At 43.1% G+C, this 288,358-nt stretch overlaps 1 protein-coding gene across 9 annotated transcripts; it reads left to right on the plus strand.

Moving 5' to 3' along the window:
• Window positions 1-40,293: 40,293 nt before the first annotated feature.
• Window positions 40,294-210,690, plus strand: AEBP2 (AE binding protein 2). 9 transcript variants are annotated; one of them, XR_011379009.1, is made up of 12 exons: window positions 40,294-41,159; window positions 50,317-50,370; window positions 69,810-70,017; window positions 80,053-80,160; window positions 94,567-94,753; window positions 101,293-101,417; window positions 109,984-110,051; window positions 113,275-113,388; window positions 115,726-115,752; window positions 119,415-126,696; window positions 158,668-158,785; window positions 187,305-187,618. XR_011379009.1 is itself a non-coding variant. In XM_070049445.1 (10 exons), the coding sequence occupies exons 1-10, from the start codon at window positions 40,501-40,503 to the stop codon at window positions 119,668-119,670; spliced, it is 1,806 nt and encodes a 601-aa protein (XP_069905546.1). In that variant the 5' UTR covers window positions 40,294-40,500; the 3' UTR covers window positions 119,671-132,371. The 9 variants fall into 9 exon arrangements, 6 of the variants coding, with proteins under 6 accessions (XP_069905546.1, XP_069905550.1, XP_069905549.1 ...); XR_011379010.1 differs by lacking the exons at window positions 119,415-126,696; window positions 187,305-187,618 and adding an exon at window positions 204,860-210,690 and having other exon boundaries at window positions 40,296-41,159; XR_011379011.1 differs by lacking the exon at window positions 119,415-126,696 and having other exon boundaries at window positions 40,296-41,159.
• The last annotated feature ends 77,668 nt before the right edge of the window (window positions 210,691-288,358 follow it).

Genomic DNA, 288,358 nt, shown 5'->3' on the forward strand with positions numbered 1-288,358 from the left:
TGGCTTTAAGAGAGAAAGACATTCAAATACAAAAAATGAGACCCACCCAGCGTCTTCGTGCATTTTACTCTGACACTGTCACGCTCATCAGTGTTAACTATTCTTACCCTCAGCAAAAGGTCAATACTGAACTGCTATCCTTCAAGGTGTGCCTGACTGGTCAGTTTTCTTTGTCATCCATTGAAAGTAAATAGACATTGAGGCTTGGTGTCAGTAGAATTCTGAGAAGCCCTCAGTGAACCTTGCTCTCCCATGGTTCTCTTCCTCTTTGAGTGTGGGAACCAGTGAGTATGAGAAATCACCCCTGTGATCACGTCACATTATATATAGAAAAGGGCCATTGTCCAGATGGGCCTGATCTCCTTAATGAACCCATTACATCACAGACCCTTTGCTCTGACTAGGAGAAGCCAAAGGAATCCCAAAATTTGAGGAACTTGAACCTGCACAGTTGCTGGTTGAAGATAAAGAAGGCCAGAGGAGAAGACAGGTGGCCTCTGGGAGCAGAGAGAAGCCCCTGGCTGACAGCCAGAGAGAAAGTGGGACCTGGATCTGTGACCACTGGGACCAGAATCCTGCCAGCCACCAGGAGGAGAATCAAAGAGCCTCTGGCCAAACCTCCAGGTCGGCGCCTGGCCGGGCTGGGGCTTTGATTTTCGCCCTGTCACAACTGGAACAGGACCCCGTCAAGCCCACCAAGTAATCTCTCTGACACAACTGTGGGCCACTATCTGGGTGTTGTTTTGAGCCACTGAGTTTGTGGTAATTTGTTGAGTGATTAGAGTACTACAACAACAGGCAGGTATTGTGGCAATGCAAGTCAAGCTGCGCCCTGCTATACCAGCATCCCATAAGGGCTCCAATTCCTGTCCTACTTGCTCTACTTCCAATCCAGCTCCCTGCTAATGGCCTGGAAAAAGCAGTGGAAGATGGCCCAAGTACTTGGGCCCCTGCTGTCCACATGAGAAACCTAGATGAAGCTCCTGGCTCCTGGCTTCAGCCTGGCCCAGCTCAGGCTGTTGGGGCCATCTGGGGAGTGAAACAGAAGATGGAAGGACTTTCTGCCTATCCCTCTCTCTGTAACTCTGCCTTTCAAATAAATAAATAAATCTTTTAAATAAATAAATAAAAGAATACTAAAACAAAGGGTGGGTATTGTGGCACATCGGGTTAAGCCACAACTTGGAATGCCTGCATTTCATATAAGTGGCTGGGTTTGAGTCCCACTTCTGCTTCTGATGCAGGTTCCTGCTAATGTGCACGCTGGGAGGCAGCAGATGATGGCTCAAGTGCTTGGGTCCCTGACACCCTGATCTAGATGGAGGTCAGGGCTCCTGACGTGGGCCTGGCCCAGCCCCGACTGCTGTGGACATGTGAAGAGTGAACCATGGATGAAAACTCTTCCTTTCTCTGTCTCCTGCTTTTTAAGTAAATAAACTTTTAAAGTATATTGAAACAAGACTCAAACTTTGATATTTAATTTCCTGCAGGGCACTTGATCAATAAGTTTACTATAAACTCCATAAAAAGTTGTGCCAAGTAGACCTCTTTCTTTCCCCAGACCTCTTCTATAAAGAAGAGCGGGGAAGAGCACACAGCCAAGTGTGGATGATCTGACTACGTTGGGGAAGGCAGGTTAGACGTTTGGATGCTGAGGCGGGGATGTGTGTCAGGTGCTCGGCTGCTATCTGGCAGTGCTGTCCAAGTTTCCCACGTGCAGTACATTGTCCCACTTCGCCTTGTCCTCGGAGTGGTACCAAAGGCATTGGTCCTTTCATCACGGGCTTGCAGGGCCCCTGCAGCTAATCAGAGGACGCCACTGAGAGGCTCTACAGCGTGTGGAGAAGGGTGTTTCAGCACCTGACAGCCAACCTCATGTAGGGCAGCTTGTCTTTAATGCCTACTGCCCTTTAATTAAGAGATTAACTGAATTCTGGGCTGTTACTGTGATATTAATAATAGATCTTGGCCGGCGCCGCGGCTCACTAGGCTAATCCTCTGCCTTGCAGCGCTGGCACACCGGGTTCTAGTCCCTGTCGGGGCGCCGGATTCTGTCCCCGTTGCCCCTCTTCCAGGCCAGCTCTCTGCTGTGGCCAGGGAGTGCAGCGGAGCATGGCCCAAGTGCTTGGGCCCTGCACCCCATAGGAGACCAGGATAAGTACCTGGCTCCTGCCATCGGATCAGCACGGTGCGCCAGCTGCAGCATACTGGCCGTGGTGACCATTGGAGGGTGAACCAACGGCAAAGGAAGACCTTTCTCTCTGTCTCTCACTGTCCACTCTGCCTGTCAAATAATAGTAATAATAATAATAGATCTTGCATTGGAGTTACAATGAAAGCTCACAATTCAGTATTTGTTCATGTCACTTTTAAGCTTATAGCTCAGCAAGGGTATTTATTGAAATTTTTAAAAGCATGAGCATGGTGTCTAGCATCTATTTACAATAGTGGTGACACCTGGAATCAAACATGTTTTCGAATGATGCTAGTATGAAATAATTAATAACCAAAAAAACCTCCTTCAAGCCCTACCACATTCCTGGCATTGTACTATGTGTTGTGTAAGTTGTGTAAGACATGATTGTGAGAGGCCAGCATTGTGATGCAGTGGGTTAAGCTGCCGCCTACAATGCCAGCATCCCATATCAGAGTACTGGTTCAAGTCCTGGCTGCTCCACTTCCACTGAGCTCCCTGTTAAAGCAGCTGAGAAAGCAGCAGATAGCCCAAGTACTTGGGTATCTGCCACCCACATGGGAAACCAGTATGGTGTTCTTGGCTCATGGTTTCAACCTGGCCTAGCCCAGGCCATTGCAACCATTTGGGGAGGAAGCCAGTAGATGGAATCTCTCTCTGTCTCTCTCTCTCACTTTGCTTTTCAAATAAATAAATCTTAAAGCAAAAGACATAGCTGATTAGATGTGCCTGCACAAAGTGACACCACAAGTCTCTCACTCCTCTTCACTCTCCTCTGCAGGCATGCAACAATGATCCCTTCATTTCTCTCCTCCTACTGGGACCAGTTCCTCAGTGCATTTCTGGAAATCTTGGCATGAACCAGACTGTCTAGCCTGCCTAGTGTACCCAACCCTGCCCACCCACAGACACCCTAACTTCTCTCAGCATTTCTTCACCTATATAAATAGGAAGTCAGGGGAGATACCTGGTACTGTCTGGGCCCCAAAGAGGCTCTCGAAGAATGCTAGTTCTCTTTTCCCCTCTCCTTCCTCCCAGGAGCTGTGAGGAAAAAACAAACAAACAAACAAACCAGAATGTGTGCTCAGGAAGTCCATGTCCAAGCTCAACCATGTTTTTTTTTTTTTTTTTGACAGAGTTAGTGAGAGAGACAGAGAGAAATGTCTTTCTTCCATTGGTTCACCCCCAAAATGGCTGCCACGGCCAGAGCTATGCTGATCCGAAGCCAGGAGCCAGGTGCTTCCTCCTGGTCTCCCACGCGGGTACAGGAGCCCAAGCACTTGGGCCATCCTCCACTGCCTTCCCAGGCCACAGCAGAGAGCTGGACTGGAGGAGGAGCAACCGGGATTAGAACCCTGTGCTCATAGGGGATGCCGGCACCACAGGTGGAAGATTAACCAAGTGAGCCACGGCGCCGGCCCTCAACCATGTTCTTTTTAAAAACAGCTTTCTAAAATATATTGTTTGAGAGGGAGAAAGAGAGAGCCATTTACTAATGGACTCCCCAAAGGCTTGCAATAGCCAGAGCAGGGCCAAGGCTGAAGCCAGGAACCAGGAATTCAAGGTCGGCCTCCCACACGAGTTGCAGGGACCCAAGTACTTGAGGATCACCTGCTGCCTCTCAGGGTATGCTTTTTAGCAGGAAGCTAGAGTTGGGAGCAGGAAGAATCATCAAACCCAGGCCTGTTGATATGGGACACCTTAACCTCTAGACCAAAACATCCACTCCTAAAAGAATTCTTAACTAGACACTTAGGAAAAGAATGCCTCTTTGTAAGTTGTTTGTTAAGCATATTTAGGGTCAATGGCATTATCCTGATTAGAGGATTAATATCTCTGTCAGGCCAAAAGACACTGCTTTCCCTTGAGGTAGGACCATTACAAGGCACTTTCTAGGTTAACAACAACAACAAAAAAAAAACTTTTAAAGACAAAAAAAAAAAAAAAAGAAAGAAAAGAGGAAAAAAGAAAGGAAGAAAATGTTCATCAGAAAAAATTTTTTTAAAAAGCCACTTTCTCCACCCAATTCCCAATTCTCATTTCCCTTCCAGGGATTGCGCTCCACCCAAGACTGACTTTGCTGGTTGCTTCTGCTGCCTGTTGAGTCTTGCCTGTGAAGATGACAAGCAGATTACACAGTAATGAAACGTAGTCTTGCTGTCAGGATGGATGGGTACCATGGATTACAATGGCTTTAAAACTCTGAATGTTCAGCAGTTCTCAGTGGTGACCTCCTGTTACAACAAGGACACTGACTCAATAAAACGGACATCAATTCACAAATTGGAGAGGAAAAACATTTTTTTTCCTATCCCTAGTATCTCACTTAAAACATTCAGATGTGAAATAATCGCTTGAAGTGGAGAGTCAGGACTAGTTCACTCAGCTGGTTGGACGCTGGTATCAATGAGGCCAAGAGCTTACCCCCAGGGGGCCAGAGATTCAAACAGAGGCAAATTTTCTCCCATCATTGACTCCCCTAATCCTACTTTGTCATCTCAAAAAAAAAAAAAAATGCTATAAATTCCCAAGGGATTTTAAGGAGACAATGCAGACAGGAGCTTTTCAACATTGGGGGTGGGGGAGAGTGCATCTTTTTATTTTTGAGATGTTGGGTCAATCGCCTAACCTTCACATTCAAGGGACTACCTTATCCAAAAAAGTAAACTTGAGAAACTTAGATGATGTGAATACTGTTGAAGTTAATGTTCAAAGACAGCGTGGCTCTTAACAAAGGAGACTTGGACACACAAGACATTTGTAAGGGCTTCAGATCCTGAATTTTCCTGTTAGGTCACAGGTCTCTCTTCCCTTGCCAACCTCATACATAATGCAGTGGCATCCGCTTTTGGTGAGAGCTTGATTGATTCCTTCTCTTTCAAAAGCAATCAGGAGAATGAAGCAATTAAACTTAATAACACACACTAGACAGAAAACAGCTCTGTTTGTGTTCCAGTCCTACCTCGGGAAGATCATGTGGTTTTTGCATAATTTTGCAGGATTTTATGACAATAGTTATGAGGGTTTTTGGAATATGCCTGATTGAATCAACTTGTCCAAGCAGCTCACAATTTATGAAGGTAGAGTGTGCTTAAGTAATTGAATAGGAGGTTTCTTAGTAGAATATTGAAGGGCATTTTAAGAGAATAAGGACACGGCTGTAGACATAACTTATGACTTGGGCTCATCTTATAAATAGGCAAACATTAACAACCCACACTGTCTTATGTCTTCTCAAATTATATAGAATAACAAATTATTGTCATTTATTTTAATCAAAGATTAATAAACTCTTGAAATGGTCCTTTACATTTTTAACTAACTCCCTCACTTAGGTTTCCTTACTAATCAACCTGCAGATATACTCTGTTCTTCACCTTTTTAACATGCCAAAGTTGTGCTTGTTAGAAAAAATGTCAAGGGGGTGGGTGCCGTGGCACAGCTGGTTAAGCCTATGCTTATACCCACATCCCATAACTGAGTGTGTGTCTGTGTCACTCTGCCTTTTAAACAGATAAATAAATTTAAAAAAAGAAATACCAAGAATACTTTTTCCTTACTAACTGGAACCAAGTAAATGCAACCTAAATTTCTATATCTACATTTAATTTTTCACAAAGTCTTAGAAGTTTGAATTTGGGGTTTTCCTACAAGGGGAATTCTGTGTAATTCTGAGCTCTCAGGTACTTCACAGACCTTGCCAATAAATATAACCCATAGAAAACAGAGTTTTTTTAAAAACAACATTGTGGCCATTCTAATATATGTGTAGGGTGCTGGTAAGGAAGTGGAACAATCAGAATTTTCAGTCATTGCTGGTGGGAGTGCAAAATGGTACAGCTGTTTTGGGGCAGGTTCTGACAACACTCCATGTACTTTTACCATGGGATACAGCCTCACTCTTCTTGGTGTTTACTCAAATGAATTGGTAATGGATGTCTACCCAAAAACTGGCCCATGTCTGTTTATAGCAACATGTTTCATGTTTGGCAAAACTTGGAAGCAACCAAAATGCCTTTTAGGGGAAAGGCATTTGACTCAGTGGCTAACTAGCCATTTAGGGTGCCCACATTTCATATCAGAGTGCCAGGATTGAGTCCTGGTGGTTCTTGCAATTCTATTTCCCTACTAATGTGTACCCTGGAGGAATCAGGTGATGGCCCAAGTAGTTGAGTCCCTGCTACACATATGAGAGACCTGGATTGAATTCTAGGCTCCTGGCTTTGGCGTGGCCCAAACTGTAGGTGTTGCAGCCACTTGGGGAGTGACCCAGATGATGGACAATCTTTTTCTACCTGCTGCTCTACCTTTGAAATAAATAATTTTTTAATAAAAGAAGAAAATTTAAAAGATACCATTCCTCAATCTGTTATGGACCACATTACAAAAATGAAGAGAAGAATATTTGGTCAAGTTCATGAACTCATTACCCAACCCACGCTTGACCCTACCTTTTGTCACTTGATAATCTGTCCCTAGGTGATCTCATCTATACCACAGCTGTTTTCCAAGTGACTGTCTCTAGTCAGAAATATCTAGAACAACATCATTGTCCCAAATGGATAGATATCTCTTTGTATACATATCCAGTTGAAAGTTTTAAAGCACATTTAATATAAAAGTGCTGAAAACTGAATTTGTACACTTTCACTCTAAAGCTCATCTTCCTCCGGTTCCTAGCATCACTGTCTTCCCAGCTGCAGAGACAGGCCCTGAGGAGCCCTGCCTGAAGTGTCTCTTCCCACCTCCAGCTGCTCTCCCAGCACCTCTGGCTCTGCTGATAGACCTTCTCACCCCTCAAGTGTATGCCATGGTCTTCGTCACTTCCTCCCTCTATCGGATCTACCTACTGTCACCACTCTCCCTCAGTCCGTAATCCCACCCTGCAGAAGGGTATTTTCAGAAATGGAAATCTGAGCGCATGCTTCCACTTAGACCCCTTCAAAAGGCCCCCCTGGCTTTGTGATCAATGACCACCATCCATTAAAGGTCCATAATGTTCTGGTACTCATGCCTGCTGCTACAGACTTCTGTGAGCAATTCCTCTTTATCATCAGTGCTCTGGGCACCCTGGACTCATGTCAGTCCCTGAACAGGACATCTCCATCACTCCTTTCTGCAGACGTTGGCTCAAATATCAACTTCTTCACCAGCATTGTGATGCAGTGGGTTAAGCTGCTACCTGCAACACCAGCACTGGTTCAACTCCTGGCTGCTCTTCTTCTGATCCAGCTTCCTGTTAAAGTGCCTGGGAAGGCAGTGGAAGATGGCCCAAGTGCTAGGGACCCTTGCCCCCACATGGGAGTCTTGGATGGAGTTCCTGGCTCCTTGCTTTGGCCTGACCTGGCAGCCATTTGGGGAGTGAAACAATGGAAGGAAAATGTCTCCCTCATTCATCCTCTCTCTCTTTTCTCTCTCTTTCTCTTTTCTCTCCCTCCTCTCTCTTTCTCTCTCCTCTCTCTTTCTCTCTTCTCTCCTCTCTCTTCTCTCTCTCTTCTCTATGTTACTGCCTTTCAAGTAAACAAAGAAATCCTTTTTTTTAAATCAACTTTAAAAAATATTTATTTATTTGAAAGTCAGAGTTATGGGGGTGCAGAGAGAGAGCATGTAGCTGGGACAGGAATTTACACCTATATGGGGTGCCAGTGTCGCAGGTGACAGCTCAACTGGCTGTGCCACCATGCTGGCCCCCCAAAATATCAACTTCTTAAGGGATTCAATTTCAATACCCCCTGTACACCCCACTCCACAAGACTAGACCACTGCGCTGACTCATGCTGTCCTATCACCCTGTAACTTTCCATTAGAGCCATGATCACAACTCATAAATACAAACTGGGGGGACTACTTGTTAATGTCTGCCTCCCCATTCTGATGCACATGCCCATGGCTATCAGCTTTGTTCACCTCTGTAGCCCAGCTCTTTTTTTATATATGTTGTATTCTCCTTCTTAATGTTATTTAATTATTTGAAAGGCAGAGTTACAGAGGCAAAGCCAGAGAGAAAGAGAAAGTCTTGCATCCACTGGTTCACTCCCCAAATGGCTGCAGTGGCTGGAGCTGCCCTGATCCGAAGTCAGGAGCCAGGAGTTTCTTCCAGGTCTCCCACAAGGGTGCAGGGGCGCAAAGATTTAGACCATTTTCTACTGCTTTCCCAGGCCACAGCAGAGAGCTGGACTGGAAGTGGAGGAGCTGGGACTCGAACTGGTACACATATGGGAAGCCAGTATTGCAGGTGGTAGATTCACCCTCTGTGCCACAGTTCTGGCCCCTGTAGCCCAGCTCTCTCTCTCTCTCTCTCTCTCTCTCTTTTTTTTTTTATAGGCAGAGTGGACAGTGAGAGAGAGAGAAAGGTCTTCCTTTTGCCGTTGGTTCACCTTCCAATGGCCGCCGTGGCCAGCGCGCTGCAGCCGGCGCACCGCACCTATCCAAAGGCAGGAGCCAGGAGCCAGGTGCTTCTCCTGGTCTCCCATGGGGTGCAGGGCCCAAGCACTCGAGCCATCCTCCACTGCACTCCTGGGCCACAGCAGAGAGCTGGCCTGGAAGAGGGCAACCAGGACAGAATCCGGTGCCCCAACTGGGACTAGAACCCGGTGTGCCGGTGCGCCGGCGCCGCTAGGCGGAGGATTAGGCTATTGAGCTGCGGCGCCGGCCAGCCCAGCTCTTATAATACTGCCTGTTCTATGACAAATTGGTAATACAGATTAAGTTCATAGTGTTTTGAAGAATACTGAGGAGAAAAGGTATCTAATTATTTTTTGTATAAGTTGTGCCCTTTATAATGCTGGAAGGAAAAAGGGCCACTCTACAATTTTCTAAAAGCCCAAGAACAATAATAAATTTTGTTACGAAAGGGCTCCATGGGTTAACTAAAATGTCATTTGCTTTGACTGAAATGACATGGGTCAGTATGGTACCTCTGATGAGCTCATCCTCACCAGGAGCCTCAATGCAAGATTTATTTTTCTTTGACTAAAGATCAAATGCATGAGTCTGTAAACCATGCTGTGTGATGGATAAAGGAGATACAGCAAGGAGTCATGGAAAGTAGTTAAGCTTCGGAATACCTATCACATCAGGACTGGTGATGTGATGTAAGGCACATTATTTAATTTCTGTCAGCCTAAATTTCTTAATATATAAAATGAGTTTAATAATTTTTAATTTGATAGGGCTGTAAGGATTCATGAAATGAAATAATACATTTAAACACAGTGTTTAGGGCCCATGTTGTGGCATAGCAGGTTAAGTCACTGCCTGTGATGTCGGCATCCCATATGCTGCTCTTCTTCCAATCCAGCTCTCTGATAGTGTGCCTGGGAACCAGTGGAAGATGGCCCAAGTACTTGGGTCCCTGCCACACAGGTGAGAGATCCAGGTGGAGTTCCAGGCTCCTGTCTTCAGCCTTGCCCAGCCCCAACTGTTTATGGCCATTTGGGGAGTGAATGAACAGATGGAAGTGCTCTTTCTTTCTGTAACTCTGCCTTTAAATAAATAAAATAAACATTAAAACCAAAACAAAACAGTGTTTGGCAACCGGTAGTCAATAGGACTTCAAGAGGAAGAACCCTACAGCTAAACTGCTACTTCCTGCATGCACTATTCTCTTCCTGTGACTTTGAGCAGGTAACTTCTCTGTTTTTAGTTTATCCAATGATGATGATAGTATAGACTTCATCACAGGGCCAAGTATTTGGCGCAGCTTGTTAAGATACCACTTGGGATGCCTGCATCAAATATTTCAGTGTATATGTTCAAGTCCTGGCTCTGCTTCCGATTCCAGTTCCTGCTAATGTGTTGTCTGGGAGGCTGTGGGTGAAGTCTCCAATGGTTGGGTCTTTGCTACTTGCATGGGAGACCCAGATTGAGTTGTAGCTCTGGCTTTAACCTGACCCAGATCCAGCTATTTCAGGCATTTGGAGAGAGAACCAGCAGAAGGAAAATCTCTTTCTCTTCCTGTCTGTCACTCTACCTTTCAAATAAATAAATGTATTTTTTTAAGGTTTTCACCAAACCCATGGTTATCTAGATTTTCTCCTGTTATCTTGTAGTTTGATAGTTTTGTGTCTTACACTTAGGTCTATCATCCATTTTTTTTAAAAGATTTTATTTATTTAAAAGGCAGAGCAACACAGAGGAAGGAAGAGACAGAGAGATTTCATCCTGTGGTTCACTCCCCACATGGCTACAGCAGTTGGGACTGAACCAGACTGAAGCCAAGAGCCAGGAACTCCATCTTGGTTTCCCACATGAGTGGCAGGGGCCCAACACCTGATCCACCCTCACTGCCCTTCCAGGCGCGTTAGCAGAGAACTGTATCAGAAGCTGAGTAGCTGGGATTTGAACCGGTGCTCCAATATGAGAGTGCCACAGGCAGGACCCCCTGGGCCAGAATGCTGGCCCCTGTCATCTATTCTGAATTAATTGTTGTGAGAGATATAAAGTCTGTGTCTAGATTCCTTTTTTTTTTTTTTTTTTTGCATGTGAACTTCTGGTTGATCAGTACCATTTTCTCCTTTGTCAAAGATAACATTTTATTTTTCCTCCAGCTGCTCCACCTTTAATCCAGCTCCCTGCTAACAGTAGAGGATGGCCCAACTACCTGGACCCCTCCCACCCACACGGGAGACCCTAATGGAGTCCCAGGCTCCTGACTTAGGCCTGGACCAGCCCCAGCCATTGTGATGTTTTTTGGGGGAGAATCAGCTGATGGATGATCTCTCTCTTTGTTTCTCTCCTTCAAGTAATGAAATAAATAATTTTTAAGTATCGAGCCACAGATTAATATTAAGCTCTGTTAACTTAATATTGGGATGTGTTGTTTAGCCCAACACTTGACTCTTGTGTGCCTGGATTGAATCCCTGGCTCTGGGTCCTGATTCTGGCTTCCTACTAATGTTGAGCCTTGGATGTAGTAATGATGATTCAAATAATTGGATTCCTGCTGCCCATATGGGAGACCTGGATTGAATTCTCCAGCTCAGACATTCTGCAAACATTCAGGAAGTGAAACAGTAGGTGAGAGCTCCCTCCCTCTCTCTCTCTGTGTGTGTGTGTCTGATTCTTAAATAAATTTAAAAAAAATAAAGATTAGGATTTAGAGAATACATATACATAGTTGTTATGGGAACCATGAAGGTGATCTTCGTTCTTATCTTGTAGGGAAGAACAATTTTCTCATGGATAGGTTCAGTGACCAAAGCAAGATTTATTGAAGTGAGAAACCTCTTGTTGCAGTAGTCAGGAGGGGGACTCCAAGGGAAGAGCTGCCCAGAAAGCCCACTAGTATTGGCTCTTTCATGCATAAAGTCACTCTCTCTGATAGACCCTAGATTTAACCAATCAAGGGAGGGGCAAGTATTTATTTGAAAGGCTGAGTTTTTATATATATATATATATATAGAGAGAGAGAGAGAGAGAGAGAGAGGGCTTCCATCCACTGGTTCACTCCTCAGATGGTTGCAATGGCTGGCGCTTAGCCAGTTGGAAGTCAGGAACCAAGAGCTTCTTCTGGATCTCCTATGCAGGTGCAGGGGCCCAAGGATTTGGACTTTCTTCCACTGCTTTCCCAGGCCATGGCAGAGAGCTGGATTGGAAGTGGAGCAGCCGGGACTCGAGCTGGAACTCATATGGTATGCTGGCACTGCAGGGAGCAGCTTTACCCATTATGCCACAGTGCCAGCACCCCAATAAATAAATCTTAAAAAAAAAAAAAAAAAAAACAGGGGCCAGTGCCATGGCACAGTAGGTTAGTCCTCTGCCTGTGGCACTGGCATCCCATATGGGTGCTGGTTCTAGTCCCGGCTGCTCCTCTTCCATTCAAGCTCTCTGCTCTGGCCTGCGAAAGCAGTAGAAGATGGCCCAAGTCCTTGAGCCTCTGCACATGGATGGGAGACTGGGAAGAAACATCTGGCTCCTGGCATCGGATTGGCACAGTTTAGGCCGTTGTGGTCGCTTGGGGAGTGAACTAACATACAGAAGATCTTTCTCTCTGTCTCTCTCTCTCTCTCTCACTGTCTGTAACTCTACCTCTCAAATAAAGAAATAAACCCTTAAACAAACAAACAAACAAAAACCTAAGTGTTGCTAAAGTCAGACTCTGGAAAGAAGCAAGCATCTGGTCTACTCTTCATGATACTCTGCACTTTTTCTCATTCCAACAAGGACCTGACCTAACAGCCTATTAATCTGTCTAATTCCTCACATAGTTATGTAAATATCAGTGTCTCAAGAGTTGAATTCCTCAGGGCCGGCATTGTGGCACAAGCACTTGGGTCCCAGCCACTCAGGTGGGAGACCTGGATGGAGTTCCAGGCTTCTGATTTCAACCTGATCCAGCCCTGGCCATAGAGGCCATTTGGGGAGTGCACCACTGGTTGGATGGAAAATCTCTTTCTCTGTCTCTCCCCCTCTCTATAATTCTACCTTTCTAATAAATAATAAAATAAATCTTTTTAAAAAATAAATATTAGTTGTCTTGGAAAGGGAAACTGGGCAGCTGGAAGACAAGTGTGGAAAGATTTCTCTTGCCTTGGTTTTCTGAATTTTGATTAACTGTATTGAATTACCTATTTTTTTTTAAAAATGCAAAAACAATAATGCAAAAGAGCAAAATTTTTTTTGGATTCTTGTTCCAGAAGATACTTTTATTAAACTATAAGCAAATAGAAATATATAGAGATAGATAGGTAGATAGATGTATATCTTTTCTAACTGTGAGAGAGTTTGGCATAGAATTAGGGAGAAATTGAGGCAGGAAGACAGATACTGAAGTAGGCAGGCATACAGGTTAAAATCCATTAGGTTTGTGAGCTGGAAGATCACGCCTTTGCCACGTCTCTGGGTGGCCTCCTGCCCCTACCTGGCTACACCTGGGTGCCCAACAGCCAATCAGGTTAATTAACTACTCCCTTTGGAAGTGGGTTAAAAGCCTAGGACAGGTGTGTCCAGTCCTTTTCTTCCCTGGCCTCTTGCCAGGAGGGGGCTGGCTGTAGCCCTGCGCCTCCAGGGCGGGTGGCCTTCGGGCCACGCCCTAGGCTTCCTGGCCTAGATGCTCCTCCACATGGCTGGTTCCTGGTGCTCAGTACGAACCCAGATTTATCTCTCTTAAATAAAGCTCTCACTCTCTTTGCATCTTTTGCACTAAATAAAAGCGTAAAATGTACCATGCGGCCTTGTTTATCTGTGCCGGTATTTAGAATACTTTAAATATTAGGCAAGAACCCTCTCAGGCTTATTAATATTGGGGATTTATTAGTAAGCATATGGTGATATCATATGGCACCCCAAAGTCCGGTGACGTATGCGGCATCCCAGATGACCTTTCTGGGGAAATTTAAAGGGCAACATTTTGATGTAGATTTTAGGGGGTCATTCCTGATATCAATACCCCAAAAAGAATCCAACTAGGCTCCAAAAGCTAGCAGTCCTGAATTAGTGATTTTAACTGGTTTTCAAAATTTTGCAATACTGAAACAAAAATACTTTTTGCTGTATGTGATATACTTAAATTATTTTTCTGGCAGCTGACTATAAAATAATCTTGGCTCAATTATAGAACTTACTATTATATTAGGCATAGCTATTTCCCTTGTGCCCTAATTAAATAAGGTTGAATCAGTTTTCTGCCTACAGCATTAATGCTAAAAAAAAAATTCCCCATTCCATTATCCTATGTACCCTTGGAGAAATACAAAGTAGAAAAGCAGTATCTTTCTTCTCGGAAAGAGTTAAAACTTAAGAAATATATTTTTTTAACTCACTGGAAAATGGCTTCCACATTCCAAAGGATGAGGAAGGAAAACTATGAAATCATTTTGAACGGATTTGTTCAGAAAGGCAAGAGCTGTCTCATTTTCCACGTGGGCTGCCAAGTTCACCAGCCGTAGGGGGAAATGGTTTTACTCTTACTTTCTTACTTCACACACATTTTTTAACTGCACTCCTATGGAAATGAAAATCCCATTTGGAGATCAGATTCTTCAGATGGATTTAATTCATAAACCATTTGACCAAGTCAATCAGACCAGGCTTAGGAGATGGCTTTTTTCTTCATAATACTGTAGGCTTTGCGTATCAATCTTCTTTTCTTACAGAAAGTCACTTTAGAAAGTGCTGCTTTGACTTTAGGTTTTGTACCTCATCACTTAGGACCGCATTAAAATTTCCTTCTGAACAAAGATTAGACTGCGTCTCTTGAAAAGCGGACTTTCCGAATCAGTGTCTGTTTTAACCTCTGAAGATCTAGAGTCTCCCCCAGCCAGATTCACTGGTAGCTAAATATGCTCCCGAGATCATTTTCAGCCCGTAGCTTCGTTGTGTGTTTGTCGACGTTGTGCAAGAACTGAGCAAGCAAATAGAACAAGCACATCTCTCACAAGAGCTCTCCTGCCTCCTCTCACTCTGAGACAGGGCCAGTGTCGTAACTTTCCTCCTCCCAGACTTACTGTTGGAACGTACACACAAATTCCTTTATGGTACAGAACTGAAGCCTGTCGGATTTCACAGACGGCTGCATACCAGCACGCGCACCCACACTTAATACATACCCTGGGACTCGTGGAAGAACCTTCTGTTTTCAAGGGAAGCTGGAGTGAGCCCACCTTTTGCCACTTCATTATGTCAGAAGTTTGTCTCTCCCATTAGTAAATCCATAGAAAGCAGGGACTTCCTGCCAGCCAAATGGTGTGGATGGAAGGGATTCAAATATGTGAGAACTCGCATTGTGTCTGGTCCTTTATAGAAGTTTTCTCTAGCCAAGAGAGCCGATTCTAATGCCTTGCTTTCTCCCTAGCCCATCGTGCCCCTAAAAACTGCTTTATCTTGGCTTTATCTACCCTTTTCCCCAGCCCGAAAGATTTCTGTACTCTTTGCCAGAGGCCCTACAAATCTTTGCATACGGTAGGTGTTCAATAAATACTTGCCAAGTAAATTAAAATACCAAATTTCACGACCTGTTTGCCAGACTATAGGAAATGATCATGACTCTTTCTGCCCACTTGGATCTTGATCTCTTAAGAATTCCCGGGCTGGAAATGTTGGGAAGACTGCTCTGCTGCATTGAGCAGGAAGACACTCGTCAGTGATATGCTAATAGATGTAAGCAGCTGCACTTGAGGAAGGAGGGAAGCCTTTAACACGTTTTGTAAGTGCTAAAATGTGTAATTTGTTTTGGGTAAACTCATTTTTGTTACTTAAACTAAACCTCACTTCCATCTCAATGGTAGGGAAATTGGTGAAAACAGCAATGAGAAAGTTCACGGAAAGTTCTCACGGAGGGTTGTGGATATGAAACAGCACCCATTTTACTGCTAGATAAACTAAAGAACACATGCACTATTAAGTCTTTGGCCATAAGGTAAAGGACTGGTTCTCTTGAAACTGTTTAACTTCACGAAATCAGCCAACAGTTATAGGAGAACTGGTGGCAGTGAAGAAAAAGATTACCTTGGTACTTTGTCTCACATGAAAGAATTTCCAGGCAGACAAGGCAGAGAGAAAAGTAAGATTTATTTAAGTCAGAGATCTCCTGGCTGAGTGGCCAGCAGGAGTGTGCTCCAAGAGAGGCAAAACCCAAAGCAGCTGGTGGTAGTGGGGTTTTTCAATGCTCAATTTTTGGGAGAAAAAAAAAAAAAACACTAATCAGTTACAAGGTGGGGACAAAATCTATCAAAATAGCTGATTTGTAATCTTTGCCCTGTCTGGCTTGCTCCTGATAAAAAGAGACATCCGGAAGGGTGGGATAGGTAACTTGTTTTCATGGTAAAAGGGGAACTCAGAAGGGTGAAATCACTTTCTATTCTTATGATAAAACTGAAAGCTCCCAAGGAGTGGGACTGGCACTTTGACCTTGCTAAAGATTGAGGAAGGCAAGCATTTTGTACTCTTAGAGATACTCTGGGTTTCTTCATTTTCCACTGGGACCAACCTGACTCTGCACAACCAACCAAATTGTTCACTTATTTCACAAAACTCAGAATCTAGTGTTATCTGCTGTAGTGGTCCAACTCCACAGCTCCTTTGACAATTCACTGTGTTAACAAGACATTGATCAAGGAGGAGAGTGCAGTTCATCTTAGCATGGGAAAAACATGTGCCCTGGTAGACACATCATAATAAGGAGACCCAGCCTGGCCAGAGAGTCATGTGGACCAAAAATGCAGACAAAAGGCAGGCGTTTGGTGCAGTGGATAGGTCGCTACCTGGGAAGCCTGCATCTCTTATCAAAGTGCCAAGTTTGAATCCCAGTTCTTCCAGCTTCCTGTAGATGTGCACCCTGGGAAGGCAGCTGTTGGGTCTTTCACCCACACGGGGAACGTGGATGGAGTTCCTGGCTCCTGGCTGTGGCCTGGTTAGGTCCCTTCTGCTGTGGGCATTTGGGAGAGTGAACCAGTAGACTGAAGCTCTCTTTCTTTCTCTGTCTCTCTGTCTCTCAAATGAGATGAAAATAAACAATAAGTGAATATTTAAAAAGCAGGCAACTGCAGAGAATTCCCTCTTCTACCTTTGGTTCTTCACTCTTAGGGAGCCAGATGAGCGGAAGGCCTTTCTGGCAGGGCTTTTTTGCATCTCTGAAAGGGGATTTTACAAATTCCTACCTCATAGGATTGGAGGATTAAATGAGTTAATCCATGTAAAGTTCTTAGAACAGTGCCTGGCACAAGTAGGGACTCATACTAAATACTTGTTTCTCTTGCTGTGCTTCCTCTCTCAGGCCCTGGCAGAGCAGGCACCTTCTCGTGTGCTGCAAGGATTCCTGAAGGAAACAGATTCATTAGAATTCCTCCCATTTACTGGCATTTACGAAGCACCAAGGACATTGCAGGAGGGAAGCACTTCATGTGAATTCACTCATGGGCTCCTCATAATAACTAAAAATATTACCCACATTCTAGAGATGGGGAAACAGGCCCCCTGAAACCAACTCAAGTGAATCTCCCAGTTACTGGCACGTGACTGGTGTGGGTTGGAGAAGGGGTATGTGTGTGTGTGCGTGTGTGTGTGTGTGTGTGTGTGTGTGACTCTGAACATGAGGCTCCTTTCTATCAACCACATGAAAGGCATATATCCCAAGGACTCTGGCCAGCCAGGTTTTGTATCTGCCCTGACGTGGCACCTTTTGGAGACGCTCAAAGGCCTGGCTTCCATTCTTGGTGCCTGCTCATGACTCCAGCTTCCTGCAGATGCAGACCCTGGGAGGTAGTGGTGATAGCTCAAGTAATTGGGTTCTTGCCACCTGTGGGCAGCCACAGGTAGTCACTCCCTTTGTTTACACTTAAACATATGAATGGAGACTTCCCGGCACAGACAATTAGGCTAGGGGAGATTCCGGGAAGAGGCAGGAGGAACCTAAACCTTTCACAAGAGATGATACAAATAATCAGTCACACCTGTAACCTTCATTTATCACCTAAGTGTTTTTATTGTAACCTTAAGAGCCGTTTTGATATGTAAATCTTTTGTGCTCCTCCTTGTAAACAACTGGTCATGTTTAAATACTACTGCATTTATTCAATAAACGAGCCTTGATCAGGACTTGTCTTGGCTCCATTCTTTGCGTCCTTGTCCCCGCATTCCCACTCTCTGTTTCAGGAAGACCCAGTTCATTGTGCCGCAGGCCGGCACAAATGGCGCCCGAACGTGGGACCTGAGAATTAGAGAAGCAGTGAGGAACCTGGATTCACGGAGTCGTGACTATAGAGGTATACAATTTGTGGTGAGTACCCGACACCAAAATTGTGGAGATTTATTTTGAGCAGGCATTATGGGACAAGCATCGGGAAAAATCCCCCAGTAGTAAAGGCAGTGAAGGCATTATTGCAGACGCAAGGAATAGGGTTAAAAAAGAAAGTAATAGAGCAATTTATAGAAACCATAGAAATTTCATGTCCTTGGTTTATTGAAGAAGGCCTTGTAGATGAGATGCATCGGGAGGACATGAGAAAACTGAGGAAGCCAGAAGCTGTGATGGCGAGGATAATCGATCCTGCCGATCCTCTAGTTCTATGGAAAAAGTTACTCCCTCCGCCCCTCCCTTTAAATTATTTATAAAAAATAATGATAAAAAATTATCCCTTTGTCAAGAAGGGGAATGTTTGCCAAATATCTTAAAAAGAATGTCACTCAAACCCTGAGAAAAGCAGCACAGCAAGGCCAGGAGGAAGCCAAAATCTTTTGATGCTTTTCCAGTGAAAGTATATACAGAAGATGGCCAAGAAATGCCAGTCACCATCCAGTCCCCTTTAAAATGTTAAAAGATTGAAAATCTGCTTGTGATGCATATGAGCCCACTGCTCCCTATACCTATGGCCAGGAGAAAGAGAGAGGAAAAATTCCACAGGTATCTTGACCTAGAGAAAAGTCTTGATTCAATAACCCTTTCCAACCTGATAAATGTTTTTCCATCTTTGCAGCTTATGGTAGTTCCGGTATGTCTTGAAAAGCTTTTGTACGCTATTACTTATCTGTTTTAATTGAGTGGTTGCAGTAGCCCTGATTGGATCTGGCTCTGGTTTAAGATCTCAACTTGGTGGCTGTTTTAATTAGACTAGGCGCTATGGAGGTTCCCAGCACTCTTGGGCGTACCTACCCAACCCCACGGCCAGCCCTGCTAGGCCCCGGCATGTGCAGTCTTCCCTGTAAATGAGGGACCACAGCCTTTCTCTACACTCTATTCCAGCCAAAGTGTCCTACCGCACCCATGCAGGCTTAGCCAGATATCTCTTGGGAAAGGGCTCCTCAGGGCAGCTTTTTTAGTCTCCATTTCCAATTCAATAACCTCCTCACTAGGAGGGGGGCAGGGGAAGTGCCTCTGGCTACTGCTGGCCTTATCTAAGGGAGCAAGAACCTTAATCCATTAACCCTTTCCAACTTGATGGGTTTTTCTCTTTACAGTTAATAAAAACTTAAAGCAATGGGCTCATACGCTGATAATCAACTCTTTTCTGTACTGCTGTAGCTAACTTATCTGAGAGTTTTCATGTGTCTTGAAGGTTTCGCATTTTTCTATTGCCAGTATGAGTCTTGATTGGAAAAACTACAATACGAAACTGTTTACGTTATTTGCCTGTCTTTAATGTTTGAGTGATTACCTAACACTGATCAGATCTAGCCCACAGCCTTGGTTAAACGTACTAATTTTTGACTAAAATGGTTTGACTCACTGATAGTTAAAATTCTAAACCGAGTCTTTCAACTTTGGGGCTTCCAGTCGGATCCCTGGAACTCTCAAAGGATGAGACTAACTTTGTTAAAGTAACAGCTGTTTGAGTCAATTCAAATTATACAAAGTGTATTAAAATGTAGTAAATAGTAAATGATGTCATATCTATGTTGTATTCATGTTTTTGCTTTTCAGCTAGAGTAGTCTTATAAAAATGAGAGTAAAATCTTTGTATACAAGCCTTTATGTTGTTAACTAAAGTAAGCCAATATAGATTGGTTCAGAAAATTGGGCTAATGCAAACGCCCTTTGGTTTGCTTACTCAGTTTTACATGTCTTTGATATGCTTTAAACTTGTTTCTCTTAAGGATGAAGATCTTTTCAAAGTTGTAAATATGCACTAGTGACTGTGTTTGCTGCTCAAGTGGTGTTATCCTCATGTTACTTAAAAGCATGGAAATGTAATTTTGACTTTTAATTCAGATAATGGTGTGGTATTCATTAATAACTCAGTGTCTTAAGTCATCTAAGCATCAGTGCTAAGTAAAACATGAAAAATGTATTATGTATACTTTTAACATCTTAAATTTGATAAGAGAGACTGTTTAAGTTTGTCAGCATGTATTCTCATAGGTTGTCCACACATGACAATTCAAGACTGTAAAACTAACTACAGGTATAAAGTTTCAGAAGGTGTGAGCAAGTCATGAAAAGTTGTAAAAAGTTTACGATTTTAAAACATTGTTTACAGAGTTTTCTATAAGTTAAATGTTAATGCCAAAATTACACTAACCTAAAGTTGAAGTATGATCTTCTGTTATAACAATGGGATTTTTTAAAATGTGTACTAATGTTAGTAATTATCTGGAAATGGTCTCAATTGTAAATCTTAAAATCTGTTGTTGCAAAAACTGTAACGTCTCTTTTTAACAGTGTCTGCTTAATCAGTTACTCTGCCATTTCTAAAGTTAGGTTGTGTAAGCTCTTTTTAACTCTGTTAAATAGTTCTGAGTTATGTGATAATTTCGTGTGCTAATTCCTACATCCAAGGTTTTTATTTCCGGTTTATTCAACAAGAAACATAGAATCCATATTCTGCCAAAGTAATCTGTGTACTCTATTGTCTGTTAAGTTATGATTGATAAAAAGCATTAAGTCTTAAAAAGTTATGTTAAATAACATTATGATCAGATGTGATCTAAAAGTGTTAAAATTGCCCTGACTAAATGTTAAGGAATTCTATTTTGACCAGATACTCTAAATTCTCTTGGCACCTTTAACAGACTTTCTGAAAATCAAAGTTTTAAATTTTCTGGACTTTTGATACCTCCAGAGGGCCCCTGGAGATGTCAAAAGATATATCTCTCATCTTGCAGAGATAATAACCAATTGGGGTGTTTAGATTAAAAGTGGTGCCAAGATGTGAAATGATGCTAAACTTCAGCTATAAACGTGTTTCTTTCTAGCTGCTCCAGTCTCTGGCTCAGTAGCCAGATCCTATAACGAGGGACTGACAAAGTCTAAAAAGCGTCCCGTGGTCATGATTTGCATCACCTCAATGCCCAGACCTTACCAGTAAGATAGGGAATCACCCGGGAACAGGCAAGGCAAATTGTAAAATCCTGCCCTTCCTGTGTCACATTTCTCCCAGTCCCTCACTATGGTGTAAATCCTAGAGGTTTTATGCCTAATCAGCTTTGGCAGATGGATGTTACCCATTTCCCTGAATTTGGTAAACTAAAATACATACATGTCTCTTTAGATACATGTTCAGGTTTTGTTTTTGCCACCCCGCAATGCGGCGAGGCTGCCAAACATCTCATTGCCTTCAGGCCTTTGCTGTTCTAGGAACCCCTATACAGATAAAAACTGATAATGGCCCAGCGTATACTTCCAACTCTTTTAAGCACTTCTGTACTAACTTCCACATCTCTCATCACCGGGATTCCTTATAATCCCCAGGGACAAGGTATTGTGGAACGAGCACATGCCGCATTAAAAATTATTTACAAAAAATAAAAAAGGGGGAATACTGGACCATGGCATATTCCCCACAAAAATGGCTATCACATACTCTTTTCATTTTAAATTTTTTTTAATACTGGATAATCAAGGGAAATCTGCAGCTGATCGGCACTGGCATCCTGAAACCGAAAGACAACAAGTCTACGTGAAGTGGAAAGACCCTCTAACTGCTCAATGGTATGGACCTGACCCTGTTTTAATATGGGGATGTGGACATGTTTCTATACTCTCGCAAAAAGACAATGGAGTACGATGGTTACCTGAGCGACTTGTGCGGCAAACAGACAATGTCACGAAGCAACCCCTTGATCTTCATTATGATAACATTGCTGATCGGGATCCCCCTGAAGATGAATGAAGCTTGCCAGCTCACATCAAACTAAGCCTAGGCCATGGACTCCGTTGGTGCGCACCAGTAGTTCAAAATTGTTCATGCACTTATGATAATGGAATTAAAACAGCAGAATTTGTACAATGGGTAAGGAACAATCAAACCTTGTTCCGTACTGGGAGGGTTATAGTTGAAAACCAATGGCTTAATGTGACTGATCAATCGAAAAGGGAAAATACTGATTTTAGCATATCAAAACTGGTCACATTGACAGACTTTTTACCTTTGTCAATTCTAGAAAAGAAGCCTGGTTGATGTATTGGTCAAAACTGTTGAAGTAACTCTTATGGTCAATTCCTCCTTCTCTGTTGAAAGTAGCAATTTCTGGCTACATTTAGCTGCCATTAACTACTTACTACTGAAAGATCTTATAAGCTGTGACTTGATTATTATCTCAAATAATGTTCCTTACATAAAATATCTGGTACAGCAGCTAAAAGGTGAACTTCAGCATATGTTTCTAACTAATGTCTTTTCTTTTGGTGGATCTCAATGGACCCACTGGCTTTTGATGTTGCTGGGTCCTTTATTGCTGCTCCTGCCTTTTTGCCTGTGGCTCCCCTGTATATTCCAAGGCCTCTCTGTGCCATTTGGTACCGTTTGGTCTGAGATTTTAAAGTTGCATTCACAGCTTCACCCCTGAGCCAAAAAGGATGGCATTGAATTCCAATGACGGGTAAGACTCAGTCTCCTTGTACCAACCTAAGACAGGAGCCTTAGAGAATGTCTGGGGTGTCCAATGACGGGTAAGGACAAGAAGAGACACGGGCAACCTAAGACAGGAACAGTGCCTCAAAAAATAAAAAAAGGGGGAGATGTGGGCAGCCACAGGTAGTCACTCCCTTTGTTTACACTTAAACATATGAATGGAGACTTCCCGGCACAGACAATTAGGCTAGGGGAGATTCCGGGAAGAGGCAGGAGGAACCTAAACCTTTCACAAGAGATGATACAAATAATCAGTCACACCTGTAACCTTCATTTATCACCTAAGTGTTTTTATTGTAACCTTAAGAGCCGTTTTGATATGTAAATCTTTTGTGCTCCTCCTTGTAAACAACTGGTCATGTTTAAATACTACTGCATTTATTCAATAAACGAGCCTTGATCAGGACTTGTCTTGGCTCCATTCTTTGCGTCCTTGTCCCCGCATTCCCACTCTCTGTTTCAGGAAGACCCAGTTCATTGTGCCGCAGGCCGGCACAGCCACCCATGTGGGACATACAGGTTGGGCTCCCATTGTGGGCATTTGGAGAGTGAGCCAGGTGAATCAGCAGATGGGATCTCTCCGTCTCTCTGCTTCTCAAAAAAATAAAAATAAAAAAGGTCACCTATGAAAAGGAGCCCTGCTATCAAGTACTGGGACCATCTTTTAGTGCAGCAGTTAAGCCACTGTTTGGAATGCCTGTGTTGTAAAGTTGCCACAAAACACACCAAGCACTGGAGTAAGGGAAAGGGCTTATTGACGGGGAAATCCAACAGGTCAAAGGGAAGAGGTGAAGAAAGACGGAGGGGGGTTGAGAGAGAGAGAGAGAGAGAGAGAGAGAGAGGAGGTAAAGAAGAAAAAGATCTTGAGAGAGAGAGAGCACCTGTGTGGAAAGCAGGTCCTGTTAAACCTTTGTTGGGGGTCAGGGAAGCAGGGTGGGGGTGGAGCTGACACCTGTGGTTGGGCCATCTGGTCACCTGGCTCCCAGCAATGGTGGAAGGGGCTACAGCCTAGGGTCCTGTCTGGGGCGCAGATGGTGTCACAGATAAGACTGCACCGTTTTACTGGCATTCATTCCATATCAGAGTTTCGGCTTCACTTCTGATTCCAGATGCCTGTTAATGTGCACCCTGGGAAGCAGCAGGTGATGGTTCACGCACTTGGGTCCCTGCCATCCATGTGAGAGACCCAGATCGACTGAGTCCTGGGCTCCTGGCTTTGCCCAGCCTGACCCAACCCTGGCTATTTTGGACATTTGGGGAATGAGCAGGGAGATGGGAGTGCCCTCTCTGTCTTTTTTTCCCCTACCCCCTTTGCCTCTCTAAAATAAAAAATAAAGCAAAGATTACCTGAGTGCTTGGGTCCCTGCCACCCATATGGGAGACCCATGGAGTTCCAGGCTCCTGACATCAGCTTAGCTCAGCCCAGTCATTTGGTGGGTGAACCAGTGGATAGAAAATTTCTCTCTCCCTCTCTCTCTTGCTCACTGTCTTGCTCTTGCTCTCTGTCACTCTGCCTTTTGAATAAATAATAAATCCTTAAAAATGAGGCAGAGAGAGAGGACCTTCTATCTGAATTGGAAGCAGAATCTGAGGCAAGACTCGCTCCCAGGCACTCCAGTATGACATGTGGGCATCCTAAGCAACAGCTTGACCCCTAGGTCTGAGTTTTAAAAACCAATTGTAAAAAGATACTTTTTGGAAAAAAGCAGAAATTTGAGTACAGCCTGAGTACTAGAGGCTTTTAGGGGATTAATGTTAAATTTTGTTAGTGCTATGGGAAAATGGCAGCGGAGAAATTATGATTACCTCAGTTTCCAAGCGGACAAGGCAAAGAGAAAAGCGAGATTTACTAGAGTCAAAGACTCCAGCCAGAGTGGCATGGACCAGGACTGCAAGAGAAGCAAAACCCAAAGGATCCAGTGGCACTGGGCTTGTTAAGAACAATTTTGAAGGGAAAAAAAATTGACAATCAGATTGGCATTCAGTTACCAGGCAAGGACAAAACCCTTCACAAGGCCCGATTTACAACCCTTTATCATATCTGACTTGCTCATGATAAAACAGAAAACCATGCAATAAGGTGGGATTTGTAACTTGTTTTCACAATAAATTGTGATCACCACTCCCTTGCTATTCTCATGGTAAATGTGGAGATTCCAAAGGAAGGACATTTCATTCTTGCTAAAGATAAGCTCTTGCAGGGTGGGGGGCAAGCATTCTACACCCCAAATTCCACTGGGACCACCCTGACTGCCTATTAACCCACCTGACTCCTCACATTAGGCATGATAATGGTATTATGATTATAGGGAAAGTTACTTAGTTTGTTAGAAGTGCATATGAAAATATTTCAGGTTGAAATGTGATGTCTGGAAATTATAATGGTTCAGCAAACATGGCAGCATATTAAGAATTATTAAATCCAGGTGATGACTATTATGGGTGTTCATTATGTTACTCTATTTTTCTGTATGTATAACTTTTTTTTCCATAATAAAAAAATTAAAGGAAAATGCATATTCCAGGGGTGGTGGTTTTCTAGTATGCAGCAGCAACCTTTACGAATGCTTCTTTTGCTAATATTTTAAAAAATTAATTATATATCGTTGAAAGAGCCAGATGGAGAGACACCTGCTATCCACTGGTTGATTCCCCAGATGCCCACAACATTCCTGGCTAGGCCAGACCAAAGCCAGGTCTGCCACGAGGGTGGCAGGGACTCAACCACTTAAGCCATCACCTGCTGTTTCCTGGAGCACACTGTCAGAAGGAAGCTGGAACTCAGAGTGGAGCCGGCATTGGAATGCAGATATCCCAAACTGTGTCTTAAATGCTGCACCAAATGCCTACCCTTAGCAAATGTATTTTCTTTAAAATGTTAGATGTAAAGTAGACACCAATAAATACCATGCTACCCATGAAGATGCATTCTGTATCCTCTGAAGTTGATGTTACTAATGCTATCTTAGTCCATTTGGGCTCCTGTAACCAAATTCCTAAGACTAGACAATTTATAAACAAACAGAAGTTTACTGTTCAAAGTCCAGGATCCAGGCACCAGCAGATCCAGTGTCTAGCAGGAGGGCCTTTTCCTCACAAATGACGTCTGCTATACACCCTCACATGGTAATGGCAACAGAGATGAACAAGCTCCCTCAGGGTTCATTTTTTTTTTTTAATTCTGCTTGCTTGTGAGGCAGAGAGAGAGAGAGAGCGCGCATGCTCTCAGCTGCTGGTTTGATCCCCAAATACCTGCAATGGCTGGGGCTAGGCCAGGGCTGAAGCCTGCAACTGGGAACCCAATCCAAGTCTCCTATGTGGATAGCAGGGAGCCAACTACTTAAGCTATCACTGTGTGTGCATCAGTAGGAAGCTGGAATTTGATATGGAATCTGGGTGTCTGCACTGGCAGTCATATGCCCCCTGTTCCCAGGCCCACCTGGGAACCAGCACACTGGGGATTACATTTCAACACAAGGATTTTAGAGGGACACAATATTCAGATCAAACAGTGGTAGCTTTGGGATCCGCATGGAAGGAAGGCCTGTACTTCCGGGAATGGAGAGTCCCTACCTGTACTTGTGGGGGAAGAAAAGTCCTTGTCAAGGTCCCTGCGGGTGCCTAAAGATCAACCAACGAGGATCAGACCCGCCTCAACCTTTAACCCCCATGCCCTGAATCTATAAAAGGAGCTCTCCCAATCTCTGACGCGCGACTTCCCTGGCCCCTGCTCTGTTGCTCTGTTGGGACCGAGGAACCTCGCCCGGGAGCGGAACCCCAATAAAAGCCTGCGAATTAATTGATTCGTCTGCCTGGGAAGATTTGTTATGCGCCGGACACCTTGCAAACAGATGCATGTTTCATTCTCCTTATGATTATACTACATGAAAAATAGTCATGCTTTAAAGCAGCAGTGATTAACACTATCATATTTTTCTGTGGAAATACCTGTATATTTGCATAAGATGACCAGAACCTGTAACATTTCAAATATATGTCAATAGCTCTCTATTCGAGGATTTAATGAAGCCCTGTTTTTATTTCCTTTTCTACCCAACTTGCTTTGCATCATCTACTGTCCTGCTTACACCTTTGACTTTGGTTCTTTCACCTTTTGGTTTAATGCCATTGGGGCAATCTGTTATACCATCACAAAACACACCGAACACTGGAGTAAGGGAGAGGGTTTATTGGGGAAAACCCAGCAGACTGGAGGGAAGGGGCGAAGAGGGAAAAGGATAGTAAGAGAGAAAGAGGAGAGAGGAGAGGATAGATGGGAGGCTAGAGAGAGAAGAGGAGACTAGAGAGGGAAAAGAGATGAGAGGAGGAGAGGGGAGCTGACGAGAGGAGCTAAGAGAGCAGGAGAGAAGAGCCAAGAGAGCCAGGTGTTCAGGAACAAGTCCTTTTAAAACTTTGCCAGAGGGTGGGCAGGGAAGCAGGAGCAACAGATCCCATTAGGATGGGGGTGGAGCTTGGCACCAGTGGTTGGGCCATGTGGCCACCTGGCTTCCAGCAATGGCAGCAGGGGCTAGGGCCTAGGATGTAAATCAGGGTGTAGATCGCGCCATAGATAAAACTGCGCCATTTTCCTAACACAATCCAGTATGCTCAGAGTCCTCAGAACGCCTGCAAGCGCCTCTATCACTCCATCCCACAAGCAGCCTCTTGTGGTAGGGCCTAATGGGCCAGCCAGTCAACCAATTCTTACGTGACTCCTAGATCTACTTGGGATGACTGTAACTTCTTCCCAAGGTGTTTGGAGTTGAGAATCAGAGAGACTTGCCAATTCCTTTCTGCTTGAAGATTTGAACAAGAGTGTTATTTAGAACATTTGATGATTGGAATGGTGTGGGCTCTGGGCATTCAGAATGGATGCAAATCATGTTACAGTAGGAGGGGCTTGGAGGCCCCTGATGTGGTTATTGTTGTCTTTGCAGTTGCTGGATCATAGGGAGGCTTTGGCAACTCTGCAAAAGGAACTGGTTTGGATATTAGTTTGGTGGTTGTATATATGCTGAAGACCTATGTGTTAAAGGCTTGGTCTCCAAACTCTTATATTATGGTACTAAGAGAATGGGTGTTTTTCTGGCTCCTGGCTTCAGATCGGCCCAGTTCTGGCTGTTGTGGCCATTTGGGGAGTGAACCAATGGATGGAAGATCTTACTAACTCTCTCTCTCTGTAACTCTGCCTTTCAAATGAATAAATAAATCTTTTTTTTTAAAAAAAGTGGATGAGAGTTTAATATAATTAGAGGGTTGAGATGTGGAGCCTTGGGAAGTGATTAAATTGGGTTAGGTTGTTAGGTGGTGGTGCTGTAGGGAAAGACTTGGACGTGGGTGTTCCTTCTTCCCGTGTGAAGCTCTGCACTAAGCTGGGGCTCTGACTGAAAGTCTGCAGTCCTCAGATGCTGAATCAATGGGGCCACCTGATGTGAACCTCCAGAACTGTGAGCTGTAATGTGCCTCCTTCCTTCACGAATAGTTTATCTCAGCTATTTTGTTGTATGAAGGAAAAGCTAGTTAATAGAGGTACCTGGGGAACAGGTGGGTTTTTAGGGAACTTGCACAAAAGCAGTTTACTTGCAGTATAGATATCTTTCAGTATTCTTTAATTTTCTATAAATTGAAAGGCAGAGTTGGAGAGAGAGAGAGAGAGAGAGCAAGCGAGCAAATGATCTTCCACCCTTTGGTTCATTCTCTTAATAGCCACAATGTACAGGGCTGGGCCAGGCTGAAACCAGGAACCCAAAATTCCATCCCAGTCTCCCACATGAGTCCATGGGTCCAAGCATTTGTGCTATCCTCCACTACTTTTCCAGGTGCATTAGCAGGGAGCTGGACCAGAAGTTTAGCAGTCAGGGGCCAGTGTTGTGGCATAGCAAGTAGAGTTAGCGCTGCATCCCATATGGGTGCCATTGGGGAGTGAACCAGCAGATGGAAGATGTGAGTGTGTGTGTGTGTGTGTGTCTCCCTCTCTATAACTCAGACTTTGAAATAAACAAATAATTCCTTTTTAAAAAAATTGTAGCAGTCAGGACTTGAACTGGCATCCTTATGCGATGCTGGCATTGCAGGCGGCAGCTTAACCTGCTGAGACCAAACACCTGCTCGCTCAGTATTTTATTTTTAAATTTTATTTAAATAAATAAAACTTTATTCTGATTTTGTTTGAAAGGCAGAGTGACACACACAGACACAAACACAGAGATAGAGACAGACACTTGTTTACTACCTAAATGCCTTACAACAGTCAGGGCTGGGCCAGGCTGAAGCCAGGAACCTGGAACTCCATCCAGTTTTCCCACTCAGGCAGTGACTGGAGTACTTGAGCCATCACCTGCTTCTTCCCAGAGAGCACATTAGTAAGAAGCTGGATTTGGAAATAGATCCTAGATTCCAACGCAGGCACTCCCAGTATGCAAAGTGGGAGTTCCAAGCAGACTCTTCACCACTTCACCAGATGCCTGCCCCATTGTTCAGTATTTTAAACAATGGCTTGTGATCCTTGAGCGCTCAGGGCAAGCAAGCTTCCTGCCATGGTGTTACAATGTCTCTCTCATAATTTCCTTTAGAATGCTTCCTTATAAACAATGTAATGTGCTTGTGTGTAAATTAACTTTAATCTACCCTCTAGGGAGGTTAGTTATCATTAGAGTTACCCTATTAGGAATTCATACTCCAGGGGTGGTTAGTTATAGTTTGAAGTGCCCTAATCAGGAATCTCTACTCCCTAGGTGGCTACTTAAGCATTTCAAGGATCTTTATTGAAATTTATACCAGAAGGTTCATTAATTAGCATGAAAGATGTTAGAAATACTCTTTTCATTGGTGAAATGAATGGTATCCCATATATACGGCTGGCTAGATATCACTCTTATGTGAATGGGCTCCATGAAAACCTGACAAGGGCTGGTGTTGTGGCATAGCTGATTAAGCCTCCACCTGCAATGCAGATATCCTACCTAGGTGCCAGTTCCAGTCCCCGCTGCTCCACTTCCTATCCAGTGCCCTGCTAATGCACCTAGGAAAGCAACAGAAGACGGCTCAAGTGCTTGACCCCTGCAACCACATGGGAGACCTGGATGAAGTTCTGGGCTCCTGGCTTCATCATGGCCCCGCCCTGGCTGTTGGGAATGGAAAATCTGTCTGTCTTACCCTCTCTCTGAAACTCTGCCTTTTACATTGATAAATCAATCTTAAAAAACAAAAAAGGAAAGGAAATCTGACCAGAGTATCATGAGAACAGGATATTTATTGGGTCTATGCATAGCTATATGCCCAGTGCATGAGATGGTAGACAGTATGTTCAATATATAGTGAATAAGTTGTTAGAAAACCCAGCAACCTACCACCTTTTGGGTTCTATACCAATCTGTGTTGTTTCTCCTTCTGCTGAGCCATAAGTTCTACTCTAGGAGGCCTGTGCTGAGAGGCTTGAGCAAAAGGGTGGCTGATACAGCTGTTGTGTTGGCTGTTGCTGCAGCCACCTCGAAGTGGACCTCTCACAGGTCCTCCGACATGCTGGAGGCAGAGAGGAAGCATTTTCCTAACATCATAGGAGCAGGTTGTATGACTATTTCTTTTGCTATTTAAAAAATGATTATTTATTTATTTGAAAGGCAGAGTTACAGAGAGGAAGAGAAAGGGAGAGGGAAAGACAAAGTCTTCCATCCACTGGTTCATGCCCCAAATGGCCTCAATGACTGGAGCTGGCCCGATCTGAAGCCAAGAGCCAGGAGCTTCTTCTAGGTCTCCTACGCAGGTGCAGGGGCCCAAGGACTTGGACCACCTTCTACTGCTTTCCCAGGCCATAGAAGAGCTAGATGGGAAGTGGAGCAGCAGGGACTCAAACTGGAGCCCATATGGATGCTGGCAATACAGGCAATAGTTTTACCTGCTATACCACAGCACTGGCCCCATCTTCTGTTAATTTTTAATTAATTATTTTTTATCTGTTTGAAAGGCAGAAAGAGACAGCAGAAGTCTTCCATCCATTAATTCACTCCCCATATGTGCACAACAGCTGGGCTGGGTCAGGCCAAAACCAAGAACTAGGAACTCCAGGTCTTCCATGTGGGTATCCTGGACACAAGGACTTGAGTCATTATCATGGCTGTCTCTGAATCAGGAACAGAGCCAGGACTGAAACCCAGGCACTCTGATATGGGTACAATGTCCAAAGCAGTCTCACAATACCTGCCTCCCTTTTTCTCATTTTTAGGAAACAGAGTCTGTCATAGCACAATGCTAAGGCTTGCATAGAGGAGGAAATAGCAGAAGACATAGGTGAGCTTATCAATGGACAGACAGGAAATTAAAGGATTTTGCTTCTTAGGGCTTCAGTTTTTTGGGAAATGCACAATCATGTTTGTGTGTTTGTTTACTTTACCTACATTGATTAGGTATACATATATATATATTTGGTATACATATATATATAAAGGTATACATATATATATATATATTTTTTAAAACTTGGTCTTTTAAAAAGATTTTATTTATTTTTATTTATTTGAAAGGCAAAGGGATAGACAGAGACAGAGACAGGTAGACAGAGAGATCTCTGATCTGCTGGTTTACTCCCCAGATGCCTGTGATAGCCAGGCTAGTCCACAAAGTCAAAGCCGGGAGCCAGGAACTCAATCCAGTTCTCCTACATGGGTGGTGAGGACCCAAGTACATGAGCCATCACCCATCCCTCCCAAGGTGCTCAATAGCAGAGAACTACTAGAGTCCAGAGCAGTGTCAGATCTTGAACTCAGCACTCTGATATGGAATGTGGATGTCCCAAGCAGCAGCTTAACTGCCAGTGCCTCAATGCCCACCCCCAATTAGGATATTGATTTGGCTAGTTTCAAAAAGACTAACTCGGTAAAAGATTTCTTCTGAGTTTTTATCCATGCGGATAGGTGGCACTGCAAAGTGAGGTCATTTAAAGACCCAGGTTCCTCTTCTTTGTGACTCTCATCCTAGGACATGTCCTTGTTATGGCATGCTTGGCTCACACAGCTTCACCCCCCCACCTGTCTGTATCCCAGCCCTTTACAGGTGGGCAGGAAGAATGAGAGAAGGGAGAGTGAGTAGTTTCCTAATGAGGATGTGACCGCTTCTCTTCTCAAATTATTGGTCAGAACATAGTCACATGGCCAAATCTAGCTGTCAGGGATGCTAGGAGGTCGTGTTCCCAGCAGATAGATGTGGTGGTAGTGACAGGGGAGGAGGGTTAGTAGGTTCTACAGAAGCAGAAATAAAGCAACCCAACAAAACACTTTAAAAAATAATTTGGGGGGCTGGCATTGTAGCACTGTGGGTTAAGCTGCTGCCTACAACACCATCATCCCTTATGAATACTGGTTCAAGGCCAAACTGCTCCCCTTCTGATCCAGTTCCCTGCTAATGTGCGTAGGAAAGCAGCAGAAGATGGCCCAAGTGTTTTGGCTACTGCTACCCACATTGGAGACTAGGATGGAGTTCCAGTTTCCTGGCTTTGGCTTAGCCTGGCCCTGACCATTGTGGCCCTTTGGGGAATGAACCAGTAGAAGATGATTCCTCTGTCTCTCCCTGTAACTCTGTCTTTGAAATAAATAGATCTTTAAAAAAATAAGATGGATATGTGTGTTAGGCTTAGTGGTTAAACTGTAGTTTAGGATACCTGCTTCCCATTATTAGAGCACCTAGGATTGAGTTCTGGCTGTGCTCCAAATTCCAGCTTCCTGCTAAAGAGCACCCAGGGGGATAGCCCAGGTGATGACCCTCGTAATTGGTCCCTGGCACCCACTCGGAGGACCCAGAGTGAGTGTCCAACTCCTGGTTTCAGCCTAACCCAGCCCCAGCCTTTGCAGCCATTCGTGGTAGCATACTCTCTCTCTCGCTCCCTCTGCCTTTCAAAGAAATAAAATTTAAAAAATACATAAACAAAAAAGTTGGGGTAATTTATTAAGATGCAGATAGGATAAGGTAGATATACAGGCAAGTAAAGCATTAAGGGACAAAGAGAAAAATAAGGATGTTAATAAGGTTAGTAGTCAAAATAGCTGTCATCTGTCCTTACGGGTGGAATTTACTTAAGGTACTTGCTTTAATTTGGTTTGAAACCAAGTTAGTTTATTCACACTGCTGATAGACTTTTAAAACATTTCACTCATTAAATATCAACTTAGATTCTTCCCTGCCTTCCTAGGGATTTATGCAAAAAGTATTAACTGATGTTGTACATTTATGCAAAAGTATTAACTGATTTGTACGCTACCATCTGTAAAATTCAATTTTAATAATTGAAAGTTCTGAATATTGAATACAGCTTTTTTGGCTAACAAATCAGATATAAACTACATGAAAGGACAAAATAAATGTGGTGGTTATGCTATTCCGCTTTCATATTTTGCTTAACTTTTGATCTGTAATTGATAGAGAAAGAATTTTACTAAATTGAAAATGAGAAAGTGCTAAAAATACCACACATGCCTCTGACCTCTTCATTGTGGAAGGGCAGTCAGCCAAGGCAGTTAAGTCCCAAAATGGTTAGACTGACAGATTTTAACTCAAAAACGATAATTATTGGGTTGCGTTTTGGTTGGATTATAACCTACAGGATGAGAAAGCTTGCATCCGATTTCTAGTTCATTCCAGCTAAGCTCCTGTCATTTCTGTCATTGGATAAGAAGTTCTCTCTTTTCATGCATACTTTCTCTCAACTCCCAATCACCCAGAGAATGAGGTCATTATGCTGCTATTGATCTTGCTCACCATGGCAGTACCAACACACAGAACCCAAATAAAGGAACCTACACTCAAGGTGCCAGATGGAGCAGAGCTGCCAGCTTTTGCGACTTTTTCAGAGGCATCTCTTTGGTAGCCAGCACAAATCTCAGCAGGGTGCCTTGCTGGGGTTCAAGCAAGTCTGGGCACGTCCTGCAAACTGGAGAGGCAGGACTGAAAGAAACCTGTCTCCACGGGGGCTCAGAATGCTTCCTGGAACAGAACTCGCTTCAGTGGAAGACTGACTCAGAGAATCCCTATAAGAAAGACTTAGTCATTGGATGGAGAGTCGTAAATACAGCGTGGGGTAGCTGTTACTCAAACCTGTCGCCAATCGAGGCCCGTGAAAGCACGGCTGGATCCCTAAGAGCAGCAGCTCTGAGTAGGAACACAATGAGCTGGTTCACTGAAAACGGTACGTAGTGTTGGGCACAAGCCACCGGCCTCGGGGTTCCCCTGAGAGGTCAGCGCAATGGCTGTGCCACGGCTTTGACTGTTTTGTTTGTGTCACACATCCCAGTAGGGGTCCTGCATTGCCTGGGACAGCAGACCAAGTGAGGGGGGACACTGGAGGAGCAGTGTGAGCATAATTTCTTCACCCCAGTAGCTCCCAGGAAGCTGGAGGTGTGCTGGCTACCTTGGTAGGCTAGAGAGGTAGAACCAGTGGAATTGAAGTTATTAGTGCTAATTGGACCTCATTAGTACTATGGTTGATGAGTTTAAATAGGATTCTTAACCAAATACCTCTTATGCAATGGTGTGCTGTTGGGTAATTTATGATTATATATAGAATAACGTTATCTAAACTCGAAGGAAAAAATTGTAGAATAGTTATTTTACTGTGGATAGACCAGTATATTTTAAAAAGAAATATAAGTACAGTGATAACTTCTGTAAAATATAGTGAAATGAATTACCAGAAAAACAAAATTTAAAAAAACCTGACCTTGGAGTCTAGCATTATAGCACAGCAAGTTAATCCCTACCTTTTACGTTGGCATCCAACATGACTCCCGTTAGCTCCACTTCTGATCAGCTCCCTGCTAACGTGCCTGAGAAAGTAGTGGAGGACGGCTCAGTGCTTGGATCCCTGTATCCATGTGGGAGAACTTAATGGAATTCCAGGCTCACGGCTTTGGCCTTGCCTAGTCCTGGCCATTGCTGCCATTTGGGGAGTGAACCAGTGGATGGAAGATTTTTCTATTTCTGTTACTCTGCCTTTCAAATAAGTAAATAAATGAATAAGTTAACGTTATCAGAGTTTAGAAAGTGAATATTGAGTGTATGTGCCAGGTACTATTTATAGTGCTAGAGATTAGGGTTCACTTTTGGCTGAGTTAATCCAGGAAGGCTCCATGAGATGTTAACAGATGGGTAGAGAAAGACAGAGTAATGTACCCACGAAGAGAGTGAATCAGCGGATGGAATATATCTCTGTCTCTGTCTCCCCCTCTTTTTCTGTAACTCTACACTTCAAATAAGCACAATACATTTTAAAAAACACCTAATGACATAAATAAGCCTTAGCTGTTTATTATGGCATTATTTACTTTTATGTGGACATGAAATTCCCTTGTCAAGCTGTTAGAGATTTCTAAATACTTATTTTTGTTTGTTTGCTTATTTATTTAAAAGGTTTATTTATTTATTTGAAAGGCAGAGTTACAGAGAGGCAAAGAGAGAGAAAGAGAGAGTTCGGTCTGTCTTCCATCCGCTGGTTCACTTCCCAAATAACTGCAACAGCCAGAGCTGAGCTGATCTGAAACCAGAAGCCAGGAGCTTCCTCTGGGTCTCCCACATGGGTCAGGGGCCCAAGGACTTGGGCCATCTTCTACTGCTTTCCCAGGCCATAGCAGAGAGCTGGATAGGAAGAGGAGCAGCCAGGACTCGAACCTTCACCCATATGTGATGCTGGAACTGCAGGCAGTGAGTGGCTTTACCTGCTACGCCATGGTGCAGGCCCCCCACATACTGTTTCTTAATCCCATAGTTATACTTCACATAGAATTGTTTTATTCATTCTTTAAGATTGAGCTCAAGGGGGCCAGTGCTGTAGTGTTAGTAAGCTAAGCCTCTGCCAGCGGCACTGGTATCCCATATGGGCGCCAGTTCAAGTCCCGCTAATCCAGTTCTGATCCAGCTCCCTGATGATGGCTTGGGAAAGCAGTAGAAGATGGCCCAAGTCCTTGGGCCCCTACACCTGTATGGGAGACCTGGGAGAAGCCCCTGGCTCCTGACTTTGGATCAGCCCAGTTTTGGCCATTGAGGCCACTTAGGGAATAAACCAGTGGATGGAAGACCTCTCTATTTGTCTCTCCTCTGTCTGTAGCTCTGCTTTTTTTTTTTTTTTTTTTTTTAAAGAAGATTGAGCTCAAATAACATAATTAGTGCAGTTATTCTGTCTCACTCTACCCATTTCTTCATATCCTAAATGCTTCATGGAGCCTTCCTGGATTAACAGCCAAAAATGAACCCTAATATCCAGTGGAATATATAGTTTCTGCCACATATATTTAGTATGTACTTTTAAAACTCTGGTAACTCTTATTTATTTATTTAATTATTTATTTGAAAGGCAGAGTGGCAGAGAGAAAGAGGTGAGACAGAGAGATATTTTCCACTCGCTGGGTCACTCCTGAAATAGCAGCAATGGCCAGGCCAAAGCCAGGAGCATGGAACTCCAACTGAGTTTCCCATGTGGGTGTTAGGGACCCCCAGGGCCATCTTCTGCTGCTTTCCCAGGTGCATTAGCAGGGAGCTGGATCAAAAACTGTGCAGCCAGGCTTCAAAATGGTACTCACATGGGAAGCCAGTGTTGCAGGAGGTAGTTTAACCTGTTGTGCCACAATGCTGATCCCAAACTCTAAGAATTCTTAATTTACAATACATTATGATCATACCAGGGCATACCAGGAGCAGGTGTTTGGTGCAGTGGCTAAGTGCCTCTTTGGTTGCCTGCCTCCTATACTAGAGTATAGAATATAGCTCTGCTTCAGATCCCAGTTTCCTACTAATGGGTACCCTGGGAAGTCAGCAAGTGATGACTTGAGTATTTGGGTCCCTGCTACCTGTGGGAGATCTGAACGGAGTTTCTATCTCCTGAGTTCTGTCTGGCCAGCCCAGGCCATTGCATACTTTTTTTTTTTTTTTTTTTGACAGGCAGAGTGGACAGTGAGAGAGAGAGACAGAGAGAAAGGTCTTCCTTTGCCGTTGGTTCACCCTCCAATGGCCGCCGCGGCCGGCGCGCTGTGGCCGGCGCACCGCGCTGATCCGATGGCAGGAGCCAGGTACTTTTCCTGGTCTCCCATGGGGTGCAGGGCCCAAGCACTTGGGCCATCCTCCACTGCCTTCCTGGGCCACAGCAGAGAGCTGGCCTGGAAGAGGGGCAACCGGGACAGAATCTGGCGCCCCAACTGGGACTAGAACCCGGTGTGCCGGCGCCGCAAGGTGGAGGATTAGCCTAGTGAGCAGCGGCGCTGGCTCATTGCATACTTTTGGGAAGTGAACTAGAGGATGGAAGCTCTCTGTCTGCTTTCAAATAAGTAAAATTAAAAGGACTTTAAAAACAGAGAGATTGTTTAAAAAAGATGTTTATTTTGGTGCAAAAATATCTTTGAAACCATGTGATTTTTAAAAAAATACCTTTTGTTAATGTTCGTTGTCTTTCTTTCTTTCTTTCTTTCTTTCTTTCTTTCTTTCTTTCTTTCTTTCTTTCTTTCTTTCTTTTTTATATATTTATTTGACAGGTAGAGTTACAGACAGTGAGAGAGACAGAGAGAAAGGTCTTCCTTCCGTTGGTTCACTCCCCAAGTGGCCGCCAAGGCTGGTGTTGCGCTGGTCTGAAGCCAGGAGCCAGGTGCCTCCTCCTGGTCTCCCATGCAGGTGCAGGGCCCAAGCACTTGGGCCATCCTCCACTGCCTTCCTGGGCCACAGCAGAGAGCTGGACTGGAAGAGGAGCAACTGGGACAGAACCGGACTAGAGCCCGACGCCCATATGGGATGACCGTGCTGCAGGTGGAGAATTAACCAAGTGAGTCATAGCGCTGGCACCTCTTTATTTATTTTTAAAGATTTATTAATTTATTTGAAAGGCAGAGCTACAGAGAGGCAGAGGCAGAGAGAGAGAGAAAGTCTTCCATCTGCTGGTTCATTCCGCAAATGGCTGCAATGGCCGGAGCTGATCTGATCCGAAGCCAGGAGCCAGGAGCTTCTTCTAGGTTTTCCAGGCAGGTTCAGGGGCTCAAGGACTTGGGCCATCTTCTACAGTTTTCCCAGGCCACAGATGAGAGCTGGATCAGAAGTAGAGCAGGTGCCGGTGTTGTGGCAGATTAACGCCCTCGCCTGAAGCGCTGGCATCCCATATAGGTGCCAGTTTGAGATCCGGCTGCTCCACTTCCCATCCAGCTCTCTGCTATGGCCTGGGAAAGCAATAGAAGATGGCCAAAGTCCTTGGGCCCTTGCACCCGTGTGGGAGACCCTGAAGAAGCGCCAGGCTCCTGGCTTTGGATTGGTGCATCTCCGGCCATTGCAGACATCTGGGGAGTGAACCAGAGGATAGAAAACCTCTCTCTCTCTGCTGTTGCAGCCAATTGGAGGGTGAACTAGTAGTTGGAAGATCCCTTTGTCTCTTTTTTCATCTATCTCTGTCACTGCCTTTCAAATATGCAAATAAATCTTTTTTTTTTTTTGACAGGCAGAGTTAGTGAGACAGAGACAGAGAGAAAGGTCTTCCTTTTCCGTTGGTTCACCCCCCAAATGGCTGCTACAGCGGCGCGCTGTGCCAATTCGAAGCCAGGAGCCAGGTACTTCCTCCTGGTCTCCCATGCTGGTGCAGGGCCCAAGCACTTGGGCCATCCTCCACTGCCTTCCTGGGCCACAGCAGAGAGCTGGACTGGAAGAGGAGCAACTGGGACAGAACCGGCGCCCCAACCAGGACTAGAACCCGGGGTGCCGGTGCCAAAGGCGGAGGATTAGCAAAGTGAGCTGCGCCGGCCGGCAAATAAATATTAAAAAAAAAAAAAAAAAAAAGACTTTCCAAGGTATGTATGAATACATAGAGTCTTTTAAGGCAATCAGTTACGCAGGTAACCCTCCCTTAAAATGTGTGCTCCAGTCAGAGTGTAATTCAGACTCCTTTCCAGCATCCCTCATCCCTTCTATTTCTCACCTATCTTACAAAACCAAGGCATAACTCTTCCTCATCCTAAAGGTTAGTGTGGTGCAATACTTCAGCGTGCAAAAGCCTCCAGGACATGGAAGAAAGGGATGAGTAGCAAGTCCTTTCACAAATCGGTGGTTTTCAGTTACTTGTTTTCAACTAGGTTGAAAAAGAACCAACCTAATCAGAGTTGTTATCTGATGGATCATTAGAAGTATTTTTTAAAAGATTTATTTTTATTTGAAAGGCAGAGTTGAGAGAGAGAGAGAGAGGAAGAGAGAGAGAGAGAGAGAGGTCTTCCATCTGCTGGTTCACTCCCCAAATAGCCACAATGGCCACAGCTGGGCTGATCTGAAACCAGGAGCCAGCTTCTTCCGAGTCTTCCTTGTTGGTGCAGGGGTCTAAGGACTTGGGCCATCTCCTACTGCTTTCCCAGGCATGGCAGAGAACTGGATTGGAAGAAGGGCAGCCGGGACTTGAACTGGCGCCCACATGGGATGCTGGCACTTCAGGCGGCTGCTTCACCCACTGTGCCACAGCGCTGGCCCCTGCTTATTTCTTCGAACAAGTTTTCTCAATGCTGATATTTATGGAATTGAAAACTTGTAATAGAATTGACTCCGAGCTTGTTCTCATTATAGTTAACACCCACTGACAGACTAATTGGAAACAAATCCATACAACTACATCTCTATGAGATGCATTTCAGTAGTTTTTTTTTTTGCTATTATTTTCAATTACTTAAACTATGTTTTGATCCACTGAAATAAGATGTTGTTGGAGACGTAAACCTTTATGATAGCATAAAATGTAAAAAATAACCTGCAAATTTCAATTCATACACACATTTTTATGACCAGCAAACTTGGTAAAGTGATCAATACAACAGTTTAAGTATAAAATATATTTTTAGGATAAAATTCTGGAGGTGAGGTGGGACGCAATAAGAGTCCTAGAAAGTGAAGGAATCACGTTAATGGTTCACATATAAAAGGCGCTGGCCTTGTGATACCGCCGGTAAAGCCTCGGCCTGCAATACAGCGCCTGGCCGCTTGGCGTCCCGGCTGCTCCACTTCGGATCCAGCTTCCTGCTAAGACTCCTGGGAAAGCAGCGCGCGCCCCAGAGCTCGGGCCCCTGCACGCACGCGGGAGACCCGGATGCAGCGCGTGGCTCCGGGCCGGCCCTAGCCGTCGCGGCCATTTGCAGAGCGAACCAGCGGGAGGAAGAGCTCCGTGAACTCTGCCCTTTAAATAAAAAGGGGTTGCCTTCGCTGCAGACCAGACCCCTGAGGTATGTAGAGTCCGTTGGCTGTGTTTAAAAAAGCGTGGCAGAGGGGACACTTAGGGACAAGCCGGAACGGAAGGCGACCTCAGTGTAGACCGCACTAGGAGGCACCTGCCGGGCCGAGGAGGCGCTCGGGGCTCAGGTGCTCCAGTGTGGCGACCGCGAGTCGGCGACGTCGGCTGAGTTTGTTCACTTATGGCCGGCGGCGCTGGGCTGCGCTCTGCCCGGGAGAACGGACTTGCGTCCTAGCTGATCATTTTGTATTTATGTTCGCCAGCGCCTGTCCTCGCGGACTGGAAGCGCTCAGGCGGCCAGAACGTGCCCGATTTCTGGCGCGGCGTCCGCACGCAGGGACACTCCCCGAACATCCCCGCGGGGCCGCCGACTGGGTCGTGGGAACCCGCAGGGCGTCCGCTCGGAATCCCCAGGTCAGCGTCCCGGGCTTTCCGGCCGCGTGTCCCGCTGGCCGCGACGCCCGCGAGGGCGTGGGAAGGCCCGCAGGAAACTCCGAGCGGCCGGCCGGGCCCGCGCGGGGGGCGCGGCCCTCGGAGCCGGGGGCGGCGCCATTGGGGCCGCCGCGCAGGCGCGCAGCCGGCTCCGCGTGAGTGCGCGCCTGTCCCCGCGCGGGCTCCGTAGCGCGTGTGCAGGCTGACGCAGCCCGCGAGCCCTCCTCCTGCTCTGCAGCGGCGGCCGCGGAGTTTTGGGCGTTGGGGAGGGGGCGAGCGAGCGAGCGCGAGTCGAGAGAGGGAGGCGGCGGCGGCAGCGGCGGCGGCAGCGGGGAGGAGGAGGAGGAGGAGGAGGAGGAGGAGCAGGCGCCGCCATGGCCGCCGCTATCACCGACATGGCCGACCTGGAGGAGCTCTCCCGCCTGAGCCCTCTGCCCCCCGGCAGCCCAGGGCCGGCGGCGCGGGGCCGGGCTGAGCCCCCCGAGGAGGAGGAGGAGGACGAGGAGGAGGAGGAGGAGGTCGAGGCCGAGGCGGTGGCGGCGCTGCTGCTGAACGGCGGCGGCGGGGGCGGCGGCGGCGGAGTGGGGGGCGGCGAGGCGGAGACGATGTCGGAGCCGAGCCCCGAGAGCGCCAGCCAGGCTGGGGAGGACGAGGACGAGGAGGACGAGGAGGAGGAGGAGGAGGACGAGAGCAGCAGCAGCGGCGGGGGCGAGGAGGAGAGCAGCGCCGAGAGCCTGGTGGGCAGCAGCGGCGGGAGCAGCAGCGACGAGACGCGCTCGCTGAGCCCCGGTGCCGCCAGCAGCAGCAGCGGGGATGGGGACGGCAAGGAGGGCCTGGAGGAGCCCAAGGGACTGCGGGGCAGCCAGGGCGGCGGCGGGGGCGGCAGCAGTAGCAGCAGCGTCGTCTCCAGCGGCGGCGACGAGGGCTACGGGACCGGGGGAGGCGGAAGCAGCGCGACCTCCGGGGGCCGGCGAGGCAGCCTGGAGATGTCGTCGGACGGGGAGCCTCTGAGCCGCATGGACTCGGAGGACAGGTCAGTGCCCCGCCGCGGCCCCTTCCCTTCCCCCGCTGCAACTCCCGGGCCCCTCGGCGGGCGCCCTCTCACCTCCGGACCCCGAATTCGCGGCCCCTCCCCCAGGTTCTGGTCTCGGAAATCCCTGGCGGCCGCCGACGCCGCGCGGCGCCGCGCCCCTCTCCTCGCCGCGGCGAGCGGCTCCAACTCTGCAGCCGTCTCCCCCCGACTCCGCGCTTTCCCCGCCCTCTTCCCTCGGCTCGCCGCGGCGCTCGGACCTGAGCGCGGCTCTCCCTCGGAGGCGACCCCCGGCCGGGCCCGGGGCGGCGGGCGGAACCGAAGAGGGCCCGGAGGCGCGCCGGGCCGGCAAGGTCAGCCTCGTCGGGCCGTGCTGGGCAGCACTTGTCACCCCGGTTGACAAGCGCTTCTCCAACATGGCTGGTCTCGCCCGGGTTCGGCAGAACTTCCTTGTCCAGCCAGGAGACCCCGGCTGGCACTTGGCTCTACTTTAAAAAAGAAGAGAAAAAGAAAAGACTATTCTTTTATCTTTAACGATTGCTTTCCCCAATCCCTCGTTGCTAATCGGGAATGTGGTCTCCAGCGTGATTTTAGTCTTTTCTCCTGTTTGTTTTGTTATCAAACCGGGGAAAAAGTTTAAAACAAGTATAAAATCATTGTGGGAAAGAGTAGTGGATTGATTTCCTTTAAAATAACTTTGCAGAATTAGAGAGTTGGAATCAGCGGTACAGCATTAGTGTGTGGCTTAAAATCTTAATTATGTAGCAATGCAGTGATTTTTAGATATTTAAAGTCTTGTATCGGGGAGGTCTCTGAAGGAATTAGTGTTACTTTCCTAAAGATCGTTAGAGACTTAACAACAATATGCCCCCCCTTTTTTAGGGACATTTAAGGAATTTATTTCAGTTTATTTTTCGATTGTTGCTACCTTTATTTTCGATCTCTGGAAAACTTTAGTTGGGTTTTGATGTACTTTTTTTGGAACTCACTTTTTGCTTATATTGCTTCTAAAGTAGAATAGTAATTATTTTGACCATGCTAATGTTTTGACACGCAGAAATTTTAAGTCAGTAGTGATTTTGATTTAAAAGCTCTTTCTAAAGTTTTAGGAATTTTGGTTCTTAATTGATGAAAGTGAACACTTAAATTTATATGCTTCTAGGAATACAAGAGCTGGAATATGTTGAACATTAATCTTAAATTCTGTTTTTAGCATCTAGTTAGAAAAATATCCTGGCTGGAGTAAAATAGACTGCACAGACCTTAGGAAAATTGTGCTGAACTGTATAGGTATGGGTAGGAAGGAGGACATCTTTAATAAAAATTTAACAGTTGATGCAAACTGAACCGTGAGGAATCTGCCATTTATTGTTTTCCTATATCCTCTTCCATTAGTATCAATGTGTATTTTAAAGTTTGTGTTAAGTTTATACAGTGAGCATCTAATCCAGTGTACACACGGGCACATGCCTGCCTAACAGTGCGTGGTTTAAATGTCTTCCTTTCATTCTCAAAATTTCTTAGGATAGGTGTTATTTTTGACTACTATTTAACAGATGTAGAAGCAACTTGAATGATTTACTCAGAAGAGTAAATGTAAGGTGGAAATGGTGGAGCTGGATCTGAACACATGTTCTCAAGTCCCTTGTGATTTTCATTTCACAAGCATTAGGATAATTCACCTTAAATAACAAGTGTTGTGTGTCAGAGTTTTGTTTTGCTTTAGTTAACAGTCTGTCCACTACATCCCTTCAGGAGACCATGAATTATTGATCAAGTAATATTTCAAGATGTGGAGTTTTGGCTTCATTTGCTATTTATTATACTTACTCGAACTTGATGTAATTTTTCATCATACAAGAATTCTGAGAGTAAGGAGTTAAGAAACTGGTCTCATAGGTCCAAATAAGCGTATTGGTTTTCTTGAGATTACAGAATGTAGTAATTGTGTTTCAGGGTGATATTGTCAGCTGTATGAAAGCCTTGCTTATGAAACTGCTTTGTTGTCTTCATAATCTCAATTCTGAAATAACTTCCTTGTTAACAAGCTTTAATTTTTTCCCCTGTTATTTTAAGTTTGGAAAGGCTCCATAATTTTTATAAACTATCCTTGAGATTACAGCAGTGTTTGTTGATTTGACAGGTTGCTTTCATAGTAGGAAGTCTATTTTTGTGACTGATAGAATATTTTAGTTTTAAGTTGCTTTTTAAAAAATTTGAGGTATTTTTGTTAAAGTAATTCCATTATCAAAACCGTTAGAATGCATATTTAGTTTTTCTGTCATTTTGAGATAATATTGTACTTTTGAATTTATCTGATACGGTTTAAAATTTGTTGAAATCATAGCTAAGTGTTTTTTATTTTTAGTACTACTTTTAAAAATGATTAAATACAAAATTAGATAGTAGTTTGTGACCTTTGTCATTTACAAACATGTATTAGAAGTGTTGGGTGATGAAAAGGAACTGATTTATAAAATTGAATGACACTTGGCACAAAAAAGTTGCTCATTGTCCCCAGGAGAAAGTTATTCAAAACCAGTGTAAGTTTGTAAGCAAGTTTATTTTAGTAAATTTAGAAAATCTTAAAATTGTTATGCAATTTTACTTCTACGTTGGTTATAATACAGGTAGAATTTTTTTTGGGAGAAATATTTAGCTGTGTGAGACCATTAAAATCTAGCTTTTCTTCTTTGAGGTTCAACTTAAGCTTTAAGTACTTTTAAAAAGTTAACATGTTGCAGGCCAATTTCCTAGACTAATTAACTTTGAAAAAGTTTCAAAAATGTGTTTTAAACCATCATTTCCTTTTTATTTGTTTTCCAATATTATATCTGTCACTTAAAGAGTTTAAGAGGGGTGGGCATTTGGTCTGGTAGTTAAGATTCGCACATGGCATAGTGGAGTGCCTGTATTCTAATCACAGCTGCTCAGCCCCTCATCCAGCTTTCTGCTTACGTGCATTGTGGGAGACTGCAGATGATGGTTCAAGTACTTGGATCCCTGCAGGCTTCAGCCTGGTCCAGGACTGGTTATTTTGGCCATTTGGGCGAGTGAACTGTAGGATGGAAGATCCATCACCTTTTGCCCTTGTTTTGCTGCCTTTCAAATGAAGTGAAAATAACCTTTAAAAAATTAAAAAAGGTTAATGGGGCCTGTGCTGTGGCATCATGGGTAAAGCCAGCTGCTGCCTGTGTTGCAGGCATTCCATATGGGCGCTGGTTTGCGTCCTGGCTGCTCCACTTCTGATCCAGCTCTCTGCTTTGGCCTGGGAAAGCAGTAGAAGATGGCCCAAGTCCTTGGGCCCCTGCACCTGTGTGGGAGACCCATAAGAAACTCCTGGCTCCTAGCTTCAGTTTGGCCCAGCTCTGGTCGTTGCAGCCATTTGGAGAGTGAACCAGCGGATGAAAGACCCCCTCCCTCCCCATGACTATGACTCTCTGCCTTTTAAATTAAATAAATAACTCTTTAAAATATTAAAAAGTTAAATACTTGTTGAGTATTTGAGAATGCCACGGTTGTACAGAGCATCCTCCTTTATTGATGTCAAGAAAATATGACATGGTTTCAAATTCCAGGTAGTAAATTTTTATAGAGTTTTAGGACTTAATAATGCCTATAAAGTTTTTTAGTCTGCATATTACCTATCTGTTGAGTCAGATTATACATGAAAATACTACCTTAATTTCTTATCTATGTAGGTGAATTAGTGATGGCTTCTATTTTGTGGTTATTTGTCTTTGTCTTACGTTTTTCTAGAGTATGTCATGACTTATCTTGAAAAAGCTGAGATCACTTTTATCCACTTTATTGACCTTTCTACATAAACCCAGGTGTCAAGGAAAAAGCCTGTGTGTAAGGGTGAAGGTGATGGGAGAGGGCATATTAGTGTTTGGCTTCCCAGCCCTGTGAGTTGCAGATTTTAAGGTAATAGGCAAGATTGCTTTGGCATTGGGAAAACTGACTTATATTACCCAGTTTCCCATTTGTTTGATTGGGCAGATTTTTGTCTAGTGTAGAGGCTAAATATTTAAATCAGAGAAATACTTGTTTCTTGAGGTTTATCATCAAGACTTTTTAAGGATATTTATGGTTGCAGAAAATAAAATACTTTTTTTAAAGATTGATTTGAAAGGCAGAGTTGTTGGGGTGGGGGGAGATGGGAGATACCTTCCATTCTCTGGTTCACTCTCCAAATGGCTGCAAGGGCAGGGGGCTGTGCCAGGCAGAAGCCAGAAGCCTGGAACTTAATCTGGGTCTCCAATGTGGCTAGCAGGGGCTCACAAACTTGGGGGCATCTTTGCTGCTTTCCCAGGCACATTAGCCAGAAGCTGGTGGTGCTCACATGGGAGGCGGCATCTTAAGTGGCGGCTTAACCATGACACCACAACACTAGCCCCAACGATAAAATACTTTTGTGTGATGTAATATTTTGTGTTCCTGTTTTATAGTGGAACTCCCTTCCACTAGGAACTCTGAAGCTGCTCTGTATAATACTGCTTTTTTGTATTATATATTTTTCTTCTGATGTTTGTTTTATTTGAGAGGCAGAGAAAGATGGAGATAGGGTGAGATTGGAGGGGTATCTTCAAATACAAAGCCAATGCTTGGCCAGCCTGAAACCAGGAGCCCAGAACTCCCTGGGGTCTTCCACATGGATGGCAGGGACCAAATAGCAGGAAGCTGGGAACAAAGTTGAGGCTGGCCTCACATCCAGGCACTGTGATCTGGGATGGGATATGGGCATTCTAAGGTAGCGTCTTAACCACGGTGCCAAATGCTAGCCCCCAGGATCCCTTCCCTGCTGCTTCTTCATTTTGATGAACTTTAGGGAAAAGAGCTTTTGTTTGGGTCTCAGTTTTCATAGATGACATGTTGTAGTACTCTGAAGTGTTCTTTGCTAAAACTGAAACAGAAAAACAGTAGAACTGTAGATTTCAAGGTTGAACTTACATGGAGAGGTTCTAAGGAGCCATTTTACTTTTAAGAAACAGACTGTTTTGTTGGTTCAGTTAGGGAATCCTGTGTGTAGCTAAGTTGCTACCCAAAACAGGTATTAATTCTGTATAGGACTTTTTACTGGATATTATGGGAGATAGTGGACAAAAATGCTTCCCACTTCATCCTGCATATTACTGTTATGATTTCTAATTCCAAGTTGTGGGTTTTGGCACAACTCCTAGCAAAAAATGTCTGTGAAGAGTTAATTTCTTACCCTACCTGTTACATTATTTTTAATTATTTTTATTTGAAAAAGTTGCAGAGAGTGGGAGAGACAAGAGAAAGAGAGATCTTCTGTCTGTCCTCTGGTTTACTCTCCAGATGGCTGCAATGACTGGGACTGGGCCAGGCAGAAGGCAGGGAGCCAGGAGCTGCTTCTGGGTCTCCCACAAGAGTAATAAGGGCCCCAAATACTTAGGCCATCCCCAACTGCTTTTCCTAGTACGTTAGCAGGGAGCTGGACCTGAAGTGGAGCAGGGGGGACACAAATCAGCACTGATACGGGATGCCAGAGTTGCAGGCACACTGCTGTGTCACAGTGCTGGCCTCTGTTGTGTTATATTTGGCTGGGTAACAAATTTCCCCAATATTTGACAAACTTAGGCCTCAATGTTCGTGAAGTTTTAGTGAAGATGTTGGCTGTTGCCACAGTCACGTGAAGGCTTGATGGAAATGGGAGGTGCTGTTCCAGGATGGCTCATTTATGTAGATCTGGGCAGGAGGCCTCAGTTGTCTCCTCAGTTGTCTTTGTAGAGCTGTGTGTGTGTGTGTGTGTGTGTGTATGTGTGTGTGTGTTTCCTCATGGTATGGCAGCTAGCTTCCCCCAGAGAAGGTGATCCGAGAGAGAGCAGGGAGGAGGAAGCCACACTGTCCGCTTACCGCCTAAATATACCTAGGTTTTCCCTTTCATAGATTTTTACTTCACAGATAAATGATTCCTATTTTTCCTCTAAGTCATATTCTCTGATACACCAGCATTACTTCAAATTTTTGTTGCCTGAGACAACCCTTTCACATTGCCACAATGAATGCTTTCATGGCCTTCTTAAAGTTGGTTTTAATTTCTTTGTCATTTTAATTCTCATGTTCTTTCCCCTTCTCCCTTTTGGCTCTGTTCTATGGACGGAGGGTTATAGAAAGTATTGTAGTACAAAGAGCTAGTAATCTGGAGTCAAAGGATACAGTTCAGATCTACCTGTACTATGATTTTTTAAGACAAGATTTACTTATTTGAATGATGGGGATGGGAGAGGAGAGAGATTGAAAGATCTCCCATCTGCCTTTTCATGTTCCAAATGCTCTTAACAGCTAGAGTTGGGTTAGGCTAAAACTGGGACCCCAGAACTCTCCCACGTGGGTAGAAGGAACCCACTCCGAGTCATTACTGCTGTCTCCCAAAGTCTGCATTAGCAGGAAGCTAGGAGAACCCAGGCACTCTGATGTAGGACATAGGCATCTTTATCACTAGGCTAAAAGTTCTTTTTAGTAACAGAATGTATGTAGGTAAAGTTATCAGTTATTAATAAAAAAAAAAACTTTGGAATATATTTTCCAGTAATGATAAAGAATTTACAGTGATCTAGCCACATGTTCATTTTTTAAAAGATTTTATTTGAGAGGTAGAGTTACAGACAGAGAGGGAGAGACAGACAGAGAGGTCTTCCCTCCATTGGTTCACTCCCCAAATGGCCGCAATGACTGGAGCTGTGGTGATCTGAAGTCAGGAGCCAGGTGCTTATTCCTGGTCTCTCATGTGGTTGCAGGGGCCCAAGGACTTGGGCCATCTTCTGCTTTCCCAGTCCATAGCAGAGAGCAGGATTGGAAGAAGAGCAGCCGGGACTCGAACCAGCGCCCATATGGGATGCCGGTGCCAGGGGTGGAGGATTAACTGACTGTGCCATGGAGCCACCCCCAGCCACATGTTCATTTTTATGAGTGTATTTGTAAAATAATTCTGTTGGCCTTAGAACTAAATGGGCAGTTTGAGGCATGGACAGGTGTGATGTTTGTATGTTTAAGAAAAATTAATGGTTAGTATGGTGCCCTATTTAGTGATAGGAAAGAAATGAGGTGGTACCTCCCCAGATACTTAGTTTTTAATGAGAAGTCTAAAGTAATAATTGCCTTATTTTCTGTCTTTTTTGTTTCCTGTAACTTGTGACACAGATTATTAAAGTTAGAACTGGAGAGTATTGTATAGTCAGTGACTAAAGATTGGGTGGAAGAGAGCGGGAACTGCATTTTAGTGTTAGGTGAATGGTGAAGAGAGAATTCTAGAAAGCCTGATTGAAATATATAGACAAGAATGAGCTAAGCATGTTGAGGGGACTTCTTACCTAGGTCTGAGGATTCACACTAGAACTGGGAAGTAGGAATTGATGGCTAAAGTGGGTCCTTTTTGCTGACACAGTTGTACACATCTCTTTCAACACAGGCTTTTGCATCACACTCTTTGCATCTCCTGAACTCCTGTGTAAAGTGTTTTCTGGGACACTCTGCTCCTGGTTGATAAACATACTGCTGGTACTCCAAGTTCTTTGTCCTTAATACCATTTGAGTAATTGTCTTCTGCTAGATTTTGTATTGTCTGAGAATGGGAGCCTTGTCTGTCTTGATTGGTGTTCTCTTTGTAGTACCTGCACAGTAGTACCTGGCATACATTTATGGTTTTCTTAAATGTGTTTTGGATGAATGATGGAACTCACATATTGCAGGAAGATTATTATGTAGTAAAGTTAGAGAAGAAAAGTTTGGGAACTGAAGACTAGTTAGATAATAGGAGTAGCACAGGTGTGAACTGAAGTGATTCAAGCTGGAGTAGAGTGTGGGGGAGGGGAGGGAGAGTTTTAATGCTTGGTGCTATGGTTTGGACATCACTGCAGATGTTTAGTCCCTGAAGCTGTAAGTTGAGGGTATGGAAGAGACTTGATCCAATTATGGCATTTAGGAGTTGGGCCTACTGGAAAGACCTTATGTCATTGAGGTCATGCTCTGGGAAGGTAATCTCAAGGAGGCTTAATTATGTAAGCCTGAGCTGGGCCTACCTGCTCTCTTTGATTGCCATGTGATCCTTTGGGTGAGTTCCACCATCCTGCCTTTGTCAGATATGAGACCAACGGAGCCATCCTGTCTTGGACTATGAACCTACATAACTGTAAGCTGAAATAAACCTCCTTCATATATAGATGCTCTCCAGTATTTGTTACAGTGACCAAAAAACTCATATCCTTGGAAGCCAAATCAAAGGAAAGTGAAAGCCCTTCTCTTGGAGCTGTATGTGAAACCTTGATATTATTTCTGAATACAGTTTTTTTTTTCCTTGAGGATTTCAATGGAACATTAGTTTGCTTTTTTTTTCTAGATACAACCATCATTAAAATACCTAAATTAAAGAACATTGAGTAATGACAGCATGAGCTTTTGGGACAGAAAGCCTTAGGTTACTATAATTTAGCTTTTCAGAAGTTGCTTTCTTAACTGTAAAAGAGGAGCAGAGTTTCAGTGTTAGGAATAAGGGCTGGCCTGTATGAAGGGCCAAGGGCTATATTTAATTCAGAGTTCTTTATTCTCCTATTTCTCATTCTCTACACATTTCTCATGTATGGGGTCGTGGTGGAAAGAGTATTCTCATGACAATAAATGATCAATACTGTAGTCAAACTGCCTGCAAGAACTTTGGCAAATCATTTAATTTTCCTGGAACTCAGATTGATTCTTTTTCTTAAAAATGGGGAGTTTTGACACAAAAATACAAAGTAATTTGGAGTTCACATGTGAAGATTCTGCTGTAAACTTGGCAAGTCCTCCCAGTACTAAGTCAAGTAGATAATGTATTCTGTCCTTTGGACAAAGCCAAGATATTGATCACTGCAGCCTTGCTCCATCTAGGATAGCAAGGACACTTTAGATTGAGTTCTTGTAGGTTCAAAAATCACCATATTTCTCTTTCATATATATGAGATTGTTTTGAAATACATGTTTGTTCTGTCTCCTCCAGGCTATAATATTTTTAAAATTAAAGATCCTGTCTTATTTATTCTTGGATTGCCAGAACTTCCTATCACACTCATCTAATGCACTGTCTGTACTCAGTAACTCAAGAGTTGGTTGGATTGAACTGAATGTGGAAGTACCCAATGTGTTTTTCTTTTTTTGTCAGTGTTAGCGTGGCTACAGGAAACGAAGAGAGCCATTCTTATATTAAGTACCTCATGTAAGTGGAATTGCACAGCTTTTGTCTTTTTGTGACTGGTTCATTTTCATTGAGTATCATGTCCTCAAGGTTCATCCATGTTAAAATATGCCAGAATTTCCTTTCTAAGGCTGAATACAATTCTATTGTGTATCTATAGCACATTTTGCTTATTTATTCATTTATTGGTGGTCGCTTGGATTGCTTCCAAGTTTGAGCTTTAATTCTGTTATGAACATGAGTGTACAGATGTCTCTGAAATCCTGCATTCAACTCTTTTGAGTACCCAGAAATGGTCAGCTTGTTTTGTGTGGAGTAACCTAGGTATATGAGCTCATTTACATTTCCGAGCCTTATCTTCGTGTTTTTTCATTATTTTTTAAAGAGTTACAGAGAAAGGGAGAGAAAGAGATCTTCCATCTGCTGGTACACTCCCCAAATGGCTGCAACGGCCGGGGCTGGGCCAGTCTGAAACTAGAAGCCAGGAACTATATCCAGGTCTGCCATGTGGGTGCAGGGGCCCAAGCCCTTGGACCGTCCTCTTCTGCTTTCCCAGGCACATTAACAGAGAGCTGGAATGGAAGTGGAGCAACCTGTTCTTGAACTGGTGCCATATGGATACTGGCTTATCCTGCTATGCCACAATGCCGGTCCCATCCTCTTCATTTTTAATAGAGGAAAGGTTAGACTGTAGCCTAAATCCCTCCTAAAGACTGTGAAATACAATAGTTAGTTGTGGAGTGTTGTAGCTATTTAGTCTTTCGGAGAATAGAATCTTTTGATGTTTTACTTCTTTAATCTCAATACTTTTCAAGTCTTGCTTTCTGGCTTTCATTTGTATTTCAATGTCCTAGAAATATGAATGTTGCAAATTAGAGAAAACGCCGAGATCTTTGAATGATATTAGTATTTTTCAGCAATATCATTTACTAGTCTATTTCTGCTTTATAATTTTTTTTGTCATTTTTGTATTTTTTAAAGATTTATTTATTTATTTGAAAGCATTATGGAGAGAGAGGGAGAAGACAGAGACTTCCCATCCACTAGTTTACTCCTCAGGGGGCTGCATGGCGAGGGCTGGACCAGGTTGAAGCCAGGAGCCTCTTCGAGGTCTCCCATGTGGTTGTAGGGCCCCAAAGACTTGGGCCATCCTCTGCTGCTTTCCCAGGTGCATTGACAGGGAGCTGAATTGGAAGTGGAGCATTTGTGACACAAACTGGTGTCCATATGGGATGCTGGCATTGCAGGAGGCGGCTTTACTCACTACACCATACCAATTCCCATTTTGTACTTTTTAAAGTAATGAGTAGATGAGTCAGCAATATGATTTTTTTTTTTATTAACTGTTAAAGAAAAAACTTTAAATTTTATTTGACAGGCAGAGAGAATACATCTACTAGTCCACTCCCCAAATGCCTACAACTGCCTGGGCTGGGCCAGGCAGGAACCTAAGTCCTTGAGCCAGCATCTGCTGCCTCCCATGATGAGCATTAAGCTGAAGCTAGATCAGAAGAGAAGCAGCCAGGACGTGATCTAGGCACTCTGATATAGGGATGTGGGCGTACTCAGTGGTGACTTGACTGTGTGTCACTCACTCACCCCAAGTTTTTGGTTTAAAATTATTTTGTATGTTACTTACTTGAATATGGCTTTTGAGATTTTTTTTTTTATTTGACAGGTAGAGATATAGATAAAGTCTTCCTTCCATTGGTTCACCCCCCCAAGTGGGTGCTATGGCCGGCGCTGCGCTAATCCGAAGCCAGGAGCTTCCTCCTGGTCTCCCATGCGGGTGCAGGGCCCAAGCACTTGGGCCATCCTCCACTGCACTCCTGGGCCAGCAGAGCTGGACTGGAAGAGGCCGGGACTTGAAACCAGAGCCCTTATGGGATGCCGGCGCCGCGGGCGGAGGATTAACCAAGTGAGCTATGGCGCCAGCCTGGCTTTTGAGATCTTATTGAAAACAAGTATACTGAAATCATCTGATAAAATCATTTTTTTTAAACTTAAAAACCCTTCAAATAAATACAATTGCCTTGTAAAATGGGAGTAATCCTTTGTTAGCAGATTGTTTTTGACATTCCATCTCTGCTTATACACATTTGTCTGGAAATATTTTTAAGGAGGTAAAAGATGACTCCGTATTGTGTGATTGTAGTGAAATAGAACGTTTCTAGTGTTAACAGTGTTTTTGTAGATAATTGTTTGCTGATCTCTTAAGCTGGCTGAAAAATGTGGGTGGAATAATTGGAAAAAGCTATAGAGTTGAGATGAGAAAACAAATTTAAAGTGATGTGCACAGTACAGTACATGGTGATAAAAGAATGTAGCCTACTTGTTTTCCATGGACTGTATTTCATCATTATTGCATAAAGTCCCTTTTGGCCAATTTAGTCAACACTTCTGGGTATTGGGGAGAAAAATCTTTTGTCTTTATCCAGAGAAATAATTGTGGGGATAGACACTAGTCTTTTTCTTGATTAGAAAAATCCATTTTAGCTTTTTAAATTATAGTGATAATAGCTTATAATTACAGTAATAGTAATAATATCTTGGTTTTGTCTAATGATTTTTAGTGTGCCTCTAATTAATTTTTTATGATTATTTCAGTTGACAAAGCCATATATTTTACTTGCATAAAGAATCCTACTTAAATTTGTCGCTGAAAGACCTGTGCTTTTACAGTATGCAAGGCTAGCCTGGTTTGGGAGTTTACTCTGAGAGATTTATGGGTGGTTCACAGTACAAATTAATTGGATCATAGGGGAGCAGAATTCCTTCCACCTGAAGTGAGTTGGAAGGACCTTAGGGAAATTTGACGAATTTATAACCACATGTGTATAACACATACAACAAAATAGGTGCTTGTCTGTACTTTTTTCCTAATTGTTTCTGAGTTTAAAGACCTAAAAGCTACAGAACTAAAGCAATTTGGAAAGTAAAACCCATCAGCCTTAAAGCAGTCTAATGTGGTCTAAATGTATTCATTTTGTTTAAGACCAGTTTCATAACTTCTTTGTCCTTGATAAATAAAAAGTGAGTACCCTCTATCCCTGGAATGAATATATCAAGTTGTGTTTTGGGTTGACATTGTTACACTGAGGGGCTCAAGTTTGAAATTTGGGACAATTTTTACGTGAGGACAATATTGCTTTCTGTGACTGACCTTGAATTAATTTTTTAATGAAGCTAATTGACTCGTAGGAATTAAATTTAATAGTTTATCTTAATAGGAAAACTGCCCAAAGGAGTTCAATTATGTAGGTGTTAATTTTTTTCTGTATATGCACTATAGGTGTACAAAAGAAAGTTTTGTTTGTGTGCACACTAAATAAAACAGTGTCAGTTATTTTGGTGAATATAATAGACTGTTTCATTAGTTCCTTTTTTTTTTTTTTTTTAAGAAAGATGTACTTTATTTGAAAGGCAGAGTTACAGAGAGGCAGATATGAGAGAGAGAGAGAGATTGAGAGATTGAGGTTGAGATCGAGATTGATTTTCCCTTTGCTGGTTCACTCCCCAATGTCCACACTGACCAGAGTTGGGCCAGACCAAAGCCAGGAGCCTAGGAACTCTATCTGGGTCTTCCATGTGGGTCCAGAGGCCTAAATATTTGTGCTGTCTTCTCCTTTCCCAGGTTCATTGGCAGGGAGTTGGATTGAAAGTAGAGCAGCCGGGACTCTGATCAGTGTTTATTTGGGGTGTGGGTATTGCACATGGTGGCTTAACCTGCTGCACTACAATAGCAGCTCGTCAGTAGTTCCTTAATACCTCATTCAGGTTTCTCTATGGCAGTGTGGCAGTTAAATTGTTTGGCATTACTGTTTTTGCACTGATTTGACTTTGGGCAGGTCACATAAATTTTGTGTTTTAGTTTCTGTTTATAAGATGAAGATGTAAGTAGTACTCCTAGAGTTGTTGGAAGCATTAACTGAGTTAATACATGTGTAGCATTGTCCTGGTTATCATGGCTACCTATTGATTTAGGCTTTCTCGTGGTTTAAAATGACAGTTTATTTTGCTTACGAATCTACAGTCTAGGCAAGGCTCACTGGAGTCTGCTCATTTCTGTTGTACTTGGTGTCAACTTGTAGAATGTCTTCAAGGATGAGGATGGAAGGCTTTACTAACTCACCTCATGTACAGAGTTGTTGAAGAGGTTTGTGAAAAAGTGGGATTAAAATATAGTTTTGGGACGGGCATTTTGGTGTAGAAGTTTAAATTGCTGCTTGGAATTCCTGTGTTCCATACCAGAAAGTCCTGGCTACTCTGCTTCTGATCCAGCTTCTTGTTAATGTCCATCCAGGGTGACAGTAGACTGTGGCTCAAGTAATTGTGTCCCTGCCACCCTGGAATGGAGTTCCAGGCTCCTGTCTTTGGCCTGGTCCAGGCCTATATATTTTGGACATTAGATGGGATATCTTTCTGTGTTTGTTGCTCTCTATCTTTCAAATACATAAATAAACATTTAAAGAAAAATGTGTTTATTCAAATGTAAAAATTTTTGGAATGTATGCATAGTTTTTGTGTAACACATATTTTTCATCTCTTTTTTTGAGGAATCCTTTATATATCGGGATTTCAGGTTGTTTTTCCACATTAAAGTCACATTTTAATAATGTTTTCTATAACCGTTTTGAAGTTCCTGCATATCTGTTAAGTCTGGTGCCTGAGCTAGAAAGACTGAAAACATCTATGGGCTAGAAAAGTAAAAGCCTTTTGATGCTTTTCTCTCTAGCTCTGTGTATATTCTTTACAGGATCTTTGTGACATGATTCTTTGTTGGATTCAGATTACTTACTTGCTGCTTAGGGCTCCCAAGTGTGTGTCCCCAAAGAGAGGCTGGCTGAAACTGAATTGCCTGTTATGACCCAGTTTCGAAAGTCTGGCAGTATCACTTCTGTGGTAGTCTCAGGCCTGCTCAAATTCAAGGGATGATATCAGCCCCACCTGTTTTTTCAAGTTTTAGTTGAAAGGAGGAATGAAACAGATCTTTCATCCTCTGTTTAACAGGGACTCAGGTGCTTGAACCTCAGGTACCTACCTGCTGCCTCCCAGGATGTGCATTATCAGGAATCTGGATTGGAAGCAGAGTACCTGGACTTGAACCAGGTACTCTTGGTATGGAATACAGGTGTCAAGCAGCAGATTAACCTGCTGCCCACAGTGCCTGCTCCAGATCCCACCTGTTTGCCACATTGTAAGAAAAGTGGCATGAAGCAGCCTGTAATAAGCAGATAACACAATACAGTACATAGAACAAACTGTATGTTAGCTATTATCATTCCGAATAGGAATTCAGATTTAGAGTGGCTTTTGTGATAAAATGCTTATAAAAGATTTATGTGAAAGGCAGAGTGAAAGGGAAAGTCATCTTCCTTCCTCTGGTTCATTTTCCCAAATGACATCAATGGCTGAAGCTGGCTCAGGTCAAAGGCAGGAGCCTGGAACTTCATCTGCTTCTTCCACATAGGTGTCAGGGGCCCAGGTACTTAGGCCATCTTCTGCTGGTTTCTCAGGCACGTTAATGAGAGTTGGATCAGAAGCAAAGCAGCCAGGACTTAGAACACCCTCATATGGGGTGCTGGCCTTTGCTAGTGGTGGCTTAATCCACTGTACCACAGTGCGGGCCATGTGATACACATTTCGATACAGTAAGTTACATAATCCCCATTTTTCCTTAAGAGAAAGTCATAACATGTGCAAGGCAGGCTGTTCATGATTTTTTCTTTTTTTTTAAACGTAAATTTAGTGACTTATTTTTGAACTCTTTTTAAATTAATTTTTAAAGATTTATTTATTTATTTGATATGCAGAGTTACGGAAAGGCAGAGAGAGGAGAGAGAGGTCTTCATATGCTGGTTCACTCCTCAGATGGCTGCAATGGCCAGAGCTGCATCAGTCCAAAGCTAGGAGTCAGGAGCTCCTTCCAGGTCTCCCATATGGGAGACCCAAGGACTTAGGCCGTTTTCCACTGCTTTCCCAGGCCATAGCAGAGAGCTGGATCTGAAGTGGAGCAGTTGGGTCTTGAACCAGTGCCCATATGAAATGCTGGCACTGCAGGCGGCGGCTTTACCCGCTGTGCCACAGCTCTGGCCTCTACTTTGAGCTTTCAAAGCCTTTTGTCAAACCTGGAGTAAGCAGGGCATGTAGTTATAGTCTGTTCTAACAGATTAGGAATGGATAACTCAGGTAAAGAATTTTCACTCTTGTGTAATATCAGGTGTATGACTTCATATTTTTCAAGATAGATTCTTAAGTGCTTTGCTCACTTTTGGATTGTAACCTAATAATTTTGACTGTAAGTATGGGAGAGACATAGTGTAGTCTTCTAATAATGAGTGGCAGTTTTATTGTAGACAAAAGGAACATCTATTGAAATAATGTTAGCCAAATGATACCTTACTTTGTTATACCCTAAGATTATGAATATTTTCTATATAGCTGTAATGTTTACCTACAATTTTATAAACATACTTTGAGGAACTGTGTATATTTTTATTCAAAGCTTATTATCAGTTATGAAGTTTATGTTTAGATTGCTAACTGACCATCTGCTAAATGTTCTTTATTGAAAACAGTAGAATTTTCATCTTTCTAACGTCTTATTCTACCTTGTGCATTCTATGTGAAGGATTATGTTCCATTCTTGAAAACTTAGAATGTTAGAGTATTTTATAATAATTTGTTTTATAATAATTAGAATACAAACTGAGCTGAAGACTTCTTAAAGAGTATGTTTTCCTTTGGTAGAATAAAAATTAAACAGCTTTGATCTAGGAGAGATTAAGGAGGAGGTTCTTATGTAGAATTACTTTCCAGATTCTGAAGAAAGTAGCTAGACACTGTGATCATTCTGTGTTTTTTTACCACATTCTTTATCATACATTTTACCTATCTGTCACTTAATTCATATGTAACATAGTTCAGTATTTTATATTTCACAGTTAGTAGGTTAAAATTTTGATGTCTGTTGAGAAAATGAAGAATCCAAAGACAATTTACAGGGTACAGTGTTAGTGTTACATAGGAAGAGTAAAGTTTGATATTCTGCTGTACAACAGCATGATTATAAAGTATCCTGTATTTCAAAACAGCTGGGTGACAGGATTTTGAATGTTCTCACCACTGAGAAATGAGAACATTTAAAGTGATAGATGTGCTAATTACCCTGATTTGATCATTATACATGTGTAAATGTATCAAAACATCATATAGTACCTCATAAGTAGGTAACAATTGGGATAAGTCAGTCAAAAAATTCATAGATAATGGTAGTAGATGAAACTTTCTTCGCCCAAATGAAAATTTTTTTTAAAGATTTATTTTATTTGAAGGCAGAGTGACAGAAAGGGAGAGATAGATAAAGAGAAATTCTGTCTGCTAGTTCAATGGCTGGAACTGGGCAGGAGTCTGGAACTCTGTTCTGGGTGCCATGTGGTGGCAAGGATCCAGGTACTTGGACCATCTGCTGCTGCTTTTCCAAGCACATTACTGGGGTGCTGAATTGGAAGTAGAGTAGTCAGGACTAGGAAGTGGCTCTGATATGGGATACTGGTGTCACAGGTGGTAGCTTAACTAGCTGCTCTATGATTGCCCCCCCCCCCCCCCCCCGCCAATGAATTTTTGTATGAAACCCTCAGGTATAAGGCAGATAAAAACAGTATTTTATTAAAATTTTTAAAAACATGTTTGTTTATTTATTTGAAAGGCAGAATTACGCAGAGGCAGAGAGGGAGAGAGATCTTCCATCTGCTGGTTCACTCCCCAAATAGCCACAGTGGCCAGAGCTGGACTGATCGGAAGCTAGGAGCCAGGAGTTTTCTTCTGGGTTTCCCGTGTGGTTGCAGGGGCCCGAGAACATGGGCCATCTGCTGCTATCTTCTCAGGCCCTAGCAGAGAGCTGGATTGAAAGTGGAGTAGCCCACATGGTATACTGGCATTGCAGGCAGCAGCTTTATCCGCTACGCCACAGCACTGGCTCCAGGATTTATTTGAGTTCAAAATAGTTTATAAAGTCAGAACAGAAAGACTTTTTAGATGAGTTTCATATTGAAATGGTATACTTAGTCTTTAGAATGGTTTGAGGGTATGGACAATGTCTTTCTGTCTACATGTCACATAGTTCTACTAATCTCTAGCTGTTAAAGGGGATTTTGTTTGAAAGGCAAAATGGCTGTCTTTACTTACTATCACAGATGTAAAAATGGGCAGAACCTTACACTTCACCAGTAAAATGCTAATACAAATTTTAAAGTTTTTATTTTTATGAGAAGGATGTGAGAGTGGGTGAGGGGCCACAGAGAATTGGGGAGAGAGAGATTTAGAGAAAGTAAGACACAACAAACTCCCATCTGCTGCTTTATACCCCTGAGTGACTGCACAGCCCAGGGCCAAAATTGGAGGCAAAGCTATGAGACAGGAAAGCAATCCAGATCTTCCCTTGTGGGTGACAGGAACCTAGCTGCTTGAATCCTTACCTCTGCCTCACTGAGTCTGTGCTAGCAGGAGGTTGGAGTCAGGAGCCAAAGCCAGGCATGGATCCTAGGCATTGTGAATGGGATGCAGGCATCCTAACTGGTGCCTTAACTGCCAATTACCTGCCTCAAACTAGTATTGTTTGATGTCAGCCCTGTAATTTTTACTGTGCTGCTGACTAGAACTACAGGTGAGGAGAGCATGCAGCAAGTAACCAAGTCTTCTTGGAAGACATTTGATTGGTTGAGACATAAGATGTGTGATTTACAGACATAATTTTACATGACTGGATATAAGAAGACCTAAATTATGGTGAGGGAAACACCAGTGCAGAGCTGCAGCCTTCCTAATCAGTGACATGTTTATAGTAAATGCTGAAATTAATATATTTTCATGCTGAGAGTAAATATACTTTTTTTTTTTTTTAAGATTTATCTGAAAGGCAGAGTTACAGAGAGGCAGAGGCAGAGAGAAAGAGAGAGGTCTTCCATCCGCTGGTTCACTCCCCAGATGGCCGCAATGGCTGGAAGTGAGCCGATCTGAAGCTAGGAGCCAGGAGTTTCTTCCAGGTTTCCCACGTGGGTACAGGGGCCCAAGGACTTGGGCCGTTTTCCACTGCTTTCCCAGGCCATAGCAGAGAGCTGGATTGGAAGTGGAGTAGCCCATATAGGATGCCGGCACTGTAGGAGGCTGCTTTTACCCACTATGCCACAGTGCCGGTCCCAAGAGTATATATATATATATATATATATATACTTGATTTCAGATTATATACTGTTGCCTTTTCCCATCCCGGTTCTCAATCCTCCTTTAAAAGTGGAAGTTTTTGCAGCCTAGAAAGAACTAACTACTGTGAGACAGGGAGAAGATGAGAGACCCAGAGTTAGCAAGGAAAATCTAAGTGAATTTCCAGACTGATAACTGAGAAGGTATCTGGCTATTAGGCTGCCCCTACCCTTTGAGTTTCACATTCAAAAATTAACCTCGGACTAGCATAATAATACTACAGGTCAGAAGCATACTTTTTCCAGTCTGTTTCAGGAGACATTTAAGCTTTTACTCCACCTATTGGCAAGATGAGTAGTTCACAAACTTTATGGTTTTAGAACTTCCTTGCTTTCTAAATATTATTGAGGAACATGAATCACATCTCAAAAAAGCTTTTTAAAATACTTTTGAATAAACCAAAGAGGTTTTGTTTATGTGGGTTGTATTTATCACTTTTACAGGATTTGAAATTGAGATCAATATTTACTAATTAAAAATTAGGGACAGGCATTGTGGTGCAGTGAGTTGCTTAACTGTTTGGGATGCCCGCATCTCATATTAAAATGCCTGGTTTTGGGTTTGCCTGTGCTTCCAATTCAGCTTCTTGCTAATGTGCATGCTGGAAGGTAGCCAGATGATGGCTGAGTACCTGGGTCACTGCCACTCACATAGGATACATGCGTGGAGTTTCTGGCTTCTGGCTTTAGCCTGGTCTGGCCCCAGCTGTTGTGAGCATTTAAAGAGTAAGCCAGGGGATGGCAAATAGCTTTTTTTGTATGTGTATGTCACTCAACCTTTGAAAAATAAAAATTAATAATTAAACATTTAATTGAAAATTAAAATCAGAGTGGGCATTTGACACAGTGGTTTAAGATGATGCCTGGGACCACCATCATCCCGTGTTAGATTGCCTGGGTTTAAGTCTTGTCTCTGCTTCCTGTTCTAGCTTCTTGTTAGCATGCACTCTGGGAGACGGTAGGTGATGGCTTAAGAAGTTGGATCTCTGCCACCCACTTGGGAAAGTTGTGCAAGTTGGCTCAAGTGCTTGGGACCCTGCACCCACACGGGTGACCTGAATGGAGTTGAAGGCTCCTGGCTTTGACCAGGTCCAGACCCTGCTATTATAGGCATCTGAGGAGTGAATCAAAAAGTGGGAGCTGTTTATCTTTGTCTGCCTTTCTAGCGAATAGGTAAAAGTAAAAATGAAACAAACAAAAAAAATAAGTTACACATAGCACATATAATGCATTTAAAAATTTTATTTATTTGAGAGGGAGAGACGGAGAGAATGGTCTTCCATCTGCTGGCTTCCCAAATGGCTGCAATGGCCGGAGCTGAGCTGATCGGAAGCTAGGAGCTAGGAATTTCCTCCAGGTCTACCATGTGTGTGCAGGGGCCCAAGTACTTCGGCTGTCACTGCTGCCTACCCCAGCACCTTAGCAGAAAACAATCAGAAGCAGAGCATCCTGGACTCAAACCAGTGCTCTGTTAGGAATGCCAGCATCTCCAGTGGTGGTTTAACCCACTCTTCCCCAAGTACTGGATGTTTTGGTAATATGCCACTGCTTAGCAAGTGGTAGTTTCTTGAAGGTTTCTATAGATGTACATTAGTGAACTTTTTTTTTTTTTTTTTTAAGATATAGTTATTTATTTGAAAGGCAGAGTTACAGAGAAAGAAAGAGATCAATCTCCATCTGCTGGCTCACTCACCAAGTAGCTGCAGCATCCAGTACTGGACCAGGCTGAAGTAAGGAGCCTGGAACTCCCATCTGAGTCTCCCCTGTGGGTTCAGGGACCCAAGCACTTGAGCCACCCTCTGCTGCTTTCCCAGGCACAGTAGCAGGGAGCTGGATTGAAACTGGAGCAGCTGGGATTAGAATCAGCATACACATTTAATGCCAGCCTTGCAGGTAGCAGCTTAACTTGCTGTTCCATGACCACACCAGCCCTGTAATTTGGTTATGTTAAGACCATGGTTTTATCCTTTGCAAAATACTATAAATATCTGTGTATTGCTTCTTTTGCTGCTGTGCCTTGTCATTTCACAAAATTATCTTTATGATGTTCTCAGTGTTCACAGCCCTGTCAGCCACCAAAGCCTGGAGGTAATTTGTGTTCTCTAAGATGGGACTGTTCTTGGATAAATGAGTGAGTTGCCTTTGACTTCCCAGAGGAAATGGTTTTATTAAAAAAAGATTATTTATGTATTTCAAAGGCAGTAACAGATGGGGAAAGAGGTCTGTTGGTTCACTACCCAGATGTCCACAATGGCTGGGGCTGGGCCAAGCCGAAACCAGGAGTGTAGAATTCCATCTATATCTCTTAAGTGGATTGCAGGGGCCTACACACTTTAGATATCCTCGACTGCTTTCCCAGGTGCAATGGCAGGGGTCAGGAGTAGAAGCAGAGGAGTCAGGACTTGAATCAGAGCTCCCCTGTGGTATGCCAGCTTGTGCCATGGCTTAACTCTGTTGCATCACAACATTGGCCCTAAGGGAACCATTTATTTTTAATAAAATCATATATGTAGAAGCTGCTGGAGTAAAAATCTCTTAGTCTGCCAGGTAGTTTGTAAAAATTTTCATTGTTTTCAGTTGAAAGGCAGAGATGGAGAGAGATTTTCTATCCTCTGTTTCACTCCCCAAATGTCTGCAGCAGCCGGATGTAGGTCAGGACAGAGCTAGGAGCTGGGATTCTGTCCATGTCCCCCTTGTGGGTTGCAGGGACCCAAGTGTTTGAGCCATCATTTGTCATCTCACAGTGTGCATATTAAATAGCATGCTGTAATGGAAGCAGAAGAGGAAGGACTTGAACCTGAAATTTCAGTATGAGATGTGGGTGTTCAAGCAGTGACCTAACTGCTGTGCAAAATACTTGTCCCCAGATTTTTTTTTTAAACAAAGCTTATGGCAAAGAATAAATGTTAAGTGATAAATTTCTTACATCCCTCCTCCTTGAATATTGCATTGGAATTTCTAACAATATATGTCTTTTTTTTAACTTAGGGCTTCTCTGTTGTCATGGGGCATGTATGTATGTGTGGATGGTTCTGTGTGCATGAACCTGTGTGGGTGCCCTATGAGGTTACTTGAAAAAGTTTGTGGAAATCATGTGCTAGGAAAAAACTAAGCATGGGAATTTTGAACCTGGATAAGTTTTAGTTCCGTTACCCCTTGGGCTTTTTTTTTTTTTTTTTTTTTTTTTTTTTATTTGTTTGAAGGAGTTACAGAGTGGGGGCGAGAAACAGATCTACCACCCACTGGTTCCCTTCCCAGATGGATTTAACAGTCAGGGCTGGATCAGGCTGAAGCCAGGAGCTTAATCCAGGTCTCCCATTTGGGTGGTAAAAGCCCAAACACTTGAGCCATTTTCTTTTTCTTTTCCCAGGCCATTAGCAGGGAGCTGGATCAGAAGTAGAACAACTGGGACACAAACTGGTGCCCATATAGGATGCTGGCATTGCAGGTGGTGGCTTTATCCACTGTGCTAGTCCCTGGGCTTTTTTGAAGCAATTGTTTTTGTTTAAAGGATTTATTTATTTACTTGTGAGGCAGAGTTACAGACAGAGGTCTTCCATCTGCTGGTTCACTCCCCAAATGGCCGCAATAGCTGGAGCTGGAAGAATCCCAAGCTGGGAGCCAGGAGCTTCTTTCAGATCTCCCATGTGGGTGCAGGGATCCAAGCACTTGGGCCGTCTTCTACAGCTTTCCCAAGCCATTATCAGGGACCTAGATCGGAAGTGGAGCAACTAGGACTGAAAACGGTGCCAATAAGATGCTGGAGCCGCAGGCGAGTGCTTAATCTATTATAACACAGCGCCGGCCCCAAAGCACTTTTTTTTTTTTTTTAAATGTTGGCTTTTATTTTATTTTTTTTAAAGATTTATTTATTTATTTGAAAGTCAGAGTTACAGAGATGAGAAGCAGAGAGAAAGAGAGGTCTTCCATCCATTGGTTCACTCCCCAATTGGCCGCAGTGGCTGGAGATGTGCTGATCCAGAGCCAGGAGCTTCTTCCGGGTCTCCCACATGGGTTCAGGGGCCCAAGGACCTGGGCCATCCTCTGCTGCTTTCCCAGGCCACAGCAGAGAGCTGGATCAGAAGAGGAGCAGCCGGGTCTCAAACCAGTGCCCATATGGGATGCCGGCGCTTCAGGCCAGGGCATTAACCCTCTGCACCATAGCGCCGGCCCCCAAAGCACTCTTACTTTTTTTTTTTTTTGACAGGCAGACTTAGATAGTGAGAGAGCGAGCGAGAAAGGTCTTCCCTCCGTTGGTCACTCCCCAAATGGCCACTAAGGCAGAAGCTGCGCCAATCCAAAGCTAGGAGCCAGGTTCTTCCTCCTGGTCTCCCATGCGGGTGTAGGGCCCAAGCACTTGGGCCATCCTCCACTGCCTTCCCAGGCCACAGCAGAGAGCTGGACTGGAAGAGGAGCAACCGGGACAGAATCTGGCGCCCTGACTGGGACTGGAACCTGGGGTGCCGGTGCCGCAGGCGTAGGATTAGCAAAGTGAGCTGTGGCGCTGGCCCCAAAGCACTCCTTTTTTTTTTTTTTTTTTTTTTGACAGGCAGAGTGGACAGTTAGAGACAGAGAGAAAGGTCTTCCTTTGCCGTTGGTTCACCCCCCAGTGGCTGCTACGGCGGCGCATCGCGCTGATCGGAAGGCAGGAGCCAGGTGCTTCTCCTGGTCTCCCATGCAGGTGCAGGGCCCAAGCACCTGGGCCATAGCAGAGAGCTGGACTGGAAGAGGAGCAACTGGGACAGAATCCCGCGCCCTGACTGGGACTAGAACCCAGGGTTCCGGCGCCGCAGGCAGAGGATTAGCCTAGTGAGCCGTGGTGCCGGCTCCAAAGCACTCTTATAAGCTGATTTCTTCAACAGTCCGGTTAGCAGCAGCTGGATAATGATATCATTGAGAGAGCTCTTAGGTCATTGCTACTCACAGTGTCACAGTGGCAAATTCAACAAGTGGGCACTTGTTGAAAGTGCTCTATCTCAGGGTCTCACCCAAACCTCTTTATGTCAGAGTCTGCAATTAGTAAGATCCCAGGTTATTCATGCACATGTTAAAGTTTGTGAAACACTGCTTCACTTAATTAAAACTGAGTAGAGTGAGTGTGTTGTCTAGTTTAGGTTTTCTTCCAAATACCAGGCTGCTTAGGTATTTACATTTCACAGAATCAGTTACATATTCATTGAAAAGTAGAACTAACAGACTTTAGTATGTATGTGATTCTAGATACAAGATCCAGTGGATTGATTGTCTCTACTTCTGGTATTCTTGTTATCCAAACTATGGTGTGAAGGCTGCTGCTTTCCATGCAGTCCCTATCTAGCTCATGGTCCTGTCAAAAGAGGAAATGACCAGTCATTTGTCCTCCATGCCCCTTTGCTGCATCAGGACTTTTGCCTCATCAGCCTTAAGAATGCAGAGATTCTGGTTTCAGTGTGGATCTGAGGCTGATAGTAATCCTGGAGGCTTTGAATGGAATACTTCGTAAAATTCAGAGGAACCTAAGAGGGGCTGTGAAGCAAGACTTCATTTGGTCCTGCTAGGCTGAGGGTAACAGACGTGTGTGGGGGTATGTTGAGTGTTCCATAGTCTGGGAGGTGCCCATCCCCTTCTCTGCTATTACCTTTGCAGCTTAGTCCCTAGTGTTAGGGAGAGTTCATCTTAATACTTACATAATGCTGTCTTTCTGAGTGGAGCTATACCCACATGAAACTTTTCATTTGAATGATACTGCACGTAGACTGACTAAACAATGTGCGGTATTCATTGATACTTGGACTTTTTTTTTTTTTTTTAATTTTATTTTTTGACAGGCAGAGTGGACAGTGAGAGAGAGAGACAGAGAGGAAGGTCTTCCTTTGCCGTTGGTTCACCCTCCAATGGCCGCCTCGGCTGGCGCGCTGCGGCCGGCGCACCGCGCTGATCCAAAGGCAGGAGCCAGGTGCTTCTCCTGGTCTCCCATGGGGTGCAGGGCCCAAGCACTTGGGCCATCCTCCACTGCACTCCCAGGCCACAGCAGAGAGCTGGCCTGGAAGAGGGGCAACCGGGACAGAATCCGGCATCCCGACCGGGACTAGAACCCGGGGTTCCGGCGCCGCAAGGCGGAGGATTAGCCTAGTGAGCCGCGGCGCCGGCCGATACTTGGACTTTTTTTAGTAAGATTCCCCTTCTGTGGTAAAGGTAACAAACACAAGTACATTAAGCCCCATGCAGATAAACTATATTGATGGCTGTGTCACAAGTCTGTATGAGTCTTTCAAAATTATTTATTTTTAAGATTTATTTATTTACTTGAAAGAATTAGGGAGGGACAGAGAGAGAACTTCCATCCACTGGTTCACTCCGCAGATGGTCACAACAGCTGGAGCTGGGCCAGGCTGAAGCAGTGAGACAGGAGTTTTTTCCAGGTCTCAGGTGGGTGGCAGGGGCCCCAAGCACTTGGGCCATCTTCCGTGGCTTTTCTCCTACTATTATTAGCAAGGAGCTGAGTCAGAAGGGGGGTAGCCAGGACTCAAACTGGTGTCCATAAGTGATGCCAGCATCACAGATGGCGACTTGACCTGTCATGCCACAATGCCAGCCCCTCAAAATTATTTTTAAAAATTTGTTTGTTCAATTTATTTGAAATGGGACCAACATTCTGGCACATGGTGTGAAGCTACTGCTTACAGTGCTGGCACCTATATTTGAGTGCTGGTTTGAGTCCCTGCTGCTCTGCTTCTGCCCACCTTCCTGTTAATAATGCACCTAAAAAGGCAGTGCAAGATGACCCAAGTACTTAGGCCTCTGACACTCAGGTGGAAGATCAGGAAGTTCCTGGCTCCTGATTTCAGCCTGATCCAGACTTGGCTGTAGCAGCCATTTAGGGAGTGAACCAGTGAATGGAAATATGTGTCTCCATGTTTCAAATCAATGAAACAATGAATCTTGAAAAGATTCTTACTTGAAAGGTAGAGATAGAGATAGTTCTTTTATCTGCTGGACAGGACCAGGCCAGAGTCAAGAGCTGGGAGCTCCATCTGCGTCTTTCATGTGGATGTCAGGGACCTAAGTACTTGAGCCATCACCTGCTGCTTTTCATCATGCATATTATCAAACTGGATTAATAAGCAGAGTCAGAAATGGAACCGAGGCACTCGAAGCAGCATTTTAACCTCTATGCCAAACACCTGTCCCTGTGAGTCTCTTTTGACCTTACTTTGCCTAATTAAAAGAGAAAAACTACTGGTTTGTTTTCTGCTCTTTGTGGATTTTTAAAATAAAAGTAGTATGGGTACATGCTTCTCTGCTAGTTTTGCTATCCTCCTCATAACCTACTGTGTTTTGTATATCCTTCTCAAGAGACTGCCTTTAGAAGATAGCTTTATCTAGATCTCCCTATTCCATTTATTTATGCAAATACAAATTCCTATCCTGTAACTTTGAGTTGTGTATGTTTTATTTAGCTATACCGTGGAGATTGAGTTTGTACCACAACAGTTCATTAAGGTTTATCATTTTTCCTGAGACTGTTCATAATTGAGTATGATTGATTGTTCACTTAGAGTTATATTTTGCTTTTGGAGTTGAATTAGTATGGTGTTTAAGTATGTGCTTACAGAATGTGTAACATAAAGCAAATCATGAGGAAAAGAGACAACAATTTCAGGGTTAAGAGCCTCATGAAACTTTAAATCTATAGTAGTTAAAAACGTTTATATTTCAGTATAGACAAGCCACCATACCCACGCTTTATTCCTGCAAAAACAGTACATGAATATTTAGATATTCAATAGCTGATTAACATTTGAGAGTGCAAAATTTGGGCAAACTTAAAGTGTTTAAATTTAGAATCCATGGTGACTGGTAGGTGGTAGTAAGCAGGATGAAATTAAAGATCCTTTAAAAGGAAATATTAACTGGTGGATAGTAAGCTAGATGAACCTAAAATATCTTTGAAAGCAAAATTTGAGACACTTTTCATGTCCAAATCATCCTACAGAAATATTTTTACTACCTTTTTAAAAGTATTTGTCCTTGATGTCGTACACAAATCATAAAGCTTATTTAATAAGTTAAGAAAATTCCTGTTTGCTTTCTTAGGTGTGAGTGAATAAGTTTATATTAGTATTTGGGTCAATATTTTTTAAAGAATATGTGCTGCATTTGTGATTGAAGTGTTATGACCTCTGCAAGTTTCAGATGATTCAGAAGATGGTTACATATAGCAGATAGTACAGAGAATTCATTGAATTTAGATTTAAATGCACTCTTTAGAAATTTTTCTGATAAAAAATTAGGGGGAAGCGCTGGCGCCGCGGCTCACTAGGCTAATCCTCCGCCTTGTGGCGCCAGCGCACCGGGTTCTAGTCCCGGTCGGGGCACCGGATTCTGTCCCGGTTGCCCCTCTTCCAGGCCGGCTCTCTGCTATGGCCTGGGAGTGCAGTGGAGGATGGCCCAGGTGCTTGGGCCCTGCACCTGCATGGGAGACCAGGAGAAGCACCTGGCTCCTGCCTTCAGATCAGTGTGGTGTGCCGGCCGCGGCGGCCATTGGAGGGTGAACCAACGGCAAATGGAAGACTTTTCTCTCTGTCTGTCTCTCACTGTCCACTCTGTCAAAAAAAAAAAAAAAAAAAAATTAGGGGGAATGAAGCATACCCCTTAAAAGTTAATGTAATTTTCATAATTTAACTACTAGTATCTCTTAAATTGCAGTCAGTCTACAGTTTATTTTTTGAAAAAAAAAAAAAAAATTTTTTTTTGACAGGCAGAGTGGACAGTGAGAGACAGAGAGAAAGGTCTTCCTTTGCCGTTGGTTCGCCCTCCAATGGCCGCCGCAGCTGGTGCACTGGGGCCGGCGCACCGCGCTGATCCGAAGGCAGGAGCCAGGTACTTCTCCTGGTCTCCCATGGGGTGCAGGGCCCAAGCACTTGGGCCATCCTCCACTGCACTCCCGGGCCACAGCAGAGAGCTGGCCTGGAAGAGGGGCAACCGGGACAGAATCCGGTGCCCCGACTGGGACTAGAACCCGGTGCGCTGGCGCCGCAAGGCGGAGGATTAGCCTAGTGAGCTGCGGCGCTGGGCTAGTTTTTGAATTTAATCTGAACATTTTTACTTTCTTACTGAAGCTGCTATCATGTACTGTGTTTTGAAGATATTGAAAAAAGTGAACTGCTTTTAAAATGAATGCAAAAGTGTGGTACATTTTATTAAGTTGTGGAATCTTAAAGATTCTGACTATAATATGTAATTTTTAAAATGAGTTTAAAAATTATCATGTATTACTTTGTTTAGTAAATAAAAAGGGGACCGGTGCCATGGCATAGTGGGTAAAGCCACTGCCTGTGCTGCTGGCAACCCATATGGGTACCAGTTCACGTCCCTACTGTTCCACTTCTAGTCCAGCTCCCCGTGTCTGGGAAAGCAGTGGAAGATGGCCAAGGGTTTGGGCCCCTGCACCCATGTGGGAGACCTGGAAGAAAGAAGCTCCTAGCTCCTGGCTTTAAATCAGCCCACCTCTGGCCATCACGGCCATTTGGGGAGTAAAATGGTAGATGGAAGATTTCTCTGTCTGTCTCTCTGCCTCTCTGCCTTTCCTTCTTTGTAACTCTGACTTTCAAATAAAAAGTAAAAGATTAGCTGGCATTTTTAGTCTTTATTGGTGAATAGAGATTAATGAAAAAAAAATTGAGGATCAGAAAAGACTATTTGGGTTTTGGTAAAATCAGAAAATTAAGTGAACCAAATTTGCTTTTTTTTTAAACAAAATTTCATGATTCTTTTGAGATGGGTTGAGGTAGGATATGGCACAATTTTCTCAGTTCAATGAATAGAAGTTAAGATTTCAGGTCAACAAGTGGTTTACAGATTCTGAATTGTTTACTGCTGAAAATAATTATTTGATGCTACTCAGAACTATCATAGGGATGAGGTATGATAAGCTTTGTGTGTGTGTGCGCGTTGTTCGCTTTTTTAGGGTATGATATTGGGGAGTTCTTGCGCTTAAAAGTTGCTTAAATTATTACATGTCTGTTTTGAGGAACTGTTGTGTTTCTGACTTGATCTGTACTTTACTGCCAACTGTTGTTTTCTAGTGGAGATTATGGTTGGTAAGCTCTGTTTATATGGAGTAGAATGTCAAGTGGTAATCTTAATTAAATATTTATAAGATCATATTCATATTAGTGAATTTCTAGGAATAACACAGCCTTTTTTCTTCTTTTGTAGCATAAGCAGTACTATAATGGATGTAGACAGCACAATTTCCAGTGGGCGTTCAACTCCAGCAATGATGAATGGACAAGGAAGCACTACTTCTTCAAGCAAAAATATTGCCTATAATTGTTGTTGGGACCAGTGCCAGGCTTGCTTCAACTCTAGCCCAGATCTGGCAGATCACATCCGTTCCATACATGTAGATGGTCAGCGAGGAGGGGTTGGTTTTGTCATTTCTTTTATTCACCACCTGTTGTCATTAGTTTTATTAACTCATAGTTGCTAGTTAGGCTTTTTTCATGAAAGTAATTTGGGATTATTTTTATGTAGACTATATATTCAAATAACCGTTTTCTTTTAATTACATCTTACAAACCTGATAGAATCAAATGAAAGTAGGATGTATTACGTGTTGGACTTCAGTTTGTCCTTAGGTGATAATGGGGCTGGTGTTGTGGCTAACAGGTGAAGCCTACCACCTGCAGTGCCAGCATCCCATATGAGCACTGGTTTGGATCCTGGCTAATCCACTTCTATCCAGCTCCCTGCTGGGAAAGCAGCCGAGTATGGCCTTAGCCTTTCTTTGCCCCAACATGGAGACCTGGAAGAAGTTTTTAGCTCTTGGCTTTGGACCAATTAAGCTGTGGCTATTTGGGGAGTGAACCAGTGGATGAAAGACCCCTCTGTCCCCTTCTCTCATAATTCTGCCTTTCAAATAAAATAAACAAATATTTAAAAAAAGAAAAAGGAAATTAGATTTTCTAAAATTAGTAGAAATATTATAAATGAACATGATTTATTTCACAGTTCTAATGTTTTGAATTGAGAGCATTTAGGAATTAACTATGTCCTGGATGTCCCTTGTCAGAGAGTCCTAGATGATCTGATGCTGAAGTTACCTGAAGAAACTGATAGTAACAGAATTGGAATGTGCCATACTCTTAAATGACAACCTGAACTCATTATCTGGGAGTGAGAATTAATCATCTTTCCCAGTCTTGCCAGAGCTCGCCCAGAAAGCTCTGATTTAATCAGTACCAGTCCATGCCCTTTCATGAATACATTTAATTATGTTCACTCACTCAAGTAACTTTTGTTGGATAGTGTATAAAGAGCTTAGGAAATTAAGTGAGTCAGTATGTAATGGGCCAAAGTACTAATTTATACTTTTTTTTGGCTTCACCTAGGTTTGTCTTGTAGTATGTTTTCCAGAAATTTATATTCTGTTGTAATTACAGATAAATTATTAGGTCATGCCTCAACTTACTGTCATTATACACAGACACTAAAATGGTTAAAATCATCATGGTTTAAGTAACTGTTTCAAAGATTATATTGATATTTAGGTCATATGATCTTTTTTAAAAAAGCATGCAGCCATGTAAACATCTTTTTTTAAAAAAAGGTTTTGTTTTTTTTTTTTTTTTTTTTTAAATCTGAAAGGCAGAGTTACAGAAAGAGAGACAGAGACAGAGAATGATCTTCCATCCTCTGGTCTGCTCCTCACTCAAATGGCTGCAACAGCAGGATCTGGGCTGGTCCAAAACCACGAGCTTCATCCGTGTTTCCCACGTTGGTGCAGGGGCCCAAGTACTTGGACCATGCTCCACTGTTTTCCCACAGAGAGCTGGATCTGAAGTGGAGCAGCTGGGACTGAACCAGCATCCATATGGAATGTCAGCACTGCAGGTGCTGGCTTAACCCTCTGCGCCAAGATGCTGGCCCCAGCCCTAATATTTTAATCAGTTGTAATGTTTTTAAATTTTCAGAAATACTTGTCCATTTTATCTTATAGCATGTCAGAAATCTTACTCAAACTTGGTGGAGGAGATAGATGTCTTATTAAATTTAATATGAATGATGTCTGAGTAACTCAGTAAAAATGTGATACTTCCCCAATGTCTGTTAATGAACTTTGTCTTTCATACTGCATTTTCACTGTAAAACCCAGATCAGTACTTAAAGAGTGTTTAGTTTGACTCTCAGTCCCCATATGTCAGATATTTAGTACGAATTGTTTTACTGACTTGATTGCCTGGTTGTTAGAGATCTGCCTTTTGTGAACCAGTGCTTGGTATCACTTGGTATATACCACTTTTGAGCCAATACATATGCTTTGTTTTTGTCACTTAGTAGCCATATATAGATTCATGGATTATATAGGTCCCTGGAAATCTCTTAGTAGGTATAGCAGAATCTTACGTTCAGTAACTCAGAAGTCTTGGCTCCAACAGATTGAGTTGGCACATAGCCTTATGAGAATGTTCTCAGCCCTTTACAGATTTGTAGAAAAGATGCAGTTATAGGCTGAATTTTCTAAATTACGTGTCATATAATATTTGCCACTACATATACCTTATTTATATTACAGAAGTAGGCATGAAATTGTAGTATTTCTACCTAGATATAATCTTGCTAAACTGAAAATCATTATCATTTGTTTAACCCTTACTCAGAGTAATTACTTTATTACAAGTTATGAGATTTCTTGGCTAATTTTAAGAAAAACACTATTTGACCAAAGAAAAGAGTACAGATTTTTAAAGGATATTAATTGCTAAACTATAGTTGTAAAGGATCAAAGAAATGCATAAAATTCACTCCAGTCTTTTCTGTGATAAAATGTGACTGAGAATTTGAAAACTTACTCTGTCTTCACATCAGCCCCTGATATCCAGTGTTTTCCTTTCTGTTTCTGTGTCTGACCCTATTTCTGTAGGCTACATGTAAGTGAAGAATACTGATTTTGATGGTTGATCATTTTATTTTTGTAATTTATTTTTTTATTTTTATTTTTTAAGATTTATTTTACGTATTTGAAATACAGAGTTACAGAGAAGTAGAGAGAAAGAGGTCTTCCATCTGCTGGTTCAATCTCCAGATGGCCACAACGGCCAGAGCTGTGCTGATCCGAAGCCAGGAGCCAGGAGCTTCTTCCAAGTCTCCCACGTGGGTGCAGGGACCCAAGGACTTGGGCCATCTTCTACTGTTATCCCAGGCCATAGCAGAGAGCTGGATTGGAAGAGGAGCAGGGCCGGTGCCGCGGCTCACTAGGCTAATCCTCCGCCTTGCGGTGCTGGCACACCAGGTTCTAGTCCTGGTCGGGGTGCTGGATTCTGTCCCGGTGTCCCCTCTTCCAGGCCAGTTCTCTGCTATGGCCCAGGAGCGCAGTGGAGGATGGCCCAAGTGCTTGGGCCCTGCACCCCATGGGAGACCAGGATAAGTATCTGGCTGCTGCCATCGGATCAGCGCAGTGTGCTGGCCGCGGCGGCCATTGGAGGGTGAACTGGCAAAGGAAGACCTTTGTCTCTCTGTCTCTCTCTCTCACTGTCCACTCTGCCTGTCCAAAAAAAGAAGAGGAGCAGCCGAACTAAAACCGGTGCTCATGGGATGCCAGCGCTTCAAGCCAGGGTATTAACCCAGTGTGCCATAGTGCCAGCACCTGTAATTTCTTTTTTTAAACTGTCATTATGGAACAGAAACTGATGAAAATTTTTATTTTTTTTAAATATTTACTTCTTTTTAAAGGTTTGTTTATTTGAAAGTCAGAGTTACACAGAGAGGAGAGAGAGAGAGAGATGTGTTCCATCTGATGGTTTACTCTCCAGTTGACTGTCACGGCTGGAGCTGTGCTGATCTGGAGACAGGAGCTTCTGCGTCTCCCCTGTGGTGCAGGGGCCCAAGGACTTGGGCCATCCTTTACTTCTTTCCCAGGCCATAGCAGAGAGCTGGGTCAGGAAGTGGAGCAGCTTGGACTTGAACTTGCGCCCACATGGGATGCCGGCACTACAGGCCATGGCTTTACCCGCCACGCCACAGCACTGGCCCTGAAAAAATTCTAAACCTAAATTTTGTGCTTCTAATTACTGATTGATGACAATGTTACTGGATCAATAAGTTAGCAAGGTCTAAATACTGTATTAATTCCTGTTCTTTTTCTCATTCGACACTAATCTTCACCCTGGGAAAAACAAGAAAAATCATCATACAATTGCTTAGGAATGTTGCTTCCTTCTTTAAGCAGCATGTTGTAGTCTGTATGTAGACTTTGGAAACTAAAGTCAAATTTACCTTTTCCTAATTTTCCATGTTAAAGTAGATACTTGTTTCTGCCTTAAAATGAAGGTATTTAAACACCAAATTATGGGTATGATTTTGTAAAAAGATTACGAGAATGTTTTTTACAACTTAAGAAAAGTATGCAAAATAAAAATTTATTATCCTTTTGTATTCAGTTTAATAGAATTGTACTGTTGGTCCATGCTTCTGTATGTTATTAGATTCCCACAACTTGTTTGGGAGCTATTTCAGTAATCAGATTTCAGATACTGGTGTCTGCTTATTATATACCTAAGATTGGGTGGGTGAGGAACTTCATGTTGTAGTAACTTTGCAGTTCAATGTAAGATTCATTAGTGTTTTGGAGTTTTTTTTTTTTTTTTTTTTTTTTTTTTTTTTTTTTATAAAGAGATTTGAGAGACCGAGAAAGGGAGTTCCCACCCACTGGCTGTTGCTCCCCTAATGCCTGCAGTGACTTGGCCTGAGCTGAGCCAAAAGTAGAATCTAGGACCTCATTTTTCCCACATGCATGGCAAGAATCCAGTTACTGTAGAGCCATCACCACTGCCTCTCAGGATCTGCTTTAATAGGAAGTTAGAGGCAGGAGCTGGGTTTTTAGCCCATAAACTCTTGTGTAGGGTATTGGCATCTTAACGGTGAGAGTGAATACGTGCCCCTATCTTTGTTCTTTCGTGAATTAAAACAAAAATTGGTATAGAAAGAAATCAGGTTTCTTAACACAGGATTTATTTGTCTCATTTTATATATTCTTCAGTGTGGTTTTTTTTGTTGTTGTTGGAGGGTGGAAGGAGGAATCTTTTAGGCCTAGGGTGGGATAATAAAAGTATTATTTGAAGTCTTAAATGTGGCCAGTCACTGTTAAATATTTTATAAAATGACATATGTGTACTAAATTTTTAAATTAAGTGGGAATGCTGCTTAGTATGTGAAGGCAACCTTAAGAGGTCATTTGGGGTTTTGATTGGCAGTCTGATAAGTCCTAAGCACAGCATGAACTTGGTCATATCTTTTTGAGAAACACTTTATTCTTACAGTTGAACATTTTAAATATTTTTTTCTTCATTAAATATCATTTAATAGAGGAAATTGAAAGCGTCAGTGTAGTTAATATGGCTAAGACTGATACAATTGATAAAAGATTTGTTATTTTTAAACATACTTGTCACTTTTGCATCTTTTTTTTTTTTTTATTTTAAAGATTTACTTATTTGAAAGAGTTACAAAGAGAGAGAGAGAGAGAGGCCTTTCATCCACTGGTTCACTCCCCAGTTGTCTCCAATGGTCAGAGCTGTGCCAATCTAAAGGCAGGAGACAGGAGCTTCTTCCAGGTCTCCCACACTGGTACAGGGTCTCAAGAACTTGGGCCATCTTCCACTGCTTTCCCAGGCCATAGCAGAGAGCTGGATTGGAAGAGGAGCAGCCATGACTAGAACCAGCACCCATATGGGATGCAGGCACTGCAGGTGGCAGCTTTACCCGCTGTGCCCCCATACTGGCCCCCATTTTTGCATCTTGAAGAAAGCGACACAAAACAAAATAATTGAATCAAAAATTTCTTTTGCTTCTCTTTGGTGTACTTATGTCTTGTAAAGCATTTATTTTCGTAGAAATATTCAAGCTTAAAGTTACCATGAGTCATGTACTCATCCCTTTACTGATATTAAATGTTATTATCGCATATCTTTTTTTGTCAGTTTACTGCCAAAGGAATCTAATTACTAATTATAATTAATCTTTTATTTTATTTGACCTGTAAATTAAACTGCTTACCTGCTCTGCATTTAGAATACTTTTGCCTGGTTTTAATTCATTAATAACTGAATTTCCTTATGTATCCTTAGACTTCTGTCTAGTTGGTTAGGCAGCATTCCTCTGCTGTTGGATTTTCATTTACAGAGTATTTGAATGTATTCACTTGCACACTTCAGGTCTGAAGTGTTAGTGATGAGATAAATGGAAATGTGTTTATCTGTATTTTATCACATAACGTTCTGCTGGTATGGGCCATATAAGTGAAGGAGAATAAGACTAACTTTGGTTCTCAGGTTTGTCTAAGTCTGCTTCATGTTGAGCATTTAGAAGGTAAAACTGACCCAACCCAGCAAAACTCAGAATTCTTAGCAGAAAGCTTAGCATTTTAGACCCATACATCTTAGGTTACCTCATTGTTGAAATAAGAAGATTGATTGTTTAAAAATATTCTAGGGGAAGGCTGATACCCATATAGATGCCGGTTCGAGTCCAAGCTGTTCTGCTTCCAATCCGGTTCTCTGGATTGTGCCTGGGAAGGCAACGGAGAATGACCTAAGCCCTTAGGCCCCAGTACCCACGTGGGAGTCCTGGATGGAGTTCCAGGCTCCAGTCCCTTTTTGCAGCCATTAAAGGAGTGAACCAGCAGATGGAATTTATTAATTTATTTGTCTCTCTTCCTCTCCCTGTAGCTCTGTCTTGCAAATAATCAGTTAAAGAAAATACACTTAATGGATTCGTTGGTTGTGATGACCCCCCCCCCCGCCCCCGCCAGTCCTGCCACACCCCTACACGGACAGTCTGGCAGAAAAATCTGATGGCAGTTTTTTTTTTTTTTTTTTAAGGGTTTATTTATTTATTTGAAAGAGTTATACAGAGAGGAGAGGGAAGGAGGGAGGGAGGTCCTTCATCCGCTTGTTCCCTCCCCAATGGGGCGCAATGGCCACAGCTGTGCCAGTTTGAAGCTAGGATCCTGGAGCTTCTTCCTGGTTTCCCTTGCGAGCACAGGGCCCCAAGGACCTGAACCATCTTCGGCTGCTTTCCCAGGCCACAGAAGAGAGCCAGAGTGGAAGTAGAGCAACTGGGCCATGAACTGGTGCCCACATGGGATGCCGGTACTTCAGGCCAGGGCATCAATCTGCTGTGCCATAGTGCTGGCTCCACTGATGGCAGTTATTTTGAGAGTGGACATCCAGTGTCTAATGTAAACCAACATTTTCTTTTTGACTACTCTTTCTGTGAGAATATGTTGTGTTTTTGTAGTATTTTGGAGTTACCAAGTATGTACTCACAGTATCTTTGTTGGAAAATTAAAGAGACTTCTTCCATGCTTACATAGATATAAAGGGAAAGAGCTGGATTTTTTTTTTAATACCCATTTATTTATTTGAAAGGCAGAATTAGAGGCAGAGGCAGATAGAGAGGTCCTCAATCCTCCAGTTCTCTCCCAGATGGCTGCAATGGCCAGGGCTGCACCGATCTGAAACCAGGAGCCAGGAGCTTCTTCCTGGTCTCACATGTGGGTGCAGGGGCCCAAGGACTTGGATCATCTTTCACTGCTTTCCCAGGCCATAAGCAGAGAGCTGAATTGGAAGAGGAGCAGCTGGGAAATGGACTGGCTCTCATATGGGATGCCAGTGTTGGAGGCAGCAGCCCCAGTATAGTTTTTAAAAGTATTTTATCATAGGCCTTCCTTAGCAGGTTAGGAAAGGAAGTATCAGCTTTTTTTTTTTTCTCCCTCAAAGATTTATTTATTTAAAAAAGTCAGAGTTACAGAGAGGCAGAGCAGAGAGAAGGGTAGAAGTCTTCCATCCACTGGTTTGCTGCCCAATTGGCCACAATGGCTGGAGCTGTGCAGATGCAAAGACAAGAGCCACACGGTGCCAGGGGCCCAAAGACTTGGGTCATCCTTCACTGCTTTCCCAGGCCATTAGCAGAGAGCGGGATTAGAAGTGGAGCAGCTGGAACTCAGTGCCCATATGGGATGACTGCGCTGCACGTGGCGGTTTTACCTGTGCCACCGTGCTGGCCCCTGGAAATTTCAGCTTTTTGAACAGTTTTGTCATTTTTGTAGATACCTCGGTGGATCTTTCATGCTGGTTTTGTCTCAAGGCTGTCTTGTGGCAGTTAAGTGCTCCCCTGCTCTGCGTCCAATTAATTTTTAAGTAATTTGCTCAAAGGTAGTTAAACATAGTTAACTTTGTGTCTGCAGTGATTTCATCTATAGAGTTCGCTAGGTTTAAAGGTTTTGAATCCGAACGGTACTGCTTTCATTGTGTCACTAGACATTATTCCATCTAGACTAGGAGTGGGAAAGTCTGTCCTGCAGGCCTTATAAGGCCTGGGAAACTATTTGGTCTGGCCCTGCCAAGATGGCCCCAAGCAGGACTCGAAATTCAGTCAATTTATTGGGTGGTTCCTAAGTGATGTTACCAATATCCGAATTACCCTTAGTGGAAAAAAGGTTTCCTACCCCTGGTCTAGACCATAACTACTCGATATGTAAGGCTATATCTGATGGTATTATAAAGCTGCCATTGCCTCCATAATCATGCTTGCTTATAAGAAAAAAAAATAGATTTTTACAGGGAAAAAAATTTAGATGTCAGAGATTGTTATTGCTCCTAAATGTGGGGTAAATTAGGTAGAAGCAGTGTTTATGTAGAAGGAACAAAGTTCTGCTTTTTCTTTTTTTTTTTTGGTAAATTTTATTTTTTATTTACTTTTCATCTACTGGAAAAGCAGAATGAGAGAGGTTGGTTGATCTAGTGATCTTCCATCTGCTGGTTCACTTCACAAATAGCTACAATGGCTGGGACTGGGATAGGAGCCTGGAACCCCATCCTGGTCTCCATGTAGGTGCTATGGGCCCAGGCAAATGAGCCATCATCTCCTGCCTCCCAGGATGCATTAGGAGACTGAGTTAGAGGTGGGGTAGTGGGAACCCAAACCAGTACTTCGGTAAGGGCTGCGGGTTTCCCAAGCAGCAACTTAACCTGTGCCACAACCTGTGCCCCTACCTCTTTGATTTGAGAGTAATGCAAAGCAGGGGTCACTTGTTAGTTATTTCAGTAGAATTCTTTATGGTTTTAAAAGTAACATTAATTTTGTGACTGCATACTTGATTTAAGGTAGTTCTTTTTGTCTGATATGACTCTAGAGAAAACCAACCTCTGATAACCTGTTAATTGCTCAGATTGAAAATTCACTATCCACTGAATTTAATATAGTCAGGAAATTGATAGCACTGATTATCAAACAGTATTGGATTCATTCATGTAGCATATAAATATAGTTTTTGGAATTTTTGTTTTTCTGGGTTTATTTTTGAAAGTAATGTTTAACCCTGAGTATCTCAAGTTTTATTTTATTGATTCATGCCAAGATCAGAAATTTTGATTATGAAGAGTGAGAAGAAATGACTTCCTGTGTCTGCTTATCTATAAGAAAATAGCAAGTCTTGTGGAATCAAGATGTGTAATGATACTCTAAACAGCCATGTCAATTTGTGATATTGGTGTTGTCTTTTTAGACATAAAAGGTTTAGCTTTTCAATAAAAATTTTTCTACATTATTTGTTTACAGACTGTTGCTTTTCTCTTTAAAATTTTTATTACAGCTGTTTTTATTCAGCTGTCTAAAAAATGTGTCCTCAGTTCTGGGTATATCCTTGTTTTCTACCTGAAGTACCCTGAGGTCGTCTAAGTGTGACTCCACATAAAATTATTCTTACCTTAGGAAAGAACTAAGGCCTTAAATGGTTCTTTGGAAGTAATAATTGTGATAGATTCAGAAGGAGTTGTCTTCAGTGTTCAGTTTGTTGGAAATATGAAAGTTGGTCTCACTAGTTGGAAGATAATAATGATTGTAATGTTGGTCTTGATGGTTTTCAAACCTAGTTAGTTGCCTGACCCTAAGAATGTGGATCTGTTATGGTAATGGAATAGGTTATGCCTATTGATTTTTTTTTTTGCCACTGTGGTAATTTAATGTTTTATATTGAATTCCGCTTCATAATTAAGATGATTAAGAGAAATTTAAGAATAAACAATGTTAGTATATATGCAAGAAGAAATCAAAATAATAAGTTCTGTTATGTAGTAAATATAAAAATGTAAATGAAGGCTTATAGTTCCAGTTCCTTGGTGTATATATTCCCTTCTGAAGGCCACTTTGTGATTAGTATGTCAGTTCCTAATTGAGGGAGTGGTCAGCAGCCTGTGGGGGTGGGGGAAGGGTGGGGTTGAAACTGCCTCATATTGACAAGTCCAAAAAGTTCAACTGTATTCAGCCTTTTGATAACTCATACATTAAATGGCTCTTTTTGTCAGTTGAAGACTTAACAACATACTCATTTGAACTTACAAGGACTCAAACTCTTTGTAGAGATAAATGACAAAAATTATTATGGCTCTTGTTTTAACAGGTATTTGTTTGCTTATGGAAAGGTTGCAAAGTATATAACACTCCATCAACCAGTCAAAGTTGGCTACAGAGGCACATGCTGACGCACAGTGGAGACAAACCTTTCAAGGTGAGTGAGTATGTGTGCTTGAAGAGTTTTTAAAATTAAAGTGAATGTGTTTCTTAAGGGCCATGCTTTCACTCTTCTAAAACCTTTTAAAAGAACTGTTTATTTTAACTTCTTATAAATGTGTGGAATCTCAAAAATAAGTGGAGATGTGAAGATAATAAAATTTCTTAGTTTGAAGAGCAGAAGTGGCTTGTTAAATTAGTGTCTTCAAAATAGTGGGTGGATCAGTGACTTATAGCACCCTCTGTGTAGTCACTGGGATGTTGTTAGTCTTATGTCCCGTGTGTCCTCCCCCCCCCCCCCCCCCCCCCGTGCTTTCAGTCTTAGTAGCAAATAGCACTGTTGTATGAACATTGAGGGTTTTGATTTTTTCCACTCAATTTTGAGGTCCTATGACTACTTAGTTGTAAGTCACTTTGTCAAGTAGATGTGTTCTGGGAAATCCTCATAGAGAAGTTTCTGTAAAAATTATTTTTTCTATTTATCTTCATTAAGAATTCAAAATATTTTGGTTTCTAATTATGGAACACATGCACCATGAAGTTGTGTGTTCCAAGAAGTTTAAGAGTTGTTAAAACCTTAATACCTATTGGAATGTAAATAATGTGCCAGATACTTCCCTTTGGTTTTGTTAGAAAATGAGGTAATTGTTGTTGTTTTTAAAAACTACTTAATATTTTTTGGAAAGGCAATAGTTGAGTTAAATAAAACAGTTTTATTAAAAAAACTGTTTACACTGAGAAGTCCTGCCCCTTATCCTGTTCCTATACCTTCTTTCCCATCAAATCTGTAATTACTGTTAACTACCATCTTGTGATTTCTTCTAATATTTCTTTGTGGAATTACAGCAGATAAAGCAAATAAATATGAAGTCTTGTTCTTTCCTTTTTTTTTTATAAGATTTATTTTTATTTGTTCGAAAGAGTGACAGAGAGAGAAAAAAGCATTCTTCAGTTCAATGGTTTATTCCACAAATGACCGCACACAGTTGGGAATGGGCCAGACCAAAGCCAGGAACCAAGCACTCCAACCAGGTCTTCAGCATGGGTGGCAGGAACCCAATTACTTAAGCCGTTACCTGCTCCCTCCCAAGCTGTGCGTTAGCAGTAACCTGGCATTGGAAGTGAAACAGCCAGGACTTGAACCAGCTCCCTGATATGGGCTTCTGGGGTTCCACGTGGTGACTTAACTTGCTGTGCCACAACATTGGCCCTGTCATTACTGTTTTGTGTTTTTTTTTTCTTTTTTCTTTTTAGCCTTTCCATCCCTTTATTTACGTCCACTTCTATGCAGTTCTGTTCCATTCCCACCAGAATGTCAGCCCCCCACAAGCTGCCTCTGAACTTCTCCCTGTGGGAGCCCTGAAGCTGCCATGGTGTCTGGGGCCATGCAGCCACACACAGCCCCAGGAAGCAGGCCCGACGTCGCAGTGACCCTCTGCGGGCTGACACTGGCCTACACCTCACAGAGAGCAAAACACTGCGCCCATTCCTGTTTTCTTACCTACAATCTAGTAAACCATGTCAACGGTATTCTGTCTTTAAAAAAAAAAAAACTTTTGATTTTAAAGCAGTATGATTTTTATTTATTCTTTTTTTTTTTTTAGATTTATTTGTTTGATTGAGGCAGAGGGAGAGACACAGAGAGGTCTTCCATCCTCCAACTTTGACCAACCTTTTTTTTTTTTTTTTTTTTTTTTTTGACAGGCAGAGTGGACAGTGAGAGAGAGAGACAGAGAGAAAGGTCTTCCTTTGCCGTTGGTTCACCCTCCAGTGGCCGCCACGGCCGGCGCACCGCGCTGATCCGATGGCAGGAGCCAGGTACTTCTGGTCTCCCATGGGGTGCAGGGCCCAAGCACTTGGGCCATCCTCCACTGCACTCCCGGGCCACAGCAGAGAGCTGGCCTGGAAGAGGGGCACCGGAACAGAACCGGCGCCCCGACCGGGACTAGAACCCGGTGTGCCGGCGCCGCAAGGCGGAGGATTAGCCTAGTGAGCCGCGGCGCCGGCCAGAAAAGAATGTATTTTTGTAATTCTAGGGTTTTGGCGGTCTTTAAATCATTGCTAGCCTGTTTTTAAAGTTGTGATTTTTCAATTCTTGTTATTAATGTTATGTAAGCTTCATCATAGCTGTGTGGCAATCAACCTTGCCAAGCTTAGAAATATTTTACATAACTGAAGAAAATAAGCAGTATTTATATACATCATATCACTTGACTGTTTTGATTTCTTTTCTTTGCTTGAGTTGCCAGTATTGCAGTTGTTTGGATCAATGTATACATATTAGAAACTATATGGTTGCAGTTTTTGGATCAGCGCAGTAGCTTTACTTTCTTTCCACATACTTTCTTTGACCTGGTTTTTTTTCTTTACTCTGAATACCATGTTTATGATCATTAAGTTGTCTTGGATCAACTTGTTAATTGTGACTTTTCCTCAGTGACTTAACTAGTCTCATAACACGGACATACTTAAATAACTTTTCCTTGTGATATGATATCTGAAATATTCAGACTTTATTTACAGTCTGAGACTTGAAATAGCTAATCTGTTTATATGTTTTGGGATTGTTGAAGTTTTAGTATATGTGCTGCGGAAGTGAGCACATGTTTTGTGACCAAGAACATGCCCTAAATTGCAAGTAAAGAAAACGGGGGGTTGGCGCTGTGGCATAGTGGATAAAGCCGCCGCCTGCCTGCCGGCATGCCATATGGGTGCCAGTTTAAGTCCTGGCTGCTCCACTTCCCATCCAGCTCTCTGCTATGGCCTGGGAAAGCAGTGGAAGATGTCCCAAGTTCTTGGGTCACATACACCCGCCTGGGAGACTGGAAGAAGCTCCTGGTTCCTAGCTTCGGATTGGTGCAGCTCTAGCCATTGTGGCTAACTGGGGAGTGAACTAGTGGATGGAAGACCTCTCTTTCTCTCTTTCCCTCTCCTTTCTCTCTATGTAACTCTGACTTTAAAATAGGACAACAAATCTTAAAAAACAAAACAAAACAAAACAAAACAACAACAACAAAAAAAAGAAAATGGAGTTGCCAGTGTTGTGGTGAAGTGGGTGAAGGTGCCACTTGAGACACCAGCATCCTATATGAGATTCAAGTCTGGCTGCTCTGCTTCATCATCTTCTTTTTTTTTTTTTTTTTATTCATTTATTTATTTGAAAGAGTTACACAAAGAGAAGGGGGGAGGAGAGGGGGTCTTCCATCCGCTGGTTCACTCTCCAGATGGCCACAACAGTCGGAACTGCATTGATCCGAAGGCAGGAGCCAGGAGCTTCCTCTGGGTCTCCCATGTGGGTGTTTTGGCCCAAGGATTTGGGCCGTCTTCTGCTGCTTTCCCAGGCCATAGTAGAGAGCTGGATTGGAAGTAGAGCAGCCGGGACTAGAACTGTTGCCCATATGGGATGGTGGCACTGCAGGCAGCAGCTTTACCTGCTATTCCACAGTGCTGGCCTCTGCCCTGCTTCTGATTCAACTTCCTGCTGACTCACCTGAGAAGGTAGTAAAAGATAGCCTAAGTATTTGGACCCCTACCACCCATGTGGAGACCCAGCTAGAGTGCCTGACTTTTGGCTTCTGCCTGGTCAGCCCTGCCATTGCTGCTGTGTAGGGAGTGATTCAGCAGATGGAAGATCTCTCTTGTCACTCTGCCTTTCAAATAAATTTAAAAATCTTTTGAAGAAATTTTATCAAACCAGAGTTTAGATTTTATATCCTTTTTTGTCTTAGATATCTTGTAGTTGTATCCATAGATAGGTGTTGGTAATTGATGGCTTCTCCATATGACGTGACCAGTGGTAGTTATCAGTCACTGAGTTGAGCTATGAAATAGTTTTCTTGTTCAGTTACTTTATGACTTGATTAATAGATGATACTTTTTAGGTTTTTTTTTTTTTTTTTTTTTTTTTTTTAAATTTGACAGGTAGAGTTATAGACTGAGAGAGACAGAAAAGTCTTCCTTCTGTTGGTTCACTCCCTAAATGGCCGCTACAGCTGGCGCTGCACTGATCCGAAGCCAGGAGCCAGGTGCAGGGGTCCAACCACCTGGGCCATCCTCCACTGCCTTTCCGGGCCACAGCAGAGAGCTGGACTGGAAGAGGAGCAACTGGGACTAGAACCTGGTGCCCATATGGGATGCCGGTGCCACAGGTGGAGGATTAACCAAGTGAGCCACGGCGCCGGCCCCAGATCTTTTTTTTTTTTTTTTTTCCTTCCCTGCAGACATTCTCTGTAGTCCAAAGCCAGCTGTTCTGTTCTGGTACCTTTCTTGAACTCCTTTGTCATTTTGTGTACGAGTGTGTTCCTCTATATGTGTGACTTAAGCTATTTTGTTCCCTAGCCTCTGCAACGAACTTTTGGAGTATGTCACTGACTAAAGATGGACAGTTTGCGCATCAGGATAATAGTGTTATTATATAATCAAAAAAACAAAGTAATTTCCCTATTGCAAAAAAAACTGCTTGGGAAATCTTGGAGGATGAGAGGAATCTTGTTTTGACGGCTGATGGAAATCAGTATTTATTCCTTCTTTATATATGAACTGTGCCACCAGGTATTAGAATGCTGATGTCTGGCCGGTGCCGCGGCTCACTAGGCTAATCCTCCGCCTTGCGGCGCCGGCACACCGGGTTCTAGTCCCGGTCGGGGCTCCGGATTCTGTCCCGGTTGCCCCTCTTCGAGGCCAGCTCTCTGCTGTGGCCTGGGAGTGCAGTGGAGGATGGCCCAAGTGCTTGGGCCCTGTACCCCATGGGAGACCAGGAGAAATACCTGGCTCCTGCCACCTGATCAGCGCGGTGCGCTGGCCGCAGCGTGCTGGCCGCGACGGCCATTGGAGGGTGAACCAACGGCAAAGGAAGACCTTTCTCTCTGTCTCTCTCTCTCAGTCCACTCTGCCTGTCAAAAAAAAGAAAAACAAAACAAAACAAAAAAAACAAAAAAACAAACTGATGTCTGAATCATACCGGTGGCCAGTTAAACCAGAATCTCTGGGGGCAGTTGGTGGGTAAATGCTGTTTATGAAAAAAGTGATTCAGATGTGTATGTAGGGTTAAGAACCTTGTTCAGGTATTTATCATATGAAATCTGGAAGTTAACCTAATGATAGAATAGCTGATACTGAACAGCATTTCTGTGGTACATGTGGTTACCAGTATAGTTTTCTTCAAAAATAAAAAAAAGCATTGAAGACAGTTCTGTAGGATCTTTTTTTTTTTTTTTTTAAATATTCATTTACTTGAAAGAGTTACACAGAGAAGGAGAGGAAGAGAGAGAAAGAGGTCTTCCATCCGCTGGTTCACTCCATAGTTGGCTGCAACGGCAGGAGCTGTGCCGATCCAAAGCCAAGAGCCAGGAGCTTCTTCTGGGTCTCCCACATGGGTGCAGGGACTCAAGGACTTGGGCTATCTTCTGTTGCTTTCCCAGGCTAAAGCAGAGAGCTGGATGGGAAGTGGAGAAGCCAGGACTTGAACCGGTGTCCATATGGAATGTGGGCACTGCAGGCATGGCTTTACCAACTGCGTCCCCAGGATCTTGTTTTTGACTTCTCTAGGGCTCCCAGTTAGCACTCTTCCGTGTTTTCTGTATTCCCTCCCCTCTCCTATCCCTCAGTGGCAATTCCTCTGAGTCTGCTCTGCTGGCCTCTTTGTGGTCAGCCTTCTAAGTATTGGAGAGTGTTTTCTTTTGTTTTCACCCTAGGTCTAATTACCTAGTTCTTTTATTTACTTGTTTGAGAGACTGAGAAACTGAGCTCCCATCCTCTAGTTCACTGCCCAAATGCTCTCAGTGGTCAAAGCTGAAACAATCCAAAGCCAGACCTGAGAATGCAATTCAGATTGCCTGTGTATATGGCAGGAACCCAACCACGTGAGATGTATCACCTGCTACTTTTTTAATGTGCTTAAACAGGACGCTGGAATGGGAAACTAGAGCTGGGATTTATACCTGGGCGTTCTGATATGGGACATAATAGTCCCAACCTGTGTATCCCCCCCGCGGGCCTCCCCCACCTTTTTTTAAAAAGATTATTTATTTAAAAGTGTTATAGGAAAAAGTAGAAACAGAGAGAGAGGTCTTTGATCCACTGGTTCCCTCAGATGCAGATAACTGCCAGAGTTGAGCTGACCCGAAGCCAGGATCTAGGAACTTCTTCTTGGTCTCCCATGTGGGTGCCGGGGCTCCAGGACTTGACCCATGCTCCGATACTTTCCTAGTTGCATTAGAAGAGAGCTGGATCGAAAGTGGAGTGGTTGGTTCTCAAACCAGCACCCATATGGGATGCTGGTGCTACAGATAGGGGTTTTAACCCTTCTGCAGCACATCACCGGTCTCCCAACCTCTATCTTAACTTCTAGGCCACAGGCCCATCCTGGAGTCATTCAGTTTTAATGCCGTTCTGATCACTAGCAAATATTTGTCTCTAGCCTGAATTTTCTATCTAAAATGTCAGAATAGAATGCTCAGATGGATATCTAATAGAGTCTTAATGTGTGAATCAGTTGATTTGAAATTTGTGTGTATGTGTCTCTATTCCCCCTCTTTCTGTCACTCTTTCAAATAAATAAGTAAATAAATCTTTAACGAAAAATAGCCATTCTAATTGAGGTGAGATATACCTCATCGTGGTTTGAAATTGCATTTCCTGAGGATTAGTTGTGTTTATCATTTTTCTATGTACTCTTTGGGCATTTGTGTATCTTTGGAGAAATGTCCCTCTTTTTTAATTGGATTATTGTGTATGTAACATAGCTATACATAAATATATAGTATATATAATATGTACAGATATCATATGTGTGTGTCTATATAAAGAGAAAGAGCGCTGTTGAGTTATTTGAGTTCCTGTTAAACTCTGGAATTTAATCTTATGTTGGATGAATAGTTTGCGAATGTTTTCTCCTGTTTTGTTGGCTGTCTCTTCACTCTGTTAATTCTTTGCTTTTGGCTAATGTGTACCCTGGGAGGCAGCAGGTGCTGGCTGAAGCACCTGTGTCCCTGCCACTCAATTGGGAGACCTGGACTGAGTTCTCAGCTCCTGGCTTCGACCTGGCCCAGCTCTGGTTGCTGCATTCACTTGAGAAGTGAACCAGCAATTGAATGATCTCTATCTCTCTGATGATCACATGTTCCTCTTTTCTGGTGGAGTCCTCATCCGAATGGCTGTTTCTATTCAGGATTACTTGGATATTCTTTAAGAAGACCTAAGCTTTCTCTCCAGATCTCTTTTCCTTCTGAAACCTCACTAGACTCCCTTTTAAAAGTCTGTTCTTGGGCTGGCGCCGCGGCTCACTAGGTTAATCCTCCGCCTGTGGTGCCGGCACCCCAGGTTCTAGTCCCAGTCGGGGCGCCTGATTCTGTCCCGGTAGCTCCTCTTCCAAGTCCAGCTCTCTTCTGTGGCCTGGGAACGCAGTGGAGAATGGCCCAAGTGCTTGGGCCCTGCACCCGCATGGAAGACCAGGAGAAGTATCTGGCTCCTGGCTTTGGATCAGCGTGGTGCGCCGGCCGTATCGGGCATTGAGGGGTGAACCAACGGAAAAGGAAGACCTTTCTCTCTGTCTCTCTCTTTCACTGTCTGCTCTGCCTGTCAAAAAAAGCAAAACAAAAAAGTATTTTAATTTGATGTAATCAGTTATTGTTTTTTGCTGCTTGGCCTTTTGGGTTCTTATAAACAATTCTTTACTCAGATCAGGGTCCTGAAGCCTTTCTCATGTTTTCCTCTGTAGTTTGATATTTGTAGATCTTAAATGTAAATCTTTGATTCATTTTGAGTCAACTTTGTATATGGTGAGAGGAAATTGAGTTTTATTTTTCTAAATGTATATCTCCAGTTTTTGTTGCACAATTTATTCAAAAGATTGACCTTCTCCAATGCAGTGGTGCCTTTTTGAAAATTAGTTTGCTGTACATATGTAGATTTATTTTCAGGTTCTCTATTCTGTTTCTTTGGTATTTGTTTTTATGCAAGTACTGTATTGTTTTGATTACTGTAACTTCGTAGTATGCTTCAAGTCATGTATTGTGGTGTCTACAGTTTTATTTTTGCTGAGGATTGCTTTGGTTCAGGGTGTTGGATGGTTCTGTACAGATTTTTGGAATTTTATTTCTATTTCTGTGAAGAATGTGTTTGATAGTTTGACATTTGGGATTGCGTTGAATATGTGGATTTTATTTATTTGAAAGACAGAGCCACAGAGAGAAGTAAAGACAGAGAGTTCCTCCATCCGCTGGTTCACTCTCTAGATGGCTGCAATGGCCAGAGCTTCACCAGTCCGAAGCCAGGAGCCAGGAGCTTCTTCCGGGTCTCCCATGCGGGTGCCAGGACCCAAGGATTGGGCCATCTTCTGCTTTCCCAAGCCACAGCAGAGAGCTGGATCAGAAGAGGAGCAGCTGGGAGTAGAACCGGTGCCCATGTGGGATGCTGGCTCTTCAGGCCAGGGCTTTATCCTGCCATACCACAGCGCCAGCCCCCCAACAATGTTAATTTTTTAAATTGTAAATTGAATAGTCCATTTTCAGCGTTTTGTAATCTATATAGAATCCATATAGCCTAAACAAACATACCTTAGGAAAACCAAGAAGTGTTTCATTTTAAATATGTTAACATTTTACAGAACAAAAAGATAAGTAGAATATTTAGAAAGTGAATGATGTGGTATGTTTTTCGTAAATGATAGTTTTGTTTTGAAAGATTCTTTCACATAAATAAAGAGTTACACAGAGAATCAGGGAGAGACAGAGAGCAAGAGATCTTCCATCCGCTGGTTCTTGCCCCAAAGAGCCACAAAGGCTGCGGTTTTGCCTGCTGAAGCCAGTAGCCAGGAGTTTTTGACATGGGTGGCAGGCGTGGGGCCCAAGTGCTTGAACCATCTTACGCTGTTTTCCCAGGCACATTAGCTGGGAGTTGGCTCAGAAGTGGAGCAGCTCAGCTTGAACTGGTATCTATATGGAATCCCAGTTTGCATGCACTGGTTTAACCCACTTTGCCACCACACCAGTCCTTCCTTTCTAATTTGGGTGTCCTTTCTTTCTCTTGCCTAATTGACTAGGAAAATTCAAATTTGTTACTTCACTGCATCCTGTGTAACGAGATCTTCATTTCTAACATTTTCTGCTCCTAAAGTAGTCTCATATCCTCATTATCCCATCACAGAAACTTGTGGTGCTGGTGTAACACACTATTTGTCGTTCTCTAATGAAGTGTGCTTTGTGCTCATTGTGGTTTTATATAGATTTTAATTGCTACCTGGAATTTTTAAAGACTTATTCTGGAATAACCTAGATTTATAGAAAATTTGCAAAGATGGTGCAGAGTATCTGTATCCTTACTCAGTCCTGTGATGTTCTCAACTTTTATTACTTTGGCATATTTGTCAAAGCTAAGAACCAACATTTTTGTCTGGAAGTTTTGTTTTCCCTTAGACTACCTGCTGATACCACATCTGTGAAATGGGTACTTTTTACTCTGTGTTCCAGTATCCCCTGTAGGTCATCACATCACTTAATATAATTTTGAATACGACAGTGTTCATACCACAAAGACAGTCTTAATGCTGCTTCATTCCAACAAATCTGATAACTCCCTTTCATTCCACCTTTCAGATTTCAGGACAACTGCTTAACCATTGCAGCAGCAGGGTTTTAGTGGATTTGAGAGGTAGAACATATAAAGTAGTCTGTTCAGTGTGTTACGGTTCTTAATGGTTGAAACAAGTTGTTTTTTCATCAGAATACCATGAGTTGTGTTCCGTTGTTCATTGTTATATGTGTGAGTGAAAATATAAAATGAATATTTGAACAGTGAAATTACTGAGTGCTGGGACGTAAACTGGTTCCCATATGGGATGCAACTGTAATACCATGATGCTGGCCCCCATTCTGTTTCTTTTAAAAGGACATTCTCATTCTAAATTGTTTTTTATTCTTAACTTTAAAAATTTATGATTCTTGCTTGATGAATGACCAAAATCTGAGATGAAGCAGTTCTCTTTTCCCATTATTGATTTTTGTCTGTGAAGTCTTCACTGATGAAGATAAACCTTGGATGATTACTCTGAGTTCTAGATGCTGCTAGGGTCTTTCTTGTTGAGTTGAAAAAAAGGATTTCCAGAACCTACTGGGACTCTTTATGGATAACCCATGGTGGAGTGATCACAAAATCTCTGAATTTAAACTGAAGGGCTTGGGTCTGAACTATTACTGTAATCCCTGCCTTGTTATAATCAAGTAGCTAATCCAGTATTTGAAAGAGTGTTTTTCAGTAGATTTGTTGAATAAACCAATGCTGGACCAAGATTACAGAGGCAGAAGTACCATCTTTTTTTTTTTTTTTAAGATTTACTTATTTGTTTGAAAGAGTAAGAGATAGAGAGAGAAATATCTTTGATCTGCTGTTTCACTCCCCAAATGGCTGAAGTGCCCAGAGCTGGGCTGATCCGAAGTGAGGAGCCTGGATCCTGCATCTTCTTCTGGGTCTTCCATGTGTGTGCAGGGGCCCAAGGACTTGGTTCATGTTGTGCTGCTTTTCCAGACCATAGCAGAAAGCTAGATTGGAAGTAGAGCAGCCGGGACTTGAACTGGTGTCCATATGGGATTATGGCACTGTAGGAGGACCAGCTTTACCTGCTGTGCCACGGCGCTGGCCCCAGAAGTACAGTCTTAATTGTAGTTTGTATTCCCATAAGTAACTGACACATCAGCTATAATAGATGTTGATTTAATCTATGATTTTAGAAAAAGATGTTAGGAAATACAGGGATGATAATTTCAAAATTTTAAGGTGTGAAAGGTAAGTATTGTGTTTTGTGTGGCTTTTTTTTTTTTTTTTGGTGGGGGTGGGGTGAGATTTTTTATTTACTTGAGAGAGAGAGAAAGAGAGAGAGAGAAAGAGAGGGAGAGACTGACCTTCTATCTGCTGTCTCAGTCCCTAAATGACTGCAGTAGCTGAGGATAGGTTAGGCCAAGCCAGGAGATGAGCTCCATGAGGATCTCTCAAGTGGGTGGCGAAGACCCAACTACGTGGGCCATCTTTAACAGCTTTCCCAGGCACATTAGCAGGGCTCTGGATCAGAAACAGAGCAGTCAGGACTCAACTGCTATCCCCAGTAGTGTTGCTGGTCCACAGTGTTGGTCCCCTGTATGGGTTATTCGATAATACGATTATCTAATAGAAATATATACAAACCACATATTTTAAGTTTTCCTGGGCCAGATGAATATAAAATTAAAAGGAAAAGGATGAATAATTTAAGTATATTTGATATAGTCCAATATTTTTCAGTGTCATCAAAATTAATAAAGCTGGAACATACTTTTTTGATAATGAATTTTCCAAATATGGTATATGTTTCTTATCAGACTGGTCTTGTTTCATAGACTCAAAATAGCTTCATGGATTCATCAGCTAAATATATTGTATGTGGCAGAAGCAAACCATTAAAACTCCTGTACTGAAAATACTCCTCAAATGTTGAGCAGTTTGTCAAGATTACACAAATGTTGCAGTTGAAGAATTAGATTCAGACACCCAACTTATCCCAAACATACTTAATTTAGCCACTAAAAACATCCTATGTATCAGATTGTAAATAGAAATTTAAATTGCTTATTACAGAAGTGTACTTCAAAACCATGAATGTACCATGCCACACTTAGTAGAATTTTTTTTTTGTTTAATATTTATTTATTTCAAAGGCAGTTACAGAGAGGCAGAGGCAGAAAGAGAGGTCTTGGATCCACTGCTTCACTCCCAAAAGTGGCCACAATGGCCAGAGCTGGGCTGATATGAAACCAGAAGCTTGGAGGTTTTTCCGGGTCTCCCATGCAGGTACAGGGGCCCAAGGACTTGGACCATCTTGTACTGCTTTCTCAGGCCATAGCAGAGAGCTGGATTGGAAGTAGAGCAGCTGGGACTCGAACTAGTGCCCATATGGGATGCAGGCACTGCAAACTACAACTTAACCTGTTGTGCTGCAGCACGCGCCCCCCCCCCCCCCCATCCCCCCGCCCCCTTAGCATTTCTTTCATATTTCTTGTAACATCTGAATGTTGTACATTTGTTGTTTGAGTGGCAGATCTGCCTTGTGATTTAGGTAGTTAGCCTTTTGATTGCTCAGTCTTGCAGGTATCAGAGGCTAAAGGAACAGTATTTAAAGGAACTGGTGGAGGGCTGCTTGAGGCTAATGCTTTCACTAGGAGGGTTGCTGGCTTTAATAATTTTTTTTTCTTTTTTTTGACAGAGTTAGTGAGAGAGAGAAAGGTCTTTCTTCTGTTGGTTCACCCCCCAAATGGCCACCATGGCCGGCGCCCTGTGCCGATCCAAAACCACGAGCCAGGAGACCTCCTGGTCTCCCTGTGGGTGAAGGGCCCAAGCACTTGGGCCATCATCCTCCACTGCCTTCCCAGGCCATAGCAGAGAGCTGGACTGGAAGAGGAGCAACCTGGACAGAATCCGGCGTTAGACCCCAGGGTGCTGGCGCTGCAGGCAGAGGATTAGCCCAGTGAGCCGCGGTGCCGCCCGCTTTAATAGTTTTTACATGCTTTCCTTTTTTTTTTTTTTTTTAAAGATTTATTTGTTTATCTGAAAGTCAGTGTCAGAGAGAGAGAGAGAGACAGAGATCGTTCTGCTTGTTCACCTACAGATAACTGCAGTGATAGGCTGGGCCAGACTGGAGCCAGGAACCTCCTCTGGGCCTCCACATGGGTGGCAAGTACCTAAGCCCTGGGGCCATCTTTGCTGTTTTTCCTAGGCCATTAGTAGGGAGCTGAATCTGAAGTGGAACAGCAAGGACGTGAGCAGCACCCATATGGGATGCTGGCATTGCAGGCACTGATTTTACTTGCTTTGCCACAATGCTGACCCCTAGTTTTAACTTGTTTGTAAGAATTTTTTTTTAAAGACTTAGTTATTTGAAATGCAAGACAGAGTTATCTTCTATCTGTGGTTTGTTCCAAAAATGCCTGCAACAGCCAGACTGAAGCAAGGAGCATGGAACACCATAGGGGAGACAAGGACTCTTGCATATGGGCCATTATGTCTTGCTTTCCCAGGTGCATTAGCAGAAAGCTGGATCAGAACTGGAGCAGCTGGGACTTCAACCAGCACTCCAGTATGGGATGTGCGTATCCCATGGCTTCACCACTGTGTCACTACATCAACCCCTGTAAGAAAATTCTTTAAAAGTTATTACTGGACTGCTTCTTACCTGTTACAACAGTGTAGAAGGGTAGGGAGGTAGTGAAGGTTTTGAAGTAGGATGTTATCTGTGTGTCTTAGGATTTAAAAAATGTTTTTTCAAGATTTATTTATTTGAAAAAGAGAGGGAGAGACAGTGAGAAGGTGTGAGATATCTTCCATCTGTTGATTTCATTCCCCAAATTGCTACAAAGGTCAGGGCTAGGCCACGCTGAAGCCAGAAGCCTGAAACTCCATCCAGGTTTTCCATATGGGTGGCAGGGGCCCAATACTTAAGGTATCTTATGCTGTTTCCCGAGGCACATTAATAGGAAGTTGGATTGGAAGTGGAGCAGCCACATCTCAAACCAGTGCTCATGGGATCCGGCATCACAGGTGGCAACTTAACCCGCTTCGTCATAATGCCGGCCCCTAAGATAAAAATAGTTTTAATATCCAGGAGTACGGGGCTGGCGTTTTGATGTAATGGGTTTAGCTACTGCCTGCAACGCCAGTGTCCCATATGGGGGTGCAGGTTCAAGTGCTAGCTGCTCCACTTTCAATCCAGCTCCCTGCTAATGTGCCTCAGAAAGTAGTGGAAGATGGCCCAAGTGCTTGGGCCCCTGCACCCAAGTGGGAGACTTGGAAGAAACTCCTGGCTCCTGGCTTCAGCGTGGTTCAGCCCTGGCCTTTGTGGCCATTTGGGGAGTGAAGTAGCAGTTGGATGGTCATTGTATCCCTCCCTCCCTCCCTCCCTTCCTCCCTCCTTCCTTCGATCTCTCTCTTTTTCTGCATTCCAAATAAATAATCTTTTTTTTTTAAATCCAGGGAATCCAAGTAATTGCTAGGTTATCAAAAGCAGTTACTGTTCTTGTTATAGAAGTGATTAATTCGAAAGCAATTATTGTTCCTGTTATACAAGTGATTAATCCAAAGCCAGGTTTTTCTGGAAAGAAAATCCCACTCTTTTCAATACAGTGGAGAGAGCAGCAAACTGTTGAGTCAGGACACTTGAATTTTATTTTCCTGTTGTGCCACTGCCTCATGTATATTTTCTTGGGCAACTTGGTCTATTTCTAAAATGAAAGGCCTATGTTAATCTTTTCATGCTTCTTTTCTGGAATCAGTTCTTTTTGGGCTACCAGTCTACTTCTGAGTTACTAAGTATCATCTCATTGAAATTCTGCTCATGCTCTGCACAGTATCACTGACATCCTTTTCCTCTTTTATTCTCATTCAGTGTGTTGTTGGCGGCTGCAATGCCAGCTTTGCTTCTCAGGGAGGGCTAGCTCGCCATGTACCCACACACTTCAGTCAGCAGAACTCCTCCAAAGTTTCTAGCCAGCCAAAGGCCAAAGAAGAATCTCCTTCTAAAGCTGGAATGAACAAAAGGAGGAAATTAAAGAACAAAAGACGACGTTCATTACGTAAGTATTTCAACCACAAAATCTGTGGGTATTCAGTGGATTTTGTTTGTATCTTGGGTTTTCAATGCAAATACAGTATTTACTCTTCTTTAGCTTGGGTTGTCTATTTCTCTTAACAGTAAATTAGTAGGATACCTGTGTGTCACCTAGAATTCTGTGACATAGTAGCTGAGGGAATATAATTATGAATGGTTTAAACATACAAAGTGTATAAAATCATATTTTGGAGGCAACTTTGTTCTGTATTAAGAAAATTTGAAAAAAAGAAAATCTGACATACAACAAAGGTTGGTGTTTCTAAAAAGATTTTAGGAAGTTTGTACATACTAAAGGTAAAAAAGTAAAAGTAACTAGTCTACTCCAAAGCAGGGTGTCTGTACAGCAAATAATTTAGATGTGGTCTGTGTTTCGTTACCTGTTATCTGTTTTTATACAGGCATGCATTGATTGTGTTCTTAATCACCGTATTTTTAAAGCCAATTTTATTTATGTGAAAGGCAAAGTGACATAGAGAAAGATTATAGGATTTATCTATAAGTGGTAGCACTGTGGCATAGCGGGTAAAACTGCTGCCTGCATTGTCAGTATCCCATGTGGGTGATTGTTCGAGTCCCAGTTGTTCCACTCCCAATCGAGCTCTTGGATTTGGCCTGGGAAAGCAGTGTTAGAAGGCCTAAGTCCTTGGAACCCTGCCCCCATGTGGGAGACCTGAAAGAAGCTCTTGACTCCGGATGAGGACAGCTTCAGCTGTTGCAGCCATCTGGAGAGAACTAGCGGATGGAAGACTTTTTTTCCCCTCTGTGTCCCTGTCTCTTTGTAACTCTGCCTTTCAAATAAATCTTAAAAAAAAAAAAAAGATGATTCATCTGTGATGTTTAGGGTAGAAAATAATCAGATGATAGGCTTGTAAATACTACAGGCAGCAGTTGACTTGGAAACCCTGGAACCTGTCTTTGCATTAGTGGGCTAGTCTCTCCTGAATGAGACAGTGAAGCTGTTGTTGAGAAAGTGTGCTGTGCTAGGGTGAACTTTTAAGAAAAGAAAAAAATGGATTGTGTTTTACTATTGAGAACTGCTTTTCCAGAACGAAGAGTAGCATCCTGGTTTTTTTTAGTAACTTGCAGTTACACACAGAAAATTGGCTAAATAGGGGTCAGTGTGTGGCGCAGCAGGTTAAACTGCCGCTCTTGATACCTGAATTTTACACTGGAGCAATGGTTCAGGTCCTAGCTGCTCTGCCTGTGATTCGGTTTCCTGCTGATGCTTTTGGAGAAGCAATGGAAATGACCCAAGTGCTTGAGGCCTTGCCACCTACATGGGAAACTCAGTTGGAGATCTGGCTCCTGGCTTGGTTCTGGTTCAGCCTGCTCCACTGTGGCCATTTGGGGAATGAATGACTTTGCTTCTGTCTTTCCTTTTCTGTCGATCTTATAAATAAAATAAATATTTAAAAAATGCTGGGGGCTGGCGCCATGGCTCACTTGGTTAATCCTCTGCCTGCGGTGCTGGCATCCCATATGGGCACCAGTTCTAGTCCTGGTTGCTCCTCTTCCAGTCCAGCTCTCTGCTGTGGCCACGGAGTGCAGTGGAGGATGGCCCAAGTGCTTGGGCCCTTCACCCCATGGGAGACCAGGAGGAAACACCTGGCTCTTGGCTTTGGATCAGCGCAGCGCCAGCCGTAGTGGTCATTTTGGGAGTGAACCAACGGAAGGAAGACCTTTCTTTCTGTCTCTCCCTCTCACTGTCTAACTCTACCTCTACCTGTCAAAAGTAAAAAATAAAAAGGCTGATGAGTGGTAGGTGGATTAAGCTGCTTCTTATGATGCCTGCATTCCAGGCAGTTTGAGTCCCAGCTGCTCTACTTCTGATACAGCTCCCTTTTAATGCATCTGGGAAGGCAGCAAACGATGGCTGTAGTGCTTGAACCGCTGCACCCATGTGCGAGATCCAGATGGAGTTCCAGGTTCTTTACTTCTGCAACCATTTGGGAAGTGAATCAGCAAATGGAAGATTATTTCTCACCCATTCTCTTTCCCTGCTCTGGCCCCGCTGCCTTCCTCCCCCTGTACCTTTGCCTTTCATGTAAGTAATACATTTTCTTTAAATATTTATTTTATTATTTACTTGAAAGAAATAGTAACACAGAGAGAGAAGGAGAGGCAGAGAGAGGTCTTCCATCCTTTGGTTCATGCCTCAAGTGACCCCAATCGCTGGAGCTACTCTGATCTGAAGTCAGGAGCCAGGAGCTTCTTTCTGGTCTCCCACATGGGTGCAGGGGTCCATGTCTTCTACTGCTTTCCCAGGCCACAGCAGAGAGCTGGATCAGAAGTGGAACAACCAGGACTCTGACCGGTGCCCATATGGGATGCCGGCACTGCAGATGGCAGCTTTATCTGCTATGTTACAGCGATAGTCCTGTAAATAATAAATCTGAAAAAAGGAAATTGCTGGGGCCGGCGCTGTGGCTCAGCGGGTTAATGCTCTTAGCCTGAAGCGCCGGCATCCCATATGGGCGCCGGTTCTAGTCCTGGCTGCTCCTCTTCTGATCCAGCTCTCTGCTGTGGCCTGGGAAAGCAGTAGAAGATGGCCCAAGTCTTTGGGCCCCGGCACCCGCATGGGAGACTTGGAAGAAGCTCCTGGCTTCGAATTGGCACAGCTTTGGCCGTTGCTGCCATCTGGGGAGTTAACCAGCAGATGGAAGATCTCTCTCCCTGTCTCTACATCTCTTTGTAACTCTGTGTTTCAAATAAATAAAAAATCTTTAAAAAAAAGGTAATTGCTAATGTATGTTACAGTACTGAAAAGCAAGGGTAACTTTCACCACTGTTTGTCCTCATCTCGTTAATTTTTGTTCATATTATTTGCTTTTCAATACTTGCACAGTTTGTTACTCTGTTGCAGAAAGTTCAGCTAAATACGCTTTTCTTGCTTAGAAATGGGGGGGGCAGTGCTTATGTAAGTATTTGTGCTTTTAGTAATGTTTTCCCCAATATTAGCTAGTAGGACAGGAGTCAGAGAAGAGAAGTAGGGGTTTAAAAAACCTTTTTGTTGGCTCTCTCATTGGGGAGAATGAAAGTAACTGAATAAAATACATTTTGAACTTGTAAGTTTCTTGACTTTCTGTTGGGTGGAGCCACTGTTAGGTCAGTGGTGCCATCTAAATTGATGTACTTGATGCCACTTAGTCCCTTCTTCCTCTAAAATGCATGTTGACTTGCTAATTAATCCATTTCATGTAGTTTAAGATCACTTGTACTTACCTAGATAAAAAAGTATGTCATAAATCTAACTACAATCTAAGTAATATTCCGTTTGATAACATTTAAAAAATTTGGGGGTCTGGTGCTGTGGTGCAGTAGGCTAAACCCACTTGCAGCATTGTATCACTGGATCAAATCCCAGCTGCTGCTCTTCTGATCTAGCTCTCTGCTATGGCCTGGGAAAGCAGTGGAAGATGGCTCAGCTGTTTGGGCCTCTGCACCTGTGTTGGAGACACAGAAGAAGCTCCTGGCTCCTGGTTTCTAATTGATCCAGCTCTGGCCATTTGTGTTCCATCTGGGGAGTGAACCAGTGGATGGAAGACCTCTGTCTCTCCCTCTGTCTGTAACTATGCCTCTCAAGCAAATAAATAAATCTTTAAAAAAAATGTGGAAAGTTTTTCTAAAATTTTGACATACTTAGCTGTTGCAAGAATAGTACAGTGAACACTTTTTACTTGAGATTTCCCAGTATGGCACATTGGCTCTCTCTCTTGATATGCTTTTTTTTTTTCCTAAATCCAAAGTTCTTAATGTACCTAGAATAAAAATTTTTTTCTGTATAACCCCACATCATCATTAAACCTAATAGAAAAGTAATCACATACCAGGTAGGATTTTTGAGCTATAGGAAAAGAGTCTTTATTTTTATGGTTTCTAAAGGTTTTTTATTTTGTATTCTGTCAGTTAAAAAATGCTTGGGCATGCCTTCTTAACATATAATTGATCCATTGCAGGTAGTAGTACTGATATACATTATAAAATAATTACTGAGAAGGAATAGTGCAAAGAGAAGAGACAGATATTGCTTCTGCTGGTGCACTCTTCAAGTGGTGGTGCCACCTGGGACTGGGCTAGGCTGAAGCCAGGAGCCTGGAACTCCGTGTGGGGCAGTAGGTTCTCAAGAATTTGGATCATTTCCTGCTGATTTCTGGATCGGAAGTGGAACAGCTGGGAATTCTACTGGCGCGCTCATAAACGATGCTGGTGTTGGAGGCGGCAGCTTAATGCACTGCAACTCTAGCCCCTCTTTTCTTATTATTATTGCATCATGGCAAAACACTTTGGGAGACTGCTTATTCTAATTTGGCTTTCTTTTTAAAAATAATTATATTCGTTTTTATTTGAAAGAGAGACAGACAAGCAAAGAAAGATCTTCCATCCTCAGGTTGATTCCTCAAATGTTCACAACAGCTGATGCTGGGTGAGGCTGAATCCAGGAGCCTGAAACTCAGTCTAGGTCTCCTATGTGGGTGGCAGGGACCTAAGTAATCGAGCCATCACCTGCTGCCTTCCAGGGCACACATTATTAGCAGGAAACTAGAATTGGTTGCAAAACTGGCACTGAATCCTTCCGCACTATTTGCCAGGGATTTGTGGCTAATGCCCATTCCCTAGTTTGATTTGTTGATGTTTATTCTAACAGTGGAGGTAGTGGATGTGAAGGCATTCCTGATTGTGAAATTCAGTGTTGACTGTTCTTTTTACATCTTACATGAGGAGTGATTGATTTAGAGGGATAAGTTTTCTCAAAGTACTTCTAAGGAAAAAGTGTGCATTGGGAAAGCATGGATAAACTATGCTTGTTTTCCCAAAAGCCACAGATCTAATGGAAAGGGGATGTGTTCCTCTGCATCTGGTAAAATCATCTACCATGTTCCCCGAAGGCCAAATATTTTCTTTCTGATTTCCCACTGTTGTTGAGGGTTCCACAAGTTTATTACTAGGTATTTTGCTTATTTCTTGAGGAAAAAATATCTCAAGAGAATGCTACTTAGGGGTATTCTATTGAATGCATCTGCTGGTTCATTGGCTACCCCAGTTCTCTTAAGAGCAGCATTGAGTAGCATCGGTGTGGTCAGTCACATGTGTTGTGCAGAATGTGCTCTTCTAGGAAGTCAAGCTGTTCTTCTGTTAGTAAATTTAATTTTAGTTGCAGATTTTACAGATTACATGTATCGACAACGTCCACAAGCATAAAATAAAATATTCATTTTCTTTATTCTGAGCGGTGTTCTCATTAGGGATAATAATAGCACAATTTATAGCAGATAAAAAGTAAACTTTGAAAAGTTTTCTCACCAAATGAAATTTTCAGTGTATAGTTTAGTTGTATATACTAAATGATTACCTACTCTGTGAAACAGTTTATTATTTGTAGAAGTTAGATTAACTTATATAAACTGCTTTATGGATTAGAAGGTACTTTTCATATGCATCTGTTTTATTTGATCATTCTGCAGTGGGTGTGATATTTCCCTTTTATAAATATAATCTAATGTAGCTTGAGCAGTTCAGGTCTAGTTGCACAGCTGCGAATTGGCTGAGTATAGGGAGTTAAAATAGGGTTCACTGCCATTCAAAAATGCTTTTGTTGGGGCCAGATCTGTGGCACAGCGGGTTAACGCCCTGGCCTAAAGCGCTGGCATCCCATATGGGCGCTGCTTCGAGACTCGGCTGCCCCACTTCTGATCAAGCTCTCTTCTATGGCTTGGGAAAGCAGTAAGAAGATGGCCTAAGGCCTTGGGCTTCTGCACCCACGTGGGAGACACGGAAGAAGCTCCTGGCTCATGGCTTCGGTTTGGTGCAGTTCTGGCCGTTGAGGCCAATTTGGGGAGTGAACCAGTGGATGGAAGATCTCTCTCTCTCTCTCTCTCTCTCTCTCTCTCTCTCTCTCTCTCTCTCTCTCTGCTTCTCCTCTCTCTCTGCTTCTGCTCTCTCTGTGTAACCCTGACTTTCAAATAAATCTTAAAAAGTTTTTGTCATTTTCTTCCATTGTGTTAGGTTTCTTCACAATTGGGAAGTATTCTTCAAAAAGCTCAATAATAGTACTTGGAAATACTTTGATTATGTATTAATATAGAATGTTCGTATTTAATATTTTTGACTGGTGAAACTTCAATATCACACAGATGGAGATGTTGATCACATTGGGGTAAATGCAGGACTGGTGCTAAGAGATGTTGGAGTAAAGGGTTAAAAAATGAAACAGTGAAATGTGGAATGATGAGCTCTGAGGTTAGAGTGTCTTGTGCTAAGGGGTGGAGTTAACCTTCATTCACTCCTTGAGTTCACTTCTGCTTTTGACCAGTGAGCTAGTCTGTGCTTTGAAAGCAAATAGTATTTTAAATTTAAAGAGAAGATAGATACTTGGGCATTGCTTGTTTACAATTAGTCTTTCCTACTCAGTACTGATTTTTGTGGAAAATATACTGTTTCTATGTTCAGAAGACTGTTAACATTTTTCTAAGTAATCTCTATCTTTTTTGTGTTGGCTTTTAGCGCGACCACATGATTTCTTCGATGCACAAACACTGGATGCGATAAGACATCGAGCCATTTGCTTTAACCTCTCAGCTCATATAGAAAGTTTAGGGAAAGGCCACAGTGTTGTTTTTCATAGTACTGTAAGTATTCCTTTTCTTCAACTTCTATATACACATATGTATATACTTAGGTTTACAAAAAATGTATTCTGACTTTCAGAGTCCATTTCTAAACTCAAATCACAAAATCTTATGCTGTTATTTCAAAATAACTTGTATTGTTATAAAGCAAGTAGTTGCCATGTTTACCATTAAAATGAATATAAAGCCTTTGGTTTGAACTTTTTAGAAATTTTGGGGCATATTATATACTGGAGTAAGACTGGACTCGGACCGCTTTTCTGCCCTATGGTTTTCTCATTTGTGGAATTAGAGCATTGGACTCCTTTTAGTTCTTAAGTTTCATCCCCATTATGTGCTGTATTCACTTCTTTCAGTCTCCACGCATATCTGGAACTTATAGTTAGTAGAAAATAAGGTAATCTTTGCCAGTACCTTCCAGCTTTATGGTGGAAGTGTTTCTTATTTGTTCATTGGTCTGCCTCACATTGCCCAGCATAGTTTCTAGGTAATGTATTTTCAATACAGAATAAAGCATCAAATTTTTCATTTCAAAGCCAATGAAATGTTTGAAATGTTCAAATAATGTTTTTTTTTTTTTTTTTTTTTCTGGATAATGCCATGTAAATTGATTGGTAAAATATTATAGCCACTTACTAATAAAGAAGATTGAGAGTGTTTTTTTTTTTCCTTTTTTTTTTTTTTTTTTAAATTTATATATTTGGAAAACAAGAGTCAGGGGAGGAATGTGTGTAGGGAACATGTGAACCATCCTTTGGTTCACTCTCAGAATGATCACATCTGACAGGGCTGGGCCAGGTTAGAGCCAGGAGCCAGGAACTTCGAGCTTCATCCCTGTCTCCCACATGGGTGTAAGGTCTCAAACACTTGGGCCGACCTCTGCTGCTTTCCCAGGTGCCTTAGGGAACTGGATCAGAAGTGGAACAGCCAGGACTCAAACTGGCACCCGTATGGGATGCCAGTGTCACATGCATCGGCTTTACTCATTACACCACACTGCCAGCCCCTAGTGTTTCATTTTTATGTGATACATTCTAAGTCTAGGTTAGACTAGACTCTAGGAAATGTAATTTATAAGGTCATCGAATTGAATGAACCAAGAAAAAATAATCAATGCTGGATTGTGCTTGTGGAATAAATGGAAATTAAGGCATACTTGACATCACCATCGTTCAGATACAGAATGTCCTTACCACTTCAAAAAGTTTTCTGATTGGGCTTTGCTCTGCACTGATAGTTGAAGTCCTCCTTCTAAGTTTGTGAGCATAGGTTGCTGATGCAGTAGTTTGAAGTTTTTCTTTTTTTCTTATTTATTTTTGTAAGATTTATATATTTGAAAGGCATAGTTGAGCAGGAGAGAGAGAGAGAAAGGGTTCTTGTGTCTTCCATGCACTGGTTCACTTCCCAAATGGCTGCAACAGCCAGAGCTGGGCCAGTTGGGAGCCAGGAGCCAGGAGCTTCTTCCAGGTCTCCCATGTGTGTGCAGGGGCCCAAGGACTTAGGCCATCTTCCACTGCTTTCCCAGTCCATAGCAGAGAGCTCGATCAGAAATGGAGCATCTGGGATTCGAACTGGTGCCCATATGGGATGCTGGCACTGTAGGTGGCGGCTTTACCACACCATTGGCCCCTGAAATCTTTTTTTAAAAAAGGTAAGATGTCACCAGAATCTGAGTTTGGCATTAAGGCTAATTTGTTCATTCCTTTAAATGTCAAGGGGGAGGGTGTGAACGCACAGTGGTGAAGTCACCACACTTGGAATACCTGCACCCCATATCAGAGTGGCTAGGTACAAGTAATCTCCCACCCCTGTCCCACTATTGTTCCTGCTAATGTGCACCCTTTGAGGTAGCAGGTGATATCTCAAATAGCTGGGTTTCTGCCACCCATGTGGGAGACCTGAATGGAATTCCTAGCTTTGGCCTGTTCCAGTCTTGGCTGTTGTGTACATTTTGGGAGTGAACCTGCAGATGGATATTTGGCTCCCTCTCTCTCTCCTCTACGTCTCTCACTTGTTCCTCCCTCCCTTCCTCTCTGCCCCTTCTCTCTGCCTTTCAAATGCATAATAATAATAATAAAAAATAACGCATACCTACTGTGAGCTAGATGCTGATGTTTATCCATGAACAAAAGAGAAACCAGGCTTGCACCCCAGCAGAAGAGACACGATGAGACAAATTAGCAAAACTCTTAAGACCATAAAAAGGATGTGAACTATCCAGTTGTTGAGGAATGAGCATTTTAGCCAGAGGAGAGATGAAGTATACCATTTGGAGGTGGGAATATACCAGGAGTGTTTGAAAGTGGGGAGGCCAGTATAGCTGGAGGGAACGAGTAGGAATAGGAGTAGTACATCATTCAGAGGTGATTGGAGAACCTCATTGGCTTTTACTCTGTGTGAAATGGGAGACCATTGAAGGAGTCTGTGTGGGCATGGTGTCTTTTTTTTTTTTTTTAAATAATAACTTTGAGGCTTAATTTATGTATAATGAACTGAACCATTTGAAGTGTACAATTGTGTGCAGTTTCAATTTTACTCACTTAATGAAACTACCACTGCAGTTAAGATACAGAATGTCCCCATCACTCAGGTTTTCTGTGTGGCTTTACACACAGCACTAAAGAACCTCTTGTTTTTCTCTCCTGTAGATTGTAAAGTGCTCACTTTGGTTTCTGTGTTGAGAAGAGAGTATAGGGTATCTTAAGTGAAAATGATAGGGGCTTGGATGAGAGTGATTTCAGTGGAGTTGATAAGGGTTAGATTCTGGATATCTTTTGAAGTTAGTGCTGATAAGAATTACAGGTTGTGTGATGTGGATTTGGAGAGTAAGAGGTGAGGATGACTCCAAGAGTTTTTGGTTCGGGCAGGTTGCTCAAGTGATCAAATTGCATTTAACAGAGGCTTTTGGCTTAAGCAGATTAAGGCAGGGGGTGTATCGAAGTCCTAATTTGAATGTGTGTTTACAGGCCTTTTGGGCATCCAGTCACGGTTCTGTCATGTAGGCAGGTGGATGTAAGAGTTTAAAGTTCAGGTTGAGATATAGCTACAGATAATACAGGAAACTTCCAACATATCAGTGGTATTTTTGAGTATCAAGGTGAGGTCACTGATGAAATAAGTGTAAATAGTAAAGAGAAAAAAATATAAGGCCTGCTTAAGACTTACCAAACATGTATTGATTTGAAGGGCAATATATCTGGCGAAATACTGGTCTAGTAATGAACAAGTACCTCTATATGTTAAGGAAATGGTGGTGATGATGATCAGTGAAGTTGTGATTAAAAAATGGAGTGCTGGACCAGCATTTTGGTATAGAGGGTGAAAGTAGCCACCTATGATGCCAACATTCGATATGTGCACTGGTTCATCTAGGCTGTTCCACTTACGATCCAGCTACCTACTACTCATTACCTGGGACAAACAGGACAAAAGATGGCCTAAGTGTCTGAGCCCCTTACCCCCACATGGAGACCTGGATGGAAGCCCCTGATTTCAGCCTGGTCCAGCTCTGGCTATTGGGGCCATCAACAGGGTGAACCAGCACATAGAAGATTCTGTCTCTCTCTGCCTCTCTGTTTCCATCTTTCCCTGTAACTCTGACTTTGAAATCATTAAACAAATAAAAAAAGTGACATACCAACTTAGTTATACTTTTGAAGAAATTTGTAGACTCGTCATGGAAGAAATAGAGATGGTTCAAAAAAAAAATCCAGGCAAAAGAAGGAGTAAAAATAGTGGTCATGATACTAAGAGGTTACAGAGAAAAGATTTACTGAGGATCAGAATGGTCTAGGAGATGAGAAGTGTTCTAGCTGTGGAAACATCTGGGAGAACTTAAGTTTGTGTTACTTAGTATGTTGTAAATCGAAAAGTTGAGGTTTGAGTGTTGAGAACCCTTAAATGACACGGAGGCAGAGGTACTTTGAGAAAAAGTCACAAAGGTGAATTGTAACCTGCAGAAGGAAGGTGGAAGGCAGACATTCCTATTGGGATGAGCTCTTTGTTGGACACAGTGAAAAGGACAGGAGCTGGATGAGCAAGTGCTCCAGAGTTCCATGTGCCAGGATTTTGGTGAAGGCAGTGTGTGTTAAACAGAATCACTTCTGTTAGTTGTCAGAAATGTTCAAAACTAAATGCAAATTTAGGTTTCCTCATTATCAAACTAACATAGGAAATAACCACAGTGAAAATGAAAAACTTCACAAAGATAAAAAGACCTGTGAGTCAGGATCCTGTGCAGTTTGTGTTGAAACTCAGGCCTTCTCCAGAAGAGGTCAGCAGAATTCCTAGCCAGTAGCCGCTCACAGTGTTTGCTCGGCCTACGTTGTTAATAAGTTATCCTGGAGATACTTGGTTCGTAGCACCTGCAGATAAGTCCTTTGTTGCCTTATCTAGAATTTTAGACATTGATTTAGAATTAAGAGTTTTTGTATAAAAGAGTTCTGATTTTACTTAGTCCTTGTACTCATGTGTTTTCAAGGATGACATGTAACATTACTTTCTTGAGATATTTAAAACTTTAACTGAGTAGAAAATATGGAGATTGAAATTATTAAATTGCTAATTATGTTAATAAGGAAGTTGTGTTAAAATTTTTTTTACCATTACCTTGAATTATCAGAATCTGATAATGGGTGGCAAGTACATTGTTTTTTCTTAAAATTTTCTGTGTCTTGTTCAGATTAATCTATTTAACTCCTTAAGCTTGAGCCTAAAGATTTATTGACTTAGCTTTTGTTTAAAATAAGACCAACAAACCACAACACTACAAAACAAAAAAACCAAGGAAGCAACAAATACATTAGTTGTAGGTTATAGACCTTTCCCTTCCTGGCGGTAGTTTTTTCTTTACTGTTTTTTATTTGAAAATATTCCAACTGCTGTAGATGCTTGGTTGTCACTCTAGCTAAGCTTCAGACTTATTAAATAGTAGAACAAAGTAGTTTCATTCCCTTTAAGGATATTGTGTACTTTATGTTTGACTATACATATCTTTATTTTTTTCTTTTGTGAAAAATGTGATTAGAAGTGAATTTAATAATTTTTTAAAGATTTATTTATTTATTTGAAAGGCATAGTTAGGGAGAGAAAGTTTTCTATCCTCTGGTTTACTCCCCAGATGGCCACAATGGCTGGAGCTGTGCTGATCTGAAGCCAGGAGTTTATTCTGGATCTCCCACATGGGTGCAACAGCCCAGTGACTTGCTCTGTCTCCACCCACTGCTTTCCCAGACCATAGCAGAGAGCTGGTTAGGAAGTGGAACAACTGGGTCTCAAAGATCATGGCATCTATGTGGGATGCCGGCACTGCATGCGGCGGCTTTACCTGCTAAGCCACAGTGCCGCACTCCTCCCCAACCCCCCCTTTTCAAATAAGTCATATGATTAAGAATTATAGGAATAAGAAAAGGAAGTAAAAAAATGTTAACAACATGCTTTTCACTGCCAAACAAAGCATCTTTTTTTGGTCTGAGGAATGGTAGTACGAAGACTTTATTCCTTTCACTCTTTTGTGGTTTGAGTTACTTATAGTAGTACAGATTTCATTGTTCAAGTTGGTGCCTTTTTTTTTTTTTTTTTTGACAGGCAGAGTGGACAGTGAGAGAGAGAGACAGAGAGAAAGGTCTTCCTTTGCCGTTGGTTCACCCTACAGTGGCCGCCGCGGCCTGCGCGCTGCGGCCGGCGCACTGCGCTGATCTGATGGCAGGAGCCAGGTACTTCTCCTGGTCTCCCATGGGGTGCAGGGCCCAAGCACCTGGGCCATCCTCCACTGCACTCCCGGGCCACAGCAGAGAGCTGGCCTGGAAGAGGGGCAACTGGGACAGAATCCAGCGCCCTGACCGGGACTAGAACCCGGTGTGCCGGCGCCGCTAGGCGGAGGATTAGCCTAGTGAGCCGCGGCGCCGGCCCAAGTTGGTGCTTTTTTCCCATAAATACATCCACCGCATACATTTTTGTTTTTAAATTAATCATATTAAACTTTGCCTTTCAGTTTCCATCTTAGCGTTTTTACTAGTTCTGAATATCTGTAAACTTGATTTTAAATGACTTGATAATAATCCATCATAATGATTTGTTTGCACTCTAAATTTATGGTGAGTAATTTTGGTCAGTCTCTGTGGTAGAGGTGATTGACAGTACCTACCCTACATTCTGTGAGGCAGAGTGGGCACCTCAGGCAGGGCCCATTCAGTGTTACTTAGGCTGATGGATAGTAAGCACTTAGCAGATAAGAGAAACACAGTGGATTTCTTCATCCACTGCTGGAGTTTGGGAGTCAGAAGGAGACGGGGATGCTGTAGCTTCCTAATACTAAGCATACACGTTAAAGAATATGACTGAATATGTAAATAAGTATTAATGATTTATTTTGTTCAAGTATAGTGTCAAATTTATACTTCATAGAGTACAAGTATGGGTGAGTTAGGATTGCCAGTGACATTCTTGAATAAATCATACTTAGATATATACTTCCAGGGGTTTGTTCTCATTCACTATAATTCTTTAGTACATCCTTACTTTTTAGGGACCTTTCTTTAGAAAGCCTTCCAAAAGCCATTAATTCAAATTTAATAGGAACAGTCTATACTTTTGCTTTACTGATGTGTGCCCATCTCCTAGGACAGAGTATGATCTATGGCAGCCCTATTCTGGGAAGCTTTGATGCCTTTGGTGCATAGAAAAGCTGAAGTGCTTGTTGTCTTTGTAAGTTAGAGGTCAGATGAGAAAATTTACCTCATAGTTGAGTAAGCTACCTTCAATGTGATGCTGAAGTAGTTCAGGGAAGAAAAATATGAGGGAAAAAAAAAAGAGGCTTAAGAGGCCAGATCCTGAAGAGTTTTGTGAACCACACTGATTTTACTTGAAGTCCTCACTCAAACTTTTGAAAAGTTTTGCTTTATTTTTTTAAACATTTATTTATTTATCTCAAAGGCTGAGTTAGAGAGTGAGCAAGACAGGTAGACAGACACTGATTTTTCATGTGGCCATAGAAGCTAGGGCCAGTGTGAAAGCAGCCTGCAGGCGGTCTAATGTCAGGAACTCCATCTTGATCTCCTTCGCAGGTAGCAGGGGCCCAAGCCCTCGGGCCATCTGCTGCTGAAAGGGTTTATTGTAAAAAGTGCTTTTGTAGGGCATAGCAGTTAAGGCACTGGTGGGACATCTGTATCTTGCCTCAAGAGTGTCTGGGTTCCAGTCCTGGCTTTGCTCCTCATTCCATCTTCTGGCTAATGCAGATCCTGGAAGGCAGCACTCAAGTGGTTGAGTTCCTGCTGCCGCTGTGGGAGATCTGAATTGAGCTCTCAACCTTGGCCCATTGTCACTCCCCGTCTTCGTGGAGGAACGACACAGGACCCTGCGCTGTTCTTTCGTCTGCTCGGCCCTCCCCGGGTTTGCTGCTGGTTCTTCCCGGGTTGGCTACTATCCCTTCCACCTCCGTGGAAGGGCAGTTCCCACTGGCCACATTCCCCACTTCCGCAGGGGAGCGGCACACCGCCGGCCGGCTTTCTCGGGGGCTGCACAGGTGTTCCTTCAGCTAGATGTTCCCCTTAGATGTTCCTGGTGCATGCCGTCTCTCTCCTCCTTTATAGTCCTCCTCCGCCAATCCCAACTCGGCTGCCCACACGCCGAGTACGCTGCTCTCCTCCAATCAGTAGCAAGTCCTACAGTTTATTGGTTGAACTGGAGGCAGCTGTGCGGAAGCTGTTTACTTCTCTCCCAGCGCCATATTGTGGGAGAGCAGATGCATAGAATAAGTCTTAATTCCAGTAACTCAGTCCAGTCCGGGCTGCTCCCCACAGCCCATGAAGTCATTTGGGGAATGATTAGTGAATGGGAGCTCTCTGCCTCTCAAATAAATAAAATGAATAAAGTTGAAAAAAATAACACTGCTGATCTATCATTTCAAAAAACAAATGCTATTGAATTTGTGTTTTGGAGCAAGGATTCTGGTTTCTGAGTAGAAAAATGGCTTTGGGGGTTTGAGAAGGTCCAGGAAAGTGGGGATGTGCATTTAATTAATTTCATACAGAAGAACGCTTTGGTTGGTGGGACACTGAAGTCTTTAGAGTTAAGATTTTCTGACCTGAGGTTAAATGCTACAGAGTGGTCGGCGCCGCGGCTCACTAGGCTAATCCTCCGCCTAGCGGCGCCGGCACACTGGGTTCTAGTCCCGGTCAGGGCGCTGGATTCTGTCCCAGTTGCCCCTCTTCCAGGCCAGCTCTCTGCTGTGGCCCGGGAGTGCAGTGGAGGATGGCCCAGGTGCTTGGGCCCTGCACCCCATGGGAGACCAGGAGAAGTACCTGGCTCCTGCCATCGGATCAACGTGGTGCGCTGGCTGCGGCGGCCATTGGAGGGTGAACCAACGGCAAAAGGAAGACCTTTTTCTTTGTCTCTCTCTCACTGTCCACTCTGTCCAAAAAAAAAAAAAAAAATGCTACATAGCTATGAGGGACAGGACATTGTGGTGGTAACAGCTCACCCACCGAAGTAATATTTTAAGTTTAACAACACCAGAAAATGATTTTTTACGAATTGTTTTTATGATTTTTTTCCATGTCTCTACCAGGTAATAGCTAAGAGAAAAGAGGATTCTGGAAAGATAAAACTTTTGCTTCATTGGATGCCTGAAGACATGTAAGTATTTGAAATACTCTGTAACTAATAGATTTATGCTTTAGATTTATTAAAATCTGACATTCCAAAATAATTTAAGTAACTAAATTAAAGTACAAAGCATTAGAGAGGTGAAATCATAGATTTTGAGGTTGTCAGGATTAGCGAGATTATCTGAAAGCTCTTTGAGTACGTGTCTCAAGTTTAAAACCTCAAACTTAGAATTTTTTTTTTCCTTTTTTTAAGAATTTATTTTATTTATTTGCAAGTCAAGACTTACACAGAGAGAGGAGAGACAGAGAGAAGCAGAGAGAGGCAGAGAGAGAGAGAGAGAGAGAGAGGTCTTCCATATGTTGGTTCACTTCCCAGATGCCCACAACTGCTGGAGCTGCACCGATCCGAAGCTAGGAGCCAAGAGCTTCTTCAGGGTCTCCCATGTGGGTGCAGGGGCCCAAGAACTTGGACCATCTTCTACTGCTATCCCAGGCCATAGCAGAGAGCTGCATTGGAAGAGAAACTTGAACTCACGCCCATATGGGATGCCTGCACTTCAGGCCTGGGCTTTAACCCACTGTGCCACAGCACTGGCCTCTTTATTTCTTTTTTTAAAATAATTTTTTTGAGGATATATTTTATTTATTTGAAAGGCAGAGTTAGGAAAGAGAAGAGGCAGAAAGAGATCTTCATTCTGCTGATTTACTCCCCAGAAGGCTGCAATGGCCGGAGTTCGGCAAGGCATAAGTCAGGAGCTTCTTCAGGGTTTCCCACATGGGTGCAGGCACCATCTTTGGCTGCCTTATCAGGTGCTAATGCAGGAAGGTGGATCAGAAGTGGAACAGCTGGGATTCAAGCCAGCGCCTGTAAGGGACACCTGTGCTGCAGACAGCAGCTTAACCTGCTATACTACAACACCAACCCCTATTGTTTCAAATAAGAATAGTTTCAATGATTTCTAGTCATTGTTAGGGTGTGATTATTTTTAGGATTCTTTTTTTTGACAGAGTTAGTGAGAGAGAGACAGGAGAGGAAGGTCTTCCTTCCGTTGGTTCACCCCCAAAATGGCCGCCACGACCGGCGCCTATATGAAGCCAGGAGCCAGGTGCCTCCCCCTGGTCTCCCATGTGGGTGCAGGGCCCAACCACTTGGGCCATTCTCCACTGCCTTCCCGGGCCACAGCAAAGAGCTGGACTGGAAGAGGAGCAACCGGGACTGGTACCCGGGGTCCTGGCGCTGCAGGCGGAGGATTAGCCAAGTGAGCCGCTGTGCTGGCCTATTTTTAGGATTTTTAATGACCTATAAGTATGTACGTGGGGCCGGTGCTGTGGCGTAGCAAGTAAAGCTGCCTCCTGCAGTGCTGGCATCTCATGGGTGCTGTTTCGAGTCCCGGCTGCTCCACTTCCCATCCAGCTCTCTGCTCTGGCCTGGGAAAGCAGTAGAAGATGGCCCAAGTCCTTGGGCCCCTGCACCTGCAAGGGAGACCTGGAAGAATCTCCTGGCTCCTAGCTATGGGTCGGTGTCACTCCAGCCATTGTGGCCAGTTGGGGCATGAATTAGTGGATGGAAGACTTCTCTCTCTCTCTGCCTCTCCTCTCTCTGTTTAAATCTGACTTTCAGGTAAATAATAAATAAATTAGCCATGCCTTTGAAGTCACTTGACTAATTCTCCAGTGGCCATTACAGTTCTCTTTAAGAACTTCTTACCCAGGTGCTCTTCAATTTAAATATTTCATATTTCCTTTTTATCTTTTTAATTAAAATTTTCTTATTAAGTGGCCAGTGCTGTGGCATAGTGGGATAAGCCTCCTGCAGTGCTGGCATCCCATGTGGGCAGTAGTTCTTGTCCTGGCAGCTTCTCTTCCAATCCAGCTCTGCTATGGGCTGGGAAAGTAGAAGAAGATGGCCCAAGTACTTGGACCTCTGTACCCACAAGGGAGACCCAGAAGTTATTTCTCTGGTTTAGTACTAACATTGCCTCTTATTATTCCATGTTAAGTTTTGTTCCTTTTTGATTTACAAGTATAAGACATCTTTAACTGTTTCTGTCTTCAGTCACTTGATTTTTTTTTTTTTTTTAAGGTTGATTTTATTTGAAAGGCAGAAGGAGAGCCATCTTTCTGTCAGTACACTTCCCAAATGTCACAGTGACAGAGCCTGGGAGTAGCCAAAGCCAGGAGCCTGGAGCTCCATCCGGGTACCCAAATGGGTGCCAAGTGAGTGGCTGAGGCTTGGGTACTTGGGTCATCTTCCACTGCTCTCCCAGACACATAGTTAGAGAGCTGGACTGGAAGTGAAGAAGATGAGACTTGAATGTGCACTTACAGTGTGGGATGCTGGCATTAAAAAATGGCTATTTAACCCACTGTACCGCATCACAGGCCCCGAATTTGATAGTTTCTGTTCTTTCTTTCCCAATTCCCTCCCCCCTCCCCCTTTATTTGGAAGAGTTACAGAGAGAGGCAGAGACAAAGAGAGATCTTCCATCCACTTGTTTAGTCCCCAGATGGCTGCAGCAGCAGGAGCTGAGCCAACCTGAAGCCAGGAGCTAGGGCTTTCTTCTGGGTTTCCCACATGGGTGCAGTGGCCTAAGGACTTGGGCCATCTTCTGCTGCCTTCTCAAGTGCATTAACAGGAAGCTGGATCAGAAGTGGAGCAGCTGGGCTTTGATCTAACACCTGTGTAGGATGCTGACACTGCAGAGCAGGGCTTTATCCCACTGCACAACAGCACCATCCCCTCTTATTTTTTTTCTCAATGAATATTCATATGTTTTGTACTGAGCTCTTTTTACATTATAGGTATAAATATTTTATCTTTAAAAACAGGTTCTGTATTCCTAGCCTTTTGAAAATTGATTAGTCCAAATATCAAAATACTTTTTGAATTTCCTTGAAGGATGAAATTTCCTTCAATTCAGAATTTTGGTTATGTATGTTAAAAAACTGTGGAATTTAATCGTCTGTAATTTCTTTGTTCATGTGAAACTTATGTGTAAATTTCACTTACTTGAAGGCTGGCTAGTTGTTTCTTGATAAATGTTTCCAAGTGTATTTATTGCTTTGCCACTAAAAATCATTAACTCATTCCTGAGTTCATATTGAAGATTTGTTCACGTCCTGATGCCTGAACTTCTTGGTTTCTGAAAACCTTGCTGAGCTAGGTGGCCCTGTAACACCAACGAAGAGGGCTGGGATCGTGATGCATATTAAGGATAAATCTGAAATTCTTTTTTCTTTTTTATCCCTAGTCTGCCAGATGTCTGGGTGAATGAAAGTGAACGACATCAGTTAAAAACTAAAGTAGTTCATTTATCAAAGCTACCCAAAGATACTGCCTTGCTTTTGGACCCAAACATATACAGGTAATTTAATTCTTGGTGTTAAGTTTTACGTTATGAATTATAATCTTAAAATTTCACTAACCCTTGGAGTGGTTAGACCTGATTTTTATATTCATGCTGAGTATCCCTTATCCAGAATTCTTGGGATCAGAAGTATTTGCTATTTTGGAGTTTTTTAGATTCTTGGATACTTGCTTAGACTTTAGTGTCTGAGCATCCTTAATCCAAAACTCCAAAATCTGAAATACTCCAGAATCTGAAGCCTTTTGAGCTCCCTGTTTTCACTCAAATAGCTTTAAGTTTTGGAGTATTTTGGATGTGGATTTTTGGAATAAGGATACTCAACTTGTACTTAGTACCAAGCATACCTTGTTTTTTGGTGCTTTTTCTATGTATAGAAATTATGTCACAAAGAGTTACAAATTATGGAATTCAGAAAGATTATTTTGTAAAGGTTTGTATGCTATTTAATTTCAGCTTTAAGTAGCTTAAATTGCAACATGAGTGTTTTGAAAATAAGTTCCATTTGTTTAAGCACATAGTTGTTTTTGTAATATCAGTTTTGTGGGCCTGGGAATATTTTGCATATGTCCTAAATACGGTAATTAGTTGGAATTTTTTAAATTTGTACCCTCTGCAGACTTTGAGAGATCAGTGTAAATGGTCAGTTTGTTGAGGGGCATCTCAGAATGGTCCCTCTTCTAATGATTTTCTGATCTGACCTTAGTTTCAGTGTGCTTTGCTTGTGAAGGTGTAGGGGAAGCAAGAGGAGAGACCAGCATTTGTATGTGCTGAGTCCTTTGCTAGGTGCTTTCATACACTTCGTCCTCATAGCATCTCTGTGATATAGGTGTTGCTATCTCTATTTTACAGATTGGAAAACTGAGGCAGGATGCTAAATAAATTTACTTTGCCTGAGGTTACACAGATAGCATGTGGCTGAACTCCAAAGTGCCTCTATCCAGGGTGATTAAAAAAATTATGAGAATCTTCAAAACCTGGTTTGAAAAGGATCTCTTATTGTAATACGTAGTATGCATAGGAACAGTTTCGAAAAGAATAAGGTGACATAACAGTAATTGGCAATCCCCAAATACGAGGTTTTGCTATAATAAAGATAGTTAATTTTATAGTAATCAAGCAGCTGGAAGGTTCCATTCATTCCAGGATTCGGCAATTTGTAATGTTACTCAGTGTAGAGGCAGGATTTCTGTAATTTGAAGCATTGTTCTGAGAATCGGTCAGCCTTACAGGAATGTTGAGACTTGACTTTTCCCTGTTCTAGAAAATATTTCGTGTAACATCATTTGGTGAAGCTGCAAAATAATACAGTAAGACTTGTTCTTATCACGATGAGATACATTACCGGAAGAGGATTGAGGAAAATTCACTAGCAAAAATAGGGGAAGTCACAAACTATCTTTATAAAGAAAAATAATTATTCTTATTAGTACTTAATTTAGGATTTATTTCTGTTGATTATTTGGAGAGGAGTGTAACTAAAGTTAGCATCCTAAAAATGCATTTGACTTTCCCTTTTCTAAGGGTTTTCCTTTCTCCCAGAACATGCTTATGTTTGCTGCATTTGTGCTGTGTAGCAAGTGATTTAGATGTCTTCGTATAAGTGACTTCAAAAAAATGTCATTCAACCTTAGAGCTGATGTTCAAAAGTACATAAGAGTATCACTGAATATTATGGAAGTGTGTGGCTGTGTAGTTCTTGATTGATTTCACTATTGGGAATTGATATCCTTTAGTTGTAATAGGTGCTTCTGTAGGTTATTTTCCTTAATTCTACTAAAACAAAATATTTAATGTTGACTGTAACTGTCTATGCTTCTACTATTTCGGAAATTAGCACTGTGCTCTAAAGTAAGGTAGTGTCCCAGAAGTGGGATCTTTGTGCTGGTGTAGCTCATTTGCTTAATGTTTGGCATAACTAGGAAAATGTGTGGAATTAAGTTAAAGGGAAAAAACAATTATCCTAATTTGTTTTTAGGAGGAATAATTTCCTACTCATGCATATGTCAAAATGAAAGTATGACAGAACTCCCAAATATGTATTTGACTTCAAAATGAGACTAGAAATTTTTTTGGGGGGGATTTAAATGACAGTTTTCGTCTAGTAGTTGGTCAAAATACATGTGTTAGATGTTGAATTCTTACATATATGAATATTTATTAAAAAGTTGTATTATGTAACTAAATTGTGGAAATGTTTTGGAAATACCTTAGTGGTTATTTGATCCCTGATCATATTGCCTGTATCTTATAAACAGTTTTGATGTCACTCTTTTGAAATTCTCAGTGTGTTTGATTCAGTTGAATAAAAGGAAATTCCTTTTTCTCTTTTTCTAGAACAATGCCGCAGAAGAGGTTGAAGAGGTAAAAATAAATAAATACATAAAAAGCAAACAAGCGGGGACACCTGCAGTCTTAGTCACTGACAATGGGTTTAGGAAAAGTTGCACATTAGAATCAACCCCTTTCCCTCTCCTCCACCCCCCTTTTAAAAAAAAATCCAGTATTTAGAATAATATTTATGCTTAGTGTAAACATTCTGTGAATGAAGTAGGGTCTTTGGTGGAATATATTAATATATTACTGTATGTCCACATCTTCATGGAATGGTACTGTGGGAGACTGAGCAAACACTCTGCTGGCAACTTAGTGGAACAGCTTCTAAAAGGCTTTGCATGCTTGCTGCTTTAAGCTGCTTTTTTTTTTTTCTTCCCTTTAGTGATTACAGTAGTTAAACTGAAAAGAAAAATATGACATGTGCCCTTACAAATTCCAAAAGCACTGTAAGGATATTTATCTTAACAGTGTCTATTTGTTTGGAATTAAATTAGGAAATAGTTAGGCAGTGAAAAATTTTCAAGAGATAATTAACTTTTCAGTTATGATAAATAGATGTGATTGGTTGCCATTTGTGTTCTTTTGCAGAACTCTGATAAGAAAAGTGTTCAATTTGTATTTAAGCAAACAGTGAAGGACATTTGCAATCAACTAAAAATTCGTCTATCGAATTAGGGCTGAAAATTACTGTTACAGAGTGTTGCAGTATGTATGTTGGCTCCCTTTTCAGGACTAGGGTTTCCTCTTGGAGTACAGTATGTTAATATTTACCTATATAATTCATCTGTTAACGGTTTTTGAAAAACCTCTATTTCAAATTATTTGAATAGTCTTTGTATTTTCATTTAACCTATATGACTAATTTTTTTCCTGAGGAGAGCAGTTTGGTTTTTGAGTTGTTTTTATCAATATAAGAAAAATTGTATTTTTTTTAAAGTATCTTCAAACTGAATCTTTTATGCACCAAAGTTGGTTTTGAAAAGGAAATAAAATCATTTTCTTGCTTGCTAAGCAAGAAGCCATATGGATTTTTGTTTTTTACTTACAGAAATGGAAATATGTGTAACTTGTTAGTATTGTATGAGACAAATGTTGCATAGAGATAATAGAACATTGCTTGTAAATAATTCAGCAGATTTGTAATATATTTTTATATTATGAAATGTACTGTAGATGTTTTTCTAGAGGCATGAAAGTTAAATGTATATATTATGGTAGAAATAATATTGAAGGATATTGTAATTCACTAGTGCTGCCAGAGGAATTGTTAATAAAGCACCTTCTTTAACAATAAATGTCTTTTGCAGACTTAAGGGACTATGTACTACTGTTAATATCTATAAGAACAAAACACATTGAACATCCTTCCAGAACGTCTTTGAGGGAGGACCTACACCCATAATAGAATTATGGCACTCATTTCTGACAGTGACCGTGAAATCCATTATTTCCTTGCTGTTGGAAGGACATATTGTAAAGTTTGTGGTTATATGCAGTCAAACTGCAGAAAATACTCCTGATTAAGGAGCTTTCACTTTACTACAATGATATAAAAACCAGCAGTTTTTACACTAAATTTTTTAAAAGAGTAGACAAAAATATAGAAGTAAGCCTTTGGTTCCAAAATGGGAAAGGTTCCATGATACTTAAGTCATTTCTCATTTGCTTTAAAAAATAAAAAATAAATAAAAATTATGGGAGGGTAAAGAGCTATATATGTGAAATGAGTCATATAAAAGTAAATGAAGTGCAAATAAAAAGCACTGCTATAAGACATTCTGGAATGGTTGTTTAATAAGGGTATTATCCATACCATCTGTAGCAAATGTGATTTATTTTTGAAAAGAAAAGCAGTGTGTTTTCTTACTTTTTTGTTTTCTTTTGCTTAAGCACTTCATCAGTTGCTTTATTCTGTATCTGCGAAGTAATCTGCGATCTCCTTTGTTCTTTTTAAGTTTTGATTTGTTATAACATTGCCAAATAGAAGTGTTTCAGATATATAGTTTGTACCTGTATTTTTATTTTATTGCCTCATGTTCTTGTAAGTCATTTTTAATTGACCGATGATTGTAGACCTTGCTTGAGTATTTTTTCTAATAAAACAAACAAATTGCATTTAGCTTCAAATTGTAACAATTCAATTAAATTTTAAAATTACATCTGAAAATATACAGCTAATATTCTTTAGGGACACAGAGAATAAATTAGTTTTTTTCCATTGTGTAGAAATACTTAGGTGTCAAAACCAAATTTCCTGGTTATTGATGACCTGCTGATTATGTTATCATTCATGATGGTTTTCTGCTTATCTGACTTTACTTTAATAGTATTACTGTCATACCAAAAAGAATGAATACTTAAAATGAGGTTGTTTTATATATGTATACATATATACACGTATTCCAATTATGATTGGGAAATAAGTGAAAATCTTAACTCGTGTAATCATGTATTAAATCTCTACCCATTTTTATTGTTCCTTCTACTCCCAAATGTGATGCCTGTAGTAATCTATCCCTTTTCCAAGTCCTCGTGTAGTCAGTTGCTAGTTAAACTGCAGCCTTCCTGAATAAGTGTTCTTCCATGTGTTATCTGTGACAGCCTTCTCCCTGCAAAGCCAGAAGTGAATAGCAAGCCCTTAAGGTCCACAACCCTAAAATAGTTACTCTCTGGTCTTAAGGAAAAGTTCACTGGTGCTTGGTCTAACTAGTAAAATTTTTTTGAAAAAATGGACTTAGACCACACACCTTGGATTTTGATGCAGTGGTACTTATCTTGGTGACATGACAGTACAGTAAATTTCAGTGAAAACGGATAGACTTTTAGTAAATACTGCTTTTTAAAGTATCTACAACAAATGATCTTTTTGGAAAACATTTTACATTGGATTTCTTAATAGGTGTTAATAGTCTACTCTTTCACCATTTGTATTTTCGTATTTTGTTTTACAAAGTAGGACTAAATATGAAAATCAGATATGTTTGAACCATAAGACGCATCTGCTTTATCTAAAAGAATATTGAAGTGGAAAATATTGTAAAATTTAAAGTTGTTTATTTTTCTAATAAACATTTTCATATATGAATTTTCCCTAAAGTAGAACACATTACTTCCAGATTTTAGATGAAATTACAATTGACAGTGATTAACTGTCAATGCATGTTTTAAAATCCTGTTTCATTCATTAAAAGCATTGATAATCATGTTTGCAATCCTTTGAATGTAAAGTGTTTTTTCCCTTTTACACATTAACAAAATGTTTTAAGTATGTAGAATCCTCTTAAGAACATAGATTTTGCCACAATTGTTTGAAACATCTTTTGTTTGCTCTTTGAATTCTTTTAAGAGATGTCTAATTTCTTATTTTTAAATGAAACATAAAAATGGGAAAATATTAGTGATTTAAAATACTAGATGGGTATATTTTCTGTTTAGTATAGCTTTAAAAATATCTTTACTACCTTTGCATCAGTTTTCCAAAAAGGCACACAGAAATCATAGTTTATGTACATTCTTAATATAGAAAACTGACAGTTGTGTAACAATGTGTGAAGTTAAGACTACAAAGATATATATATATATATATATGTATATATTTGTGAAAAGGGAATTGATATGTCATTCAAAACAGATTTTTTCAGAGAAGTAAATTTTGGGGATTCTGATTGAAAACCTTTTTTTTTTTTAAGATTTATTATTTGCTTGAAAATCAGAGTTACACAGAGGAGAAGCAGAGAGAGAGAGTTCTTCTATCGGCTGGTTCACTCCCTAATTGGTCGCAAGGGTTGGAGCTGCGCACATCAGGAGGCAGGGAGCTTCTTCCTTGTCAGGGGCTGCTTCTGGTCTCCCACACGGGTGCAGGGGCCCAGGGACCTGGGCCATCTTCCACTGATTTCCCAGGCCATAGCAGAGAGCTGGATCGGAATTGGAGCTGCGAAGATTTGAACTGGCGCCCATATGGGACAACGGCACTGCAAGCGTTGACTTTTTTACCAGCTGCGCCACAGCGCCGGCCCCTTTTTAATTCTTAAGGAATCTTTTGACTTGTTAGGACATTTTGCAGTTTTAACACTGCAGTTTTTAATAAGTGCCAAGTTTTCATATTTAATTAAAGGTTAGAGTATTTTTTCATCTCTAGTTATTATGAATACCAAGATGCCTTAAAAATGTAGTCATGAAATACTATATTCAAATTTTTTATCTTCAAAATTTGAAAAAATTACCAAGCTTTATTAATTCCCGAGTCATGTTGCATGTGGTTCTGCTTATCTGAAAATCAGAACGGACTTGCTTTCAATGGGTTTTGCCAGGAATTCCCATGCAGATTTTTTACAATAAGTTATTTTGAAGAATTGTAGCAAGAAAACATGAAAAAGGTTATAATGTTCTGTATAAAGGGAACTTGGCTTCAGTTTGTCTAAAGAGTCTCAGTGTAAAGAGTGTATCACTGTTACACATAGTTCATATATTAAGTTATAATCATTTTGGTTAATTTCACTAAAAATACTTTTATTGGGTGGAACCTGTCTCTAAATAAAAAAACCTTGATTATATTTGTTATACATAATAGTTTAAAATAACACTCTTTGGAGAAAGTACAGAGTATTTGGTTTTTTTATTTGAATGTTTTGATCTCAGAGACTGGCCACTGCCTACCTACCCTGACTTTCTTCAATACTTGTATGCTTTGGTTATGGAAAACCTACATTTTAAAAAACCTTAAAAATTTGATATGAAGCTTGCCATATTTATATGTTTCTGTTAAAACTGCTTCAAACATATTCTGTATTTGGGTCGCTGAAAAGTCTTCTGTTTGTCTAAAATTTATTACATTTGGGAGATTTTTTAGAAAAGCATTGGGTTTTCTGAGGGAGATTCCATAGCTAGGAAATGACAGTCAAAGGATACTCTAAAGAGTTCCTTGTGAAATGCAATTAAAATGTAAATTTACTTTGGTGTAAAGAAATTTGCAATCCAAGCATAGTCTATTAAAAGACACTTTATGCAAAGTTCTGAAAACCCCACGCGGGCTGTGAAACAGAAGTTCACCTCTGCTAAGTGGGCTCAATGGAGGTAGTTCTGCACAGATAGCGCTGAGGCTTTCATAGAAAAGTTCCAGCAGGTGTCTTTGAATGTCATAAATTAAGACTCATAATGCCTGCATAGTAAGTGTCAGACTTTGTAGCAATTAGCTTATTTAGGTTTTTCTTATGTTCATGTTAGGCCTGAAATGTTTACATTCTTTTAAAAATCTATTTTATAGTATTCAGGGTTTTTATAGAAAACTTTCGTTTAATAACTATAAATTTCAAAATTACAACTTTTAGATTACAGCATTTCTTCTTCCCATAACCTCCCTCCCACCCACAAATCAACCCATCTCTTACACCCTCTCCCGTCCAATTCTTCATTAAGATTGATTTTTTAAAAATTATCTTTATATACAGAAGTTCAGCTCTATACTAAGTAAAGATTTTAACAGTTTGCACCCACACAGACACACAAAGTATAAAGTACTGTTTGAAGACTAGTTTTACTGTTAATTCTCATAGTACAACACATAAGGGACAGGGGTCCTACACAGGGAGCAAGTATACAGTGACTCTTGTTAATTTAACAGTTGTCAGTAATCACCCGAGACTCTTGTCATCACAAACTCGGACCCTGTTTTGACAAGGCCATAATCAAAGTGGAAGTTCTTTTCTTTTTCTCTTCTATCTCTCCTATTTATTTATTTATTTATTTGAAAGTCACAGTTACGCAGAGAGGGGTCTTCCATCCAATGGTTCACTCCCCAGTTGGCCACAAAGACCAGAACTGCACCTTTCTGGAGCCAGGAGCTTCTTCCTGGGTCTCCCATGTGGGTGCAGGGGCCCAAGGACGTGGGCCATCTTCTGCTTTCCCAACCCATAGCAGAAAGCTAGATTGAAAGTGGAGCAGCCAGGTTTGGAACCAGCGCCCATATGGGATGCTGGTGCTTCAGGCCAGCACTTTAACCCTCAGCCTCACAGCGCTAGCCCCCAGCAGTGTTTTCAACATTTGTCCTAAACATCAGTATTTAAAAAAATTACTTTGTATTAAATTTATATTTGCCAAATGAAGAAATTAATAGTATATCAGGTTTTATTTTTCCCCAAAAGAAGCCTTTTATTTAACGAGTATAGATTTCATAAGTACAACTTAAGGAATATAGTTATTCTTGCCACCATACCCACCTTCCCACCCCGACTTGTTCCATACCTCCTCCTCCCTCTCCCATTCCCAGTCCCATTCTCCATTAAGATTCATTTTCAGTTAACTATACACAGAAGACCAGCTCTGTACTAAAGATTTCAACAGTTCACACACACAGAGAAGAAGTTTTACAGTTAATTCTCATAATACAACTAATTGAGGACTGAAGTGTTAAAATGACTCCTGTCGTTAATTTAACATTAGCACTTTTATGTATGATGTCAGTGATCACCCCAGGCTTTTGACATGCTCTGCCAAGGCTATGGAGGCCTTTTGAATCCACAGTCTCCTTCAGTATTTAAACAAGGCCACATCATAAGCAAAGTGGAAGTTTTCTCTCTTCAGAGAAACATACATCCTTCTTTGATGGCCACTTCTTTCCACTGGGTTCTCTCCCACAGATATCCTTCATGTAGGACATTTTTTTGCCATGATGTCTTGGCCTTCCATGCATTAAATGCTTTGATGGCCTTTTCAGTCAGACCAGAATGTCATAGGGCTGATTCTGAGGTCAGTGCTACTTAAGACAATTGTCATTCCATGATATGAGTCTGCTGTGTGGACTGCTTCCTATGTTGGAGCGTTCATTCCTTTTTAATTTTATCCACTTTTATTGCCAAACACTAAATCTTATATATGATCACTTTTAACACTTAATCCTATCCATATGCTCACATTAACACTTAAAATGCCATTTTTGCCAACTGGCTTAAGGGGATATTGGGTCCCATGGCAAGTTTTTAAAATGTAGCCTTAGAAGTAAGTCCCTAGGAATGTATGCAATGTATGTAGTCCTCCCTCTCTTATTCCCATTCTGATTTTTTTCTGATACCTATTTTCAGTTGACTTTTCACATGATTAACTCTATGTTAAGTGTATGAAGAAAAAAAAAAAACTTCAAGTCAAGACAGGGCTTTTTATGTTATTAAATTTATACTTATCAAATGAAATTAATATAGAAAATAGAAATAAAAATGAAGCTCGCTCTTTCATCTAAGGATCCCTGCCTGAATTACATTTGAATCCTTCCAGAATTTTCTTTTGTGCTTGCTACACACCTGGTTCTGATATTTTTTTAATGGTAAGATGTTACATAATATCATTAGTTACAGATTGTCAGTTAGATTGCTGATAGGTTTTTCTGTCATGCAAGTAATACGTAGCGTCCTTGAAGAGCATTTCCAGTCTGATTTCCTGGAAAGGACTCTAAGCCGACTTAAGGAGTTTGTGAATTGTGTATGTTAATGGTTTTGTTATTGTCAGAATGTTTTCTGAAATAGGTGGTACTAACAAATTTCCAGCAGCTGAGTGTGAGTGGTCTTTTCTCATACCATATTAATTCCAAAATATTAACCTTTAGTCTGTTAATTTTAAGGTGGACAAGTGATATGTCATTAAAATTAAGGATTGCCTGGATTCAATTCTGAGTTGAACCAAAAATTGGCTGTGGTTTTGGGCAAGTTTTGCTTGAGCTCTTTGTTAGTTTTTTCTTTTTTCTTATTTGTTAAACCTGTTCTGTGTCATCGTCTATTAGGAATGCTTACTGGATGAGCATGACTTAAAGTACCATCTTAATTTTTATATCTCCACTTAGAATCTCTTCAAACCCAGCCTGGAATTGGGCCCATATTTGACATTGAAAGGAATGTTAATGAAGCTTCCTTAGTTTTACTGGTTATTTTTGAGTAATCAAAGGCTCTCCACTTGCAGTCACGGAAGTCTCAGTTTTAACACATCATTAGTTTTAATAAGCATCTTTTAATCTGTTTAATGAATTTGAGGAAATGTGCATGATGTCACTGACATAGTCAAGAAGCAGAACATTTCCGTCCCCTCTGCCATCTCCGGCTTGTCTGCAGGCTGCCCGTCCACACTCTGTCAGTATAGATTTCCTAAAGTTCTATATAAATGGAATCCTGTAAGGTTTATGTGTCTGATTTCTGTCAGCATAAAAAGTTTTGAAATGCATCAATAAATAGTAAAAGTGTTTACTTTTTCTACTTACCCGTTGATATTGAACATCCTTTCCTGTGATTTTTGGCTATTTGAAGTGGGCTTGACAGCTGTACTGGAAGTACAGTGCATGCAGACAGCGCATGGACGAGGTGCCTGCATGTGCCAGCTCCCCTGCAAGCTTCTCCCTATGTGTCTCTTCCATTTGGTTGCTTCTTCGTCATACCTTTTGTAATAAAAATGGCATCATAAGTATAAATACATAAAAGGTCTTGAGGACCCTAAAGAATTACAGAACTCCTCGGTTTTCAGATTGACTCTATAAAATAGGGAGTAGAGTGCCAGTTTTTCTGGTTACTTCCTGCTGATAAAGGTGCTGATACGGGGTTGGGTACCTATACTCTGCATCGGATTGATCGAAGAAAAGCAGTCTTGTGTTGTTCCTGCATGGTGGCTTGGGATATAGCATTCATTCATTCTTGTAAGAACTTTTGAAATTCATGAATTATACATGGTAGGAATAGAAGCACTATGATTATGAGGATAAAGGGAGATAGTAGAGACATTGCCATGGCTGAATAGATGGCCCAAATTAGGATTATTGGGGAATACATTTTTTTTTTTTTTAAGAATTATTTTACTTGAGAGTTTCAGAGAGAGGTCCCCTATCTGATGGTTCACTCCTCAATTGGCCACAACAGCCAGAACTGTGCAGATCCAAAACCAGGAACCTCTTCCAAGTCTCCCACGCGGGTCCAAGATGGCCCAAGTCCTTGGGCTCCCTTCCACTGCTATACCAGGCCATACCAGAGAGCTGGATGGAAAGTGGAGCAACTGGGACTAGAACCGGTGCCCATGTGGGATGTAGGCACTGCAGGCCAGGGCGTTATCCCGCCACGCCACAGCGCCGGCCCCAGGGAATACATTTTGTTAGCACATTTTTTTTATGTGTTTGATCCCTTCTCTTAGCCACACTCGACTTACTGGTGTAAAAGCAGCATTCTTCACCCAAAAGAGGTCAAGTCACCTGTGATTTTGGACATGAGACAATCGCTTTGCTAGGTCGTTCCTTTTTAGAGTGAGCGATAAGTCTTCAGTTTTATTTGCTTGTTTACCAAGATGGCCAGTGTGGCCATTCCTGTTTCAGTTCCTGCCAAGACACCTAATGAGACCAGCAAGGGGGCGAGTCCAAAATCCCTCTTGAGATGGTGGGTTAGAGGATGGAAAATAGAGATTGGTCTAGAGTGTAGGACAAAGGAGGAAATGGGACGGTAAGAGTACCAGTCCCCATCTAGTTAGTGGGAAGACAGATGTAAACTTTATTGCCACAGAAAGAACACCCCTGTTTCTGGTCCTGTACATGTGATCATATGGTAAGTGACAACCTTTATGTTTCTTAGTGGCAGGGGAACGTGATGAGTGATTGCTATAGCAGCTGATTGCATTAACTTTGTAGTATTGATGGTCAGTAAGGGTGGGTCTGGAAGAGTGCTAATTAGGTCACAGGTGCCATGGGGATATGAACCCACATCATGGAAAGAAAGGAAAGGAAGAGGGCATGATGCATAAAGGGGCTTGACAGATCAGTGACGCTGTAGCAAAAATGCTTCGGACAGAAATAACAGAACTCCAGTGTACACCCCCCCCCCCCCCCCCCGCCATCTTGGTGTCATTTCCTGGGAACTCCAGAAGAGAGACATCTTCGGCTTTTGTCAGGAAGGTTCTGGTACAGGTAACATAAACAAGTCTAGGGGCCTTTTCCCAGATCTGGGAGGGAGTTGGGAGGGCATGGCCAAGGAGTGTGTACAGATCCAACATGAAGAGACATTGGGTTTATATTTAAAGAATAGAGTAGAAGAAATGTAGATAGAGTAGAAGAAATGAGATAAGAATTGTGGGAGGAAATGTGGATGAGGTATGTGGGGACTTGAGACCACAAAGTGGGGGACCAGGTTAGAAGCAGCAGACAGTAGTAAAGCTTCCTTCCAAGAACAGGAGTAGAGTAAGGGTGCTAAGAGAAGTTTGGTTGGGACAATTGCTGCTAAGCCTACAGCCATGATCAGGGCTATGACTGCAGACAGACATGGAGGGTCAAAAAGGGTATCTGTAGGACTGAAACCCCAGAGATGGCTCTGGAGCTGACAGTCTGAGATGAGGTAGACTGGTGGAGAGAGATTCCAATGGCTCTTTGCAGAATGAACTGCAGAAACCTGCAGTTCAGAATTGTCAGGGCATGAGAAGGCCGTGCTTCCGGTATTGCAGGGAGCTCTGTCAACCCTGGAGCGGGAAGAGACTTACATGAAGTAAAATATACCTGGGGCGTGCCCCTTAAGGACAGGAGTGGAGGGGGGCTAGAGAGGGGCCAGGACAGGGTAGGCGGTTGGAAGCCAGGCTTCATTCCATTTGAACAGCTGGCAGAGTCCTCCTTAAGCTGCTTGTTGGGGGAGGTGCAGAGCAGCACATAGACCCTGATGAGGTGGAGAATACAGGGCGTGGGTCTGAGCTACTTGAGAAAGAATGCAGGAGCTAGGGAGCCCCTGGATGGCAGTGGGAGTAGGGAAGGGGGGTGAGGATGTGTCTTTCAGTCAAGGAGCTAAAATGGCTCTGAGGCTTATGTTCTTAGTTCTGTCAGAGACGATCAGGGTGACTCTGGGATTTTAACTTGATCTATGTAGGGAGGAGTGGCTGTGAAACAGTGATGGAGAAGACTGCAGTGTGCAGAGACTGGAGAGGGGTGCATCTGGGATTGAAGCTTTGAGTGTTTTGTATTTGGTAGGCCACAAGGTAAGGAGGTGATTTATGTTGGAATTGATTTCAGGTAAAAGATTGAGGATGTAGTGTGCGTGTATTTTTAGGAAATCGTGTTAACTTGGCACGTATTCCTAAAGGTAAGTCTGACATCTCTCTCTAGTAGAGTTACTGCACAGCTTGTAAGTCTGGGTGTGTATGAGAAGGACCATGGACACCCTGAGAATCAGCTACACACAGCAAGGATTCAACCTAAGACCTTGTGGCTACAAACTGTTTTAATAGGTTTTCAGCTTCCATGATGGTAAAGAAAGGATGGATCCATGGTTCAGTTTGCTGGGGATGAAAGATACAGGAACAGAAAGGCAACTGCTTATCCTTTGTATTCTCATGCATCAATCACCAATTTAAATTAGCCACCATAAGTCCTTCCTGGAATAATGTGGGATCATTAGTTCCTTGGAATCATGGGAATGGGGAATATTTATCAATCACCACATGCCAGACTGTTGTGAGCACCGTGGACACCCCACAACTCAGTGAAGTCTTGGAAACTATGAGGCTGATGTTCTCCTGTCCCCCTTTTCTGGGCGGAAGGAAAGGAGCACAGAGCGGTTGTGTTCTTGAGGTCCCATTTGGGAAAGTCACTTGGAAAATCTGTGAATGAAATCCCAGAGGGAGTGACTTTGAAACGATGCAGGACAGCTGAAATTTGCCAGAAGAAATTCATCAGGGCAAACGAGAACAAAGTGGGATTTAATCTTTTGAATATTTGGTCCTCGGTGTAAAAATGAGTAAGGTGTTCATACTGCCCATCCTAGGAGTAGGGCGCTGACAGTATCGTTGCCATCATTTCTGGCCTTGTGCAGTGGCTAAGTCTGGAGCAGTGTGGAGGTAAGGAGGGCACTTGGCCCAGCTGTGGAGCCTTGGGGCAGGCCCCCCCCCCCCCCCCCGAGAATCCCCAGGTAACCTTTCAAAGAACACTTAAGACTTAGGATGAGTGTGGAGAAGAGCTCTGGGCAGAGCAGCCTGGCATCCAGGTGGGGAGTGAGGTATGAAGAGGCAGGAGGCTAGCTGTGGGGGTGGGGGGTGGGCTTTATGTGCTGAGATGTGCGAATCACTTAAGGCTCTAGGAAGGGAGCTGATCGGTTGGTTTTGGTAACTGCAGAGCAGACAGGGCGGTGGAAGCTGAGGGACACTAGCCCAAAGGCTGCAGCTCTGCTTTTCTCCCCATGGAGGGGGAACCGGGAAAAGGAATAAAACAGTTTTCCTGAACATTCAAGTTTTACTGAAAAGTAATTTAGCAATGTGTGAAAATACTGAATTCATTGCTGGGGAAATTAGTGTTTTTTAATAATTCTTAAATGTCTGTTAATTCAGATGTGCTTTGGAGTACGGGAGGAGTGCAGTACTCCCTTTCTAGCTGTCCGTGGATCTGATGGTACCAGTGCATTTGTTGTTTTCATAGGGAATGTAAAGGGGCTTGAGGAAGATATTCATATGGTTCAGTAATGCACCTGTTTCATGTTTTTGAGGAGCATGAGATCAAAACATCCTTAACGTGCATATGATTACTGTCTTGCCTTTATGGAATGTCATATTCAAACTGACAGAAGACCTGCGGAGAATGTATTTCCAAATGGAAGACAAAAGCCTGGTTAACATAGGACCAAGCCATCTTCCGGCATGATGGCATATTTTGTGACATTGTGTGAATTACATAGGAATTTATCAACTCAGAGGCTGTTACTTGAAATAGAGAATGACATTTGGCATAGATGTTAGTTGGTATTATTGTTTATAAGGAAATTTGAATGTGAAACATTTCTAGCAGATTTAAGAAATCTTTGACAGGGAAAAAGGGGAAAGTTAGAATACAGAAGTGAATCATAATGAGTAGCAGATAGTATGTGTGTGAGGCATTTCCCGTGACTGGAAGATGGACTGGCAAGTCTGTCTTTGTCTTGGATGCTATACTACGAAGAAGACAGGTGGAGGTATTTCTTGAGGACACTTGCTAGGATAGTATCGTCTGTCCCTTGAAGAAAATGGGAAACTGAAGTTTGACCTTTCACTTTTATCCCCCATCCCACCTCTGCTCAAAAAGATTGCATGATATAGCGAGGTAATTTTTTTAGAACTAAATGGTTGCAACAGCCAGGGCCAAGCCAACCCGAAGCCAGGAGACAGGAACTCCATCCTGATCTCCCATGTGATTGGCAGAGGCTTAAATTCTTGGTCCTTCCTTCTCTGCCTTCCCAAGCCCTTTGGTAAGAAACTGAATCAGAACTGGAGTAGCTGTTCTCATTCCGGCACTCATGTGGGATGCTGGAATCACAGACATCAGCCTTAACTCACTGTCACAATACCTGTTCCATCTCTAACATAGCTGATTCTTTTGAGGTTTTTTCCTTTAAGTAATTTATCATTTTATTTGAAAAGCAAGGGCTGTTGCTATGGCATAGCTCGCCACCTGTGGTGACAACATCCTGTATGGGCACTGGTTCAAGTCTTTGCTGTTCTGCTGCCAACTCAGCTCCCTGCTAGTGCACCTGGGAAAGCAGCAGAAGATGGCCCAAGTGCTTGGGCCCCTGCACCCATGTGGGAGACCTGGAAGAAGCTCCTGGCTCCTGGCTTTGGACCAGCTCAGCTTTGGCCATTGCAGCCATTTGGGTAGTGAATTAGCAGATGGAAGATCTCTCTCTCTCTCCCCCTCTGTTTCTGTGTAACTCTGCCCTTGAAGTAGGTAAATAAATCTTTAAAAAAAGAAGAAAAGGAAAAGCAGAGAGAGAGCTGTTCCATCCACTGGCTCACTCTTCAGAAAAGCAAAATGGCCAGGGATTGATCGGACCAAGGCTGAGAGCCTGGAACTTCATCCAGGTCTCCCACATAGGGTTGGCAGGGGCTAAGCACATGAAGCATGGTTCACTGCTTTCCCAGGTGAATAGCAGGGAGTTGGATTGGAAGCAGAGCAGCTGGGACTTGAACTGGTACTCTGTTATGGGATGCCGGCATCACAGGTGAAGACTTAACCTCTGAGCCACAAGCTGGCCACCATTTTTAAGTTTTTAACTGAAGAAAAATGGCTGCCTTGTCAAGTTTTTTTGTTTGTTTTGTTTTTTGAGTTTTATTTGAGACAGTTAGTTTCCATATGCTTGTTCACTCACCATATGCCTGCTATGGCTGGGGCTTTTTAGGCTGAAGCTGGAAGCCTGGAGCTCAGTTCAGTTCTCCCACACAGGTAGCAGGGACTCAGCTGAGCCATCACCTGCTGTTTCCCAGCGTGCTCATTTAGCTGGAAGCCAAAATTGGGTGCCCAGCTTGGATTTGAACCCAATCATTCCAATATTGGATGTGGGTATTACAACCCGAGGCACCTGCCAAACCAAATGCCTATCCCTAAATATGTTTTAAGAGCAGGAAAGAAAAGTCAGGAGGAGCTGATTCAGGACTGTCAGGTGGATGCCCAAAGACTTCCCATGGAAATTCTCCCAACCTTGACCTTGTTTGATGAGAGGAATGAATAGGAGTGTTGTTTTGGTGCAGGGTTTCTGGTGAAGCTTTCCCAGGAGAAAACTCAAGCTTTGAATTTTTCGAAACATTGTCCCAATAACCAGATGGTATCATTCTTTGGCACCACCCACCCTCACCTCAGCAAGGTGGCTAATAAAATGTTTGGGGCATCCCAGAAAACTGTTGCAAGACCTTTGCTCTTGATCTGTTTGCTTTTGCCTTTTTTTTTTTTTTTTAAAGATTTATTTATTTCAAAGGCAGAGTTAACAGAGAGACAGAGGCACAGAGTGCGTGCGAGAGAGGGAGATGTCTTCCATTGGATGGTTCACTCCCCAGATGGCAGCTGGAGCTGTGCTGATTCGAAGCCAGGAGCCAAGAGCTTCTTCTGGGTCTCATGTGCAGGTGCAGGGGCCCAAGGACTTGGGCTGTAGCAGAGAGCTGGATCGGAAGTAGAGCAGCTGGGACACAAATCAGCTCCTATATGCGATGCTGGTGCTGGAGGTAGCTTTACCCATTATACCACAGTGCCACCCCCTCCAGTATTTTTTCTTTAAATTTTATTTTTTTTCATTTTATTTATTTTTAGAAACTTACTCTTAAAATTTTATTTGAACGAGAGAGACAGAGATCCCATCTACTGATTTACTTCCCAGACATCTGCAACAGCAAGAACAGGGTCAGGCCGAATCCAGGAGCTGGGAATTTGATCCTGGTCTTCCGCATGAGTGGCAGGAACCCAGCTCCTTGAGCCATCACCCACTGCCTCCCACGGTCTGCATTAGCAGGAAGCTAGAATTGGGAGCTGAGCCAGAACTTGAACTTAGACACTGCCGTATAAGATATGGGTGTCTTATACACTAATGTATACACTTAGGCACTTACACACTGCACCAAACTCCTACCTCTTAACTTACTTCCTACTGATGACAGCAAGGCTTTTCCTCTACTAAAATCATGCTGTGCAGCAAATTCCTGTGTATTTACCTTTAAGTACTTCAGTGTGTCAGGATGTTTTAGGTGTTTTATTTGAAAGGCAGAGAGACAAAAATCTTCCATCCACTGATTCGTTCCCCACAATGCCTGCAACAGCCAGGACAGGGCCAAGGCTGAAGCTGGGAGCTAGGCATTCAATCCAGGTCTCCCATGTGGGTGGCAGGAAAGCAATTACTTGAGCTGTCAGTGCTGCCTCCCAGCATCTGCTTTAGCAAGCAACTGGAGCTGGAAATCAAACCCAGGCTCTCGCATGTGGGCTGTTATCTAAACCATTGTAGTAACCCCTAGACCAAACACTTGCCCCTATAGCTATATTTTTTTGAATATTTATGTATTTATTTGAAAGAGTTACACACACACAGAGATCTTCCATCCGATGGTTCACTCTCCAATTGGCTGCAATGGCTGGAGCTGTGCTGATCTGGAGCCAGGAACCAGGAGCTTCTTCTGGGTCTCCCATGCAGGTTCAGGGTCCCAAGGACTTGGGCCATCTTCTGCTTTCCCAGGCCATAGCAGAGAGCTGGATCGGAAGTGGAGCAGCCGGGTCTTGAACCGACGCCCATATGGGATGCTGGCGCTTCAAGCCAGGGCTGAACCCGCTGCGCCTTAGCGCCAGCCTCTTGTTTTTCTGTTTTTCATGAAAGCTATTGAAGCATCCAGGTCAGTTGATTTGCAGGCTGTCCTTCCGTTTCTATCTGTCCAGCAGCTCTCTCATGATTCAGCCAGCAATGCAGAGGTGATGTTTTGGCCATTTCCCGGTAGTACACGAGGAGTCACATGACACCAGTTTGTCCAGTTATTGCTGATGTTGGAATTTGATCATTTGGTGAGCTGCTGTGTCCCATGCTTCTGTATACCCTGTTTTCTGTTCTTTCATTGAATGATTTTTGTGTCCAGTGATAATTACAGTCTGAATCAGTTATTGCTTTGAAGGTTATAAAATGTAAGTTTTCTATTTCTATCATTTTTGTGTTTGTTGGCTGGCATTCTTCCAGCCTCCCTCCCCCTTCTTTTTCACATTAGTTTTCCTCCTGAGACAAGTTGTTCTAGGCTTATCTTATATTTTCCCTGACCATTTTGCAATGAACCCTGGCTTCTCCTTAAGGAAAATGCGTATTTAGAAAATAAGGCCCAGGTCTTTGTGTAGAACATTTCCATCATCACAGGAAGTTTCCGGGTGTCCCCTTCCTGTCTCTGACCCCAGCCCCATGCAATCACTTACCTCCTGTCACCGTCGTTTCTGGATTTCCATATAGTTGGAATCATGTTTTATGTGCTCTTTTGTATCTGGCTTCTTTTGTTCAGCATGCTTGACACGCATCCGTATCGTGATTATCAGTAGTGTTCCATTGTTTGACTATAATGCAGTTCCCGTGTTAATGGACATTTGGATTGTTTCCGATTTGGGCTGTTGTGAATAAAGCTGCCACAAACATCTGTGTGGAAGTCTATGTGTGAACATGCGGATTTTTCATTTCTCTAGGGTAAATACCTAGGTTTGGAATTGTTGGCACATATGGTAAGTGTAAGTAAGTTTAATTTTACAAGAAATTGCCAAACCATTTTCCAGAGTGCTTGTATTGTTTTCACCATCAATACATGAGATTTCGTTTGTTCCATCTCTTAACCAACACTTGGTGTTCTTTGCATTTTTCAGCTAACCATTCTAAGTATTGGGTACTCTGATTTCATTTCGTGTTTTTCCAGGTAATGATGTTGATCTTTTTCATGTGCTTATCTGCCTTTAGGAGGTCTTTTTGAAGTTTATATTCATATTTTCCACCCATTTTGAAATAAGCTCTTTCTTTTCTTTAAGATTTATTTATTTGAAAGTCAGAGTTACACAGAGAGAGAAGGAGAGGCAGAGAAAAAGAGAGAGGTCTTCCATCCACTGGTTCATGCCCCAGATGGTTGCAATGGCTGAATCCGAAGCCAGAAGCCAGGAGCCAGGAGCTTCCTCCGGGTCCCCCACGTGGGTGCAGGGGCCCAAGGACTTGGTACATCTTCTACTGCTTTCCCAGGCCACAGCAGAGAGCTGGGTCAAAAATAGAGCAGCCAGGACTTGAACCGGCACCCATATGGGATGCCGGCACTGCAGGCAGCGACTTAACCCACTACGCCACAAGCTGGCCCCAGTGATTCTGTACTTGTTAAGTGATTGACAGTTGTGGATTGTTAGTTGCTGCAGCATAACCTAATTTTTCTTGACTAACAAAGTGAAATTAGTTTCATGGTAAATGTTGGAACTTGGGGCTTCACACCTAAAGAATAATTGGACTGGTGCTGGCGCTGTGGTGTAGTGCATAGAGCCACCGCTTGCAGTGCCGGCATCGCACATGGGCACCAGTTTGAGACCCAGCAGCTCCACTTCCGACCCAGCTCTCCGCTATGGCCTGGGAAAGCAGAAGAAGATGCCCCAAGTCCTTGGGTCTCTGCACCTGCATGGGAATACCCAGAGGAAGCTCCTGGTTCCTGGCTTTGGATTGGCACAGCTCCGGCTGTTGTGGCCAAGTGGGGAGTAAATCAGCAGATGGAAGACCACTTTCTTTCTCTCTCTGTGTAACCCTTTCAAATAAATAAATAAATATTAAAAAAAAATTGTACCAAGGGGGTCTCTGTGAACAGAGATGTGAAGTATTGAGTTCAGTTTTAGATTGTAACCAGTCAGTAACAACAGTCTGAGAGTGAAAAATGTATTTATTTTATTTATATATTTATAAATATATTTCATATATATTTATTGGGGGCATGGCATTTGGCCTAGTGGTTAAGATGGTTTAAGTGGTTTAAGACACCTGTTTCTCAAAAAATAAATAAAAGGGGGCCAGTGCTGTGGTACAGCAGGTTAAAGTCCTGGCCTGCAGCTCTGGCATCCCATATCGGCACCAGTTTGAGTCCTGGCTGCTCCATTTCGTATCCAGCTACCTACTAATGCACCTGGGAAAGTGGCAGAGGATGGCTCAAGTGTTTTGGCCCATAAACCCACGTGGGAGACCCAGAAGAAGCTCCTGGTTTCTGGCTTCAGCCTGGCCCAGCCTTGGTTGTTGCCGCCATGGCGGGGAATGAACCAGTGGATGGAAGATGTCTCTCTCTGTCACCACCTCTTTCTGTAACTCTGCCTTTTATATAAATAAAACTTAAAAAAAAAAAAAAAAAGATACCCGTGTCTCAGATTGTAGTACCTGAGTTGGATTTGTCACTCCAGCTTCCTGCTGTGTACAGTCTAGGAAGCTGTAGGTCATGGCTCAAGTAGTTGAGTCCCTGCCACCCACGTGAGAGACCTGGATTGAGTTCCTGGCTCCTGGCTTTGGCCTAACCTTGTCCCAGCCATTGTGGGTGTTTGGGGAGTGAACCAGTGGGTGGGAGCTCTCTCTTTCCTTCTCCTTCTCCAATTAATAAATTAAAGCAAGTAAAATACTTCTTTTCTTAACAATTTCCTTGGTATTTTACGACTGTGAAAACGTATTTACAAGCATCTCTCCATGAAAGATTTACTCCACAAACCAGTAATGATCTCCACACACGTGTGATCACATGTTCAACATAACCCTGACCTCAGTTTCCTTCCCACCCCATTTCAGCTGTCTGCGGCTGTTTGCGTTCATTCACATTCTCGGTACAGATTTACGTAATTAATCCTCTGACACTTCTTCTTCCAGCCCCCTTTAGGAGTCCTGACTCCATGCAGGGATCTCAATTTTAACTCCCTAAGTCAGCTAGGTTGTCCTTAGTTCCTGCATGCTCCATGGGTGGCAGAACTGTGACTTCTGTCTAAATCATCAAGATTGCCTCACCTTCCTATCCCACTCTGTTCCCCCCACCTCCACACAAATTTTGGAATCCACACATACAGGTTTTCCATGGTACATCTTTTCCCTGAACTTTCTGAAGACACCTCATATGCGTGGATTTTAAAATTTATTTACAGCAGAATAAACTTGCCTTTTATTTCCATTCTCCATGAACTTGTTGAAATCCCTTTGCAAGTACTAGCAACAGAAATCCCTACCACTACCACTCTCCAGGATATGAACTTAGGCTACAAGGATGTACAGGTTAGTCTAGCACCTGTGTGCATCTGTACCCATCTGTTTTCCTGTCTTCCTGCTGTTGAAGCCATGGTTACTGGAGATTTTGTCTTCCAGCCTGCTAGGAGACATACTGTTATCTCCCTCATTTCTGTAGCTTCAGCCTTTTCTCTACTCACTCCTTCCCACCCTGAGAAACTGAGTTTTAGGCACATTAATATATCTGCAATATAAGCTTATCTTTTATTTTTTAAGTTTTTATTTATTTGACAGAGCTCTCATCCATTGGTTCACCTCTCCATATCCACAAAATGGCTGCGCATTGGCCAGGCTGAGGCTGGGAGCAAGGAACTCAATCAATCCAGGTCTCTCCTGTGGGCAGCAGGTGCCCAACTACTTGAGCAACCACCACGGCCCCCCAGAATCCGTCTTAGCAGGGATCTGGAGTCAGGAGCAGAGCAGAGAATCAAACCCAGGCACTCATGTATGAGATGGTAGCATCCTAACTGACGTCTAACCTCTCGTCTTGTAATTGGTATTTTGGGTTTTAATGTTGCAGCTCCAGAGTTGCCCAGGAAGCAGAAGGCGTCTCCTATTGCCTGTCTTACTCCTGAACATGGGCCTGATGTTGTTCCTCAAAAATCTAAAACGTTCCACAGCCCGGTTTCCCCTCTCGGCCCCAGTGAAGAGAGGGCTGGGTTTTGTTACTTCAGGCCCATTGGTGGGGATCAAAGTGGGTGATGTAGAAAATAAGACGGTGGAGAAAGGGTTGGTTCAAGGCTCGTTCTAGAAGAGATTCCTTCATGTTTGGGAGAGCAGTGAGGCCTGGTATGTACCCATTGGCCCACAGTGAGCAGACCCTTGATTGTGGAAGAGCAAGTGTGGGAAGCTGGTGAAGACTGGACACGTGGTCTTGAGAGTGGTACTGAGAATCTCTCTAGCAGAGCTCGAGGAAAGAGGAATACGGTTGGGATTGCCTCTCAGAGCCCCTCGGTAGTGATGGGGGCTGGCATTTGTCAGCAGGGAAGGAACAGAGAACCATGACAAGCACTGCAGACCCTCTCCACATTCTCCAAGCATATGTAACTCCCACGATTCTGGTATGACCACAGAGAATCTGGTGGGAGCAACAGGATAGGGGACCCTTTCCCTCTAAACCAGGCCAACGTGAACTTTCCGTTAACACTACCAGGTGAGGGAAGGTTGGGACCAAAAGCAAGTTAGTTGGATTTATAGAAACAAAGAGATGATTACTGAGCATCATGAAGTAATTCATACAGTTATGAATGAATACATTTTACAGTTAAAACCTGTGGGGAGTAAATGAAAACTGTGCTGCCAGTGATGCTCTGCCAAACACTTGGCTTTGAAAGTGTTGTTCTTCAGTGATTAATTATTCTCTTGCATCCCTTTTCTAATGAAGAAAAAAAATCCTGCTCTGAAATATATGGCATAGTTAATTTCCATTCTTAGTCTGGTCTCTCTGTTTTCCTTGGAAATCTGTCTTTTGATAGACGTCTCTGTGTCATGTTTCTTGTTCTGGTGAGGCCTGGCTGAGTGATGTCTATCAGTAATGTATTTAGGTATTTACTTATTTATACCTAAAAATAATTTTAAAGTTTATTTATTAGAGAGACAGACAGACAGACACCTATCTGCTGCTTCACTCTTCAAAACCCCACAACAACCAAGGCAAAACCAGAAGTCCAGAATTCACTCCAGGTCTCCCATGTGGATGGCAGAGACCCAGGTATTCCAGCCACTGCCTGCTGCTTCCCAAAGGTGGATCAGAAGCGAGTGGCTGGGACTTGAACCTGGGATGTGGGTATTCCAAGCAGTGTCTTATCCTCTGTGCCAAATGCCTGTCCCCATATGTACACGTCCATAGAACCTACTGTGCGTCTTACGGAGTTGACAGTCCTGTCAGGTCTGAGTGTAAGGATCACGTAGGCGTTCTAGCTTCTCTCTTGTCCTCCCTGTTTGAGTACTGAGAAGCCGTGCTGGACTTGGTTCTGTTCTTCCCGCACCTGCTGCCCTATTCTGCTTCTGCGTGTGAGCATCATATTCTTTCTTTCCAGAACGCTCTCCACCCCCTTTCCTCCCGAACACCTGGCCTTAGTCACCCATTCTGACCGTGGCTTCAGCCAGCACTGCCTCCCTTGGTGTCCTTTCATCTAGGTTAGCCTCCCCTGTTTTAGATCAGTCTGTTGGCACCAAAGTACCTCTCTCGTTTGTTTTTATCTGCACTCACATTTATTCTTGTGTGTGTATGTGTATGTGTGTGTGTGTGTGTGTGTGTGTTAAGATTCATTGAGAGAGAGAGATTGATTCCATTCTCTGGTTTACTCCCCAAATGGCTGCAATGGCCAGTGCTGGACCAGGCTGAAGCCAGGAGCCAGCAGCTTCTTTCTGGTCTCTGATGTGAGTGCAGAGCCCAAGGACCTGGGCAGTCTTCCACTGCATTTTCTTGCCATTAGCAGGGAGTTGGATCAGAAATGGAGTAGCCAAGATGCAAACTGGCTCCCATCTGGGATGCCAGCACCACAAAACCCGCTGAACCACAGTGCCGGCCCCGTACATCACATTTTCTCTTCATTGGATTGTAAGTTCTACAAGGCAGTGTCTGTTCCTGTTGTCCTTGTCCCCAGTTCCCCTCCCAGCGTTTGTGTTGTCCACCACCTAATGCCTGCAAAACAAACTGGAGTTGTGAGTTAGTATTGTTTTCCCTGGTATCCTCGCCTTTCAAAACTCTCAAGTGTTCAGGGACCATAAACAACAGCAGGTGTTTTCTGACATATTAAACAAAGCTGGGGGTGCGTTGTGACCCAGCCCTGGTAGTAAGCATGGGTCTCATTTGGGTCTCACTTCCTTCCCTGTGGTAAGTTCATTGATGAGGTGATTGGAGCTCAATCTCTGATGACTTGAGCAAAGATAATAATGTTGTTGAGAGCCTGTTATTAGTTGCTGTGGTAGGAAAAAAACCCCTTGTGTTGAACTGCTGTTTAGGTTTTTTTGGATAGAGTGTATTTTGGGACCCCATGAGTAGCTAGAGAACCTGGTCTGTTACTAGATAATGGGATCATCTAGGAATTTGGTCAGCCAATAGGATGGATTTGGATCTTGTTAGAAATGCAGATTCTCGGGCCCCACCCCAGATTTAGTGACAGAATGGGTGTTCTAACAAGATTCCTGGGTGACCAGTGTCTCCTTTAGCATTGAACAACTACTGCTTCACACAGTAGTTGAGGGGAGGGAGAGCTCTTTGTTAACATTGATTCATTCATCCACTAAATGAATAATTTTTTTAAAAATTAAAACTTTATTTATTATTTATCTGAAAGGTAGAAGTAGAAAGGGAGCAAGAGAGAGATTTCCATCTGCTTGTTCACTTCCCAAATGGCCACAGTGGCTAGGGCTGGACCAGCAGAAACCAGGAGCCAGGAGCCAGGAACTCCTGAGTCTCCCTCATGGGTGCAGGGGCCCAAGGACTTGAGCTGTCTTCTGCTGCTTTCCCAGGCGCATTAGCAGGGTGCTGAATTGGAAGTGGAACGGCCAGGAATTTAACTGGCTCCTATATGGGATGCTGGCGCTGCAGGCAGTGGCTTAACCCACTGTGCCACAGTGCCAGCCCCATAGATACCTTTTACGTGTGTAGTTTTCATTAAGCATCAGTAGTATTGGTCCTAATAACAAGAAGAACATGAATAATAATGAGTCAAGCATTTCACACAGTACATTTTTTTTAAAAGATTCATTTATTTATTTGAAAGAGATACACAGAGAAAGGAGAGAGAGAGAGAGAGAGAGAGAGAGAGAAAGAAAGAAAGAAAGTCTTCCATCTGATGGTTCACTCCCCAATTGGCTGCAATGGCTGGAGCTGCACTGTTCTGGAGCCAGGAACCAGGAGCTTCTTCTGGGTCTCCCGTGCTGGTGCAGGGGCCCAAGGACTTGGGCCATCTTCTGCTGCTTTGCCAGGCCATAGCAGAAAGCTGGATCGGAAGTGGAGCAGCCGGGTCTTGAACTGGCACCCATATGGGATACTGGCGCTTTAGGCCAGGGTGTTAACTTGCTGTGCCACAGTGCCGAACCCAGTACATTATTTTTAATTCTCACAACCTTGAGAGGAAGATGGTATGGGTTCCATTTTACGATGCAGACACTGGAGGTTCAGTAGGGAGCCTGTGACTTCTCACAAGCATATGTGATGCTTCTAGTTCTATCCTAAGAATGGAGGGTGTGAGATCTTACACTCTGAAATCCTTGGCCAGCACAAAAGTCATTTTGGGTTCATTTAAGCAAATGAAATATAAACCTATTATTACAAAAATGGAAAGGAACAGAGGGGAGGAAGCAGAAATTCTTATGTAAAAATGTTAGTGCAGGGCCAGCGCTGTGGCCTAGCAGGTAAAGCCGCTGCTTGTAGTGCCAGCATCCTGTATGGGTGCTGGCTCTAGTCGGATCTGCTCCACTTTGGATCCAGCTCTCTGCTATGGCCTGGGAAAGGAGTAGAAGATGGCCCAAGTCCTTGTCCCCTGCACCTGCGTGGGAGACCCAGAAGAACTCCTAGCTCCTGGCTTTGGATCGATGCAGCTCCAGCCGTTGTAGCTATCTGGGGACTGAACCAGCGGATGGAAGACCTCTTCTCTCTCTCTCTCTCTCTCTGCGCCTCTACCTTTCCCTCTCTGTAACATTGCCTTTCAAATAAATAAATCTTTAAAAAAGATGTTAATGCTCCTCTATCCAGATTTATTCAGTGGAATGAAATACTCATTTGTCTCACATGTTTTTGTGAGTGAGTAAAGGTAATTTCAAAACGCTGAGTCTGAAAGATCCTCAAGAACCTTGCATTTCTGTGTTTTGTGTCGAATCTTGATGGACCTCCGAAGCCCTATGGTAAATTCAGGTGAACAGCAGGAAAAGGAGTGATGCATCGTGGGCATGATGGTGAGCTGGCCTGCATTGTCTGAATCCCAGTGCCTGTCACTGGGCAGACAGTAAGTAGCCAGAGAACATTGTTTTGGTTGCTTCTCTGTGAAGTGAGGCAAGATGACACTTTTTATTACCAATCGCAGATCAACTTGCTTCATGTCAACAGTATCCTTCCTGGGGTCCTGCTTCGCACCTCCACCTCCTTGTTTGCTTGGAAGGGGAGGTTGCAGCTCCAGACAGCTGATGCAATGCAATGTCTTTGATGTGTACCCTGGAGTATTGGAGCAGGCCTGTTTACTGGGCAGGGAACATAGTTTTCAGGAACAGAGTCATATTTTCCAATGATGTAGATGCAAGAAAGACCATGTATGATTTTAACATACACACACAAAGAAGCCCTAACAAGATTGTTTTCTTTTAAGGCTAAAGGGGAAAAAAGCCATTACAGGCCAGCGCCGCGGCTCACTAGGCTAATCCTCCGCCTTGCGGCACCGGCACACCGGGTTCTAGTCCCGGTCGGGGCGCCGGATTCTGTCCCTGTTGCCCCTCTTCCAGGCCAGCTCTCTGCTGTGGCCAGGAAGTGCAGTGGAGGATGGCCTGAGTACTTGGACCCTGCACCCCATGGGAGACCAGGATAAGTATCTGGCTCCTGGCTTCGGATCAGCACGGTGCGCCGGCTGCAGAGCACCGGCCGCGGCGGCCATTGGAGGGTGAACCAACGGCAAAGGAAGACCTTTCTCTCTGTCTCTCTCTCTGTCCACTCTGCCTGTCAAAAAAAATAAATAAATAAAATTAAAAAAAAAAAAGCCATTACAAAATACTGGCCAACTCAAGCAGAGCAAGAAAGATAATTGAGGTGAAAGAATTCAAACTATCTTCTTCTCTCTCTCTCTCTCTCTTTTTTAAAATATTTGTTTCTTTACTTTAAAGGCAAAGTTACAGAGAGGAAGAAGAGAGGGAGAGGGAGAGGGAGAGAAAGGGAGAGGTCTTCCATCTGCTGGTTCACTCCTCAGATGGCTGCAATGGCTGGAGCTGTATTGATCCAAAGCCAAGAGCCAGGAGCTTCTTCCAGGTCTCCCACCTATGTGCGGGAGCCCAAGGACAAAGCATCTTCTACTGCTTTCCCAGGCCATAGCAGAGAGCTGGGTCCAAAGTGGAGCAGCTGGAACTTGAACTGGAGCCAGCACTGCAAGTGGCAGCTTTACCTGCTATGCCACAGCGCCAGCCCTTCTTTTTCTTTTTTTAAAATACTTATTTATTTGAAAGAATGAGAGAGATAAATATCTTCTATCTGCTGACTCACTCCCCAAATGACCACAGTGGCTGTCCATGCACTTGGGCCATCTTCTGCTGCCTTCCCCGGTGCGTTTGTAGGGAGCTGGGCTGAAAGTGGAGCAGCTGGGACTTGAACAAGTGCTTTGCCGTGGGATACCAGCATCACAGGCGGTGGCTTATTCCAGTGAACCACTGCCCAGGCTCCTTATGCTGTCTTAAAGCTAGGGAACTGAGATATCCCAATGTCGCTGTGTAGAATTCCCATAGTTTCCAAGCCTTCTGTTTGCAGGAGGGAAACTTGCCTTTTGCAGAAATGTGGCACACACACTCTAACATAACATGAAGGGAAACGTTTTTGTGCCAGGAAATTGCTCACATGAGATGGAACCCTTTGAAATAAATCTGCTGGCAGGCTGTCTCGGTCTGTTTTGTGTTGCTATAACAAAATATCCGAGGCGTGGTAATTCATAAGGAAGAGAATTGATTTGACTCATTGTTCTGGAGATTGAAGAGCTTGGTGCCAGCTTCCGCTCAGCTTCAGGTGGGGTCTTCTACCACATCATGATGTGGCGAGAGAAGCTGCTGGCTGGGGTCTCTGTTCCTCCTCTTATAAAGCCACTGATGCTGTCCTGGGGCCACACCCGCATGACGTTATCCAGTCCTGCTTACCTCCCACAGGCCCTACCTCCGGATGCCATGGACACATGAGTTGGGGGGTTCTGGGGAGCACCTTCCAGCCAGAGCACAAGCTTTTCCTGAACATCTGAATGAGGACTGAAACCCTGTGACACTGTGTCCGTGGCAGCCACCCTCAGCCTTTCATGTGGAGTTGGCAGAGCCTGTCTGAAGACACAAACCGCCCTCACAGCCCCTCTTTCTGCAGCCAAATGGAGTCCAAAGACAACGAACGCCCAGCTCATTGAGAGAGCGCCCATGCTGTGCTGACGATTTGTAGATTTATGGCACATTTTAGATCTGACTGGAGATACACAGCACGTTTGGGAAAACAAAAATGAGCTGTCAGTACTTCTAGGGTGTGGTTTACCTACCAATGCTTGTCAGAGTCAGGTTCAAGTTGAGAACTGGAAGGGTTGACAGTGCAACAGGGAGGGAAACCAGCTCATTTGCAAGTTTGATTTGTCTTTTTTTTTTTTTTTAAAGATTTATTTATTTATTTGAAAGTCAGAGTTACACAGAGAGAGAAGAGGCAGAGAGAGAGGTCTTCCATCCGATGGTTCACTCCCCAATTTGCCGCAACGGCCGGAGCTGGGCTGATTCGAAGCCAGGAGCCAGGAGCTTCTTCCGGGTCTCCCATGCGGGTGCAGGAGCCCAAGGACTTGGGCTGTTTTCCACTGCTTTTCCAGGCCATAGCAGAGAGCTGCATCAGAAGAGGAGCAGCCAGAACTCTAATTGCGGCCACAAGGGATGCCGGTGCTTCAGGCCAGGGCGTTAACCCGCTGTGCCCCAGCGCCGGCCCCTGATTTGTCTTTCCCTATGACCAAGGACTGAACTTTCTCCCTCTTCACCTTTGGCTCTGTTCCTTTTCTAAAGCAATGACCCCATTTACAAGTAACGCTCTACTGCATTACTTATGATGTCTTGATGCTGCTGTGTGGCCTTCTACTGCCTAAGCCTCGTAAAACTCATCCTTTGTATTTGAAAGTTTATTTTCTCACCTCGTGAGTACTCCCCTTAAACACGGAAACGGAAACGTGCCGTTCCCATCTCAGCCCTGCTTGCCTGATGTTCCCTATCTTCCAGGAGCCGCTGCCCCTGCATTCTTGGCCCAGTTTGAGGCTGTTCTCCATGGGGAATCCCGGCTGCCTGTTGTTGGGAGGCCCCTTTGACCTTGACCTCTGGAGAGAACTCACTCAAGAAATTAAACGGGGTCAAGCTTCTGAGCAGTGTCCAAAACACAACAGTGGGGCTTCTGTCATCCTGAATAAAGACTAAAAAAGCTCCTAAAATCTACTACCCCCTTTGACACAAGTCTTATAGGAAATAATGGGCTGTTGCAATTTTTCCCTTCATTTTTGCAAGTAATATCCTAGGGTGGAGAAAGTTACTTTGTTCATACAGAAAGTGCTGGCCATCAATCCTTGTTCCTCCTTCCCTCCCTCCTTCCCTCCCTCCCTCCTTCCTTCCCCCCTTCCCTGCATCCATCCATCCTGAATGGGATGTTGATGTCATTGCAGGCAGTGGCTCAACACTGGTGCCGCAAACACTGGCTCCTAGGATTCACTTTTTTAAAAGGGTTGCAGGGGCCAGCGCTGTGGCTCAGCAGATTAAGCCGCTGCCTGCAATGCAGGCATCCCATATGAATGCCAGTTCCAGTCCAGGCTGCTCCACTCCTGCTAGTGCACCTGGGAAAGCAGCACAAGATGACCCAAGTGCTTGGGTCCCTGCACACGTGTAGGAGACCCGGATGAAGCTCCTGGCTCCTGGCTTTGAATCAGCTCAGTTTTGGCAGTTGTGGCCACAAAGGATGGAAGATTGATCTGTCTCTCTCTGTAGCTCTGCCTCTCAAATAAAGGAAGAAATTTTAAAAAAGTTGCTCACTGGAGTTGCGAGGAAGCTTGAGTCATCCCTGTGGCTGGTGCTGCGTTGGAAGTGTCACTGCCTGTTAGGGGTGCCCTTCGCAGACCTCTTGCTTGTGGTGTGTTCTGTCAGACATTCCCTCATCATTTCAAGAGCAAAACCAGCATTATTTTGTATTTTGAGTCTGAACCTGGTTTCAGTTTTATTGCTGACACTTTCTGGGCTGTTGTACACAATAATGTGGAGACCGTGCACTGCCAAAATGAGCTCATTCAGTTAATAGAAAACAGCATCGGCGCTACCTGGGACAACTAAATTACATTGGAGAGATGTCTAATTAATGAGTTCCTTTAATCAAAAATGTTATTTATAGTTTTGTTTGAGATAGGTGTATTGGAACCTTGTCGAGACAATTAAAAGTGCCATAGTAAAAACATACCCCTTATGGAAATTACTGCTCTTATCATTATAAATAACTCTGAAAAGAGCCCAGTTTAAGGGCAAAGCCTTACTAAATTTAACAGTTACTGAGTTTTTATAGTAAAACAGCTTATTCTGGTTTTTTTTCTTTTTTTAAATTTTTTTTTGACAGGCAGAGTTAGAGAGAGAGACAGAGAGAAAGGTCTTCCTTCCGTTGGTTCACCCCCAAAATGGTCGCCATGGCTGGCGCACTGCGCCGATCCGAAGCCAGGAGCCAAGTGCTTCTCCTGGTCTCCCATGCGGTTGCAGGGCCCAAGCACTTGGGCCATCCTCCACTGCCTTCCCGGGCCACAGCAGAGAGCTGGCCTGGAAGAGGAGCAACCGGGGCAGAACTGGCGCCCCAACTGGGACAAGAACCCGGTGTGCCGGCGCCGCAGGTGGAGGATTAGCCTAGAGAGCCGCAGCGCCAGCTTTCTTTTTCTTCTTCTTTCTTTCTTTTTCTTTTTCTTTTTCTTTTTCAATATATTTGAAAGGCAGAGTGACAGGGAGACAGAGAATTTCCATTCACTGGCTCACTCCCCAAATTCCCATAATGTCTGGGGCTTCAGCAGACCGAAGCCAGGAGCCCAGAACTCCATTCAGGCTACTCACACATGGATGGCAGGCATCATCTGTCTCCCAGGGTGTGCATTAGCAGGAAGCTGGATCGGAATCAGGGGTGGGACTGCACCCTAGGCACTCTGATACAGGAAATGGGCATTCTGAACATTGGCTTAACCCGTTGTGCCTCAACGCCCACTCCCTTCTGGTTTCATTTGACATAGCCGTACAAATACCTTATCTTCAAATGTCAGAACCCTTCAGTCTGAAAATACTTGTTCTGGAACTCTCCACCCTTAGTGATAAAATAACTGGCAAGTCCACAGTTTAAAGACTACGCAGGGCTGGCGCCGTGGCTCACTTGGTTGATCCTCCGCCTGCGGCGCCGGCATCTCATATGGGTGCCATTTTTAGTCCCGGTTACTCCTCTTTCAGTCCAGCTCTCTGCTGTGGCCCGGAAGGGCAGTGGAAGATGCACCTGCGTGGGAGACCAGGAGAAGCACCTGGCTCCTGGCTTCGGATTGGCACAGCTCCGGCCCTGGCAGCCATTTGAGGAGTGAACCAACAGAAGGAAGACCTTTCTCTCTCACTGTCCATAACTCTGCCTGTCAAATAAATTTAAAATAAAAAAAAAAAAGACTATGTTAAATTAGGAGCAGGTGTTGTGCAGTGAGTTAAGTTACCACTTGTGATGCCAGTATCCCATATTAGAGTGGTGGTTCCAGCCCTGGCTGCTCCGTTTCTAACCCAGCTCCAGCTGATGCACCACGGGAAGGCAGTGGAAGATGGCTCCAGTGCTTGGGCCCTGCCACCTGTGTGGGAGACACAGATGGAGTTCTGAGCCGCTGGCTTCTTCCTGGACCAGCCCTGGCAACTTAGCCCATTTGGGAAGTGAACCAGTGGGCGGAAGATCTCTTATCTCTTTCTGCCTCTTCCTCTCTCTCTTCATCATTCTGCCTTTCAAGTAAAATAAATATATCTTAAAAATAAGTAAGTAAGTAAATTGGACAATTTTTTGGACTTTATCATATCTCGAAATGCTGCATAGACAGCTATTTAGCCCCAGTGTAATTACCATGAGTGTGTTACAGCAGCTACTTTTATCTAACTCTTTTCCTATGATCAACATAGACATGGCTACAGTGTCTACAAGTTATTCAATGGTATGTTAAAACAGAATTTAAAAACCCGATTCTTTTCCTCCTGTTGTGTTTTATATAACAAATCTTTGTCTTCATTTGTGTGGTTAAGCCAAAGGTGGGCATCAGCAAATCCGCATTTTTTTTTTTTTTTTTTTTTGACAGGCAGAGTTAGACAGTGAGAGAGAGAGACAGGTTCAGCCCCTAAATGGCTGCTACGGCTGGAGCACTGCGCTGATCTGAAGCCAGGAGCCAGGTGCTTCCTCCTGGTCTCCCATGTGGGTGCAGGGCCCAAGCACTTGGGCCATCCTCCACTGCACTCCTGGGCCACAGCAGAGAGCTGGCCTGGAAGAGGAACAACCGGGACAGAACTGGCGCCCCGACCAGGACTAGAACCCGGGGTGCCGGCGCCACAGGCGAAGGATTAGCCTAGTGAGCCGTGGTGCCGGCTGCAAATCCACATTTCTATCCAGCTGAATTACAAAATGTAATCTTTACAGTAATTAACCCGCTATGTGTAGGTTTGGATAGCATCAGTGCTACTGACCAGCCTTTTGGTCCCAGTGATCTCTGGGGATGTGTGGGGATGGTTTTGGTTGTCTCGGTACCTGAGGGTGCAGCAGGGTTTTCATTTCCTGGAGTTGGAGATGCTGAGTGCCTTGCAGTTGTCCTTATATACCAACTTGGACTTTGTCAGCTGAGGAGAGTATAATGATGTTTTTGTAAACAGCTGCTCAGACTTGAACATGCCCTTTTAAAAAGATGTAGGGGCCAGCATTGTGGCACAGTGGTCTAAGCTACTTGTGATGTGCACATACCATTTGGGATTGCCAGGTCAAATCCTGACTGCTCCACTTCCAATGCAACTTCCAGTTACTATGCCTGGGAAAGCAGTAGAAGATGGACCAAGTACATGGGCCCCTGCTGCCCACGTGGGGCACCTGGATGGGTCTCCTGGGTCTCCACTGGCCCAGCCCTAGCTGTTGTGGCCATTTGGGGAGTGAACCAGTGGATGGAAGATGTCCCTCTCTGTCTCTCTCTCTGTCACTTTAACTTCCAAACAAATAAATGAATCATTGGAAGCTGGGTGGGAATTGGGAAGCTGCGACGGGAACCCAGGCTTCTGATGTGGGATGCAGGTGTTCCAGGTGGCATCTTAGCTGCGGTGCCACAAGCTCACCCCTGACTGCAGTCTGGTGGAATTTGTTTTTTCCTCACTTGTAACTTGTTTTTAGAAGATGCCGTTAAAGAACCTTCCTTCTCAGATTTAAATTTTGTTCCTGTGAGGTTTTTGTTTTTGACACTAAGTAGTTCAATTTGGCAGGGAGATCTGAGTTCCTTACTTTTGGGCTCTCTCTGTTTCATTTCCAAATCATGTAATTTGGCAGAACTATGGATCTGTCTTGTTAGATTTCACCAGCTTGACGTTCACGTTGGTTTCAGCCACACAATAGGCAGACTGGGTGGTGGATAGTCCTGGTGCTTTCCTGCCTTCAGAGGGTACCGTGAACGTTGCAGGCACTTGCTTTCTCTCCTTTGCCTTTCTTAGTGTCCTGTAGTTTGCCATCAGTTGGATATCAGAATGGCAAATTGGTTCTCTGCATCACAGTCTGCTTTCCTTATCATCCCATTTTATCATATTTAATTTTTTAACCATTTAAGCCATCATTTCTGGCTTTACAGCTAATTATTTTGCTAGATTTTTTTTTGTTGAAGCAAGAAGTATCTAGAAGTTAGAATAAGCCTTAAGCTTAAATAATCATTACAACGTGTGTAACTTGTTTTTTTTCTTTTTGTTTATTTTTGAATAACACATAATACTTGTACTTTTTAATGGAATTCATTGCAGTACTTTAACACACATACATGGCATGAATTGATCAAAACAGCTACCTGGGGCCAGTGCTGTGGCATAGCGGGTGAAGCCGCCGCCGGCAGTGCTGGCATCCCATAGGGCACAGGTTCGAGTCCCAGTTGCTCCATTTCTGATCCATCTCCCTGCTAATGCACCTTGGAAAGCAGTGGAAGATGGCACAAATGCTTGGGCCCTTGCACCCACTTGGGAGACCTGGATGAAGCTCCTGTTTTCTGGCTTTGGCCTGGCCCAGCCCTGGCTGTTGGTGGCCATTTGGGGAGTGCATCAGCAGATGAAATATCTCTGTCTCCCTCTCTCTGTAACTCTGCCTTTCAAACAAATAAATAAATCTTTAGGAAAAAAAACCCAAACAGGTACGTGACATTTCTATTTCCTAGTCATTTCTTTATGTTTGGAGCTAAAAGCTCCCCTCAGAATATGTATAACTTGTTCACTTAGCACTGTTCAGCCTGCCAGGGCTTTGTGACAGGAGCATACTCTGAGCAGAAGCACTTGGGCCTCACCTGGCATTTGGTGCATTTTGTTCGTGTGTGCTTTGGTAAGTCTAATCCCTCTGTAATTTTCTAGGAGAGACCACATGCAAGTCCGAATTTAAAAAGACTTATGCATAATTACTACCTATTCAGTGCCATATGTATGTGCCTGTGTGTCTATGTCAGAGATGACTAGAACAGTTCTGTTTCAAAGCCTGCCCAACCACAAAGAAACCTGCATGGAAGTTAATGAGTTGGTGGTCTCCGACGTGTGCCAAGGTGGTGACTTTAATGACATTTTCAGAAGTTTAAATATATCATGGCTGCTTTCCTACCAGTTTGAGCTTTCAACCTGCCTGCTGCTAGACATCTTGGGCTAATCCATCACATTTGTTTGCTCAGATTGCTGTGTCAGTTCCAGTGCAGACCTGGCTCCTTCTGTACCTACATGGGGTCCATGGAAATTTCTGGAACTCCTCCATCCCTGCAGGAGCTGTGGGGAAAGATAGCGCCGTCTCTAGCTCTTGTCTGGTGTGTGCAGTGGACTTCTCCACTCTCTTGCTACCTTATGATTCAGAGTGCTTTGTATCACTTGAATTTCAAAATACTCTAAATTTGAAGCTGGATACAGGTTCTCTTGAGTTGGCATTTCCTAGTGAATGGCTTTCCCATGTAGTATTCCCTTCCACAGTGCAAGCCCCTAGGTTATTTCCTTCTTTGAAGCTCTTCCGTGTCTTCTCTCACAGAGAGCTGATTCTTTCCCTTCTTGCCCCTGTACCCTTCTCCTTTGGATCTTCTAAGGAGAGGGATGTGAGAGCTGGAAGAAAATCTGTTCTAGTTTCTATTTTGTTTGCAGTATTTCATTGTCTTATCTGGGTGGGAGGGGAAACAATTTCTTTTTGACTTTAAAAAATTTGATTTTATTTATTTGAGAGGCAGTTTTTTTTAAGGTTTATTTTTTTGAAACAGAGAGAGAGAGAGAGAGAGAGAACGAGAGAGCAGGCAATCTTCCATCTGCTGGTTCTCTCATAGATGGCCACAACAGCCAGGGCTGGGCCAGGCTGAAGCCAGGAGCTTCATCCAGGGCTCTCATGTAGGTGGCAGGAGCCCAAGCACGTGTGCCATCTTCCACTGCAATTCCCAGGCCATTAGCAGAGAGTTGGATCAGTGAGTACACAAACTAGTGCCCATTTGGGAGACAGACGTCACAGGCAGCGGCTTTATCTGCTACGCCACAATGCTGGCTCCAAGAGGCAGATATTTCTGAGTAGATTTTTAAATCTAAACACGAGATGCCTGAACAATAGTCAGCTCTGTAAAAATTTCAATGAAATAATCTACAAGAAAGATGAGTTTTTCAATGTTAGAGTGAAATGATGTGAGAAGGCAGCTTTGGCTCTGGCCCCAGGGCTGGGAACTACAGTTCTTAAAAGTCCACACATTGTAAAGAGGTCTGCTGAACTCACTTGTCATACTGAATTACTTTCAGAGATTTTTGTAGTAAGGAGTTTTTAAAATTTCTCCCAGCCTTCTTGTCACAGGGACAGAACCAAAGTATATTGCTGTTGTCCACAGCCTTAAATTACTCTACACCTCAACTAAGTTCAAGTTTTTTTTTTTTTTTTTTTTTTTTTTTTTTTTTTTTTTTGGTGTATAATGTCTGATTTATATATAACGTCTGACACTCAATCGCAGAGAACTGATAGACACCCAGGAGGCGGGACCATGTGACTGAAACCAAGAGAAGCAATAGATTGCAACATGCAGCTCACAGGGAATACGTGTAGCAGAGTTAATATAAATTTCAAAATAACAGTGTTAATTATGCATAAGCAAGTGAAAGATCAAGAATTTTGGAGGTGGGGGATGATGTTTTGTATAGTGTAAGAAACTGCTTGGGACTCCTGCATCCCTTATCAGAGTGCCTGTTTTGAGTCCCAGCTCTACTTCCAATTCCAGCTTCCTGCTAATGTGTACCCTGGATGGCAGCAGGTGATGGCCCAAGTACTTAGGTTCTTTTCTTTTCTTTTCTTTTCTTTTCTTTTCTTTTCTTTTCTTTTCTTTTCTTTTCTTTTCTTTTCTTTTCTTTTCTTTTCTTTTCTTTTTTAATATTTATTTGACAGGTAGAGTTATAGACAGTGAGAGAGAGAGAGAGAGAGAGAGAAAGGTCTTCCTTCCGTTGGTTCAGCCTCCAAATGGCCGCTACGGCCAGTAGTGTGGCGATCTGAAGCCGGGAGCCAGGTGATTCTTCCTGGTCTCCCATGTGGGTGCAGGGGCCCAAGCACCTGGGCCATCCTCCACTGCCCTTCCGGGCCACAGCAGAGAGCTGGACTGGAAGAGGAGCAACCGGGACTAGAACCCAGTGCCCATATGGGATGCCAGCACCGCAGGAGGAGGATTAACCAAATGAGCCATGGTGCCGGCCCAGTACTTGGATTCTTGCCACCCATGTGGGAGACCTGGATGGAGTTCTTGGCTCCTGGCTTCAGCATGTCCCAGTCCTTGCGGTTGCAGGCATTTGCAGAGGGAGACAGACTGATGGAAGATCTCTCTCCCTTTCATATAAATAATAAATAAAAAATTTGAAAAAGAAAAGCAACCCAGGAACCATGCCACAGGGAGCCCAAAGCACATGGAGAGGACAACATGAGAATCAGAGTCAACAAACCCAGCCGAGTTCGAGGCCCACAATCCAGTACTAAGAGAGAAAACATATTCAATAATTGAGCCCATTCCAACTTTTAATACCAGCCTCACAGGGAGTAGAAGAATCACCTGGATCATCTGAGTCAAGCCAAAGAGCCATGAGAGGTAATAAAATTTTTTATTTTGATTCACTAAGTTTTGAAGTGTTTTTTTAAATGCTGGAATAAATAACAAATCTCAGATGACAAAGGATATGAGCATAGTACTTGATTTTAATTTAGAAAATGAAGTCAAGTCATAATTGGAAACAATGTAAAGATATATCTTTTTTTATTTTTAAAGATTTATTTGAAAGGCAGAGTTAGAGAGAGAGGTCTTCCATCTGCTGGTTCACTCCCCAGTTGGCCGCAATGGCCTGAGCTGGGCCAGTCCGAAGCCAGGAGCTCCTTCAGGGTCTCCCACGTGAGTGCAGGGGCCCAAGGACTTGGGCCATCTTCCACTGCTATCCCAGGCCATAGCAGAGATCTGGATCAGAAGTGGGGCAGCTGGAACTTGAATTGCGCCCATATGGGATGCCAGCACTGTAGGTGGTGGCTTTACCCGCTACACCACAGTACCGACCCCTCAGAATTTATCTTGAGTGTGGTATCAAACCTACCCTTTTCTTTTTGAAAAAGTAGAGTGGTAATTTTATGGAAGCTGATGTAGAGTTGTGGAGAAGACATTTCTGTGACTGGTACGTATGAAAGACTGATAACCCTTGGGCTGGCTCTGTGGCACGGTAGGCTAGGCCTCTGCCTTTGGTGCCGGCATCCCATATGGGCACTGGTTCTTGTCCTGGATGCTCCTTTTCTGATCCGGCACTCTGATGTGGCCTAGGAAGGCAGTGGGGGATGGCCTGAGTGCTTGGGCCTGTGTACCAACATGGAGACCTGGAAGAAGCTCCTGGCTCCTGGCTTCAGATCGGCCATTTCAGCCATGTGGGGAGTGAACCAGTGGATGGAAGAAACTCTCTGTCTTTCCCTCTCTTTTTTTTGTGAATTTGCCTCTCAAGTAAATAAATAAAATCTTAAAAAAAAAGGAATGTCTCCTCAAATAAAACTTCAGAACAGAAAATACTGATGGAAGAGGAAAAAGTGTTCATTTAAAAAAAAATTTTTTTTGACAGGCAGAGTGGACAGTGAGAGAGAGAGACAGAGAGAAAGGTCTTCCTTTGCCGTTGGTTCACCCTCCAATGGCCGCTGAGGCCGGCGCACTGCGGCCGGCGCACCGCGCTGATCCGATGGCAGGAGCCAGGTGCTTCTCCTGGTCGCCCATGGGGTGCAGGGCCCAAGTACTTGGGCCATCCTCCACTGCACTCCTGGGCCAAGCAAGGAGCTGGCCTGGAAGAGGGGCAGCTGGGACAGATTCGGCGCCCCGATCGGGACTAGAACCCGGTGTGCCAGTGCCGCAAGGTGGAGGATTAGCCTAGTGAGCCGCGGCGCCAGCCTAAAAAAAATTTTTTTTAAAAAAAGGATTTATTTATACATCTGGAAGTCAAAGTTACAGAGAGAGAGAGGGAGACACACACACACACACATATACACACACACAGAGAAATCTTCCATCTGCTGGTATACTCCCCACATGGCCACAAAGGCTGGAGCTGGGCCAGGCTGAAGCAAGGAGCCAGGAGCTTACTCCAGGTCTCCATGTGGGTGGCAGGGGCCAAAGCACTCAGGGCATCCTGTGCTGCCTCTCACAGGTGATTAGCAGGGAGCCATTTAGGGGCTGAACCAACGGAAGGAAGACCTTTCTCTCTCTCTCTCTCTCTCTCTCACTGTCTAACTATGCCTGTCAAAAAACAAAACAAAACAAACAAAAATAAAAAACCACCACAACAAAAACTCTTTAGATGTGAGCAGTGGTCCAGGCTGAGCAACCCAAAATGGAAGTCTCCAGAAAAATCATTCTGTTACCATTTGAATTGTCCTGAAGCAAGCACTCTTCTCCAAAGGGTTCTGGTGATAGCTTCTCCAGCAGGTTTACAAGTATGACTTCTTCTGCCCCTCTTCAATTGCTCTGGTAATGATCCTGTTCCTTAGAAGCAAAACTCATGGGATTTATGTCCTTTTATTTTTATTTATTTTTAAAAGGTGTATTTATTTATGTGAAAGTCAGGGTTACAGAGAGAGGGAGAGAGGGAGAGAGAGAGAGAGAGAGAGAGATAAAGAGAGATCTTCTGTCTGCTGGTTCATTCCCTCAAATGGTCATAATGGACAGGGCTGGGCCAGGAAGAAGCCAGGAGCCTGGAACTCCATCTGAGTCTCCCATGTGGGTGCAGGAGCCCAAGCATTTGGTCCATGTTCTGCTTTCCCAGGTGCATTAGCAGGGGGCTGGATCAGAAGTGGAGCAGCCAGGTCTCGAACCAGCACAAATATGGGATGCCGGCATTGCAGGTGGAGGCTTAACCCACTGTGCCACAGCACCAGGAGCCATCCTCTGCTGCCTCTCAGGTTGCATTTTAGCAGGAAGCTGCGTGGGAAGTGGAGGAGTGAGGACTGCAGCTCGGTGCTCTGATGGGGGAGGTGGGCATCCCAAGTGCTGACTTCACCATGGTACCAGATGCTCATCCAGGCTTCTTATCTCTTTAAAGTAATTTAAAAATAGTTACATGTTAAAATATGTGAAGGGAATTCATTTGGCAGCAAAAATTTTATTTTACACGTTGATCAAATTAGGCCTAAAAAGAGAAAGTGGCCTTTCCACTGTCATACCATTGCAGCTTCTTAACAAAACGTGACAAAATTCTATAATCTCAAGTTTAAGGGACACCATGTGTCTCACAGAAATATTCAGCTTACTTGCTGAATGTTGCCTGTGAAGTTTAGTGGAAAAAGATAAATCCTTACAGGATGATATGTCTATATTTTTTTTTAAATTTTTATTTTATTTTATTTTATTTATTTATTTATTTATTTATTTATTTTTATTTTTGACAGGCAGAGTGGACAGTGAGAGAGAGAGACAGAGAGAGAAAGGTCTTCCTTTGCCGTTGGTTCACCCTCCAATGGCCACCGCTGCAGCCGGCGCACCGCGCTGATCCGATGGCAGGAGCCAGGATCCAGGTGCTTTTCCTGGTCTCCCATGGGGTGCAGGGCCCAAGCACCTGGGCCATCCTCCACTGCACTCCCTGGCCATAGCAGAGAGCTGGCCTGGAAGAGGGGCAACCGGGACAGAATCCGGTGCCCCGACCGGGACTAGAACCCGGTGTGCCGGCGCCGCAAGGTGGAGGATTAGCCTATTGAGCCACGGCGCCGGCCTGATATGTCTATATTTTGGAAACTATATGACTTATTAGCATCAAAGTAAAAGGGACTGAAGTTTGAGAAATGGTATTTTTTGGCTTTGGTCATTTGCCTTGGGGGAAAAATAAGTATTTGTGGTTGATTTTTTTTTTGACAGGCAGAGTGGACAGTGAGAGAGAGAGACAGAGAGAAAGGTCTTCCTTTGCTGTTGGTTCACCCTCCAGTGGCCGCCGCGGCCGACGCACTGCGCTGATCCAATGGCAGGAGCCAGGTACTTCTCCTGGTCTCCCATGGGGTGCAGGGCCCAAGCACTTGGGCCATCCTCCACTGCACTCCCAGGCCACAGCAGAGAGCTGGCCTGGAAGAGGGGCAACCGGGACAGAATCCAGTTTCCCAACCGGGACTAGAACCCGGTGTGCCGGCCCCGCAAGGCGGAAGATTAGCCTAGTGAGCTGCGGCGCCGGCCCGGTTGATTTCTAATTAAGCCTAAACTATTAGGTAGTCTGCAAAGGCCTCCTCCTTGATTCTCTCTTAGCCTTTGAGAATTATATTCCAGAAGTTTTGTTTTTCCTTGTTTATGGGTTTAGAAACTCTTTTCACATGAGATCTACTTATATAACCCTTGTTCTGATTCATAAAAAGGCCATAAACTTGAAAATAGGACATTTGCTTTTACAATGTGTCACAACATTGTTTATCACCATGAAATGAGGACATGGTTTTCCAACTGTAACCATGGGAAGCTGAATTCTGTTTTCTATCAGCAAAACATGAGAATGCCTAATAAACAAGGCATTTGGGCACAGAACACAACATCTTACAATTCAGCATTCCTATGAATTAGAAGATCAATCTGATGTTTGCGTAATCTTTTCTCTGAAATATATGTGGATTAAACAGGGAAAATGTTAAATTAAAATGCATTTTCTGTGTTGTTAACTATTTGGACAGCTATTTAAGATGCTATCATTTCTGCTGATCCCATGGAATTTTTTTGGTTCTTATCAGGAAGAAATGTCTCCTTTAATTATGTTTTATTTTAAAATGTCTCTTATGAGGCAGAGAGAAAGAGAGAGAGAGAGAAAGAGACAGGCAGCTCCTATCTCCCCATTCTCTGATTCACCCCCAAAATGCCCACAATGGCAGAGGCTGAACCATGGTTGAAGCCAGGAGCCAGGAACACAATCTAGGTCTCCTACATGTCTGACAGGGGAACAAGTACTTGGGCTATGCCTGCTACCTCCTAGGGGTATTGGTGAGGAACTGGAATCAGGGGCCAGAGCAGGCATCAAATCCAGGCACTTCAGCATAGCATATGGGAGTCTTAACTCGCAGGCTAAATGCCATCCCTTCAATGATCTTGAAAGTATTTATTAGTGAGGCTAGCATTGTGGCATAGTGGATAAAGCCACTGCCTGCAAACCAGCATCCTATATGGGTTCTGGGTTGAGTTCTGGCCCCTCTACTTTTGATCCAGCTCCCTACTAATGTGCCTAGGAAAGCAGTAGAAGATGGCCCAAATTCTTGGGCCCCTGCACCCATATGGGAGACCAGGAAGAAGCTCCTGGCTCCTGCCTTCAGCCTGACCCAGCCCCAGTTGTGGTCATCTGGGGAGAGAACCAGCGGATGGAAGACATGTCTCTTTCTCTCTATAACTCTGCCTTTCAAATAAGTAAAACAAATTTTTTCTTTAAAAAAGTATTCATTAATATCAAAGTAACTTTTTTTTTGGAAAAGCAGTCACTCTCTATTTCCCATTCTCCTGTTTCTGGCAACCACTAATCTACATTCTTCTTTGTTTCTCTTTCTTCTTTTCTTTCATTTTTATTTACTTAAAAAGCGGAGTTACAGAGAAGGAGAGACAGAGAGGTCTTCTATCCACTAGTTCACTCCCTAACTGGCTGTAATGACCAGCACTGTGCCAGGATGAAGCCAGGAACACAGAGCTTCATCCTGGTCTCCCATGTGGGTGGTAAGAGTCCCAGCATTTGGGTTATCTTCCACTGTTTTTTCCCAGGCCATCAGCAGGGAGCTGGATTAGAAGTGGAGCAGCTAGAATTTGAGCTGGTACCCATATGGGATGCCAGTGTTTCAGGCAGTGGTATTACCAAGGAAAGCCCCCAAAGTAACTTTCTTAAAGGAAGCTTTGTTAAAATGTCCTTAAAGAAGTTATTCAAGGAACTCCTGGCTCCTGGCTCCTGGCTTTGGATTGGCTTAGCTCCAGCCATTGTGGACATTTGGGGAGTGAAGAAACAGATGGAAGACCTCTAGTTCTCTGCCTCTGCCTCTCTGTAACTCTGCTTTTCAAATAAATAAATCTTTAAAAAAAAGTTATTCAATATTTGTAAGCCCTAATATTTCCATTTGTATGCTCTCTTCCAAGTGTAGATATTTCTTTTATATAAACTTAATGTTTATTGATAAAAATTTTGTTTTTTAATTTTTTGCTTAAAATTCTTTTCTTTATATGCGTACATTTAAAAAAAACTACTATTCCTGGGGCTGGTGTTGTGGTGTTGGCATTCCATGTGAGCGCCAGTTTGAGTCTTGGCTGTTTCATTTCCACCCCAACTCCCTGCTAATGTGTCTGGGAAGGCAGCAGAAGATGGCCCAAGTACTTGAGTCACTGCTACATGCATGGGAGACCAAAATGAAGCTCTCGGCTTTGGCCTTGCTCAGTCCTGGCTGTTGTAGCCATTTGGGGGATGATCTCTCCTCCTCTGTCTCCCGCTTCACTGTCTGTAACTTTGCCTTTCAAATAAATAAATTGTCTTAAAAAATCATTTCTGGTTGCAAAATAGTTTGTTAAATTAGCAAACTATGAATTGCTTAATTTCTCCCCCTTTGATGTAGACTTACTTCTATAATAAGATGTTAAGATAATCTCTCTAAACATTGCTTATTTATTTGTTGGAATTACATTTACGGAACAAATTATCAGATTTGATTATTGGAGGAAATGTCTGAAATTTTTGTGCCTCACTATTGCCAAATTGCTTCAAAAATCCGGTGTGTAGTACCCCCAGGAAAAGGTGCTCATGCCAGCTTCTTCAAAGGGAAGTTAAATGTTTAGTTTTTGCTTATATTATTCTTAGTTTGTTTTTAGCAAAAACTCTTAGGTTAGTATTTGCCATATTTAAGATTTATCTATTCATTTGAAAGGCACAGTGACAGCGAGAGACAGAGACAGTGATGGAGAGACAGAGAGAGAGGTCCTGCATCTGCTGGTTCACTCCCCAAATGGCAAGTACTCTAAAGGTTGTGATGGCCACTTCTCAAGCAGGTTTACAAACATGACTTCATCTGCTCCTCTTCAGTTTCTCTGATAACTGTCTTATTCCTTACAAACAAAATTCACAGGATTTATTGTCTTTTATTTGTTTTTTTCAAGATTTATTTATTTATTTGAAAGTCTGCGTTCCAGAGAAGGGGGAGGGGAGGGAGAAGGGGGAGGCGTGGAGGGAGACAGAGGGAATTTTCTGTTCCCTGATTTACTAGCTTAATTGGCTGCAATGGTAGGACTGGGCCAGACTGAATTCTATCAGGTCTCCCACGAGGGTGCAGGGTCCAAGCACTTGGGCCACCTTCCACTGCTTTCCCAGGTGCATCAGCAGGGACCTGGAGCAGCACTGAGGCAGCCAGGACTGCAAATGTTGGGCATCGGAACTTGAACCATTGTGCATATGAGATGCTGATCTCACAGGAGGTGGCCTAATCTTCTGTGCCACAATGTTGGCCCCTGAAGAATTTTTTCCCTAGCAGTCTAGACAATGAAAATGAAAATATGGGTGTTTAATTGTAGCTTTTAGAATTTCATTATAAAATCCTATGAAAAGGTCATTGCAGAATTTAATATAGCCATATGGTGTTACTGTGCTGTGGCTTGTGGGTGGTGAGGAAAGAATGGGAAATAAAATACGTATCTTTGCCCTTAAGCTGTGTACTGTTGAATGCGTGTTATCAGTTATGAAATATTTCAGCAAACCCAAAATGCATTATTTTATGCATACTATTTAGAAAGGAGTTAAAATCAGACAGAGTCTGTCAGAGTTCCCAAGTCTGTCCATTTCAAGAGTTTGGCATGTTCGCCTTGCTTGTCTTCCCTCTTCTTTCCACAGAGAGAATGGGAGAAATCTTGAGACGCAGAAAAATGATTTTTTTCCAATTCCATCTAATAAACAATCCCTTTCCCAGTGACCAATCCGTATCCGACATAGAATCTCCATATATAAATGGACCTGTCTCTGGCAGATCACCATGTATAACACGAGGCCTCCAACTTTCCCACAGTTTCCATGACAGCTGCAACCATCGGTAAAGAAGACAAAGAAGGAATGGTGGAGAAAGCCCACACCCTGTCAACAGCCTGAGCTGGGGCCCGTGGCGCTGCGACTGGGAAACTCATCAGGTGAGCCCGCATAGGGTTCAGCGTCTGGTGGATCGGGCCCGTGGGACTTCGTAAAGCTGAGCGCCAAGGGTTGGAGAATGCGGCAAAGTGGGATCGTATTCCGTGCTAGTCAGTTAAAGGAGAAAAACCACGCTGGGGAAAACCGAGAAGGCAGTGGATGGGTTACACAGAAACTTCTGGGATATTCCGAGAATGTTATGGGTTAAGGGGATTTTGTGAACTTTTGCTTGGGCAGCTAGTGATTATTCCTATGAGAAAATGGATCCCAGGGTCCGACTCAGGATATCTGGAACATGTCTATCTCCCTTGGTCACAATTCCAGTAGGATTCACAGTAAATTCACTCTCTCTTTCCTCTGATCTCAGAGATAGTGCTAGGCCCTCTCTAAGCTGAGGTTCCACAGAAAGAAATAAGAACAAGCCTGTGCCAGAACATGTGGTGGATTAGAGTGTTGATTTTTATCCCCATGGAGAAAAGGATTTTACAAAAGTGAGAGTAAGATCTCTGGTGCCAGGGTCATATCCATACATATCTTTATGGGAAGCAGAAAAAAAAAAAGTCTGAAAATAGTGGGAACAGAGCCCAGAGTCTGAGACTTGGTGGGAAAGCAGGCCAGAGCTGCCCTCTGCGCATGAGCCTTGACTTCCTCCTGTGCTTGTCTGGTGTGCGAATGCCTGATAATATCCCCACAGCCTGGACTCTCTTCCAAGCTCGCCTGGCATGAGACACAACGCTGACGGAGTGTCCCACTGCCTTTCTGTTCTGGGGATGGGTGGGACTGACCTGATGCTCAGGCATTCTCTGTGAGCTCAAGGAATGAGTGGGGCTAAGCTCGGACAGCAATGGACAAGTCATATCTGTGCAGTTAGAGGACATTGCTTTTCACTGATTTAACCGGTTACAACATGAGACTAAATATTCGATCTGTCTGTACAGATCTGGTTCAGAAACATCTGAAAATGTACTGTAAGTGGCTAAACAGTTCTCTATGGCTGTTGCCAGAGGCAATAATTTTGTGCTGGAAATATAAATATGTAAGTATACCAGGGAACTTTAACACGTCCGTGCAAAATGGAATTAATTTAAAAAGATAAGTTTATTTTGATGCAAAAAATTGAGTTCATGGATTTCAACTTTTTTTTTCTGCATCAAAAAAAAAACTTTTAATTTCATTTTCCAGGAAATACATAGAAATGAAAGTATTAGGTGCTGTAGAAAAGCAGAAAGATAACGTATCCATTGCTATTCTCTCTTTCTCTTCTCCAATTTTCTCTTTTTAAAAAAATAATTTAACAGACACGTTAAAGACATATTTAAATGACTGGTATAATGAGGTTCATGTTTAGAATTTCACAGTTAGGATGCTCAGTTGGCCTGCATTGTTTATTTGTAATTTCAAAATGAGGGCATGTGGGAGCCATTGGCAGAAAAGGTGTCTGTTTACAAGTGAAATAAGACAGAAGCAGAGGGAAGGGGTTTAGTCAGCTGCCCCACTAATGTCAGTTGTACCATCTTTTCTCATCTTACTGCTGACAAGTGCATTTGTGAGGAAGAAATGGAAAGTATAGAATCGAATAAATTAGGGATAAATTAGTTCTGTCTCTGAAAGTGTGTGTTACACCCCAGGTTTTCAGAAACAGGGACCTTCACCGTGATCAGCTAGGCTCAAGTTCTGTTGAGAAATGCTCAAGATCATTTTCCTACTCTCCACTGAAAAATAATAATCAATTAAAAAACGTTGTGCTAGCAAAAAGCCAAATAATTGTATTTTTAACAGAGCATTATAAAAATGATTAGATATTTTTCACTAGAAGACATGCACTTGGCCAACAGGTATATGAGAAAAGGCTCCGTCAGCATCATTAGCCATCAGGGAAATGCAAATCAAAAGCAGAACGAGATATTATCTCTCCTCTGTTAGAGTGGCTGTTATCAAAAAGGCAGAAATAGCAAATGCTGGCAAGATGCTGAGAAAGGGGAACTCTGAACTCTGTTGGTGGGAATGTAAATGAGAATAGCCATTCTGGAAAAGAGCATAAAAGTTCCTCAAAAAACTAGGAATACAACTACTATATGATTTAGCACTTCCTCTACTGGGTATACCTGGGTATGCACAAGGACTTCAAAAAGTTCATGGAAAAATGAAATTAAAACATTATTAAATTAAATTAATTAAAAGTTTATTTTACTGGCAAAAAATTGAAATCCATGCATATAAGGTGTATTTAAAAATGTTAATATAAAATGTATACTATGAAAAAACTATGCACAGATTTCCAAATATTTTGCACCAAAAACAAACATCTTTTTTTTTTTTTTTTTTAAATACAGGCAGAGTGGACAGTGAGAGAGAGAGACAGAGAGAAAGGTCTTCCTTTGCTGTTGGTTCACCCTCCAATGGCTGCTGCGGCCGGTGCGCTGCGGCCGGCGCATCATGCTGATCCGAAGGCAGGAGCCAGGTGCTTCTCCTGGTCTCCCATGGGGTGCAGGGCCCAAGGACTTGGGCCATCCTCCACTGCACTCCCTGGCCACAGCAGAGAGCTGGCCTGGAAGAGGGGCAACCGGGACAGAATCCGGTGCCCCGACCGGGACTAGAACCCGGTATGCTGGCGCTGCAAGGCGGAGGATTAGCCTATTGAGCCGCGGCACCAGCACAAACATCTTTTAATTCTATTTTCCATAAACTTCTAGAAGTCATCTCATATATGCAATTATTGTTTGTCAATTAAAAAAAGTGGTGTGGTTTAGTTTGGACTCCCAGCATGTCTGCTACCGATGACTGATTACCAAACACATTCCAACTTCTGTCTCCACAAATTATTTCTCCCTCTCTCATCCATTCAGCCTACAGCCTACACCAGAGATCTTCTACACTGTAGGTCATGACCATGGCTTACACCTTTCTTGAAATTTTAATAATGGCTGTCCTGTATTACTTCTAGAGGAGATTAAACACCGTGGACTGTTGGCTGAGCCACTCTTAAAGTTTCCATGTATACTTGTGTATGTATTTTGGCTCAGACTCTGAACCTGAAGAGGGGCTGGCCCTGTGGCATGGCCAGTTAAGCCACCGCCTGCAACACTGGCATGCCTTATGGGCACAGGTTAGACTCTTGGCTGTTCCACTTTCTTTTTTTTTTTTTTTTTTTTACAGGCAGAGTGGACAGTGAGAGAGAGAGACAGAGAGAAAGGTCTTCCTTTGCCGTTGGTTCACCCTCCAATGGCTGCCGCGGCCAGCGCGCTGCGACCGGCGCACCACGCTGATCCGATGGCAGGAGCCAGGAGCCAGGTGCTTTTCCTGGTCTCCCATGGGGTGCAGGGCCCAAGCACCTGGACCATCCTCCACTGCACTCCCTGGCCACAGCAGAGGGCTGGCCTGGAAGAGGGGCAACCGGGACAGAATCCGGCGCCCCGACTGGGACTAGAACCCGGTGTGCCGGCGCCGCTAGGCGGGGGATTAGCCTAGTGAGCCGCGGCGCCGGCTTGTTCCACTTTCAATCCAGTTCCCTGCTAATGTGCCTGGGAAAGCAGAAGCGGAAGATGGCCCAAGAGCTTGTGCCCCAGCACCCATGTGGGAGATCTGGAAGAAGCTTCTGTCTTTGGCCTGACCAGGCTTCCAGGTGTTGCAGCCATCTGGGGAGTGAACCAGTGAATGAAAGACCTTTCTCTTTATCTCCCTCTCTGTAACTCTGCCTTTCAAATTAAAAAAAAATTTTTTAAATATTTATTTATTTATTTGAAAGGCAGAGTTACACAGAGAGAGAAGAAGAGGCAGAGAGTGAGAGACAGGTCTTCCATACACTGGTTCATTCCCCAGTTGGCCGCAATGGCTGGAGTTGAGCCGATCCGAAGCCAGGAGCTAGAAGCCTCGTCTGGGTCTCCTATGTGGGTACAGGAGTCCAAGGACTTGGGCCATCTTCTACTGCTTTCCTGGGCTATAGCAGAGAGCTGGATCGGAAATGGTGCAGGGAGGTCTTGAACTGGCGCCCATATGGGATGGTGGTGGCTTAACCTGCTACACCACAGCACCAGCCCCAAATTAAATAAATCTTAAAAAAAAAAAAAAGAACTTGCAGAATTTGACCAAAAATTGGATATCTGCTATTTTGAAAAACTAGGGACAAGTGTTTGGCAAATCAGTTATTATGCCACTTGGGTAGAGGGGCTGGCATTGTCCCAGCTGCTTACTTCCAATCCAGCTCCCTGCTGCTGGCCTGGGAAAAGCAGCCGAAGATGGCCCTGGTACTTGGAACCCTGCCACCCATGTGGGAGACCCGGATGAAGCTCCTGGCTCCTGGCTTTGGCCTGGCCAAGCCCTGTCCATTGTAGCAATCTGGGGAGTGAACCAGCAGAAGGAAAATTTCTCTCTGTCTCTCCCTGTTGGAAACTCTTTCAAATGATAAATAAAAAAAATTTTTTTTTTTTAAAAAAGGATGCCATTTAGGACATTCCATATTAGAGTGTCTGGGTTCTAGTCCCAGCTCTGCTTCCATTTCCAGCTTCTGCTGATGCATGCTGTGAGAGTCAGCGGGTGATGATTCAAGTATGTGGGTCCCTGCCACCCACACGGGAAACCCAGGTTGAGATCCAGGCTGCTGGCTTTGACCTGGCCTAGCCTGATTGTTGTGGGCATTTGAAGAGTGAACCAGTGGTTAAAGATCTCTCTTTGTCCCTGTCATTCTGCCTTTCAAATTAATTTTAAAAAATGAAATAATATGTAAGCAGTAAAACACTGGAAGTCCGGGCAACATCAGCATTACATCTTTACATAAAAATAATTAAACTTTCACTTAGATGGGTGCTGTTTCTCCAGTTTCCTACAGTGTCCAATACTTCCTTTTTTCTCATTTTTCCTAATTTAATTTTGCTCATTTTCATGTCCTGGACATTTCTACACATTGAAAATTCTTAGAGTATGAGCTCAAGTCCAGCTCCTTAGCCTTGTACATAAGACTTATCTGATTCAGACTTTTTTTTAAAAAAATATTTATTTATTTATTTGCAAGCCAGAGTTACAGAGAGGCAGAGGCAGAAAGAGAGAGAGAGAGAGACAGACAGAGACAGAGACAGAGACAGAGAGAGAAAATCTTTCATCCGCTGATTTACTCCTCGGATGGCTGCAGTGCAGTGGCTGGAGCTGCGCCCATCTGAAGCCAGGAGCCAGGAGCTTCCTCCTGGTCTTCCACATGGGCACAGGACTTGGGCTACTTTCTGCTGCTTTTCCCAGGCCATCGCAGAGAGCTGGACTGGAAGTGGAGCAGCTGGGACTTGAACGGACACCCATATGGGATGTCATTACTGCAGTTGGTGGCTTTACCTGCTACGCCACAGTGCCAGCCCTTGATTCATACTTTAAATGCTCATTTCTCTTTTCTTGGACTTTATACTGGAAAATTACAACCGCCCCAAGACACTGTCATTTAACCATTGGGACAGCATTCTGTCTATGTGAAAAGCCTCCTCCACTGTGATGGTTTGGATGTTAGTTTGGGTGTCCACCAAAGACCCATGTGTTCATGGCTTGGTTCCCAGGGTGGCACCATTGGGAGATGGAGCCTTTCAGAGGTGCTAGAAATGGGGAGTCCTCAGGCCAGTGAATTTAGTTCCCATGGAAGGGTTGTTAGAAAAGCCTGAGTTTGGCCTCACCCAGTGTTTCTCTACTTCCTGCTTCCCCATGTGTTCTTCCTCTGCATGTATTCTGCAAACTGCCAGGGGGCCCTTGCTGGAGCCTACATCATGTCGCTTGGATTGTCAGCCACCACAATGTGAGCCCAATGAGCCTCTCTTTCCTTCATAAGTAGACTTTTTTTCCTTCTGGAAAGTGATTCCTGATTTCCTTAGAGTTAACAATTCTGTCCTTTTTATTTTTTTCACATTTTTATCTGAGCATTGACCTTACTCCATTATTGGTTATATTACTCTATAATTTACTTATTTGAGTAAAATAAAGGGAAATTTTCTTTTATGAGCATCAGGCATGAAACTCCTTGTGGGCAGATCAAGCCTTTGAAGAGTAGTAGCTTTAATGAACTTGCTCAGGAGCTAAAACTGAGCCTCCAGGGCTGGAGTTTGAGTTCTCCCAGGAGTCAGAGAACCAAGAGGGGCCTTGTTGTAGGAATTATTGTTAGGGGGTGGTAGATAGGAGTGTATAGGGTAGGGCTGGGGGATAAAATTCAGAGAGGAGACTGGAAAGAACTGGAAAGGGAGAGAGGAAATTCAAATGCAAGATTTTAAAAGTAAAATCCACCAGGAAAATGAATAGGTCATTGAAAAGAATTAAAAGAGGCTGACTCTGCAGACTGGAGCAGGAGGGAAAAGCAGGTAGGGTGAGGGAGTTGCTCTTCACTGTCAGTCTTCTGGAGGTTTGTGTCTTTTTTTTTTTTTTTTTTTTTTTAAGATTTGTTTATTTGAAAGATTACAGAGAGGGAAAGAGAGAGAGATGGACACACACACACACACACACACACAGAATCTTCTATCTGCTGGTTCCCTCCTGAAGTGGCCACAACAGTCAGAGCTGGGCAGGAGCCAGGGACTTCTTCCAGGTGTCTCACGTGGCTGCAGGGGCCCAAGCACTTGTTCCTCCTCCACTGCTCCTCCAGGCCATTAGCAGGGAGCTGGATTGGGAGCAGAACAGCTGGGAATCAAACCTGTGCCCCTATAGGATGCCGGCATTGCAGGCAGTGGCTCAACCCCCTACACCACAACATCAGCCCTGCAGGCTTGTATCTTAAACAGTGAAATGCCGATGATAAGGTTGATAAATTATTTAAAAATTATACTTAGTTGGCCGGCGCCACAGCTCACTAGGCTAATCCTCCGCCTATGGTGCCGGCACACCGGGTTCTAGTCCCGGTCGGGGCACTGGATTCTGTCCCGGTTGCCCCTCTTCCAGGCTAGCTCTCTGCTGTGGCCCGGGAGTGCAGTGGAGGATGGCCCAAGTACTTGGGCCCTGCACCTGCCTGGGATATCAGGAGGAAGCACCTGGCTCCTGGCTTCGGATCAGTGCGGTGCGCCGGCTGCAGCGCGTCGGCCGCAGCAGGCATTGGGGGGTGAACCAACGGAAAAGGAAGACCTTTCTCTCTGTCTCTCTCTCTCATTGTCCACTCTGCCTGTAAAAAAAAAAAAAAAATTATACTTAGGAAAACTTAAATCTAACAATCAGTTGTGTGTGTAATGTGATTCTCTTCCACGGTCACATAAACGCCCTCATTAATGACCAAAGTTGGAGTGATTGTTTTTCTCTTGGAAACAAATAGGAAAGCTGGGTTCAGAGTCCAGGCAGCCTCTGTATGTGTTGGTTCTGCACCTGTGGATTCAATCAATAGCAGACAAAAACATATTTAGAAAAGATATTGTAACTGTACTGCTGTGGTTTGACTATTTGTACCCCCAAACTCAGGAGTTCAGTCCCTGAAGTCTTACGTTAATGGTACTGAAAAAATGGAAATTTAATCCAATTAAGGTGTTTAAAGGTGAGGCCCTCAGGAAGTGATCATTTGTATTAAATCATTAGGGCAGAGACCCCATGATTTTTTTGTATTAATTAATTTTTTAAGGAATACAAATTTCATAAGTAGAACTTTAGGAATATAGTTATTCTTCCCACCATACCCACCTCCCCACCCAAAAGCCCACTCCTCTTTCTCCTCCCTCTCCCCTTCCCAGTCCCATTTTCCATTAAGATTAATTTCAATTAACTTTGTACAGAAGATCAACTCTATACTAAGTAAAGATTTCAACAATTTGGACACAAACACACACCAAAAAAACCCCTGAGAACTAGTTTTACAATTAACTCTCATAATACAGCTCATTGAGGATAGAAGTCCTGCATGGGAAGTAAGTACACAGTGACTCCTGTTGTTAATTTAACAATTTTAGGTATGATGTCAGTGACCATCTGAGGCTCTTGACATGAGCTGCCCAGGCTATGGAAGCCTTTATTTTTTTATTTGACAGATAGAGTTAGACAGTGAGAGAGAGAGACAGACATAGAGAAAGGTCTTCCCTCCATTGGCTCATCCCCCAAATGGCCGGTATGGCCTGCACCGCGCCGATCTGAAGCCAGGAGCCAGGTGCTTCTTCCTGGTCTTCCATGCTAGTGCAGGGGCCCAAGCACTTGGGCCATCCTCCACTGCCCTCCTGGGCCACAGCAGAGAGCTGGACTGGAAGAGGAGCAACCGGGACTAGAACCGGCACCCAAATGGGATGCCAGCGCCGCAGGCAGAGGATTAACCAAGTGAGCCATGGCGCTGGCCCTATGGAAGGCTTTTGAGTCCTCAAACTCTGTGTTTGGACAAGGCCATAAACAAAGTGGAAGTTCTCTCCTCCCTTTAGAGAAAAGTACCTGCTTCTTTGATGGCCCCTTCTTTCTGCTGGGATCTCACTCACAGAGATCCTTATTACTGGTTTTCATTCCCCAGTTTATTGTACCTTTTGTAGGGTGTTTCAGACTTCTGCTCTCTGTTCTCTTTCCCTGTATCTGTTATCAATAGGATGTTGGATTTCCTGGACTGGTCTTTGATGTCTTTTTTTACAGACACACTTTTTTCTTTCCTTGGTTTTCCACTATGGAAGATTTTCTCAACTTTATTTTCCAATCCTTCTATTGACTATTATGGTAAGCTAAATAATGGTACCTAGAGATAACAACTTTGTGGTCCTGAAACTTGTAAATATTACCTTTTATGGCAAAAGGGTTGATACTCCCTTAAGGGGCAAATGTGTGATTAAGTTAAGGATCATTAGCTGGAGAGATTACCCTGGATTATCTGGGTGAACTATAGAATTTTATTTGTTAAATTGAGAGGCAGGGAGACAGGGGTGGGGGAGGAAGGGAGGAGGAGGAGGAAGAAGAGGAAGAAGGAGAGAGAGAGAGAGAGAGAGAGAGAGAGAGAGAGAGAGAGAGAGAGAGAGAGAGAAAATTCCATTGCTGGTTCACTTCCCAGATGCCTGCAATGGTCCTACTGGGAGCAAAGTTGGAAGCCAAGAAATCAAATCAGGTGTCCCCTGTGGGGGGCAGAAACCCAGTTACTTGAGCTCTCATTGCTGCTTCCCAGGGTCTAGGAGACAGAACAGGGAATTGAACCCTGGTTCTCTGCTGTGGGATGCAGGTGTCTTCACTGATGTCTTAAGAACTAGGCTAAATATCTGCTCCTGGATAGTCTGTAAATGCAATAAAAGCATCCATAGAAGGGAAGAAGGCCATGATGTGGCAGCAAAAGGAAGCAGAGTCACAGAGAAGTTACCCATAGGCATTGAAAGTCGAGGAAGGGGCTGTGAGCTAAGGAATGCAAGGAGCACACCTCAGAAACTAGAAAAGGCCAGGAAAGGCATCTCTTCTAGAGGCCCTGGAGAGAGCAAAGCTGTGCTGTCACGTGGCTGTAGCTCAGTGATCCTGATTTCAGACTTCTGGCCTCTGGAACTATGAGTGAATAGTTGCTTTTAAGCCATTAAATTTGTGGCATGGTATCACAGAACCTGTAAGAAATGTATACGGATGACAAAAATGCACATGAAAAGATGTCCCGTATCGTGAGTCATGCATCAAGTGCAAATTAGGACACCGTGGAGTAACTCTATAGGGACTGGCACTTAGACCAGTGGATAAGGTGCCAGCTGGGATGCTTGCATTCCCCAACAGAGTGCCTGAGCTTGAGCCCTGGCCCTGCTTCTGATTCCAACTTCCTGCTAACGTACATCCTGGGAGATGGCACATGATGGCTCAAGTACTTGGGTCCCTGCCATCCATGTGGGAGACTTGGGTGTATAGTGGTATTTGTTTTAGAAATTAAAAAAAAATTAAATTTTATTTTAAATGGAGAGACAGAGATAGAAAGAAAAAAGAGAGTGAATGTAAGCTCTTTCACCTACTGGTTTATTTCCTAAATATCCATAACATCCGGGGCTGGGCCAGGCCAAAGCCAGGAGCCTGGAAGTCATTCCAGGTCTCCCATGTGAGTGGCCTCTGGGGAGTAGTTATGAAAAGATCCTAGTTAATACCTTGAAGGGCCTGAGCTGAGACTGGTTGGAGGTTGCCCAAACACCCAAGCAGGAAGCAGCTATTGTGGCTAGGGCTAAGTGCCACTGACAGGAACACTATATACAAAAAGGTAGAAGGAAGAAGAGAGTTTCTGGTCTCCCCATCCTGCCCCAATCTCTCTGTACCACAAAACTTAACAGGAAGCTGGCTGGCAAAGGAGCTTGGGAAATGTACTTTGTGGGGTCCCTGTTCCAGCAACATTGAAACGAGGAATGAATTTGGAGTTGAGAGAAGATAGCCATACAGGGGCACAAAGGACCTAACATGGACCTGTATTTCCTTTTTTTTTTTTTTTTTAAGATTTATTTTTATTCATTTGAAAGACAGAGTTACAGAGAGAGGTAGAGACACACACAGAGAGAGAGGTATTCCATCCACTGGTTCACTCTCCAAATGGCTGGAGCTGTGCCAATCCAAAGTCAGGAGCCAGGAGCTTCCTCTGGGTCTCCCATGTGGGTGCAGGGGCCCAAGGACCTGGGCCATCTTCTACCTTTCTCAGGCCATAGCAGAGAGTTGGATTGGAAGAGGAGCAGCCAGGACTAGAACTGGTGCCCATATAGGATGCCAGTTCTTCAGGCCAGGGCTTTAACCTGCTGCAGCACAGCACAGTCCCGTATGAACCTGTATTTCTAGGCAAGCTCTTTCTTGAGGGTTCCAGATTTGTGCTCCTGATTGTCAGCCGTCACCTTTGCATGTCACTCGTGAGGATATCCGAGGCAAACAGAAAATTGCCTACTGTGCACAAACCAGTTTTCTCACATCTCATTTTACCCCCAGAATACTTCATGTCAACTTTGGATTCAGTGTAGGAACTAGCGGCAGTGTTGTTTTCCAGAGGGAAGATATTGGCCCAAGCAGAATGGCTCATATGTCCGTCAAGAGTTCTCTTCTTCATGGGTCTTCCTATCCCCGTAAAGGACAGCGTTGCTGAGCCACCGGAGTCCAACTCAGGAGTTTGTCTCACAACTGGTTCTCCCCCAACACGACCTCGCAGCCACTGACTAGTCCCAGTTTTGCCCCTTACCATCTCTTAATTGCAGTTGCTCTCCTAAGTTGCCTTCATTGTTGTCTCAGCTGGCCTCTGATCAAGTCTTCCAAGGACACTGCAATTACTCCCTAGTTGGTCCTCCAACCATGGATTTATCCTTCTTCTACCCATTCTGTTTTTTTTTTTTTTTAAAGATTTATTTATTTATTTGAAAGTCAGAGTTACACAGAGAGAGAGGCAGAGGGGAGAGAGAGAGAGAGAGAGAGTGCGAGTGAGTGAGCTTCCATCCACTGGTTCACTCTGCAATTGGTGGCAATGGCTGGAGCTGGGCTGATCTGAAGCCAGGCGATAGGAGCTTCCTCCAGGTCTCCCATGTGGGTGTAGGGTCCCAAGGACTTGGGTATCTTCTACTGCTTTCCCAGGCCATAGCAGCGAGCAGGATAGGAAGTGGAGCAGCTAGGACTCGAACCAGCGCCCATATGGGATGCCGGCACTACAAGCCACGGCTTTACCCACTACACCACAGCGCCGGCCCCTACCCATTCTGGGTTTTTTTTTTTTTTTTGACAGGTAGAGTTATAGACAGTGAGAGGGAGAGAGACAGAGAGAAAGGTCTTCCCTCTGTTAGTTCATTTCCCAAATGACCGCCATGGCCAGTGCGCTGCGCCGATCCGAAGCCAGGAGCCAGGTGCTTCTTCCTGGTCTCCCATGTGAGTGCAGGGGCCCAAGCACTTGGGCCAACCTCCACTGCCTTCCCAGGCCACAGCAGAGAGCTGGACTGGAAGAGGAGCAACCGGGACTAGAACCAGCACCCATATGGGATGCCAGCGCTGCAGGTGGAGGATTAACTGAGCCATGGCGCTGACCCCACCCATTCTGTTTTGATAACTGGAGGGATTTTTAAAATTATGCAAATCTGAGATCAGTGTCGTGAGAAAGCATCATTCAGCAAGTAGCAGTGACCAATGCAGGAAGGAAAGAGGCACGCATGTGCTGACGAATGTGTTTGAGACCATTGAATTGATATTTTGTGCAAGGGTTAAAGGGTGGCTTGGAGCAGTGTAGCTAAAAGATTGATCTTGACTCTTAGAAATACAGGAGGTGAGATAAAGGGAAAAATGAGGTAAAGCTTGGAAAGAGAAGAGAGAAAAACAAAATTAGAATCATAACTTTTATTTCTAACGAGTTGGCAAGCAGCAGAATTTTTACATTAACGTGAAGGAAATTATTTTTATAAATCCCAGAAGTGTCTATAACAATTCTTTAAAAAAGATGCAAAGAGAAAAAACCTAGTTGCTATTGTAAAGGAGAAGAAAAAATGTAAAAGTGGGGAATGAAGTTATGGTTCCTTTTTGAAGTTCAGGAGAAGACCAAAGAGCTACAAAGATTTTTGCAGAATTGGTGTGTGTGTGTGTGTGTGTGTGTGTGTGAATGGATTTAATATTAAGAGAGGCAGAACCGTTTTCATGAGCTTGGCATGGCAGTTACTGACATCTGCAAAATGAGTCTGGAACAAGAATAGTGGAGACCTGGCTGGAGGCGTAACATGTAGATTATGAATTAAGTTTGCTTTCTAAATGATTAAGTCTGGTGCCACCTCTGTTTTGGAAAGAAGATAATTAAAAATAATGTGAGGAAATCATGGAAATTGACAGCTGATATAAGACAGTGGCATCACACGTCACCTTATTAGGAATAACCGTAACTGAGCTTGTTACAAAGCAAAGCAAACCAAACCAACGGAGTCAAAGCCTCATTTCCTGAGGTGGGAAGTTTGTCTTTTAAAGCAGAGAGAAGGTTTATGAGAAAGAGACTGTAAATCTATTCAAAATTATATTGCTCTGTGCTAAAAGCATTTGAAGATGATGGTGATAGGAATGATAAGAAAGTGGCTAACAGAAAATAGATGTTTCATTATGATATGGAAAAAAGTGTGAAGGTATTTTAGAGTTTGTGGACAATAAAATTAACAGATTAGTATATTTTAGTGTCAAAAGCTTTGAAATCCATCCTTATGAGGATTCTTCAAAAATTCATAGGGAATACATGTTATAAAAAAACTATGTGGCTGGCGCCGCGGCTCAATAGGCTAATCCTCCGCCTTGCGGTGCCGGCACACCAGGTTCTAGTCCTGGTCAGGGCGCCGGATTCTGTCCCGGTCACCACTCTTCCAGGCCAGCTCTCTGCTGTGGCCCGGGAGTGCAGTGGAGGATGGCCCAAGTGCTTGGGCCCTGCACCCGCATGGGAGACCAGGAGGAAGCACCTGGTCCTGGCTTCGGACTGGCGCGGTGCGCCGGCTGCAGCAGCCATTGGAGGGTGAACCAACAGCAAAGGAAGACCTTTCTCTCTGTCTCTCTCTCTCACTGTCCACTCTGCCTGTCAAAAAAAAAATTTTTTTTAAAGCTTTTTACTTAGAGAAACGCATAGGAGAGTGAGGGCTCTGTGTGAAAGCGAGAGGGAAGTCTGGATTCATAGCAAACATCAGGAGCCAGCCATGAGGAGCATGTAGGCCAGAAGGCAGGGGGCAGGTGGCCTGAAGGCCACGTGCCCCAGAGGCACAGGGGCAGCAGGGGCCCGCAATGGTGAAAGAGGCAAAAAAAAAAAAAAAATAAAAATAAACTTTTTTTTAATCCCATTTTCTGACAAATGTTTTGAAGTACCCTAATATTTCCATCAAAAGCTCACTCTACTTTGAGTGTGAGTCAGTGTGGCTGTGGGCATTAAATACAATAATATCTGTAAAAGTGCCTTATGAACTAGGAAGCCCCGTTCAGTGAGCATCTATTCAGCATCTACCGTGGGCAGAGAAGCTCTGCAGATATAAAGCTGAAGAGACACAGTCCCTGTCCTCAAGGAGCTCATAGTCCAGGGGTGGCAGACAGCGGGTTAGAATGCACTGCAGTCTGTAGATAGAAGACACCAAGAACTTGCTGATGACTGAGGGACCATCTTAACACAAGATCCCTGCACCTCCGTGCTACTCATCACTTTATGCAATTAGATGACGCCAGATCCACCATCCTATGTGCGTCTAGATAGGGAAATGAAAGATATGGACGCAGAATTACCCATGTGCAAATTAGGGAAATGTCTTCTAGACAGACAAATTGGAAAACATGGCCCTTGTGCAAAAACCAATCAGAAAAGGGCCTTCCTTTTGGTGGGCCAGTTCAACCCAGGGTAAGAGGGTGGGGTTGGGGCCACCTCTTACATTAGAGGGGGTTACCTTATCAGGCACAGCCTGAAACAGTAAACGTGGTGGCCTGGCAGTGGTAGGTTTTTGCGGTTCCTGCCTTTGAAGATTACAATTTTCTAAAGAAAACCAAAAAAGCAGAACAAAACCACAGCAGAATATAACATATGCACATATGTGGATGCAATTTAGGGGAAGGATTTAATTTTGCGAACTTGGTCTGTGGAAGCACTTTGCATAAACTGGCAAAGACACTTGCCAGCTCTACCATGTGAGCTTTAACAGAGTCTGAACATGGAAAGCACTCTGAGCAGTTAGAGCAGAGATGAGTTTAGTACAAGCTTGGTCACCCAGGTGGTGGTGCTAGGAAGTCAAACAGGGCATGGTGAGCCAACTCAGATGGCCCTTCCAATGGAGGGAAGATTATGGCCTTGCTAGGCAGGAGTAACAGAGGGAAGAGTTAGTGTTGCTGGAGCCCAGAGCCAGGGCTGTGCTATGGAGAATGAACTGAAGCCACAGTAGGCTTGGGTGTTACAGGCTGGCACAGCAGAGAGAGAGAGTGCCATGGCTACGGGTGTTGTTGAAGGTAGAGAAAGATGGAGAGAAAGGACCTGGGGTCTTCTTTTCTTTGTTTCTTTATTGTCTCTCCAGTACTGCCCCTGGCTGATGGCAGATCCCCCAACTCCAGGGAAATGTAGCTTTGGAGCTGAGCCCCCCAGTACACAGAGCAGGCCAGGGGGAGATGGGGGAAGAGTCCTCAGGGCTAACAGGCTCAGAACTGCTGCAACAACAGAGAAGATACGACTGAGCTGATCACCAAGAGTGATATGAAGGGTTTTTTTTTTTTTTTTGGGGAAAGATTTATTTATTTATTTGAAAGATGGAGTACAGAGGGGCAGAGGCAGAGAGAGGGAGAGAGAGAGAGAGAGAGAGAGTCTTCCATCCACTGGTTCACTCCCCAGATGGCCACAATGGCTGAAGCTGTGCCGATCTGAAGCCAGGAGCCAGGAGTTTGTTCTGGATTTCCCATACAAGTACAGAAGCCCAAGGACTTGGGCCATCTTCCACTGCCTTCCCAGGCCATAGCAGAGAGCTGGATCAGAAGAGGGGCAGCTGGGACTCAAACCAATGCCCATATGGGATGCTGGCATTGCAGGTGGTGGCTTTACCCACTACAACACAGCACTGGCCCCAGGAATTGTTCTTCCTATATAAAGAAGGTTTGTAAAACTCAACACAGACAGAACATTTCTGTCATCACAGAGCATTCCATGGCAGAGCTCTGTCTCACAGGATGCTTGCATGAGAGAGAACAAGTACTCGAAGAAAGACATTATAGTCCCAACTAATAGAATTGCTGGGTCAGTGATCTTGGCACAGGCTACCAGGCCCACAGCTGGAGTAACTGGGTTTCATCTCAGGATCCAGGAGAATTCAAGGCCAGAGGGGCTGACACCAGGTGGGTGGCAGCTAAGGATAAGTGTTCTGGAATCAGAATGCATGCGTTCAAATTCCAGCTCCTCCCATTTCTGGCTTTTTGCTCACAAACTGCTTAACCCCTCTGTGACTTAATTCCATTATGTGTAGAAATATGAGGGACTGGATCTGCTTTACATGTGAAGTTGTGAGGATTGAATGAATTAATGTTTGCACAGACCTCAGAACTCACATCATGTAAGGATTTCCTATTATTATTATTATTATTCTACCTTCCTTATGTTTAAGTTTCTGGGGTTCAATTAACAAACACTTTAGAAACAGTGTCATAAATTGTGAACAGTTTGTTACTCAAAAAGACAACAGTGGGGCTAGGAGGGGAAATAAGATGAATGGTTACATCCAGGTGAAGGGATGGAGTCTGGAGACAAAAGATTCAGGAGCCATTAATACGAAGATTTCGGAGGCTGATCTTGAAAACCAGTGGCAGGGGCATGCATGCGTGGCACTAAAGATGCCACTTGGAACGCCAGCATCTCACATCCGAGTGGCTAGGTTTGAGTACCACCTCTACTTCTGACCCAACTTCCTGCTAGTGTGCATCCGGGAAGGCAGCAGATGATGTCTTAGGCAATGACGATCCACATGAAAGATGTGGATTAAGTTTTGGCTGTTGCAGCCATTTGGGGAGTGAACCAGTACATGGAAGATCCTTTCTCTCTCTCTTTCTGACTTTAAAAGAAAATGAAAAATTTTAAAAACCACAAGTGGCAAACTCATAAGATGACACTAGATATATTTATTTATGAATAACAAAATTTCCCGTTACTCTTGTGAAATTTTTTATTCTGGTTTCACTGTTCTTATATCCTTTCTTCATAGGGTAGTGCTTATTTGGAGTTTTATCTCTAAGTGTTCCATTTTTGGTGATGACTTAAATGAACAGTGCTAGACATTACGATTAAGAAGATACTGGTTTATTATCTAGAAAGAACAGTAAGTTATTAGTAACTTGCTTGGAACCAAATAACACACCTTGGAGAAGTGTTGCCAGCTTCTTTAAAAAAACAAAGCGCACATTCTCATGTGATTTCTTTCTAACATGTAACAAAAAACTTTATAATCACTAATCCATCCAGTTCTTCACTTTATTTGCTGGTAATGAGGCCCAGAAAGCATATATTTTGTTACTTTACATTTTTTTTCCAGATTTGTTTTAGTAATTAGAGATCTGAAAATAGTTAGGAAGATGTATTTATTTATTTGAAAGTCAGAGTTACAGAGAGAGAGAGAGAGAGAGAGAGAGAGAGATCTTTCATCCACTGGTTCACTCCTCAGATGGCTGCAAGGGCCAGGTCTGGGCCAAGTGGAAGCCAGGAACCAGGAGCTTCTTCTAGGTTTCTCACATGAGTGGCAGGGCCCCAAGTACTTGCCATCTTCTGCTGCTTTTCCCAGGTCATTAGCAGGGAACTAGATGGGAAATGGAGCAGCCAGGACTTGAACCTGCACACATATGTGATGTTGGCATTGCAGGTGGTGGCTTTACCCCGTGCCACAATGCTGGAGAGATTTATTTATTTGAAAGGCAGAGTGACACATGGAGGGGGTGTGGCAATGGGATATATATATAGAGAGAGAGAGAGAGAGAAAGAGAGAAAGATCTGAGAGATTTTCCATACACTGGTTCACTGTCCACATGCCTGCCCACATGCCAGGGCTGGGCCTGCTCGAAGCCGAGACCAGGAAGGATCTCCCTCTGGGTTCCCATATGGTGGCAGGGATCTGAGTACTTTTTTTTTCCCCCAAAGATTTATTTATTTATTTATTTATTTTGAAAAGTTTATGATATTTTATTTTATTTTTTTTTCTTTTTTTAAACTTTTATTTTATGAATATAAATTTCCAAAGTACAGCTTATGGATTACAATGGCTTCCCCCCCATAACGCCCCTCCCACCTGCTACCTTCCCCTTTTCCACTCCCTCTCCCCTTCCATTCACATCAAGATTATTTTTCGATTCTCTTTATATACAGAAGATCATGATTCAACAATTCTTAACAAAACCTTAACAAATCCCATCAGCAATATATAAAGTGGTTAATATACCACAATCACATAGGCTAATTTCAATGATTAAAAATTATTTAATATTAAAAAATTAATGTCATTCACAATAATAACAGACACAAAGAGAAAAAGAACTACATGATCATCTCAATAGATGCATAATACTATTTGAAAAAATTTAGAATCTCTTTACGATAAAATTTCAAGCACATACATAACATCTAAGATAATCTGTAGTCAGTAGCATACCATATTTAAAGGTGAAATATCTAATGCCCTTTTCTAAAGAGTAGAACTACTAAAGCAAGGATATCTGTTCTTTCCACTTTTATTCAACATTGTACTGGGAGTTCTAGACAATGCAGCAAGTAAAGATAACAGATAATATAATATAAAAAGGAAGAAATAAAATTACCCAAACTTTTAGAAGAGGTAATCTTATGTGCAGAAAATCTTGCAGAATATACCAAAATAGCTACTAGAATTACAAGAGTTTAGCAAGTTTGCAGAATATCTAGTTATTGTACAAAATCAATTATATGTCCACGTATTAGCAACAAATAACTGATAACCAAGACCAATACAATTTACCATAGTGTTAAAAACTGTGAAATTTTTAAAGATGAAGTTAGCCAAGGATATATAAGACCTGCACACTGAGAACAAGAAAACAATGGTAAAAAAAAAGTACAAAAATTAAAAAAAAAAGATATCTATGTGCATATATTCAAAGACCCAGTGTTATTGAGGGCACTTCATCCCAAATTAATATAGATTCAATGAAATCCCAATCAAAATACCTGGAGGGTGTTTTATAGAAAAAGATTTATTTATTTGAAATTAGAGTTACAGAGAGACTGAGGCAGAGAGGGAGAGAGAAGTTTCCTTCTACTGGTTTATTCCCCAAATAGCCACAATGGCCAGAGCTGAGCTGATCCAAAGCCAGGAGCCAGGAGCTTCTTCTGGGTCTCTCATGTGGGCATAGGGGCCCAAGGACTTGGACCATCTTTCACTACTTTCCCAGGTGCCTTAGCAGGATTAGTGGGTTGGAAGTGGAGCAGCTGGGACTTGAACTGGCGCCCATTTGGGTTGCCAGCACTGTAGGTGGTGGCTTTACCTGCTGCATCACAGCGTTGGCCCTGGGACCTGAGTACTGAAGCCATCATCTGGAACCTCCAGACACATTGGCAGGAAGCTGGATTGGAAGTGGAGGTGGGACTCCATCCCAGACACTATGATATGGGATGTAGGTATCCTAGGCAGTGGCTAAACATGCTGTACCCTCATTGCCCACCCATGAAAATAGAATTTTTGAGGTGCTTCTACGTAGCATTTATATCTGGGGTATTTTAATGTCACTGAAGTGCATTTAGGTTCTAGGTACTTTCCTCTCCCTGCTGAAGGTGATTCAGAGCAATGCAAGTGGATGTCCTTCTCGGTAGTCTTTGCCACGTGTGGTCTGTGTCAGTGCCCTGCACTTGTTATTTATGTTCTTTAGGAATATGACAGCTTTCTCTAATCCTCCAGGCAAAGAATTGAAAATTGAATTTCTAGAGAAAAAGACTCGTTGGATGATTCTTCAGATCAGCTAAATTTTCCATCCTATTTATTCAATTTTTTGTTGAATGCTTATTTTCTTTCATATTGATTCAGGAGATGCTGAACCTAATGCTAGGCTTATGGGGGGAGCACTCTATTAAGGTTCTAGTTTAGCTGCTTTCCTATGTCATTATGTCCATGGGCATTGAATTTCTCTTTCTGCCTGTTGATTTCTTGAACTCCACATGCTTTTCCTCATTTTTGTCAATCTGAAATGCTTTTCTTCTCATAAGAAATGGCAGATCCCTGTCTTGGGAGCAATAAACAACTTTATGGTCATTGTACTTAGAAAGTGTGTTAGGCAAGGAACTGGCCTCACCATGGTCACCTCTTCTTGTTTTGCTTGGCTTATTCATCATTTGTCTTAACCTGGAAACTTAAGAAATCTCAATATCCATCTTGGTGTGTGGTCTCAGGTTTGGAAGGAATGACTTGGCGGGACTTGTAGAAATAGTAAAAACCCCTTTGGATCATTTATCTACTCAATGGAATGGAACAACGGCACCCAGCTGTCTCTGAAAATTGCAACTAATTTATAAGAGTAATGAAGAGGGATTTACCAAGGCAGAGCATTTCACTACCTGGTGGCAGTTTCAGCTTTGAAAATTATGTGAAAAAAGAAATCACTGACCACAGTGGTAGCAGCCACTTTTCTACCAGGGCAGATGTTCCTAACAAATCCCTACGGGCTGATCCAGACGAACAGTGACAAAGAAAAGTGTTCTTTTCTGACTGTCACCATTACCAGTCCTGTTTTTCTTCCCTCTTCTAAGTAGCAAGCTGTGAGCTGCAGAAGTAGCTAGTGCAAAATTTTGAAGTACTGCATATTCCCCACACTGCTATTAAAATAAAAATTCCACTGGTGTATTATAGAATTAAATGATCCTAAGGAAAATAGTAGCTCTTAATATTCCATCAGTAGTTTCTTTGTTACTTTAACCTCCCACAAAGAAGACATAACAATGGTTTCTAAGTCTGGCTAGAAGGAAGCAGGATGGTGCTGCTTTTCTACCCAGAAGATGACTAATTTGGAAGGGGGACATTAGGTTTAAAATGATATACACAGCCCCTTTTCCAAGAATACCCAAATGCAGTATTTTTGTTCTTATTTCCCTTCTAATTTCAGGTCATACAATACTTTGCTTTTTCATTACAACAGATGGGCAGAGGCTGCTCTCTTTTCTTGGCATCCTTCTGAAGTTCTTTGCTTGGATTAATCTTGAGACTAATTCAAACAGGGATTCATTCTCCTGCAGCTGGTGGCCAGCGAAACTGCAGTTTCTCTTGCTTTCCACGTTAAATGTTGTTAAAAATGACCAACAGTTGGGGATCTGTGGCTCCTACTGTATTATCTTGGATACTTCCTTACCCAAGGCAATACCTCTGAGTAGCAATGTTTGATTTAGTTCTTTACCATCTGCAGGATTCCACTGACATATTCTGTGACCTTAATGTTCTTCCCTAACCCTGAAGGTGTTGATATGAGAAAGTAGGGCTTTGAGAGGTGGTTAGTTTGGGAGGGCAGAGCCACAAGCAGAGGCCCCTTGCTCCTTTCTTCTTGTGAGGGCACCACCACGAGAAGGCACCACCTGTGTAACAGAAAGCAGGCCCTCACCAGACACTGAATGCGCTTGCTTCTTGATCTTGAGTTTCCCAGCCTCCAGAGCGGTAAGAAATAAATTCCTGGTGTTTATCTGTCGCCCCCCCTCTTCGTGGAGGAACGACACAGGACCCTGCGCTGTTCTTTCATCTGCTCGGCCCTCCCCGGGTTTGCTGCTGGTTCTTCCCGGGTTGGCTACTACCCCTTCCACCTCCGTGGAAGGGCAGTTCCCCCTGGCCGCTTTCCCCACTTCCGCAGGGGAGCGGCACACCGCCGGCCGGCTCTTCTCGGGGGCTGCACGGGTTCCCTTAGATGTTCCCCATAGATGTTCCTGGTGCATGCCGTCTCTCTCCTCCTTTATAGTCCTCCTCCGCCAATCCTAACTCGGCTGCCCACACGCCGAGTACGCTGCTCTCCTCCAATCAGGAGCAAGTCCTACAGTTTATTGGTTGAACTGGAGGCAGCTGTGCAGAAGCTGTTTACTTCTCTCCCAGCGCCATATTGTGGGAGAGCAGATGCATAGAATAAGTCTTAATTCCAGTAACTCAGTCTAGTCCGGGCTGCTCCCCACATTTATCAACCACCCAGTCTTTGGTATTTGATTGTAGCAGACCTGATGGACTGAGACCACATATATATATATATATTTTTATCATTGCATCCTGAAAAGCCTTTGAGGTTGGCATAAGGGTTACTGTCTCTCCATTATAGGAATAGGAAACTGAAATTTGGAGAGAAAATCAAGCATCTTATAAAATAGTTCATCCAGTAAGTGGAAAGAAGCAGAACTAAAATTCAAGCTAGGGATGAAAACAGGATTGAAATTCACACTTCTGAGTCCTCTCTAGGCCCTCCATCCCCAGTGTTAAACCTCATTAGCTCCATGCTGTGCTGCCCCAATGCTGTAATGGGGCTTTCAGGTATGTAGAAAGATGCAGCAAATATGAAAACAGCAAGAACAGCAACAGCAGACTTGGCAATGAGAAGACGAGGACTGCAGATGGACCTCTACTACCTCTTAGTTACGTGGCCTTAGGATTTTCAGCCAAGTCAAATGGTTGTTGTTTCCTTCAACAGGAGTATTCTGCTACACACCAAACACCCCAGATGTCACTAGAGTTTCACAAGAATTTCTCTGACGTAAGGGTTAGGAAATCTGATGATCTCACGACTATTCTCATGAAGTGGTCTTTAGGGAGGGAGGGAGAGAAGGAGAGAGAGAGAGAGAACGAACCTTGCATCTGCTGGTTCATTCCCCAGAGGGCCATGATGGCCAGAGCTGGGCCAGGCTGAAGCCAGGAGCCAGGAACTTCTTTCAGGTCTCCCACATGGGTGAGGGACCCAAGCACTTGGGCCATCTTCCACTGCTTTTCCCAGGCCATCATCAGAGAGCTGGATGGGAAGTGGGGCAGCAGGGCTTGAACCAGCACCCACAGAGAATGCTGGCATTGCAGGTGGAGGCTTTACTTACCACTCCACAGCGCTGGCCCTGTCATGAAGTATTCTTGATAAAAAAGATTGCTTATTATTTTTAGACAAGAAAATCATGACTCAGATTGGTTCTGAAGAACCAATCTGCCCACTGAGCAGAATGCTTCTTTTTCTATATTTGTTTGGCTCTGTAAGTTGGTTATTATGTCAGCTTTATGTTATGAATAAAGAAGCAAAAGCATAGGACTTCCAAATGAACCATTTGTAAACTTTCCTGATGGATACACACCATACTAGTGCTATGGCACAAAACCAGAAATGCCAAAGAATGAGGTAAAAATGCATAAATAGCAGTTCTCGTGTTTTCTTCTTTTCTGTCTCCCCTGGATCAGTTGATTTACTTTATGGAGTGTGTGCAACCCACATTAGAAATTGCTGCTCCAAAATATGAAGTACCAAAAACAGACTGTGTTTATCAAGAACATATGAAATCTTGTCATGTGTTTTTGAGACTCAATTTCTTTGGTCTAAATCAAACACTGATTTTCAATACACATGTTAAGCATTAGAGTCTTTGGACATACTTCATTCTGAAGGGAAACTTGGCACAGTGAAGCAACTTGAAAAGATTAATGGTATTAATATTAACGAATAACTGTGTAGTGCTTTAACATGAGGCGTACAGACAAAGTCCTGATGCACAAGACTGAGTATCAACAGTTAAGGATTGTGTGTATTTGGTGCAGTGGTTAAGGCAGTGCTTGGGCTATCCACATTCCACACTGGAGTGTCCAGGTTCAAGTCCTGGCTCTACTCCCAATCGCAGCTTCCTGTGAATGTGGACCCTGGGAGGCAGTGATGATGGCTCAAGTAGTTGAGTTCTTACCACCCGCATCACAGACCTGGACTGAGTCCCCAGCTTCCGGCTTTGCAGGCGTTTAGGGGAATGAACCAGAGGATGGGAGATCTTTCTGTCTCTCTCTCTCTTTGTCTCTCTGCCTTTCAAATACATAAAACAAACAATTGAGGATTACCACAGATGGAATGTTTATGTTCCCGCCAAGCTCATATGCTAAAACCCAACCGGCAATGGGATGGTATAAGGAGGCAGTGTCTTTGGGAGGTGTTAGGTCTTTCGAGAGTGGATCCCTCATGAAGGGGGTTAGTGCTCTTGCAGGAGAGATCACAGGGACCCGCCTTGCCGCTTCTGCCATATGAGGTTACAGCAAGAAGATGGTCATCCATGAACCAGGAAGTGGGCTCCCACAAGACAGTGAGCCTGATGGCATCCTGAGCTTGGATGTTCTAGCTTTCAGAGGTGTGAGAAGTGAGTTTACATCGTTTATAAGCCTCCAACTTTCTTGTGGAGGGTTGCCACAGGGCACTTGGCAGACTAAGGAAGTCCCTAAGCGAGGGGCACTACAGGCTTCCCAGCTCTGGCCAGAAGTGCAGATTACCTAGCTGGGAAAACTTGTTCAACCATGGGAAAAATTTATGCCAAGTATGAAGGTGCTGCAGTTACAAGTGTCCACCTTGGACTGTGATCTGACCCCTGCTCCCTTGAAGCATGTTCAGTAAATATAACTCTGACTGCTCTTGCAAATTCTTCACCACCTAGATATCAGTTGGTTACTTCCTGCTACATTTATATATTTGATTATAACAGTCAATGGGCTAAGACAGAAATTACTACCAAGATGTGGGGTTGCCTCTGTAACAAGCACCTGAAAATGTGGAAGCAGTTTTGAAACAAGGTGGGGGCTGGAGGCCGGAAAAGTTTTGAGATGCATGCTAGAAAAAGCCTAAATTACCATGAACAGACTTTTAAAGGGGAGTCTAGTGAGGTTTCAGAAGGAAAAGAGATCTGGAGAGAAAGCTTAGGTCTTCTTAAGGAACATCCAAGTAATCCTGAATAGAAACAGCCATTCGGATGAGGACTGCACCAGAAAAGAGGAACATGTGATCATCATAGAGACAGAGATCATTCAATTGCTGGTTCACTTCTCAAGTGACTGCAGCAGCCAGAGCTGGGCCAGGTCGAAGCCAGGAGCTGAGAACTCAGTCCAGGTCTCCCATTTGAGTGGCAGGGACACAGGTGCTTCAGCCAGCACCTGCTGCCTCCCAGGGTACCCATTAGCCAAAAGCTGGAGTGTGAAGCAGAACCAGGACTCGAATCCAGGCACTCCAGTATGGGATGTGGGTGTCTGAAGTGCTGTGCCAAATGCCCCCCCCCCCCATTTTTCTTATTTACTTTAAATTGAGAGATAACATTATATGCATTTATCATATAAAACAGTTTGAAGTATATGTCCATTGCAGAGTGGTTTTATCTGGCTAATTCACAAAAGTATTATCTCATGTGTTCTGCTTTTGTGGTGATTACGCTCAACATCTACTCTCCTTACATTTTCAAGAATACAATGTATTGTCATTATCTGTAGTCACCAGTCTGTACAATCAGTCTCTTGAATGTACTCTTCCTAACTTCCTAACGTATTCTTCCTGATTATATATCCTTTGACTGTCATCTCCTCATTGTCTTCTAACTGTTCCAGTAACCACCATTATAACCACCATTCTACTGTCCACTTCTGCGAGGTCAACTTCTTGGATTCCACACATGAATGAGATTGTGTGGTGTTTGCCTGCTTATTTCAATTAACATAGTGTCCTTCAGTTTCATTTATGTTATTGTGAATGGCAGCATTTCATCCTTCTGTGTGGCTAAACAGTATGCCACTGTGTGTGTGCGTGTGTGTATATATACACACACACACACCACATTTTCTTTTTTGTGTTCATCTGTTGATGGACACTTGGGTTGATTCCATATCTTGGTTATTGTAAATAGTGCTGTGATAAAACATGGGTGTGCAGCTATCCCTCTGAGATACTGTTTTTGTTTCCTTTGGAGACATGCCCAATAGTGAGATTGCTGGATCAAATGTAGTTCTATTTTTGTTTTCATTTGAGGAACCTCCTTGACTGTTTTCCATAGTGATTTTAATAATTTACATTCCCATCAACAGTGTAGGAGGGTTCCCTTTTCTTCACATCCTTGCCAATATTTCTTGTTTGCTCTCTTTCTCTCTTTCTTTCTGACAGGCAGAGTGGACAGTGAGAGAGAGAGACAGAGAGAAAGGTCTTCCTTTGCCGTTGGTTCACCCTCCAATGGCCGCCGCGGCCGGCGCACCACGCTGATCCGATGGCAGGAGCCAGGTACTTCTCCTGGTCTTCCATGGGGTGCAGGACCCAAGCACTTGGGCCATCCTCCACTGCACTCCCTGGCCACAGCAGAGAGCTGGCCTGGAAGAGGGGGCAACCAGGACAGAATCCGGCGCTCCGACCGGGACTAGAACCCGGTGTGCCGGCACCGCAAGGTGGAGGATTAGCCTAGTGAGCCGCGGCACCAGCTGTTTTGTCTTTTTCATTATAGTCATTCTAGGAGGAGTGAAGCAGTATCTATAGTGGTTTTGATTTCCTCTGATGACAGTGATGTTGAACATTTTTTTGTATACCTGTTGGCCATTGGTATGTCTTCTTTTGAGAAATGTCTTTTCAGATTATTTGCCTACTTTTACATTGGGTTGTTTGTTTTCTTGCTCTTGAGTTATTTGAAATCCTTCAGTATTTTGGATATTACCCACTTATCAGATACATAGTTGCAGGTTTCCCCCCACTCTGTAGGTTGTCTCTGTTCTCTGTTGACTGTTTGCTTGGCAGAAGCTTTTCTAGTTTGATGTAATCCCATTTGTCTATTTTTTTTTTTTTTGACAGGCAGAGTGGACAGTGAGAGAGAGAGAGACAGAGAGACAGGTCTTCCTGTTGCTCCCCCTCTTCACGGAGGAACGACACAGGACCCTGCCTAGGCTTCATATCCGAGTCACGGCACCATTATGTCGCTCCCCCTCTTCGCGGAGGAACGACACAGGACCCTGCACTGTTCTTTTGTCTGCTCGGCCCTTCCCGGGTTTGCTGCTGGTTCTTCCCGGGTTGGCTACCAACCCTTCCACCTCCGTGGAAGGGCGGTTCCCCCTGCCACTTTCCCCACTTGTGCGGGGGAGCGGCACACCGCCGGCCGGCTCTCTCGGGGGCTGCTCAGGTGTTCCTTCAGATAGATGTTTCTGGTGCATGTTGTCTCTCTCCTCCTTTATAGTCCTCTTCCGCCAATCCCAACTTGGCTGCCCACACGCCGAGTACGCTGCTCTCCTCCAATCAGGAGCAGGATCAGCTCCTGGAGGTCATCACTCAAGTTGGCGAGAGGCAGCTGCGTAGAAGTTGTTACTCCCTTCTCAGCGCCATATTGTGGGAGAGCAGATGCATAGAGTAAGTCTTAATTCCAGTAACAGTCTAGTCCGAGTTGCTCCCCACACTTCCTTTGCCGTTGGTTCACCCTTCAATGGCTGCCGCGGCCGGCGCACCGCGCCATTTGTCTATTTTTGCTTTTGTTACCAGTGCTTAGAGTCATAGCCAAAAGTTACCGCCTAGACCAACATCACGGAGCTTTTCCTCATGCTTTCTTCCAGTAGTTTCTTTTTCAAGTCTTCTTCTGAGTTGATTTTTGTAAGTAACCAATGGTTAATGACACCAGCTTTGGGGAGAGATGGATATTAATCCAAATTCTGCTTCTCCCTTTCTTCTGTATACCCTTGGGCAGATTTATTGACTCCTCTGACCTTAGTTTTCCTTTTCTATAAAATGAAGAAAATAGCACCTAAATCATAGGTTTGTTGTGGCAATTAAAAGATATAATACCTGTAAGATACTTAGCATAGTGAGAGGTGAGAGTCTAATTTCATTCTTCTGCATGTAGATATATGGTATTTCCAACACCATTTTTCTGTTTTTTTTTTTTTTAAATAAGATGCACTTTGCAACCCCTACACAGTAATTAATTTTTAAAAGATTTATTTATTTACTTGAAAGGCAGAGTTACATAGAGAGAAATGCAGATGGAGAGAGAGAGAGAGAGAGAGAGAGAGAGAGAGGTATTTCCAGGACTCTGAGGTGAGACACAAGCATCCTAACTGATGGCTTAACTGCTAGGCCAGAGGCCCACCTGCCTGCTTGTTTTTCTATTTTTCTTTTTTTTTTTTTATTTGACAGGTAGAGTTATAGACAGTGAGAGAGAGACAGAGAGAAAGGTCTTGCTTCCGATGGTTTACTTCCCAAGTGGCTGCTATGGCTGGCGCTGCGCCGATCTGAAGCCAGGAGCCAGATGATTCTTCCTGGTCTCCCATGTGGGTGCAGGAGCCCAAACACTTGGACCATCTTCCACTGCCCTCCAGGGCCACAGCAGAGAGCTGGACTGCAAGAGGAGCAACCGGGACTAGAACCCGGCACCCATATGGGATGCTGGCACTGCGGGTAGAGCATTAACCAAGTGAGCCACGGTGCCGGCCCCTCCCTGTCTTCTTTCTTTCTTTCTTTCTTTCTTTCTTTCTTTCTTTCTTTCTTTCTTTCTTTCTTTCTTTCTTTCATTTATTTGAAAGTCAGAGTTACACAGAGAGAGAAGGAGAAGCAGAGAGAGAGAGAGAGAGGTCTTCCATCCGATGGTTCACTCCCCAATTGGCTGCAACAGCCGGAGCTGGGCTGAAGCAAAGCCAGGAGCCAGGAGCTTCTTCCAGGTCTCCCACATGGGTGCAGGGGCCCATGGACTTGGGCTATCTTCTACTGCTTTCCTAGGCCATAGCAGAGAGCTGGATCGGAAGTGGAGGAGCTGGGACTTGAACCAGTTCCCGTAAACGATGCTGGCACTATAGGTGGCAGCTTTACCTGCTATGCCACAGCGCCAGCCCCTAGGCACTGTTTTATGTGTTTGATATATATGCTGTTTTTGTCTGGATTCATAGAACATAATCATGGTTTTCCATGTGTTTTTCCCCTCAAAACATTTTATGTGAAGAAATTTCAAGCAAACAGAAAAATTGAGAGAATTGTACAGTGAACACCTGTGTACTCCCTCTCTAGGTTTGACATTTAACGTTTGACTATACTTGCTGTACCATTGAGCCATTCATTTTCTCTGTCCTTGCACTCATTCATCAGTCTCTTAATTTTTAGATACAGCTCACAAAGTAAGTGACATCCATCAACACCCTTAACTTCTAAACCCTTTCGCATGCATGTCATTAATTAGATGTTAATGTTTATTTACAGAGATGGTGGTCATGGTGCAGCAGGTTAAGTCATTGTTTGGGATGACGGCGTGTCGGATTGGAGTGCCTGTTTCAAGTCCCAGCTGCTCTGCTTCTCATCCATCTTCCTCCTCATGCACCTGGGAGGGAACAGAGTATGACCCAGAGACTTTTGGGTTCCTGCCACTCATGTGGGAGACCTGGATGGAGCTCCTGGATCTTGTGTTTGGCCAGGCCTGGCCCTGGCTGTTGCAGGCATTTGGGGAGTGAACCAGTGACTGGATGATCTCTCTATGTTACTATGCCTTTCAAATAAATAAATCTTTAAAAACTTTCTTAAAGTTCTTGAGTTAAAATTTATATATGGAGAAATCACCAATGTTTAAGTGATGAGTTTTGACAAACGATACCCGTACTGTTAGTTTACTTTTTCCATAAACTCTGTGTTGACCATGACTCCCTGTTGCCATGCTACACTAATCAGTTAGTGACTGTGATTACCTTTCAGGGTAGCTGTGACTATGAGAAATAATCAATTTAGAGCACCAAGCAGAGTGTCGTTCGATGGCAGTGAATAATTGTGAGGTGTGTTTTTTCAGTTATTCAGCATTGAGTAAATAGTGATTGAATGTCTGAAGCCATGGGCATTGGGTTCACTGTGGTGGTTCCTCTTCTTCCCTCATCAGTGTCCACAGTCTTTAATCCATAGTTAAAGATAGTCATTGAATGCTAGCTGTTTTTCAAGATTATTTTTTAAGATTATTATGTGTTTCTTATCATGCTGACACATGCTATTCTCAGGTTCCTTAAAATATAAAAAAGAACATTTAAAATGAGTTAGCTGGATAGAATAAAAGATTAGTTTGAAATCTGCCTGTAGAAGTACATGCTGGGATGGTGTTTGGGGTGCTTATAAAGACAGCTACCATTTTCAACACAACACTGGTACATATTAGCCACTGTGCTAAGCATTTTACAAACATTATTTCTTTTAATCATCACAGCAATTCTGTAGATTGGTACTCTTTCCCTAATTTTTTATTAATGAGGAAAATTAAGGTCAGAGGAGTTAGTAAACTCCATGGGTATTTTGAAGAAAGAGGCAGCGCAGAATGGGGATTTAAATTCCTCTTTCTCCAGAGCCTGTGCCGTTAACCATTTGTGACACTGAGCATCAGAGGAGAAAAAGAGCTCAGTGGGTGATGCATGTTTTGAACTGACAGGTAGGGGTAGGTTGTTATTTATGGTCCTGCAGTGTTCATGCCATCAGCAGTATTATATGACAATGAAACGAATGGCTTAGCTGTTTAAAAATACTACACAGACATCACGACCTCTTTTGTATGGAAGTGCATATGACCTCAGTCAATGGTGGTTTGCTTTTTCTGGGTCCTGATGTTCTCGAATACTCAAATGAGAAAGGCAGAAAGAACTAAAATGATGAGTGCCTTCTCTAGTTCCTGAGAAGGGGTAACTTAGAAGGAAGGGTGGGAAACGAACTGGTTATAGGTTGTCTTGGGAGCAGCGTTCCCAGTGGTCACTAGAGTGCAGACTGAGCAGTGCTCTCAGTGAAGCTTCTGGTGATTCCTTTTTAAAAAATTTATTGAGGCCGGTGCCGTGGCTCACTAGGCTAATCCTCCGCCTAGCGGCGCCGGCACACCGGGTTCTAGTCCCGGTCGGGGCGCCAGATTCTGTCCCGGTTGCCCCTCTTCCAGGCCAGCTCTCTGCTATGGCCCGGGAAGGCAGTGGAAGATGGCCCAAGTGCTTGGGCCCTGCACCCGCATGGGAGACCAGGAGAAGCACCTGGCTCCTGCCTTCGCATCAGCGCGGTGCGCCAGCCACAGCGCACCAGCCGCGGCGGCCATTGGAGGGTGAACCAACGGCAAAGGAAGACCTTTCTCTCTGTCTCTCTCTCACTGTCCACTCTGCCTGTTAAAAAATTTTTTTATTGAAATATAATACATATGCCAAGAAATGCACAAAGAAATTTTTTGACTGCTAATCATAGTCATAAACAACACAAAAATTAAGAACAAAACATTACTAGCACCACAAGAATCCTCACCAATCCCCCCTACCTGTTTTGAATATAAGAAGAGTATATTTTCTATTACATGGCATGATTCAGTGAAACAATATTTACAAGAGTATAATAAATTATATGATATCCATATAGTTTTATGTTCTATGTAATAACTACCACAAATGAGAGAAAATGTGGTATTTGTCTTTTTGAATTTGGCATATTTCACTTAGCATAATGATCTCCAGTTGCATCCATTTTGCTGCACATGTCAGGATTACTTTCTATGACTGAGTAGTATTCTGTTTTGTATATATACCACATTTTCTTTATCCAGTCTCAGCTGATGGACATCTAGATTGATTCCATGTCTTAGGTATTGTGAGCTGTCCTCAGCATTATCTTTCTTGCAGCTTTCCTGTGTGGAAGTAAAGGTCAGTCAGTCTTGCCCACAATAGGTGCTTCGTTCCATCCTCCTGTAGATGATCATGGAGGAACACTTTTGCTGCAGGCACAGGGAACTACCTATAACGGTGTTAGAATATCCACTGCCTGCAAACCCCAATGAGGAGGATAATCAGTCCAAGCTTCCTGCTTATTTGTGGGTCTGTTGCCTACAAAATCTTTGGCATCTGTGACTGTGTGGCTTACTGTTCTTAGTTTGAAGCGTCCCTGGCTAGTTGTAACAGAACGGGCTTTATTAAAGGGTATTAGATGGCTCATATAATCTCTGTGATGGCCAGATAATCACACTTTGGCCTTAAAAATACAAATATGGTTCAAGTTGGATGAACCAATTATATCTGAAGGAAATCCAGCCTTTCCCTCCTTCAGGGCCCTGAAACCGTTTCTTTTTACCTTGAAGATAATTTGTAGTGAAGACATTTTGCTGATATATGTAGCCAATGGTTCCCTTAATCCCTCTGGCTCATGTTGCTAGTAAAAGAGTCAGGCAAAGATATTAAAACTGAAAGGTAAATCCTATGCTCACTTTTAATTGGCAGGGAAACACTGCATTAAATGTTTTATAAACACTCTTCTGTATCGAGGCCAGCGACTCATGTGTTTGTTCTTTCTTTCCCCAAAAAAGACTGGCCGTTGACTCTGATTTACCTTTGGGTGAACTTGTACTTTTGATAGTAAGCAGATTTTTTTTTCCTCTGAGATTGAAGAGTTGGGGCTTTTACGTTTGATTTTTAAGGAAAATAATTACCCTGGTGCCTTTTGATTCTCTGGCTCTGTTGAACATTTAGTAGAGAGGTAGAAGCCCAAGTCCTCCTTCATTAAAGCTAAATTCTTCAGTGAATGAACATTGACAAAGAGCTGTTTTCTATACATCCTTTCAAAATGCCCTTGGGGTCCTATACATAGAGGTTTTGGAATTTTTAAAAATATCCTGGTAATTGATGATTTTAGGTTAAGTGACCAGAATCCCAGCATTCAGATCTTTCAGGCAAAGAAACTGCTTTTATCCAGAAAAACACCCTTTAATAGAAAACGATACAGAAATGAAAGGAAGACCTAATGATGTTGGCTGTTTATTCTGGCTGTGCTGTTCGGATAGTGTTTCAATTCTCTCCCTTCTTATTTGCTGATGCCCCGATAACTTTTATTTTGCTCTCTTAGAGGTAGGCCACTGTATCAGAAAATGTCACCGTTTGGGAATGGTAAAATACAAAATCCTTATTTAATCTACCGTGTGTTTAATATCCTGCGCGATTTGTCTCCACTAAGGAGTCTTTCAAGAGACTGACTTAAGTAACTATTTGTATGCCCTTTGGTGACTTCTGTGAAAAATTCCTGATGGTCAGTGTTGGATTATGAATGGTTTAGTCTGAAATTTGAGCATGCGTGAGAGTGAAGTGAGAAAGTTGTAAATGGGAGAGGATACTCCTAGAGCTAGGCTTGGTCACAAGGTGTTTTCAGAGTCCTGTGGTTACACAGAACGAATGACTTCCCCTGTTTGAGGTCAAGTTCTGCAGAGCAGTCTTTGAATCTGAGATTCCCATGCAGGAGGCTTATTGACTGATGCTCTTATAAATATCACTGTGGAAGTGGTGGAAGCAGGATTAAGCAGAGGAAGGAGTTCAACCATACTGAGATTTGTTTTTTAAAGAATCATTTTATTTATTTGAATGAGTTACAGAGAGAAGTAGCACCAGAGAGAGAGAGAGGTCTTCCATTCCACTGGTTCGTTCCCCAAATGACCGAAATGGCCAGAGCTGAGTTGATCCGAAGCCAGGAACCAGGAGCTTCTTCCAGGTCTCCCACATGGGTGCAGGGGCCCAAGGACTTGGGCCATCTGCTGCTGCTTTCCCAGGCCATAGCAGAGAGCTGGATTGGAAGGGGAGCAGCCGGGACTTGAACAGGTGCCCATATGAGATGCTGGCGCTGCAGGCTGGGGCTTTAACCCGCTGTGCCACAGCGCTGGCCCTCCATACTGAGATTTAATAGAGTGATCTAGGGTGGCTATTTGGCAATGTTCCAAACTGAAGCATGGGCTTAGGCCTTTGTAACCCCAACTTTGTATGCTGGTGATACTTGGGGAGGAACATGACTCTGGGTGAAGCAGATTCTGTCCGCTGAGAGCAGTTCCTTGAATGTGATAGAAGTGTGAACTAGGAGCAGCTGAAGAATGACTGCCCTGGTGTTGAAGGAAGAAGCTGGAAACTGAAGCCCAGTACACACTTTGCTTTCTCATTCTGTGCAGAACAAGAATAATCTCAGAGTTTGTATTTTCTGAAGGAATGGGAAAGCAACCTACGTCATCTGTGAAGGGTCTGATACTTTGCCTTCCTTGCAGCTTGCCATGGTTTCACAGATACCAGTAGAAAACATGAGATTTCTGACTGAGATGAAGGACTTTATTAATCATGCTATCACCAGCAAGATGAGCTTCATATCTGCTCAATTCCTCTTGCTGCTTCAAGTCCCACAGTGGTGGTTAGAGCAGCCCATGCGGATATTGTGCATGTGGTGCATTTGTGTTGTAAGTGAGAGATGCTGAACCTAGCACACTCCAGTATTTCATAGTAGGTTGCAGACAAACCTGCTGAAGCATTAGTACTCAAAGACAATTCTTTTTTTTTTTTTTTTTTTGACAGGCAGAGTGGACAGTGAGAGAGAGACAGAGAGAAAGGTCTTCCTTTTTCTGTTGGTTCACCCCCCAGTGACCGCTGTGGCCAGCGTGCTGTGCCGATCCAAAGCCAGGAGCCAGGTGCTTCTCCTGGTCTCCCATGCGGGTGCAGGGCCCAAGCACTTTTGCCATCCTCCACTGCACTCCTGGGCCACAGCAGAGAGCTGGACTGGAAGAGGAGCAACCGGGACAGAATCCGGTGCCCCGACCGGGACTAGAACCCGGTGTGCCGGCGCTGCAGGCAGAGGACTAGCCTATTGAGCCGCAGTGCTGGCCCTCAAAGATAATTCTTAAATGTATCTTACTAGTCTACATCTTTAAAAAGTTATTTATTTGAGAGCGAGTGAGCGAGAGAGAGAGAGAGATTGAGAGATTTTCCATCCACTGGTTCATACCCTAGATGTCCACAATGGCTGGGCTAGCCTGAAGCGAGGTGCCTGGAACCCAATCCCGTTCTCTCACATGGGCTGCAGGATGTGAGCCATCATTTGCTGCATCCCAGGGTGCTCATTAGCAGGAGGCTGGGTTCGAAGTGCAGCGGGGAACCAATGCATATGTCCAAGCAACATTTTAACCACTGAAACACTTGCCCCTGCAATAGGTTTTTGGACTTCATGAGTTATCTGATTCACTATAATTCAGGATTTTGACTACAGCTGTGTGAATTCCAAGGGAAGAACACCTTGAATACTTTGCTTTCCTTTAATGGAGCAGAATTTGCAGAGAACACTGTCTTGAAGATGCAAACTTTCTCTGAGTTGGGAGGGGACCCACTTTGCAGCTTGGAACTCTTAGCTTCACCCTTAATGTCTCTCTTGAGCTCTAAATATCTTTACATTTTACTACAGAATATATCATTTAATTTGCACATTAGTTTCCATATTGCTGCATAGTTGTTCCCAGGTCTGTGGAAAAAGCATGTCTTTGTTTCAGGCATGCACACTTGCACTTGACCCAAACCCAGCAATACTGTTGGAATCAAGATTTTCTCTTAAACCTCAGTGTTTAGTGAAGTGCTGGTCACGGGTCAGAGTGCAGAATACATGAGTTTTGCATCCTCTCATAGATTATAACCTAACTAACAATGTAGTGAGGAGATTCAGTAACTTGGAAGTGGAAGAGTTGAGTGTTTCTGTCTCTCAGTGCAGCACTCACTTCCATACCGAAGAGTCTTATTTGTTTTGTTAAAAGGAAGGAAACAAAACTATCAGGGTCCAACAGATAAACTTTTCCTTTTTCTGTAATTCCTCTTAGCTGGTCCCTAAGTGTGTAATAAAAATGAAGCCCTGATTGCCTTCTGGATAGCCTCACCTCTGCTATGCCCTGGAACTTGGGGCTGGGGTGGGGGGTAGGGAAGGGCAGTGCTCCAGTTGTCGAAAGGCTTGTTCCTCTCAGAATCTCTGTCCTTTCTCTGGCCAGAAGGATTGGTCAGCATTGTGTCCGAAAGGCTGAACATTCTTGTCCAGCTTAGTCTTTTGAGGTCACATTCTTTGTTGACTGAAGCCACTGCAGGGAAGCCCCTTGGAGATGACTGTGTTGGAATGGCAGCCTTCAATTTACCTTTGTGGCTCTGTCTGACTTTTACGGTCCTCGAGACGGACTATAAAGTAGTTTTTCGTTTCGTTTGACATCAGTTCACTTTTGTAAACACTTGATGTTGCTCTTACTTAAGGAAAGTCATAATTGAATACCACATGAGTCACGCTGCAGCACTCATTGTGTGGCAGTCTGGGCTTGTTTGGTTTGTGTTGAGCATATTTCTGCTTTTTCCACAAGTATGTAACCAGGTTCATTCACAGCAGTGATTTAGGGGACCCCAAGTCACTGTTTTTCTTAGCCTCTCTGCCTTCTCCCATTCAGTCTCTTTCTTTTCCACTGGCCTTTTCACGACTCTTGTTGAATCTTTAAGCTGAGGCTGGAGGGAGTCACACTGGTTAATGTCTTTCTGGAAATGGATCTCTGCCTACATTTCACAGTGAAATTTCACAGTGAAATGGAATCTGAGGGCTTTGTTGGTCTGTTTCATCTGTAGTTGCTTTTGGCTCCCACTATCAAAACGGGCATTTAAAAAATTGGTGAAGTATATGATGCGAATAATAGATTGCCATCCAGCTGAGGGTTCAGCCAGCCTTAAAAAAAAAAACACCTTACTTGCAAAAACGGCTTCCATTTGAGAAGCAGAAAGCACCAGAGAGCTTTGGGTCACACGTTAATTTTGTATGAAAAGATTAATCTTCACACTCTCTGATTTTATTGAGCCCCAGACTAATCCCATCTCCATTGACTGTGGCTTGAATTCCAGGAACATTTGCAAGCCTTTCTTGCTTTTTCATGGATTTATTCTAAAGTCATTGTGGCCTAAATGTTTAATTTGGGGGGAACCAGAGTGATAAAGAGCTGGCATTGCTCTGTAGTCCAGCATCTGTTTCACCATTTGTCTTCTGTGATGAGAACCCTAAATTGAGCAAACCCACCTATTGCTCTTTAAGGCTCTGATTTAGTGCATAGCAGAAAGAGATGAGCCATGTGCAGGTCTTGCTAGCCAGTAAGGTTTAGTTGCCAGTCGTTTTATGATCGTCTTCTATTAAGCAATAATTGCTATAAGAGGGCAATTCATTGGTCTTTATACCCAATTTATGTGCAAAGTATATAATAAGCATTTGTGAGCACATCATGTGGTAAAATGAAGTTACCAATTGCATAGCTGTAAGGTCCTGTTTGGATGGAATTTCTCTGTTTACTTGCTTGGTTTATTATCAAGTTGGGTAATGTTTTAAGAATATTTTAGGGGCCGGTGCTGTGGCATAGTAGGCTAAGCCACTGCCTATGGTGCCAGGATTTCATGTGGGTGCCAGTTTGCGTCTCGGTTGCTCCTCTTCCAATCCAGCTCTCTGCTATGGCCTGGGAGGGCAGTGGAGGATGGCCCAAGTGCTTAGGCCCCTGCACCAGTGTGGGAGACCTGGAAGAACCTCCTGGGTCCTGGCTTCGGATTGGCCCAGCACCAGCCATTGTGGCCATTTGGGGAGTGAACTAGTGGTTTGAAGACCTTTCTTTGTCTCTCCCTCTCTGAGTAACTCTCTTTCTAATAAACAAATAAAATCCTAAAGAAGAAAAAAAGAGAATATTTTAAAAGTGATACAGAGAAAACTGAGAAAAACCTGATTTCTAAGCCTCTCTGCAGCACACAGCAGGCACTGGGTTTTGATGCTAGGCATGTGGACCCTGAAAGAAGACAGCTGCTACATACTAGAAAGTAGTTAAATTCCCCATCTGGTTTACAACGTGGGTAAAGATCAACTGCAAATCTGGATTGAATGCTCCAGTTGGTTTAGAAATATGGCCAGTCCTCTTACTTATAGAACGTGCAGGCCTAAGCACCAAAGCATTAAACTCCCTTGCAAGTTATTGGCAAACATGGGGTAACGATAAAAGTAATATCACTTTATTTCAGTTTTGCTCTGCTTAATTTCTATAGGTATTTTTCAAATCCTCAGGAGTCTGGAAGAGAACAGAAAAATCTAGACTGGTTTATTTTATTTTACTTTTTAAAGATCTAGTTTATTTATTTGGAAGGCAGAGTTACAGAGAGTGGTAGGGAGAGAGAGAGAGAAAGAGAGGTCTTTCATCTGCTGGTTACTCCCTGAATGGCCACAATGGCCAGAGCAGAGCCGATCTGAAGCCAGGAACCAGGAGATTTTTCCTGGTCTCCCATGTGGGTTCAGGGGCCCAAGAACTTAGGCTATCCTCCACTGCTTTCTCAGGCACATTAACAGGGAGTTGGGTCAGAAGTGGAGCAGCTGGGACTTGAACCAGCGCCCATATGGGATTCCAGCACTGCAGGCCGGGCTTTAACCTGCTGGGGCCACAGTGCTGACCTCTTATTTTATTTTTAAAATAACTTTGATTTATTTATTTAGAAGGCAGAGAAAAAGAGTAAGCAAGCAAGTGGGAGAGAATATAAATTATCTTCCATCTTCCGATTTACTTCCTATATACCTGCAATAGCTAGGACTGGGCCAGACTGAAGCAGGGAGCTAGGAACTCAGTCCAGGTCTCCCGTGTGGATAGCAGAGACGCAGATGCTTGAGCCACTACCTGAAGGGTACACTTTAGCAGGAAGCTGGAATTGTGACCACAGCTGGGACTTGAACCCTAGCACTCCTATATGGGATGCATGCATCCAAGGTGGTATCTTCACCAGTGTGCCAAATTCCTGCCTAATGCTAGTTTAGATTTAGTGTAATAGTGAGGTGAAAAGCACACAAATATATTTGTTTGATGAGGCATTGTCTGTTTAAAAAAAAAAACAACGTACTATGAGACTGTATAAAGATTTATTCATTTATTTGAAAGGCAGAGTTACAGAGAGAGAGGGAGGGAGAGAGAAAGAGAGAGAAAGAGATAGAGACATTTTCCAATCTTCCATATGCTGGTTCACTCTTCAAATGGCCACAGTGGCTGGAGCTGGGCCAGGCCAAAGCCAGGAGCTTCATCAGGTCTCCCAAATGAGTACAGGGGCCCAAGGACTTGGGCCAGCCTCTGCTGCCTTCCCAGGAGCATTAGCAGGGAGCTAGATCAGAAGTGGAGCAACCAGGACTTGATTTGGTGCCCATATGGGATGCTGGTATTGCAAGTAGCAGCTTAACGCCATGCCACAATACCAGTTCCTCAGGGTATATTTGTAAAAATTACTTATTAATACAAAAGGCAAAGTGATGGTCTCGTGGTGAAGGAATGTGGAAAGTCAAAATTAACATGACCAATACTGAGACAAATGATCAGGTGGTCTAAGGCTCTTGAGAAGGACCAACCTCACTTCTGTTAGTGATGTCCTATAAGAATCTTAAAACTTGATCATGAGAAAATATCGGGTTCAACCCAGTATCAGAAAAATTGAGGAACATTTCACGTAATAACTGACTTGTATTCTTTAAAATATGCAGGTCCTGAAAGACAAGGAAAGACTATAAAACTTTTATAGATTAAGTGATACTCAAGCTGTTTGTGACCCTGTATTTTAGTCCAGGTTCTTCTCTCTCTCTGTCAAGATATATGAGGGTACTTAAATAATCTGTGGAAAATAGAATTAAAAGAGAAGTTTATTTCAGTACAAAAAGTTCCAAAATTTTTACACAGATCTTTAACATTCCACATTTTCCATAAACTTCAAAAAAATCAAATGTTTTTGAGAGATGTGGCATGGAGGTCAGGGGAAAAAGAGAGGCAACTTCCGTTCACTGGTTCATTCCTTAAATGTCCTCAAAGCCAAAAGCTAGGAGCTCAGTGTAGGCCTCCTACGTGCACAGCAGGAACTGAATTAGTTGAGCCATCACTGCTGCCTCTCAGGGTATGCATTAGCAGGAAGCTGGCGTCAGAAGACAGGGGAGTTGAATGCAGACTCTGATGTGGGATGTGGGTATCTTCACCACCAGGCTGAATGCCCCTCCCCTTCCATGACCTTTCTGAAGACTTTTTGTATGATATGTATACTTCCTACAAGTATTGTATGAGTATTAAAATCCTGATTTTAATGATTGAACTTATGAAAGATAAAATATTTGTTATGAATAAGTATTGCACATCCTGAATTCCTGGAGGGTAAAAAGACATGATTTCTCAACTCATTTTCAAATGATTCCTGAACTTTGTGTGCAGTAGATGCTTGGAAAGCCAGGTAAGGTCCTTCTTTGCTTTATAACTAGAATACTTGGTGTGTTTTATTTGTTACTTACATTTCTTTCCATAATAAAGACTATAAAAATACAAATTAAATAAATATTTATGAAATAAAATTTATTTAATGAATAAAATATTAAGTTTAATAAGTTGATTGTATTGGCCCACTCCCCGCCTAATCCCTGAGCTTTTTACTGTCTCCCAAGTTTTGCCTTTTTCAGAATGTTATGAGTTGGAACTACAGAGATCAGATTCTTTCAGTTACTAATTAGCATTGAAGGCTCCTCAATGCCTTTTCATGGCTTAATAACTAATTTTTTTTAAAGATTTAATTTGTTTTGAAAGACAGAGTTATAGAGAGAGGTAGAGACAGAGAGAGAGGTCGGTCTTCTATCTGGTGATTCGTTCCCCAAATGGCCACAACAACTGGAGCTGGGCCAGGCTGAAGCCAGGAGCTTCTTCCAGGTCTCCCACGTGGGTGCAGGGGCCCAAGCACTTGGGCCAGCATCTGCTGCTTTCCCAGGTGCACTGGCAGTGAGCTGGATTGGAAGTGGAGCAACCAGGACTCAAACTGTGCCTATACAGGATGCCAGTGCTGCAGGGCAGGGTTTTAACCTACTGTGCCACAGCACCAGCCCCAATAACTAATTTTTTGAGGCACTGAACAATATTCCATTGTCTCAAGGTAACACAGTTTAGTTATTCAGCTACTGAAGGACATCTTGGTAGCTTCTCAGTTTTGACTGTTGTTGGATTAAACTTGCTATAACTATACACATTCAGGTTTTTGTGTGGACATGATTTTTCACTTTGAGTAAATGGCAAGGAGTGTGATTTTGGGATTATATGGCATGAAACTTGCAAGAAACTATCAGCGTGACTTTCAAGGGGCTGCTATCATTTTGCATTTCCACCAGCAATAGAAGGGGGGAGATTCTGTCACTCTGCAGCCTCCATTGGTATTTGTGTTGTCAGTGATTTGGAGTTCAGCTGTCCTAATAGGTACATAGAGATATCACTTTACTGTTTTGATATGCATTCCCTGATACTGAAAATCTTTTCATATGTGTATCTGCCATTTACACCTCTTTTTTTGTTAAGGTTTAGGTCTTCTGCCCATTTAAAAAACTGGGTTGGTCACTTTCTTATTGCTGAATGTTGAGAGTTCTTTGCACCTTTTGGATAATAGTACATTATCAGATATATTTTTGCAAGTATTTTATCCCAATCTGTTGATTACATTCTCAAGAATTTATGCTTTTTATCAAATCAGAATGCAAAGAAGGAAACATGGTCAGATACACAGTTCAGAATGTCTATTAGATAAAATCTATCGATTTCTTAGGAGAAAGCTAGAAATACCTTTTTTTCTTTAGTGTTAAATGTATGACAGAATCTGCGAAAGTATGCTGTAGAAACTTACAAAAGGATGTGCTAGACTAAATGATTTCATTATAAAATCTACATTTTAAAATTTAATATTCTTTTTATGTTAAAGATTTATTTGTTTATTTGAAATGCAAAGTTACAGAGAGCAAGAGGAAGAGACAGAGAGAGATGGTCCATCTGTCTGGGTTTACTTCCCAAATGGCCACAAAACCTGGAGCTGGGGTGGTCTGAAGTCAGGAGCCAGAAGCTTCTTTCAGGGACCCAAGCACTTGGGCCATCCTCTGCTGTCTTCCCAGGTGCACTGGCAGGGAGCTGGATCGGAAGTGGGCAACCACTGCTGCCACTGCAGGCGGTGGCTTCACTGCTACACCACAGTGCTAGCCCCTAATTTTTGTATTCATGATATAGATGGAGAAAGACCCTCTCTCTCTCTCTCTCTCGCTCTCGTTCTCTCTCACAAACACACACACATACACACATACACACATACACACACACACACACACACACAGAGGCTAAAGCCAGGAGCCCAGAACTCAATCTAGTTTTCCCAAATAATTAGTTGGCAGGGACTAAACCACTTGAACATAATCTGTTATCTCCCGTTGTGTTATCAGGAACCTGGAATCAGGAGCAGAGCCAGGAACTGAACTCAGGCTTTCCAGTGTGGGATGCAGGAGTCTTAACTGCTAGACCAAATGCCCACTCCCACAGTCCCTGAATTTAGTAACATTAAGGAAGTTGTCTGAAGGTCCTCAGTAAAGGGGATTTTTATATAATGTATATATGAGGAAGGTTTCTTGCCACAGACTTCCCTCTCCTTTCCACCAAAACACATAATGGCCCCATCTTTGTTTTGCAGAAACCTCAGGGCATTGGCCACTGTGTATTGAGATTATAAAGCAAGTAACAATTCCTAGAAATAGAATAGATATTAAAAAATATAAGTTGATCCTTGTGAACCTGTAAGATGGACAAGGAAAAGGCTTTAGCTAGAAATGTCCACAGGTGGAAGAATAATTATGGTACTGAGACAGAACCTAGAGGACCAGTAACTGCGACAGTAAGTAATATGCTCCTGTCAAAAGAGGACTGGGGCCAGCGCTGTGGTGTAGCAGGTTAACGCCCTGGCCTGAAGCGCCAGCATCCCATATGGGCACCGGTTTGAGACCCCGCTGCTCCACTTCTGATCTGGCTCTCAGCTATGGCCTGGGAAAGCAGTGGAAGATGGCCTGGGTCCTTGGGCCCCTGCACCCATGTGGGAGACCTGGAGGAGGCTCCTGGCTCCTGGCTTTGGATTGGCACAGCTCTGGCTGTTGCACCAACTGGGGAGTGAGCCAGCGGATGGAAGACCCCCCCCCCCCCCCCCCGCCGAGTAACTCTGACTTTCAAATAAATAAACAAATCTTTAAAATAAAGGGACTTTGCCCACAATACAACTATGACAAGTAGGTGTCCTTAACCCACTTTGAGTAGAGGCATTGGCAGCTGGTTCAGAAAGTCAAAGAATTTCACCAGCAATATCCAGATAACAGATTCACACAAATGAGCCAAGGTGGGAGAGCTCCAGAGACAATCGCCACTGCCAAGTTCCAGAGAGAGTCTTCTAACTACCTACTCATCTGCTAAGCAAGGCTTCAGCACCCAAGAGGTGTTCTATAGCCATGGAATCCTCCCCTCCCCTTCCACTGCGGAGATTCTCTACCTGCTCTCTACCGCTCTGAACTTTGTTTTAACCCCTCCTACCTCCTTCTTTATTCTCACCACGCCTCCTCTTGCTTTCTCTCCACACCTCTAGCCTTTCTTTCCTTTTTCCTTTTCTGCAGAAAACAGAATCCCAGTTTTGAAGAGGGATTTTTTTTTTTTTTTTTGACAGGCAGAGTGGACAGTGAGAGAGAGACAGAGGGCTTCCTTTTGCCGTTGGTTCACCCTCCAATGGCCGCCATGGCTGGCGCGCTGCGGCCGGCACATCGTGCTGATCTGAAGCCAGGAGCCAGGTGCTTCTCCTGGTCTCCCATGGGGTGCAGGGCCCAAGCACTTGGGCCATCCTCCACTGCACTCCTGGGCCACAGCAGAGAGCTGGCCTGGAAGAGGGGCAACCGGGACAGAATCTGGCGCCCCAACAGGGACTAGAATCCGGTGTGCTGGCGCTGCAAGGTGGAGGATTAGCCTAGTGAGCCGCGGCGCTGGCCGAAGAGGGATTTCTATATGATCTTGTAATATGGATCAGTGACATCATATGGATGGAGCATCCCAACGGTCTTTTAATACATGGTTTGTACTGACTGTGTCAGCTACAGTGCTGGGCATCTGCTCTGGAGAGGGTTCCCTAAGTGAAGGGAGAGAGACTCTGCCCTTGAATGTGAGAGGCCTGTAGGTGAGTGGGATGTGGAGTCCTGAGGTGGGTGATCCTGCACCTTGCACTAATTTTGACTATGTAATCAGGGACTCATAAATGCTATTTCAAAAAAGAACTTTTATTTGTTTACTTTTACTTATTTGAAAGACCAAAGTTGTGGGGGAGAGACTTTCTATGTGCTGGTTCATTCCCCAAATGGCTGTAACAGCTGGGGTTGGCCAGGCCAAAATCAGGAGCCTAGAGTGCAACCTGGGTCTCCTGCAAGAGTGGTAGGAACCCAAGTACGTGGGACTTGACTGCTGTCTCCCGGCATGTGCATTAGCAGGAAGTTGGAATCAGGAGCCAGAACTGGGCCTTGAGCCAGGCACTCTAATGTAGGATGTGGGCATCGAAGTGGGGTCTTAACTGCTGTGCTCAATGCCTACCCGAGAGGCTCATAAATGACCCTCAGTGTCCAAACTCTTGGCACTTGGCCTTGAGGGTGATATGTGGGCCAATAAATAATGTCCTGGCAACTAAGTATCTACCATCTTTGATTTATTTATTTGTTTTTATTTTAAAGGCAGAGTTATATAGAGAGAGGGAGAGACAGAGAGAGAGGTCTTTCATCCACTGGTTCACTCTTCAAATGGCTGCAATAGCCGGAGTTGGTCTGGTCTAAAGCCAACCACGTGGGTGCAGGGGCCCAGGCACTTATGCCATCTTTTGCTGCTTTCCCAGGCACATTAGCAGGGAGCTAGATTGAAAGTGGAGCAGCCAGTACCTGAAAATGGGCCCCCATATGGGATGTCAGTACTGCAGGCAGCAGCTTAATCCACTATGCCACAACTCCAGCCCCAGTAACTACCATCTTATGTCTATAAACATTTACGCAATATTTGGATACATTTGACAGTAATAAAACTTCTGGACTTTGGTGTTTTGTAATGATTAAGATCCCTCTACTATATCCTTGAATCTGTAGGCAAAACAGATTCAGAAAACACAAAGCTTATTATGCAGCAAAGAACCAATGATAACTGCCGCTGTCAACCCCTTTCTTCAACTTGTGACCTGCGTCCCCTCCTCATCCCCACATCTCTGCCTCTAGGGCAAGATAGAGAAGGAGTGAACATGATGAGATGCCAGAGATGGGAAAGGGGTGAACCTAGTTACTGAACTGTGAGTAGCAGAGAGAATTTGCCTCATATGGAATTGATAGAACCAGATTGAAAACATAAGCTGTTGTAAGTCATGCTCAGAGTATGGAAATTGCTGAGTTGTATCGAATATCCTTTTGAAATGATACTTGTTTCTGCAAGACAACTGTCTTCAGTGGCTATTATTTTTGCCCACAATGACGAAATGAGTGTCAGTATCATGTGGGGAGCAGTGTCTTGAGTTCTCGTCCAAGTAGGAGTTAATTAGTTGACTACGAGCAGGCTTCATGGAAACCCTCTGCTGTTAGGAAGGGCCCGCTTCCCCTAGTCAGTCACCCCTTACACAGAGAAAAGGTACATGTGTTCCTGAAAAAAATGTGCACATCATATGTTCTCTCCCTTCAATCAGACTGGAATGTGCCGACCTGGCCTCCGTCTGTGGAGTCTTATGAAGTATCTCCAGGGGTTTCTAAGGGCAGACAAGAAAATGCTCTGAAGGCAGATGAAAGGGAAGGCTGTGCAGGGAGCCCCAGCACAAGCCAGAAAAAATTTTCTGTATCTAAAGGCAATCTGCTCCGTTGCTTCTGGACTAGGCTGTGAGTGGGAGGGGAAGCACATGCCGCCTTCCAGACAGGACGAGCCATTGTGTCAACCACTCGTCTTGGAGGCCACCTCTGTTCCTCCCAGCCAGGAGTAAAGAAGCAGAAGACAGAGTCTTTTTTTTTTTTTTTTTTTTTTTTTGACAGGCAGAGTGGACAGTGAGAGAGAGACAGAGAGAAAGGTCTTCCTTTTGCCGGTGGTTCACCCTCCAATGGCCGCCGTGGCCAGCGCACCGTGCTGATCCGATGGCAGGAGCCAGGTGCTTCTCCTGGTCTCCCATGGGGTGCAGGGCCCAAGCACTTGGGCCATCCTCCACTGCCTTCCCGGGCCACAGCAGAGAGCTGGCCTGGAAGAGGAGCAACCGGGACAGAATCCGGCACCCCGACCAGGACTAGAACCCGGTGTGCCAGCACTGCAAGGCGGAGGATTAGCCTAGTGAGCCGCGGCGCCGGCCGACATAGTCTTCTGAACTAGGGTTCTTTGCTGTTACCTTTCTCTTCCATAAGATCTTCATTTTGGGGAGATTTTGTTTTCCATCACAAGAAACTCAACTATTATGAACTGCACTTGGCACTAGATTTATATCAAATATGAAACATTAATTTATTTTTCATTTGAGAGGCAGAGAGAGAGAGAGATGGAGATAGAACTTGCATCCAGGGGAGAGAGAGCCGGAAAGGGGAGGGTTGCGGGTGGGAAGGAAGTTATGGGGGGGGAGCCATTGTAATCCAAAAGTTGTACTTTGGAAATTTATATTCATTAAATAAAAGTTAAAAAAAAAAAGAACTTGCATCCACTGGTTCATTCTGTACGTGACCACAAAGCTGAGGGCCAGGAAGTCGATCCAAGTCTCCCATGTGGGTAGTAGGAACTCAGTTACTTGAGACACCACCATAGCCTCCTAGGGTCTGCATTAGCAAGAAATTGGAAGCTGGGGCCAGGAATCCAACCCAGGTAGTGTGATATGGGACATGGGCATATTAACCAGCATCTTAACTGCTCGACTGAATATCTACCCCTTAAATATGAAATTTTAAATATGGAAAATAGGCTAGAAAGATAATGAAAAGATTGACTTAAACATTATGAAGGAGAAAAAAAAACCACTTTCCTGAGTTTAATTCAGTTGACCCAAATCGAATCTTTTCAGTGTTAGCTCATGAGTCTACCCCGGGGACTAAAACTATCCCTGTCAGTCACGTTGAGGTGGGCAGTGAACATATTAATTTCTGATCCAGGTTCTTCTCTCCCACAGATGCAAATACACTAAGGGAAGATTGGTATGGTGTGCAAACAGCAACAGCGTTTAATTGGCAGTGAGGGAATAAACGTACAATCACCTGCGAGTGTGAGGTGCTCCACACAGAGAAATATCCAGTGACTGGGCCAAAGAATGGCCCATAACCCAGAGGAAAAAAAGAAAAAACTGCAAATGGTTCCTGTAACTGTGGGAGAGTGGGAAAGGTCCATTCTGTCTGCGGTGGAAGAGAGCACACCAGAGCGGTATGTCCGCGAGCTCTCCGGCGGAGAGCGAAAACCCGAGCAGCGCCTCTTGGAAGACAAGGGTACGTGTAAGCAAGGCCCACGGCAGAAAGACAGCTCTCGTCTGCCTTTCCCCTCTTTTTATAAGGAAGGTGGTACCTCAATTGCATATGCAGAATGGGGTCTTAGCATGCGCCTCTGTCCCGAAGCAGAAGCAGCAGGTGCATCCTGGGATGGTGGGCGTGTCCAATCGATAGTTGAAGAGATACTGCAGGGGCCTAGGCTAGCTTCCTGCCTGCTTGTGCCACGTTAACACTGCCCAGGGCAGGACAAAGGCTGTACAGCGTGCCACTGGCGGCAGGTTAGGCAGGGGCTGAGGTTTGGAAGCGTGTGGCTTGCCGGGATGCCGTTCCTGCCCCGGTGAAGAGGGGAAAAGACTTGCAAGCAGAGGGCTGGCCGAGTGGGAAGAGGACCAGGTGTGTGTGTATGATCTGTGCTGGGCACAGTGGTGAGTTTGGGAGGCTGGAAGTTGACGGTGGAAGTGGCCTCGGTGAGTGGGGAGGTGTTGGGGTTTGGAAGCGGTGGCGAGGAAGCGGAGGGCCTGGAGGCAGGCCTACACCTGGAGAGGCTGGAGCTGGGGTACAGGAGGCAAACCCACCCAGTGACAGCTTGTACACTGACGAGAAGATGGGCACACACATTTATTCTCGTCTCCTGCTGATGCTGTCTCACTTACTCTGTGGTGTAAAATCCCTTTGCCTTGGGGTAAAAACTCCCACAGCCCCGTGACTGTCCGGCTTGAGGTTGCATACACACTGTTCCAATGCGGCATTAAAATCTCCCACTCAGCGTATCACCCAGCACTTCCATCTTCATCCTAAGTGGAGCCTCCGCCTCTCCTACCCGAAGCCACAGCCTCTCTGAGCTCCTGTCTGCACATGCGGGGGCACCCGGCCAGGTCCTTCTGTTGCTCTCCACCTGCCTCTCCTTCCAGGTTCCGTCTGGCCCTATTCGAGGGTGAGGGTTTTCCGTGACTGGATGGTTTCGCTCCAGGCCTGACACCTGTGGCACTTTTGAGAGCCGTGTTTCCCCACATTGCCTGGGTCAGGTACTGGCCCGGGAAGGGTGTCCCACCTCTGGTCTGCTGATGGTCCTCAGCTGCGGGTCCCCACGGCCTCCACGCCTCACAGACTTTCTTGTTGGTGCCCTCCCAGGTGGGCCCGTTGGTTGGGTATTAAAAGGGCCCCAGGTGTTCCTGTTTCTGGCCTTGGGTGCTGGGGTTGCCGGGAGAGCTGTGTCCATGTTGACCCTGCCAGGCTGAGCCGGCCACCTCTGATGCCTCAGGCTCTTTTGTGTGGCCGGTGACACGAGTCTGGCCTGAGCCCCAGTGGCTCGCAGGCCATTTTCTCAGTCTCGACAGTCCCTTGGGAGACCCCTTGGGGCTTCCGACAGAAGGGTAAGTACCTCCTAGGATGAACAGGCTGCTGAGTCTCATCCCAGACTTTCCGTCTCCTTTCACAAACCTTTTTAGTTCTCGATATAAGGGCTTGTAAATGGTGGTGGGGAGAGGCAGAGCAGCCAACCTTGTGGAAACCAGTTCTGGGACTTACTTGTGAGGTTTGGATATGGGTACTTGGCTTCTTTAAATTTTTCTTTAAAATTTTAAAAAAAGTTATTTTGGGGGCCAGTGCCGCGGCTCACTAGGCTAATCCTCCACCTAGCGGCGCCGGCACACTGGGTTCTAGTCCCAGTTGGGGCACCGGATTCTGTCCTGGTTGCCCCTCTTCCAGGCCAGCTCTCTGCTGTGGCCCAGGAGTGCAGTGGAGGATGGCCCAAGTGCTTGGGCCCTGCACCCCATGGGAGACCAGGAGAAGCACCTGGCTCCTGCCTTTGGATCAGCGTTGTGCGCCGGCCGCAGCGCGCCAGCCGCGACGGCCATTGGAGGGTGAACCAACGGCAAAAGGAAGACCTTTCTCTCTCTCTCTCTCTCTCTCTCTCTCTCTCACTATCCACTCTGCCTGTCAAATATATATATTTATATATATATGTGTGTGTATATATAGATAGAGTAGTTAAATAGCTTGCCCAAAATCTCAGGGTCGTAAGTTGTGGCTGGGACTTCAGCTTCATAGACTGCATTGTAGCCTGCCTTGACTGCTGCTAATTGTGCTAAGTGTTTTACTTAGTTCCTCTTGCTCAGTCCTTCTCATAACTCCACCAGGTATATGTTATTATAATCTGTAAATTTGCGAAGATTTGGAACAGTATTAAACTTGCTGAAAGTCCCATGACCAGTGAGAGGCAATGCTGGGACACTGATCCGGTTGGGACTGATTGCCCGGATTTGCTCTTGGCTGCTCACTTCTGGTTGCATCATAGGATGCAGGTATGTAATGGCTCCTGTTTTGGTGCAGAGTTGCAGGTTCCTTAGTCAGCCCACCTGGGTCCGAGTCAAGATGACCCTCCTTGCCTTCCCACCTGGTAAGTATGTAATTGGGAATACTCTGTAAAATGCTCTGCTATGGAGAACTCTTGGTCATTGAACCTTATTTGTAACTTGGGGTAACGATTGCACCTACATCATAGGTCATTACGGAGGTAAAATGAGTCTTTTTGGGCAAAATACTCAGGAATGTGCCTAGTGCATTGCATTGCTTTACTAAAAACTGTTATTGCTAGATTAATTCAAGATTGAACCTTCAGAAAACTTGAAGTGTGTGTTTCTTCCTAGCGTTTTTATAACCGGGAAGGGTAAGTTCAGGTTGTAGGCATAATGCTTAGGTCTTCTGTGTTCCCAGGGACTCAGAATTTGTGTTTGGGAGTCAGGTGGCTTTCCAACAAGGTGGTAATAATGATTAGACACATTTATTCACTTTAAAATTCCAATCCTATTCCTTGAGTCTATCTTTAAGCAATTACATAGGTACCTGCACTTCAGGTGTTCTTGGAGAGGGCAAATTTAGACAGTCTGTAATCTTTCCCTAACCAAAATCAGCTGGGGGAGGAGCTGATGGGCATGGTAGTCTTGCCTTAACTCTTTCTTTTTTTTTTAGACATCTCATTTGTTTGAGAGGTAGAGTTAGACTGAGAGGGGGAGAGACAGAGAGAAAGGTCTTCTATCCACTGGTTCACTCCCAGATGGCCGCAACGGCCGGAGCTGAGTTGATCTAAAACTTCCTCCGCGTATCCTATGAGGGAGCAGGAGCCCAAGCACTTGGGCCACAAGCAGAGAGCTGGATTGGAGGAGGAGCAGCCACAACTTGATATGGAATGCTGGCACAGCAAGTGGAGGCTTAGGCTTCTATGCCACAGTGCCAGACCCCTTGCCCTAACATACCTGATGAAATCTATGCATTCATTTATTCAGAAAGAGACTGAGTGCCTTCAAAGTGCTTCACATGCTTAGAGAGACTGGGACACTGTAGAGAAAAACTGTTTTCACGGGGTTTACCTTCTAGTGGGGAAGAGAGGAAGATGAGTGAAATCCGTAGCAAGTCAGGACATAAGTCAATCAAAAATCCATGGAAAGAGAGGAAGTGCTGGAATTGGGGTTCTCTAGTTTTGAATAGAGGGGTCAGATTTAGGAACAGTGATGTAATTAGGATTTTAACACCAGCTCTGGCTGCTTGGAGGTACAGATGCATTAGAATAAAGTATCCTGGGTTATTTTGATTAAAAAGATGTCTGAGATGAGCTTGAAAATAATCCAGAATGGGCAGAAGGACATGAGGAGGAGGAAGGGCATGGCTGGAACAGGGGTTTTGGGGTGTGGTGAAGTAGTCACAGGTGTGTGGGGGTCATGACTGTATTCTGTTTTTTTGTATTTTGAGACCTCCACAATAAAAAGGTTAAAAAGAGCAAGAATAATACTGCAGACACATTTAAAAAAATTTTTTATATTTTGTAGCCACATATTTAAATGGACAACAGGATTTCCTTGAAAGCTGACAGACAAAACTCTTAAACACTGTACAGTTTGAATTAACAGAGTCATCTCAGGGTCAGTAAGAGCTTCACTGAGAATGCCCTAGCAGAAGATCGCCCGGGGTTGGGACACTGACCCCTGTGTGTGTGGGGGGGTGTCTCTCCAGAAGGGGATGGTGAGGGCTCCAAACTGAATCACACGCTGAGGCCAGAGGGGGCGCGTGACCTCTGTGTGTGGGCCAATGGTTTGATGACCTCCTCCCTGTTGATGTCACACTCTGCTGTCTCAGGCTGTGCGGTCCACAAGGCAGGGCGCAGTCCTGCTCATCGGTGCGTCCCCAGCGCCTCCGATTCTGGAGTGTGGAATGTTTCGCCGCCTTCTTTCGCCTCCCACCACAGATATACAGGAAGGAATCTTGATTCCCATTCAGTACAACTGGGATCACTGTAGGGAGTCACCGTGCAGAGGCCCAGCTCAGTGGTGAAGCTGCTTGATTTCAGATCCTGGGGCTCTTTTCCTTCTACCATGTAATCCGTGAAGAGGCCCAAACCTTTCATATAGAGTGATTGGCAGATGATTAAATTTTTGGTGGTGAAGTTTATTGGAGAGGTAAATAAAACCACGAATACCACATGCTTTGACTGTTAGGGTCAAATTAAATTTCTTCTTACTGTGTGTAGCCAGAGAAAATAAGAAATCCTGTTAGAGTATTAATCCACACATGAAACTGTTGCTCTCACAGTCAGTATAATTTAATATTTAAAAAGTAAAACGAGCCACAAAGACATTTTATACACTAGGTAGTCATGCACCCCGGAAACCATGTGCACATGTCTATGTGCGCACACATTGAATTTCAGGTTCAGTGCCTTTAAACCTTCTTGCCATATGTTGAATTTTTATAACCAGCAAATAGATGGGACTTTGGGGCTTAATGAAAGGGTTTGTATGGATAACATATGTTTGTCTTTCTAGAAAGTAATTTGTCAGCCTGTTGAATGCCAGAGTTTTCAAGTGACTGTGGAATGATTGCATTTGACCCTTAAATCATACAGTATTCTTCCCAATGGAGGTCTGTCTTTTAATTCTGGAGGCCTGTTGGGAATAAGAAAAGAATACTATTTTTAGTTGATTCTGTATAGATAGGTGTTACGCAAAATGTTGAAATTATAGGTGTTGGTAGTGATATGATGGATATATTTAGAGTTATTCTTCATGTGCTTTGCTGTTGCTTTGGGGGAAAGATTTAATTAACAGCCTAAATGAGTTTCTTTGCTGTTAGAAGAGCATGCTTTAGGGAAATTATCTTAGAATAAGTGAGAGACAAGTCTGCAATTTTCTTGATCTTGGAGGCCATTGGGAGAAATGGTTTGAGTTAGTATAATGTTACTCAGGGATTCATCCTCTTTTAAACACATGCTTTAAAGAGGCCATAAATTTGTAATGGAGCTTACCAGAGAGTCTGATTTTTATGTTTCAGTCTCATCTTGGATGTACCCTAAACTCTGCTGTAATGGCTCCTGCAGACTTTTCTGAAGGATCAGCAATTTGAGATTTCTATGGAAACCAAACTAATTGCAGCAGAAAAAATTAATCCGTGGGATGGTCTGTGACTAGCCATGGTGATAACGAACTTCAGGGCAGCTTATAACAAGGTGCTTGAGAAAGTTCAAGGAAAATGGAATTAAAAATTGATTTTTAAACTTTTCTTGGTGGAAAAAAAAAACTTGAAATTGCATGGAAGGCACTTTAATATACTGATTATTTTTTGTTGAAGGAACTGGAAAAATAAGATTAGGAAGTTCACTTTGATTTCTTGTCCCTAACACCCCCCCTCCACACACACACCAAAAAAAACAAAAACCCCAAGAAAATAATACCTTGGTCCTGCTGTTCTCAATCAAAGTGGATGGTAAAACTTAGGATTTTCTGACCCTGTTCTGGAGCGATTCATCAGACCCTCATGAGAGAGGTGCCTCTTCCCTGGCAGAGAGCAGCAGCCTTACCCCTGAAGGCACAGGGAAATTTGGAGTGAATGTGAGCAGGCTTTGCTAAGTTTCCCCCAGCTCATTAAGCCCTTTATCCTGTCGTATTCTTCCAAGACTGTCGTCTTCTTCACTGAGCCTTCTATAAAGGGGTGGCCATGTAGCCTAGTGGTTATGGTGCAAGCTAGGATGACTGTGTCCCTGGTTGGAGTGCCTGGCTTCCATACCTGGCTCTAGTTCCTGTCTCCGGTGTTTTGTTGATGAAGATCCTAGGGGGTAGCAGGTGGTGGCTCAAGTAATTGGGTTCCTGCTGCCCACATGGAAGATCTGCATTGAGTTACCATCTCTAGCTTTGGCTTTTTTGGTTTCTGGTGACTGTGGGCAGTTGGGAGCAGAACAGAAGTTGGGAACTCTGTCTTGCTGTCTCTTAAAAAAAATACTTGAAAAATGTATACAGAGATTTAAGTTTAACTGTTTCTTTGTGTCTTTCCTTAAGGTGAGATTGTACAACTTAAGTTTGGGTTTCTTTAGTTAGAGGTCCTAGGTATGGTCAAATGAAGGGCTTGTGGGGAAAAACACTTTCCTCCCCCATCACAAGGTTCATGGCTGATGTTCCTCTAACAAAAGAGTACTAACGGGAAAGGATAACAGATTTATGTAACAGCTGTGCGTGACGTGAGAGCCCTCAGAAATAAAGACCCAAAGACCTGCAGAGAACTACATTTCCAAGTTTGTGTGGAAAGAAAAATGGTCAGGCAGAAGTACAATTGCACAAAAAGGGGCAATGATTACGTGGTAGTAAGCTGGGAGGAACTGAGTGACGCCTGTTCCAAAGGTACATGGTCTCCTGTACCATGCTTCCCCATGAACTGGACAGGACACTTGTTTGCGAGTGGAGGCTGAGAGAAGATGCAAGAGGCCTTTCTATTTCTGAAGTTTTCTTAATTTCATTCAACCTAAAATACTTGCTGTTCCAAGGTGCTGTGTATTGGGGATAGTGTCTCGTGTATTGCATCAGATAGAAGGGAAAGATACTTTTCTTCTCTCATAGTGACATTTCTTTGTGAGTAGTACATAATATTGATGTTATGTTAAACTTGACATTGTTAACATTGTCTTAACCCCCCAAACATATTCAAAACACCTTTTCTAAACTTGCCAACTTGACAATTATAGTTAAGTTTGTCTTGTTTAAAATTTAATTACAATTTCAACTTCTATTGCATTGTGGTCTACAAATGTGACCTAGACTTTTTTATTTTGCAAATGATGGTTTTCTTTTGCACTTACTATATAGTTAAATTTTGTAAGTGCTACTTGACAAATGGCATAGTATCTGTTTTTAGTAAATGTGACTCTGGAATACTGTATGTGTGTATTTCTAGGCAACAAGAACGTGTGTTGGTAGAATAACAGCTTCTACCACCACGATGTTCTATTTAAAAACCGTGATGCTCTGCTCCAATCCTTGATCAGTTTGAGTGTTCCCTGAGGAAGGATATTGAGCTATGTCATTGAGAGGCGGGAAGGCTACTCGGATTACGGTGAGGTCTGTTACCTCCTTGGTAAACTGTGAATACTTTGGGATCTTATTCAGCCAAAGGCCAAGTGAGTTCCTTACAGGGGAGGTGATGTGTGCTAATGTGAGGTAATGCCATTTTTCAAATTCCATGGGAGTCTGTGGCATTCAGGAGCTGCTGACAGGTGAACATTGTTCAGGAAATGAAAGGTGTTCTTCATGGTTAAAGTTAGGTGCTAAGCTGTCAGGGTTTTGAGCTCTGGGCAGAGAAAGGGGACAATTGTTATGCATCCCTGCTCCCCCAAGGTGAGTCCTTGGTGCTGGAAATGGGGCCTTGGAAGAACTTGGAGAGGTCAGTAGGCTGCTGGGCAGGAGTCCACTGGTGAGAGTAGAGGAGTTTGCGCTGAATCTACATCTTGGAACCATAGCACATGGAAGAACAGGAATATTTACCACTTGGAAACTGAGAAAGCTTGCAAATCTAGGTGATGTTTTTACATTAAAAAACTATATTAAGGGAACTCCCATCTGCTGGTTCATGTCCCACGTGCCTACACTGGGGCCTGGCTAGGGTGGAAGTCAGGAACTGGGCCCTGAATCGGGGCTCCTGTGTGGGTGGCAGGAACCCCATCACTGGGGCCATCACTGCTGCCTCCTAGGGTCTGTCTCAGCAGGAAGCTGCAGTCGAGAATGGAGCTGGGTATCTTGGCTAGACACTGCAGTAAGGCATGCAGCTGTTCTGACAGGCCAGATACCTGCCCTGAAATTAAGATAATGGCTGGGGGCCAGCGTTGTGGCGTAGTGGGTAAAGCCACTGCCTGCAGTGCTCGCATCCCATATGGGCACCGATTCGAGTCCCGGCTGCTCCACTTCTGAACCAGCTCTCTGCTATGTTCTGGGGAAGCAGTATCAGATGACCCAAGTGCTTGAACTCCTAACCCGTGTGGGAGACTCAGAAGAAGCTCCTGGCTCCTGGCTTCGGATCAGCACAGCTCCAGCCATTGTGGCCAATTGGGGAGTGAACCAGCAGATGGAAGACCTTTCTCTCTCTCTCCCTCTCTCTCTCCCTCTCTCCCTCTTTGTCTATCTGTGTAACTCTTTAAAATAAATAAATAAATGCTAAAAAGAGATGATGGTTGGTCTGCTATAAGCAATTGATATTTTTAGTTAAATATTAATTTTCTTACATATTGACCAGTGATAAAAATCTAAGGGAAATGATGTCATTGAATGCTGAGAGGAAAATCATCTTGTTCTAGGAGAGGTTGCTCAGGCAAAGAGAAATGAAACCACCTTAAAATAAAACCACTTGATGTTTCTGTGCTGTTGGAAGTCCAAATTTCTCTTTGCACTCTTGAACTGTGAGGGGTACACCTACATCCAACTGGGTCAATCTGTTAGCACTCACAGCTTTTAAAATGGGGCCTCTGCAACGAATCCAGCTGTATTTAAGCTTGACCAAATAGATATTGAAAATCTTAATGAAAGAAGGCTTGATGCTATTGGCTTATTTCCCACCTTATTGAGTTTCTGTCACAGTTGCCTGGACAATGGTCCATGACTTAATTGACTTTCTGAGAGTCAGGTGGGAGAGAAATTCCCATAGAAATAGGAAGACCTAAAGGTGAAACAAGATGCAGCAGACTAGAATGTGTGATGGAAGCTGGAATTCTGCTGGAACACTGATTGGACATGATAAAAGGGAGTGGATTTCCTGTAAACTTGATTAAATTATAGTTAATTGAAAAGGCATGCTGGAAAAGAGTGTGCTCTCTAGGAAAGAGTACTAGCAAGGAACTGAACATGTGGGTTCTGATTTTTCTTTTTAATTAATTTGTGGGGAGAGATAGAGTTCATGTCTTGTGGTTCACTCCCCAAATGCCTGCAATGCCCAGGACTTTGATCAAGCCAGACCTAGGAATTGGGAACTCAATCCAGGTCTCCTGTGTGCAAGGCAGGGACCCTCCCAGGGTCTCTGTTAACAAGAAGCAGCCATGGGGAACCAGAGTATTGAACCCATGTCCTCCAATGTGGAATGTGGACGTCTTAACCACTAGGCTAAATGTCTGCCCCTGGCTTGTATTTTAAAAAATCAAGTCACTCATTTACTCTGCTGTGTTAGGCAGCAATCCAAGGGCTCTGGAGCCAGGTTACTAGGATTCCAGCTATAAAGGGACGATTTGGGGCTGTGTGACCTTAGGCAGGCTGTGTAATCTTTGTACAACATGGCACAGGGCTGATAACCTACCTGATAATTGGTATGAGGATGTGCATGTGAGCTGCACAAAGCAGTGTCTAATGCATATTAAGTGCTTAGGAAATGCTGGAAATAAATTTCCAAGTAACTATTTTTCCATAGCTCAGTTTTTTTTTTTAAAGTCTTATTTGAAAGTCATAGTTAAACAGAGAGAGGAGAGGCAGAGAGAGGTCTTCCATCTGCTGGTTCACTCCCCAATTGGCTGCAACGGCTGGAACTGTGCCGATCTGAAGCCAGGAGCCAGGAACTTCTTCCGGGTCTCCCATGTGAGTGCAGGGGCCCAAGGACTTGGGCCATCTGATACTGCTTTCCCAGAACATAGCAGAGAGCTGGATCAGAAGTGGAGCAGCTGGGACTTGAACTGGCACCCATATGAGATGGCAGCATTGGAGGCAGCAGCTTTATCTGCTATGCCACAGCGCCAGCCCCCAGAGCTGAGTTCTTGAACTTGTTTTAGATTCCTGAGCTTCTTGCAGGAGTAATTGCCTGGAGGGATTTTTTTGACCCTAAAGAGAGATGATGCACAGAGGCCAAGGGTTCAAAGCAAAACGGGAGAATTGAGCAGTCACTGTGGATACAGCAGGGCAATGGACAACTCCTAAGACGCAAGAGGGTTTTTTCAAGCTCTTGCTGATAAAGCAATCTAAAACAGTGAAGTTCAGAAACCGACTTGGGAAACTACAACAGATGCCAAACTTTATTTTGCCCAATAATGGGGGTGGGGGGGTTGTACCTGCATGCTATCCAAAATCTCCATTTTATGCGAACTCTTAAATATTGGAGGAGTTCTTTGATCCCAAGGCTGGTGCTCTAAATCCAGCACATTTGCTATGTTACATTTTTAAAAAAATAATGATGGGCTTTAATTTTTTTAATTTAATGATTTATTTACTTGAAAGAGTTAGAAGGAGAGGCAGAGAGAGAGAGAGAGAGGGAGGGAGAGAGGGAGGGAGAGAGGGAGGGAGGGAGGGAGGGAGAGAGGGAGAGGAAAGGAAGGAGGGAGAAAAGTCTCCCATCTGCTGGTTCACTCCTCAATTGGCCGCAACAGCCAGAGCTGTGCCGATCAGAAGCCAGGAGCCTCTTTCAGGTCTCTCACATGGGTACAGGGGCCCAAGGACTTGGGCCATCTTCCACTGTCCTCCCAGGCTATAGCAGAGAGCTGCATCAGAAGTGGAGCAGCTGGAACTCAAACTGGTGCCCATAAGGGATGCCAGCTCTGCAGGCGGTGGCTTTACCTGTTATACCACAGCACCAGCCCCATTATATTTTGTTTAACCCTTGTCTTTGGTGTGATTTCAACATGGACTTTCCTACATATCAGTGTTTGGGACCTCCACTACCTTTAAGGATGAGAAGACTGTAATAGCCAGAGACTATGAAGAGAAGAGGAAAAAGCATTTTAGCAAAGCATGAGTATAAAAGGCAGTGGGGTAGAGCATCAGGATAATAAATGATAGCTGTTCCATTCAGCAGATCCCAGATCCCATTGACATTACACACATGTTTGTTTCCCACTTACCAGGTGGGGAATTTCTGGCCTGTGCACTGAGAGGCCCATGAAATTGTTGGTCAGGCCCTGCCAAGCCAACTGCAGGTGGGACTGGAAATTCACTAAATCTGTAACAGGCTGAATCGAGGGTGATAATTTTGCATGGCCTGCAAGTGATATTATAAATACCCAAATGGCCCTTGGCAGAAAAAAGGTTCTCTGATGGGGTCAGGCAACCATCCTTGATGATAAAGCCATGCCATTTGGAGTATGTGTCCATCAAGTGCCTGGCAGGGGAGGCAAAAAGGGAAGGAGTAGCTAGATTTTCACCTGCATCCGTCTAAAAGTGAGGGTATGATAAGCAGGACCAGCCACATAGCCCTTTTCTTACTGCCAAGGCCGGGGGGTGGGAAATGTAGATCCTCCCATGGACGGTGGGTGGGGAAACAGGAGGAAACTGCTCAGTTTGGGGTTTTAGGAGTGTATCTTAAAGTTGATGGGAAATGGAATTAACAACTTATTTTGCAAAAAAAAAATCCACATAGTTTTTTCAAAATGTGCATTTCCATGAATTTTTGAAGCCCCCTTATATGCATGGATTGCAGATATTTTGCACCAAAGTAAATTTAATTCCATTTGGCACAAACTTCTTGAAGTATCCATATATACAACTGTGGAAAAGAAGAAGGAGAGTAAGAAGCTGGGAGGAGGGAAAAACATAATTATTTCAGAAAGAATGTGAATTCTGGGCTAAGGAGCTTAAACTCTGCTAGGGATACATGGGCATTTTCTTTAAGATTTCATTTGAGGGGTAGAGTTACAGAGACAGAGAGACAGAAAGGTCTGTAATACTGGTTGCTCCCTAAATGGCTGCAGTGGCCAGAGCTGAGCTGATCTGAAGCCAGGAGCTTTTTCTGGGTCTCCCAAAAGGGTTCAGGGGCCCAAGCATTTGGGCTGCCTTCTGCTGCTTTCCCAGGCATATTAACAGGGAGCTGGATGGGAAGTAGAGCAGCTGGGACTCAAACTGGTGCCCACATGGGTTGTTGGCACCATAGTGAAGGCGTAACCTAGTATCCACAGTGCTGGCCCCAGAGGTTGCTTGTTGCTCATGTATTTGAACTCTTGGAAGCTTTTGGCAAAGTCACTCGCTTCTCCCTTACCGAAACAGCAAATGTAGACTATTTCCATACATGGTTTTCTTCCTTGTTCTGCTGGCCCTGCCTTCTGGGATCCTGGTCCATTCCTCTAAATATAGGTGGGCACCAGAGCTCAGTCCTGGATCTTTGTCTATCATTGTTTGCCTGGGTAATCTAATTGAAATGCTTGTTTACAAACACTGTCTACATGCACACAGCTCCGAGTACTGACCTTTGCATTGATAGTCAGCTTTGTGTCCATTGTCTTCTTGACATCTGTGAGAGAATGACCAGCAGAAGCTTAAGACCAGCTGCCCAAGACGGAACTTGTGGGTTCTGCCTGGCACATGGCTTCTCAGCCCTGTCAGCAAAGCACAGCCTCCCTGTCTTCTGTCTGTGCTTGTGTCTCCTCCAGCACAGTGGCTGCCACCATCCCTCGCCTGGCTTTGGCAACAGCCTCCTGACTGGGGCTTCTACTGCTCTTGCCTCCCTGGACCCCAAAGCCAGGATGTAGTTCACACAGAAGCCAGTGTGATCTTCAAGTTTTTTACTTAATTTGGAGAGGGGGAGTAGAAAGAAATGGAGAATAGATCCAGATCCCCTCTGCTGCTTCATTTTCCAAATGCCCAGAACAGCTAAGGCTGGGCAAGGCTGAAGCCAGGAGCCAAGAACTCAATCTAGGTCTTCACTTATGTAGCAGGGACCCAACTACTAGAGCCACCACCGGCTGCCTTCTAGGTTGGGCATTAACAAATTTGGGACCAGGAGCACAGGTAGGACTCAGGCACTTTGCCATGGGATGCCAGCATTGCAAGTGGCATCTTGATAGTAAAACACTGGATTTTGAGTGTGTTACTCTAAACCCTGCAGCAGGCCTACCATAAATGTGATAAAACCTGGCACCTTCTCCTGCAAATCTTTTTTTAAAAAGATTTTTATTTTATTTATTTGTAAGAGTTACAGAGAGAGAGGTCTTCCATCTGCTGGTTTACTCCCCAGATGGCTGCAATGGCTGGAACTGCACTGATCCGAAGCCAGGAGCTTCTTCTGGGTCCCTCACATGCAGGACCCCAAGGACCTGGGCCATCCTCTGCTGCCTTCCCAGGCCACAGCAGAGAGCCTGATTGAAAGAGGAGCAGCCAGGACTAGAACCAGCGCCCATATGGAATGCCGATGCTTCAGGCCAGACCTTTACCCTGCTATGCCACAGCGCCGGCCCTCCTGCAAGTCTTGATGTGACCTCACTCTGACCTTCTCTCTCTGACTGCTCCCCACTTTGCATGCTCTCTTCCAGAACAGACTTCCTTCTGGTCCAAGAACCAGCCGTGGATCCCTGGGCATGACAGCCTTTGAGCTGTTTGCGCTTTGCCTACCTTTGTCCCAGGTGTGAGTGGCTCACTTTGCCTCCTCTGGTCCTTGCTCCAGTGTCACCTGCTGAGAGAAGCCGTCAATGGCCACTCTGGACACCAGTCCTAGCCAGTTGACTCTGTTAGGTTTCTTCACAATCCTTACTGCTATCTGAATTCATATAATGGGTATGTCTTGCCTTCTATATTACATGATTCATGAGAACACAGGAAGAGTGAAGGGGGAATAGTTTTCTTGCCATTATACTTTGTGCCTACCCCCCTGTACCTGCTGCTGAGCAGTACAGCCAGGTAGACCTGTCTACTGCCCCTCTCTGTGTCTGGCACAAGTGTTTATAGATACCAGGGGTCTTAAGACATTTCATGGAGAATGAGTATTAGAAAAACACCATGGATTTCAAACTTATTGCACCACACTATACTTAATCTCATCTTGTGTGAGATTTTTGGAGTATTCCTGCCTTTTTTTTTTTTTTTTTTTTTTTACAGGCAGAGTCAGTGAGAGAGAGACAGAGAGAAAGGTCTTCCTTCCGTTGGTTCACCCCCCAAATGGCAGCTACGGCCGGTGCGCTGCACCGATCTGAAGCCAGGAGCCAGGTGCTTCCTCCTGGTCTTCCATGCGGGTGCAGGGCCCAAGCACTTGGGCCATCCTCCACTGCCTTCCCAGGCCACAGTAGAGAGCTGGACTGGAAGAGGAGCAACCGAGACTAGAACCCCGGGGTGCTGGCACCACAGTCGGAGGATTAGCCTAGTGAGCCACAGCACCGGCCTCCTGCTTATATTAAATGAAGGAGTAACTACCCCCCCTCCCCTTCCTCCCGAATCTTTCATGTAATAGTGAAGGGACAGAACAATGATAAGCCACAGTGGACCGTACATGGCATAGGAGTGGTAGCTAAGAACACTTTAAATTCTTCAGACTACTGGGGCTGCGTCATCTTTCACCCCTTCCATCCTCACCTCAATGACTCTGTCCCCTTCGCAACTTCCCCAACTCCTCAGCACTCCACTTTATTTTTGCTTTTGTTTTAGATGGTTGGGGAAAGGCAGTAAAGTGTTAGAGATCATGCTGCCACCTAAAGGACAGAGATGGTAGGAAGCTTGCCTTGTAAGCAAAAGCTGGAAGCAAATGGAAAATTTCATTAGCAGAGGTGAGGAGAGACTAGGCAGCCTGCTCTGGAAAAGCTGTTCTCTGTGGTGACCTTCGGAAATGAAGGTTGGTGGGTAATTAGCACAAATGTCTGCAGAAGATTTAGAGGCAGGAAATCCCATTTGGATCTGCTTTTTCTCCCCTCTATTTTTAGTGTGTGTGTATGAAATGACCTGGACTTCTTTGGTGTGGAAAAATCCAAATTAAAAAAAAAAAAAAGGAACAATGGTTATCTTTAGGTGATAGAGATGGAATTAAAAAAAAATCTGTTGAATTTCTCTGAAAGGTTTTCCGAGTGCATTATAACGTTAGTGATGTTTAAGAAAAAAATTTAATTTTTTAATTTAAATGGGGGAAGGAGCAAGTTCCAGAAAAAGTTTTGTGAAGTTGAAATTAAATGAAATTTGCACAAATTTAAAATGGATCGTTCCCGGGTTTCGGCACCAAAAAAAAAAAAAAAAAAAAAAAATTAAAATGGATTTTGTTAAAGGGGTCACATATTGTGTGTATTGTATTCTCTTTAAAGAAAACTGTTTGATGAAGTTAAGAATGCAAAGAATTAAGTTAGAAATAATTATGATTGAAGCTGTCTATTAGGATGAATAGATAACATCCTAGAAAACAGTTGAGGCCGGCGCCACGGCTCACTAGGCTAATCCTCCACCTTGTGACACCAGCACACCGGGTTCTAGTCCCGATCGGGGCGCCGGATTCTGTCCTGGTTGCCCCTCTTCCAGGCCAGCTCTCTGCTGTGGCCAGGGAGTGCAGTGGAGGATGGCCCAAGTGCTTGGGCCCTGTACCCCATGGAGACCAGGAGAAGTACCTGGCTCCTGCCATCGGATCAGCGCGGTGTGCCGGCTGCAGCGCGCCAGCCGTGGCGGCCATTGGAGGGTGAACCACCAGCAAAAGGAAGACCTTTCTCTCTGTCTCTCTCTCTCACTATCCACTCTCCCTGTCCAAAGGAAAAAAAAAAGAGTTGGATGGCTTAATAACTTAAATTTCCATAGGTAAAGCCTGTAGAGGGGTGGCTTGCCCATTAGGGAAAATCAGCCACAGGTTTACAGAGCTGCACATAAACAGGGGAGTCTGGGGAAGAGTGACAAATGATGAAGGTAAAAGGAAAATCCTCGAAAGATATTAGCTATGCCTAGGCTGCAAGAGAGAAGAGGATCTGTTAACTACCTAAGGCATTAACCAGACAAAATCATGGGAGTTGGGAAAATTGTGTTTTAACTGTGGAAGCCATCTCCTAATCAAGTTTTGTAGTGAGCAAAAGCCACCAGGAGGGAGAGGGCTGCTGGGATATGCTCCCTATACAAGGGAGAGAAGTCCTGGCCGGTATATGCTAAATAGCACTTCCTGGAGGGAAAGCAGAGGTGATGTATGAGGGTACTCAAAAGGTTCATGAAAAACAGATATTAGGAAAAAACTGCATGGATCTTAGCATTTTCCATCAACGTAAGCTTCTGACTTAACTCCATGTTCGTGAACTTTCTGAATTCCCCATGTACATTCTAAGCTGAGGCAGGGATTAAGGACCAGTCTTCTGGAATCTGTCATACAACTGTAGACATTGCCTGGGGGAAGACCAGAGAAAGGTGAGCCTGCTGTTGCGAGTTCCTGTATTAAGGTCCTGCTGAATCCTGTTCTGCAAATGATACCTGCTGAGGAGTAGAAACAGCATTTATAGAGGAACTACAGTGTCAGCTACCAAACTGTGTGGTTTCAAGTGTCAGCCTGTCTTGCCCCAAATCTGATCAAGTGAGTATTATCAATACTACATATTGAAACAACAGTAACTTGCAATGCAAGAAACCATGTTGAATTTTTCTAAATCCATTGAGCTAGTAAGTTTGTACAATACAGTTTATATCCGTAAGTCTAGCAACTGGACTTCATTATCCCATATTGGAACTTGTCTTCAAACATTTTTGCATGTATAACCCCTGAAGGAATTTGGATAATGTACATGGGTATACTTGTGGAGTGGGTTTGTAGCCTAGAGGTTAAGATGCTGATGAAGATGCCTGGGTCCCACATCAGAATACCCAAGTTTGATGCCTTACTCACACTGAAGTCCACAATTCCAGGGTAATGCAGAGTCTAAAAACTGTAGTGATGGCTCAAGTAATTGGAACCCTGCCACCCAGATGAGAGACTGGAGTTTATTTCAAGGCTCCCAGATTTGTGCCTTGCTAAGGGCCATTGTGGATCTGGGTATAGTGAACCAGCAGATGGGACTCCTCTCTAGCGCTCACTCTGTCCTCCCTCCAATTTAAAAAAAAATTTTTTTTGTATGCTTTGGCATGCTTCTATGTTGATACATGATTTTTTAAAAAAGATTATTTATTTGAAAGACAGTTACAGAGGTAGAGACAGAGTGGTCTTCCATCTGCTGGTTCACTCCCCAGATGGCTGCAATGGCTGGAGCTGCGCCAATCTGAAGCCAGGAGCCAGGAGCTTCTTCTGGGTCTCCCACGTGGGTACAGGGACCCAAGGACATGGGCCATCTTTACTACTTTCCCAAGCCATAACAGAGAGCTGGATCAGAAGAGGAGCAGCTGGGACTAGAAGCAGCGCCGACATGGAATGCCGGCACTTCAGGCCAGTTAACCTGCTGTGCCACAGCACCGACTCCAATACCTGAATTTTCTATCAGAAGATAAAATGTTTATGGAAGATACACTGTTAAAAAACTCCTACAGGTTTATATTAATAAAATAATGCATTTTACTTAATCATTCTTTTACTATTTTAAAATATAAAATATACATTCAGGTCTGGTCTAGGACAAAGCCAGGAGCTAGAAATTCCTTCCTGGTCTCCCATGTGGGTTGCAGGGGCCCAAGTACTTGAGCCGTCTTCAGTTGCCTTCCCAAGCACATGAGCAGGAAGCTGGATTGGAAGTAGAGCAGCTGGGATTTGAACCAGCACCCATGAGATTCAGGTATTGTAAGTGGTGGCCCAACTACCTGTGCCACAATGCCAATCCCTAGGGTATTAATGTAACACATTGATATACTTTGTTGGATGCTGTGATGGATTTTTGTGTCAACTTGGCCAGGTTACAGTAGCTAGCCATTCAGTACCAATGCAAGTGTTACTCTAAAGGTATTTATGTGTGGTAAACACCTCCTATCAGCTGATCTTAAGAGAGGACCTTTGGTGCCACAGGTAGCAATTCATCCAATCGGGGGAGGACCCTAAGAACATCCCAGAAGTAGGGATTGGGTCTGTACACAGCAGCATTGTCTCTGCCAGAGATCCCGGGCAGCAAATCCGCCCTATGGATTGGTTGAAAGACAAATGCAGGCATATTAAAGTTTATTCACTGACTTGAGCACACCACAATTTGTGGGTCAGGCAGCTGCACACCGCAGGAGGTTTGGGACTCCCTAGAAGGGGCAGGAGGAGGAAACTTAAGAGTGGATGCAGTGGGGGACGCCATTCCAGTGGAAGGGTGCCTGTTACTTTGTGGTTTCTGATGAGCCTGGAACGTGATCGCCTAAGTGGACTTGGGTTTGATTTTCTTTAATAAGGACCCAGGTTACTGGAGCTGCCTCGGTCTGACAGCCTCCAAATTGTCTAAACAGATATTAGACTTGTCAGGCCCACTATCACAAGCCAGTTTGTTGAAAATTTGTCTCACTGCTGTCTGTTCCCCTTTTTTTCCTCTTTGCTTTCTGTTTCCCCCAGCCCAGAATGGTCCTGTTTAACCTGAGAACCCTGACAGATATATCAACCCTAGAAAACTTAAATGTAGCAACAGCAAAATGTAAAGTTGAAGGTAAAAAAAAAAAAAATCACTTTTTTTTTTTTAAATAAGATTGGGGTGGGGCTGGCGCTGTGGCATAGCGGGTAAAGCCGCTGCCTGCACTGCCCACATCCCATGTGGATGCTGGTTCTAGTCCTGGCTGCTCCACTTCTGATCCAGCTCTCTGTTGTGGCCTGGGAAGGCAGTAGAGGATGGCCCAAGTCCTTGGGCCCCTGCACCCGTGTGGGAGACCAGGAACAAGCTCCTAGCTCCTGTATTGGCACAGCTGCAGCCGTGGTGGCCAATAGAGTGAACAAGTGAATGGAAGACCAATTCTCGCTCGCTCGCTCGCTCTCTGCCTGCCTGCCTCTCTCTGCCTCTCCTCTCTAACTCTGACTCTCAAATAAATAAATCATAACAAAAAAGATTTGGGTATAAAATGTGGCCTTGAATTACAATTATATTGATAGTTCTATTGAACAGCTGAAAACCATCTGTAAAAACACTTGATAAAAATACAGTAAATCTGATTCATAGAGTATATATGTGAATCTTTTTAAGGGGACTTGACAAAAGGGGTTACTGAATCATCTCTGGGGTTCTGGAGTGATCTTAGGGTTTGAGCTGAGGTGTATACCTAAGCTTCTAAACTAGAAAAAGTAATTTGGAAAGAAGCAAGTGGGTTACCAGTTACAGGAAGAGTCCCTGTGAAAATAGAGGATTTGTAAACTGATTTCTTGAAAATTGCCCACAGCCTTGAACCTGTTCTAAAATCTCAGTGTTGCTGGCTTTGACAGCCAGTACTGGGTGGTGAGAAGAGAGATGGGTAAAGGGGTAGGAAGGGTCTTATTGAACATCTCATGGGAGGGGAATTGACAATACGTAAATTGAACTTTTTTACCTGGTATGCTTTTCTTTCTTTTTTTTTTTTAAAGAAAATTCTGATTAGCTTCTAACAGATTCACAGTGGTTTGTAGATAGAATTCTAAGAACTTGATACTCTGTTCTTCCCTTCTCCCACCCTCCTTCTCTTGTATTTTGTTGAGATAACATTTTAAATTTAAGTTACAGGAAAAAGACTATATTCACTGAATAAGAAGTTATAATAAGTAAAAAGGTTGTGGTTTAGTGGGAATATAGACAATGGCTATAAGTAATTGAATAGAAAAATGACCATTTCACCCATATACAATAAGATTTTTATTTTTTTATTTTTAATTTTTTGACAGGCAGAGTCAGAGAGAAAGGTCCTCCTTTTCCATTGGTTCACCCCCAAATGGCCACTACGGCCAGTGTGCTGCGCTGATCCGAAGCCAGGAGCCAGGTGCTTCCTCCTGGTCTCTCATGTGGGTGCAGGCGCCCAACTCCTGCATCCTTCACTGCCCTCCCGGGTCACAGCAGAGAGCTGGACTGGAAGAGGAGCAACCGGGACAGAATCTGGCGCCCCAACTGGGACTAGAACCTGGGTGCCGGCGCTGCAGGCAGAGGATTAGCCTCATGAGCCACGGCGCCAGCTACAATAAGATTTAAAGTAATAACAGATGATTAAAGCTATAGTAGTATAATATTCTCAACCTCTGGTTTGACGAAGGTCTAACAGTTTTACAAGACTATATTTGCAGCAATACTGATAGAGACATTACATATATATATATGTATATATATATACACACACACACACACACACACACACACACACATATATAGCTCCCACATATAAGGGAGAACATTAGGTACTTGTCTTTCTGGGTCCAGCTCATTTTACTCAACATTATGTCCCCCAGTTGCATCCATTTTGCTGCAAATGGTAGAATTTCATTCCTTTTTTAGCTGAAAAATATTCCATGGTATATATACACCACACCACCTTTACTCATCTGATAGACACCTTGGTTTGTTCCGAATTTTGGCTATCAATGTTGCTGCTACCAATCCAGTTGAGAAGTGGACAAAAGACTACAGTGGATCTCAGAAGAAATACAAGGCATTAGACTACAATGGCTCACATTTGAGAAACAGAATTAAGCTTTATGCTACAACTTGCCAGTTTAATATTACAGCTAACGCTGTGACAAATCAGTCATTTCATGTTTTTCTTTTTTTTTTCCTGAAATTCAGTAAGGAAGTTATCATTTAAGCTCATGGAATAACGCTGTGTCTTCTTCCTTTTTTTTTTTTAAATCTTTATTTTCTCTTTTTTTTGACAGGCAGAGTGGATAGTGAGAGAGAGAGACAGAGAGAAAGGTCTTCCTTTACCGTTGGTTCACCCTCCAATGGCCACTGTGGCCGGCACACTGTGCTGATCCGAAGCTGGGAGCCAGGTGCTTCTCCTGGTCTCCCATGTGGGTGCAGGGCCCAAGCACTTGGGCCATCCTCCACTGCACTCCCTGGCCACAGCAGAGAGCTGGCCTGGAAGAGGGGCAACCGGGACAGAATCCGGTGCCCTGACCGGGACTAGAACCCGGTGTGCCGGCGCCACAAGGTGGAGGATTAGCCTAGTGAGCCACGGCGCCGGCATCATGGAAACTTTTCCTAGCTGTTCAAAGGCTCCCAAATACTGTAAAGTCATAGTTTCTTCTTTGTAGATTCCACTAACACATAGTTACTTGAGTACTACTCCAGATGATTGGGCAACAAAGCTGTCAGTGTGTCACTACCTATATTTAAGCAGGAGCACACCACAGCCGCAACCATGGCCAGTAAATGCCCTCACGTGTCCTCCATGGCTTCTGGTGTTCCTTTCCACATCACAGGAGCTAGTTTAATGGATACCATCAGGTCTCAATTTATCTCTGAAAGTTCTTTTAATAAAAATTTTAAAACTTAACTAATGGAACATCTACAGTCTGAAAAAGCTAGTTTTTCTTTACTAGTTCAAATATATGTTTTAAATTTTTATACACACCCAATTAAAATGATTAAATATATCTAAAATACCATTAGTGGATAAAATATTAACCAAAAAGGACACGAGTATTTTTGAGACTATTTTTTTCCTAACTAGAAAAGCTATGGGATTCATATTGAACAGATATAATGACATTTTAACCCTGCTATTATACAACATCAATGTTAAGAGTAAATGCATGGGGGGCCGGCACTGTGGCTCACTTGGTTAATCCTCCGCCTGTGGCGCCAGCATCCCATATGGGCGCTGGGTTCTGGTCCCAGTTGCTCCTCTTCCAGTCCAGCTCTGTGCTGTGGCCCAGGAAGGCAGTGGAAGATGACCCAGGTGCTTGGGCCCCTACACCCGCATGGGAGTCCAGGAGAAAGCACCTGGCTCCTGGCTTCAGATTGGCATAGTGTGCCGGCCGTGGCGGGCATTTAGGGGGTGAACCAATGGAAGGAAGACCTTTCTCTCTTTCTCTCTCTCTCACTAACTCTGTCAAATAAAAAAAAAGTAAGTGCATGAAGCACAGAAAAGAGCAGGACTTCAGGAGAAAACCCAGTGAACACTTGAATTTTGGGTGCTTCAAACACAAAAAGGTTCCCCATGCTTATAAGCACTATCATTTTCACCTTTGAAGTAGTTCAAATCTTTATTTCACTTCTAATTTTATCTAGAAATAAAACTTAATTCATTACATAATGTATCTTACCAATTTCAGTTTTCAAGTATGAAAACCCAGGTAAACCCATGGCAACAACATGCTTGTGGACTGAGCTTCAAAGACAGGGAAAAATTAATTTAAAATAACTGTGATACACTCTTTTGCCCAAAGACATAAGAACTAAGACTTAACATTGTAATCACACAAATGGTATGTAATAAGGCAAAAAAAAAAAAAAAAAAAGATGGTCCAATATAATCAATGTCTTTTTAAAAAGATTCGAAATCAGATTGCCTTAATATGTGGCTAGATTGCCAGTAATAGGCTATTCTGAAATCTAAAGAGCTATGGAAGAAAAACCAGAATAGGCTCAATTTCCCTGCTGTTTTCCTCTAGATGTTCCTATTGTTTACTTTGGATTTCCTTTGTACTTTTACTGGGGATATTTCCTTCCTTTACCTTCTGATGACCATGTTTCTGTGTGTAACATATCCTTAAACATCTTTTATATGGCTGGACGGGTGGTGACAAATTCTTTGAGTTTCTGCTTGCAATGGAAGGTCTTTATTTCACCTTCATTCATAAATGAGAACTTTGCAGGGTACAGTATGCTGGGTTTACAGATTTTTTTCTCTTAAAGCTTGGAATAGATCTTGCCATTCTTTCCTAGACTGTAGGGCTTCTGATAAGTCCTCTGTGAGTCTAATTGGAGATGCTCTGAAAGTAATCTGGCATTTCTCTTGGGTGCATTTTAGAATCTTTGTTAAGCTTTACTGTGGAAAGTTTGACTACAATGTGTTGTGAGGATCTCTCTTGGTCATATCTGTTAGGAGTTCTATGTGCTTTGTGTACTGGGATGTCCCTTACTTTCTCCAAATTAGGGAAGTTTGCTGTTATTATTTCAGCAAGAAATCCTTCAAATCCTTTCTCTTTTCCTCGCCTTGAGGAACTCCTAGAAGCTGTACATTGGGTCATTTGATGGTACCCTGTAGATTACCAACAGTGTTTTTAGTCTTCTAATTTCTTCTTTTTTGTCTGATTGTATAATTTCCTGAGATTTGTCTTTGAGGTCAGATACTCTTTGTTCTGCTTGACTAATTCTGTTAAGGCTTTCCACCATATTTTTATATTGATCTATTGAATTCTTCATTTGCAGTATTTTATTTTGATTTATTTTTAAAATCTCAATTTCATGGGGAAAATTTGCATTCATATAACTTATGGATTTCTTTAATTCATGGGTATTCTTCTAATTACTTCCAAGTAGTCCTATGGTCAGTTTACTGAATTCTGTTTCGGCATTTCTTCAATGTCTTCATCTTCACATTGTCATATAGAAACGTTGTGTTCCTTTGGAGGCATCATGTTGTGTTCCTTATTCTTGTTGCTTCAGTTGCTGTGTTTATTTTAGGGCATTCGTGGAGATACTTGTTGGGGTCCCCCCTCCATGATGGGTTTTATCTTTGGACTATTGCCTCTGTGGATTAGTGGAGTGTCTGTTCTTTGCGTGAATACCCTGAGGTGTGTGCTGGGTGTGGTCAGGAGCTCTGTTCAGTGTTCCAGGGCAAAGGGAGTGTCCAAGGTGGCACCCAAGCTGGGTGTGGTAAATCTTTTTTTTTTTTTTTAATCAGGGGAGGATCAATCTGCTTTGTTGGCATAGTCTAATGCTAACCTCCAAGGAGACCGATGCCTAGTTGTGAGCCCCAGTGGGTATAATATTAGTTTGCATTGCCACAAGAATCAGATGATCTGTGTGATCCTCGGTGTGATCACAGATCCTGCAGCAATGACCCTCACCAGGGTCTTGGGGAGCTCCAAGCATGTGGAGCTGTCCACAGTGACTACGCAAAGACCTAGTCACACCCTGCACCCTCCCACATAGCCACAATGCCTTCACCATCCTAGCACACAGGGCTCACTCAGTCACGAGCACCCAGCCCCTGGTCAGTTCTCCCGGCCAGACTCAGGTTCTTGGCTCAGTTGGTTGCTGCACATGTGAATATGAAATGGCGCAGCTGTTATGTATGTCCAAGATGGTGCCTGTCCTCTCTGTTACAGGACACCTGTACTGGGTGGTTGGGGAGAGAGAAACATGCCCGCTTTTACTCTGCTGGGCTGGCAGGTACACTGTCCCCCAGGGGGCTCCACACCAGAATCATGCCAGTCTTTTCCTGCAGCTTTATCACCAGTGGTTTGGGCTGCTGCGGTCTGGTCTCTCCTCACTTGAAAGCTGGTGCTGAGGCTCTGGGATGCTGGGGTCTTGAGTTGTGTATGTCCACACCCTCCACCTAGATCCAGTGTCCCTCTAATTTGCAGGGTGTTTCTTCTACCATTTTCTCACTCTTGCCTGGGATGGGACTGTATCCACTTTTTTTTTTTTTTTTTAATTCTTACTATCTTCCCCTTGACTCAAGATTTATGTACTTGAAAGGTGATCATAGTGGGAGAGACAGATCTCCCATGCTATGGTTTGCTCCCCAGATGACTGCTATAGCCAGGGCTGTGCCAGGCCAGAGCCAGGAGTTTAATCTGGATCTCCCAGGTGGGTGGCAGGAGCCCAGACTCTTGGGTTATCTTCAGCTGTTTTTCCAGGCCATTAGCAGGGAGCTGGATCAGAATTGAAACAGCCTGGAAATGAACTGGAGCTCACATGGGTTGCCAGCGGCCCAGGCTATGCCTTTATCTGCTATGCCATAACACTGGCTTCTGTTTACACGTGTTATGAAGCAATCCATGAACTTCTGTGAACTTTGTTTCTTCAAGTGTTGTTGGATAAGCCTTTTCAAGGACGCTGGTGTAGTTGACAGCCTTGGAAGATGGAGCAAGCGTAAAAGTTTGGTTAAAGTCTTCTGTGGTAGTCAGTGTGCTAGTCAGTGTAGTCCCTGTAAACTGTGAATACATTGTTACCTTACATAGCAAATGGAAAGTATCATTACAGATGAAATGTAGAAAGCAAATCAGCTGAGGGACCTGGAAATAAATGGAGGTCCCTGGAATTTTCCTGGTGGGTCCATTGTAGTTGAAAGGATCCTTTAAAATGGAAGACAGTGATGGCAGAGAAGGTCAGTGTAATGTGAAGTTAAAGGGCTCTGTTTGCCTTTGCTGATACTAGAGATGGAAGGGGTCAAGCGTTGCCAGTTGCCTTTAGAAACAGGTAAAGTCAAGGTAACAAATTGTCCTCCAACATCTGGAAGGAATGCAGCCCTGCCCGCATCTTGGTTTTACTCTAGAAAGTCTTAATTTGGACTTGACCTCCAGGAGGATACAGTAATAAACTTGTGTTGCTTAGATAGTAACTTTATGGTAGTTTGGTGGATGGATCTCCGACAAATAAATTTGGAAGTTTTCAATCTGCTGATTGACTCCTCCAAATGCCTGTGACGGCGGAGGCAGGCACAGGCTAAGCCGGGAACTCAATCCAGGTCTCCCGTGTGAGTGGCAGACACATAAAAAACTGAGCTATCGGGGCTGCCTTCCATGGTGTGGATTAGCAGGAAGCATCTGGGACTGAGAATCAGCATGCTTACTGGCACCTTAATTGATAGACCAAATGGCCACTCTATTTTGTGTAACTTGAAACTACTGCAGTAGGAAAGACATGTAGGCAGGTAGAGACATTGTCCCCCTGTGTGATGTAAAGTTAGTGTACTTGACATGATGAAGATGTTTGCTTCCAGGGCAAAAGTCAGGTCCGCGTATTCCATTGATAAAATAGGTTCTATAAATTCAGGTTTTTGCTTGTTTGGACTTTAGCTGATGTGAATGCTGGTCTCATGCAGTCCTCTTTGTTTTGTTGGTTTGGCTCAAATGCTGGATGCTGCTGTGGTGGTAGTGGCCTGTCCTGTGTCTGAATTTCATGTCTTCATTCAGCGCCTGTAAAGCTGCAGCAGGTGAGCCTGTTCATTTGGAACTAGGTCCTTTGCACTGTGTTCATTGTTGATACACTTCTGGAAAATTTCTTCTAACAATCTGCTAGATTAGAGTGGAGCAACAATGTAACTATTGCATTCAAGATACTGTTTATTCTGTTCCTTTAGTAATGAAGTATCAGAGTGTTTCTTGGTACCTTTTATGAAATCCTGGGAGCGGTTTGTAACAATACAGGAATAAGATAAATTAAAAAAAAAACTAGTTTACTAGAATCATTTGAAAAAAACTCTCAAAATTTACCACTATGGCAGCTACCCGAAAGTTGCTTATCTTTGTGTCTCATCGACAGAGTTTCCTTCCTGCACATTTCTCCATTTATCTTAGTTTCTCCATGACGGGCTATGTGAAGAGAAAATCCTTGGGAATTAGTCTCTCAATCTTTTCTCGTGAGAAATATTTTCACCCTCTGAATTTTTGGCGAATTAGATTGTCCTCTTGACTATACAATGAAACTCCCTGACTTCTACAATCACTGTATTTTCAGCATAAACTGTTCTTAAAGTCATGTCAGCATTTCAGAAGCCATCTAGAGAGAGGATTTAGTTGCACAGATGTGAAAACTAAGGCCTGTAGTGACCTGGAGAGTGAAGACTTGTTGCTGTCAGATGAGACTTAACCACCTGGTGTCTGGGGAGAAATATCTTGGCTGTTGCCGTACCTCATGTCCTTGACGCAACCCTTGGCTCAGTTTTTAGTTGACTTAATAATATTCTGTCCACTGCACATCATGAGAAACACAGCCACAGAATGAAAATGACTGCCTTGATAGGCTGATTGTGGCCACAGAAACTGACCTGTGAACAACTTGGAAATAAGCCTGCAACTATGTTCGCCTCTGATTTCATCAGTTAGTAAGAAACATGTGTTGAGAGCCTGGATGTGCCAGCCCCTCAAGGTACTGCCAGGATGCCTGGGGTGAGGCTGGGAGACCATGCTGGCTGAGAAAGCTTAAGATGGTCTTTATTTGAGAAACTAAGAGGGGATTCCGGGCCTGAATAGGGAGGGAGACTGTAGAATCTTAGGGCAGGTGAACTTTGGGTGGTTTATGTGTTTCTTTTAAATATTTTGTTTTTGAGAGACAACCAGAGTGAGATTTTCAATATGCTAGTTTCCTGTCCAAATGCCTGAAACAGCTAGTTTGGGACAAGTTGAAGTCAAGAGCATAGAATTCCATCTGGGTCTCTTATAGGGGTGGCAGGAATTCAAGTAGCTAAGCCATCACATACTGCTCCCCCAAGGGGACACGTTATCAGGAAGCTGGATTGGAAGAGCCAGGACTCAAACCAGATACTAAGATGCAGCCATCTTTTTTAAAATTTTTTATTTAGTAAATATAGATTTCCAAAGTACAGTTAATGGATTACAATGGCTCCCCCCCCCCAATTTCCCTCCCACTCACACCCCTCCCATCTCCCACTCCCTCTCCCATTCCATTCACATCAAGATTCATTTTCAATTATCTTTATATACAGAAGATCAATTCAGTATATATTAAGTAAAGATTTCAACAGTTTGCACCCACACAGAAACACAAAGTGTAAAATACTGTTTCAGTACTAGTTACAGCATTACTTCACATTGGACAACACACTAAGGACAGATCCCACATGAGAAGCAAGTATACAGTGACTCCTGTTGTTAACCCAACAATTTGACACTCTTGTTTATGGCATCAGCAATCCTTCTAGGCTCTAGTCATGAGTTGCCAAGGCTATGGAAGCCCCCTGAGTTCGCTGACTTCAATCTTATTCCAACAGGGCCATAGTCAAAGTGGAAGTTCTCTCCTCCCTTCAGAGAAAGGTACCTCCTTCTTTGATGGCCCCGTTCTTTCCACTGGGATCTCATTCACAGAGATCTTCCATTTAGGTTTTTTTTTTTTTTTTTTGCCAGAGTGTCTTGGCTTTCCATGCCTAAAATACTCCCATGGGCTCTTCAGCCACATCCGAATGCCTTAAGGGCTGATTCTGAGGCCAGAGTGCTATTTAGGACATCTGCCATTCCATGAGTCTGCTGTGTATCCCACTTCCCATGATGGATCGTTCTCTCCCTTTTTGATTCTATCAGCTACTATTAGCAGACACTAGTCTTGTTTGCGTGATCCCTTTGACTCTTAGACCCATCAGTGTGATCAATTGTGAACTGAAATTGATCACTTGGACTAGTGAGATGGCATTGGTACACGCCACCTTGATGGGATTGTATTGGGATCCCCGATGCAGCCATCTTAAGTGTCCCCCTGAGTCTGTGCTAAGTGTCTACCCCTCTCCTTTGTTTCACCACTAACATGCTGTTTTCCCCTTGAGTCAGAAACTGGACTTTGGGGCTGGCACTGTGGTACAGTGGGTTAACGCCCTGCCCTGAAGTGCTGGATATAGGCGCTGGTTCGGGCTCCCGCTGCTCCACTTCTGATTGAGCTCTCTGCTGTGGCCTGGGAAAGCAGTAGAAGATGGCCCACATCCTTGGGCCCCTGCACCTGTGTTGTAGACCCAGAGGAGGCTCCTGGCTTTAGATTGGTGTAGCTCCGGCTGTTGCAGCCAACTGGGGAGTGAACTCTTGGATGGAAGACCTCTCTCTCTGCCTCTGCCTCTCCTCTCTCTGTGTCACTCTGACTTTCAAATAAATAAATATTTAACAAATGTCCAGTTTGTTTCTTTTTTTTTTTAATCTTAGCAGCTATAAAATGAGAAGGTTGGATTTTTTGTTTTGACTTGACAATTATTTCTACTTGAAAGAAATGATAAGGAACCTCAATGTAGTCCAATAAATAACATGGCTGGGGGAGTGCACATTCAGCAGTGGGCCAGTGGAGTTCTCTCTACTTGGTCAGTTTCTACATCTGAGTGTGTGCTTGTTCTGTTCTAAGGGACTTAGAAGGAGCTGTAGTTCTTTGGTCTGGTCAGTGATACTAATGTGCTCTCTGTAAGATAGGTTATATACAAAATAGATCTTGAGGAAAGAATGGACTATGTAGAAATGTTGTTCCTAACAGAGCATCTTGATGGGAGAAACATAAGCCATGGGTCTTGTGTGGTCTGGTAAATGAGGCAGTTTAGGTTTTCTGTTTGAAGAAAGGGAGAAGAAGTTTCCATGTGGAGGGGAGAGAACACAAAAGCAGGACCCCAGTGGACCCCAGTCTTGCACACTTCCAAGGAATATGAAGAAGTTCTGTGTGGTGCCAAAATATATCCTGAACATCTAACTGATCAGGGGCTGGTATGTGGCTGAGACACTGGCATCCCATGTTGGAGTTCGGTTCCATCCCAGACCCCAGCTAATGTGCCTGGGAAGGTAGAGGAAGATGGCACTACTACTTAGGCCCATGCCACCCATGTGGGAGACCAGGATGGAGCCCCTGGCCCAGCCCTGGTGATTGTGGCCATATGGGGAACAAACGAGTGGATAAAGATCTCTGTAACACCCCATCTACCCTGCCTTCTATCTCGTTGTCTATCCCTCATTGTTGGTCAGCCTTTCAAACAAATACATCTTAAAGTGAATCTAGAAAAATAAATGGATTTCTGTTAAAATAGCTACAAATGAATGCTTATAACCAAAAAGTCACTGAAGCTGTCTCTCAGACTGAATTTAAATATAGATGAGACCACATGGAATGAATTTCTATAACTTCTATTAGAAAGGAAACATTTAAATTTCATAGCAGTTTATATTGAAGTAGTTACGGCAATTAAAGAATTCCCTTAGTAGGGAACATGCATTCATGTTTGTAATATCTTAAGATACATCACTATAAAATGGACATACATGGGTGTGTATTTGGCACACAAATTATGATACTCCTTGAGACTCACATGCTCATATTGGAGTGCCTGGATTCAAATTTTGACTCAACTTCCTATTGGAGTTTCCTGCATATTTACATCCCGGAAGGCAGCCGGTGATGGTTTAAGTACTTGGGTTCTTGAGTTCCTGCCATCCATGTAGGAAAAGTGGGTGGAGTTCTGGGCTCCTGGCTCCGCCTTTGATGTTGAAGGCATTTGGGGAATGAATCACCTAATGGAAGATACTCTGTTTCTGCCTTGCAAATAAAAATGTATCTTACAAAAAAAAATTGGGATTCATATCCCCATTCTTGGTATTGGTCAACCCAGCTCATCTACTAAGCTTATGATAGATAGCACTGTTCACGAGGCAACTGTTTATATAATTGGAAGCATGATGTTTTAGAAGAACTTGAGCTAGATTTTAAACCTAAAACTTAGCAACAAAATTCAGTGATAAAACAAATATTTTGGAAAAAATAGAATGATCTAAGGAATGAGGGAGATAAAATGAAAATGCTGTATATTCTCTAAAGGGATAGATTTTTCAACTGCAAAGGAACAAGATAAAAACTACAACCTTCAATTCCTACATGCAGTCTTGTTCTGAGAAATGAAACTAATCTAATGTTCTGTTCAGAATGTTAACCCATTACTGTTTCGCCTTAAGGAATTTAATAGAATTCATTTGCGTAAGTGTGGATTCTGGAAAAATAGATTTTGAAATGATTCTATTCATTTGAAGGACAGCAGGAGATGAAAGATCTTTGACGTGCTGGGTCACCCCCTAATTGTCTGCAATAGGTAGTGCTGCATCAGGCCGGAGCTAGGAGCTCCATCTGGGACTCTTGCTTGAGTGACAAGGACCCAAGTGTCTCCCAAAGTGCACATTAGCAGGAAAGTGGATTGCAAACAGAGGTGGGCATCAAAGCCAGGCGCTCTAATAGGGATGAATGTATCTTGAAATGAAATCTATATAAGATGTTTAGCAGGGTCTGGTGCTTATCTGCACTATGTGTCAATGTGTCCTCCTTCACCCCCCCCCTCCCCCCCAAGTACAGAAAAACCTTACCCTGAGTCTGTTAGCATTTATGCACTTGGTAGTGGTTCCTAATGGTCCTGCTTTCTGCAAAACATCACATTAACTTGAACACAGTGAGCTAGCTTCCCAAGGGCTGGGTGACATAACTATTAACAATGACTTTGGAGGCCATTGTTAACAAGTTAAAACATCTTTTAATGCCTTGAGTTTTGGGGGTAACCAGGGGTGTTTTGAAAGAAACCAACCATTAGATGTCGCTTTATTCTCACTGCTTCTGGGAACTATGACCTGGGTTTGAGCTTTTTGGTTTGCCTTTTCCTAAGTCTATAAATAGTTTCTATGTCAAAGCTAAACGGGAAGTTTAATTTTAGATTAGTAGATAACAGACAACACTCAACTCCTTGGAATGATTTAGTTTTGTGCCTGTTAGAAATTGGCCTGACTCAGTGTCCCTAGTTGACTAAATTTGGAAATGTGTTTGTCTTCCTTTCTTGCTGAAGTGAGCTCAGCACTTTCGGTACAAGAGATACTTGACTTGGGTATACCTTTATTTAGGTCACAGGTCATTGGTTTTTACTTACTAATGAGTGAGTGTTGAAGCTGTTTTCTGGTACCTGTTTGGAGTTGCTCTATCTAGAAGAACCTCTGTGGTCTGGCTTCTACTACCAAGATTGGTTAGGAATAAGCCCCGTCCTTACCTCTTTTTTAGCTTCTGTAACACATTGTTAATTTTTTTCCCACATGAATTAATCTTGGGAATGTAGAGATTTTCACTCTTAGGCATTGTAAACATTAATAACACTGTGTTGGAATTATTTTTTCTTATTGCATTGAACTTTGCCTTTTTTTTTTTTTTTAAGATTTATTTATTTGAAAGGCAGAGTTAGAGGAAGAGAGAGAGGTCTTCCATCCACTGGATGATTGAACAAATGGCCACAGCAGCCAGAGCTAGGCCTGAAGTTTGTTCCCAGGTTCTCATGGGGGTACCAGGGCCCAAGGATTTGGGCCATCTTGTAGAGCTTTCCCAGGCCGTAGCAGAGAGCTGGATTGGAAATGGAGCAGCCAGGACTTGAACCGGCATCCATATGGGTGCCGGTACTGCAGGCAGTGGCTTGACCCATTATGCCACAGTGCTGACCCCATGCATTATATTCTTAACAACCCTGGAAATGTGGACTCCTACTGAATGCAAGGTGCTCATATATTGAGTGTGCCTTCAGTAAGTATTCACTGATTAAATAACAAAGTGATAGTGTAGAAAATTATATGGTAGTGTACTTGTTACCTACTACATAGCCAGCATTTCCTGTCTTTTGCTACCATGGAACTAATCTTCAGAGACTGGTTTTAAAATATTAAATTACAGGGGCCAGTAGCTGTGGCATAGTGGGTAAAGCCGCCGCCTGCAGTGCTGGCCTCCCATATGGGCTCTGGGTTGAGTTCCGGCTGTTCCTTTTCCAATTTGGCTCTGTGCTATGGCCTGGGAAAGCGGTGGAGGATGGCCCAAGTCCTTGGGCCCTTGCACCCATGTGTGAGACCCAGAAGACGCTCCTGGCTTTGGATTGGTGCAGCTCCAGCCATTGTGGCCATCTGGGGAGTCAACCATTGGGTGGAAGACCATTCTCTCTCTGCCTCTGCTTTTCTCTCTATGTAGCTCTGACTTTCAAATAAATAAAATCTTTAAAAAATCACTAAGTCATAGTTTAGATGTCATAAAGTTGACAGTAACTTCCTTTAGCTAGAGGTACAATTTATGCTGCACTACTTTGAATTAGATTATGTCTATTGTCTGGGCATTTCATTTAGTGCAGTTATAGTGGCATCCCTCCCTCCCCCAAGGAGTTGCTTATTAATTGAGTTCTATAGAAGTTGATAAACATAGTCTTAGGAAAGGTGAGTAACTACACATTCAAGTGAGACTTTCACTGTTTTATTCTACCCCTGTTCTGTGGCAGGGAGACATGGTCTGGTGACAGTGCTGGTTTTATTCACCAGAGAGAAATAGTCTTGCTTAAGAAGTCTCAGAACTTCAGAATTCATTACAAATACTTCAGTAAAACTTGAGTGCGGAAAAAACATTACATAATTTAATTCTTCCCCTCTAGAACTCAGTGAATGGCCTTCTTAGATCTCTGATGCTGCTATATATCATTGATAAAGCCTCAGATGAGGTGCTGCGTGTTAGATAAAGTCTGTGGCGTGGGCGTGTTCTGTGACATGGCCCTGGTGCTTGGCCTGGGGTTGACCTAACTCCAGTTGTAATGCAAATGATGCTTGGTTTTGGGTATTTTGTATGATTATAGATGAAGTCAGGACTTCACAGAGGACTGTGGTTCTTCTGGCAGATTCTTAGCACCAGGCTTCCTCAGAACAGCAGCTTAGGGTGCAAATGAAGTGGGGAACAATTGTGAAGCAGAAGGTAGACTGGAAAGGAGATCTACAATCGGACTCCTTCTTAAAGTCATAGCTACCAACTATCTGAGTTCTGAGTTGATCCTATAATAAAATGCCTGAGACAAAGTGCTTGATAAAGGATGCAGGTGGCTTTCTCATAGATCGGGAGGCTGGGAGGTCCAAGGTGAAGGCTTGGTGCTTGGTGAGGGCTGTCACATTCTCATGGCATCTTGACATGGCAGGAGGGGCAAAGGGGCCTGGCTAATTCTCTGCAGCACTAAGCCATTCATGAGGGCAGAGTCCTCTTGGTCATTGAATTGCTTCCTGAAGCCCCCAACTTCTAATACCCCCATAGTGGGCATTAAATTTCAACATGAATTTTGGATGGGACATAAATAAATCATTGCAACAGTATTTTTTTCCTTTTCGAACTGTAAAGTTTATCTCTCTCTGCCTTTTAAGTATAATAGTCAGATACCTTGATTGATCTGCCATTGGCCAGCTGATTTTGCTCCAGGCCCAATCCAGGAGCACAGAACACCACCCAGGGGTTTCATGTTAGTGGCAGAGGTCCAAGCACTTGGATCATCTTTGTCAGCATTCTGTAACGAGTGAGCAGGGAGGTGGTTTGGAAGCAGAGCAGCTGGGACTTGAATTTGGTCTTTGGTGGGAGATGCGTCACAACTGGTGACTTAATCGGCTGTATCACAGTGCCAGCCCCATATGTCTTTCTCACACGGGGTTCTTTCAGACTTAATTTGTTGGTCATAAGGTTTTGTTTCATGAGAAGAATGTAAATAGTCATGATGACCAGTAACTTAAGGTCTGAGAACATGTCCAAAATTTACAAAGAAATCCCATTTAACAGATTAAAATTATACATGTCTGAAAGCAAAAACTGAGTAACGTTTTTCATTTTGTGAAGCTAACTTTTCATCTTGTCCTGTACTAGTTTGTTGGAGTTGCCATAACCAAGAGCCAAGCACTGGGTAAAGGAACAGTGGAGACTGCTTTTCTCAGAGCTCTGGAGGCTGCAAGTCTAAGACCAAACTGTTGGCAAGGTTGGTTCCTCCTGAGTCCCCTCACCTTGGCTTGCAGGTGATTGGATGCCTTTACTTTGTGTGCTCATGTGGTCTTTTCTGTGTGCACAAACTCCCAATATCTCTTTATCCAAATTTCCACTATTTTTAAGATCAGTTATGTTGGATTAGGGCCAGAACTTAAGGCCTCATTTTAACTTGATTGCATCCTCAATGACTGTGTCCCCAGATACAATCAGATTTTTAGGTATTAGAGGTTACAGGTGCAGCACACAAACTTTGGAAGGGACATGATTTTGCAATTATGAATGATAATTAAAATTAAGTCTGTTCTGTATTGAGATGATTGTGTGTCACTAATATGTCAGGGAAAGTACAACCTCTCCAGCTCTTCCTACCTCTTCACTGTCAAGGGCTCTCCCTTATTCTTCCTTCCCAAGGTACTATCTGGATTCAGGAGGAGGCGTGGTATGGTGATGAGAGCAGCACATTGGCTCTCTGGGCCCTTGTTGATTTCCTCTGGTCCCTCACCCTGCTTTGGTAACCCAGCATCCTGATTAGATCCTGATCTTGTTAGTTCTCTGATTTCTGCAAATAACATGGTCTATATCATTATCTGTGGAGGTGAGGTCTCTGCAGATCTTAAGTTTTCTGCATATCACAGGCATTTTCCAGTAATTGGAAAAATCTTTGCCTGGAATGAAAACATTACTAGACATCGTTAATGCAAAACAAGGTATAGTTTACTGTATCTTGTTAATTTCTTTCATTGCTTTTGAACTGTATTACAGTTCTGCAAGTTATATAACAACTAATGATAAAAATGATTCTGGGTCACAGGAATGCAAAATAACTATCCAGTGGAATGTTACACTTTATTGCCTGTCAGCAGTTTCATTTTTACATTGATTAGTTAATTTATTGCAGAATTCATATTTCCGTTCTCTTTGGAACCAGTTGAAACACCTAACTGGTTCTCTCCTTAATTAATGAGTTAAATACAATCGTGGACATGTGTTCAGTTTATATTTCATTGATTACACACATCAAAAAAATCACCCTGTAGCAAGTACATTGTTCTCAGAATGTTCATGTTCCCCATGGGAGAAAAAGACCTTGCTGTGTAAAGCTGAGGACAACTGTGTCCTCCATGTAATCACACATGGGGGCTGGGGAATTTTTTTAGGGTGGATGGTTGGTGGATTTCTGCCAGTCTATGGCCCAGGAGGGTAGTATATGGGTTCAGATTTCTTGGTTAGGGTGACCTGTTACCTGAGACCCCAGTTTCTACCTTTCTGATGCTTTGTCCCACTTGTGTGTTACTTGAGTTATGATGTCTGCACATAGGAGCATTGCTTTGCAGTCAAAACCTGTATCCTCCTTGCCTTGTGTCTCAAAATTCTTTGTTCTAGCTTTAACACTGTTAACAAGAAAAATAATTTAGGCTTTAAAAATTTTTTTTAACTGAAAGTATTAATTCAGTTGCATTAAATAAAAATCTAAAACCTAAATGCTTCAAGTAACTCCTGTTGATTAAATGACTTTTGTTTGGTCTGCTTGGAGCATTTGTTGCAATATTACTGCAGGAGAAAATGCTATAGCAACCTCTAAATTAATACTTGACCTCATGTTGACTGCACATTCTGGGGAAAAACACTTAACACTTGGAATCTACCTTAATTCACTACAAAGGGCAGTCTAATGCCAACACTGTGTGTCTCTAGAGGTGGGGTGTGTGTGTGTGTGTTAGTGTTAAATAAGCTTCTGTTTTTTTCTAAACGTTTAAGCTGGCTGTGTTTTTATGCATTACATAAATTGATCTGCCTTTTTATTTTCATATGGTTTCATTTTTTGTTTTAATATACAAGACATTTCTTGCATTTGGAGCACTCCTTGCTAAGTCTACAGGATTGCTATTGGTTGTTTTTACAGAGAACATATGGTGAACTTTACATTATATATCTATTTTGGCTCACTTCAATATTTTGTCCTTTAATTTATCCAGACCTAACAATTTCTGGCTTCCAGGCATTCCTCTTTGAATATATTTACTTAATCTTTTCTTATAGCATCAACCGACTGTGTTGGAGAGGGGTGGTGGAGTGAGAAATCATTTTCCACAAAGAACCAGTGATTTCTTAATAAAACATTAGTGGGGCCTGGCATGCCTGTGGTGCCAGAATTCCATATGGGTGCTGATTCCATATCCTGGCTTCTGTTCTTCTGATCCAGCTCTCTGCTTATGGCCTGGGAAAGCTGTGGAAGATAGCCCAAGTGCTTGGGCTGCTGCAACCACATGGGAGACCTGGAAGAAGCTCCTGGCTTCAGTTTGGCCCAGCTCTGGCCATTTGGGGAATGAACCAGCAGGTGGAAGACCTCTCTCTATCTCTCCCCTTCTATCTAACTCTGCTTCTCAATACATAAATCTTAAACAAAAAAATACATTGGTCAGACTGGCAGAAGCTATGTTGAATTATAGACTCTGGGTTGTTGTCTAGGACGACTTCCTTGGAAACACTCAGACTGCATTTAATCCCATCTGTTGCACAAGAAGACATTATTAACAGGTTATGAAACCTCAGCATTTTTCACATATAGCTAGATTCATGGATGCTGAATCCATGAATGTTGAGACTAAAAGTGATCTGTACTTCATACTTATAATACTATGGAATAAATTTTTTATGACTTAGATTAATTGCAATAACAGCTACAGAATGGAATGTGCCCCAAGTATTGGTCTGCATGTTCTTTTATGTATTACTTGTATTTCATAATAGCTATATTGATGCGTGTTGTACTGTGTGTCATTTTGAAGGTATGGAGCCTGGGTCACAGGTTTGGAAACTACCCCAAGGTCACAGTTTTAAAATGTAACTGGGGTTTGTTTTGAAGAGGGATTTAAGATTCAAATGTGGAAATGACTGTTGTGAAGGGAGAAGTATTTTTGTGTAGTAATTTAGGAGGAGGAGCCAGGCCACACCACATGGCAAAGTACCAGGTTTGGTCAGAAGGCACAAAGAACAGGAAGGAATCAGGGGCAGGAGTCTTTATCTTTATGAGTATACAGGAAGGAACAAAGCAGGGTAAAAAGGTTGAATGATTCAGACAGGATGGAGAGATTGGTGTGTGTGTGTATATGTGTGTGTGTGTGTGTGTGTGTGAACATGGACCAAAATGATTATGAAGCAATATTGTCCCCCGGAGTATAAGAGTCAGACTGAGGCGATGGCTTGGAGTTTGTTCTCTGGGTTGTTTGGTTTGTTTTTGAAAGGTGCACCTTCAGGGGAATGATCTGCTGTCTCTAAGAATTGGCAAGCTCTTGGAGGGGCCATTTTGGCTCTTGGCATGAATCTCCGCATTTCGGAATACCAAGTAAGTGATGGATCAAGTGCTTGGATCATAGACAACTATGTTGGAGACCTGGATGGCGTTCAGGTCTCTTGAATGGTTTGAGACTCAGCTGCTCCACTTTGCAAACAAATTCTTGCTAATGCATTTGGGAAGGAAGATGATAGCTCAATGCTTGGGCCCCTGCTACCTATGTGGGAGACAATGATGTAGTTCCTGGCTCCTGGCTGCAGCCTGGTCCAGCCAGGATATTGGAGCCCTTTATAGAGTAAACTAGAAGATGAAAGAGCTGTCTCTTTCATTAATTCTATCTTTGAAATCTTGAAATGATCATCTTGACAAGCATTTCAGTGCAAAATGTAATGAGGCAGTTTTAAAAGACCTTTTAAAAAATTTTAGCTGATTTTGTAAACATCTTATTTGGAAGGCAGAGATGGAGAGAGAATCATGTTTTGGGGTACGGAGGGGGGAAGAGAGAATCCATCTGCTGGTTCGCTCCCCAAATGGCTGCAATGGCCAGAGATGAGCCAGGCCAAAGCCAGGAGCTTCATCTGGGTTTTCTGCATGGGTGGTATGGGCCCAAGCACCTGGGCCATCTTCCCCTGCTTTCCCATGTACATTAGCAGGGAGCTGTATTTGAAGTGAAGCAGCCAGGGCTTGAACTGATGCCCATATAGGATCTGATGCTACAAATGGCTGCTTAATCCACATAGCAACAGTCTTGGCCTCTTTGGCTGGCTTTTTAGCTAGAGTTTTTGAACAGTTATGCTTTTGTCAGTTCTGTGCATGATATTGTATGGGAAAAATGTTCTAATGAATGTCCCAGTTTGTGAAACGAGGTAATAAGACCATGAATAGATGACAACCTAGGATAATGCAGATTAAAAATTTGATGTGCATTTAGGTAAAGGACTTGGAATGGTTTTAAGATGAAGGTAATCCGATTACTTTCATATCTCTGAGCCTTTCTAATTTTAAAATATGGCAATAATATCGCCTAGAGTTTTTTAGGACATAAGTAAAATGTTTGTAAAATCATCAGCAGAGTGTAGCCTTGTCGTTATGAATGATGAGTTAGTAATGAAGAGGCGGGTGCTAAGAACAACAACTAAGGGTAAACCGCGTGTCTGCACTTGCATGGCATAGGTCCATTCAAAAGCTGCTCTTGGACCTTTTCTGCTCCACTGCCTGCACCTGCAGTTCCGTCATCCTTGTCTGCACCCTGCCCTACTGTTCTCTGTGCTGTCTGGTGATGCCACCTGCTGCAGAAGAGCTCTGCCCGTGGTCTCATTCCCCAGTCTCTTGGTGTCTTCATTCCACAGAACATGCCCCTTTGCTGATCTATTGTAGTTTTCAAGTGTTAATAGAAGTTGCCTCTAACACACTCTGGCATGTTCTTAATTAAGTACCCACCTTCCCCTGGATCATAAGCTCCTTGACTGTGGAGACTCTGGGCCTGGATTTGGTTGTGGGAATTGGGAAGAAGGGATGAATCTGGGAGATGTCATGAAACATAGTATGATGTGGGGTCAAAAGGAGGACAGAGCTAGATTTTTCTCTCTGCAGTCTATGGCCTCATATCATCCATGACTGGGAAACTTAGATCTCTGGACCTAAGTTTTCTCAGATCCAAAATGAGGGTTAAAATGTCCTCTGAGATTGATTGTGTGAAATAATGGATTGATGGCTGATAGTATCTAACATTTAATATATTATTCAGTATAAATTAGTTTAAACCTATTTTGAGGGAACTTTTCTTATAGATTCTGTGCACAGTTGGTGTAAATGATTGTGTTAGCGCACTTGAGGCAATGGGTAGGATTGGAGTGACAGATGTACTAGCATATAATGTTCCAGGAAACCGATCAGGGGAGAGAACTTAAATTTGGGAGGATTGTAGTGCCACAGGTGCTGAGATAAGAGCAGGTAGTGAAACTTGGCTTGGTGAGAGGGGAGGAGGGAACTGAAAGGGAAAGAGTAGGGTTAGAATAGGAGGGCCTTTTCTGTTGTTAAGCCCTATACAGTACACACAAATAAGGATTTCCAGGACCACTTGGAAAGTGTTACGTGATTCATTTTTTGGTAAGAGGCAGGCAGATGGAGAAGGGGAGTTAGAATTTCCCACCTACTGTTTAATGTGCTAAATGCCATGGCTGGGGGCAGGGGATGAGGTCTGGAGCAAGGTGCCAAGAGCACAATCTCTCATAGGTGGCAGGAACTGATTACTTGAGCTACTTCCACTGCCTCAGGAGCCAAAGCAGGGAATCCAACTCAGGTACTGCAAATCGAGATGAGGCTTTTTATTTTTTAAAATTTTAAATATTTACTTACTTGAAAGAGGTAGAGGTAGAGAGAGAGAGAGAGAGAGAGATCTTTAATCTGCTAGTTCACTCCGCAGATGGCTGCAATGGCTACAGCTCTGCTGATCTGAGGCCAGAAGACAGCAGTTTTTCCCCCATCTCCCACGTGGGTGCAGGGGCCCAAGGACTTGGGTCATTTCCCACTACTTTCCCAGGTGCATTAGGGAGCTGGATCAGAAGTAGAGCAGTCAGAGCTCAAACCTGCATCCATATGGGATGCTGGCACTACAGGTAGTATTTTTTTTATTAATTTTTTAAGGAAAAATGTACAGCTTCAGGAATATAGTTATGCTTCCCACCATACCCACCTTCCCACCCACACTCCCACCCCTATTCCTCCTCCCTCTCTCCTTCCCAGTCCCATTCTCCATTAAGTTTCATTTTCAGTTAACTTTGTACACAGAAGACCAACTCTTTAGTAAAGATTTCAGCAGTTTGCACATACATGTGTTCACACACACAAAACTGTTGGAGCATTACATTTAACTTTGAATACAACTCATTGAGGACAGAGGTCCTGCAGGAGAAGTTAGTGCACAGTGATTATTGTTGTTAATTTAGCAATTAATACTCTGATGTATGACTTGAGTGAACACCCAAAGCTCTTGACATGAGCTGCCTAGGCTATGAAAGTCTTTTGAATCCACAAACTCCATCAATATTTAGACAAGGCCATAAGCAAAGTAAAAATTCTCTCTTCCCTTTAGAGAAAAGTACCTCCTTTTTTCGTTGACCACTTCTTTCCACTGGGGTCTTATCCACTGAAGTCCTTCATGTAGCACATTTTTTTTTTTTTTTGCCACAGTGTCTTGTCTTTTCATGCCTGAAATGGTCTCATAGGCTTTTCAGCCAGACCAGGAAGCCTTTAGGGTTGATTCTGAGATCAGAGTGTTACTTAAAGCGATTGTCATCCTATGAGTCCTTTGTGTGGACTGCTTCCTATGTTGGAACATTATTGCCTTTTTAATTCCATCTACTATAATTACTCCACACTTGATCCTATTTATATGGTCATTTTAACACTTAATCCTATCCATATGTTCACTGTAATACTTAATATTACTTTAACAATTAAGGTCACATTTTTATCACTCAGCATAATGGGATTTGGGGTCCCATGACAAGTTTTTAAACTGTACCCTTAGAAGTTAGTCCTTAGGAATGTATGCAAAACTATACAGCTTTAGAGTTATAAACTTCCTTCTCCCTCTTATTCCCAGTCCTATTTCTTACTGAGATCCATCCTCAATTGACTTTATACACAAATGATTAACTCTATGTTAAGAGTTCAACAAATTGTATGAAGAGAAAAAACAAGGGAAAGCAAAAACCATGTAGCTTGGTACATCAGAAGGGTCTTGAACTCCATGAAATTAAAATCAGTTTTGCATTGTGAAAAACGTGAGATCAACCTTGCTAAAAATGCTAATTATGCAATATGTTAAACTATTATGTGTGTAAAGTCTTCACCCTTCCATCTTGCCCAAGTGAAGCTTATACCCACTGAATACCAGCTCTCCATTTCTCTCTTCTCAGCTCCTAGTAATGACCATTGTATTTGTTTGTTAAACTTGATTTTTTATTTTTATTTTTTATTTTATTTTTTGACAGGCAGAGTTAGAGAGAGAGAGACAGAGAAAGGTCTTTCTTTTTTCCATTGGTTCACCCCCCCTAAATGGCTGCTATGGCTGGCACGCTGTGGCCAGTGTGCTGCTCCGATCCGAAGCCAGGAAACAGGTGCCTCTTCCTGGTCTCCCATGCGGGTGCAGGGCCCAGGCACTTAGGCCATCCTCCACTGCTTTCCTGGGCCACAGCAGAGAGCTGAACTGGAAGAGGAGCAACCGGGACAGAATCTGGCGCCCCAACTGGGACTAGAACCTGGAGTGCTGGCGCTGCAGGGGAAGATTAGCCAAGTGAGCTGTGGCGCCAGCCAAGCTAGACTATTTTAGGTTCCTCATAAATGGAATTGTGCAGTATTTGTCCTCCTGTAGCTGGTGTATTGCATTTACATTGATGACCTGTCTAATGTAAAACACTAAAGGAATTTATTCCTAGAATTAACAGAAGTATGTGATCCAGCAAAACCACTTCTGGGTATTTTCAGAAAACAATCAGGATCTGAAGATATGAGGATCTGGAAGAAACTTGGACTCTGTTCATTTCAGTATTCCTCACAGTGAAGAGGTCGAAGTAATCTTAGGACCTAAAAAAAACCTAACAATCTAAATCACTCAATGAATGGACAAAGAATATTTTGTAGCTGCCTACGGTGGAATATTATTCAGGCAGAAAAGAGAGAAGTCCTGTCACGCACCACAACTTGGATTATGGCTGTACTTCAAGGAAGAATCTGGGGAAAAATTGTCTCCAGTTTTCTTAAATTTCCAAAAGGATCTAAGATGCAAGCAGCAGGAAATTGCCATGTATTAGGCAGATGTAACGTTGAACAAACTTGAGATAAATTTGCCTTTTGCCCTTGTGTGATTACAATGCTGAAGGGAGTGTGCCTGCCCTGTTTGTGAAGCGTCTTTGTAGTTAGTCAATCCAGATCGCCCTTTCCAGTAGGGCTCTGTTGGCTGTAACTCATATGAACTTCTCCCATCTTTTATTATTTTTTTTTCTTGAGCACTAATCTTTCTCAGGGTAATGAAATGAACTGATCTTAGATGGAATGGCTTACCTTTCTCAGGTGTGAATTTTCCTACAGGTAATTGTGCTTTAGTCAATTTAGGTCATTGCAAAGTAGGGATTTGGGCACAAGGACAAGTTAGAGTGGTTGGAAGATTATGATGGTGAAGCTTTTCTCAGTTCCTCATTATGGCACGTGTACCTTTACTATGTGCAAGACAGTTCAACCCACTGAGAAGAGACCCACGAGGAAGCATCTTTAACAATGCAATCTAAAATTGTTTTCTGCACTTAAGAAAGTGTCCTTAAAATTCATACTTTTTTTGTCATTAATATAATAGCCTGTTTGAGGACCAAAGTTTGAATTGTTCAGGGTGAAAGGTTCTGTTGGTTTTTCCTGTGTAGGACCCTGTGGCAGAGGTTTCCGTCACATGATGGAAGAATAAATCTTGGGTGAAAGCTTAACCTTTCAGTTTTTTCTAAACATTGAGAACGCCTCTCATGGACCTATTTATTTCCATGGCAGTTCTCTAGTAATGTTATGGCAAAGATCTGGTAGTGGGGAAGAAATTCCAAGTTTGCTTGACTTGTAGCTCCTATTTCCCTGTTAGTATTTTTTTTTTTTAAAGGGATGTCTTTTATTGATAGTAAAGCTTATATAACTTACATCATGAAGGCTACTCATATACATACATATATACATAGTTCCTTTGGGAACCTTGAGTATTTTCTACTCAGAATGTTTGAGCATATTCTGTGTAGAATTGATTTTTGGAATATAAGTCACTTTGTGATTTGGAGACCTTAGGCCAGTTATTACAGGCTTCTCTTTAAGATTCCCTATGAAGGGACTTGTAGAAATGGTGCTCCCCATTCCAGCTTGTTTTCTTACATTTTTTTTTTTTACAATTTTTTCTTACATAACAGGAATGACATTTAAATATTTCTCGAATGTTGTTGGCATAATTAGCTTTGTCAAAGAACCATATGGTTTATGCAAACACAAAGATAATCTGGTAACATTGACATATGTAAGCTTAATTTAAAAAGCCTGTGAAAATAGTCAAAAGCAGATGGGAGAGTTACCATGGAAATCACTGACACTTACAGAAAGGAAAATGTTACTTGAGGGCCATTGTCATTTCCAAAGGAAAAGTCACACTAGAAGGTTCTCTGGCCCTGACCCCAACTCAGCTGCCAGAAGTATAAGTAGTTGCTGGCATGCAAATACATTCTTGAAACATTTCCCTGTAATTTTATAATGCTTTCATTGCACTCTGAATATATTGCAGGTATGAACATTTTCATGGATAAAGATTTTTTAGTAGGAAGGACTTAAGCGTTAATGTGTTAATTGTTTTCTCTACTTGAAAAGCAAAAGGCAGAGTGAAGGGTTGGAGGTTGAGGTGAAGCGGGTTGGGGAGAGAGACCGCGACACCAAGCTAGGGCTGGATCAGGCTGGAGCCAGGAGCCTGGAACTCCATATGGGCCTCCCACCTGAGCGTCAGGGTTCCCAAGTGCTTGAGCCATCACTTGCTACCTCCCAGGTTGCACATGAGCAGAAAGCTGGATCAGAAGTGGAGCAGGTGGGGTTCAGCGCACACTCTGATACGGGATGTGGATGTCCCAAGTAATGACCCAACCTGTTGTAAAACAAAGTTCATCTCATATTCATCACTATCTTAAATTTGAAATATTCTTTTCCTTTTTTGTGAGAAATAAGTTGTAACTTGCTGTTTTATCTTCTCTGTAGACACGGAACAGCAGGAAAGTTTGAGATTATGTGGTCTTTTGAAGAAACATGACTCAAAATTGCATTTATGGATTAATTCTGTTAACTAGGTGCTTAAGTCTGTAGTTATAAAAATAGTTTAAAATTGCTTAGTTGAGATTCTTGATCAGAAATTAGAATGGTTAGGCACTGCTCTTTACCGTAGATTAGTCATAGAGAAAGTTAAAGTAGGAAGTCATTTGCACTGCTCGTGCTATACCAGTGGTTATTTATCGCTCGTTTTTTGTTTGTCAGCATGCCCTTTGGAAATGTCAATAACTGAAGTATAATTCTTCTAAGGCAATATTACTTCCTGTGGTTCTGATGGAACAGACAGATCAAAAGTAGGAACGAATTAGACTTGGGGCTGGGGGGATTTGGAGCAACATAACATTTAATAAGCAGTGGAATTGAATTAATGCTGGTCTTGAACTTGAAAATGGTATACCAAGGATAAACAGATTATTTCTACTGTATATTGGAGTTATATTTCATACTAACTTGTTTGCAAAATACTAAAATTAGAATGGGAGTTCTTAGATCAAAGTATAACCATGATAAACTTTTGAAAGACTGCAGATGGATTAACATTAAAAAAATTTCTTGAGCTTAAAATTTGGATGATCACCTTTCTACAGTTGTGTTATGGTTACCAGTGCAATTCCAAAATGGAAAATGAATTTCTGAGACCTGATGAAGTATGGTCTCGTCAGCTTTAGAACTGCTTATGAAAAGAAAGAAACCTAGAGGTGACAGAATGCCAGAAAAGGCAAAGCTGGAATGGGAATTTCAGTCCGAAGTGGTGCAGTACAATCTGGAGAATTGGCCTTAGGAAGGGTGCAGGTGGAGACATCTGTCCTTGGTGAGTGTGCAGTGGATTCTTGATAATCCTCAGTTGCTGCAGGCAGAGAAAAATTGGTATGTTTCTTTGAATTACTTTGGAAATTAAAGGCCTATTACAGTAAGACATGAGTACTTGAAAAAGTCCATGGGAAACTGAATCATGAGACATTTATTTTGCTGGAAAATTGAAAACCATGTGCGTGAAGAGTCTTCAAAAACTGATGGTAAATATGCATTATGAAAACTATGCATTGGTTAATTTTCTTGGACCAAGATAAATGTATCTTTCCATTTTGCATTAACTGTGTGAAGTTTCTGTGCGCAAACAGAAATGCATACAAAGCACAACACATAGCCAAATTAATAACAGCTAAGTGAAGTTACTTGTACTCAGAACAAGAGAAAGACCATGGAAAGATGAGAGCCCACTCCAGTATAACGTTGTTTATTACAGTCTAAAATATAACTGCCACCATGACTTGGAAGCCATCAATAGCTTGACCTAGTTTAAATTGATATAAATGTAACACAAACAATATATGTTGATCTGTTAGATGAACATGATGAGATTTATTCCTATTGTGGGTACCCATTTTTAGTTCATTGAGTACTGTATTATCTGTTAAAGACGTCTGCAAATTTTTTGGTGAACATTAAAAATGCTGCTTTGAATATGCTCCCTGTATCTTTTCAGGGTACAAGGAGACATACTTATTGGTGTAAATACATAGGAATAGAATTTCTGATGAATATGGTAATCTTTACTAGTACAAATCATTGAATAGTTTGTCCAAGATAGTTTTATGTGAATTCCACTTAGTCCACATTCTTAACTCTTGGTATTATCATTGATATTTTTAACCTTAATGGCAAATGGTAGTGGTAACCTGTACTGGTTTGAGTACAGAAGTTGAGTGTCTTTAGATGTGCTTATTGATCCTTTGGGTATTCTTTGGCAAAGTGCCTATTTTTTGCGCAGTTTTCCTACTGGGCTGGCTGTTCTTTGTTATGATTTTTGTTCTACTATATTGTAGATCTGAGAGTTGTATCAGATGGTTGCAAGGACCTTCCATGGTGAGGCTTAACTTTTCAATTTTTTAATTGATGTCTTGGAACAGATGCTGTCATTAATACAACTGAACAGTTTTTTTTATTGTGTTGAAGAAAACTTTGCCCATCTAAAGGTTGTAAGAATACTCTTTTATTCTAAAAGTTAATATTGTTAGAGCATTCACAATGCATCTAGAACTGATGTTTGCATATGATGTGAGGTGGAGGTTCAAGGCTCATATATATATATTTTTTTTTTGAATTATTTTATGTATTTGAAAGAGTTACAGAGAGAGGTAGAGCCAGAGAGAAGTCTTCCATTCTGCTGGTTCAATCCCCAAATGACCGCAATGGCCAGAGCTCTGCTGATCATGAGTCAGGAGCTTCTTCTGGGTCTCCCATGCAGGTGCAGGGGCCCAAGCACTTGGACCATGTTCTACTGCTTTTCCAGGCCACAGCAGAGAGCTGGATTGGAAAAGGAGCAGCTGAGACTTGAACTGGAACCAATATGGAATGCTGGTGCTGTAGGCTGGGGCTTTAACCCACTGTGCCACAGCACTGGCCCCAGGGCTCATATTTTTCAGACAGGTAGTTATCCAACTGACCTAGCAGTACCACTTAAACTCATCACTTCACTAATTGTTTCTTTTAAATTTTTTTGTCAAGTGGACTATTAGCTTTCATTGAGAATGTCTATCATTTTCCCTAATTACTACAGCTTCATAAGAACTCTTCATAGATAGAAAGCAAAGACCTCCAGTTTTATTGAAGATTGCTTTTAGTATTCTTACTACTACTACATAAATGGTTGAAGCAGCTTGTCTCAATCCTTAAAAAATTGAAATTGAGCTGACATTTCACTGGACTTGCATTAAATCCATAAATCAATTTGATAGGCGTTGATAATTTTACAACTTTGAGACTTGTGGTCCATGAAAATAATCTCTCATTCCCAGTAGCATTTCAAAATTTTACAAAATGTTATTTATCACTCATTAGATTTATTTATAAATCTGATTCTTTTTAAATGCTATTTTTTCCAAAGATTTATTTATTTGAAAGGCGTAGTTACAGAAAGGCAGGAGGGGAGAGAGTCAGTCAGTCTTCCATTCACTGGTTCGCCCCCAGATGGCAGCAATGGCTGGAGCTGGGCCAATCTGAAGCCAGGAGCCAGGAGCTTCCTCTGGGTCTCCGACATGGGTGCAGGGGCCCAAGGGCTTGGGCCATCTTCCACTGTTTTCCCAGGCCATAGCAGAGAGCTGGATCAGAAGTGGAGCAGCCGGGACTTGGACCGGCGCCCATGTGTGATGCCGCTCTGCAGGTGGTGGCTTGAGAAGCTATATCACAGCTCTGGCTCCTGGTGTAATTATTAATAGGCACTTGGGGTGCCCACGCCTACACGGGAGTGTTTGGGTTGAAGTCCTGATTTAGCTCTGGATTCCAGCTTTCTCTAGTGCTCTAGTAGGAGGCAGGTAATGGCTCAAGTAGTGTGGCTCTGCTGCCCATGTGGGAGACCTCCATTGAGTTCCTGCATCTTGGCTTCAAGCTGGCCCAGGCTTGGACACACTGGGCATTGGAAGAGTGAATGAGCAGGCAGTAGTTATCTTTCTGTCCCTTTCAAGTAAAACAAAAGTGGCCGGTGCTGTGGCTTAGCAGGTGAGACCACCACCTGCAGGGTCAGCATCCATGGTAGATCAACAGTATTTTTGTTCGTTTTTTTTTTTTTTTTTTTTTAATTTGAAAGGCAGAGGGGCCGGTGCTGTGGTGCAGTGGATAAAGCAGTTGCCTACAGTGCTGGCATCCCGTATGGGCACCAGTTGGAGACCCGGATGTTCCACTTCTGATCCAGCTCTCTTCTATGGCCTGGGAAAGCAGTAGAAGACGACCCAAGTCCATGGGCCCCTGCACCGACATGGGAGACCTGGAAGAAGCTCCTGGCTTCAGATTGGCACAGCTCCAGCCGTTGTGGCCAACTAGAGAGTGAGCCAGCGGATGGAAGACCTCTCTCTGTCTCTTTTTCTCTGCCTCTCCTCTCTCTGTGGAACTCTGACTTTCAAATAAGTAGATAAATCTTAAAAATTTTTTTGAAAAAAAGGGAAGGTTTCTTAGCTCCTTTTTAGAGTCCTGGATATACCATTATGGAGATTGGATTATGTATTTCAAAAAGATAGTTGTAGTTAATTCCTCACACAAAGGTAGGCATTGTCACTTGTGTAAGTTGAAATTAATTTTAACGAATGTACTGTTGTGAACAGTTAAGGGATGTGTTACAGGGAATGTAGATTACTTGAAAGTTCAGCCCTGTGGAGGTGAAAATCAGTTAATTATTTTTAGTTTGTGAATGACATAATGTCTCATAGGAAGTGTCCGTCTTTTTTTGCTAACCATGGCAGTAGGTGGTGCTGGCCCGGTCCCTGAGTGACATGTCACCTGACTGCTTGCTTAGCCTATGACTGTGGAGTAGCGATAGATTTCTTCTCATACTTCCTTTGAAGAAAACCTGTCGTTAATTAAAAATTTGCAGACAAAATAAGAAAGTGTTAAAAATAAAAGTCATCCAGATACTTTTGCTAATGTTTTCAAGATTAACTGACAGAAGTGTGCTTTCTCTTGTCTGTCACTCTGGGGACTGCTTCAGTAAGGAAAGGGGGAGTTGAGAGGTGTAAACGCTTTGCTTGTGTTCAGGAGAGGGAAGTATGACCCTCTTAATGCCCCTCTAAGCTTCAGTCTTGAGTTCATCCGGTTGTAAAATGGGAATACAGAGTTTGCATTATAAAATTGTAGGAAGAATTAGGTAATACATGTGAAGCATGTGTCAAAGTAAATGACAAGTTAGGGATCATTACTGGGGTCAAGGTTTGTGATGTGTAAAAGTCAGAGGGTTAAGAAAATGACTGCCCTGTTGTTGCTTATGTGTTGGATAAGATAGCGCAGAGAAAATCAAACCATGGGGGACTATAGGACTGGGGTCATGACTTTGTGGGTGGGTATAGAGCCTCTTGAATTGGGTCTTACAGTGTCATGGTGATACCCCACATTTACCAGTCAAGGAACATGGGGTTCAGAGCAATTGTGAAAGGTTCAATATCATAAGCTGGGACTAGAACACGGTTGAAGGGTATGATTCCAAGTGTACTGTCCAGTATCCTCACGATAGCCCCAGTCACTTCCCCTGACTGTATGTGAGCTCCGTAGGTCTCTGAGAACCCCTATCTGGTTTAGAGATGCCAAGATAGGTTTATGAGACCAGCAGAGCGTGTGAGATGCTGTCAGGTCAGGCATGTTAGGGTGAAGAGCGACTTCTGTGACCCTGAGAAACGGTGGTGAGGACTCTGGCTGCAGTCCTCTCTGACAGGGTTAGGAGGTGTGCTTGTGCCGAGAAGTGGGACCTGTTCTGCCTTTCCAAAAAAGAAACTTAGGGAGAAACACATGAATTAATTTCAAGTCTTATAAACAAAATCACAAATTGTGTTAGGGCAATTTATATTCCTAAGTCAAATCTGTATACATGAGGAGGTCCCAGAGTGCTGGTGAAGGGATTAGAAATAACAACACATGTATGTTCACATTTGATTTTAGTGCTGAATCGTTCCATAAACATCAAGTGCTTCAAATGCAAAGAGGAGAGGAATGTGTGTGGTATGCTTTTTTCTTGTCAAAGGTTTATTTTATTTACTTGAGGGACACAGGGAAGTCTTCGACCCACTGGTTCACTCTCCAAATTGTGGCAATGGCCAGAGCTGAGTCAGTTCAGAGGCAGGAGCCAGGAGCTTCCTCTGGGTCTCCCTTATAGGTGTAAAGGCCAAGTGCTTGGGCCATCGTCTACTGCTTTCCCAGGTGCATTAGCAGGAAGCTGATTGGAAGTGGAGCAGGCGAGACTTGAACTGGCACCCATATGGGATACTGAGGCTTTAACCTGCTGCACCACAGCATGGCCTGAGGCTTTAACCTGCTACACCACAGCACTGCCCCCTGTGTGTTTTTTCTTTTATAATTTAAAAACTGTTGCTTCTCCAGTCAGAAGATACTGTGTTTACTTCTTGCCATCTTTCCTCTAGTGAAAGCAGATAAAGTGGATACTGTGAAGTGCACCTAGCTGCCCCTTTAGGACTCCAGAGCTTACTTTCCCATTGGCTGTTATGAAGAAATCCACCTTGCCAAGGTCACGACCCCTTACCTGAGGTAGTGTGCATCCAAGGACAGGTAGACACTTGGTAGAAAGACCCAACCCTCTGATATGAGCTGACTACAACTCAGAAGAGCTTTTCTAGTCCTGGAGGTGCCTGTGAGTCAGCTGAGGTCTGTCCGGAAGGTGTGTCTGCCCTGTTTCTGTCTCTGCCCAATAATACTTCATTTCTTCACTCCATAGTTAGCAGTCACTCGACAGTAACTTCCTGACTTCTTACTCTAAGTATGTTTCCCATAGAATCTAGCCCGCAGCAGTGAGTAATTGAGATACAGGGTTCTCTTGAAGTCATAAGTAGTGTACCCAGAAGATGAAAAAACTAATATTGAAGTAATGATTGTGAATTGTAGATTATTAAAGAGATACTATAGATTTAGGGATTAATTAGACCAGAATAGACCAGAAGTTCTTTTTTTTTTTTTTTTTTTTTTTTTTTTTTTTTTTTTTTTTTTTTTTACAGGCAGAGTGGACAGTGAGAGAGAGAGAGAGACAGAGAAAAAGGTCTTCCTTTGCCGTTGGTTCACCCTCCAATGGCCGCCCTGGCCAGTGTGCTGTGGCCGGCGCACTGTGCTGATCTGATGGCAGGAGCCAGGTCTCCCATGGGGTGCAGGGCCCAAGCACTTGGGCCATCCTCCGCTGCACTCCCGGGCCACAGCAGAGAGCTGGCCTGGAAGAGGGGCAACTGGGACAGAATCTGGCGCCCCGACCGGGACTAGAACCCGGGGTGCCAGCGCCGCAAGGCGGAGGATTAGCCTAGTGAGCCGCGGCGCCGGCCTAGATTGAGGGATTAATTAGACCAGAAGTTCTTAAACTCCCATGTGTATCAGAATCTACTGAAGAGTTGTTAACTTTGATTTCATAAACTTTCCTCAGGACTTGTTGGATTATCTTTTTGGGGTAAAACCCAAGATTAAAAAATAATTTCTACTTAATTCTGATAAAATAAGCCTGTAGATATGCACTTAAAAATGGCAATTAACGCTGCGGCTCACTTGGCTAATCCTCCGCCTGATGCACTGGTACCCCGGGTTTTAGTCCCGGTCGGGGCGCCGGATTCTGTCCCAGTTGCTCCTCTTCCAGTCCAGCTCTCTGCTGTGGCCCAGGAGTGCAGTGGAGCATGGCCCAAGTACTTGGGCCCTGCACCCCATGGGCGACCAGGAGGAAGCACCTGGCTCCTGGCTTCAGATCGGCACAGCCCGCAGGCCGTAGCGGCCATTTGGGGGGTGAACCAACGGAAGGAAGACCTTTCTCTTTGTCTCTCTCTCTCACTGTCTAACTCTGCCTGTCAAAAAAAAAAAAAAAGCCATTAAAAAGTATTTATACATGAGAAAGAAGTGATAATCCCACATGCCTATGCCCTAATTTTTTACAGTAAGTATTTTTAATAACTGAAAATTAAGGTTCCACAGAGCACCAAGGCACATAGAAGTGTGGAGGTAGACATGCCTAATCACAAAACATTTCAGCAAACGTGAGCAGACTCCATGACCAGCACAGGGAAAAACTCGTACTAGAATTGCCCCTCAAATCTCAGATGCCTGAGGAAGTACTGGTGAGTCTTCTGTCATTTGAGGCTATTCAGGCAGAGTGTGGTTGGCCTGTTCCACAGTGGGGAGTTCTGAACAGAGAAGTGTACCAGAGTCCGGAAGAGTCTGTGACCCAAGAGGCAGATGGGGAATTCGAATCCTCAGAGAGGATAGAGAGGAATTGCAGTGGGATGTCCAAGGAGGGCCACAGAAAATTTTGATGGGGGATTTTTTTTTCTTCCCCCAGCAGATCAGTGTTGGATGAGTATAAGACTTTGGCTGTCGGGTTCAGTACCCCAGCTCAGTCTTCTGATCTCAGCTTTCTTCCTGTGTACATTCTGAACTGTAACAGAGAGGGCACAAGTAGTTAGGGCCCTGCCACCCATTTGGCAGATCAGACTGAGCTCCCAGCTTCAAGGTTCAGCCTGACCCAGCCTGACATAATACCGACTGTGACATAGCAGGTAAAGCTACCACATGTGATGCGGGCAATTCAAGATTTGGCTGCTCCATGTCTGACCTAGCTGCCTGCTAATGCACCTGGGAAAACAGCAGGAGATGGCCCAATTGTTTGGGCCCTGCACCCACATGGGAGACCTGGAGGAAGCTCCTGGCTCCTGCCTTGGGTCTGGCCCAGCCCTGGCCATTGCGACTATTGGGGAGTGAACCAGGAGATGGAAGATCTCACTGTGTCTTATGCTCTCTCTAACTCTAACTTTGCTTTTCAAATAAATAATGTCAATCTTTAAAAAAAAAAAGATATTAGTTTGGAGGTATTGTTATCCTAACAATATTTAATATTCCATTAAGAACATGAAAACAAAAAAGACTTTGGCTAGGTCTCTGATCTTTTTTTTTTTCCTCTTTTTTTTTTTTTTTTTTTTGACAGGCAGAGTGGACAGTGAGAGAGAGACAGAGAAAGGTCTTCCTTTGCCGTTGGTTCACCCTCCAATGGCCGCCACGGCCAGCGCGCTGCGGCCGGCGCACCGCGCTGATCTGATGGCAGGAGCCAGGTGCTTCTCCTGGTCTCCCATGGGGTGCAGGGCCCAAGCACTTGGGCTATCCTCCACTGCACTCCTGGGCCACAGCAGAGAGCTGGCCTGGAAGAGGGGCAACCGGGACAGAATCTGGCGCCCCGACCGGGACTAGAACCTGGTGTGCCGGCACCGCAAGGTGGAGGATTAGCCTATTGAGCCGCGGCGCTGGCCTTTTTTTTTCCTCTTAATACAAAACCAAGCTGTGATACTTTTTTTTTTTCTTAATTAACTCTGGTTAATCTGAAATGGAAGGGATAATACAGGCAGGCTCTGTGTCTCACAGCACAAGTCGTCTCTCATGCCCTGCGCCCTGGATAGTTCACGCAGTCATATTCCTTATGGACTCTAATTGGGAGGACAGAGCTATTTTCCTTGATGATAATCAACTCTTTTTTCTTTCTCAAGGTGCACTCAGAACAAAAATAGGATTATATTATCTGCTACAACAACTAATACCTGTCACAGTGAGACAAATTTCAGTTAAATTGTTCGATGAATGGCATTCTTATTAATTTTTAATGCCTGTTTCCAGGCATTAAACCCTTGCTTACAAACATTTTAATAGCAAATTTATGTATGGAAAGAGGTGCTATCTACTCAACTAGTCCATGGTCGGTGCCAGAAAGCTGATGGTCTATCTGTATGTGGCCTAAAGTGTTGTCCTTAAAGGCACTGGTGTTCAAATTAGGTGAATACACATGAGAATTTTGCAAAAATCTTTTAGGAAGAGAAGCTGTGTGGGGACAACTGCATTATCAGGTGATTAAGGCTTTTTTTTTTTTTTTTACTAAAAGGAAATGCATTATAATCATTTAGGTTAGTGATCAGGAAATGGTGTGGTGTACTAGAAATAATAAAATTAATTCCAGAATTGCTATTCCATTAACTGGGAATTGGTATTCCCATTGAACAAATCTCTGTTCCCAGAGTATTTGAGTTTCTTCACCTATGAAATACTGGGATAGTTGATCTCAAGGATACTTAGAGTTGGAAACTGGAGTCTCATGTTATATGAGGATTTAGTTCATGACTCAAAAGCGAACTACGTTTTGGTTCTGCATGTGTATGAGAAGCCATGGATTCATTCTCTTAACCACTTGGGCAAATGATAGCTGTGCCATAGAATTACTGAGATTTCAAATGAAATAATTGTTTTTTTTTTTTTTTTGGACAGGCAGAGTGGACAGTAAGAGAGAGAGAGAGAAAGGTCTTCCTTTGTCCGTTGGTTGACTCCCCAATGGCCACTGTGGCTGGCGTACCGCGCTGATCTGAAGCCAGGAGCCAGGTGCTTCTCCTGGTCTTCCATGGGGTGCAGGTCCCAAGCACTTGGGCCATCCTCCACTGCACTCCCTGGCCACAGCAGAGAGCTGGCCTGGAAGAGGGGCAACCGGGACAGAATCTGGTGCCCCGGCAGGGACTAGAACCCGGTGTGCCGGCGCCGCAGGTGGAGGATTAGCCTAGTGAGCCGCAGTGCTGGCTGAGATAATTGTTTTTTTGCACAGTGCCTACTTAGAGCATAGACAAAGTACAGTATATGTTAATTTTTTTGTTTTTTAAATGTTTATTTACTTGAAAGAGTTAGAGAAGGAGAGGCAGAGAGGGAGGGAGGGAGAGAGGGACAGGTCTTCCATCTGCTGGTTGACTCCCTGGTTGGCTGCAATGGCCAGAGCTGTGCCAATCCAAAGCCAGGGGCCAGGAATTCTTCTGAGTCTCCCACCTGGGTGCCAGGGACTCAAGGACTTGGGCCAACTTCTACTGCTTTCCCAGGCCATAGCGGAGAGCTGGATCGGAAATGAAGTTGCTGGGACTTGAACTGGGACCCATATGGGATGCTGACACTGCAGGCGGCAGCTTTACCTGCTGTGTCACAGCACCGGCCCCAGTGCATGTTAATTTTATACCCAGATTTTTACCAAGTATATTTAATTTTGTCAGCTTTACTATGAACTATGTTTTCTAGGCATAAACACTTAATGAACAGTTAAGTAAACACTTAACGAACAGTAGTTAATGACCACAGTAAAATTATAACAAGGATGTTCTTGTTCAAGATCTTAATCAAAATTGAGAGATGTGTAAGATGTGTTGCTGTTTATGTGTAAATAGAAACTGTTGCTTAAGAGTTTTTTGTAATGAAACAAAAAACCTTAGAAACATTCTACTAGCCAAACACAATGGACTTGAATATTTTTAGCATGCTGCTTTAAAATTTATTCCATATTTGAGTTTCCTTAAAATGTTTATTTCATTGTTAATTGAAAGGGAGAAAGAGACTGAAACCTTTTTTTTTTTTTTTTTTTTTTTTTTTTTTGACAGGCAGAGTGGACAGTGAGAGAGAGAGAGAGAAAGGTCTTCCTTTTGCCATTGGTTCACCCTCCAATGGCCGCCACAGACAGTGCCGGTGCACCGCGCTGATCCGATGGCAGGAGCCAGGTACTTATCCTGGTCTCCCATGGGGTGCAGGGCCCAAGCACTTGGGCCATCCTCCACTGCACTCCCTGGCCACAGCAGAGAGCTGGCCTGGAAGAGGGGCAACCGGGACAGAATCTGGCGCCCCAACGGGACTAGAACCTGGTGTGCCGGCGCCGCAAGGCGGAGGATTAGCCTAGTGAGCCGCGGCGCCGGCCTGAAACCTTTGATCTGCTGTTGACACCCCAGATTGTTAAAACAGCCAGATCTGGGTTATGCGAAAGCCAGGAGCCCAGAACTCAATCTGGGTTTCCCACATATGTGGCAGGAACTCAAGTTGTTCAGTCATAATCTCAATAGGAAGTTGGGATTGGAAGTAGAGATGGGACTCAACGCCAGGCTCCCCAGGATGGGAAATGGCTGCCCCAAGCAGTATCATTGTTAGTGCCAAATATTTGCCACCTCATATTTGAGTTTTTTTTCAGAAAATTAAATCATACAAAGAATTTAAAAATCTGATTTTATTATACTTAAAGCATGTATCGTACAGTTTATATTCATGAGCATAACTTTAATGGATACATATATTTTAATTATTGCTTTTAATACTTTATTTTGCATGTATTTTCCATGAACAGAAATGTATTATCCACAACTACAGAGAGTATCTTTGACTAATGCAGTATTTTTTTCTGTTGCATATCAATTTTCATTGTTCAGAACTTCAGTATGGATGAAACTAGATTTGGTAGGGTGGCAGCTAGAGGGAAAAAGAAGTGAATTAGTTACAGATCATAGTGTTTTTTGGAATGCTATGCTAACAATTTGGGAACTCTATTTTGTAGAAATGGAGAAAAAAATTAAGATAAAAATAGGTTCTTGTCTTAATACAAAAAACCAGTTCCCAAATGTATTATGAAGTAGATGTGAGAGGCTTGAGTATAATAAACTTAAATACTAATACTACTTCTTTGACCAAAGTATATGTAAAAATTTCTGAAACAGACAGTGCAGCCATAGTCTGTAGGTTGTTTTTTAGTGATCAAATGTTTATTGAAAGCCTACTAAGCCACATGTAGTTGTGTGGCATCAGTGAGCTAAAGGCAATACAAAAATAGCCTTCCCCTTAGGGATTTGCTTTACAACTTATAAAAAGGGAACATAATAAATTGGCTAGTATATAAGAATGTGTGAAGTATTCTCCTGGGTCTCTCTGTAGAACTGAATCCTGGTTATCTTCATCTTTGTCAGTTTCCTTCCTGTTGGAATCTTACTGCAGTTCCCTGACTAAAAATACCATCAGCGTGCTGCTGGTACGTTCTGCATTTTTGTCTCTGGCCTGCACTCCAGGTTTATTTATCCGACTTGCTTATATGACAACTTCACTCAATGTCCTATGAACAGATTAGACTTAACATATTTAAAGCAAAATTCCTGTTCACCGCCTCAAACTGATTCCACTCGTGTTCGTCTATACAGTTTTTGCAGATTGCGCGCTATCAGTTACTCGGGATCTGGCTCCCTGTGGCGATCTGACTCCATTTAGCAGTGTTCCCCCTCACCCTGTACCTGCTTCCCTGGGCTGCTTTTCTTCTTCACGCTCAGTCTCCTGCTGCCTGCTCCTGGAGTGGTTGTTCCCTCTGCTGGAGCACACTTGCTCTCCGTTTACAAGTCTTGGCTTGCAGGGAACTTTTTCAGTGAAGCCCACTGTTCTGTACAGTGCAGTTCTGCCGTTAATGATCATTATTGCTTAGATGTATTACTCCATTAGTGATTTCTGATGGTGATACCTGATCTTGATAAGTTATTGATTGGAATGTTTTTATAAAAAGGAATTTATCTATGTTTGTTGATTCTGAGGTGTAATTTATACAGCAAAGATGGGATAAATGCCTGATTGTTCCTGAGAAAGACCTTATTGATTGAATATCTTTAATATTTACAGGACTTCTTAGGTTTTTTCTCAGTAGTCTTCAAGCTGATATTCTACTTTATCCTGCATTTTATTTTTAACTCATGAGCTAGCTAAGATTATATTTTATATTAAAATTTTAATGTTAGTATTATTAAATTGGAGGAATAAAGTTAATATACATCATGAAAAAACTATACATGAATTTCAAGACTTTTTATTTCATTTTCCATGAACTTTTTAAGGTATATTTGTATTTCTCTTAAAAAGAGTAAAGGACTGACTTCATCCTAACAGAATTAATTCGATTTATGTAGAGTGATGCATTTAAGTTCTATCTAATGATAAATCTTATTCCGATTCTCTGATTTTTGGGTCTTCATTTAGCATGCTTAATTTTTTTCTTTCCCTGTCTATTACATTAAGCTGTCACTCCTTTGAGTACAAATATTGTATACTTGATTATTATCTACTTGCAGACATCTTCCTCCTGGAAAATATGAAGATCTAGGATGCTTAGATTTTATGTAACCTTGTTAAACAGAGTTCTGAACATGTTACTTGTATGATTTTAACTTACCAGTTAGAAGGTATTGCTATTGATTTTTTTAATTTAATTTTTTTTGACAGGCAGAGTGGACAGTGAGAGAGAGAGACAGAGAGAAAGGTCTTCCTTTGCTGTTGGTTCACCTTCCAATGGCTGCCGCGGCTAGCGCGCTACAGCCAGCGCACCGCGCCTATCCGAAGGCAGGAGCCAGGTACTTCTCCTGGTCTCCCATGGGGTGCAGGGCCCAAGCACTTGGGCCATCCTCCACTGCACTCTCTGGCCACAGTGGAGAGCTGGCCTGGAAGAGGGGCAACCGGGACAGAATCCGGCGCCCGGAACGGGACTAGAACCCAGTGTGCCGTTGCCGCAAGGCGGAGGATTAGCCTATTGAGCTGCGGCACCGGCCTGCTATTGATTTTATAAAGTGCTTTTTCAGATTTCTCAAGCTTACTGTTCCTGTTGGCACATCTTCCATCTTAGCCCTTCCCTAAGAGTGCCTGTGATGGGTGGGTAGACCTGAGAGCATGTGGTTGGAGAGTTTTAGAGTGAATCCCGGGCAAGACAGCTTCTTAGAATGTGTGAACACAACAGAATTAGTAAGGCAAGGCAGAATGACTTGGGTGGGGGAAACACAAAATGGTTGAGAAAGAAAACAACATAGGGCAACCAAGTCGTGGGACCTGATTACCAGCAGTGTATTGGTGGTTTTTCACAGACGTATCCTGGAGAGAACTGTAGATGAATTCCAGGTCTTGAGATATGGACTTTAAATGAAATAGACGTGGGTTTGTAAACTGCTCTATCTTAAGTGGTGCAGAAGAGGAGGGAAATGGTATATGCTAAAGAATAATTCAAGTTGTCTTTAATAGGCAAAGATATTTATAGACTAAAAGAAACATTTGTACAGAGATGAAAGATTTTGATGGAAAAATGTTTTAGATATTAATAAACTAAGAGGAAGTAAACTTTCAGATAAAGAGATTAAAGGTTGATACAACACTGTTTTGGAGAAGTCAGGAAATCATAGGGTAAAGGAGTGAGTGGTAAGAATTAACCTTGGTATGAAAAGAAACTTTATTCTCTGAGAAAGGAAGAAAGGGAAATACTATGTGTGAGCACAAAAAGAAATTAAGTGGGAGGAAGGTTAAGGAAAATGTTTAGCCTTGATTTCTGTGAAGTGAAATCATTTATTGAGACTAAAGATAGCATAAGTATGCTTTGGGACACATGAAAACCATGAGTGCTTTACAAAGTTCATGGAAAATGTGTATTGTGAGAAAACTATGCACTTAAAATTTTTTGTACCAGAATCAACTTTAATTCTCTCCATGAATAATTTTGAAGTACACTTTGGGGGTGTTTGATAACAAGTTAATCAGGGGTGATTAAAAGATAATTTAACGGAATTAGGAGATGAGCTAGAAAAACATCTTGTAGATAAGAAACTTGGAATGCAGTGAGATTTGAAATGCTTTAATTATGGGATAATTAGAAACATTTCAAGTCCCCTCTCCTAGAGAGAAAACTATGAGAAAAATTTGGAAGCAGGAAGTTGATGGCGGAGTGCTCTTGGGGTCAGTACTTGGAGGGGACAAGAAAGAAGCAGGATTACTGAGGCCATCTCAACAAATAATGCTGATAAGAATGGGATGGGCAGATTTGTCCTGCTTTGAGGAGAGGCTTCCAGGGTATTCCAGGCTATGCTGGGGCTTTGGCAGAGAAGATTAAAACCATGGACTGCAGAGCTGGCACCCATATGAGTAGTGCCTGTTTGAGTCCTGGCTGCTCTACTTCCTATTCAGCTTCCTGCTCATGTGCCTGGGAAAGCAGTGGAGGATGCCTTGGGCCCCTGCATCCACGTGGGAGATCTGGAAGAAGCTCTTGGCTCCTGGGTTTAGCCTGGCCCAGCCCTGGCTGTTGTGACCTTTTGTGGAGTGAACCAGTGGATGGAAGATTCTTGAGCTCATGCTCTTTCTGCCTTTCAAATCTTAAAAAACAACAACAACAAAAAAAACCAACCAATGAAACAAAAAAATACTATTGATCTACCATGGATGAAAGGAGACCTTGAGTAAAGGAATGTGACATTAGGCCAAGGATGCTGTGTTGATTTGAAAGCAAATTTAAGTAAGGCTTTGGGAGCTGGCAACACTTGGTGCAGCAGAGAAAATAGGGCTCCAGTCTTGAAGGGATTGATCTCTGTGTCTGAGCATCCACTTGGTCCACCCTTCTTACTAAAATCAATCAATCAATCAATCTCTCTCTCTCTCCCTCTCTCTCTCTCTCTCTCTCTCTCTCTCTCTCTCTCTCTGTGTGTGTGTGTGTGTGTGTGATTTAGGGAAACAAGTTCTTTAGGGTTGTTGGGTCCCTTTCCATGAGGAAACTTAGAAGAAGCAAGTTCCCCAGATGTACCATGCTCCCTGTTAACCTGGACTTTGACAGTTGATACGCAGAAACGATCCTCTGTTACTCATTTTAGACTTAAACATGTAGTAATTCCTCCTCCTGATAATTGGGGTCAATTCTTAACAGTTGATGGTGGCTGTTACATATACTACTTACTTGGCATAAGGACCCTAAAGTGCCTTGGGTATGAACCATAAAATTAAACATGGTTTCATCTCCTTTTTTAAAAAATTTTTGTTTAGTAAATATAAATTTTCAAAGTACAGTTTATGGATTACAATGGCTTTTCCCTCCCATAACTTCCCTCCCACCAACACCCCTCCCATCTCCTGCTCCCTCTCCTGTTCCATTCACATCAAGATTCATTTTCAATTCTCTTTATATACAGAAGATCAATTCAGTATATATTAAGTAAAGATTTCAACAGTTTGCACCCACACAGAAACATAAAGTGTAAAATACTGTTTCAGTACTAGTTATAGCATTAATTCACATTGGACAACACACTAAGGACAGAGATCCCACATGAGAAGTAAGTACACAGTGACTCCTGTTGTTGACTTAACAATTTGACACTCTTGTTTATGGCGTCAGTAATCTCCCTAGGCTCGAGTATGAGTTGCCAAGGCTATGGAAGCCTTTTGAGTTCGCCGACTTCGATCTTATTTAGACAAGGCCATAGTCAATGTGGAAGTTCTCTCCTCCCTTCAGAGGAAGGTACCTCCTTCTCTGATGGCCTGTTCTTTCTACTGGGATCTCACTCGCAGAGATCTTTCATTTAGGTCATTTTTTTTTTTCCAGGGTGTCTTGGCTTTCCATGCCTGAAATATTCTCATGGGCTCTTCAGCCAGATCTGAATGCCTTAAGGGCTGATTCTGAGGCCAGAGTGCTGTTTAGGACATTTGCCCTTTTATGAGTCTACTGTGTATCTCGCTTCTCATGTTGGATCATTCTCTCCCTTTTTGATTCTATCAGTATTAGCAGACACTAGTCTTGTTTATGTGATCTCTTTGACTCTTAGACCTATCAGTGTGATCAATTGTGAACTGAAATTGATCACTTGGACTAGTGAGATGGCATTGGTACATGCCACCTTGATGGGATTGAATTGGAATCCCCGGCACATTTCTAACTCCACCATTTGGGGAGTTTTCATCTCCTTTGGGAGCCAGGAAACTCCAGAAAATGAAAAAAACCAAAGTTAAAAGGATACATAAATCTCACAAGTGGTGGTCCCTGGAAGTGAGTGTGTGTGAGGGCAGCTCCTACTTCAAGCCCTTGGTTCCACGTCTCATGTGTTGGACTTTGTGGAGATGGAATGCCTTGTGACAGTCACTTATTGGGAGCACATGGTGTCTCTTCATAGATAGTGCCAAATCCTCACAGGGTGTTGTTGCCAAGCAGCTCAGCTGTGACTTTGATAATCTATATGGTTGCTCTGTTATACTGGCGACTCCTGAGCATCGTGGCTTGTGGTGACAAAGTGGATACCACTGCTGAACTTGATCTGCTATGAAGTGGGTCCCTTGGTCTCTTCTGAGTGACGCAGGATTTTGTGTTTATGGGGTCAAATAAAATGAAAATGGTCATGTGGTAGTACAGACTGATGGTGTGTAGGCAGAAAACTCAAACCCTACTCATAAAATGTGTCAATTTCAGGTGAGGGAAAAAATCGCTATTCTTGCCAGAGTTGAAGTTGAATTGTAGGCAGTTTGCTATCAAATGCCTACTTGATATCCTTGAAGAATTGGGGGGAGGCATTTCACAGGAAGGTTGTGCATTCCACAGTGGTCTGCTCAGCCTTGCAGAATGGGAGGCACTAAGGTGCTCTGGAGTGTAAATGAGTTTGCCTGTTCTGGGTGTTTCATACACAAAATTCTATACAATGTGACCTTTTGTGTATGGTTTCTTGGACTTCTGTTTGCAATGTTCATTCTTGAAGTATGCATCAGCATATTGTTACATTTATAGTAAAATCATACTTCATTATATAGATACACCATATTTAGTTTGTTCATTTATTAATGGACATCAGGGTTTCTACTTTTCAGCTGTTAAGGTTAATGCTGCTATGAACATAGATGGACAAGATTTTTTGGGGGGGGAAATGTTTATCTTGAGTATACTAGTGTTCTTCAGAAAGTTCATGATAGGGGCTTGTGTTGTGGTACAGCAAGCTAAGCTGCATTCTGCAGTGCCGGCATCCCATACGTGTGCCGGTTCAAGTCCTGGCTGCTCCACTACTAATCTAGCTCCTTTCTTAATGTGCCTGGGAAGCAGTGGAAGATGGCCCAAGTCCTTGGGTCCCTGCCACCTACATGGGAGACCTGAAAGAAGCTCCTGGCTTCGGTCTGGCCCAGCACTACTGTTCAGCTCATTTGGGGAGTGAACCAGCACATGGAAGATCAGTATTTTCTCCATAACTCTGCCTGTCAAATCTTAAAAAGTTCAGGCCAAATATAATTAAAAGATTAATATATTTAATGCAAAATTAAATATTAGTGTTCTATATGCATTTCCATGAGCTTTTTGAAGACTCCCCCTTTTTTTTGTTTTCACTTCTCTGATAGTTACAGTAAAGAGAAGAATAATTTTCATTCGAAGATACTCATATTTTACATTTTATTTCTATGTTTAGTCTTTTTTCTCAAGAAACCTTTTATTTAATGATTACAAATTTGATAAGTACAATACAGTGACTTCCACTATACCTGCTCTCCCATCCCCACTCCCACCCCACACCCTCCTCCTCCCTCTCCCATTCCCAGTTCCATTCTTCATTAAGATTCATTTTCAATTAACTTTATACACAGAAGACCAACTATAAGTAAATATTTCAACAATTTGTGTGTGCGCACACAACTGAACAAATTTTTATAGTTACTTCACATAATACAACTCGCTGAGGACAGAACTCCTGCATGGGAAGTAAGTGCACAGTGACTCCTGTTGTTACTTTAACAGTTAACACTTTTATGTATGCTGTCAGTGATCACCCAAGACTCTTGACATGAGCTGCTAATGTGGAAACCTTTTGAATTCAGTCTCCTTCAGTATTTAGACAAGGCTATAAGCAAAGTGGAAGTTCTCTCCTCCCTTCAGAGAAAAGTACATCCTTCTTTGAAGGCCACTTCTTTCCACCAGGGGAAGACCTATTTTTTTAAAAAATTTTTATTTGAAGTATACAAATTTCATGTATTTGATGTCTACAGATTTGGGAGCATAGTGATAACTTCCCACCCTACCCATTGTCCTCTCCCCATTTGCACCGTTTCTTCATGTCCTGTCCCCTCTCAGTTTTGACAGTGATCTACTTCCAGTTCATACTAAACAGATTAACTTTACAGTAAGTAAGGAGTTCAACAAACAGTATGAAGGAAAAAACACTCTTCCTCAGCAGTAGTGAAAAAGGCTGTAAACAATGATCGAAGTTCAAAATGTCAACTTTGGAGGACTTCTTGTACACATGGATTCCAAATTTTTTTGGCATCAAAATCATTTATTTCTACTTTCCACAGACTGAACTGCCCTCTAGGAGTATAATTTGAGTCATATGGTAATTCTAAGCTTGACTTTTTGAGGAACTTATATCCTGTTTTCCAAGTAGCTGCAAAATTTTCTATCCCCGATGACAATATAAGAGGGTTCGAATTTTTCCACATCATGGCCAACACTTTTTTCCACAGTGACTATCAGAGTGGGTGCAAACTGGTATCTCACTGTGGTTTTGATTTTCATTCTTCTAATGACTAATGAGGGAATAGAATGTGTTTTTGTACATTTCAATATTAGGAAAAATTTTATGTTCTTTGCCCAATTTTTTACTTGGGCTGCTTGTTCAATTGTAGGTATTTTTAGCTTATTAAACTCCTATTAGAGATTTGAAAATACTTTTTCCCATTCTATCAGTTACCTTTTTTTGTTAATGGTGAACTTTGCACAGGTTTGCAATACTAGTGAAGTTTGATTTCTACTAATGTTTGTTGTCTAAGATTTGGGTTGATATTAAAGAAATGATTGCAAAATCCAGGGTATTGAAGATTTGTCTCTAAGGATTTAATAGCTTTCTTTCTTAGATTTGACTTTGTTGAATTTAAGTAAATCTTGGTGTATTAAGTGAAGTAGGGGTCTGGCGTTATTGCATGAGGATACCTAATTGTTGCAACACTTGCTGAAAAGGCTCTTTTTTGCTTATTGAAGGGACTTGGCACGATTATCCAACACCGGTTAACTATAAATGTATGGGATTATATCTGAACTCCATTGATCTTACATGATTGTCATTATGCCAGTACTACAGTGTGTGGATTATCTTTGCAGTGAGTTTTGAGATTGAAAAGTTGAAGTTCTCTGACCTTGTTTCACACTTAATTTCTTCCTCCCCTGGATTTGTTAAAAATTGAGAACACTTGATCCTACTCCCTTAGCAGTTCTGCACTGTACATTTAAAATTGGGTAGCCACAGTGTTGAACAGATCGCTAAAACATCATGTCACATAATCAAAACTTGATACCCATCGAATAACAACTCTCCACACACTTGGCCTTTATGTGATGATTTATCACCATCAGACTTTAATTATCTTTGGCTTCAGAACATGACTTTTGCAGCAATTGCCAACTAATTCTGCTTTTCTCAGGAATTCTGTCTCCCTCAGATTCTCCAAGATGGGATAGTTGTCCAGTGCTTTGGGAGACAGGTAAAAGAGAACAGCTTCCTTACAACTGCCTTTTATGTATTCTTTCGGCTTCCTGTGGCACGTGTTCAGAAGCTGTGTGGAGGGTGGGAAGCTATCAGGAATACACTGTCAGTGATGAGGTCTTCATTGCCAGGCAGCCAGACAGTTATCAGGTGCAAAAACCCCAACTTGGACTCTCTTTTTTTCAGGATACTAGATGCCAACAGAAACAGACTCTGGGCCTCAGATTAGGATGAAGGAAACCTTAGAAAACAGTTGGAAATAGCAAGGTTGGATACAGGGAGGAGTCCGGCCGTGATGTAGGTCCGACCAGTCTGGCAGACTGAGCTGATTCCACATGGAGGTTTGAGGCTGAACAGGCCTCTGAGAGAGAGATCTGGCCTTGAGGCAAGTTTTTCGGTTATTTTCACCTTGATGAGTCCCTAGATATGGACCACCTTGGAAGGGGATCACATTGCTGAGGGGATTTTCTGTGGCTGGGGCTAAGGCAGTCTCTGCGCAGATAGCACACACTGGGGCCAGCGCTGTGGCATAGCGGGTTAAAGCTCCGGCCTGGCCCGCAGTGCTGGCATCCTACATGGGCACCAGTTTGAGTCTTGGCTGCTACCCTTGATATTGACCATTTGCTATGGCCTGGGAAAGCAGTAGAAGATGGCCCAAGGCCTTGGATCCCTGCACCCATATGGGAGATGAGGAAGAAACTCCTGGCTCTGGATCAGTTTAGCTCTGGCTGTTGTGGTCATTTGGGGAGTGAACTGGACGATGGGAGATTCTCTTTCTCTCTGGCTCTACCTCTCTGTGTACTCTTTCAAATAAATGTTTAAAAAACAGCAAAATCTACATATTCCACATTTGGGGCCATAACGTCTTTAGAGAACCAACCTTAAGAAGAGTAAAAAATAAATAAAAGTTATATCTACGTGGGCTACGGAGGATTGCAGTTAAGGAAAATGTAGAATAAAGCAGACATAAGTATGTGCTATATGTTTTGAAAAATGACAACTGTAAGTTACTAAAAGTTAAAATGCGGAATGAGAGCTTTCATCCATTGTTTGGCTCTACAGTGAACTGCACTAGCAGGGAGTAGTCCAGGGCTGAAGCTGGGAGCTGAGAAAGTAAGTTGCATCTCGGATGTGGGTAGCAAAGACCCAATTTCTTGAGCTATAACTTCTGTCTCCCAGGGTCTGCCAGGTGAGGCATTGTGATTGGCACCAACAAGACTCAAACTATTTTGCAAGAAAGGAATTGGATTTCATTGGAATCTTTAGGTAAATTAGGGGAAACGGGCTTTACAAATGGTTAACAAGAACTTGTACATTTCAATTTTGTTCTATCCAGTGATTGTCCTGTATCGGAATGTGTATGTACAGGTTCACCTGTGAATGCATCTGAACTCTGGTTTAAAACTGGTTTCCCAGCCCAGTTTTAAGTATTGGAGCCAATGCTACTTGATTGTTTTTTGCTTCCTTGATGTCTACAGCTCCTATGTGAGTTTCCCAGCTTGGTTTTAAGTATCAGAGCCAGTGCCACTTGGCATTGCTTTTCTTCCTTGACCTCTTCAGTATCACACATAGCTTAAGAGATAAGGAATCTACAATATCTGACTCCTGATTGGGAGATTTTCCCCTCTCTGACATGCTGCTTCTGACCTCAAGTGACTGCAAGGGGGGATGAGCACCAAGTTGGCCATTGTGTTCTCTAGGCCTTGTTCTTGGCAGTGGTGGTGGCGCTATGTGGCTTTCTTGTGATAGATGTATTTTTGAAAAACCTCAGGTGGCCTAGGTTTAGCAGAGTGAGTTCCAGGATTGGCTCAGGCAAAGCATTCCTGGCATGGAGTCCTCGCTAATTCACCAAGCTCTCTCAGACAATTTATTACAAATCTGAAGGGACACAGAACTGGCCAGTTTGCTTCCCATTTTTGTTCATTTCCAGGGTGGATACTGAGTGTGGCGTCTCCCTGACTCTCTTTGCTGCCTGAATATGTCAGTCTTGATCTAAAAATAGCCGGAATTTTAGTAGTCAGTGTGGGTTAACTGGGGTTCAACTTTGCTGGGACTTTGAGGTTGGCAAAGAGCACAAATGGAATCATTAAAGAAGAGATTTTATTGTGGTTAACATGGAGGGCTTGTCTGAGCTTTTGAAAATGAGCGATTGCTTTAGGAAGGCCAAGTTAATATAGAAGAGGGTGTTTATTAACCTTTATGAGAGTAATAAATGGTCATGCAGCTGTGTTGGCACAACGGGTAGACAGCATAAATGTAAGAAAAGCAGAGAAATATCGTCCCAGGTCAGAAGCTCAGGTTTTTGCAATTCGCTAGTATGTACCTTCCTGTCAAAGTCTTTATCTGTCATAATTGTAGTTTCTTTATCTTTAAAATAGGTCTGATTACATCTGGTTTGGCTATTCCTTTGGTTATTACACTGAAAAATGAATTAACATATGAAGTTCCATGTAAAAGTAATGAGCTTTTTGTATCCTTCTGAAACGAATTTGAGGATTCTGGGAAATTCTTGGAACTTCAAAATATATAGAAAATGAGTAGTGAGAGTTTGGGAGAACCTCAGTTGTCTTGAGAAGGATGGGTTGGAAGAGGAAAATCAATTTAGTTTTGTTTATTTGAGATTCCAAGAATCTCATCTCTTCTCTTTAAAAAGTCATTTTGAAACAATTCAATGGGCCATTATAGGTGGCTTTAGTTTTAATCCTGTCTTAGCTATTGGACAAAATGAAGTTCTCTTGTAGCAACTGAAAGGTCAGGAAATGAGTCAGAATGACTAAGAGTTAGTAGTGCTACAATATGACGTGAATCCAACAAAAATAGATTCTTGGTGTAGGAATTTGTTAAGATTTGAGAATAAACTCACAACTTTTATGAGAAATCACTTAGACAAGTAATATATTCTGGAATGAAAATTCTACACAAGTTCCTAGTGAAGACACATGTATGCGAAGACCATAATATGCCATGAAGAAATGGGACTCATTTAGAATGGCTTATATACAGAAATCAACTAGCAACAGATGCTGGTGAGGATCTGGGGAAAAAGGCACACTAATTCACTGTTGGTGGGAATGCAAACTGGGAAAGCCACTATGGAAGGCAGTCTGGAGATTCCTCAGAAGCCTGAATATAACCCTACCACATGACCTAGCCATCCCACTTCTTGGAATTTACCCAAAGGAAATTAAATTGGCAAATAAAAGAGCTGTCTGCACCTCCATGTTTATTGCAGCTCAATTCACAATAGCTAAGACATGGAATTGACCTAAATATCCATCAACAGAAGACTGGATAAAGAAATTATAGGATATGTACTCTATAGAATACTATACAGCAGTAAAAACAATGAAATACGTTCATTTGCAAGAAAATGGAGGAATCTGGAACACATCATGCTGAGTGAAATAAGCCAGTCCCAAAGGGACAAATATCATATGTGCTCCCTGATCTGTGACAACTAACTGAGCACCTAAAAGGAAACCTGTAGAAGTGAAACGGACACTATGAGAAACAATGACTTGATCAGCCCTTGTCCTGACTGTCGAGGAATAACTTATTATTTTATGCCTTTGAATATTTTTTGTTCTACTTAATAACATTGGTCTAACTCTTTAATTAACACACAAGTAATCTTAGGCTTTTAAAATTAACTGAAAAGTGATCCCTGTTAAATATAAGAGTGGGAATAAGAGAGGGAGGAGATATACAGTTCGGCACATGCTCACTTGGACTTGCCCCTAATGATAGAGCTAGAAACGTGCCAGGGGATTCCAATTTAATCCCATCAAGGTGGCATGGGCCAATGCCATAAGACTAATATCTGCAAATAATAATTGATAGAACTAAAAAGGAGAGAATGATCCTACATGGGAAGCAGGATACACAGCAGACTCTACATTGGCAGATGCCCTAAATAGCACTCTGGCCTCAGAATCAGCTCTTAAGGCATTTGGATCTGGCAAAAAATCCATTAGAGTTTTGCAGGCATAGAAAGCCAAGACTCTGTGGCAAAAAAAAAAAAAATTGACCTAAATGAAAGATCTCTGCGAGTGAGATCCCAGCAGAAAGAACGGACCATCAAAGAAGGAGGTACCTTTCTCTGAAGGGAGGAGAGAACTTCCACTTTGACTATGGCCTTGTCTAAATAAGATTGAAGTTTGTGAACTCAAGAGGCTTCCTTCCATAGCCTTGGCAACTCATGTCTAGAGCCTCGGGTGATTACTGACATCATAAATAAGAGTGTCAAATTGTTAAATCAACAACGGGAGTCACTGTGCACCTACTCCCCATGTAGGATCTCTATCCTTACTGTGTTGCACTATGAGAATTAATGGTAAAACTATTACTCAAACTGTACTTGATACTTTGTGTGTCTGTGTGGGTGGAAACTGTTGAAATCTTTACTTAGTATATACTAAGCTGATCTTCTGTATATAAAGATAATTCAAAATGAATCTTGGTGAGGAATGGGATGGGAGAGGGAGTGGGTGATGGGATGGTTGCAGGTGGGAGGGAGGTTATGGGGGAAAAAAACCACTATAATTCAAAAGTTGTACTTTGTAAATTTATATTTATTAAATAAAAGTTAAAAAAAATGGGACTCATCTGGTCTACTGAAATAATTTTCTGACCTGTCTTAGGATGTGCAGTTGATCTATTCCAGTCCATTCTACACACTGTCAAGAGTTAGCATTCTAAATCTGCTTGTGCCAGTTTTCCTGTTTAACATGGCTCACTTCACGCTGAACTCCAAGCTCCTCATAAACTACAGTACATGGCATGGATCTTGTCTGTAGGTTCCTTGCTGTGTTACATTCCCTAGGATGGTTCCTAACACATGTAAGTGCCTAGTGAATGTTTATATATGTGCTAATATAGGCCAATCATGATGTGGCTGTAATCCACCTGACCATTTATCTCTCAAGGATGACCTCTTCATCTACTTGTCTACCTGGACAGGTTGCTCACTATTTCCAAAATCACTTAGTTACCTTGTTGTATGTCTTGCACTCAATTTTCTGCTGGTTGGAATAACTTCTTTTATCTGTGTCTGAAGAACATTTTCAGATTCTTAAACTACTCAGTTCACTTTCATGATGACTTTTTTTTTTTTTAAATATAATTCTCATTTTTAAGAGTGATATGAAGAGATTGATGCCTTCAATGTGCTGGTCCACTCTCCAAATATCTGTAATAACTAAGGCTGGGGCATTTGACACAAGCAGCACAGAACTCGGTTTGGGTCTCCTACGGTGATGACAAAGACCCAAATACTTGAGCCATCATCTGCTTTCTAGGGTGCCATAGCAGTAGGAAGCCGGAAATAGAACTGGAGCTGGACTTAAGCTCTCCAATATGGAGTTTGGGCAACCTAAGCAGTGTCTAAACTGCTGTGCCAATGTATGCTCCCCCCCACCGATAATGCCCTTTCTGACCATCTGTTTGTTTCCATTCAACTTTATTTGAAAATGGTCACTTTGTATCTTGAAAAACACTCTCTCTGGTAAGATCTTAGTGATTTTTGTGTCACCCTAGTTCTGGACATAATAAGTACCTAATTAATATGTGTTGAATAATCCATTAGATTTTTCAAAATCATGACCAGATAGGGTAATGATTTGTTAACATTCTTTGTGGGCAGTGACTAAAGACCTGGAAGGAAGAATGAAAAGCCAGACAGTAAGTAAAAAGTGAGAAAATATCCTTCCTATTTTCAAAATGACTGTGACAAGTTTGTTAAAAACCTTATAGGCTATATTAGCACATACTTAACTCTTTAAACTCTGGTGTTAATGAGCTTTAATCTTTGTCTGAAATATCATCTATAAATAGGGAGAAAACTTGTTTCCTTCTCCTTCAATCCTCTTAAAAATTTTTGGCAGAAAATCTTCAAGTATTTGAGTATTGGATGGACTTTTTATAAAGAACTATATTATATAAAATAATGACTCCAGCATTATAGTGATCTAATTAGGTGCTTTGTCATAGAATTTAGTAATTAGAAACTCTGTAAAAATCACAGTTATAATGATTCAGTAATTATATTACAATTGTGATAAAATAGCAAATTTATAAGATACTGGCTTTGAAATGAATTGTTTGGCTTTATTGGAGAGGGTACTTAGGCCATATGATTGAAACTAAGACATATTGTAGGGCTCGATAATACCATGTAGAATATTTTCCACTTAACCTTGATTTTTTTCCCATGTTGCACATTTACTAAATAATTGTTCAATTAGTTAGAGCTATTTTAGAGCTATGTAGGACATACAATTATGTGTTAGCACTGTTAGAGCAGATGACAAAAAGAATGCTCTACAAACTGTTGAAATCCTTACTTAAGGTATACTAAGCTGATCTTCTGTATATTAAGATAATCGAAAATGAATCTTGATGTGAATGGAAGGGGAGAGGGAGTGGGAAAGGGGAGGGTTGTGGGTGGGAGGGACGGTATGGGGGGGGGAAGCCATTGTAATCCATGAGTCGTACTTTGGAAATTTATATTCATTAAATAAAAGATAAAAAAATAAAAAAAAATAAAAAAAAGAATGCTCTAGATCTTCAACATTGTGTAATCATGCCCACCTGGAGGACTGAATGCCACATGTGATGCCAAATCACCACATGGATGTTATGGTGTATTTCTGAGGTTAGTTTAAGTTAGTTAAGTCTTCTTTAAATTAAAAAAAATTTTTTTTTTACTAATTGTCATACTGATGGTCATTCAGACTTTGTTGAAATTGTTTTCTTGTTTGTTTGTTTTTTGACAGGCAGAGTTAGACAGTGAGAGAGACAGAGAGAAAGGTCTTGCTTCCATTGGTTCACCCCACAAATGCCTGCCATGGCCAGCACGCTGCAGCCAGTGCACTGTACTGTCTGAAGCCAGGAGCCAGGTGCTTCCTCCTGGTCTCCCATGCGGGTGCAGGGCCCAAGCACTTGGGCCATCCTCCACTGCCTTCCCGGGCCATAGCAGAAAGCTGGACTGGAAGAGGAGCAACCGGGACAGAATCTGGCACCCCAACTGGGACTAGAACCTGGGGTGCCAGTGCTGCAGGCGGAGGATTAGCCTAGTGAGCCGCTAGGCTAATCCTAATTAGCCCAGTTAGCTAAGTCTTAGAGAGCATAGTTGGTTCCTAGTTGTCCAGTTTAATGGTTCCAAGCGTGCCTTTCCACTATTTCCTTTTCCAGCCTAAGTATTTAAATGTAAGTTCTAACTTAAGTTTGTGCTAGAAGCACTTCATGGCATCAAAACCCACCTGTGTTGTGAATGTTGACCACTGACTATATTCTCTCCCTGTTCCTTTCTGCTCCTGTCATCAAAAGTAGTACATTCTCAATGTGGGAATGCTCAATCGGACTTGCCCCAAATGCTAGAGTTAGAAATGTGCCAGGGGATTCCAATTCAATCCCATCAAGGTGGCATGTACCAATGCCATCTCACTAGTCCAAGTGATCAATTTCAGTTCACAATTGATCATAATGATGGGACTAAGAGTCAAAGGGATCACATAAACAAGACTAGTATCTGCAAATAAAAACTGATAAAATAAAGGGAGAGAACGATCCAACATGGGAAGCGGGATACACAGCAGACTCCTAGAATGGCAGATGTCCTAAACAGCACTCTGGCCTCAGAATCAGCCCTTAAGGCATTCAGATCTGGCTGAAAAGCCCATGAGAGTATTTCAGGCATGGAAAGCCAAGACACACTGGGGAAAAAAAAAAAACAACTAAGTGAAAGATCTCTGTAAGATCCCAGTAGAAAGAATGGGCCATCAAAGAAGGAGGTACCTTTCTCTGAAGGAAGGAGAGAACTTCCACTTTGACTATGACCTTGTCTAAATAAGATCAAAGTCAGCAAACTCAAAAGGCTTCCATAGCCTTGGCAACTGCTGACAAGAGCCTCGGGTGATTACTGACACCATGAACAAGAGTGTCAATTGTTAAGTCAACAACAGGAGTCCTTGTGTACTTACTCATGTAGGATCTCTGTCCTTAATGTGTTGTACATTGTGAATTAATGCTATAACTAGTACTGAAACAGTATTTTACACTTTGTGTTTCTGTGTGGGTATAAACTGTTGAAATCTTTACTTAATATATGCTAACTTGATCTTCTGTATATAAAGATAATTGAAAATGAATCGATGTGAATGGAATGGGAGAGGGAGTAGGAGAGAGGAGGGTTGCGGGTAGGAGGGAAGTTATGGGGGGGAAGCCATTGTAATCCATATGCTGTACTTTGGAAATTTATATTTATTAAATAAAAGTTAAAAAAAATTACATTCTGCCTAATTAAAGGGGTACTGATATCCTAAGGACTGACTAGAAGCCTCTGCACATACCATCTAATTTAACACACCAAACTTCTGGGTCAAGTATTGTTATTCTCATTGTGTAAAAGAGAAAATGAGGTAAGACATACCTTACTTGGCATACTGTATAGTTAGTTTTTCTTCAAATGTTGAGTTAAGGGCATTGTACTGATGTGTCCAGGAGAGGTACTGATCCTCATGGTTCTTGTATTCAAGGGGAATTGAGGAGGCAAATTCTTTGATTTTGAAACTGGTGTGTAGCTGAGCAACCCAGACCGTAAGATGTCTGAAAGTTCATGCTATATCAAGGGACAGTATCAATTGAATCACTAAGCTGAATGTAATGATTATCTTCCATGTGTTGGTTTCTGCTCCTTAGGTATCTGAACATGTGAGTATATGCATGTAGGTAGAACACATTGGAAGCCTTTCTGAAGCCGATTTCCTCTAGTTTTCTCTGCCTTGAATTCCAGTTGCTGATAATTTAGCTGATGTTTCTCTCAATACTATTTTTTTTTAAATTTGACAGGTAGAGTTACAGACAGTGAGAGAGAGACAGCGAGATAGGACTTCCTTCCGTTGGTTCACTCCCCTAATGGCTGCTACAGTCGGCGCTGCGCTGATCCGAAGCCAGGAGCCAGGTGCTTCTTCCTGGTCTCCCATGCGGGTGCAGGGACCCAAACACTTGGGCCATCCTCTGCTGCCCTCCCGTGCCACAGAAGAGAGCTGGACTGGAAGAGGAGCAACCGGGACAGAATCCGGCGCCCCAACCGGAACTAGAACTCGGGGTGCCAGCGCCACAGGTGGAGGATTAGCCAAGTGAGCCACAGCGCCAGCCTCTCTCAATACTATTTCACTGCAATAAGTTTTAAATCCACAATGAATCTTTGAAACTTAAAGGAATATGTATATAATGACAAGATTATATGGCTTTGAAAATTTTTTTGTACTTTTATCTTTAAATTATATTCCCATGGAATTTTTGAACACCCCTCACATGGTATAGGAAATATCAACTCTCCTAACTTCTCTTTAGTCTCAGTATAAACTTGTTTATCAGATAAACAGTAGTGACTATTTTTGTCTAGCAGGGGAACAGACTTAAAGAGAGGCCCAAAATAAAAAAAACTCAGTCTGAGGAAACTGGATATGATCTAAGAAGTGGGGGTAAACCTCAAGGCCTTGGGGCAATGGGAAGGGAGATGCTTTTGGAAGTATAGACCATGTACTAAGGAGATTTAAGTGATGCTTGGATAGAGTGGTGGAATGAGAGAATGAATTTTATAGTTTTGCCTAAGCACAATTCTCACATGAGAATTTCCATTTTTAAGTGCTGAAAAATGGCACTTCAGTTAAAGTTGATATTTCTTGAGATTTGGCTGTTAAAAGCCACAGTTGGGATGGCGCTGCAGCTCAATAGGCTAATCCTCCACCTGCGGCGCTGGCACACCGGGTTCTAGTCCTGGTCGGGGCGCCGGATTCTGTTCTGGTTGCCCCTCTTCCTGTCCAGCTCTCTGCTATGGCCCGGGAGTACAGTGGAGGATGGCCCAAGTGCTTGGGTCCTGCACCCACATGGGAGACCAGGAGAGGTGCCTGGCTCCTCGCTTCAGATCAGTGCAGTGAGATGGCCGTAGCGCACTGGCTGCAGCGGTCATTGGGGGGTGAACCAACGGAAAAGGAAGACCTTTCTCTGTCTGTCTGTCTGTCTCTCTCTCACTGTCCACTCTGCCTGTCAAAAAAATAAAAAAAACAGCAACCCACAATTGATCTAGTTCTCTCATTTCATGTAACAACTTGATGGTGGTTGTGTTGGATCAGCAATGCCTTAGAAGGGCAGAACTGTGTGTTACTGAGGATCTATGGGGCTCCTTGTCATGCATTACTGTGAGAAGTACCTGCTGAGGGAAAAAGGAATGGAGCAAATGGTAATTTATCAATGATGTTACTTCAGTTAAGGTGTCAGAGTAGCTTTGGGGTCTTAGTTTGAAATCTGTTTCAGAGAAGGGATACTCACAGGGATATGTATAACCTTATAATATTCCACATAGCACAGTGAGGATGTGGTTCTTAATGACTCTTGAAACAATGCTGTGGAAAATATGGATTGTAACATTTTTCAAAACGGCTTGTGCATCCAAAAGACTTTTCATTTTCTTATTTTTGAGCCAGAAGGATTACCAGCTGCATGCAATTTTAGGAAGCGATGTGACCATTTATTCAATAACACTTAGCAAATTCTCTAGGAAATGGTAGACTAATTCTGATGGAATAAAAAATATTGAAATGTATGTCATACTATTAAACAAGGGTTTTTACTTGTGCTACACCATATTTTACCTTTTAAATGTACCTTTTAAATAATTAGGAACATAATAATTCTTCCCACTATACCTGCCCTCCCGCCCACTCCCGTCCTCCTCTTTCTCCCTCTCCTGTTTAATCTGAGAAAGAAAAAGAAACCAAAAGAACAAAGAATGAAGTAAAAAAAAACCTAAGAACTGTTCTCTAGCAGTCTAGACAAGGGCTGTTGTATGTTATTGCTTCTCAAATGTGAGTTTGCTTTTTTTCCCTCCCTCCTCCTTTTCCCTTCTTTCCTTCCCCTTCTTTCCTTTTAGAAACATTATTGTCTTTAAAGAAGAACCCAAGGATGATTGATCTTTTGTGAGATCTTCGACATAAATAGAACTTATGAGACATAATAATATTTTCCATTTAATACACTAAATGGAAGTGATTCTTGGGAATAAGTTTTACTATTTTGTCTCATGATAAAACTCCTTGGGGTCAGAGATCCTACATGAGAAGTTAGTGCCCAGTGACATTTGTTATTTCACAAATAACACTGCTATGTATGACATCAGTGATCACCCAAGGCTCTTGGCATGAGCTTCCTTGGCTTTGAAAGCCTCTTGGATCCAGTAGCTCAACAAGGCCATAAGCAAAATGGGAGTTCTCAGCTCCTTTCAGAGAAAAGTACATCCTCCTCCTGGTGACCATTTCTTTCCAAAGGGGTCCTTTATGTAGTACATTTTTTTTTCTGGAGTGTCTTGGCTTTCCATGCCTGAAATGTTCCCCCTGGGATTTCCAGATAGACTGGATTGCCTTAAGGGCTGATTGTGAGGTTGGAGTGCTAGTTAAAATGATTGTCATTCTATGATTCTGCTGTATGGACTGCTTTCCATGTTGGAAGCTTCATTCCTTTTAAATTCTATTATTGTTTCCAAATACTTAGTCATTTTCATATGATCACTTTACCACTTATTCCTATCCACTTGATTTTCATAACACTTAAGCTGCTATTTTTATCAGCCAGCTTAAGGGATTTTGGGGTTCTATGACTAATTATCAAGCCATACCCTTAGAAGTAAGTCTGTAGGAATGCATGTAGGACTATATTGCTTGGCAGTCATGAACTTCATACATTTCACAGTTACAACTTAAGGATCTTGGTAATTCTTCACACTTTGCCCACCCACCCAGCCAAAGTCCCATTCCCCTTCTTCTTCCTTTTCTTATTCTCATTCTTAAGATCTATTTTCAGTTAACTTTATACATATATGATTAACTGTTTAGTATAGCATTAAATGAATCATATGAAAGAAGAAGGAAAATATTATAAAGGAAAAGAAAGCAAAAGATGGGGGCTATCGCCGTGGCTCAGTGGGTTGATCCTCCACCTGTGGCGCCGGCATCCCATATGGGTGCTGGTTCTAGTCCCGGCTGCTCCTCTTCCTATCCAGCTCTCTGCTATGGCTTGGGAAAGCAGTAGAAGATGGCCCAAGTGCTTGGGCCCCTGCACCCATGTGGGAGACGTGGAAGAGACTCCTGGCTTCTGGCTTCCAATCAGTGCAGCTCTAGCCATTGTAGCCATTTGGGGAGTGATCCCTCTCCCTCTCCCTCTCTCCCCCTCCCCCCTCTGTTGTCCCACATATCCCCCTCTTACCTGTCCACTGGGGCCAGCACTCTCCTCTCCAGGTCTGACCTTATGGACCTGGAGTTGTTTTTTTTTTTCTTTCTATTTGCTTGTTTGGCATGGACCTGGACTGTCTCTGCTGTTCTTGCTGGATTTCCCACTGTGAATTTCCCATGGCTTTACCTCAGGCATGTAGTTTCTACCCTTTTTAAAAAAATGTTAGTTTTGCCCTGTGTGATTCCAAACCATCCTGTTGCTGTTTCACCCTCTTGGAACCCCTGACTACATGTATTTTATGGATTGGGAAATTGAGACCAAGGTGGGCATTTGGCTTAGTGTTAGGATATCATTAGGAAGGTATGGAAGTATCTGGATTCAGTACTGGGCTCCAGCTCCTGACTCTGGCTTCCAACTACTGCAAGTCCTGTAAAGCAGTGCCAGGTGAATGTGGTGTGTTGGTCCTAGCTGGTGAGGCTCCATGTGGCATTCCACAGTCCAAAAATGAAACTGAATTTAGCTTTTTACACAGGCATATTCTTCAGGAGTGGAAACACTTTATCAAAATCTAGATCACCGAAGCCAACCAAATACTTACTGTCTACACATATGACACATGGTGCTAGGTATTGGTGAAACAAAAAGAAATACTAATTTTTTGAATTCATGGAGCATATTGTCAGGCAAGAAAGACAAGTGTTCAAACAGTGGAGCACTCGGACATATGGGATATTAACACGGCAGGTTCTGGGTAGGAAAGACATGTTGCTATGATGGCATCTCGGGTTTGATGGCAAGACTCCTAGAGCTGAGAATAAGAGATGAATGGGAATTAACTACATGTAAACAATAAGTGTGAGAGTCCTCAAGGATGGCAGGTGGCAACTTTGGAAGCCTGTTGGAGGGGAACAGTAAAAATGGGATGAGGATGGGGTTCATGGTAGGAAACAGGCTGGAGAATTAAGTTAAACTCAGAGGCTTTCATAACATAGAAAACTATCTGTTAAAGACCAATTTGGTGCTAATGAAGCATTTTAACAGCAGGGGTGAGAGCAAGTTGAGTGGTGATAGAATCCTTTCTCTACTCAGGGAATACTATGCTGGTTTCAATATGGAGGGTGAGCAGTATGGGTGGCAAAGCAGTTAGAAGACTCCTAGAGGAGTCCAGATGAAGAGAGCGTGTTTGTCAAGGCTATGTATAAAGACAGACTTGATGGCTTGATGGTTTGGTTCATAAATCGATTCATGATGCGTTCATACCAGGTTCATGTCTGTGCACACACCAGTGCACACAGATGAAGCTGATGGCTTGCCAGATGTTTGGGAATCTGTTGCTCAGTCTAGCTCTGGGTTGTCGTCTTTTGCTCAACATCAGGAATGAGCAAAGGGCACCTAATTCAGGTGCTAACTGAGGAGTTGGTAGTGGAGTATAGGAAAGTAATGCTCTGAAGGCTGTTGAAGCCACACTCGGCTAGTAATGAAGAATGCAGCAATAGCTTTGTGATACCTGCTTTGGCACAGATTTTTCAAAGCCTTTCTGACTTATTCTTCATAGATCTTCCCATGTTTTTCCAATATGCAGGAGTGATACCTAATCCAAACCTCATAAACATTTTTATGAATACTCTTTGCCTGAAACTATTTCTGCAATTTTCTAAGATTCTTCATTGCTGCTGGTCTTGAGTAACACTTTTCCTTTGCACTGAGTTTTCTCAGACATATTGAGTCAGTTACTGTCCAACTATTTGTTTTCTATGTCCTAAAATTTTAAAATGTTCTGTGTGCTGTGGTATCAATTATTTTAGTCCTGTGGGAGAATATTGCATTACTCCTTTGTAGTTCATTTGTGTTAGTGGGGCTTTATTTTTACACTCTTCTGTTGCATCTATAATATTTAATCCAAGTATATGTATTGATTACCTATTTACTATCTTTGGTGTACATTAATTTTTTAAGAATTCATTTACTTGAAAGGCAGAGTTTTAGAGGTAGAGGGAGAGAAAGGAGACACCAATGCTACTAACAGTTATGCAGACAAGGGATTTGGTCCTGGGTTGTACATCTCCCAATGACACTGAATTTTTTTGTTTAAAGACCATTTATTTGAAAGGCAGAGTTCAAGAGAGATTAAGAGATTGATATGAGTGAGTACAGTGATGGGTCTCAATGTAATAGTTGTTCTTTTGTGTTTTTTACTGTTGAATAAGTGAAAAGTGGCATGTTTTACATGAACTAATTTCCTCCAAATCATAATGTGTTGTCATTAAGGTTATGTAAACTCATGAGTGGCTTCTCTGCATTCTTGGGCTTGTGATTTAAGCTAATACTTTGGCAAGTCTAAGATCACACAATTGAGGGATATTTTCTAGGAACTAGAAGTATATGATCCTCAGGTGAGAGTATTCATATATCCTGGGACCAGTAGTGAAAAGGTATGAACAGAGATCACCAGTTATAACCAAGCAGACCCTTTGAGCCAGTTTTTTTTTTTTTTAATTTTTTTGACAGGCAGAGTGGACAGTGAGAGAGAGAGAGAGAGAAAGGTCTTCCTTTGCCATTGGTTCACCCTCCAATGGCCGCTGCGGCCGGCCGGCGCACCGCGCTGATCCGATGGCAGGAGGCCAGGTGCTTCTCCTGGTCTCCCATGGGGTGCAGGGCCCAAGCACTTGGGCCATCCTCCACTGCACTCCCTGGCCACAGCAGAGAGCTGGCCTGGAAGAGGAGCAACCGGGACAGAATCCGGTGCCCCGACCAGGACTAGAACCCGGTGTGCTGGCGCCGCAAGGCGGAGGATTAGCCTAGTGAGCCGCGGCGCCGGTCCTTTGAGCCAGTTTTAATTCAAAAGGCACATTGTGAATAATCTGTAGGATGACTTATTGCTCATTCATATTCATGCACTGGGGAAAAACAAAATTGATAACATCTTTGAAAACAACAAGGCATATTGTATTCTTGAAAATATACATTGTGGGAGGGAAGTATGTTTACTTGGAACTGTATCTATGAAATACATGAAATCTATTCTCATTATATTAATGAAAAGAAAAATTAAGAGATGCTATCTTTGCTTATGTCTAGTTCATTTAGAGTACCATAGTTACTTGACTCAATGTCTTAAAAATTGGCTTTTCCATACAAATTCTCAGTATGATGTCCTGAGAAAACAAAAGACCTTTAATGCTGAGAGCCAATGAGTTGTTTGGATACTATGTTTACCATATAGGTAAACTAGAAAATTATGAGGGATGTCAAGGACCTTTATGAGCTGTACTAGCTCATCTCTTGGCTTCTTGTAATATTGAACCTCTTCCATTTATTTTTTTAATTTATTTATTTTTTGACAGGCAGAGTGGACAGTGAGAGAGAGAGACAGAGAGAAAGGTCTTCCTTTGCCGTTGGTTCACCCTCCAATGGCCGCCGCGGCCGGCGCGCTGCGGCCAGCGCACCACGCTGATCCGATGGCAGGAACCAGGAGCCAGGTGCTTTTCCTGGTCTCCCATGGGGTGCAGGACCCAAGCACCTGGGCCATCCTCCACTGCACTCCCTGGCCACAGCAGAGAGCTGGCCTGGAAGAGGGGCAACCGGGACAGAATCCGGCGCCCCAACCGGGACTAGAACCCGGTGTGCCGGTGTCGCTAGGCGGAGGATTAGCCTAGTGAGCTGCGGCGCCGGCCGAACCTCTTCCGTTTATTGCTTTTTAATCCTCAGCTAAATGCTCTCCACATAGTAAGATTGTAGTGTTTTGAATGAGACGTATTCCAATGATTTCACATTCCTCTGTTATTTCAGTTACTCAACATTTTAAGCAATGGAGTAAATTTTCCTGGGATCCCTTCAGACTTCACTAAAGAGTTGATAGGAAACTTTGGTTTGTACATGAAACATTTTCTGATCCGCTTTTTTGTTGTGTGTGTGTGTGTGTGATTGATCCTGCTCTTCTTAAGAGTCTTGTCAGACAGAGCCAAAATGGTAGCTGAGTAAGAAGGTGCAGTGACCACCTCCCTGCAGAGGGATGCATGTGAACAGCTATAGGCACGCCAAGTCACCTTAATAACAGTAGCCAGGCCAGTGACTGTGGGTGGAGTCTCTGGACATAGTCTAATATCAAATAGAGATCTGTACCCTTCTGAGACAGACTAATTTCAGTGTGAAGTACCACTAGCCTCTCAAAGGCCTCATAGGCAAGATTGTGCAGGGTTGGGGGATAGTGAGACCCGGGTGTGACCCACTTGGGAAGTACCTGAATAGCCAGGGGGGCTGCCTGTTAAATCTCTTCTACACTTGATTGGCCAATGGCAAGGAGTTGGGGGCCTATTTTGGAACTCGTTGCCAGGCTTACAGAATCCACTCAATGTTGGGTTTTAAAAGTATCTGTTCACAGGTCCGTGCCTGCAGACTAAGCACCTGGAAGTGTGAGTGCCCAGTAGAGTTCTGTGGCCCTGATCAAGTAGTCCTAAACCCCAAGTAGCATCAGTGGCTGGTAGGTACAACATTAGGCTGTGAGCCCAGGTCAGCAGCAGAACAGGCTGCTTAGAATTTCGCACAGGACAGCCTCAAATGAAGGCAGACTACTACAACTGATTGTTGATTGTCACTTGATTTCTTGCTACAACAAGCATCAGGAACTTTAGAACAATGACCTCATCTAAAGAGAAAAATGAAGTTCCAGAAGCCAATCATCTAGGAATTAAATTTTCCAAGTGCATGAAGATTTAAAAACAATTGTTTTAAAATTCAACAAAATTAAAGTAACAGAAAAATTCAGTATTCTAACAGTTGTGATAGAGATGGAAGTGATGAAATGTCGGAGAAAGCCTTGAACTGAAAAATAAACCAAATTAAAAATGAATCAAATAAATCAAGCAGAAGTTAGATTTTTTTAATATGCCATGGCCAATGTTAATCAAAATCTCAAAATTAGGCTCAGTAAGTTTCTAAAATGTCACTCTTGATACAGTAGTTTTATTATTTAATCTTTCTTAGTTTTTTCATGTTCTGGTTATGGTTCTTCAGTAGAAACCACAGTCCTAAGTTGCCCACTTAGGAGCCTCTGACCTCATCTGATTGAGGAGAAACTTTGGTTTCCAAAAGACAGGCTTTTGATCTTATCACTCCGTTTCTGATAGGGTGAGCTTACATTGTTAACCATAACCGCATGACCTAACTTGGCATCGAGTTTTGAATTCCTAACCCACAATCTGCCTTTCAGCTTGTTTGGGAGTAATGTTTAGTGTTTTGGCTAATGTTTTAATGCTGATACACTGGTAGTTAGGACTAAGAGCCTCAAATAGGAAGAGGTAGACATTTCCAGTGAAATCCTCAAGCCACCAAAAAGAAGTCATGCATAAGCACTGATTACTTTCACTCAGCTTTTTTTTCAAGGCCCCATCAAAGCTGAAGTCAGCATACACTCAACAAATTCTATAATTGGGTAAATCAGTGTAAGACTCCTGTTGAATAACTTTAGTTTGTCTAGGCACCTGCCAGTGTTTTCAAACATCTTAGTTTGTAATGACTACTGTAATCGAATAGCAGGGACCATGTAGACAGATTGTCTGAACTGCATTAAGATACTTTGACTGATAAAGGAAGAGAACAATAAAATTGGGAACTTTGGGGAGGTTGGAAGAAAGAAAGATGAATGAATGAGCGAAGTTCATTGATGAAGACATTGGAGAACTCACAGAATAGTTACCTATGGTCTCTCTGGAGTGTGTAAGATCTTAGTTGGTTGAATCTCAATTTACAGTAAAATTTCAGATGGCGGTTTTCCCCAGAGTGAACATGAAGCATTTTTATCTATTGCTGGCATCAGCACTCAACAAAAGCAAATGAATTCCTCTGCTTCCAAGTAATTCCCACATTTATACTGGTACTTTGCAGACTTATGGAGTATATCTGAATATTTGTGCCTAAAAGACCATTTGTTTGCCAGGTTGTCAAATGCCATCAAACTATCCTTGGTTGACTGTATTTGCCTTGCAGTTTATTTTAAAAC

This window comes from Oryctolagus cuniculus, chromosome 9, assembly GCF_964237555.1.
Source record: "Oryctolagus cuniculus chromosome 9, mOryCun1.1, whole genome shotgun sequence".
Classification (NCBI taxonomy): domain Eukaryota; kingdom Metazoa; phylum Chordata; class Mammalia; order Lagomorpha; family Leporidae; genus Oryctolagus; species Oryctolagus cuniculus.

Excerpts from the sequence above, each read along its gene's own strand:
- AEBP2 (XM_070049445.1), top strand. The coding sequence starts at position 40,501 with ATGGCCGCCGCTATCACCGACATGGCCGACCTGGAGGAGCTCTCCCGC. Across the intron at positions 41,160-50,316 it reads CGCATGGACTCGGAGGACAG|TGTTAGCGTGGCTACAGGAA; the intron begins GTCAGTGCCCCG and ends TTTTTTTGTCAG. Across the intron at positions 113,389-115,725 it reads TTGGACCCAAACATATACAG|AACAATGCCGCAGAAGAGGT; the intron begins GTAATTTAATTC and ends CTCTTTTTCTAG.